General features: G+C 50.8%; 7 protein-coding genes, 1 long non-coding RNA gene and 1 pseudogene across 26 annotated transcripts; 6 read left to right on the top strand and 3 right to left on the bottom strand.

The window, feature by feature from the left end:
- Window positions 1-10,964: 10,964 nt before the first annotated feature.
- Window positions 10,965-58,522, top strand: Mgat3 (beta-1,4-mannosyl-glycoprotein 4-beta-N-acetylglucosaminyltransferase). 9 transcript variants are annotated; one of them, XM_085678411.2, is made up of 2 exons: window positions 10,965-11,084; window positions 53,911-58,522. In XM_085678411.2, the coding sequence occupies exon 2, from the start codon at window positions 53,912-53,914 to the stop codon at window positions 55,523-55,525; it is 1,614 nt and encodes a 537-aa protein (XP_085534537.1). In that variant the 5' UTR covers window positions 10,965-11,084; window position 53,911; the 3' UTR covers window positions 55,526-58,522. The 9 variants fall into 9 exon arrangements, with proteins under 9 accessions (XP_085534537.1, XP_085534535.1, XP_085534536.1 ...); XM_085678409.2 differs by lacking the exon at window positions 10,965-11,084 and adding an exon at window positions 11,674-11,695; XM_085678410.2 differs by lacking the exon at window positions 10,965-11,084 and adding an exon at window positions 11,942-11,963.
- Window positions 58,523-79,264: 20,742 nt separating this feature from the next.
- Miurf (mitochondrial elongation factor 1 upstream open reading frame) lies at window positions 79,265-81,200 on the top strand. Of its 2 annotated transcripts, none has more exons than XM_048454743.2 (2): window positions 79,265-79,421; window positions 80,958-81,200. In XM_048454743.2, the coding sequence occupies exon 2, from the start codon at window positions 80,988-80,990 to the stop codon at window positions 81,198-81,200; it is 213 nt and encodes a 70-aa protein (XP_048310700.1). In that variant the 5' UTR covers window positions 79,265-79,421; window positions 80,958-80,987. The 2 variants fall into 2 exon arrangements, with proteins under 2 accessions (XP_048310700.1, XP_085534542.1); XM_085678416.2 differs by lacking the exon at window positions 79,265-79,421 and adding an exon at window positions 79,622-79,767.
- An 8,384-nt stretch (window positions 81,201-89,584) lies between these two features.
- Mief1 (mitochondrial elongation factor 1) lies at window positions 89,585-98,580 on the top strand. 3 transcript variants are annotated; one of them, XM_087898960.1, is made up of 4 exons: window positions 89,585-89,728; window positions 93,025-93,202; window positions 93,394-93,656; window positions 94,672-98,580. In XM_087898960.1, the coding sequence occupies exons 1-4, from the start codon at window positions 89,585-89,587 to the stop codon at window positions 95,476-95,478; spliced, it is 1,392 nt and encodes a 463-aa protein (XP_087755086.1). In that variant the 3' UTR covers window positions 95,479-98,580. The 3 variants fall into 3 exon arrangements, with proteins under 3 accessions (XP_087755086.1, XP_087755084.1, XP_087755087.1); XM_087898958.1 differs by having other exon boundaries at window positions 92,953-93,202; XM_087898961.1 differs by lacking the exon at window positions 89,585-89,728 and having other exon boundaries at window positions 93,065-93,202; window positions 93,480-93,656.
- Window positions 89,593-92,946, top strand: LOC146890955 (cytochrome c, somatic pseudogene; annotated as a pseudogene). The gene is made up of 2 exons (XR_014997888.2): window positions 89,593-89,728; window positions 91,068-92,946. The product of XR_014997888.2 is annotated as a cytochrome c, somatic pseudogene (transcript).
- Window positions 90,381-90,764, bottom strand: LOC125413385 (large ribosomal subunit protein eL42-like). Its single transcript, XM_048454741.3, has one exon. It carries the CDS (start codon window positions 90,739-90,741, stop codon window positions 90,421-90,423), a length of 321 nt encoding a protein of 106 aa, XP_048310698.1. The 5' UTR covers window positions 90,742-90,764; the 3' UTR covers window positions 90,381-90,420.
- LOC148118951 (uncharacterized) lies at window positions 95,777-100,961 on the bottom strand. The gene is made up of 2 exons (XR_015735633.1): window positions 99,639-100,961; window positions 95,777-98,755 (listed from the first exon to the last, which is right to left on the bottom strand). It is a non-coding gene; the product is annotated as an uncharacterized LOC148118951 (long non-coding RNA).
- Window positions 100,962-101,125: 164 nt separating this feature from the next.
- On the top strand, window positions 101,126-103,205 carry Atf4 (activating transcription factor 4). The gene is made up of 3 exons (XM_087898962.1): window positions 101,126-101,292; window positions 101,844-102,161; window positions 102,289-103,205. Exons 2-3 carry the CDS (start codon window positions 101,936-101,938, stop codon window positions 103,113-103,115), a joined length of 1,053 nt encoding a protein of 350 aa, XP_087755088.1. The 5' UTR covers window positions 101,126-101,292; window positions 101,844-101,935; the 3' UTR covers window positions 103,116-103,205.
- A 3,794-nt stretch (window positions 103,206-106,999) lies between these two features.
- Rps19bp1 (ribosomal protein S19 binding protein 1) lies at window positions 107,000-111,245 on the bottom strand. The gene is made up of 4 exons (XM_048454740.3): window positions 111,124-111,245; window positions 110,869-111,003; window positions 107,705-107,802; window positions 107,000-107,499 (listed from the first exon to the last, which is right to left on the bottom strand). The coding sequence occupies exons 1-4, from the start codon at window positions 111,173-111,175 to the stop codon at window positions 107,359-107,361; spliced, it is 426 nt and encodes a 141-aa protein (XP_048310697.1). The 5' UTR covers window positions 111,176-111,245; the 3' UTR covers window positions 107,000-107,358.
- Window positions 111,246-135,026: 23,781 nt separating this feature from the next.
- Cacna1i (calcium voltage-gated channel subunit alpha1 I) lies at window positions 135,027-253,933 on the top strand. 7 transcript variants are annotated; one of them, XM_087898957.1, is made up of 37 exons: window positions 135,027-135,160; window positions 145,987-146,237; window positions 171,076-171,187; window positions 171,988-172,121; window positions 186,986-187,083; window positions 197,870-198,029; window positions 205,380-205,695; window positions 206,970-207,062; window positions 209,726-210,038; window positions 212,857-213,266; window positions 219,707-219,858; window positions 220,850-221,035; window positions 221,295-221,412; window positions 221,548-221,703; window positions 222,153-222,246; window positions 222,880-223,082; window positions 223,585-224,058; window positions 224,375-224,475; window positions 224,930-225,053; window positions 225,251-225,319; window positions 225,800-225,984; window positions 226,447-226,573; window positions 226,826-226,951; window positions 228,216-228,305; window positions 229,729-229,921; window positions 230,581-230,732; window positions 231,915-232,024; window positions 232,617-232,750; window positions 233,815-233,885; window positions 243,031-243,109; window positions 243,645-243,766; window positions 244,505-244,873; window positions 245,128-245,274; window positions 246,118-246,321; window positions 246,974-247,142; window positions 248,972-249,165; window positions 250,274-253,933. In XM_087898957.1, exons 2-37 carry the CDS (start codon window positions 146,008-146,010, stop codon window positions 250,919-250,921), a joined length of 6,663 nt encoding a protein of 2,220 aa, XP_087755083.1. In that variant the 5' UTR covers window positions 135,027-135,160; window positions 145,987-146,007; the 3' UTR covers window positions 250,922-253,933. The 7 variants fall into 7 exon arrangements, with proteins under 7 accessions (XP_087755083.1, XP_087755080.1, XP_087755078.1 ...); XM_087898954.1 differs by lacking the exons at window positions 135,027-135,160; window positions 145,987-146,237 and having other exon boundaries at window positions 171,081-171,187; window positions 245,167-245,274; window positions 246,199-246,321; XM_087898952.1 differs by lacking the exons at window positions 135,027-135,160; window positions 145,987-146,237 and having other exon boundaries at window positions 171,081-171,187; window positions 245,167-245,274.
- The last annotated feature ends 6,567 nt before the right edge of the window (window positions 253,934-260,500 follow it).

The raw sequence follows: 260,500 nt of genomic DNA, 5'->3' as shown, positions 1-260,500 counted from the left end.
CAGGCTTAACTGAAACACCTGCCTGGACCAGACCTGTTGGAGTCAGGTCCTCAGTCCGAGTCAATGTACCTGGGCGCCTAGTCAAATCCCCACAGCGCCCTTGGGTATCAGCAGGCTTCTTGTGGCAAGGCATGGCTTCTGGCTCTTCCACCAGATGCTCATGTTGACGGGGTTGCAGGCCTGCCTGGAGAGACCATGCAAAGAGTCCCATCCACTGACTTCAAAGGGAAAGGAGTTATGCTCCCAGCACTCTGGTTCCTCTTATCACAGGGGTTCAGCATAAATGCCAGCTCCTGGGAGAGGCCCTCTCCACCCTGCTCTGCTGCCTGCTCAGCCTCCTTACAGAAACTCACTGCTGTGCCTAGTCCTAAGGTCCATGTGCCTAGCATGTAGTGATCCCTTACAGGTGCTAAGCAACTAGAGCACAGGAAGGGACAGTTGTGTGACCTTGGGCAGAGCCCTGGAGCTGGATCTTAGTTTTTCTATTCACTAAGTGAAAATAGGGATGGCTTCCTAATAGGATTGTTCAACCACCATGGGCAGTCTTACAGTGAGATGTAAGTCCACCCCTGTTCTACCATGCCGCATGGGCCAGGGACTGGGACAGGTCGCCAGAGTGTCAGACAAGATCTACCATGTGCCAAACTCAGATACTATGTCTAGTGGTAGCTTAACCAGAGCTGTCACCGCACAGGTGCTGGGCCGGTACCACCTGCAGTTTCATCTAGGGGCCAGACGCAGGGCAGTGGCTTCTAAGCTGAAGTCCAGATGGACGCCTTTGGCCAGGCTCCCAAATCTTTCCTATGACACAGGAATGTCACGATTCTTCCTTCTGGGTCCCTATTTGGAAACCAAACAAGGACGCAACATTGCCAGTCTCTAGCCGCCCCCCGCAACAGGCTCAGCATGAGCATGCGCTTTGTTCCCACGCAAAGGTGACGCCAGCTCAGAGTACAGACAAGCTCTTGACATTTCCACAAGCCTGGGTGGCCTCATCGAGGACAGACTGCCTGGCAGCCAGCTTTGAGCACTATTGACCCCACCGGCTGGGCCCATTTTTGCCCTTGGAGACTGCCTGAACTAGCTTTCTCTTTCACTGTCTTAGTCTGGAGGAGCCTGGAGCAGGAATGGGACTTACAACCTGCATCTCTTCCCCCTTACCCGCCATGATGAAGCTCCTGTAGGTGTCGCTTCAGCCTGTGGTCCAGTGCTGAGCTCAAGAACCTTCATGGCTCCATCCCCCTGCCTCCTAGCACCTGCTGTGTGAGTCATTTGTCAGCCTGCTGGTTCCTCCAAGCCCCGTGCTGCACCACACGTCTCAGTAGCCTAGGACCAGCTGGGAAGTATTTAAGAAATGTCAGATGATGGGGATGGAGCGATTGCTCAGCAGTTAAGAGCACTCGCTACTCAGTTACCTCATGGTAGGCCACAACCATCTGTAAATCCAGTCCCGGGGAATCCAGCACCCTTTCCTGACCTCCTTGGATACTAGGCATGTGCCTGATGCACAGGTGCGGATGCCAACAAAAACATCCACACCGAACTATGTTCTTTAAAAGCCAGGAGCATGCCTTTAATACCAGAACTCAGGAGGCAGAGACAGTGTATCTTAGTTCGAGGCTAGCCTGGTGTACGTAATGAGTTTCAGGACAACCAGAGCTGTAGCGAAAGACCCTGTCTCACCCCCTCCCTGCCTCACATCCGCCTGGTGTCAGGTGAGGGCTGGAGGGATGGCTCACCCTGCCTCACCCCCTTCCCCACCCACATCCACCAGGTGCCAGGCTGGAGGGCTGGCTCAACATTTAGTGCTTGCAACTCTTCCAGGTCAAGTTCAGTTCCCAGCACCTACATCAGACAGCTCACAACTGCCTGTCACGCCAGCTTTGGGGAGTCCGGTGCCCTTTTCTGGCTTCTCAAGGGGCTACCCTCCCCCACACACAAATAAACTTTTTAAAATAAATACTAAAAACAAATGTCAGGTAGCCAGGTGTAGTGGCACATGACTTTAATTCCAGCACTCAGGAGACTGAAGCAGGCAGATCTCTTGAGCTCGTGCCAGCCTGGTCTACTTAACAAGCTCCAGGCCAACCAAGGCTACATAGAGACCAGACCCTGTTTTCAAAGAACAAAAACCAAAGCCACAGTAACAGACAAAAACACAGCCAACTTCCCTAAACATGGCTACTGGAAGTATCTACAGAAAATTGTCCCACCCTGACCAGTGTTTTGGGCTTGGCCGCAAATTAGACGTTTCATGATTTATTCAGATTATTTACACATTTGCCTACTGATTTGTGTATATGTGTGGATGCGTATATGCCACAGCACACACGTGGATATCAGAGGACAGCTTGTGTGAGTCAGTTCTGTCCTTCCACCATGTGGGTCCTGCAGGTTAAACTCAGGTTGTCAGGCTGGACAGCAAGCACCCTTACCTGCCGAGCCATCTCTTCGACCTCCCAAGAAACAGACAAACAAAAAAGGTCTCCTTGTGCCGGGTGGTGGTTGCGCACACCTTTAATCCCAGCACTCAGGAGGCAGAGGCAGGTGGGTTTCTGTGAGTTCAAGGCCAGCCTGGTCTACAAGAGCTAGTTCCAGGACAGGCCCCAAAGCTACAAAGAAACCTGTCTCAACCCCCCCCCCCCAAAAAAGATCTCCTTATCAGGTAAGTCGATGTGCCAAGATGAACACTATAGATTAGCAGAACACACCACCTCACCACCTTTAACACCCTACCTCTCCCCACACCCACCTCTGCCTATGAGGGTAGCCTCTGAGGGCTAAGGCTGCAGGGCCCCAGTGATCTCAAATGCCAGTGGCTGTGTTCCAGGTTCCTACTGGGAGCTTGTAGTGCCTAACTCAGGTCAAAGCTGGGGCAAGGGATCCAGAGGCCATTCAGGCTGCTATCAGAAGACTACATCCAGCTGGCTGTAGATTTTGGAAAGAGTTGTCTGGGAGGCGGAGCATTAGCAGGTGCATACCAGCTGGTATTAGCTGGGGAGAGGCTTACACTGTTGGCCCCAGCCTGGCTGTACACAACCAAGTCCTTTGGCAACCAAGTTGAGGTGGCTGTTAAAAATATGGTTTCCTGGCTCTACTTGGCATCTGCAAAGCAAGCAGAGAGAGGGGAGACACTGGAGCCAGCTAGACCCGTGACATCTGTCTGTAGGTACATAAGAGGGCTGGGCAGGGAGGTGCCTGCCTTCCTTTTCACCATCTTGTCTTGGTGCTAGATGCCCCTGGGTGATCTGGGTAATCACAGATCACCATCTTATCTCTAAAGGCAAGTTAAGGGCCAGATAAAGGCATGGCAATACACCCCTGGAATCCTAGGCATTTAGCTGAAGCACAAGGATCTCAGATTTGAGGCCACCTTAAGTTATATAGTGAAGCCCTGAGTGAAATAAAAATAGCTAGGGACATAGCTTTAATGGCTAGTATAGCATGCACCAAGTCCCGGGTTCAAACCTCACTCAGCATCTCATAAAACAGCACCAAGAAGGCAGAGCTAGGAAGATCACAAGGTCGAGATTGTCTTCAGCTGTAGGTCAAGTTCAAGGCTAGCCCGGCCTCTAGAGACTTAATAAATAGGGCCAGTGAGATGGTTCAGCAGGCAGAGGTGCCTGTTGCCAAGTCTGATGACCTAAGCTTGATCCCTGGGACCCGCAGGAAGGAAGGAACCAACCTTGGCTAGGTTGTTCCTAGATCTCCATGTGCCTCCCTAACACACGAAAGGGATTAAATGAAAGGACTGGAGAGAGAGTTCAGTGGTAGAGTACTTGTCTACTGTGTCTGCTGCCTGCAAAGTTCAATCCCAGGTGCCAATAAATAAACAAACAAATGAAACATGCTTGTTGAGCCAGGTATGTGGCACACGCCTTTAATCCCAGGGAGTTCCAGGACAGCAAAGACTTACACAGAAACTCTATCTGGAAAAACAAGCAAAACTAAATGCTTCTGAGTGTTCACCTTCCTCATTGAGCCCCTCCCCTGTAGAAATCTGGGTTCCTAGTCCTCAGTCCAGATGTTTCTGAGTTCTTCAAACAGGAGTCTGATGAGGGGTGGAAGACAGGCAAGGAGTGGGGCCACTCCCTTGCTGCATAGTGCCCATTCTCTGGGTTCTATGCACTCCTATGGACTCTTATGGACTCCAAGCTCCCCAATCAGAGCCAAGAAAGTTCTCATGGATGTTGGTGTCTAGGGAAGGTGTCACCCCTCCCTGCTCTAGCTGGGCGCTGGACTCTTTTTGGTTTTTTCGAGACGTTTCTCTGTAGCTTTGGTGCTTGTCATGGAACTAGCTCTTGTAGAGCAGGCTGGCCTCGAACTCACAGAGATCTGCCTGCCTCTGCCTCCCAAGTGCTGGGATTAAAGGTGTGCGCCACCACCGCCCGGCTTTCTAGCTGGGCTCTTAATAGTTGCCTTGTAGGCAGCATCAGAGATGAGGAGCAACCTGGATGAGAAGCAGCCTGAGTCACCTTCTCCCTTGGAACACAAAGATGGGGTGCAAGAACAGCACAGAACCACAGTGAACCAGGTCTGGGTTGAGGGCTCCACTGGGACACTTGCCTCAACCTCCTCTTGTAGGGTTGCACCCTGTATCTCTGGAGAGGCAAGTCTTGCAAGGCTTTGTGATGGGTGAAATAGGACAGAAGCAATCAATGTCTTCATGTTTAGGCTTGGCACACAGTAACATCCTGTCGCTGCAACTGTAGCCCTTGTTGCAACTCAGGCTAAATTCCATGGGTAGTGTGTGCAACTGGTCCAGTCCTAGGGAGGTTTTGTTGGTTTGTTTTCTTGAAACAGAGTCTCAATATGAGGCACAAGTCCTGCCTCCCACCTCCCAAGAGCTGGGGATGTAAGTGTGAAACCAACCCCCAGGCCTGGCTTTATTGTTTCTCTTTGGCTGGCCTGGAACTCACTCTGTAGACCAAGCTGGCCTCTACCTCACAGAGATCTGCCTGCCTTTGCCTCCTAAGTGCTGGGAATAAAGGCCTGGGCCACTTTGTTGGCTGTTTGTCTTTGCCCCACCCCACCCCCATCTCAGATAGCCCATACTGGCCTTGAATTCAGTAGGTAGCCTAGTGAATTCATTAAGCCTAAGGCGGCCTTAAGCACATCTTCTCTCTTTCTCTCTCCAGTGTTGTGATTCCATACCACTGCCACGTGCCACCATGTCCAGATTTTTGTTTTGCTTTTTTTTTTCTGAGACAGTTTCACACTGAGTGCCCAGGATAGCCTAGAACACTTGTTGATCCTCCTGCCTCAGCCTCCAAACTGCTGGGATCACAAGGGGATCCTACCATGCCTAGCCCCGGAGAAATGTTTTAAAACTCAAACCACCCAAAGTTCAGGAGCCTGGTGACTTTGATGAGGGTGGGTTGGGGACAAGGGAGCACGGCTTAGGAGCCAGTATCTGCTGTGTCTAGTAGAGCAGTGACAGGAAGAGGCCATCAGCTGGTGGGATAGGACTGTTGGCTCTTCTCCATGGTACAGCAAGTGGCCATATGTCTGATAGAAATGGCTCCTATTGCTAGAGCTCATCCCCGGGCCAGCCTAAGTTTGGCTCAGCACACTGGCACCTTAGTACCCTCAACCTTCTCCCCAGTAGCAGGATGACCACATGCCTTCATTTCTCCCTGGAGAAAAGCGTCACCTGAGACCTGGGGACTCAGACCCCAGATGTTCTGGTCACTCTCACTTCACTATGAGTGATCAGATCGAGTCACAGCCAGCCCAGGTTCTGGGAGGAGCTGAGGAGGTGCGGTCTACAGGAAGTACCCTTTTCTACTCATGGTCCCCGCTGACAACTTCCTCATGGTAGACATGAGAGCAAGCATACCTTGCTGGGTGGGACAGGTAAGTTAAGCTGTCCAGGCCTTGGCAAATCAAAGGCTCTGGACCCCTTCAAGCTCTGCCCTTCTCCATGATCCCAGCTACCGGGCTTGCTGTCACCTCTGAAGGGCCCAGTGAGGAAGGAGGCCAGGCCTGCTCCTGCCTGTGTCATTTCTCAGGCTAGTGAGATGGCCCAGCAGGTAAAGGCACTGGTTGCCAAGCTGATGACTGCTGGATCCCTGAGAACCACATGGTAGAAGGAGAGAACTGATTTCTGTAAACTGCCTTCTGACCTACACACACTCAAACAAAATTAATAACATGGAATTAAAAAGACTATTTCAGCTGGGCGGTGGTGGCACATGCCCTTAATCCCAGCACTCAGAGGCAGAGGCAGGAGGATCTCTGTGAGTTCAAGGCCAGCCTGCTCTATGGAGCAAGTTCCAGGACAGGTTCCAAAGCTAAAAAAAAACAAAAACAAAAACACAGCTACTTCAGGGGAGCACCAGCTGCTCCCCTTACAGAGGACCCAGGTTTGGTTCCCACCACTCAAATGGCGGCTCACAACCAGCTGTAACTCCAGTTCCAAAAGATCTGTTTACTTCTGGCCTCCATAAGTGCTGCGTGAGTGTGGAACACTTCCATACATGCAGACAAAACATCCATACACATAGAAATGTACAGTATGGGGACTGGAGAGATGGCTCAGCGGTTAAGAGCACTGACTGCTCTTCCAGAGAACCCAGGTTCAATTCTCAGCACCCACATGGCAGCTCACAACTGTCTGAAGATCCAGTTCCAGGGGATCTGACACCTTCATACCAATGCACATAAAATAAAAGTTAAATAAGCTATAAGAAATGTTAAAAAAATGTACAGTATATATTGAGAGATGTCTCAGCGGTTAGGGAGCATGTACTGTTCTTTCAGAGAACCTGAGTTTGGTTCTCGTAGCTCACATCAGATAACTCACTGCCTATAATCCAACTCCAGGGAGATCCAATGCCTCTGGCCTTAAACACGTGCTCACATGCACATACTCACACACAGATGTATATATCATTAGACATTTAGAAAAGTAAGCAGCGACATCAATTTCAGCACATGTTTGAGATCCCAGTAGGGGTGTGTGACAGTTTTTTTCCCTCCACCATGTGGGGCTCAGGGATTGAACTCCAGTCTTTAGGAGGTGTGACCTTGTTGGAGGGAGTGTGTCACCATGGGGGTGGGCTTTGAGGTCTCCTATGCTCAAGCTGTGCCTAGTGCAGATCAAGATGTAGAACTCTCAGCTCTTTTCTAGCACCATGTCTGCCTGCATGCCTATAAGCCAGCTTCAATTAAATATTTTTCTTTATAAGAGTTGCTATTATTGAGGCTGGAGAGATGGTTCAGAGGGGAAGAGCACTGGCTGCTCTTCTAGAAGTCCTGAGTTCAATTCCCAGCAACCATGTGGTGGCTCACAGCCATCTGTAATGAGATCTGGTGCTCTCTTCTGGCCTGCAGGCAATGCATGCAGACAGAATAGTGTATACACAATAAATAAACAAACTTTAAAAAAAGGAAAAAGTTGCCATCGTCATGGTGTCTCTTCACGGCAATAGAAAATCCAAGACATACTCCTATAGAGCCATTTTGCCCACCCCCAATTCATTCCCATACTCATAATTCTAGACCACCATGTGGCTGAGATTGACATAGTTACTCATTTTGATTTCTTATTTTGTTTGTTCATTTGAGGTAAATTTGCACATACCCCAGGCTGACCTCAAAATCCCTGTGTAGCTAAGGATGTCTGCTGATCCCCTGCCTCCACCGCCCTAATGCCGACATTACGGGTGGATCCCCTGCCTCCACCGCCCTAATGCCAACATTACTGCTGCTGCACCACTGCTCCCGTTTGTTGTTTGCAGACATGTTTTCTCACTTTGCAGCCTAGGCTGGTCTGGAATTTGAGATTTTTGCCTCTGTCTTCAGAGTGCTGGAATTACAGGCATGCGCAGCTGAGTTTGGTGCTGGGAGTGAGACCTTGAGCACACTAACCAGGCACTCTTGTCTTGTTGAACTACACCTCAACCTCTAGCTGAGGGTGTTTTTTTTTGTTAGTATTGTTTATTATTATTATTATTATTATTATTATTACCACAATTGTTGCTGGGCATGACAGCTCATGCCTGTAATCCTAGGAGAATTGAAACTCCAAGGTCATCCTGAACTTAATAGCAGGTTCCACACCAGCCTGAGCTGTACAGAAACCCTGTCTCAAAACAAAACAGAGCAAAAGCAGAATTGTTCGGGAGCCCTTAAGCCTTTCCAGGTGCCAAGCAGTACACCGCTCCGGTGGCAGGTGGCTGTCTGGAAATGCCTGGCAGGGCAATGCTAACCAGGGACAGGTCAATTGTGTGTCTGCACCATCAGGCTATATTGGTAGAGTGGCTGGGATGGAAAGGTCTAGAAACTTATTACAGGGGGTGCTGGAGAAGCTTGGAGAGAAGGAAAGGATTTTGCCAAATTACCAAGGGAAGAACCAGCCCCAGGTGACTGGTCCTAGAAATTTTAGTGTGCAGAATCACTTCATACCCATTGTGGTGACTAGAGCTGGTTTTTGAGAGTGAGCCCCATATGACATGAGATGTGACAAGCAAAGCTATATAGGCTGGGACCCACGGAGGTGACCCCAAGGTTCCCACTAAGTTCACAGGTGTGAGGTCAATCTACAGTCAGACTGTTATGTATACGATGTCCTGCCTACATGCCAGAAGAGGGCACCAGATCTGATTGTAGATGTTGTGAGACACCATGTGGTTGCTGGGAATTGAACTCAGGACCTTTGGAAGAGCAGTCAGTGCTCTTAACCACCGAGCCATCTCTCCAGGCCCTGTGCATGTGTTAAATTAAAGACCATTCTACCAGCCAGTCCAGGTAGACAGTAGGCCCTGTGGCCTTTTTGTAGCCGATCTTGGATTTCACGGATAAATTCTGCTGCTTTTCTAGCTCCATCCTCTATCTTGGCTCCAGATACATGGCCCGGACCCTTGACCAGGACTAAAGCAGCATATAATGGCATATATATGTCATAATATTTCATAATGTATATATAATGGCATATCCTATTTCTGCTCATCAAATGGGCCAGAGAAGTTTCTGAACCATGCAGGCCACCACTGAGCCCATCCACGGTTTTCAGACTCAGATAAGTAAAGACAGAATTGATATTTCTGAGGTTGCCGCCAGGCCCAGCCCTGTCATCCTCTCTGAGATACCTGGCTACTGGGTGAAACTCAGCATAGTGATCAAAAGGATGGATTGAACTGGTCAGCCCAGCCGCTGAAGCTGAGAGCGGGTAGCCAGGCCCCAAGTCAGCATCCTGAGCCTGTGAACCCCACCTCTGAGTCATGGGGCCCCTTCTCTGAAGCAGGCATTGCTGTGAATACAAGAGGGACATAGAGTCAGAAGAGGGATTCTGGGTAACTCTGTATCACTCCTGTCAGGGCCTCATGCCTGGTTCCCAGCCCCTCCCTCCCTGTGGTGATCTTGTGGAATGCTGTGGTGTGGGTTTTTGGGGAGTGCCCAGTAGGGGTTTGTGGACTCAAGGGTATGTCGTGCTCATGTGGTATTTGTGTATGAAGGCTATGTGACTACGAGACAACTTGAGTGTGTGACACTAGTGGGGAGAGAGCCAGTGGGTGCAGCTTGGGACAGGTGGGGGCTGGGTCTCTGGGTGTCTGCAGACGTGTGTACACAGCAATGGGTGTGCCTGCATTTCTCCAAGGGTGTTGAGGGGCCAAGAAGCAGCTAGGTGGGGACATTGGTGTGACTCAGTCCACTCCCCACAGTCATCTGACCTCCTTCTGATAAGGCCACCCTCAGGGATCTGTAGGAGAGGTCACATTGCTCAGCAGTTTCCCCCAAACACTCTAGCATCCGGGGCTTTCTCAGAGCTCCATAGGTCGTGTCCCCCATCTTCTGGCTGTGGCTTGCACCGTATTGTGAACCCCCTGCCTTTGCTTATGATATTCCTCAGCCTGGATGCTGATCTCTTCCAATGCTGTTTCCACATCTGCCCTGACCTCCAAGGCCAGGCTGAGCAGCTGCCCAGCAACCGTTGCTTTTCTGCTTTCCCTTGTCTCCTCTGCTCTCAGGGACCCAGGTTTTCCTGTTGACAGGAGGCTCATTCATCCTGTCCCTTGATAATCTGGGGTCCAGGGCTGGCCTGTAGTGTTCTCTCTGGAACTGACCTGGTGACTAAAGTCCTGAATCTGGATGTGGTTGGGGTCCTGGCTCTACAACTCAGACACCGCGTCAGTCTCTTCTTGCCTCGCTTGTCTCCAAATGGAGAGCACAGGGCTAGGGTAGCCTGGTTGGGATTGGAGATCGAGCAGTGGCCTGAGTTTTGTGGGGTAAGAAAGATGCTGCCACCCTAGATCACACGCTGGCAGCACATGACAAGCCTGGTCTGCTGGGGGGTACTTTCCAGTACAGAGACCTCCTTTACCAGGGGACTTTTCTCTAGCCTCTCACCTGCTACTAGCTCCCCACAGACCCTTCTGTGGTGAGGCATGCCTCAGAAAGCAGGCACAGAAGCCAGGGAGGGTGCCTAGGGCTCCTGGCCATTTGGCAGTGTTTGCGGAGCTCCTGCTGTCTATGTGCCAGGCTGTGCTGGGTGCAAGCAACATCAGCAAAGATCCCTGCCCTCCCAGCAGGGAGACAAGTAAGGCCAGGGTGAACACAGTGAATTATCTGCTATGCTTGCAGGTGAAAAGTCCGGGGAGGGGGAGGAGAAGTGGGAGGGGAGGGGAGGAGGCAGAGGGAGGGAGACAAGAAGGAGAAGGGCAGACAAGGGGCCCAGGGAGGCTGTGCTGGGCAGAATGATAGAAACTTGGGGTAGGAACAGAGGCTGGGGTGGGCACCAGAGGGAGGATGGGCCTAGAATGGTCCCTGGGATGCTGAAGAACCTAGGATTCCTAAATCTGGGCTCACTCCTAAGAAGCTGACAACAGTCTTGAGCCCTTCCCTAGGAACACATAATGAGCATGCCCATGTCCACACACCTAGTGTGTGTGTGTGTGTGTGTGTGTGTGTGTGTGTGTACATTGCAGGCCTAAGTCACTCCCACGTGCTCATGCACATGCTCACATATCCTTACAAGCATACATGCTTCTGGAATATTCCTGAATACCTTGCCATAATGGATCCCTGTCTGTCCATTGCCCTGGTTTGACCGGTGTGGAAACTGACGCTTGAGAGTTACCCAGGTAGGAACTTTCTAAATGAAATACGGCTAGCTCTCTGGAAGCAAGACAGCCCTTGGGGCCTTCAGAAATGTGGCTTATCTGGCCTAGAGAAGAATGAGTAGGAAACCCCTCACCTGGAGACCTGGAGGCCAGGTGAGATGACCCCGGGAGGGAAATGCAGCTGCTTAGTAGGAAGAGCCAACGCTGGGTTAACAGACCCAGCAATTGTTCCCATAGCCAAATCAGCTCCAGAAAGAAAGCGGCAGCCTAAACTGTAAGGTGACACCATGCAACATGCTAGGGGCAGGATAATCTTGTATCTGGGCGGCTCCTAACTCCAGCTCCCACAGCCTCCAAGTCCTACCAGTCAGTCCCCAGAGAAGGGGGCAGGGAGGAGGACCACCTACCAAGCCCCTCCCTGCCCACACACAGGAAGTGACTGGAGGGGGAGCCAGATGCTGCTGATGTCAGTGGGGTGATGGATGCAAACGTCCTACTCTACAGATGAAGAAACTCATGTGGAGGCCAAGGGTGCACAGTGGGGCAGGACGGAACCGAGGTTTTAGTAAGCCGGTATTTCCTGCCCGCAGCTGCCGAGTGGGACTGCCTTGCTGGGGGGAAGGAACCGAAAGGTGACTGGGGAAAGGAACCGAAAGGTGACTGGGGAAAGGAGAGAGGCTGCCTCTCTCTCAGCCCTGCCAGCTCCAGGGGAGGTGGGATCCTCCTCCCACCAGACCTAGGCTGAGAGGAGGAGGGGCGTGTGCTGTCCCGGGCTGTACCAAGCCCTGATTGAATGTGGCCAAGGAAGTCCCTTGTCTCTGAAGGACCGGGGAAATCCATACTCATCAATCTGTTCCAACAGACTGTGAGAGAAACGCTGAGAAATGGAGGTGGACTTTGGTATGACCCTAATCAAGGCAGCTCCCCCTCCCTCCCCGAGGCCTCCCAAGAAGTTTGGGAATCTGGAAAAGGCAGGAAAACAAAAACTCAAGGGTGGTGGTGGTGGGGGACAAAGTGCAAACAGCAGGTCCCTAGAAGTTTCCAGAAGTGGCCAACTCTGGTCAGGGCAAGGCAGAGCCGTCTCTTGTCATTCATATAACTGCTCTGGGTGTCTCCTCCCTCCCATCTACCCCACTTCCATTGCTGCTTCGAAGGATGAGGCTTCGCTTTTTGGTGGGGACAGGAGCCATGAAGGCTGACTTCCTTTTGAGCGTGTGGAGTGGCCGATCTGAAAGCTTGCTCCCTGGTCCACCAGGCTTGGGGACTTTGAACCGCTGGGTCACTCGGCTTTTCTTCTGGGGCCCACTGGAGACCTTGAATGCAGTGGGTAAGTGGTTGTTGGCAGGGAGCTTCTTGGTGGCACGACAGTCTGGGATCCGGCTCTCTGAGGGCCACCGCCACTGGCATGGAGGAGAGTTTACTTCTCACTGCGTTCTGAAAACTGACGCTGAAGGCTCAGGATGGGCAAATGTGAGTGTTTTGCATTGTATTGAAATCAAAGGCCATGGGAATTGTGTGTGGAATATAGCTAAGTGGAAGAGTACCTGCCTGGCATATGGGAGGCCCTGGGTTCCATTCACAGCACCACAATAAATAGGTAAATAGACAGATAGACAGACAAACAGACAGACAAATAGATGATCCAGCCAGCCAGTGGTGGCACATACCTTTAATTCTAGCACTGGGGAGACAGAGGCAGGCCCATCTTTGAGTTTGAGGTCAGTCTTATCTACAGAGAGAATTCCAAGACCATCAGGGTTACACAGAGAAACCCTGTCTCAAAAAACAAAAAACAAGCACACAAAACTAATCCAAGGGGTGTCAAGCTAGTGGGGTGGTGTATTGTTTCTTAGGTCACAGTCAAATGCCTCATATCAAGTGTCACAAAGACCCGTGCTGCCCCTTCCAGAAGATCTGAGTTCAGTTCCCTAGACCCACATCTGGCAGCTCATAACAGCTAGTAACTCCAGTTCAAGGGGGTCTGAAGCCTTCTTCTGGTCCTGAGGGCATTTGCATATACATCCAGCATGCACACGCTCACACATACACATACATAAAAATAAATATTTAAAGAAAAAAGAAGCGGAATTGAAGAGAAGGCTTAACAGTAAAGAGCATTTATTATTCCTGCGAAAGACCTGGGTTTGATTTCCAGCACCCACATGGTGGCTCACAACCATCCAGTTCCAGGGGATTCAGTGCCCTTTTCTGACCTCTGAGAGGACTCCACCCCTAAAAGGAAACAACTTAGAAGGTTGATACTTACAGGGAACTTAAGAGGGAGGAGTCATGGGTGGGCATCCTTTTCAGTGAAAATTACCATCTGGAAATAACCTTTTGATAATCTTCCAGTTTATACTGTATGCCACAATAATCTATTCAATTAAAGTCATCCAGAAATGAAGAAACACGGGACTGGGGATGTAACACAGGTAGAACACTTGCTGCCATGTGTGAAGCTCTGAGTTAGCTCTCTAGTGCCACAGAAAGCCACACATGGTGGTCAAATGTCTGTGAGCATAGTGAGGTGTAGGCCAGGGGAGCCTTGTTCATTATTGGGTATACACTGACTTCCAGACCAGCCAGGAATGCCAGAGACCTCATCTCAGAAACACAAAATGACAAAAGCCTGGGAACATTCGAGGGTAGCTCAGCTTGTGGGCACTTACCATGAAAACCTAACAACCTGAGTTTGATGCCCAGATCCCATTGTGGAAGGAAAGAACCAGCTCTCAAAAGGTGCCCTCTGACCTGGGCAGGCAAGGTATAAACATGGTCTCTTGAGCTAGTGCACACATACCAATAATAACAAAAGATTTTGTTTTGTTTTGTTTTGTTTGTTTGTTTTTGGAGACGGGGTTTCTCTGTGTAACAGTCCTGGCTGGCACTCGCTTTTGTAGACCAGGCTGGCCTCGAACTCACAGAGCTCTGTCTGCCTCTGATATAACAAAAATTTTTAAAGACTGTTTTATCACTAGGAAACAAAAAGGGCCTTCGTTCCTGCCTGGAAATGTGTTTGCCCTACCAGCATGAATTTGTCTTGGGTTCTTGAAACATCAAGTCACAGCTGGGCAGTGGTGGCGCACACTTGTAATTCTAGAACTCTGGAGGCAGAGGCAGGCAGATCTCTATGAGTTCAAAGCCAGCCTGGTCTACAGAGTGAGTTCCAGGACAGCCAGAGTTGCTACATAGAGTAACCCTGTCTTGAAAAACAATAACAACAACAAAAAACAAACAAAAAAATCACTTTACATAATAAGAAGAAGAAAATTGAGGGTGAAGAGATGGCTTAGCAGTTAAGAGCACTTGCTGCTCTTGCAGAGGATCTACTGGGTTCAGTTCCAACACACGGCAGCTCACAGCCATGCATAACGAGTTCCAGGGGATTTTACACCCTCTTCTGAACTCTGTGGGCACCAGCCATAGATGCAGACAAAACACACATATAAAATAAATATACCTTTTAAAAAGTTGTGAATAAGACAGCTAATAATTAGGGGCTATCCCGAGATGACTCATGCTCATTCAGATGAGCAGCGCCAGCTGCTGCTCCAGAGGACCTGGGTTTGATTCCCAGCGCCCACATGGCAGCTCACAACCATCTGTAACCATGTTGGCTCTAAAGGATCCAGTGGGTACTACTGCAAATACATGTGGGCAAAACACCCACACATGACATAATTGTTAAAAAAGACATTAAAGAAAAAAGAAAGGAAAGAAAGGACATAAATCACTTTGGTGCTGGCATGAGCCTGCAAAGTTAGCAGCTTGGGAGACCGAGGCAGGATGATCATAAATTAGAGACCAACTTTGGCTAGGCAGTGAGACCTGTCCAAATAAACTAAATGAGCAGTAAAAAGGCACATTGCTGCCCCAGACTTGTAGAGCACAGAGTCTTGGGGAACAGAGCTTGTCTTCAGAAGAAAGAATCTACCACAAGCCAGGTGTGGTAGCCCATGCATTTTGTACCAGCACATGGGAGTGGGCAGCAGAGGCAGGTGAATACCTGAGTTCGAGGCTAGCCTGATCTACACAGAGTTCCAGGACAGTCAGGGCTATACAGAGAAACCCTGTCTTGAGAAACCTAAATAAGTAAATGGGTAATAGTCTACCACAGGTGACAGGAATGCTAGAGATTGCCAATCCCGTGAGCATCCTGAGAAGGGGAGGGACGGAGAGTGGGGAAACCTCCAAGCCTGGGGGTGAACCCCAGATCCAGTACATCGCCATTACCTTCACCATGACCCTTTGGGCCTCACCTGGAGAGGGTATCATGGGTGGCTTTGTGCATGTCCCTTGATGTGTGAGGACAGAAGGATGGAGGCCAGTGTACAGAGGCCAGAGCAAGACACAAACCAGCATGGACACTGCGGCGACCCTGTCCTGTACACTTCCTACCACCAGGCCTCCGCACAGGGCCACAGCGGTATGTACACTTAGTCACAGTGGTCAGGACCATGTGTACACCACCACACAGGAGGCCTGTGCCCCCAGCCACAGTGTGTTCACTATCACACCGCAACACGAATCTATCTACGCGTCCATGCGCACACAGGGGCCGACCTGCCACACGCTGCAGAACACAGACACATAGGTCCACGCACCAGCAGAGCCGGACACGGATTCTGGCCAGCCCCACCTCACACCGCACACACACCCATCACAGGACGCCAGGGCCGTGGGCCGGCGCACGCACGGTCACAGGCAGGGCACGCGCACACTCGCGCAACCGATCGCTGCACACACGCGAGGCGCGGGGAGGCGGCGGGAGCCCGTGGTCCAGGCGTCCCCGGCCCCGAGCGCGCGGAGCCCAGCTGGAGGGGGAGGGGACGCGGCCGCGCGGGGGCGGGGCGGGGGCCGGCGGGAGCGGGCACCTCCAGCGCAGCGCTCGGCCTCACCGCCGCGCCCCCGCCGCCGCCCCGGGGTGCAGTCAAACGGCCTCGCGGGGCCCGCGGGACCGGGTGGAGGTGGGGTGGGGGGCGGGGATCGGGCCGGACCGGAGCCGCGCTGCCTGCGATGCCGGGCGCCCGCCGCAGCCGCCGCCGCCGGAGCCCGGGATGGGGCGAGGAGAAGCTGCGGCGGACGCTAGCATCTCCCCGCCTGGGGCCCCGGGGGCCGCGGAGCCGCCGCCGCCGCTGCTGCTGCCGCCGCTGCTAAGACCCAGCGGGCGATGGGTGAGTTGACCCTGCAGCCAGGGACCCGCGTCGCAATCCTGCATTCCCCGCGCCCCAGGCCTCGCCTCCGGATCCCCCCTCCACCGCCCCCCGCGAGCGTCCCGCAACCCCGGGGCAGGGGCCTGGAGCTGAGGAGGGGCGGGATGTGGAGGGAGGCTGCTTAGCCGGTGCCCCCTGCCCCCACCCGCCTGCTCTCCGCAGCTCTCCCTGGCCGCAGGGCAGAGCCTGGCGCGGCGACCCCCTCCCCTGACTGAACTGGGGGTGGGGTGGGGGCGTCCCAAGGCGCGGGGCTCCAGCCATGCTTTGTGCGCCGCGCTCTCCCTTCCACCTCTGGCGCGGCTTGGGGCTGGGGGCGCGAGGCCTCAGTTCTTGCCTTCCCCACCCCCGACCCTGGGTTGCTGCGGTGGCTGGCCGAGGCCCAGGCGCGGTCCGTGGTGCTGGGCGGGTGCGGGGGCTGTGACTACAGCTGCCTTAGTGGGGAGCAGGCAAAAGCAAACGGTGAGAGAGCTTCCCCCGCCCCGCGCCTTTTACTGGGGAGGGGGGCTCCCTCTCTTTGCACTGCACTGCCCAGGGCGGAGGAGGGCTCCTGACTGGGGGAGGGCGCTATAAATATCTGCAAATAGTTCTGGAACCGATGGTGGGGAGGGGAGCTTGCTTGGTTGTGCTTGTTGCAGGGGGGCGGGGGGTGCCTGAGCTGGAGCGCAGCAAGCAGAGGCGCTGTGCCCCAGTCCGCTCTGATGGCCTGAGATCTGACGATACTCCCTACCCTACAGAACAACCCAGAAGGGGAATGAAGGCAGGAGCATTTTCCCACTGGGATTCTTCTATGGTCCTCTATCATCCCTGGGACATGGGTCCAGATACATCTTCATAGGGGATTGGCCTGTCACCTGGAGGGACACAGTTATTAAAGGTCCAGGCACTGAGCCAAGCATGGGGATGGTAGGGAGAGCAAGAAAAGGCTCTCTCCCTCCCTCCAGGAGCTGACAACTTCAGAGTTAGTGCTGCCCAATGCTAAGGAGATAGGCAGGGGTCCTGGGAAAGTTGGAGAGAGGGGCTCTCTGCCCTAGGGAGACAGCACCTACTGGAATTGAGGAGGGGAAGGTGGGAGAGTTCCCAGGACTGGAGAACTAGCAAGAGCAAGGGCCTAGAGGTGTGACTCCCCGGTGTGATGAGAGATGGGGCGCAGGATAGTGGGAACTGAACCACCATGAGAAATGAGCTAGAGAGTGGGAGAGACTGGAGAGGGAAGCCAAGGCTTCAGGACAGGAGGGCCAGAGGGAGAAGAGGTGGAAGGTCACACCAGGAAGCTGGTAGGGCCGCAGGGCGCTGTCCTAGGCAGCAAAAGCCTCAGCTGCCTCTTTAGAGAATCTGTGTGTCCTGTGCTCAGGGCCACTCATTGCCTATTAGCCCTTCTGCCGTAATAGGTGCCTCCCTTCAGGAAGTCTGTGTACTGAGCCTCAGTTTCCACCTCTGTCGAGTGGAGAGAATCCCCCCCCCACACCACCAGGATTTTGGAGAGGATCGAAAGTGAGAGGCATGCAGGAACCGTATTGGGAAATCGCTGGCTGCTGCGTTGGTATTAGTACCTGTAAAATGAGGCCATCTCATGCCAGCTGGCCGGAAGGCCAGTTTCATGGGGAGGGCAGGCTGTGCTGAGGATCATGGGAGGGCCGATGTGGAAGGAAGGGAGAGCCAAGGGCTCTCTTCAGGGATTCTGGGAGGAGGTGGGTGGTGAGGAGTGACTGGCAGGAGGGTGGTCTACAGAGAGTCTTCTGGTCCCTCTGGGTACCCCACTGGGCTTCTTTTCTTCCAACAAGAGACTTGAGGTGTATCGACCGCTCTCTTCCTTGAGTGCAATGATCTTTGTTCCCCATACAGTATGATGCTTTTCCTCTTCCTCAAGCCAGGTCTGACTTTCCACAATCAGACCCAGGCTTCCTTCTAGAAGTTTCTTCAGACATTCAGGCCAAGAAACATGTTCAGGTGTGGGGTAGGGATGAGAGATAGGCCTTCTTAGATTAACATCTAACTGGACATTAGGTCCCATTGGGCACCTTCCATCTGCCCAGTCCTGTGGCTGGCTATCTGGAACCCAGGCATAATCACCTAAAGTAGACTCTCGATCCAGCCAGGTTCAGATCCTGGCTCTGCCGCTTCTTGATTTGTGACTATATCTCCGACCTTAGCTTCCCTGTCTCTAAAATGACACAATGCATATGTTATTATTTGAGCAGCTTAGTATGATTTCTGCTGGGCATTTATGTCCTCTTAGAGTGAGCCTTGGAAGCTGTGCAGTCTGTCGCAGCACATGGGTTGTGCATGTTCCTGTGGTCAGGGGTCTGCCATTCTGTGTCATCGCTCGGGCAGGGGAGAGGGGTGTGCTGACATCTGGTGATGAGTGTTGGTGTAAACCTTCCCAGCCCTGGTTTCCAGGAGCTCTGAATGGGAGGTGGTACACAACCATCTTCAACACCTAGGCAGATATTCAGGAGGTGTCTAATAACGACAGTAGGTGAAAGAGAAGAAGACCCCGGGGCTGTTGAGGAGATGAATCTGATGAACTGCCGGGCAGTGCCGTAGGTGATCGCTTTACCAGAAGGCATTGGACAGGCCTCTGGGAGGGGGCAGAAATCCACCCTAAAGAACCTGATCTTCAATGGGAAAGTAGATGCAGGGCAAGGAGATTAGGGACACTTTCCGGAGACCACCCTCCCCTGCCAGTCACTGAGCCTGCCTCTCTTCTGTTCTAACTTCACTCACTCCCAAGGGTTCCCAGAGTGGTCTGGCCACACTCTTGTTTCGTTTTACAGAGAGGTCCGTCTGAACCCCCACACTCTTGTTTCGTTTTACAGATAGGTCTGTCTGAACCCCCATCTCTGGTCTGTCTGAACCCCCATCTCTAGCCTAAGAGCTTGGACATGACCTTCAGACAGCTCAGCTTGCATCCCTTACCACCCCTTCCTGCCCATCAGCAGCTTCCACATGCATCTTCTTCCCAATGCCAACTCTCAGCCCCTCCCCACTGCTGATGCCAGTGTCCACATAGCTCCTCAGATGTGCACATCTTCCCATGGAAATTTGTATGAAGTATGAAGTACTCATGTTGGTGTGCGTGCATGTATGCATACATGTGGAGACTACAGGTTGACATTGTGTGTCTTCCCCAACACCCCCACTTTATTTCATTTTAATATTTCTTGTTGGGAAGTAGTGGCGCACGCCTTTAATCCCAGCACTCTGGAGGCAGAGGCAGGCGGATCTCTGTGAGTTCAAGGCCAGCCTGGTCTACAGAGCAAGACCAGAACAGTCAAGGCTACACAGACATAGAGAACCCCCTCTCGGAAAAACCAACCAACAAATAAATAAATAAATAAAAGTTTTACTTTATGTGTAATGCTTACATGTATGTCTGTGCACTATATGTGTGCCTGTTGCTCCCAGAGGCCAGAAGAAAGTATTAGATCCCCAGGAACTGGAATTACAGATATTTGTGAGCTGCCATGTGAGTGCTGGGAACCAAACAGCAGTCAGTGTTCTTAACCGCTGAACCCGTTGCTCCAGCCCCAGCCAACTTATCTTTTGAGATAAAGTTTCTCCTTGAATTTGGAGTTACTGACTTGCCTGCCTCCCCAGCGCTGGGATTACAGCAGTGTGTGTGCTCTGTGTGTTTCCGTTTTTTGTTTGTTTGTCTATTTTTTCATAATGTGGGTACTGGGTATTGAACGGGTCCTCATACTGGCAGGGCCATTACTTTAGTAACGAAGCCACCTCCTCAGCTTCTGGCCGTGGAAATGTTAATGAGGTGTATATTCGGTGGACTTAGCAACCCATACCAGGACTATCACAAAAGTCCCCTATGCAGAGGGGGACAGTGAGGTACAACGTTTCGTTCCGATTGATTCGCCCTTGTTCTCATTGCTTGAGCCTCGCAGTGTCAGGAAAACCCGTGTGAGTCCTGATTCTGCCGTCGATCTACAGAGCAGGTGCCTTTTGCCTTGACATGTTTGCGTTTCTGTGTGTGGATTCTTTTCAGTTCTACTTCTGTGTCCATGTCTGTATCTCTGTAAATGTGTGTGCAAGTGTCCGAGGAGGTCAGTGGAAGGTGTCAGATTCTCTGAAGCTGGAGTAACAGGCATTTATGAGCTGCTTGATGTGGCTGCTGGGAACTAAACTTGGGTCTCTGGAAGAGCAGCAAGTGTTTCTAAGCCCTGAGCCATCTCTCCAGTCTTGCTTTTTTGAGACAGAGCAGCAAGTGTTTCTAAGCACTGAGCCATCTCTCCAGTCTTGCTTTTTTGAGACAGGGCTTCTCTGTATAGTTTTGGAGCCTGTCCTGGAACTCACTTTGTAGACCAGGCTGGCCTTGAACTCACAGAGACCCACCTGCCTCTGCGTCCCAAGTGCTGGACTGCCCATCTTGTTGTGTGTTTCAGTAGTCAGTCAACAATAGATATCCCGAGGTGGCCTTCGGTAAATGTGATAAAAATGAATGAGCAAATGAATACATAAACGAACGGTTCTTGGCCCCGTCCTCAATGTTCTGACCTTTTCTCTCCGTTCTGCATCCCCGATAGAGACCCTCACCTCCCAGAGGGTCTGCTTTCCTGATGGAGAAAACTGACCTCCCAGAGGGCAGCTTCACCGTTTAGAGAGATGGTCACAGGGAACCTGTTTGGTAGGAGTTATTGTCCCCATCTCTCAGAAGGAGACAAGGGTGGGGTTTGATTGTCCATGACCTCTCCTGTGGTCTAGCATGGCGCGGAAAAGGGGCCCCTCAGCCTTGTCCATATCTAGAAAGTTTACAGGATCCCAAAATAATCTTGCTTGTGCTGCCTCGTGCCACTGCCGGCTCACTCCTTTCCATCGGTTCTAGAAACATAAAACTGAAGCGATCGAGACCGTTCACGTACCTGCTCACTCACTTGTTTTGTGAACTTAGAGGTTAAATGTCACCAAAGTTTGGCTCCCGCCAAAGTGGAATCCTCCGTGAGGAGGAAGAAGACCTGGACAGCCTGCGTAGCCTTCCTGCTGTCCTGTCCCTCCTAGCGTAGAACTTTCCAAAGGCAGCAGCAGAACTGAGGGGTTAAATGGGCATCGTGGACTCAGGGTTTCTGGCTGACAGAGACCCCCAGAAGAGTGGCCATCTAGCTGTCCTCCCAGCTGTACCTCCCAGTTAATGACTTGCTCCTGTTCATGGGATGCTTCCCCACTGCCCAAGAGCCAGGTGCTTCACATGTGTGTTCAGTGTGATAGCAGTCATAATGCCTTGGGCGTAGGCATGAGTGTTATTCCCATGGGCAGTATGGGATGCCCGGAATGGAGGCTCCCAGCCAGGAAGTGGTAGGATTTGGACTGCATTCCATTTGTAGGGACCATTTGTCTAGTTCCCTCTCTGAGTCCTCTTGATCTTCCAGACCTGCCCCTTCTCTCCCTGTGGGTTTCCAAGGGCCTGCAGGAACCTTCCCCGAAAAGGTGACCACAGAGCCTCCAGGCTACTTTCCCTCTGGCGCTAACGCTTGCTTTTCTCAGTACTCCAAGTCTCTCTCTGGCTTCTCCTGCCAGTGTGGGGAACTTACTTCCCAGCCCATACCTGGCTGTTTATTAGAGCTCCTCTATGGCAGAGCTGGGAACCCACAAAAGAAGGGAGCCGTGGGGCATGGTGGTGAGGATGTTTAATCCCAGCACTCAGAAGGCAGAGACAGATGGATCTCAGTGAGCGCCAGGCTAGCCTGGTCTACACAGCAAGTTTCAGGCTAGCCAAGGTTGCATAGTAAGACCCTCTCTCAAAAGCAAACAAAATAAAAGTTTGATTACTCTCTCTCTCTCTCTCTCTCTCTCTCTCTCTCTCTCTCTGTGTGTGTGTGTGTGTGTGTGTGTGTGTGTGTGAGTGAGTGTGTGTATGACAGAGGACATTTGGGGTCAGTTCTCTCTTGCTATGTGGGTTCTGGGGACTGAACTCAGATCATCAGACGCAGTGACAGATGCCTTTGTCTACTGAGCTGTCTGTCTTGCTGGCCCTATCTAAAACTTTTGTTTCTAGAGATAGAAATCAGGGCCCTGCATTTGTTAGCCAAGCGCCCTACCATCAAGCTACCTTACCGGCCCACAGAGCTTTAAAAATGCGGTCCTGAAGATCGGAAGGCCCCAGCTCCCATGAAGTCCAAGTTGCCTCACGATGTCTCTGCCCCTCTTGCTTGGTCTTGGTCTCTGTTCCCTGTCACTTAGGCCTTCATTCACCATGCTATTCTTTGAACCTTCTTGCCTCTGTGGAGGCTGATTCTGGCCTGGGCTGATCCCTGAGCCTGCCTATACTGTGGGCAGATCCCGGTGGTCAGAGCATTGTGGCAACTGAATGGTGATGGCCACAACGAAAGGGCCACAAGGAGAACTGCAGAGGATGGGAGGAGCTGGCACTGGGCCTCGCAGGCGGAAGGCATTCAATAAGTATTCTTTAAACATTTATTGAATGTGATTGCAAGGACAGCCAGTGAGGGCCATTTCCGGAAAGGATACAACATGACTGGCATGGGTAAAAGATCTAGAAGGTGTTCCTGACCACAACCCAGTGAGGAGGTTTGTAGCGTTGCCTCCTGTCTCCAGCTCGGGCCTAGACCCCGCCCCCCAAAGAATACAGTGGGTAGAGGATAATAAAACAACATGGGATTTAAATGAAACAGATTTAATTCTCAGTGGGATGCCAGCCAGGAGTGGATACAGCTCTGAGAATGTACAGCTCGAAGCTCTCAAAGGCCTCGGGATGCCAACCAAGAGCAGCTTTGGAAGACTCCCTGAAGGGCAGGTCTTTGAGGTGATGGGTAGTCTCGACACCTAGCTAGAAACTGCCTCTTGTTGGCAGCAGATAGCCAGAGTCTCAGAGGTAGTGGTGGTTTGGATAAGATGGCACCCATAGGCTCATATATTTGAATACTTAGTCATCAGGGAGTGGCACTACTTGAGAAGGATTAGGAGGGGTGACCTTGTTGGAGGAAGCGTTTCGCTGAGGTGGTTGAGGTTTGAAATTTTGAGGTTTCAAAAGCCCAAGCCAGGCCCAGTTCTACTCTCTCTTCCTGCTGCCTGTGGACCAGCATGTAGAACTCAGCGATTTTTGCAGCACCATGTCTGCCTATGTGCCATCATCTCCCCACCCTGATGATAATGGACCAAATTACCCCTGAAACTGTAAGCAAATCTCCAACTAAATGCTTTTGGGAGGGGGGATTGAGGCAGGATTTTCCTCTGTAGCCCTGGCTGTCCTGGAACTTGCTCTGCAGACCAGGCTGGCCTCAAACTTAGGGATCTGCTTGCCTCTTCTTCTCTAGTGCTGGGATTAAAGACATACAACAGCATCCCCAGCTTTAATGCTGGCTTTTATAACAGTTACCTTGGTCGTAGTGTCTCTTCACAGCGATAGACAAGCTACAGACAGAAGACCTTCAAGATATAGAGTCTGTCAGTCTTCAGTAGCCTCAGGTTGAGTCTGGAGGCTGTCTGGAGCCTCCCTTCCTGAGGTTTAAAAATAATTCTCTCTTCCTCTTCTGTGGAATGCTAATGTATTCTTTAGGAAGCCCAAACTTACAGATCACTATCTGGGTTCCCTTTGTTTAATATATGGTATGAAAATAGGTTGAAAATAGGATCAGGTCTGGAGAGATGATGACTCAGGGGTTAAGAGCACTGGTTGCTCTTCCAGAGGTCCTGAGTTCAATTCCCAGCAGCCACATGGTGGCTCACAGCCATCTGTAATGAATTCTGGTGTCCTCTTCTGGCCTGCAGGCATACATGCAGGTAGAACACTGTAGACATAATAAATAAATAAATATTTTTTAAAAAGAAAGAAAAATAGGATCAATCAGGGAGAAGCAATTAAGTTTGGTGTGGAGGCATATGAATTCGAGGCCAGCCAGTGTGATCTACAAAGCAAGCTCCAGAACAGCCAGGACTGTTTGACAGAGAAACTCTAACTTGAAACCCCAAAGGAAAAAAAAAAGATTTCTGGGCTCAAGCCAGCCTGGTCACTGACAGACCTAGCACTAACACCAAGTATTGGGAACCTGCGTGGTTATAACTCATATCTGTAGATCTAACAGGACCACGATACTAGAGTTTTATTTTTTACTTACTGATTAATTTGTTTATACAGTCTTACACTGTAGCCAGGCTGGTCTGGAAATGACTGTGTAGCTCAGTTGGCTTCATACCAATCCCAATCTTCCTGCCTCAGCTTCCTTGTCCTGGAATTTACAGGTGTGGGCTAGCATGCCCCCTCTGGGCTCTCTTTTTATTTTGTAGTACTGGGTGTATAACTTGGGGCTTTGTTTGTGTGAGGCAGGTACTTCGGTATCAGCGCTGTATTTCTTTGTCTTTAGTACTCATTTTTTTTTTGCCTTTCTTAGATTTATTTATTTTATATGTGTGAGTGTTTTGTTTGCATGCATGTGTGTGCATCATGTGTTTGCCTAGTGTCCGTGGAGGTCAGATGCACCGAATCCAGGTCTTCTGCAAGAACAAGTGCTCTTACCCATTGAACCATCTCTCCAGCCCCTATATTTTATATATACATATATTTGGATTTTTGAGACAGGGTTTCTCTGTGTAGCCCTGGCCATCCTAGAACTCACTCGTAGGCCAGGCTGGCCTCAAACTGAGAGATCCACCTCCCTCTGTCTCCCAAGCCCTGGGCCTAAAGGACTAAAGGCATCACAATGCCTCTCTTCTTTTTTAATTACTTGTATGCATGGGTGTTTGTAGACATGAGTGCAAGTGTCTGACAAGGTCAGAAAAGGGGGTTGGGTCCCGGGAGCTGGAGTTCTAGGTGTTTATGAGCTGTTTGATGTGTGTACTGAGAACAGCATGGGTTCCCAACTGCAGAGCCATGTCTCAGGCCATCATTGTGTGTCTTTCTGACCTCTGTGTCACTGTAGGACCTCTGGAGTCCCAGGCAGTGGTGCCAGGATAGTTGTCATGTTGCTGCATAGAAACTGAGTCTCCAGATAGAGCAGTCACACAACCAGGGAGAGGTCCTGCAGACAGCCCGCAGAATGGGCCGTGAGCATGCTATTCTTCTTCTTGCTGCTTCAAAGCATTCCACAGTGGGTAGGAAGGGACAGCTCCGCTTCCTGACTTGTCACGGCCTGCATTCAGTCCCCCGCCATACTGCATGTTCCCAGAATGTGAGCTGGAATACAACTGGCGTGGAAGAGAGCACGGGAGCTGAACAGGAGGTCACAGTTTTGTAGAATGACCAAAGGACTTTGTGATGGGGTGCAGTCTTGGGTGGAAAGTGCACTCCAAAGGTCACACCTCCATGCCAGGGACTCTAGAAAGCAAGCATTCAAAAGCCTGGTGATTTGTACCCACTGCTAGGGAGAAAGTGACAGAAACCATGGTGCCCAGGCACGTGCTTCAGAGACTAATGGTGTGCCTCATGTTCTTGGGGTGAGTGCACTCATCTCAGAAATTCAGGAGCTGAGGCCGCGTAGTGGTGGCGCATGCCTTTAGTCTCAGCACGCAGGAGGTAGAGGTGGTGGATTTTTTAGTTCAAGGCCAGCCTGGTCTACCTAGAGCATTCCAGGACAGCGAGGGCTGTTACACAGACAGAGAAACCCTCTCAAGAAAAAATATCCCAGGAGCTGGTTTTCCCTGCTGGCTTTTGTCCCTTTGTCCATCCTATCTCTTTTCCGTATCCTTTGTCCATTTGTCATTGAGGCTCCTACAGAATGCCGGGTCTGATCACCAGGGGCAGCAAAGGTGGGCCTCTATCGCCCAAGGCTTTGGTCTGTCTGGCCCATGGGACAGGTAGGACACACACGCTAAGAGCGTTGTGCAGTGAGGGGCCTGGTGGAAACACTGTTGGAGCGAATAAGAGGATTGGCCGGAACTGGAGGTTGGAGGGCCAGCAACAAGGCTCGTCTTGTGGTCCCATGTGTCCCCATGGCAAAAGGAGAGAGCAATGGGACAGACTTTCTGGCTCAGCTTCTGAAAGTACAGGAAGAATGAAGTGGAGTCCAGGCTGGCCTTGAACTTGCTATGTGACTTTGGACTCCTGATCCTCCTGCCTCCACCTCTCACAGTTACTGGGGTTTGTAAGCACTTGTATGCTTGCCTTTTAGTACTCATGATGGAGTCTTCCAGGTGAGAAAGTTAAATAATCAATGGGGCAAGAAGTAGCTGGGTGGTGGCCCCTAAAGCCCTTGTGTGGTAGCCCTGAGTTTTGTAAAAATAAATAAACCAATATTAAAAAAATCTACCTGTCTGTCTGTCTATCTACCTATATTTGGCTTTTTGAGACAGGGTTTCTGTGTGTAACAGTCCTGGCTGTCCTGGAACTCGCTTGGTAGACCAGGCTGGCCTTGAACTCACAGAGAGATGCCTGCTTCTGCCTCCCAAGTGCTGAGATCAAAGGCGTGTGCCACCACCACCCAGCAAGATTTACTTACTTTAAATTATCTGCATGTAGGTGAGGCCAGAAGAGAGTGTCAGATCCCCCAAGAGAGGGAGTTACAGGCCATTGTGAGTTGCCCAGCATGGATTCTGAGAACTAAACTTGGCTCCTCTGCAAGATCAGTATGTGCTCTCAACTGCTGAGCTATCTCTCCGGCTCCATCCATTCCCTTTGATGATGGATGGCCTCTTGTATCCCAAGAGGAGACAGTTAGATCCTTGGCCTGTGCATTGCCCCACCTCTATCTACATCACAAGGACAATGTTAGGAACAAAGCTGCCTTGCAAGGGGCTTGACTCCATTAGCAGAAAGGTCCTGAGAGGAGAGCGGAGGGCTAAGGAGTGCCCCCTCCCTCCTCCAGCCCTCTGGGCTAGAGATGAAGCTAAAGTGGCCCCTTTGTACATTGTTCTTGGAGGTCTGGAGCCTGGTGGGAGGGGCTGGCACTGCTGGGACAAGACTGCTGATCTCAGCAGTGGGGGTTGAGGGGAGTTTCTGAGGAGGGGGAAGGTGATGGAATTTTCTCGGTGCTGAAGTCAGGGAGGGTGTTCCATCAGGTTTGAGCACTTAGTGTCTCTGGGCCTGTCCCCTGAGCACCCTGAGCAGAGAGTACTTATCACTGTGGATGTGAGCCCTTTCCCCAGGGTTCCTTGGATCTTTGGACTGCTCAGTTCCAGGCCTGAGCAGCTGTTTTACTGCTCAGCCAAGCTGTGTGACCCTTCTCTCCTGTGGTTGACATTCCTGAAGGCAGGGAGACATAAACAAGGGCTAGCACCCCCCTCAAGGATGAACTGTAGGGTTGAGGACTGGAGAGAGCAAGAGAGAGGGGGGAGAGAGAGAGTTGTTGGGGTCAGGGCTCAGGAAGCCCTTGGCCAGTAACAACAGAAAGACAGGCTGCCAGCGCTCAGAGATCTGAAGGCAGGGTGCTCCAGGTGGCAGCCACAGCCTCCAGGCTGGTGTTTATCCTGGGGAGGCAGGGTAGGGAAGAGGAAGGCGAACTTGGTGAAGACATGGGAGCCAGCTTGGCAGGATCTGCGGACAACCAGAGCAGACTAGGTTTCATTCTGGGTGTGATGTGCCATGAGCAATGGGGACTGAGAGGGACATTGCAAGTGACCGTTGGTTGCTAGAAAGGCAGAGGGAAGCCAGTGAGTAGGGCTTTGGGGTTGCAGAAGAGGGATCAAGTATCCTAGATGGCACAGATGGGGTGAGGCTACATGTAGAGGGAGCACCAAGCCCATCCCAGGAACTAATAAGGCAGGTCTTTGTCATGGCTCCCTAGGTGTCATCCCATTTAGTCCCCATGAAGTGAGAGGGTGGCTGGTTTCCCTGTGCAGACAGGAACGGATTCCCTGGTGGTGGGGGTGGAGAAGGGCCACACTTTAACCCCAGACTTTTTCAGTTCAGACTGCAGGATGCCTCAGAGAGCTGAGATTTCCTCCCAACACCATTGCAGGGTCCAGAAGGTTTCTTTTGCCTCTTTTCAACTCTATTCCCTCTGGCCTTGGCCTCTGTAAACTGAGAAGTGCCCACTCTGTTTTTTTCAAGACAGGGTTTCTCTGTGAAACAGTCCTAACTGTTTTAGAACTCACTTTGTAGACCAGGCTGGCCCGAACTCACAGAGATATGCCTGCCTCTATCTCCTAAGTGCTAGGATTAAAGGTTTGTGCCACCACCACCCAGCATGAAGCACCCATTCTTATACCACTACCCAGTTTCAACCTAAAGATGCCCCTCCCCCACTATGCTGGGGCATTACTAAGGCAGTGAGCACCTTGTTTATTCCTCCGTCATAGAAAACAGTTCCTGGCAGAACTGGCCTTGGCGTGACTCTTAAATTAGCCTGTTCTCTCTCATTTCCTACTGCTGATGAGACAGGGCCACCTTTCTGGGTGTGTAGCTGGTAGGTAGCAGGGAGTTGAGGGGCAGGAGCCCAGCCCCTGTCAAATTCATCCCCCACTGGCTCTTGGGTTCCTGAAGATGTCCGTGAGTAGGTGGATTGGGATATGGTTCAGTGAGTGTTGGAGGTTACGAGCTTCCCCAGGACCTCAGAGGAGCCAGGTTCACTTTTCTCTGATTGAAGCTCTTCATCAGCAATTGCTTGTTCTTGCCAATGCCCAGCCCCTCTCTGGCTTCTTCTGTTTGGAATGCCCAGCACTGCCCCTCTCCTCAGCTCCTTTTCAGTCTCATCCACATGGTACTTCTTGGCTCCATGTCACCTTCCTGCTGAGGGGCCATGGGCAGCTGGACCAGTCCATGCCATGCCATCTGGTGGATGGAAATGCTGACATGCAGCAGCCAGGGCGGCCTGCCTGTGGGCGTCCTGTTTGTTCATTGGTTTGCAGGATGTTTATTGCACTCGTGATCCCCATGCGTCAGCTGTTGTTTTTTTTGGGGGTGGGGGACAGGACTTGGTGGTTACAGTCTGCTGGGAGGGTGAAGGGTGAGGCCACCAAGCCATCTAACTGGAAGTCTGGGGCCTTTGAGTGGGCTGGACTTGGGGACTGCCTCAGAGAGGCAGTGGCTATCCCGAGGTGTAGAAGTGAGGAAAGAATCCTCCATGAGTGGAGAGTTGTTTGCAGTGTCCGGCTAAGGAGTGGTGGCCCCTTCTCCTGCAGCGTGAGTGCTCACGGCCCTGCCCAGTTGCCTTCTAAGCCAGGCCTGACTTGTGTCCACCACAGAGGATGAGGGATGAGTGCTGGGCCAAGGTGGGACTCCTGGGGTATGTCGTGGCTTCTTGGGGGAGCTCCTCTAGGCTTCTAAAGTCTCATCTATGGCCAACTAGAACTGTGGGGGAGCTCCTCTAGGCTTCAAAAGTCTCATCTATGGCCAACTAGAGCTCCGGTTCTTCCGTAGAAGGAGAGATTCTGTTCCATTCTCCACCCTGGGGCTGTGGTCACGGGGCTGCTTTTAAAGGAGGCAGAATGGCTTCTTGCCCCTGGCTTGTCATCCTGGTTCCCTCTGCACAGAGACTTTGATCCAAACCAGCACTTGCAGGTTAAAGGCAAGGGGATAGAAGAGACCAGCCAGGGCCAAATGAGACCATGTCTCAATATGCACGCTGACAGGGAGACAGAAAAACAGAGAGCTTGCTTGCATGCTATACACATCTGTCCATTTTTATCTTCGGGTCTGAGAAGACCCGCTGGAGATAGGGAATAGTCTTCTGGGTGCTCTGCCCCGAGAATAGAAAGAAGTCAGAGGAGGTAGGTCTGTGGTTGGTTACCTGTACTTGGTCCTGACAGCTCCAGTCAGGGAAATTGCAGATACTCCCTGCCCTGCCCAGCGTCTGCTTTCTTTGGAAGAGTAGGGCTGCTCCTCTAGCTACCTGGTTACCTATTTTACAGATGAGGAGACCTGAGGCCTGGGAAGTGAGGTGCTCATCTGGGATGAGCTGGGATTAGGAAGCCAGTCTAGGTAAACAGTTGTACTGGCATTGGACCTGGCTGAGATCAGCTCATAGTCATGGAATTGACATCTGGTTTGGCCTGGGGTACCAGGGAAGGAGTCGACTGCTATAAAAGCCAGAAGCTAGGACTGGACTGGGGGCCTCTAGGCGGGGACCATGTGGTGGAAGGGTGGGCAGTGATGGCCCGTAGGGACCCAGGTAGTAACCCTATACAGGTGGAGTGGGGGGGCACATAGGCCTAATTAGGTCAGGGTCAGATAGCCACGAGAAGGGCCAGGGCTTATCCTTTGAGTCTGCTTCAGCTTCTCACCTGTAAGTAGTAGTGCGTGGCTGGAGATGGAATGTAGTAGAGAGGAATATGAGCTTCTCTGAGCAAACGGGGGGGGGGGGGGTGCCTCCAGGGGGTAACTCTGGGTGGTCTCAGGAAAGGCCCTCATATTCCCCACAATTGCAGGTCACTGGAGAGCTGTGGCATAGGTTTGGGTCAGGCAAGCAAACATTAACCCCTGAGTAGCCAGTTCACTAGCCTCGGAGCCCTCCCTCACTGGCCTGAGTTCCCGGTCATCAGGGCTGGGGTGAAATACAGAGGGAGGCTGAGGATGTAAGCAAGGAGGTTCCCACAGAGGGGGCATGGACAGGGCATGCTAGGGACAGTCAGGGTAGGAGTCTGCACTGTGTGGCAGGGTCCTGTCAGTCTCCTGAAGCCTAGGTCTCCCGTTAGACTTTTCTCTAACTTCTTCGAGTATCAGTGACTCCCCTTACTCCATATCAAACTGCGGCAGCTTGACATGTGGTATTGTCCAGGATGACAAGTTCCTGTGGATGCTGACTGTCCCTTCAGACCTCCAGAGGACTTAGGGCTCTGTGAATTGTGGTTTTCAAGTCCTTGCAACCAAGCCTAGTAGATGTACCATAGGAGCTCACACTGGTCTAGGACACCTGTTGAGGCTGCTCTCAAGATCCATGACTTGAGAACTGCAGGCAGATGCCGGGCTGCCACCAGCCAGCTGTGTGTCAGATCTTTTGTCCACAGAGGGAAAGAAGTGGGGGTGGCACATGATGTCTGACAGGAGACAGTATTCTTAGGAGTCGGCTGTCACGAACAGGAGGGTGATGAAGGTGCTGTTTCCTGATCGCACGCTCCCTCAGTCTGTCCACACTTCCTGGCTGGCTGCATGGATCCTTCTCAGGAGATGCTCCTTAACCCTGATGCTTCTGTCAACTTTCTCAGCTGTACTCCACCCTTCTGTGCTGAGCTCTGGAAGGGCTTTGTCCTTCTGTCTGACCCCTGCTGCAGCTGCTCCCTAGCCCAGTAACCATTCTACCCTGTTCATCCATCCCAAGCCAAGCAGAGTACCAGTGTCCTAGACTGCAGTCCCCAAGTCCCCCCTGACCCTCTTGCTGCCCCAGATTGCCTTCCCTGTACCAATGATCTCTTTGTTTTGCATTAGGCAACTCCATAGTACATGAGGCTTCAGGAGACTGTCCTCATGAAGGAAGGCCATATTTCTTTCCTTTTTTTTTAAGATTTATTTATTTATTATGTATACAACATTCCTTCCATGGAGGTTTGCATGCCAGAAGAGGGCACCAGATCTCATTATAGATGGCTGTGAGCCACAATGTGGTTGCTGGGAATTGAACTCAGGACCTCTGGAAGAGCAATCAGTGCTCTTAACCTTTGAGCCATCTCTCCAGCCTGGAAGGCCATATTTCTGAGAGATCTAAGTCCGGGGCCTAAAGTAACACATAATTCTGGCTTATCCATATCTGCTCTGGTCTGGATCACCTCCTGGCTACCTTTGGCCTGCAAAAGAAGGGTTTGGACAGGGACCCTTCCCCATTCCTGTTTTTTTTTTTTTTTTTTTTTTCTGGAATGTTGTTTCCTCTGGCCATCTGTGTATTCAACCAGGGCTATGTGTGTGTAGAGTGGCAAGGACCCATTCATTACCGACCCTTATGGGGCATCCATCTGTCCATCATTTACCCTCAGATGTTCCTCAGACAGCTAGCTGGAGGCTGAAGATGCATCCCCTCACCCCCGGCTTCTATGACCATGATTAGAGATCTGGGTTTTACCTCCTGTATGGCTTTGACCAGTTCACTGCTCTCCTCTGGGCTTCATTCTTTTGTTGATAGAACACAATAAGGCTAGCCAGATCCTTTCTTTTCTTAAGACATTTTATGTCTGTGTATGTTTTGTCGCATGCATGTGTAACATGTCTGGTACCCGAGAAGGTTAGAAAAGGGCATAGGGTACTCTGGAACTAGAGTTAGTTGTGAGCCACCATGTGGGTTCTGGGAGTCAAGCCCAGTTCCTTTGCAAGCATCAAGTGCTTTTGTTTATTTAATTTTGGTTTTTAAGACAAGGTTGCTCTGGGTAGCCCTGGCTGTCCTGGAGCTCACTCTGTAGACCAGGTTGGCCTCGAACTCACAGAGATCCTCCTGCTTTCACCTCCCAGGTGTTGGGATTAAAGGCATGTGCCACCACTGCTGGGCGCATCGAGTGCTCTTAAACACTGAGCCATCTCCCCGTCAGAGTTTTCTGTCCTGTGTCGCTTCTCTGCCTCTGAAGTGTTGGTTTCTCCCTTGTACCGAACATTCAGGCTCAGCTAGCCATGTCAGGCTTCACACGCTCAGCTGGTGCTGGATCTGCTGGGCAGTTCCAGGCACTTTGATAAATCTTTGGGGCTGCCATAATGACTCAGTGGTAGAGCACTTGGCTAGCTTGTGTTAGGTTCAATTTCCAGTGCTGTGAAAAAAATATGAAAAACTCCTGAAGTCTCTCCTGTGACATAGACCTTGTTATGTCCCTGTTTAATGGCCGAGGGACTGTCAAGGCCCTGGAGTATGGAGAACCCTGGCAGTCTGGCTGCAGGGTCTGAGTATAGCCTCTGACTGCCTCTGTGCAGAGCAAGGACCCAGGGCCACTTCCCTTCCCACATCTTCCTTCTTCTGATCCTGTGCCCAGAATCTCACCCTAGCCTCAGGTCACTCACTGTTCTCCCAACCTGTATATTGGGTACTGCTTAGCACCCCACATCCACCTCCTCTTGACTCTGCTCCCCTCCTTTGCCCTCTCAAACCTCCCAGGGTGGGGAGCATCACCTCCAGACTCTTGCCTGCTCTCCAGTGTGCCAAGCTGTATCCTTGCCTTCTTTAGTTACCTAAAATGTACAGGACAGCACTCTGCTAGGACCTTATTAGCCCACAACCATCCCACACTCAGGTCTTGCCCTTTATCCTGGCTGGCTGTCCCCTCATCTGCTCCCATCGCTCCAGCAGAGCTGGTGGAGTTGGCCTCCCTGCCTCCGTTCTCCTTGAACCAGTCTGTGGCGATTTTCAGTACAGTAGCCCCTAGTGCGTGTAGCCACAAGAATTAGTTTGTTCCTCAGTTGCCGCAGTCAGGTTCAAGTACTCAGCAGCCACGTGTGGTGGGTAGATATTGTCTTGGACAGTGTAGGCCAGGCACATTGTCCTTGTCACTGGGTGTGCTGTTGAACCATGTGGGCCATCCTCAGGAACAGGCTGAGTAGGTTCATCCTGCTCACAGCCTCCTGGAGCCTGTGACCAAGGCCTGCTGCTTTCCCCACCACTTAGGAGGGAGCTGTGTGGGTCGCAAGCCCAGGAGGGCAGTGAATCTGCACAGGTGAATGTAACTGCCTGACCCTTCTGAGCCTCAGTGTCCTCAGTAAGATGGTAGGGCAGCTCTATCTCTGATGATAACCGTGGGGGGAAATCAGGTAGAAAGCCCCTAGCTGATGCCTGGCATACCTTTAAGGCTGCAGTGAATGGTAACTGTTACTTTTAGCATGGGTGAGTCATGGAAGTCCCTCCATAGTCACTGCTTCATTGCTCGCAGTGGAAGCCACGAAAGCCGCTGAGCAGCCTATTGCTATGACTGATCTGTCTGGCCTCCAGCTCTGGTAGGATTGTCCTATATCGCCACTGTCCTTGGGTTTCTGCAGGACAGAAGCTGATGTGCTGAATAGGATTTGGGAAGGGGCAGAGTCCCGGCAGGGCAGCTCTCCTGAGTACTTGTCAGTCTCTCTGTGAGAGAATTCTGAGGCATCCCGCAGGATGCTGAGGTCAGACTGAGGAGGATTTGGAGGAAGGAGACAGTCAGGGTACAGATGGTTTGGGGGTAGCAAGCAGGGACGGGGCTTACCTGAGGGTAGGTATGGGATTGAGAGTTGTCAGTGAGGCTTTCATTCTGGAACTGAGGCAGCTAAGGGAGCTGGGTGCCTCTGTGGGATCTGGGTGGCCTGGGCACCATTGCTCCAGAGCACTGGTTGGAGCAAAAACTGCCCACCCTCTCTAGACTTGATGTCTTTACCCACATAGGGGCACAGTGACAGCTGACCATGGGAAACAGGATTGGCAAAGATCATCCGAGGGGGCTGGTGTCCTTGATGCCCTTGGCTACATACACCTTTTCCCTTGGAGCAGACCCTCCCTCTGGGTAAGCCAGCGAATAATTTCTGGGAGTTAGACCTAATAGCCATGGCTTTCCTCAGCCAGGATATTTGTGTTTATCCTGGGGCAGGACCCCGGCCTACAGTCCCTCTGATGAGTGTTCAGATTTGCCTACTAGCTATCGAAGGATGCCTGGCTACTCTGAGCTTTCATTAGATTCATTCTCTTGCATGGCATGTGGCTTGGCCCTGGAGCCAGTCCCTACTTTGTCTCTGGCATTTGAAGCATCAGAGCTTGACCTTACAAAGGCTTAGGAACCTGGATGATATATGGGCCGTGGAGTGAAACCATATTGTTGTTTTAACTTCGGCACGGTCGCTGCTCCACTCCAAACCTCACCCTGCCACTTCTTATGTTTCTCTATCTCTCCTCTGATGCTCTATGATTCCTTTCTGTCAAATAGTTGCTAATGCAACTTCCTGATCCAAGGTTAATTTTATTTAATCAATGCAAATGCAAACTCAGGGTTCACAGTGTGGTTGAATATCCCTCAACATTTCCCTCTTTTTGTCTAAATAAGAAGGAAAGGTTTTAACTCTAACACAGTAAAACTATACACAAGAGGAACAATGATTAGGTATTGTCTAAATAAAAATGAAAGGTTTTTAGTTTTAATACAATAAAACTATGTACAATAAGAACAATTTTCAAGTAAGGATTACATTCACAGTGTCCAGTCCACTTGTATTTAGCAACTTTAGAGGAACTACTCTGTCATCTATCTTCACTGTAACTGAGGACCAGCTTCCAATACTGCTGCAACTATATCTTTCCAGCCTTGTGGGATAATTCTGTTCCTAGTGGCCCATGAATTTAACATCTGTTTCGCAAAGGGTGAATGCACACCATACGAAACACCTGCTTCCTATCTCTTCAAATCTAACATCTCTACAGGATTCCAATTAACTTCCGCAGAGCCTTGGAGGTGCCTATCATCTGGTGATTGTTCTTGTATGGTAATGGGATAAATTAAGGTTGGTGTTCTAATAACTGTAGGACACTCCTCTTTAGTTTCATAATGCAATGATGCAGTAGGTTCTGCTTTAAATTCCTTTGTCTGAGTCTGAGTATTTTTCTTATTTTCATTAGTAGGTCTTTCTAAAGGTTGTATCTTATCAGCCAAATTATCATATTTGGCTCAGTTATCAAACCACTTTTTTAAGGATAAAATATTAATTATCAAACTCATAATAAGTATAATCAACATTATGTCAACCCCAGCTTAGTCATTTATCCCCTCATTTAAATTTCCCATTTTCAAGCCATCCATAGTAACACTATACAGGATCCTAGCACCCTGCATTGTCATGTTCCCCATTCTTAATGTAGGAAAGATTTTTCTTTTTAATATTAGTTAACTCTCTATTAAAGGACTTCCCAGGTATCTCGCCAGATCCACTGACTTCTCGGTAGTCTCTCTGGTGGTGTAGGCAGTGAACTCAAGCCCCTCCCACAGTTTTCAAGCCCAAGCCTGCCTGCTTTCCAGAGTCCCAGCAAGTGGCAGCCACCTGCTGTGAGTACCACAGCTGTGACAGAGCTGACTAGTGTCAGCTGCCGTGGTCATGCCCCATGTTGGGTGCCAAATGTTATTTTAATGCAGCTGCACCACTCCAACCCCCCACCCTACCACTTTCTGTGTCTCCCCAACACTGTATCGCTATATATAACTATGATCTCTGTGGAGCCCAGCCCGATGCGTACTCATCAAGGGAGTGGATAATGATGAGAACGGAAAGGATAAATCCAGTGTCAGGTTTTCCTCAAGTTCCACCGACTTCAGGAGTCAACTGGGTTCTGTTACTACAGGCTCTGCCTGTTGTTACACATGGGATCACTAAGCTTCAAGTCAGGAGGATCCCCATGTCTCCTCAGAGACCAGGGAAGGTGTTTACTTTCTTCTAAGCCCAGAGACTCTGACTTTCTCTACTTTAATCCCAAAATAGAAACAGGAATTAGTCATGGAAACTCCAGAGAGCCTGATTTCCATGAATCACGAAGAATCTCCAGGAATCCAAAGGACCTGCAAGGGATGTGCTGCCAACTGGATGAGTGGAGACCAAGGCACCCTGCAGGGCACTGGCCTGGGATGAAGGCTTGGGCAGCATCCTTATTTATTTATATTATTGTATGTGGGGTGTGCATGTGTTATATGCATGAGTATGTGTGCATGTACCTATGTATGTGTGCATATGGAGGCCAGAAGTCAACATCTTCAATCACCCACCACCTTATCTTTTGAGTTATGGTCTCTCATGAAGCCTGGAGTTTTCTCATTGGCTATGCTGGCTGTTGAGCTTGCTCTGAGAACTGCCTGACTCTCACAGTTCTGGGGTTACAGGCACATAGAGCTGTGTCCGTCTTTTTACATAGGTGCTGGGGATCAAACTTAAGTTCTCATGCCTATGCAGCAAATACTGTCCATTGAGTCTTCTCACACACAGGGCAGCATTCCCACTCCAGGGCCTTTGCAGCAAGAGGGGAGACCAGAGATTCCTCAAGGTCTGGCCCCGGGTCCTGAAGGCTCTTAAGTCACTCAAATGATCCTACAGGGTGATGGGTGTCAGTCTCCATGGTAAGCAGAGCCTGTTTGGCCCAGACATTTACCAAAACCTGCCAGAACGAGGCATACTCAGTGGGACATCTGCGTCCCATTGTCTGGCAGGAGACCCACCAAAGTGAGCATTTGCAGAGCAGACCCCAGCACCAGGCTCCTTGGAGAATGCTTTGATACAATGTTTTCTTCAGGTCACCGCCAGAACTGCAAAGAGGGTAACCTCTTTTCACCCAAGAAGACAGGCTCAGAAAAGCAAAGAAAACTTGCCTGAGAGCACACAGCTAAGTCACAGCACCAAATTTCCAGATTTAACAGTAACCGTGAAAGCTAGTACTACTCACTGAGCACCTACTCTGTGCCTGGGCGGGCTTCCTAGCCCTTCCCATACACCAATGAAAGGAGAAATCAAGGCACAGGAGGTAGAGAAACTCCTTGAGGCTGCAGGCAGTATATAGACCTTTGCGCCTTGTGCCTCAGGGACTGCTGGGCATGCAGATTTGTCACAGGCCCCCCAGTTCTGCTCTCAGATATGGGCAGAGTCCTAGGGAACCTTGTGCAAGCCTAGAATAGGGTGGAAAGTAAGCACAAAGGTGGACCCCAGCTCAAGGTCAAGATACTCTTTTGAGCAGATGGACCGAGAAGATAGAGGTGTCAGGGGTTCATTTCTTTTTCTTTCCTTTTTTCCCCCTCTTTGTTTTTTGTTTTGTTTTGTTTGTTTGTTTTTGAGACAGGGTTTCTTTGTGTAGCTTTGGAGACTGTCCTGGAACTCACTCTGTAGAACAGGCTGTTATTGAACTCACAGGTATCCGCCTACCTGTGCCTCCTGAGTGCTGGGATTAAAGACCTGTGCTATCACTGCCCAAGTTGCGGGGGGGCGGGGGTGTTCATTTCTGAAAGTGTTTCTGAGCTGCATTTTGCAGATGGGATCTGAGGTAACCTGGGCTATCTCCAATTCCGCTTCATGCACAACCCAATACTGCCCATGGTTGTCGGCCTGCCCATTTCTCTGCCATGGTGGATTCTGGCCCCTTCTCCCAGTTGGAATACTTGAAGACCTCATTGCTAGCCCGGAACTGAGGACACCAGAAATCTGGCATCAAGAGGGAGAGGGAGATGGAGACAGAGCCATTGGGTATCATACAGGGGAATGACTGTTAGGCCATGAACCAGCTGAACTATAGCAGAGGCCAGTTAGCAGGAGCCAGGACAAGGCCAGCCAAGGGCATCCTGGGTCCCAAATAGGACCCTGATCAGCTCAGGCAGGCTCAGGACCATGGAGAGTTCCACAGGCACCTCTGTCACTCCAGTGACACCTGTCAAGTGTTTGGCTGTGCCCTAGAGCATGAATCTGGTCACAACCTCCAGAGGGTACTAACCAGACTCAAGCTGAGGCTGACTCTGAGGTCATGGCTGGGTCATTGTGATGGCTAATTTTGTGTGTTACCCTAAAAGGATTAAGACACTCCTGCCCCTGCATGACTTTTGAGGGCCTAGAGGCTGTCCCTGGAAGAGACAGGTGACGGGGAAAGGTCCGTTCATCAGTATGGTGCGCACTGTCCAATGGGATAGGGGCCTGGAACAAGCAAAAAGGCAGAGAGTAAATTCCTCTCCCCCAGGTTTGGGACATTACTGCCCTTGGACATCAAGACTCTAGCTTGTCTGTCTTTGGGACTCCAGCAGCTGTTGGTCTCTCCAGTTTTCAGCCTTGGACTGGGAATCACACCAGGTTTCCCTGGTTCTGAGGCCCTTAGGCTTGTAATGGACCACAGAGCTGCCCACAAGGGTCTCTCTCTGGCAGAGGCCTATCATCACACCGATGAACCTCCAAAATCATGTGAGCCAATTCTCCCAATAAATTCCCTGTCTCTCTTGTTGATCCATCTGTCTGAAGAACCCCGACTCTCAGACTTGGGGCTGTGGCTTCTCAGATTTCCCATGGAGGATGAAGCCCTTGCGCTGCACTCGGCCCTTTTTGTGTGGATTTCTGTTCAGTGAGACAGAAGCTACGGAGAAGCAGGTGAGCATGCTCAAGGCTGTGCATATTCTCAAAGGGCAGAGCTGGGGTTTGGAGGGGCCGTTGCCCCTGTGTGAGTGACGGTGAACACCTTGAAAATGTTCCCGGAAGTCCCTGGAGAATCGCTGGTGAATTTTTCTGGCTTGAGTAGGACTTAAGTGTAGCCTCTGAGCCGCGGGATCTGGCTTGGAAAAGAAGGGCCCAAAGGGCTTTGTTCTCAGAGAGCTACCTGCCTGAGCCTCAGGGACAGTGGCTCAGCTCTCTGGAGGTCAAGTCCTTCATTAGTAGAAATTGGTTCTCAGGCAGTTCTGGGGATCCTGGATTTCCAAAGGGGCTCAAGCCGGGTGCATCCTGGGAAGCAAGGTAGTATCCTCCAACTCCTCCTGGAACTTTCCTTTCTGGTAGTTGTATGACAGTGACCTGCCTTCCCCTTCTCTGGAACTCCTATCTGAGGAAAATGAGAGCAAGGAGCTTTCAGATATGTTTCTGGGAGCCCCAGCCTCGGTCACTTCTCAGCCTCCTGCAGATGATAATGCAGTGACTGGTACCCAAAGCTAGTGCGTTTCCTGTATATTTGGTTTGTACTATAATAGAGCTTGCCTGAGGATCAGAGTGTGGAGCCAGCCACCAGTTAGACACAGAGACCAGGCAGTAGTGGCATACATCTTTAATCCCAGCATTTGGGAGCAGAGGCAGATGGAGCTCTGTGAGTTCAAGGACTCCTTGAGCTACACTGGTTGATCAAGTCTCAAAGAGAAACAGAGTCAGGTGGTGGTGGCGGCTCACATCTTTAATCCCAGTACTTGGGAGTCACACGCCTTTACTCCAAGCACTAGGGAGGTAGAGACAGGAAGAAATATTACTGGGTGGAAAGAGAAATATAAGGTGGGAAGAGACAGGAACTGAAAGCATTCAGTCTGAGGACTTGTAGAGACAGGATGCCCCATTGAGTCTGAGGATTTTGTAGAGGTAGGAACTGGTGGCTGCTCTGCTTCTCTGCTCTTTCAGCTTTCGCCCCCTAATATTTGACTCCGGTTTTTTTTTTTTTTATTATTAAGACCAATTAGAATTCGTGCTACAATTTCCCGTCCAGTTAATCAGCATATCTCCCAGAGTTGACAGTTCCTTACCACCCTTGTCAGAGCCTGTAGAAGTTAGCTCGATTCGGGAAATAGCCAGGCTAGGTAAAAGATAAAGAAATTATATTTTTATTTATTATAAGGGGGAAACTCACGAATCAGGACCGAGAAGTCCAAGCTCAGCCGTGCTGTGAGGGACCACTGAGAGGGCTCTCCGGGTCCCAGAAAGCTGCACCCTAACTTGGTTCCACCTCTTAAAGATAATTGGTTAGCAAAGCTTCCCCATCAGGAGCCACCCATCTGTCCACAGCCTTCCTTCTACCACTTTAGAAGCCAATTATCAGGCAGGGGGAGGGGCAGCATAGCATATGTGAAGGGGAGAGGACAGCTTGTAGGCGTTGATTCTCTGCTACCATTTGGATCCCAGTGATCGAACCCAGGTCGTCGGGCTTAGTGGCTTAGTGGCAAGCTACTTCACCTTCTGAGCTGTCTTCCCAGCCTGGTCTACACTCTGACCATGGCCTTGAACCCTGCATGATCTCTGGCTAGGTCCTGCTTCTTTTCCTTCAGTTCAGTTCCATGGCCCCAGGGAGGCATCTGGGTGGTTTAGTCCAAGCCTAAGCCACAGAAACACAAAGCTAACAGTGTGGTGCTCAATCTGAAGCCAAAAGATGGGGGATTGAGGAAACTGTTGACCTAAACCCTGGAGTCCAAGGTCATCAAGAGGAGAAGGGAGGAACTTGCTCTGACTCTGCCATTTTGTTCCCTCCAGATTCCCTTCTCAGTGGATAGTGTCCTCTCTCATAAAGGAAGGTTCCCCCTTTCCCTCCGCCTTCCTACTCCCTTCCCATCACCTCCAGAAATAGATGCTCAGAGATCTCCATGTATTCCTTCATCCAGTGATTCAGTCACTTGACCCATCAGGTCCCTTCTCGGAGCCTGTCTGGCCACCCCATGAATCTGTGCCTGTACCCATCTGTCCTTTACTTCCGTTCTGCTACTTCCCAGGTCAGAGCGCTTTACCCTGCAGAGTATTGTGTGACTCACCGCGCACTGATAGCAAGCTCCCCTTGGGCAGGGTTTGCAGGGTTTGTCTCCAAGGGTCCTCAGTGCTTGGCCAGGTGTCAGGCTAACGTGACCTTAGCTGGCTGTCCACAGTGTGTTCTCTGGGTGGACTGTGTCATCCTACTTGGGTTCAACTTGGCATATGGCTAGGGCTCAAGACGGCTTTCCTCCTGGCTGCAATGCCATTGTTAGCCCTTCAGAATTGAGTAGGCTGTTGACCAGTTTTATTTGACAGTATACAGGTTAGTTTGTTTCCTCGTCTCTGCAGCAGGGGAGACATGGGGACCTGCTTTGTGTTGAGGAGATTGTGTGAGGCTGTACGCGTAGCATGCTCAGGACAGTAGCTGGCGTGAGGCATCACGCCTCAGTGAAGGTTGGTAACAGAGGCAGAAACATCGAACAGGGCCCAGTGTATTCCTGAGTGCTGACTGTACTGGTCCGCCTATACTGTTGAGAGAGACGGGTTGACCTGGGAATCTACAGTCATGTTCTAGCCATGACTCAGTCACTGTCATGGTGCTTGGGGGAACTCTTGTCGACCTTCCCACTCTGTTTCCCCATCTGTAAAAACTGTGGTCATGGTGACCCCTTGAAGGCTGAGAGACTTAATTGAGGCCCGGAGGGCAAATGTTCATTTATGCCATTTCACATATACGCTGCTTTAGTCCAAAGAGTGTATTTGAGGCAGTCACCTAAGTGAAGATTTAAAAAGGAAAAAGAAAAAAGAGTTGGACCATGAAACTCATGAAGCCGTGAATATAGAAGTTCAAGGAACAATGGTCTCGAATGGTCTCGAATGTGCCCTGGGTGGACTGTCACCCCTCTTGGGTTCAACTTGGTGAATGGAAGGGGCTCAATGCTTAGTTAATTCCCAGCATCAAACCTGACTTTTTTTTTTTAATTTCTTGTGGCTTTTTAACCCATCTGTATTGTTGTTTTACCTCCCTCCCCCTTCCCTGGGGGGCCTCCCTTTTTCCCTAACAGAACTCTTCCTCCTCTGCTTTCCATTACCTTTCTCCCACCCTCTGCTGTGTCTCCCTCCCCTTCCCTAAGGAGCCCCCTCCTTCCATCTCAATCTGTTTAACTCACTCTGTAGCTCAGGATGGACTCAAACTTTAGATCCTCCTGCCTTAGCCTCCCCAGTGCTGGGATGGCAGGTCTGAGCCATCCCACACTGAGATGAGACTCAAGCACCTGACCGCTCTGTAGAAAACATCAAAATTGCCGGTGGTGGTGTGGCGATGGCACACACCTTTGATCTCAGAAGAGGCAGGCAGATGGATCTCTGAGTTCAAGGCCAGCCTGGTCTGCAAAGTGAGTTCCAGGACAGTCAAGGCTACACAGAGAAACCCTGTCTCAAAAACAACACACAAACAAAACACTACCATCACCCAAGTTTTCACATGATTTATTTTGGGGAAAAAAAGAGAGAGAGAGGGAGAGGGAGAGGGAAAGGAAAAGAAAGAAAGGGACTCAGCCTGGCTTTTGGCAGGAAAAAACCAATGGGCTCCAGCTGGCGTCCAGAGAAGAGTCCCTAAGGGGTATGGCTTAGTGGGTAGAGTACCTGAAATTACCTGGTACGACCTGGCACGAGTGAGAAGCCAACACGAAACAACACAACAAACCCGCTTAGGAGTTTTTTTAGAGGAGGCGTGTACAGGCCTGGTGAGGTCGCTGTGCAGAGAGAGCACAAACTTGACCTTTATCAAGTCACGAGGTCAGACTGCTCCGGGGCACCCAGGTAAGCTCAGGCTGGCTGCTGGGGTCTGGTTTCACCATTTCCAGCCCCTCAAGGGGCAAGAGTGGCCAGGCCACCCTGGAAAGCCTCATCCCAGCCCCATGAAGTCTCCTGCTTAGTCCTTTGCTGCTGCTTTGCCTGACAGAGGCGGCCACCCTCTTGTGTCTTTCCTAATAAATCTCCTCTGGGAGGTTTGTTGTACAGTGTGACTCTGTGGTATTCCTCGGCTCCTTACTGTCACGATACCTTTCCCCTCAGAGCTGTAACACTTACATTGATTCCGGGACACGGATGGGCTCTCCTGGTGCCTGTACTCCCCCTTGGGGTCAGAGCCACACTGGGACTCTATCCCTCATCTCGGGCCCACCTCCAAAAGACTTACCTTCCAGCTCACTGATGGCTCAGCACCCCATCCACCAGCGGCGATTAGTTAAGTTTCCCCTTGGGTCGGTGTAAACACTTCCCTGAGTCCAAGGAAGTGACCATTGAGCACCTGGCACCCCTCTGGTACTCTTGGAGGTAGAGGTATCCCCAGCCACTGTCTTTTAAAAAATTATTTATTTATTTATTTATTTATTTATTATGTATACAGTGTTCTGCCTGCATGTATGCCTGCCCTCCAGAAGAGGGCACCAAATCTCATAGATGGTTGTGAGCCACTATGTGGTTGCTGGGAATTGAACTCAGGACCTCTGGAAGACCTCTTAACCTCTGAGCCATCTCTCCAGCCCCTCAGCCACTGTCTTGAAGAACATAGCTGGCCCTCTTCACCCGACCCCCTATCTCCACCCTTGGAGCTGCCCATAATCCCACATCTCCTATAAGTCCTTGTGGATTTTGTGACTCTGCTTACCAAGCCTTTCCGGTGGATAAGATTCCCCCTCCTAGAGCTCCTTTTCATCCTCACCTTCTGGCCCTCTCACCTGGCTTCCACAAAAGCCCTGGTACCTGCTGCGTCTCTTCTCAGGCTTAACCAGGCTAAGCCCCTGATTCCTCCTTAGTGTGGTGATGAGATGCTGAACCACTTGTGTCTCCCTCTGGTCCTCCCTTAGTCCTGGGGACACCCGTGGCTACAGGCTGTAGTGACACTTTTCCTTCCCCTTCTCATCCAGGGGAATGATGTCTTCCATGTCCTCTCATTCCTCCTCCTTGGGATGCCCTTTAGAAAACCTCCAGCCTCTCCACCTGGCACCTAAACCGAAGGACCTCAAATTTATTAACTTTTGCAATAAAATTTGGCTTCAATATCCTTTAGATAACCAGTCCAAATGGTTGCCTAACAGCACCCTAGATCTCAGTATTATCTAGGACCTTTACAAATACTGCAAGCGATCGGGGAAATTGTAAGATACCCCATTCCCTATGTTCAAACTTTCCCTTTTCTACCCTACAAGCTCTTTTCTCTTTTTTATTTTTGTCTGGTTTCTACCCCCACCCCAACACTCATTCACACACACACACACACACACACACACACTGTGTAAAGTGTAAAGTTCTGGTCTTTTAAGTTACTGTTGATGGATCTGTAAGTTTTTTTGCAAAGTGGGAGCTGGAAGTCAGTCCTAGTAGGAGGGGGAAAAATTGAGACCAGCTGTGAAGCACGCACACCCAGCACACACTTCCTAATGGCTGGTGCATCTCCCAGCTCCCCTCCTGCAGCATCCTCTGTCTATAGCAAGGGCTCAGAAATTTCCTGTCTCTAAGCCTTCTTTGTTCTCAGCTTACTGGACTCAGTTTTACAGGGATTCAGGTGTCTTTAGGTATGAGTGACATTGGACTGTTTTATGTTGTCCCACTTCATTAAAAGTTGTCTTTGGAGTTGGGGGTGTGGCCCCCCCTCCTCTGTACTGAAGCATGCTTGTTTAAAGGTTTCCTTGAAAACATTTATCCCATCTCAGACGAGACACCTCACTATGTGACAGAGAAAGGAGAGCAAAACAAAATAAAGGGACCGAGTGTTCCCAGTGGGGACCATTGCTGCTCATCTCATACTCTTATGGTTTTGGTTTAACGCTCTAAAACTTTTGCTAAGGTATATCTTATTTCAAGATTTGTAAGATTAGGGCTGGAGAGATGGCTCAGTGGTTAAGAGCATTGCCTGCTCTTCCAAAGGTCCTGAGTTCAATTCCCGGCAACCACATGGTGGCTCACAACCATCTGTAATGAGGTCTGGTGCCCTCTTCTGGCGTGCAGACATACACACAGACAGAATATTGTATACATAATAAATAAATAAATATTTAAAAAAAAAGATTTGTAAGATTATTGTGTAACTTTCTATACCTCAAGATTTGTAGGCATATTGAATATAATTTTTAAAAATCTGTAAAATTGGTATCAAAAGAGTTAACTTAAGAGTTATAACATCTGGGTTAATATTAAAAATCTTTTTTGTTTTGTTTTTCAAGATAGGGTCTCTCTACACAGTTCTAGCTCTGCTGGAACTCACTCTGTAGGCCAGGCTGGCCTGGAACTCATAGAGATCCGCCTGTCTCTGCCTCCCAAGTTCTGGGATTAAAGGCATGTGCCACCACCACCCAGTTACACAGGTAATTTTAAAGGAAATGTGACTTACTGCCATCTTAGCTGCTGTCTGTCCCCTCATCACAGTGGAAGCAGCCATGGGGCTGACAGCCATCTTTTCTAGGGTTGGAGAAGATAGATTTTGCCATGTTATTTCACTCCCTTCTTGATCACAAGTGACCACACGGCATAAGCCAACCAAGGAAAAGAACATAGAAAGCTATGCAGCCCAAACCAGGATTTTTTTTTTTTTACACTAGCAAGCCTTCCCCTTATTGGCCTCAACTCATAGTCCCTTTTCTCCTCCTCCAGCCTCTTTGGTCTCCCTTTCTCCCTCCCCAGTGACAGGCCACCCAAATCAACTCTCCTTGGTGCTGTCCCTAGTCTCCCTGCTAGTTACTCCTGTTCCACTATGGGACTCCCTTTATCCACCACTACCAACCTAAACTGGCCACAGTTCTCCCTTTGTGGGAGGTTGCCAGGGTGGATGGTGTGGTCAGGGTATATATCCCCTACTCAAGTGAACTCTTAAATAGAAAAGAGATTGGAGCTGGGAGATGGTGGTGCACACCTTTAATCCCAGCACCCAGAAGGCAGAGGCAGGAGGTGGATCGCTGAGTTCAAGGCCAGCCTGGTCTACAGAGTGAGCTCTAGGACAGCCAGGGCTACACAGAAAAACCCTTTCTTAAAAAAGCAAAGAAAGGGGGGAGGCTGGAGAGATGGCTTACCGGTTAAGAGCACTGGCTGCTCTTCCAGAGGATCTGAATTTGATTCCCAGCACCCACATGGTGGCTCACAACCATCTGTAATGAGATCTGGTGCCCTCTTCTGGCCTGCAGGTGTATGTGCAGTGCACTAGTACATAAATTTTTTTTAAAAAAGAAAAAAAAAAGAAGTGAAAAAAAAGAATTGTTTTGGCTATCTTGGGTTTTTTGTTTTTCCATATAAAGCTGAGTACTGTTCTTTCGAGGTCTGAAGAATTTTGCTGGGATTTTGATGGGCATTGCGTTGAATCTGTAGATTGCTTTCGGTAAGATTGCCAATTTTACTATGTTAATTCTGCATGGGAGGTCTTTCCACTTTCTGGTGTTTTCTTCAATTTCTTTCTTCAAAGATTTAAAGTTATTGTCATACAAGTCTTCCACTTGTTTGGTGAGAGTTACTCCAAGATATTTTGTGCTATTTGTGGCTATTGTGAAGGGTGTTGATTCTCTGATTTCTTCCCCAGTCCTTTTATCATCTGTGTACAGGAGGGCTACAGATTTTTTTTTAGTTAATCTTGTATCCTGCTACATTACTGAAAGTGTTTATGAGTTGTAGAAGTTTCTTAGTAGAATTTTTTTGGATCACTTATGTAAATGATCACGTCATCAGTAAACAGTGAGAGTTTGACTTCTTTTCCGATTTGTATCCCCTTGATCTCCTTTTGGTGTCTTATTGCTCTAGCTAGGACCTCAAGAACTATATTGAATAGATATGGAGAGAGTGGACAACCTTGTCTTATTCCTGATTTCAGTGGAATCGCTGGGAGTTTCCATTTAGTTTGATGTTGGCTGTTGGTTTGCTCAATAAAAATCAATAAAAACATGTCTTTAAAAAAAGAAAGAAAAAAAAAAAGAAAGAAAAGAGACCCTGTTGTAATTTAAAAAATGCTGCGAAGAGAAGTCACACCATGTAGTAAGGTTCACATGGGAGGTTTATTGGGTGAGAAGAGAAAAGGGGACAGAGAGGGGGGCAGAGAGAGGGGCAGAGACCAGTTCCTGGGGACAAGAGTGGTGGGAGACAGAAAGGGCGGGAGATGGGAGGTGGGCAAGGCCCACGTTTTAAAAGGGGACGTAGCAAATGTGCACATTTATGCAGTAGTGGCTGCGCTGAGGATGTTTCCTGTCAGGACCCCAAGGGTAGGCCGGTACAGATGCCTGAATTATTACAGACCTGCCCTGACTTGACAGGCAGAAGTCTTCATCGTGGCCTTTAAGCTGTAACTTGGGAGAGATGAAAAATCCCCCAAACAAAAATCCCTGATGCTGAAGAAGGCCTTTGACTGGTCATAGCAGCTGCCCAGGCTCCTTGGCCTACCAAAGCCCGAGAACCTCCGCATCTCTGCTTCAAATGCAGTCAGTAGAGTCATTGAGCCTGGGTCTGTCTGAACCCTTGCCAGCCATTCCGGCCACACCCACCAGAGCCATCAGTGGGATTATTGGGCCACCGACTGTCCTCATGTCCCTCACAGCATGGGGACGGCAGGCCCAGATTGCCCTCCATCTGACCTCCTGGTCATGGAGGTCTGGTCATGGACAACTGAGGGGGCCCAGGCTCCCTTGGTCTGACCACTGCCCTCTCTGACAGGGAGCTCGAGATGTGAGTAAAGAGGCCCCACCTCCCAGGCTTCTATAATAGCTGTAACAGCCATTTCCAGCCCCTCGAGGCAGGAGTGTGGCCAGGCCCCTTCACTACAGGAAAAAGAGCTCAAGATTAGGCTACAAAATCCTACCAATCCCCATGATCAGGCCACTAATTCTCTTCAATCCCAGGCTACCCTTGAAAGCCTCCACACACACCAAGAAACCCTACATAAAATCTCTCTCCTGTTCAGTTCTTTGCTGCTTCTTCACCAAGCGGAGGCAGCCACCCTCTTTTGTCTCTGCCAAGAAATCTCTTCGGTGAGGTTTGTTGTGTGGTGTGACTTTGTGGTATTCCCAGGCTCCGGACTGCCGGGGTACCTCTTCCCTCAGAGCAATAACACTTACGCTCAGCCCACCCCAGGTTGGAGCCCATTAGAGAAGAACTGTCTTCTGGAGGGATCAGGGCAGTGTGCCACAGAGGCATTCTTGTCCTCCTGTGTTCATTTGGCTTGCTTCCTTCTGCTCGACCTGCTAGCCTTGTGTGGCTTCCGGTCTTATTTCTCCAGACTGGGGCTGGAATGCACTATGTAGAAATGGGCTTCCTCCACTTTGGGATGTCAACCCTTTCCCTCAAACCAGTGGGTTTGACCCCATCTCTGCTCAGGCATAGCTGGTATTTAGCTGAGGTCAGGCCCCCCACCTGACTGTCTTTCCTGCCTACAGTCGGCTGTGCAGGCCCCACTTAGACACCTGAGGGTGTAGGCATTTGAACTGGAGACAGAAGCATACCTTGTGTCTCTAGTTCAGACCTTGCCCTGCCTCTAAGGACTAGCAACCAGACTATTCTTTGCTTGCCTGCTCAGGGACCCTCCTAGAGAGATGCCTCTGAGGCCAGTTCCCACACTCTCTCCAGCCAGGGAGCCCTGAACAGGTAGGTCCCTGGTTGGAAGAGATGGCTCTTGGACTCCAGATTGAGCATGCTATGTGCCGTCTGACCACAGAGCTAAGAGAAGATCCTGCTGGAGGTTTCCAACCTGGAACATAGAACATCTGAAAGCTCACTGCACACCCACTGTGCACCAGCAACTCCATGTGTAGCTCCCAGGTATGAAGACAGGTTGAGAATGGCGAGGAAGCTTGCTAAAGACCAAGAGTGTCTTTCTCTTCCACCCTGCTGCCTCCAGGCAGTGTGAGGACGGTAGAGTGGGGGCAGGTGACCTGGGGGAAGCACCCAAGCCATGAGAATGAGCTGCAGAAAGGAATGTTTTGCTTTTCCTGAGTTACTGGAATTTGATCACAGGCCTTTGATGCTCAAGTCCTCTGCCCGGACAGGAACATTTTTAAAAAAAGGCCCAAAGGCCAGTTTTTTTGTCCCAGCCCCTCCCTACACAAGCTTGTCCACAGTCTGACGCTCTGGAAGAAATATATTCTCTGCTAAGGCTGTGGAAAGCACGCATGCTTAACATGCTAGAGGCCCCGGTTACACCAAAAACAGCAGAATAACAACATAAAATCCAAATAAAATGTGGAGTTCAGTTAATAGTGGCATGCTGGTGTCTTGTTTCCTCTTTGCGTCAAATCTGTCATCACAAACTGTAGGGTAATAGCAGAGAGGGTGGCTGGGTGGTGGTGGTGCACACCTTTAATCTCAGCATTCAGGAGGCAGAGGCAGCCTGATCTCTGAGTTCGAGGCCAGCCTGGTCTACAAGAGCTAGTTCTAGGACAGCCAGGGTGGTTACACAGAGAAACCCTGTCTCAAAAAAACAAATAGTAGAGCGACTGAGTGAGGCATGGAAGGGGCTCTCTGTCCTGTCTTTGAAACTTACCTGGTCAAATACCGATATTCCAAAGTTGAAGGTTCATTTATGTTGTGGGGAAGAGAGATAGACAAACATCTCTAGCCTCGGCCAGAAGCTAATTGAGAAATTAAATGGTGCCAGTGAATAGCTAGTGGTTAGGTTCCATATCATTTGTGAGTACAGTGGTTCATTTGGCAAAACAAAGGAAACGAAAAGGCTAGGCATGTTTCATGGAATTTAAAAGGAAATGGGAGACCTATTTCTATCAACACGAAACGCTCTTAAATTTATGACTGATAGAAGAGAACAACTGGTTTGGGCTTGGTGGGTGCCATGGTAAGATTGGTAAGATTTGTGAGTAGTACAAACCTGGAACCAAGAAATTGTCTAATTGTTCATGCTACAAACCAGTCTGTTTATTTTTGGTTTTGCTGTTGTGAAAGCTGTTGTGTGGTTTTTGGGTTCTTTTTTTGTTTTGTTTTGTTTTGTTTTTGGTGGGGGGTGGTTTCGAAACAGGACTTTTCTGTATAATAGTCCTGACTGTCTTGGAGCCTGCTCGGTAGTCCAGGCTGGCCTTGAACTCACTGAGATCCCAATGCCTCTCCCTCCCAAGTGCTGGGATAACAGGTATGTGCCACCACGCTGATGTTGTGTGTCTTGTTCTTTGTTTTGTTTTATTTTGAGACAGTCTCTAAACTGACTGGCCTGGAACTGCTATGTAAAACAGGCTAGCCTTGGAGTCGAAGACCTCTGTCCACTTCTGTTTTCTGAGTGCAGGCCTTGGCTGCTTGCTTGCTTGCTTGTTTGAGACAGGGTCTCACTGTCTATCCTGAAACTCACAATGTAGACTAGACTGGCCTCAGATTTACAGAGATCTACCTGCCTTTGCCTTCTGAATGTTGGAATTAAAGGTATGAGCAACCATACCTAGCTATTGTGGTTTTCTTTTTTGAGTCAGGGCATAGCAGCCCTGGCTTTCTATCCTGGGTTTAAAGGAATGCACTGCCGCACCCAGCATGACTTCATGATCAGATTGCTGGGATCTGGTGACTAGCCTCTGTACAGAATTTCAGCACTAGAGGAGGCTGAGGCAAGAGGATTGCCTCAAATTTAAGGCTAGACTGTGCTACAGAGGGAGACCCTATTTCAAAACCAAATAAAATATGTTCCTTGGAGATTTGTGGCAATTGTAGTCTAGGAATTTTGTTTGTGTTTGTTTTCTCTGCCAGTTAAAGAATTAAAAAGCAGGGAAAGTAAGTACAACAGATAGCAGTAAAGAACTCTCCAAGCCTCCTCCATAGGACCTCCCCCATAGGGCCTCTTCCCTAGGGCCTCCTCCATAGGTCTCCTCCATAGGACCTCTATAGGACTACCTCCATAGGGCCTCCTCCATAGGACCTCCTCTATAGGACCTCCCCCATAGGGCCTCCATAGCGTCCCCTTCATAGGTCTCCTCCATAGGGCCCCCTCCATTAGACCTCCTCTATAAGGCCTCTGTAATGGTATATTATTTACATTTTAATAAATAAAAGCTTGACTGAAAATCAGAGTGCAAAGCTAACCATACTAGTCAGCCATAGAGGCCAGGCGATGGTGGTGCACACCTTTAATCTCAGCACTAGAGAAGAATATAAAACGGGAAGAGGCAGAAGCTTAGTCTCAGTCTGCAGCCTGAGGTTTGGTGGGGAGCATTGCTGTCTGCAGTCACATTGAGGACAGGATTGCCCCTTTATTTGTCTGAGCCTTGGTAGAGGTAAGAATTCTCTAGCGGCTTGGTTACTTTGCTTTTCCGCTCTTCAGCTAAAACCACAATATCTGTCTCTGGGTTTCTATTAGTCATGCTACAGACCTCCTCCATAAGGCCTACCCCCTATGGCCTTTTCCACAGGACCGGCTAAGGTGGAAAGCACTCTGGTTACCTCCTGACGTCCTAACAGATCAAGGTTAGGACAGACATTCTGAGAGGCTAGCTAGCAGGGGAAGGAGGGAGTTGGGGTGGGGCTATTCTCCCAGTTTTTTTGTTTTTTTTTGTGATGTAAACTTAAGTAACCTCGACTCCTGCAGAGTGGAGACCTCAAATAGTAGCCTAAACAAAGGATCAATTGCTTTGCCACAGTTTCTGTGATTTCATGACTTTTTTTTTAAGCTGTAAATCTGTATAATCTTTGTTATTATTTGTTTGTTTTGAGGCAGGGTTTCTCTGTGTAACAGTCCTGACTGTCCTGGGACTAGCTTTGTAGATCAGGCTGGCCTTGAATTCACATAGATCCCCTGCCTCTGCCTCCCAAGTGCTGGGGTTAAATGCGTGCACCACCACCTCCGGTCTGTATTTATTTTTTTTAATCCAGACGGGAAGTAAACGTGGTAAGCACTCATGATTTCTCTTTCTTTCTTTTTAATTGATATTTATTGAGCTCTACGTTTTTCTCTGCTTCCCTCCCTGCCTCTCTCCTCCCCCCTTCAACCTTCCCCCAGTGTCTCCATGTTCCCAGTTTACTCAGGAAATCTTGTCTTTTTCTACTTTCTACTTCCCATGTAGATTAGATCTATGTAAGTCTCTCTTAGTGTCCTCATCGTTGTCTAAATTCTCTGGGATTATGGTTTGTAGGCTGGTTTTCTTTGCTTTATGTTTAAAAAGCATCTACTATTTTCTTAAACCGGTGGCTCTCAGCCTTCATAATTCTGGGACCTTTTAGTACAGTTCTTCATATTAGGTGACCCCAACCTTAAAATTATTTTTGCTTCTACTTCATAGCTGTAATCTTGATGCTGTTATGAATTATAATGTAAATAATCTGTGTTTTCCAATGGTCTTAGGTGACCCAAAGGTTGATAATCTCTTATTTAAACAGTACTATCTAAATTAGGAGAACCTTCTCTTAATTTATAATATGTGAATTGGGGTTAAGTCCCTGAAATCTAGAGTAGGAAACAGAAAACGAAACAGAACAAGAGGAAGAACATTTATGAGAACTCAGCAGGTGATTAAGTTGGGTCCTTTTTGTTAACCTCTGTTGCGATGACTCAGATGCTCAAAACTAAAACAAAGGTGAACATTAAGGGAAAAAAACCAAGCCATCTTAGAGGCCTGGGGTTGCCTCCTTAGTCTTAAAAAAAAGAAAAAAAAAAGAGGGGTGGTCAGCAGAAGCCATAGCAGGACTTAGTGCCCTCAGTTTGCCATGTGGTTACGTTAACCAAAGTGGTGGCCAGTTCCATGATTGCTTTGACCTTTTTCCCCTTAATTTTATATGCATTGATGCCTGCATGTATGTCTGTATGAGTGTGCCAGATCCCCCCTGGGACTGAAGTCACCTGAGTTGCCAGTGGGTACTGGGAATTGAACTTGGGTCCTCTGGAAAAGCAACCAGTACTCTTAACCACTGAGCCATCTCTCCAGCTCATGTTCACATGGTCTCCAGTAACCAGTTTAACTGACTTCCTAGGATACATAGATATTAGAGGTAGAAGGTCTGAGGGGAATCTTTCCTAGTTAGAAGAAAATCAAACCACAAGCCCATCCTAGGATGGGGGAAAGGTGCCAGCAGCTCAGCGGACACATCTTTGTATCCTTTTAAGGTTTGACCTGATTTCTCACCTTGATGAGGTGGTCCTCAAATCCCGAGACAAGTCCCAAGAACTCCTAGTCTCTCATTTTTCTGTGAAAATGTACTGACAGGGTCTTGTTGGTTCTTACACACACACACACACACACACACACACACACACACACACCCGACCCTCTACCCCTTGGAGCCTGCCACCCTCTAGGACAGCCTTTTCCCCTGGTTCCATTTTGCTCTAGGAGCAAAGTCTAACCCTGGTGAGCAGCATGTAGCTTCAGGTGGAGGAGCAGTCTACAGAGAGATGTGATAGGAGTTTCAGGGGTGTGGAAGCAGGGGGCAGGTGTGTGTGCCTGTGTGCATATGTGTGTGTGTGTGTGTATGTGTGTGTGAGAGAGAAAATGACAGAGATAGGGTTTCTCTACATAGCCCTGGCTGTCCTGAAACTCACTATGTAGATATGTAGACCAGGCTGACCTCCACCTCTCAAGTGTTGGGATTAAAGGCATGTCACCACACCCGGGGCAGTGGACTTGAGGCTAGATGGAGGGGTGACAGTACAAGTCCAGGAGAGTCTCACAGGTGGCTGCAGCTAGGTCTCCCCCACATCCCCTTCGTAGGACAGGAGCCCAGGACAGCTGCACTGACATCTCCCTCTTTCTCTTTCCTGCAGGATGAAGATGAGACGCTACAAGCTCTTTCTCATGTTCTGTATGGCCGGCCTGTGCCTCATCTCCTTCCTACACTTCTTTAAGACCTTATCCTATGTCACCTTCCCCAGAGAACTGGCCTCCCTCAGCCCTAACCTGGTTTCCAGCTTCTTCTGGAACAATGCCCCTGTCACTCCCCAGGCCAGTCCGGAGCCGGGTGGCCCGGACCTGTTGCGAACCCCTCTCTACTCCCACTCCCCATTGCTCCAGCCACTGTCCCCCAGCAAGGCCACCGAGGAATTGCACCGGATGGACTTCGTGTTGTCGGAGGACACCACTGAGTATTTTGTGCGCACCAAAGCCGGTGGTGTGTGCTTCAAACCAGGTACCAAGATGCTGGAGAAACCTTCAGGGCGCACAGAGGAGAAGCCCGAGGTGGCGGAGGGCTCCTCAGCTAGGGGCCCTGGTCGGAGGCCCATGCGGCACGTGTTGAGTACACGAGAGCGCCTGGGTAGCCGGGGCACTAGGCGCAAGTGGGTTGAGTGTGTGTGCCTGCCAGGCTGGCACGGACCCAGCTGCGGGGTGCCCACCGTGGTGCAGTATTCCAACCTGCCCACCAAGGAGCGCCTGGTACCCAGGGAGGTGCCAAGGCGGGTTATCAACGCCATCAACATCAACCATGAGTTTGACCTGCTGGACGTGCGTTTCCATGAGTTGGGCGATGTGGTGGATGCCTTCGTGGTGTGCGAATCCAACTTCACCGCCTACGGGGAGCCGCGGCCGCTCAAGTTCCGAGAGATGCTGACCAATGGCACCTTCGAGTACATCCGCCACAAAGTGCTCTACGTCTTCCTGGACCACTTCCCACCTGGTGGCCGGCAGGATGGCTGGATTGCAGATGACTACCTGCGCACCTTCCTCACCCAGGATGGCGTCTCCCGCCTACGCAACTTACGGCCTGATGACGTCTTCATTATCGATGACGCAGACGAGATTCCCGCACGTGATGGTGTGCTGTTCCTCAAGCTCTATGACGGCTGGACCGAGCCCTTTGCCTTCCACATGCGTAAGTCCCTGTACGGCTTCTTCTGGAAGCAACCGGGCACGCTGGAAGTGGTGTCAGGTTGCACCGTGGACATGTTGCAGGCCGTGTATGGACTGGATGGCATCCGTCTGCGCCGCCGCCAATACTACACCATGCCCAACTTCCGACAGTATGAGAACCGCACAGGTCACATCCTAGTGCAGTGGTCTCTTGGCAGCCCCCTGCACTTTGCGGGCTGGCATTGCTCCTGGTGCTTCACACCCGAGGGCATCTACTTCAAGCTTGTGTCTGCTCAGAATGGCGACTTTCCACGCTGGGGTGACTATGAGGACAAGAGGGACCTCAACTACATCCGCAGCTTGATTCGCACTGGGGGCTGGTTCGACGGCACGCAGCAGGAGTACCCTCCTGCGGACCCCAGTGAACACATGTATGCTCCCAAATACCTGCTCAAGAACTATGACCAATTCCGCTACCTGTTGGACAACCCCTACCGGGAGCCAAAGAGCACTGTGGAGGATGGGCACCGGAACCTGGGCTCCGAGGGAAGGTTACCTGCTGCCAGGGGCAAGTTAGATGCAGTAGAGGGTTAGGGCTAGGCAGGCTGGGGTGACAGCTACCCCAGTGTTATCTCTGGCCTCTTGGGGGCTCTTGAGAGAGCTAGGAGTCCTTCTAGGTGGTTCTCTCTGCTCAAGCCCTCTGGAATTAAGGGTCAGGCCTTTTAGCCCAAAACAGAAAAGAAAAATTAATCATTTCCAGTAGAGAAGAGCAAGCCCAGACATCTATGCAGCATTTTGTCCCCAAGAGTGCTGTGGGCAAGAAGTGTCCCTGGAGAGCATAAGGTGGTTTTCTGGGGCTGGGAGGGCTGTGGAATTTCAGTCTAATTGAGAGAATTCCACCTTTGACATTCTGGATTATTGACCTGCAGAGGAAAAGGGGGTGGGAGATATGATGTCAGGAGTTCCCAGGAAACTGTAAATAAATGCATTTGGGTCCAGGAACAAGAAAAGATACTTAGTAGGGAGGCACTAGAAAGTATATCTGCTCTTGATCGTGACCAAGAAGCTAGGGAAGCAATGGAAAATGGCACCCACGAGACAGAGCACTTTGCATCTTGCTCAGAAGTGCTGGACCCAAGGAATGAGGCTCCTGCTGGCTGGGAGGGTGGAGCCAATGGCTGTCAGTGTCCCTCCCTCTGTAAGCAGGCATACTGGGGGCCTGAGGAAGCTTCCTTTTGGTTCCAAATCTAGCTCTGATGGCCTTTTCACTTTTCCTATTACGGTCTCCTGGGATGCCAGCTCAGCTGCTTGCAAAGGGCCTTAGGAGTCCAGTGCTCAGGGTGGGACCGGAGCTGGAGACCACCATATGGATAGCCAGTATAGAGGTGGGAAGGGAAAGGAGACTGACGTAAGGCCTCTATGGCTCTCCCTCTCCCCTCCCCCATCACTTCCTACTGGCATCCAGTCCCATTATACTGCCATCCCAGGCTATTCCTGTGCCCCCTCCCCTCCACTGCCCCACTAAGAGCTCGTTAGGGGTCAGGAAGGGGCCACAAGGTTTTCTGGGGCCCAAGAAAGGACTTTAAGGTCAGTGGTATGTCAACCTATTCCTCTTAATTTGTCTTATGGGGGGGGGCACAGGGTATATTTGTTGAAGATTCTAAAATGATGTAGAAGCCCCTTGGCAAACAGCAGTCAAGTAAGACCACCTTGTTTCTAATGAAGTAGTCTAGGGGGAGATGATCCAGAGCCTGTAAGACAGCAAACTTAGCTTCATAAACAACTTCCAGGTCTGGATAGAGTGGCTGCATCCACTCACATGATAAGGCAAGGAAGGGTGAACTTTTTCCTATGAAGGGCAGGAGTCAAATATGTCTGTTGCTTCTGATAGCATCTTACTGGTCAGGACTTAGCTGCATGGCTACAGGTAGTTGCAAGGAAAACTGGGAAATGCAGTTTTGAGCGGGACTGCTATGTACCTGCCTCTGTTTGAGAGTTCTGTATTACCAGCAGCACCTTTGTGGGAAGGGTGCAAGTGATTGCTCATCATGGGACCCTGCTCTCTCCCTGCCTGCCCCACAGTTGAGGTCCTGTAGGGACTTGCAAGTGTATGGGAAGAGTGGGTGCCTCTCCCTGAGGCTCCTAATAGTCCCCTTGATGCCAGTATGCAGGACTGTCTGTGGAATGGTCAGTGTTTGTGCGTGTGTGTATATTTATGGGCATGGGTGCATGCTTGTGTGTATTGTACATGTCTGTATCCATGTGTCCCCTGTACTAAGATGATGTTCACACGTGGGTGTAGGAGCATAGGCTTGGCTGTCCTCTTCCCTAGGACCTGGAGCCCATAGTTTTGTCTCCTGTGGCTCCTCAAGATGCCTGAGGCAGGAAGCAAGGCTAACGGGATAACGGGAGTACAGGGTCTGTCTGTCTGTCTGTCTGTTTTTATTTTCAGACTGAGGAATGGAATCTTGCTAGCTGAGGGCTATGCAGCTGAGAACCCAGCACTCCCCCAGCCTCTCTTGGCCGACCACATCCTCCCACTGATACCCCAGAACCTCCTAGATGATCTCACTGGAGGCGTCCTGAGGTTTCCTTTGATGCAGCTCTGTCTGGAGCAGGTTTACTACTAGGCAGTGGGCATGGTGTGGGGAGCTCTGGTGAGCAGGCACGAAGCAGGCCGAGGGGCTCTATGGTCCCACTCCTCCTCCTGAGGGATACTTCCATGAAACTTTCCCTTCAAAGAACTTCCGTCTCTGGTTCCTCTTGGGACTGAGAGGTAGTCCCAGAAGTCAGGGCATCCCAGAGACTTATGGGTTCATCTGTGCCAAGGCACTCTTCTGAGATGCCTGTGGGTGTTCCTGTGTGATGCCTCCCCCTCAAATGAAATCCTCATCCCATACTCCTGGTAACCTTAGCTGCTTCATAGATACCCCATTTCAGGCATTTCAGGGTTCCTGCCCACAGGTGACCAGTGCAGAGGCACTGGGAAAGCACAGTTCCTACTGGGCTGGCCGTGTCTCTCAGACCAGTAGGGGAAAATAATGTAGCGGTTTCAGCCAGGCAGGAAGAGGTCTCGTCATGAGCTGAGAGACCACCTGTGAGAGATGAGGGCCAAAAAGTTTCACATCTAACCACAGCATACACTGGGAATTTGAGGGCCAGGGGACCCAGGACCATACCCTCAATATGGAGGGAAACTGAATTGAATGTGAATGTGGGTGCATTCTCCAGGAACCCCTGGCCTGTGACCTCCAGACCCAAGGAGGCCTGTTCATTACAGGCATCCAGCTGACCTTGTTCACCCAAGAGTCTCAGCGGTTATAGGGGGCAGGCATGATGATGCTTTGGGGGCAAAGGTGAGATTCAGGGTGGAAAGACAGGACTCATCCGAGCAGAAGGTAGGGCCCTGGGAAATGTGTAATTTAAGGACACCAATAATAATAATAATAGCATTATTTTTTTTGTAAAGGAAAATCAATATGTACATTCTGAAATCATTTTCTCTGTAAATGGTTGGATTTCATTTCACCCTTAAAGGGATGCTCAAAGAAGAAGATAATATTAATAATAAAAACAGCTGCGAAGTCTGGAGGCTATGTGTGTATGTGGCCGGTTTGTGGGTGCTCCTGGGCAGAGGTGGGTGTGAGCAGACAGCTCTGGTCTTGCTGCCAAGTCAGGACCCTGCATGGCATGAGGCCCTCACAAGGACTGGATGTGTAGGGAGAAGGAAAATGTATCCAGTCCCTTCACTTAGGGGTGTGGTCACCCCCAACTTGGGCGTGTGTTTCCTACCTGTGGGTGGAATTAGAGCTCTGTTCAGTGGGAGGAAGAAGGAAGCCTGTGTTCTAAAACTGGTGGCTCTTCTTCTGGGGTCAGGAGGACCCTCTAGGGATCCAGGTAAGAGCACTGGTGGTAACACACACAGTTCTGCTTGGAGTATTAGATAGCATTTGGGTTCCCCTCACACCTGTGTCTGTCAAAGGTTCTCTCAATGCCTCAGCCATGATCACACATGGCTGCCTACGTTCTGGACCTTGGGGATGACAAGTGACCTCTTGTTTGGGAATGGCCACCTCTGTCCTTGGGTGCTACAATAGTCCCTGAAGCCTTGGAGTACAGAGCCTCTTGTCCCTAGCAGGGCCCTAAGGACAGTCTCAGAGACGGCAGATCAGACTCTTAAGTGTTGCCTGGGTCTTCTATGGGACAGCTGTGTAACCTCCACATCAGACTGAAGGTCCAGAAGCCAGAGGGTGACATCAGTGTTAGTGGCCTGACCTGGGACGCGAACTGCCCAGGTCTCGGCCCATACTCACAAAGTCCAAAAGGAGCTTGGGATAGGGTGGAAAGTGAATTCTGTAGACCCTAAGATGTGAAGATGAAGTTGCACCAGCCTGGCCAGAAGAGGGCGACAGCGACCCACTTGCCATTAAAGTTTTAACAATTCTAGTTGGGGTGTATCCTCATTACCATCAATATTTACAAATAATACATGTATTTTCAGGTATTGCTTATTAAATAATTAAACATTTTCAGTCAAATTCTAGAGTGGAAAAACCGCTCCACGGTACCCATTTGACAAATGTGGTAAACGAAACTGACACCTCACACCTGCCTCACACATCAGGGCCGCACGGGCAAGTTCAAGATCACCTGTGGTCAGAGGCCGATGTCACCGCGAGGCTGCACTTCCTGCGCATCGGCAGGCTGAGGAGGAAGTCAGGCAAGAGACAAAGGAGAAGATGGGTACTGTGACCTAGCAAAAGCTGCCAAGCCAAGTCAGGCATGGGTCCAGGCCAGGGGACACAGGAGACAGGAGAGTGCCAACCCTGACTGGCGAGGTGAGGGCTGGGGTGCAGGTGTCGCATCCCAGCAACTACACTGTGCTGTGTCCTCCTTGATGGCTGTCTGGGTAGGTGTGGGTACCGGCAGGCTCTGGGACCCCAGGTCCGGGTGCTCTTTGTCTCTAGCCTCTAAACACGAGGCAGACAATGCTTTAGTGCAGAAAGGGGTTTGGTGATCCCTGTAAACCTTCATCCAGAGAGGAGAGCTGAGAGCCACCTTGACAACAGCTGTCAGATTCACCAGTGAAATGCCACTTGCCAAGGGACTGAGAGGTGACTCAGTGGTAGAGTGAGTATTGTTCTCCCAGGGGACCCGGGTTTGGTTCCCAGCACCCATATCCAGTGGTGGTGACCAGCTTTGTGGGATCCAAGGCTACTGACTTCCTAAGGTATTCATGCGTGTCCACAAACCCCTACACAGACACACATCCATAATTAAGCTTAAAAATAAATTCTGGGACTGGAGAGATGGCTCAGCAATTAAGAATTCTTGCTGGTCTTTGATAATAGACTAGAGTTTGGTTCCTAGTAATTCAGGCAACTTACACACACTTGTGACTCCAGCTCCAGGTGACCTAATATCCTCTTCTGGCCTGTGGATATGCATAAACACACCCCACATGTACATAAATAAAAATAAGGATTGTTTTTGAGACAGGATCCTACTTTGTAGTCCTGGCTGTCCTGGAACTTCCCTTGTAAAACAGGTTGGCCTTGAACTCACAGAGATCCACCTGCCTCTCCCTCCCAAGTACTGGAATTAAAGACATGCACTGCCATACTTGTATAAAAAAATTAAATCTTAAACAACAGCAACAACAAAACACTTCCAGCCAGGTATGACCTCAGGGCCTCAGAAACCTGAGATTCTGAAAGCCTGTAACCTCTAGAGCTCTTGGGGAGCCCCTTCACTGTACCTACAAACGTTTAATCAAAGCACAAGTCGGTAAAAGGGCCTGTCTAGGTCTGGCCTGCTCACCAGCATCTTTAGCCTCAGTTACTCTGATAAATTCCAAGAGACTCATTTATAGCAAAAAGTTAATTCCTTTTTATTATAAAATGCCACACACCTTTAATCTCAGTACTTGAGAGGCCAAAGCAGGTAGGTGTCTATGAGCATGACGCTAGCCTGGTGTACAAAGTAAACCATGTCAATCCTCCCCATCAGTGAAACAAAACAACTCACCCCACCAAAAGCCAAAAACAAAACAAGACACACGACTGCATGGGCAAGCCCAAACCCCAGCTGCACCCTGGCCCAGCCTCCTGAGCTCACTTATTTAAGCCACTGAGCTATGAGGTTCTCTGATTAAGTTCAATTAGACTTGGAAGCGACTGATAACATTTTGTTTTTAGTAAACGACAGAAAAGTAAACCCGAACTACAAAGGCAGAGAAGGAATTTGCTGACTTCTTGACAGTCAAGATCCAGGTGATGCCTGCCTTCCATGCTGCCTGAGGTACAAGTCGTTACCACAGCGCCGTTTGACTCTATAACTCGCTGAACTTTCCAGCTTCTGGGTCCCCATTAGTCAGGCTTTTGAGTTAGTGACGAGCAGCTCCAACCTTCACAGGCTCCTTTCTTCAGACTCAGCGCAGAAGAAACTTCCCTTTCCTTTAGAGTCCTGAAACTTGTCCCGGGCAGTGATGGCACACACCTTTAATCCCAGCACTTGGGAGACAGAGACAGGTGGATCTCTGTGAGTTGAGCGCATTCCAGGACAGGCTCTAAAGCTACACAGAGAAACCTTGTCTCAAAAAAAAAAAAAAAAAAAAAAAAAAAAAAAAAAGTCATGAGCCTGGGGACTGAGTTCAAATGCCCAGCACCCACCTTTTTTTTTTTTTCAAAAAAAAAAAAAAAAGAGCACAGTAGCACATACCTATAATCCTAGTACTGGGGAGGCAGAGACAGGATGGTCCCTGGAGCTCACTGGCCAGGAAGTCTAGATCATGGGTGAGATTCAGGTTCTGTGAGAGACCCTGTCTCAAAACTTAAGGTGGAGAGTGACTGAGGAATCCATTGGATGGATGTCAACCTCGGCCTGTTTGTTTACACACTTGAATGAATTTACTTGTGAGCACACACACTGGCGTGCATATGCACACAGTCTTGGGCTTGAACTGGGCATGGTGGTGCATTCTGATGATCCCAGCATTTGGGAGGCAGAGGTAGGAAAACTATCATAAGTTCGAGGCCATCCTGATCTATGTGCTGAGTTCGAGGCTAGCCAAGACTATATTAGATTCTCAAAATAAACAAAGTCAGGGGCCTAGAGAGATGACTCGGGTTAAGAGCACTGGCTGCTCTTCAGAGGGTCTGGGTTTGATGCCTAGCACCCATAAATTACCACGACTGTCTATAGCTCCAGTTTCAGGGGACTTAGTATTCTTTTTTTGGCTTCTGTGGGCACCAATACAAGTGTGCAGTGTCCTTACTTATATGCAGGCAAAAAACTCATAAGATTATTTTATTTATTTATTTGGTTTTTAGAGGTAGGGTTTCTCTGTGGAGCCTGTCCTGGAACTCGCTCTTTTAGACCAGGCTGGCCTCGAACCCACAGAGATCCACTTGCCTCTGCCTCCTGAGTGCTGGAATTAAAGGCATGTACCACCACTGCCCGACAAAATTATTTTTAAAAATCTTAAAATTTTTTAATTAAAGAATATAAATCTGGGAGGTGGTGTTGAGTGCCTTTAATCCCAGCACTTGGGAGGCAGAGGCAGGTGGGTCTCTGAATTTGAGGCTAGCCTGGTCTACAGAGTGAGTTCCAGGACAGCCAGGGTTACACAGAGAAACCTTATCTTTAAAAACCAAAAACCAGAACCTAAACCAACCAAAAAACAAAAAAGAATAAACAAGCTATTGAGCCTAGATCTCATTGGCTCCTATTAGGTATGATGAACATCCTTGAGCAGATCTGGGGTGTTTGAACGGACTCTCAGATCAGTTTAGATTCTTAGGTCAGTCAGCATTCAGTCTATACCAGCCAAGAAAGAGAAAGGATAGTTTCCTGAAAGTAATGAGGACAATATGTCACCCTTGGCACCCCAGCTGTCCTTGTCCAAGCCTTCCTCAAACCCGTCTGAAGATCCTCGTCTGTCAAATGGGGTTTTTGTACTGCAGCCCTCCAGCGGCAGTGGGCGGGTGTGTGGAGTTTGCCGCAGAGCCTGAGCTTGGTGGGAGTTTGTAAACACCTTGACCCTGACCCTGTCTCCCTCCTCCTCCTCCTCTGATGTGGGATACACACGCATGGGTCATGCATCTCTTCCGGCGGCTTCTTGCCTCCACCTCCATGACTCATCTGACTCATGGTTCTCTGCCTCTTCCTTCTTCCTCACTGTCCTTCTGGCCTCATTTTCTCCCCAGGCATCTTGTCAGCTCTGCCTGGGGATCTCAATACCCACCAAGGTGGAGCCGGTCGCCCCTCTCCAGGGTGTCCTCTCGGCTGAGCACCAGCTCACTGTCCAGCTACCTGTTAGAAGGGCCCAAGGCGTCAAGGTCTCCTCAGATGCCACAGGGCCAGTGTGGAATTTAGCCTCCCTCTGAGAGTTCTTTCCTGTTCTCCCCATCCTGCTCCTGACTTCTCATCTATCCAGTGACATCAGTTGGAAATCTGGGCCGTGTCTTGGGGTGCCCCTCCCCAGCAATAGGGTACTGCAATGACTCTTATGTACCTGGGACAGATATGAGGTTAGCTTGAACTTCCTGTGACCCTGTCTGAAAAAACAAAAATAAAACCAAACCAAAACAAAGCAAGAGAACAGAAACCCACAAGCAAAGAAAAGAGAAACATCCAGGCATGTTAGTACACATCTTTAATCCCAGGGCTTCGGTGGCAGAGGGAGAGGCAGGCAAATCTCTGTGAGTTCAAGGCCAGTCTGGTCTACACATCCAGTTCCAAAACAACCAGGGCTACATAGTGAGACAAAAACCACACACACGCACACACACACACACACACACACACACACACACACACACACGCAGCACCACCATGCCTGATTAAAAAATATTTTTTTCTTTTTTAAATTTTTTAAAATTTTTTCTCTCTTTTTTTAAATGTTGATAAGTTTTGTGCATGTTTTTCTTTTTTTAAATGTATTTTTATTTTATTGGTGTTTTGCCTGTATGTATGTCTGTGTGGACCCTGGAGTTATAGCCAGTTGTGAGCTGCCATGTGGATGCTGGGAATTGAGCCCGTGTGCCCTGGAAGAGCAGTCAGTGCTCTTAACCACTGAGTCATTTCTCCAGCCCCTATTTTTTTCTTTATCTACTTTTTCCCCCTTTTTCTTTCTTTCTTTTCTTTTCTTTTCTTTCTTTTTTTGACAGGATTTCTTTGTGTAGCCTGGCTACACAGTCCTGGAACTCTCTCTATAGACCCAGTTGTCCTAGAACTCAGAGATCCACCTGCCTCTTTCTCCCAAGTGCTGGGATTAAAGGTGTTTACCACTAGCACCCAGTGACTCAAACATCTTTAAATATAATTTACAGACATTGTGGCGAGCTCCCTCACTGGGCTGGGGAAAGAGTAGGAGTGGGACAAGGGCGCAAAGCTCACTAGTGGGTAAAGGCCTTGCTGTGCAAGCATCAGGACCAGAGTTCAAATCCCCAGCACCCATGTAATGCCAGGTAGGTGTGGCGGGCTGCCTGCAATCCTCAGGGGGTGGAGACGTGTTTCCCAGAGCAAGCTAGCTAGACTAGGTAGCAAATCAGTAAGCTCTGGGTTCCAGTGAGAGACCCCGCCTCAAGATACACAGTTGGAAATACCCTAAACAACCTCAACCTCTAACCTCCACAAGCATGACCACCACACACACACACACACACACACATACTCCATGTGACACTCCCTAACACTGGCACCCCCTGGGACTTTTCCATTCTTTTGCTATAATCTTTTATATTGAATTTTCTCCTGGGTTATATTGAATTTCCTCCCAGAGCATTTCAAGTCACCTAATGAGAACTTTCCGTGGTAAATTCCTGCATGCTGTCCTTAGGGCCCAGAACTTTCTGTCTCTGGTTTACTGTAATTCTGCCTCCTGAAGGCGCCACACAGTGGCAGGTCCCTCAGCTCTTTTCAAGGTTACTTGTCTCTGCCACGCCCTCTGGAGCATGGGGTAGGCCATGCTCTGGCCTTCTGGATGCCTCCAGTGCCATCTCCATTGGCCTTTTCTTGTGTTTGTCCCCCACCCTTGAGGACAAACAGATCCTGGTACAATTCAATAGCTGTGTGTGGAGTGACTCGCCAAACAAATGAGGAGGGGCTGGGATGTGGAAACAGGTCTGTCTCCAATGCAGTCCAGGGATGAAATCCCTACTACTGTTCCAGAATATTCCAACCCACCGGCCTTGAGGCTGAGGTTCTGCCACACAAGGAAAGCAGGTCGCATCTTTCCCACAGCATCAGCGGTCCCCAGTCCTTGCTTGTCTAGACTTGGCGCTCATGTCAAACCTCACCCAGGAGCAAAGCCTTTTATTACAATAGTAACTTCTGGCTTGCCTAGTAACCTGCCTTTCTGAAGACCATTCATGTCTCACAAATGCTCCCAGTACCCAAGCCTTCTGGAAGGTCACAAGAGACACAGTCGACCGTCCTCCACACAACTGTTCATCAACCAAATATTCAGTAACTGTCATCATCACCCTTGAATTAACCATCCCATCCCTTCTCCTCTCTCAGTACCGAGGATTGAACCCAGACCTCATCCATAGTAGGCAAGTGATCTACCGTTCAGCTACATCCTTGGCCTTTATTGCCCCCCCCCACCCTGAGAAAGGGTTTCTCTGTGTCTCCCTGGCTGTCCTGGAACTCATTCTGTAGACTAAGCTGGCCTTGAAGTCAGAGATCCACCAGCCTCTGCCTACCAAGTGCTAGAATTAAAGGCATGCACCACCACTGCCCAGCCATTTGTTTTTAATTTAGTTAAATTAGTTGGTTATTTTATTTTATTTGAGATAGGGACTCAGCATGTAACTCTGACTGACCTGTAATTCACAGAGATGAGTCTGCCTTTGCTACCCCTATGCTGGAATTAAAGGCATGGGCCACTACGCCTTGCTTACTTCTTGATTTGGGGACAGGGCCTCATGATGTAGCCCAGACTGACCTAGAACTCACAGAGATCCACCTGTCTCTGTCTCTGGGTTTGGGGATTATAGATGTGCCACCATGCCTGGCACACTTCTTTTGAGACAGGGTCTCATTATATAGTTCAGGCTGACCCTTAAGTTATGACTCCTGTCTCAGATTTCTGAGTGGCTGGGATTGCAGGTCCAGGTCCCCTGTATCTCTTGACCAGTCTATCAAGTGTCTTCTATGTCTGGTTTTGTGTCAAATGTCACACAAGCTAGAGTCATTAGAGATGAAGAAGACTTAATTGAGAAAATATCTTCATAAATCAGGCTGTAGGCAATCCTGTGGGGAATTTTCATAATTATCTGTTGATGCAGAAGGACCCAGCCTATTGTGGGTGGTGCCGTTCTTGGGCTCGTGGTCTTGAGTTCTATAAGAAAGCAAATCGAAGATGCCATAAGGAGTAAGCCAGTAAGCACTAGCCCTCCATGGCCTCTGCATCAGCTCCTGACTCCAAGTTCCTGTCCTGTCTTCAAGGATGGACTATGAGATATGGAAATGTAAGCCAAACAAACTCACTGCTCCCTAAGTTTCTGTCAGTCACAGTGTTCATTCCAGTAATACTGATTCTCACTAAGGCACCATTCTATTAATAGATCTCTATATTCAACATCAGCTGAGTTCAACATCGGAGGCAGGTTAGGGCAAAAGGAAGGGCTCCCAGACCTGAGTTCAGTGGAGGCCAGTTCCGACTCTGTGACATTCTTTTGTTCGTTTGATTGTTTGGTTTCTCAAGACAGGGTTTCTCTGTGTAGCCCTAGCTGTCCTGGAACTTGCTCTGTAGACCAGGCTGGCCTCCCGAGCGCTGGGATTAAAGGCATCCGCCACCACTGCCTGGCAAACTCTATGTCATTCTTAAGGGTTGTGGGGTCCTTGTGCATGGGCACCTTCTTTAGAAAGTTCTCATCTCAGTACAGTTGGGCACACCACTGTCACCTCAAGGCAGTGTGTCCTCTTGGCCTGACACCCATGGGTTGCATTTAACCTCTTTCACTCTTGTCGTTTTTCAACTCATTCCTGTGTTCAGTTCTGGCTCCTGACTGTAAGACCAGCCTGGAAAGCTGGTCACGCACTTGGAATCTCAGCCTTGGAGAGTCTGAAGCAGGAGAATCACCTTGAGTACAATGCCAGCCTGGGCTATTTAGTGAGATTCTGTCTCAGAAGAAAAGAAGGGAGGGAGGAAGGGAGCGGAAGGAGAGGAAAATGGGACACTTGCAGCAGGAAGTCTTGGTTTGACCTCCCAGCAGTTTGCAGACCAGGTTTGCGGGTGCATGCATGAAAGCCCAGCACTCAGGAGATGGAAGCTGAAGGAACAGGAAACAAGACCCTCCGCAAGCTTGAGGGTAGCCTGGGTTTGGATTCTTGACCTTGGCACTGTTGTTCTGTGTGAGGCTCACTCTTTGTCGTGGAGCTGTTACTAGCAGTGTCCTAGCCTCTGACTGCTATATGCCAGACTGTACCCCTCACCCCCAAGCATGACAACCAACTCTGTCTCTAGACATTGCAAGATATCCCCTTTGGTCTAGAGCTGAGTGGAGTGTTAAGCCATAGAGCAGCGACTCTTGTAGGGCACAGGACAGCTTGGTACACGCCTGCCACGACATGGAGACCAACCAGAGAGTAGGCCTGAGTCTCAGTTTACCCTAAGGTAATACCTGACTTCAGAAAAGACCACAAACTGGGACTATCCAGGCGCCACCCAGGAATGGACCACCCCAAAAGACAATACCCAACAGTCCAAAGCCCAGCACACAGCACACACCCATCCCCTTTTCACCAGGACAGCCCTACCTAGACAAATGTCAGCCAATTAGGGGTCCTGAACCTTAGAAATCCCTCAACCCAACCTCTGCTATTATGAAAACCCCACCCCAACTGAGCTCGGGCTCTCTGATCTTACCATTGGACACACAGAGAGTCTGAGTTCTAACTTGAGGAAGAATAAAGGCTCTTTGCTTTTACATATGGGACTCAGTCTCCTTGTTGGTTTTTGGGGGACTCCATGATCTGAGCATAACCTGTGGGTTATGACCTTTGGGAGGGGGAGTCGGCTAAAACAATCAGAAAACACAGTTATTTACATTATGATTCATAACAGTAGCAAAATTAAAGTTGTGAAGTAGCAACAAAAATAATTTCATGGTTGGAGTCACCACAACATGAGGAACTGTATTAAAGGGTCCACAGCATTAGGAAGGCTGAGAACCGCTGCACAAGAGGGAACCAACAATTATAGGTAGGGGGAAACTGAGGCAGGAGGGGCCAGTTCAAGGCCAGCCCTGGTTAGAGAGGGCCGCTGTCTCAAAACAAAACAAACAGCAGGGTGTGGTGGTGTCTACCATTAATCCCAGTACCCAGAAGGCAGAGACAGAGACATCTCTGTTGAGTTCCAGCCCAGTTAGGGCTACATAGAGAGACCCTATCTCAAGAAACCAAAAACCAAAACCAGACCAGAAGGGGGAAGCGTTCCGCCAGGTGCTTCTCACAGATGAACTTGCTTAGCTCTGAGGGAGCCTGGGCGCTGAGTGGGGTGGGGCCGGTTCCTTCCTTTTTCCAGCACAGACAGGACACACTAACCGGGCTGCGGTCCCTTCCCGCTGTGCTACACTGCCTCCTGGTGGCGAGTGAGGCTTCAGGCAGCATGTCTGCTTCTGCCAGCTCTTTCTCCTTTCTTTCTTCCTTGTGCCAGACAGGACTTGAAGCAGTTCATACAAATACACAGCCAGAGCACCAGTGACATAGTTCAGTACGTAAACACACTTGTTGACAAGCTGGCCAGCCTGAGTACCATCCCTGGTACCCAAATGCTGGATGGAGACTCTTGCAAGTTGTTCTTTAACCACATGCACAGACATGCAATAAATAAACAAATAAACATAAGGACAAACAGGGCTGGAGAAGAAGCGCTGTGCTTGGGCTGTTAAGTGGAAATGGCACTGACTGAAGCCCATACAATAAAATAGCAATAAAGTAAAACTATGTATACCAGTATCTCAGTTGTAACCACCTTATGACTTTAAGAAAGCACTTACATGAATATTTAACCGTATTTAAAAGAAAGGTTTACTTCTTTTTATTTTATATGTATGGGTGTTTTGCCTGCATGTCTGTGTACCGTTTTGATGCAGCACCTGTAGCAGCCAAAAGAGAGCAGGAGGTGCAGATGGCCGAGAGTCTCCATGTGGGTGGGTGCTGGGAATGGAATCCCAATTCTCCACAAGAACAACCTAGAAGAGTAGCCAGTGCTCTTGACCACCAAGCCGGTTCTCCAGCCCCTTTAAGTGTTTTTTGTTTTGTTTTTTCAAGACAGGGTTTCTCTGTGTAACAACACTGGCTGTCCTGGAGTTTGCTTCGTAAACCAGAGTGACCTCAACTCACAGAGATCTGTCTCTGCCTCCCAAGTGCTGGGATTAAAAGCATGTGCCACCACTGCCCGATTTTTTTTAAGTATTATTTAGAAATTAAGTTTGATATGAAATTTAATTTATAAATAACAGTGGGAGCTGGGCAGTGGTGGAACATGTTTTTAACCCCAGCACTCGGGAGGCAGAGGCAGGTGATCTGTAAGTTCGAGGCCAGCCTGGTCTACAGCGTTCTAGGACAGCCAGGGCTACACAGGGAAATCCTATCCTGAAAACTAAAACAAAACAAAGAAACCCAAACAAACCCCCCAAACAAATAATAATAATATAACAACAATGAGAAGATATAACTATGCACTTATAATTATAACTGTGCAGGCTACTTTTTTTTTGTCAATTCGACACAAACTAGAATAATTTGGGAACAGGGACCTTCAATTGAGAAAATGTTATAGGCAATCAATTTTCTTGATTGATGAGTGATGTGGTAGGTGCTACCCCTGGGCTGGTGGTCCTGAGTGCCGTAAGAAAGCAGGGTGAGAAAGTCATGGGGAGTAAACCGGTCCTTGGCACCCTTCCGTGGCCTCTGCTTCAGTTCCTGCCTCCTGATTCCTGCCTTGAGTTCCTGTTCTGACTTCTCTCACAGATGCAGTGTGACTTGAGAGCTGTAAACTGGAAAATCCCTTTCCTTCCAAGTTGTCTACGGCCATGGTGTTTATCACAGTAACAGAAACCCCAAGACAATCATAATGAAAAATTGTGGTGTTTTTATTGCATATTAAAAAGAGAGAGAGGAAGGGGAAGATGAGGGGAGAAGGGGAAGAGAGGAGAACTAGAAGGGACGGGATGGTCGAGATAGGGGAAGGACAGAGACAGAGAACAAGGAAAGAGATATCTTGAATGAGGGAGTCATTATGGGGCTAGCAAGAAACCTGGCACTAGAGAAATTTCCAGGAATCCACAAAGATGATCTCAGCTAAGATCCTAAGCAATAGTGGAGAGGGTGCCTGAACTGACCTTGTCCTGTAGTCAGATTGATGACTATCTTAAGTATCACCATAGAACCTACATCCAGCAACTGATGGAAGCAGATGCAGAGAACCACAGTGGAGCACTGGGCTCAGCTCCCAAAGTCCAGTCGAAGAGTGTGAAGTGTGAGAATATGAGTAAAAAGGTCAAGACCATGATGGGGACACCCACTGAAACAGCTTTTCTAAACTAATGGAAGCCTTCCAACTCCAGCCTGACAGTGAAGGAACCAGCATAGGCCCAAGCTAGGCCCTCTGAATGTGGGTGGCAGTTGTATGGCTGGGGCAGACTGTGGGGCCACTGGCAGTGAGACCAGGATTTATCCCTACTGCTTGTTCTGGTTTTTTGGAACCCATTCTCTCTGGAGGGATACCTTTCTCAGCCTGGATTTGGGGTGAGGACCTTGGTCCTGCCTCAAAGCAATGTGCTAGCCTTTGAGCTAGCCTTACTAGCTCTGAGGAGTCAATGATGGGATGGTGGGGGAGAGGGAGGTGGAGTGAGCAGGAGGAGGGAAGGGAGTGGGAAAAGGATTTGGCATGTAAAATAGAGAAAGTAGTTTTTTTTTTAAATGAATCTTTAAAAAAAACATTGAGGGGGAAGAGAGAAAGAGAGAGAGGGAGGGCGAGAGAGAGAAGCCTGGTGTGGTACACACCTTTAAAATTCCAACTCTCAGGAGGCAAAGGCTGGAAGATCTGTGAGTTTGATGCCAGACTGGTCTACAGAGGGGTTCCAGGTCAGCCAGGGCTACACAGAGAATCCTGTCTCAAAAAACCAAAGAGAGAGAGGGAGGGAGGGACTACTGCTCTCCCAGGGGCCGTAAGTCTGTTTCTTAGTAGCCATGTGAGATAGTTCCTAACTGGTTTTCATTCCAAGCCTAGGGGATCAGATGCCTCTGACCTCATAGCCATTTACACTCCATATACATACAATTTAGAAAAATAAAAATAAATCTAGCTGGGCAGCAGTGGTGCATGCCTTTAGTCTCAAAACTTGGTGGGGGTGGGGGCAGAGGCAGGTAGATCTCTGTGAGTTCGAGGCCAGCCTGTGATGTGGGAGTCCCCTCTGTGTGTTGTGATTACCATTAATGAATAAGAAACTGCCTTTGTAATGGTTGCTCTGTCTCTTTAAGAGACAAGCCATGCCCACTCCCTCCCCCATCTGCTGAGGCAGGCCGATCTTCAGCTTCTGGCCTGAGCTCACTCTCTTTTCTGTCTTCCTCTCGGAGAGGCAGCTTTGCTTCTGCCTCTCTCCCCACTTCTCCACTATCCCCCTTCTCTGTTTCTTTCTCTTCTCTCTCTCTTTCTCTCTCTCTGCCCCCTTCTCCCTTCCCCCTCCATAGCCCCCTGAATAAATATTCAACCTCACTCTGTATATCGTGTCTATCCATGTCTCTGTCTCCTGCCTGCCCGCCATGTGTCTCCCTGCCTGGGACCAGCCATTGCTCGGGGATTGGCAGCTGTCTCTGCCTGGGACTGGCTGCTCCCAGAGCCCGCTGCCTGCCGCCACATGGTCCACTACCACCACTCGGGCCACCGCTCTGGGACCAGCAGCCATCTCTGCCTGGGACTGGCTGCTCCCAGGGCCCGCTGTCTGCTGCCACATGGCCTGTTACCACCATTTGGGACCTACAGCATTTCTGCTGCCTACTGCTACCAGGGATCTTGCAGCATTTTAAAAAAAAAAATCATAAAAACCTTGGCCTGTTGATAGGGCAGAACTTAGGTAGGCAAAGACAGAACTGAATACTGGGAGAAGGAATACAGAGAGAGAGACACCATGGAACTGCCAGAGTCAGGCATGCCGAATCTTTGCCGGTTAGCCACTGCCACGTGGCAATATACAGATTAATAGAAATGGGTTAAATTAAGATGTAAGAGTTAGCCAATAAGAAGCTAGAGCTAATGGGCCAAGCAGTATTTAATATAGTTTCTGTGTGGTTATTTTGGTTCTGGGCAGCCAGGACAAACAAGTGGCCGCCCCCTGCAACAAGCCTGTTCCACAGAGTGAGTTCCATGACAACCAGGGCTGCTACACAGAGAAACTCTGTCTCAAGAAATAAAACAAAAATAAAAACAAACAAAAAAATCTATGCCCTCACCCCTCCAAAGAACCAAAGGTAGGGAATATACAAACATTTGAATCACAGAGCCCTGGGAAACTCAAATAAAACCAAGTCTAGGAAATCATACAGAATGAAGAGGTAGAAAGGAAGAATTTTGTCTTCCTTTCTTCTTTCATAGATAAAGTTCCAGATTTTTCTTTTTTTATAATTTATTTAACTTTATGTGCGTTGGTATGAAGGTGTCAGATCCCCTGGAACTAGAGTTAGAGACAGTTGTGAGTTGCCATGTGGGTGTTGGGAATTGAACCCAGGTCCCCTGAAAAAGCAGCTAGTGCTCTTAACTGCTGAGCCATATCTCCAGCCCCCAAGTTCCAGATTTTTCTAGAAGATGGCCAGTCTTTGAACATATTCAGCAATTGAGGGTATCCATCCATTCAGTTGTGTCCTTTCCTTGGTGGGGATGAGCTTTGGTGGCAGGAAGCATCCAGGGTTAGCCACTCTCCTGAGTGACCCTGCTCTCAGAGCATGAATATTAGTAACCTTGCATGCTAACACCTACCTCTCTCCTGGGCTTGTCTTTAAAGAGGTTCTAAGAGCCCTACTCTCAGGCAAGCTACTCTCCGAGGTAGGAGGATCCCTGAGAGTTTGAGGCCAGTTGGGCAAAGGACAGTTCAGGTTCCATAGCAAGATTCTGAGATAGATAGATAAATAGATAGACAGACAGACAGACAGACAGACAGACAGATAGATGATAGATAGAGAAAGGCGCTCTCACACACATGTGTTGTATTGTGTGTGTGTTCACATGTTCACCATGCACAGTACACAGTAGAGGGACAGAGAACAGTAATGGGTTACTTCCTGTTGGCTGCTCTTTTTTCTATGGGGCAAGCAGGCTGAAAGAACTGCTGTTCTTGGCAGAGATGTTGGTGTTTGAAGGAAAGTTTTCAACCTGTGGGTCGACCCCTTTGGGGCATATATCAGATATCCTGCATATTATTTACATCATTATTATTTACATTATGATTCATAACAGCAGCGAAATTCTAGTTATGAAGTAGCAATGAAACAATCTCATGGTGGGAACCACCACAGCATGAGGAATTGGATTAAAGGGTTGCAGCATCAGGAAACACTGCTCTAGTGACTTTAATGAGCCTCGAACACTGTCTAACCAATCTGCTTGCATTACCAATGGCACAGTCTTGGAGCAACCCAGCATATAGGTGTTATACTGTCTGATTTTGTGTGTCAACATGACACAAGCTAGCGTCATCAGAGAGGAGGAGCCTCAGCTGAGGAAATGTCCCCATGAGATCCAGCTGTATGGCATTTTCTCAATTAGTGTTCAATGGGGGGAGGGCACAGCCCATGGTGGGTGGTGCCTTCCCTAGGCTTATGGTCTTGGGTTCTATAAGAAAGTAGGCCGAGCAAACCAGGTGAAGCAAGTTGGTAAGCAGCCCCTCTCCCTCAGCTCCTGCCTCCAGGTTCCAGCTCTGCTTGAGTTCTTGTTCTGACTTCCCCCAATGATGGACTATGATGTGAAAGTGCAAGTCAAATAAATCATTTCTTTCCAACTTGCTTTTTGGTCATGGTGTTTCATTGCAATAATAGAAATCCTACGACAAGTGTCCAGTTTGCCCTCCGAGGAGACAGCACAGTAAGGCCATATCTATAAAGTATGTGCACGGGTGCCTAGTCCTTTCAGGACTACAGTGGGGACAGAGGAGATGGAGAAGGGATAAGAAAACCATCTGTCATCCATATAGCAACTAGTGTGGTCCCCCCACTATTACAGCCTTCCAGAAGGCTCTCTTTAGCCCAGAATCTCACAGAAGGGAATGGGGTCTGGGTGGAGAGCCTGCACCTCTGGCCACACCAGCCCTTCATTGCTATAGAGCACAGGTTTCTCTTCCATCTGCTTGTCCCAACACGGCTGGATACAGTGTAGACAGCAGATTCCTCTCTCTCCTACGGTGGATACTGGATCTAGTGACTACAGAGTTGATTGACCTCTAATGACAGCAGATGGCCCTCTCTGTGACACCGATACCTGGGTCCTAGGTTGACTCACTCTCTGGAGGAGCTTCACTACTATGGTTATAGCCATTTATTTCCTCCGTGATTCCATCAGCAGGGGCCATCTCCTGGGAGGGGTGGGGCAGTTGGCTGGCCTGAATGTTCTGCCTTTCACTCACTCGTATTTCCCAACTCCCCATTGTTTTAGGTCAACAGGCATTTATCAAGGGGCTCAGTTTTATAAGACAACCTACTGAGCAAAGTAAAGGAATGTGACATTTAAACCACAGACTTCTGTCCCCCATGTCACTCTCCCCTGCCCCCTATGTGCTGCAGAAGGTCCCCTCATTCCAGCTTATTCAAACTCCCCTTCCAAAACGGGCTCCCCTGCCCCTCCTGCTAGCAGGCTAGAACAAGTGCCACCAACCCCAAGCCAAAATCAGCTGGGCAGAGCACACACAGTTGGCTTCTGTCCCCCTCGATCTGTCCTTTCATCTTGTTCTTTCCCCTTCCCAACAGAATCTCCAGTTCCCTTGGGACTTCCTATTCATTCTTCGGCCCCCAGGCTTCTGCCCCATTTCTCTCTGAGTCAGCTAGCCCCAGACAGCTGCTAAGTGGGGAGGACAATATCCAACTCATAAGGGCACTTGCCTTTGTGACCACATCCACCTCTCCCTTGGAGACCATGCCTCCCTTTGTGACTTTGCCCTCTCCTCTCCACCCTCCAGCCTTAGCTATCCAGTCTTCTGATTATCCCTTCTCAGTTCTTCAATGTTAGAGTTTTAGTATCCCTAGGGCTCTTTCTCCTTGTCCTTTCTGGTTCTGGGTGACTTCATCTGTCCTATGAATAGTTCAGAGCTCCAGATCTGAGTTCGGGTCCTACTCAAACCGTTCAGGGTCCCTCAATGCCAGCACTGTACTTCCAGCACTGGGGAGGCTGAGGTAGGAAGAGCAGGAGTTAGAGTCTGGGGCTGGGGAGATGGTTCAGTTGGTAAAGTGCTTGACACATGGAGAACCTGAGTTTGGATCCCCAGTACTCATATAAGAGTCCCCCACACTGGAGCACACTTGTAATCCCAGTGCTGGGGAGGCAAAAAGGAGGATTGGGGGGCATGCTGGCAGTCAGTCAAGTGGAATAGCTAAGCTTCAGATTCAGTGAGGAACCCTGTCTCAAAACAGAGAACACTTGCAGACATCTGATGTGGTCCTCTGGCCTTTCCACACGTGTGTGCGTTTGCACGTGAACACCAGCCCTCCCCACCCCCACATGCACATATGCACACGAGGCTACATAACAAGACACTGTCTTACATAAAAATCTGAAGGTCCTATTTCCTGAATGTCTTTGGGACGATGCCATTTCTGCTTGCAGATCAGTGTTGGGGACTAGATGACCTGGTGCGCTTGAGTGTCCATCACAGGTGAAGGTTCATGCCAGCACTGCACCTTCATCAGGCACTGGACCCTTGGGCCACAGGTGTAATCCTTCTTGCAGATGGTCCACTTGACCTGCTCACCGCTCTCTTTAATTGACATGAGTCAGTTTCAAGTTCAGATGACTTGGCTATTTTGTTGTTGTTTTGAGGCAGGGCCTAGTGTAGTTCAGGCTGATTTTAGACTCAATATATAGCCAAGAATGACCCTAAATCCCTGATCTGCTGCCATTACTTTCCGGGTATATGAATTACCAAATCCACCAAACTGTACTTAAAGGTGTAGAAACTGAGGTCCAGAGATACTGAGGGCCTTGCTGGTGTCACCTAGCTGTCAGGTGGCAGAGTTTGTCTCCAAGATGGATCCAGAATGAGCCAAAGCTCACCTAACTAGTTCTGGATCCCTCCCTGAGCAACCTCAGCCCAGGAAGATGTCCGCCTCATGTCTCACCCCTCATCACCCTCTCTGTATTTATGTTGCTCTTCTGGGTTTCTGTGGAACCCATGAAGGCTTTTTATAGCAGTGGTCTACACACCCGTATCTCTGCCCATTGACCCTGACCTTCAGGAGGACAAAGACTGTGTAGATTCAATTTCTGCATTTCCACCTGCTTCAGACCTGGCACTGAATAGGTCAGAAACAATAGTGTTGGGGCGTGGTGATGCACGCCTTTAATCTCAGCATTTGTGAGGCAGAGGCAGGCGGATCTCTGTGAGTTTGACGTCAGCCTGGTCTACAGAGTGAGTTCCAGGACAGCCAGGGCCATACAGAGAAACCCTGCCTCAAAAAAACCCAAAAGAACCCTCCTCAGAACCAACCAACCAAACAGACACACACACATGCACACACACATTCACAACACACACACACACACACACACAGAGAGAGAGAGAGAGAGAGAGAGAGAGAGAGAGATGGGAGAGAGAGAACAACAAAACAAAAATAGTGTAGCCCTCATGGGCCATTCAGGAAAAATACGTTTGTTCATTTAAAAATATTTATTTGGTTTTTCAAAACAGGGTCTCAGTGTACCTCTGGCTGGCCTGGAACTTGCTATATAGACCAGGCTGGCCTCAAACTCACACAGATCCACCTGCCTTTGCCTCCTGAGTGCTGCGATTAAAGGCTTGTGCCACCACACCCAGCTCTTTTTGGCAAGGGAAAGTGGACCCCAGGGCCATGGGCATGCTAGGGAACTGCTTGACTGATGAAACAGCCGCATGCACACATGCACCCCTGGCTCTTGAGGCTGTACTCCCCCCCCCCGCCCCCGCAGGGTTTCTCTGTGTAACAGTCCTGGCTGGAGGGTGTACTGTATTTACTTTTTTTAGTTGTCTGTTTTACATCCAGACTGTAGCTCCCCTCCCTCATTCTCCCCTTCCAGCCCCTCTCCCTCATTTTTTCCCTCCCACCTCTTAATCCCCTCCTCCTCCGTTTCTGTTTAGAAAGGGCAGGTCTCCTGTGAGTATCAATAAAATACAGCATATCAAGTTGCAGTAAGACTAAGCACCTCCCCCGTGTATTAAGGCTGGGCAAGGTGACTCAGTACAGGGAGTAGGGTTCCAGAAAGCAGTAAAAGAGTTGGAGACAGCCCCTGTTCCCACTGTTAGGAGTTCCATAAGGGGACCAAGCTATGCAACTGTAACCTATATGCAGAGTGCCTAGGTCAGTCTCATGCAGGCTCCCTGGTGGTCAGTTCAGCCTCTGCGAGCCCCTGTGAGCTCAGATTAGTTGACTGTGTGAGCCTTCCTGTGTTGTCCTTGACCCCTCTGGCTCCTACACTCCTTTCTCCTCCTTCTCTGCAGGATTCTTGAACTCCATGTCATGTTTAGCTGTGGTTCTCTGCATCTGCCTCCATCAGTTGTTGGATGAGGCCCTTCTGATGACAACTGAGCAAGGTACCAAGCTGGTCACAGGAGACGCTAGGAGTCTAAGTTGAGGTCCTCCCCATAGACTCCTGGAGATTCCCCAGTGCCAGCCTCTCCCTTATCAGTCCCCTTTAGCACTCTCCCCGACATGATCACTCCTGTTTCCACCCCCACCCGCCCTCAGGCCATTCACAGAATCTCTTCTATTTCCCCTTCCCAGGAAGATCTGGGTGTCCCCCATGAACTCTCCTTGTCACCTAGTCTCTCTGGGTCTGTGGATCGTAGCACAGTTATCCTCTAGTTTATAGTTAAGATCCACTTATGAGTGAGCCCATACCATGTTTGTCTTTATGGGTCTGGGTTACCTCCTTCTAGAATTCACAGAGGAGTAAAACAAGGCTCAGGAGACTTAACTCATTGCCCAGGTGTACCACCAGCCCCAAGGCCCCTCCCAAATCTGACGGACTTCATCACCCTGACCCAGGACCTTTGATCTTCAGGAACACATCCATCCACTCATTCTCCAGTGAGATGCCAGTCCCTGTAAGAACTGGTTACCTTCCTTATGATGTACATTGGTGGTCAGTCCTGTACTATGTCCAGGGGATCCCAGAGTGCCCAGGTTCTACAAAAGAACCCCGAGGTGTGTATCAGTGTCTTTGCTGTGGGTCTCTGGCCTATGAAATACCACAGATACATGTGTGTGCCATATGCCACTTTAATGCCCATCCCCTGTCACATCGGGAGCGTGAGGCAGGGATGGAGTGGGTGTGGGAAGGCTGGTGTATCTGGAAAAGAAGACCCTGACATCCAAGGTGACTCAGTTTGTGTCTGGGTAATCTTAAGGTCTCCCCCAAAGGGTCTCCTTGTCCTTTGCTATTAGAAAACTATTTTGCTGATGAATCATCTGGAGGATATATATGAATGTTACCTGGTCTTCCAGCTGGAAATGCCACCAATTAGATTTATCTGGGTCACAAAATTATTTCTTTAAAAGGCAAAGTAGGGCAGGCTAGAAGAACGGAAAGACACATACTTTGGAGGAAGACTGAATTTGGGACCCGCTGTGAGCCTCTGCACGGCTCAGCCCTCAGTACAAATGACCCAGTCTCTCTAGGCCTTGATTTTCCCACCTGTAAAACTGGAATAATGATGCTGGGTTGAACAAAACGCAGTGTGACGTGTCCAGTCCAGTGTCTGGAACACAACAGGCGGTTCATGAAGTCATCTCTGGTCCAGTTTGAGTTTGGTAATCGCTGAACTAACTGCCTGTCATCTCACCAGTCAAGTTGGGGCGGGGGCAGATTCCTAAACTCCAGAACTCCACACCCCATCGCCAGCTAGAGGCTGGCAGCAGGCGGAGGGCGAGGACTAGCTGCCCCTCCCTCAGACCACACCCACCCAGAGCAGCCTCAACACAGACACGCGCAGCGTTGCTTTAGGAGGCGGGGCCCGCGGGGTTGGGTGACGTCACTCAGGAGGCGGGGCTGCGTCTATGGGCGGAGCCCTGAGATGGTCAGGGCCCTACTAAGCCCCCGGCTCCGCCCCCGGAGGGAGGCTGCAGAGGGGCCGACCGGAAGTCCTTCCGCCTCTGCCCGCCTCCGTCCTCACAGCCTGGTCTCTATCGGCCCGCGAGCGAGGTCGTGCCCCGGAAGTAAAGGGGCCATGTTGATGGGTGACCCCGAGAGAGGTACTGGGCGAGTGGAGAGTCTTGAGGAGAGGTAGCGCGTGGCCCACGGGTGAGTGAGGGAGCGAATTAGGGCGGCCGGGGATCGCCCTCTTGCGCTCGGGCTGGCCGGGGCTACCGGCTTCCTCTGGGGCCTCCTAGCCTCGTCCCGCCCCGCCTCAGACCGGGGTTCATCAAGCCTGCCTGGCCCAGGGTTCTCCGTCTCCGCCCTCCGGGAGTTGTACCCCGACCGGGGCCTATAGCTGATCATTCAGCGACCTTGTTCTAGTCTCTGCGTGACGCTCTCCTCCCAGCGCTCCGTTGGTTTTCTGCATCTCTTGCATCGCCGGAGACCCTTAGGGCCAAGGGGAGCTGCTCTGCACTTGAGGGAAAAGATACAGAGACGGTGGCCTGTCCAGGTTCGCGCTGGAAGTTAGAGTGGTCGGAGGCTATTGCTCCTGTCTTGGGACCAAAGTCCAGATCGTTTTTTTTTTCTTCCAACCAAATACTCCCTTCACCCCTCAAACACATTTAGGTTCCTACAACGACCGTTTCTTTCACGTAGGGATTTCGGGAGGATTCCTCCTTCCAGTATAGTTCTGAGCTTGGTGTGCACTGGGCCCCTGCTGGGAAAGTTTACAGAACACCCGGAAGTGCTGCACATGTAAGGTCCCTTCATTCCAGCAAGTTAGAGTCTGGATTGTCGTGGCGGGTGGGCGAAAAACTTCCTTCTGGGAACGTCGTCAGTTACCTGTCGAACACCTTTAAATTCAGCTCCCGGGAGGCAGAGGCAGGCTGATCTCAGTTCGGGGCCAGCCTGGTCTACATAGTGAGTTTCAGGACAGCCAGGGTTCCACAGAGAGACCCCGTCTCAAAAAAACCAGACTAAACAAAAGCAAAAATAAAACAAAAAAACCAGAGGGGTAGCGGAATGGTTCTGTGGTTAAGAGCACTGACTGCTCTTCCAGAGGACCCGATTTCAATTCTCAGCACCTACATGTTGGCTTACCACTCTCTATAACTTCAGTCTCGGAACTGTGACACAGATTCTGAAGGCACCAGGTATACAGTGGTGTGCAGACAAGCATTCAGGCAAATACCCGTACACGTAAAGTAAAAAATAAAAACGTAATTAAAACAACAATTGCAACGAAGAAAGCCTCTCAAGGTAATATGGTGGTCCCAGGAGGCAGATGTGGCTGAATCCTTGTCTTTAGCCACATTAGGCCATACCTTCTGGTAGAGTTCCGGTACAGCGGTTTGCCGTTGTGAAATATCCTTATACAGAAGGTCTTCTCGTGATGTGGTTATCTGGTTTACAGTGAGGAAGCTGGTATTCAGTGGGGGTTATGTACTTTATACTAAGTGCCATGGCAGTGGGTGGCACAGCCAGGACTCAGGCTCAGGCAGTCTAATTCTTGAGCTTCAGTGACCCATACGCTGAACTTCCCCAGGAGGGCAAGCTTTTGAGAGGTAGGGGATCTCATCCCAGCTCTACCATGAAATCCTTAGAAGTCTCTGAGTCTGGCATTAGGAACCTCTGACCCAGTGTCTAAGGCACTACGCTGTCATCAATGCTGATTCTAGGCTCTGTGTCTTCTGTTTCTAGAGTGAGACGCTTAGTGCTTGTCAGTCCCCCATGGCCCCGTGGAGCCGAGAGGCGGTTCTGAGTCTATACCGGGCTCTGCTGCGCCAAGGCCGAGAGCTTCGCTACACCGATCGAGACTTCTACTTTGCTTCCATCCGTCGTGAATTCAGGAAAAATCAGAAGCTTGAGAATCTAGAGGCTCGGGAGAAGCAGCTGGAGAAGGGCCTGGTCTTCCTCCGCAGCAAACTTGGAGGTCTTGTTTAGGATCCTCTCTTTTCCCTTCCTACCCTAATTCCAAGAAGAGGATAAAGGTGCCTTCAGTAGATACTCCTGGCCCTCCACCCCACCCCACAGATGCATTAGGAAGCCTCAGGTAGGTAGACCCTTGATACTGGAGGTTTATCTCTTTCTGCGCAAGAAACTAGGAAGGGATGACCTCTCCTGTATCATCACAGTGTGTCGTTATTCTCTAGATAAAATGGAGACATGCCAGTAGAAGTGGGCTCTGTTACTAAGAAACTATGGGCCTTGGATTGCAAGCCACCAAAACAGAATTGGCATTTTATTTCATAGACTGTTTTATATATGGGAATATTAAAAAAGATGGTGAAGTCATTAGAGTTCAGCTCCAACCCACCTCGTCTGCTCAGTTTATATTGGATTGCACCATGTTTTCTGAAACATAAGTTTATCATTACTGCATAATTGGTATCGCAATCATTATATTCAGTGCCTGCTTTCAAATCCTGGCAATGCTAGCTATTAGCTATGGATACAGGTCTCCAAATCTTCCCAGGCCTTCATTTCACCATCTGTGGCATAGAAGGAAGTAATAGTACTTAACCTCTTTCGGTTCTATGAGAATTGACCTAGACAGTGTACACACAGCACTGAAAGTGGTACTTGGCAGGTGGGATATTAGACCTTTATTTTCTTACATTTAAAGTTACATTTGAACCGGGGGGTGGTGGTGCACACCTTTAATCCCAGCACTCAGGAGGCAGAGGCAGGCATATCTCTGTAAGTTCGAAGCCAGCCTGGTGTATAAGAGTTAGTACCAGGATAGGCTCTAAAGCTACAGAGAAACCCTGTCTCTAAAAACCAAAAAAAAAGAGTTACATTTGTTATGGGTGTGGGTACATGTGCCAGAACATGCATGTGGAAGTCATAAGACTGTAGAAGGAGCGGCAGGCCGCTTCCTGCCGCCCACCCTGCTAGCTTTATTCGAAATAATTACACGGAAACTGTATTCTTTTAAACACTGCTTGGCCCATTATCTGTAGCCTCTTATTAGCTAACTCTTACATATTGATCTAACCCATTTCTAATAATCTGTGTAGCACCACGAGGTGGTGGCTTACCAGGAGGATTCTAACCTGCAGCTGTCTCGGAGAGGAGAGTCATGGCGACTGCCTCATTGCCTTCTTCCTCCCAGCATTCTGTTCTGTCTACTCCACCTATCTAAACTGCTGTCCTATCAAAAGCCAAGGCAGTTTCTTTATTAACCAATGAAAGTAACACATAGACAGTTAATCCTCCTCCATCATAAGACTGTGGGAGTTGGTTCTCTCTGTCTATTTGGGGGTCTTGGGGATTATAAACTCTGGCCTTCAGGCTTGTTGGCAAGTGTGTTTATCCATTGAGCCATTTCACTGACCCTAGCTCTAGTTGCTTTTGGAGACGTTGCCATCAGGAAGCCCCACTACAGCGTAATGGCCATGTTTAATTCAGAACCTTTCAGAGTCCCATTAAATGCCTAGGTTCTGTGGACAGAGAAGAAAGATGGGTCCATTAAAAACTTTTGCTGGGTGGTGGTTTGGAACACTTTTAATCCCAGCACTTGGGAGTCAGAGGTAGGCGGATCTTGGTGAGTTCGAGGCCAGCCTGCTCTACATAGTGAGTTCCGGGACAGCCAAGACTGTTATACAGAGAAACCCTGTCTCAAAAACCAAAAAGAAAAAAAAAAAAGAAAAGAAAACAAACAAAACAAAAAAAAACCCAAAACTTTAGGGCTGGAGACATGGTTCAGGGGTTATGAGCACTTGTTAATCCAGATTCAATTCCTAGCACCCAGAAGATGGCTCATAACTATCTATAACTCCAGTTCCAAGTGATCCCATTACCTCTTCTGACCTCCATGGGCACCAGGTGTACACATGGGTCATAGACATATTGCAAGCAAAATACATATACATAAAATAAATCTTAAAAACGACAAACCAGCCAAAGGAGGAGTTCAGTGGGAAGTAATTCTAGTATGAACAACGCTATGCCGGCACTGTATAAAAGGCTATGGAGACAGGAATGAAGATGGTTTGCTCTTGGTTCGGGTGGTAGGAGAGAATTGTGGTTACAGAAAAGACATTTGCGGTCTGCTTCAAATGAGAACCAGAAATGTGCTGCAGTGGGGAGAAGAAACAAATGTCTGAGGGTAGGAGCTGCATTTTGTAGCTGGAAGTGAGTCTGGAGTTGAAGTTGGGCCAGGGATGGAAGGACATTGGATTTCCTAGGGAGGCAATAGCGGACTGGGGGCTGTCACATTTTTCTAAGAAGGGAATGATGAAAACATTTCTGTCTTGGAGTGTGCCAGGGTAGTGTGGAGAATAGATTGGTGAGAGACACTAGAGGCAGTGAATTTGGTCAGATGATTGAGGTACTGAGGTGGTCACCTGTAAATACCAGTATAGACAACAGTAGGACTTGGTGGCCACAGAAAGAAAGGGAAAGAGGCTAAAACTGAAAGCTTGGGCGTAGTTGTACATGCTGGTAATTCCAGCACTCAGAAAACTGAAGTAGTTTAGTTTGAAGCTAGCCTGGGCAACATAGATGTTTCAAAATAAGGAAAAGAGAGAAAGGCAGAGCGTGGCTGTGGTATAAGGCTTGCCAGTTGGGTAGAGGGTAATGCTTACTGAGACAGAAAGCAGGAACCCTTATGTAACGGCTCTCAGTTGTTAGTCACACTTACATTGTTTGAGAGACCCGCCTTTTGCAGCCCAGGACTCGAGTTGGTGATGTGCACGGAATCCTGCATGCACAGGGAAAGGCAGTGGGTCTGAAGAAGTAGGGGATTACTGAATGCATTCTGATGTTTTGGTTGTGAATTGTGTTAAATCTTGCCATCAGGGTAAAATGAAGAGCTAGGTATGATGGTACAAAACTCTAATCCTAGTACTCAGGAAGCTGAGGCCAGAGGACTATAAGTTCAGACTTAGCCTGCGACAGGTAGTAAATGTCAGATCAGCCTGGGATATACAACAGATTATGTCTGGAAAGGCATGGAACAGGTAGTAAATATTTTCAGCCTGAGCTAAAGAGCTGCCTATGTCTGGAGGAAATCAACAAAACAAAATCCCTCAAATGCCATAGGTTAGTTCATTCATTACAGTAGATACTTAGTATGTCAAACAGTACATTCTTGTAGCAGTGAATGTGCCAGAATGCTCCAGTGAAGCTATAGTGGCTAGAAGTCTAGAAAGGTTAGAGATGAGCTGTGAGGTAATATGGCAGGCTGGTTGGGACTCATGGATTGGTTCTCCCAGCAGCGTAAGCTCTGGATTCAGACCCTGACTGTACACTTTACTGGTGTATAAGTTACTCTGGGCTAGTTACTGAACATGTTCTTCAGTTTCTTCATCTTTAAATTGAAGATAAGAGCTAGATATGATCATACATGCTTGTAGTCACAGCACCTAGGAGGAGACAAGAGGATAGGAGTTTGAGACCAGTGTTGCCTACATAGGGAGTTTGAGGCCAGCTTGGGTGGCATGTTTCTAGGGAAGAACTCATGGTTGATAACTTGTAAGAAATAACAAGTTACTCCCTGTATGGAGCACTTAAAATGAAGGCCAAAGACTCAGGATGAATCACCCACTTTTATGCTTAGGTTCAGTAATGGATAGCTGTGTAGATATAGGATTGGATGTGGTGTTTAATCTGATAACAATGGATTGAGAGGGAAGTCCAGCAAGACCTCCTTTCTGTGAGGGTCTTTTTGGCCCCTGATTTGTGTCATTTCTTCCTGTCAGGTATGGGGCAGGTCCCTTTCTAGAATAGGAGTCTCTTTTGTCGTTGTTATGTTTGGTTTGGTTTTGGTATTTTGAGACAGGCTTTCTTTCTCTGTAGCCCTGGCTGTCTTGGAACTCACTCTGTAGACCAGGCTGGTCTCTGACTCAGAGATCCACCTGCTTCTGCCTCCCGAGTTGGTGGGATTAAAGGAGTGTTACACCTGCCCGGCTTGTAATGGGGTTTTAAGATCTATACTCAACCAGGGAGTTTGCAGCCTGTTGCACAGAAGAGTAGGAGGAGTAGTTTTAAAACAAAGTGCTTTTGTTTGTGTGGGGGGTAGTGATGCTGCTGGGAATGGAGCCTAGGATCTTGAGCATGAGAGGCAAGTGCTCTACCTCTGAACTATATTCCTAGCCCCTAGTGTGGTATTTTTGGTTTTGTTTTATGGTTGACTTTGAGTGAAATGGGTTCTGAGTTCCAGTTAATTAGTTTATTTATTTTGGGCACTATGTATCACTGACTGGCCTGGAACTCACTATGTAGACCAGGCTGGTCTCAAATTCACAGAAATCCACCTGCATCTGCTTCCCAGTGCTGGGACTGAAGGCTTGTGCTACTATACCCTGCTAGTTTTTATGCCTTGCCTCTTGGGGGAGTTGGAGGGAATCTGCTTCTGAGGCCTTTATTTGGGGTGTTGCTTACTGAGCCACTGCATTTGCTATAGGTTAGTTACTGTCACATGCACTCAAGCTGCACATGGTAACAGACATGCCTGAACTTATTCAAATAAGTCCTGCTTCTTTTCTATCTAGTTAGGAAATTGCAAGGGTTTAACATCCTCACTAAGTAGAGAAATGAGTATTTTCTTATTTTTGTGTTTAGGGAAATAGTTTAAATAAAATTTGCTTGAAGTGTTCAGAGTGCGATTCTTCCCAGCTTTCTGCTAGGTCAGTGTTTTCTTTTTTTTTTTTCTTTTAAAACATCTTAGGGGCTGGAGAGAAGGCTCAGCAGTTAAGAGCACTGGCTGTTCTTCCAAAAGACCTCGGTTCAGTTATCAGCACCCACATGACAGTTCATAACTGTCTTTAACTCCCCTTCCAGGGGATCTGACACTCTTATACAGATATACATGCAGGCAACCCCCACCAATGTACATTAAATAAATAAATCTAACAAAAACAAAACCCGAGTGGTTTAAGGTGGTTTAAGTGCACAAGTCAGCAGTGTTATACAGCAGGCTTCTAGAACTTTTATCTGGTTAATCTGAAACTGTACTTGTTAGACACAGTGTTCCTCCTTGCTTGTCTTTTTTTTTTTTTTTTTCGAGACAGGGTTTCTCTGTAGCTTTGGAGCCTGTCCTGGAACTCTCTCTGTAGACCTGCCTGACTTTGAACTCAAAGATCCACCTGCCTCTTCCTCCTGGGTGCTGGGATTAAAGGTGTGTACCACTGCTGGGCCTTGTAAATCTATTTATAAAAGTTTTTCTTAAAATAGAGGTCTGAGGACTGGAGAGACGGCTCAGAGGTTAAGAGCATGACTGCTCTTTCAGAGGACCTGGGTTCAATTCCCAGCACCCACATGGCAGCTCACAGCTGTCTGTAACTCTTTTTTTTTCTTTTTTTATACATTTTTTATTGATATTTATTGAGCTCTACATTTTTCTCTGCTCTCCTCCCTGCCTCTCCCCTTCCCCTTTCAATCCTCCCCCAAGGTCCCCATGCTCCCATTTTACTCAGGAGATCTTGTCTTTTTCTACTTTCTACTTCCCATATACATTAGATCTATATAAGTTTCTTTTAGTGTCCTCATTATTGTCTAACTTCTCTGGGATTGTGGTTTGTAGGCTGACTTTCTTTGCTTTACGTTTAAAAACCACCTATGAGTGAGTACATGTGATAATTGTCTTTCTATGTCTGGGTTACCTCACTCAAAATAATGTTTTCTAGCTCCATCCATTTGTCTGCAAAATTCAAGTTATTGTTATTTTTTTCTGCAGTGTAGTACTCCATTGTGTAAATGTACCACATTTTCCTTATCCATTCTTCAGTCGAGGGGCATTTAGGTTGTTTCCAGGTTCTGTCTATGACAAACAAAGCTGCTATGAACATAGTTGAGCACATGTGCTTGTGGCATGATTGAGCATCCTTTTGATATATACCCAAAAGTGGTATTACTGGGTCTTGAGGAAGGTTGTTTCCTAATTTTCTGAGAAATCGCCAAAGGGGTTGTACCAGCTTGCATTCCCATCAGCATTGCAGAAGTGTTCCCATTTCCCCATAACCTCTCCAGCGTACGTTGTCATCAGTGTTTTTGATCTTGGCCATTCTTACAGGTGTAAGATGGAATCTCAGTTGTTTTGATTTGCATTTCTCTGATGAATAAGGATGTTGAACATTTCCTCAAGTGTCTTTCAGCCATTTTAGATTCCTCTGTTGAGAGTTCTCTGTTTAGGTCTGTACTCCATTTTTTTTTTTTTATTGATTATGTGTTCTTTTGGTGTCCAATTTCTTGAGTTCTTTGTATATTTTGGAGATCAGACCACTGTCTGATGTGAGGTTAGTGAAGATCTTTTCCCATTCTGTAGGCTGTCATTTTGTCTTGTTGACCGTGTTCTTTGCTTTACAGAAGCTTTTCAGTTTCAGGAGATCCCATTTATTAATTGTTTTTCTCAGTGTCTGTGCTGCTGGAGTTCTATTTAGGAAGTGTTTCCCTGTGCCAATGTGTTCAAGTGTACTTCCCACTTTCTCTTCTATGAGGTTCAGTGTGGCTGGCTTTATCTTGAGGTTTTTGATCCATTTGGACTTGAGTTTTGTGCATGGTGATAGATATGGGTCTAATTTCATTCTTCTACATGTTGATATCCAGTTATGCCAGCACCACTTGTTAAATATGCTTTCTTTTTTCTGTTTGATATTTTTGCTTCTTTATCAAAGATCAGGTGTTCGAAGATGTGTGGATTGATATCCGGGTCTTCTATTCGGTTCCATTGGTCCTCCTGTCTGTTCTTATGCCAATACCAGGCTGTTTTTAGTACTGTAGCTCTGTAGTAGAGTTTGAAGTCAGGGATTGTGATGCTTCCAGAAGTTCTTTTATTATACAGGATTGTTTTGGCTATCCTGGGTTTTTTGCTTTTCCATATGAAGTTGAGTACCGTTCTTTTGAGGTCTTTGAAGAATTTTGCTGGGATTTTGATGGACATTGCGTTGAACTGTCTGTAACTCTTAAGATCTGTGTAACACCCTCACACCCATGCATGCAGACAGAGCAGCAATGTACATAAAATAAATTATTTAAAAAAATAAAGGTTCTTGTTAGTTGTGTGGAAATGTGAGTGATTAGAATACTCTGCCTCCATTGGGTTTCCCATAGCCCATCTGTGTCACAGTGGCAGCTGGAAAGATGGGGAAGAGCCGTCTAACCTGACCCCATATGCACACACTGTGTTTAACTCTTCTGTGGCTTGATTGCTCTGTACATTTGAAGTAGGAATATATTTTAATTGACCAGGTAATCTTTCATTAACCCTGAACCTGAAGCTCTAATTGAAAGTAAAAGGAAGAGGAAAGGGAAATGCCGTAGTGTGAATATGGTGAGGGAAAGGGTTTTTTTGGATTTGACAGTGAGTCTTTTTTTTAAAAAACGTGGCTTCTGTTGTGCTGGGATTATAACTATGTGTCACCATGCCTGTCTGTTTCTTAATCTTAACATTTCTAAAGTAGTGGCTAAAGAAGGAAGACCCTGTCTTTCTATTAATACCATATTTTAAAGGAGTAGGGAGGCTTGTATTGTATGGTGAGATACTATACTGCAGTACAAAAATAGGATTGCTAATGAATTCAATGTTTGCTGTAGTCTTAGGTCTATTGAAAGACTTTTCTATAGTATATACTGTTGTGCCCAGAGCTTGGACCCCCCAAACCACCAAGAAACCAGATCCAATGCAAAAATTACGAGTTAACTCAGGTCCTTCATCCGACACAGTGTGTGGAGTATGAGGAATCCCTTGCTGCAGTGGGGCAGGGCATATATTGGGGGTAGAGCCAGGTGAGAGGGTCATCTGAGGGGTCTGCTAGTTGCAGTCTCAGGATTGGCGCATCTCCAGGCTGGGGGAACCTGTCCTGAGGTGATTGGTCAGCTGCAGCTAAGGAAAGATTGCTATATCTGGAGGCCATGGAGGGATAGGTTACTGCATTCTGCCATTATCAGTAATTATTATCATATCTAGAGTCCGCCAGCTAACTTCTGATTGGTTCCTTACCACAAGGAGGAAACCTGGCAGTTTCTTTCTAGTAATAAGAGCAAGGTTGGGGAAAGCTGGGGGCTTAGCACATCCTGCTTAGTCTGGGGCCTACATCGTGCTAGGCTTTTTCTGTAGCCTGTCATGGCTATCAAAGAGGCAGGGTGGGGGCAAGAGGGAGAGCGATGGGTGAGGGTCTGGGCCCTTCAATACTAGCATTGCTTTTTAAGTTTTCTGTGTATCCAGGTGAGTCACAGGACATGGTACCATCCCTTCTGGACACTAGAGTATGTAGTTCTAGATTTTTGTATATAGTAACCTTGATTGTGGTGCAGAGGGACAGAAAGGAATGATTTTTGTGGTCCCAGTTGGTAATGACTGTGTTGTCTTCATTCTCAGGTGAGCAATGGCAGGCGCTGGTGAGCGCAAAGGCAAGAAGGATGACAATGGCATCGGCACAGCCATTGATTTTGTGCTCTCCAATGCCCGGCTGGTGCTGGGTGTGGGTGGAGCAGCCATGTTGGGCATTGCCACCCTGGCGGTTAAGCGGGTAAGTGTGTGCAGTCTGGTCCCAGGATGGGAGGTCACGGTGAGTTCCCTCTACAAAGTGAGGCTCTAGTGAGGGAGACTCTAGTACTCTGATGGAGTATTATTTGCTCATCTGGCAGTCTGCTTCTAGGCTTCTGTCATAAAGAGATCACTGGAGATGTAAAAAAATGTATCCCAGCAGGTAAAACACAACAACTAACTCAACTACTCACCCTTCCCTGATGACCTGATTGAAAATAGCAACCACATGTACACACTGTTTTCTCCTCTTATTCTCAAAGCATTTATCTCTATCTGCATACTTGGTGTGGAACTTTACCCTCCAGGTAGACTGGACACACCTAGAAGCTTGGAACAATGCTTAGCATGTAAGATCTGTGAAATACAAACAGCCCTCTTAGTCTGTGAGTTCATTTCACAACCTCAGCCAGCCAGATTGAAAATACTTTGTTTGTTTGTTTTGAGACAGGGTTTGTCTGTGTAGTTTTGGTACCTGCCCTGGAACTTGCTCTGTTGACCAGGATGACCCCAATTTTTTTAAAAATTGCATTTACATGGCCGGGTGTGGTAGCATACGTCTTTAATCCCAGCACTAGATGAGGCAGAGTTAGGCTGGTCTCTGAGTTTTTGTTTTTTTTTTTCTTTTTTTTGAGTGAAAGCTCATGATTTTATTGTCTTCATAACAAGGTCAGCTTAGAACTGGATCACTTGGCCCTTTCTCTTCTTATCACCTACCAGTTCAAAATGCTTGTATCTCTTAATAGCCAGCATCCTCTTAGATCTGCAGTTGGGCTCCACACATTCCAGTCTCAGCACAATCTTCTTTTTAGTTTTCGCCTTTTTGCGGAAAATAGGCTTAGTCTGCCCACCATAGCCACTCTGTTTCCTGTCATAACGCCGCTTTCCCTGGGCATACAAAGAATCTTTGCCCTTCTTGTATTGTGTCACTTTGTGGGGTTGGTGCTTGCCGCATTTCTTGCAGAATGTCCGGCGGGTCTTAGGAACGTTCACCATGTTAGCGGGTGCGATTTCGGCACAGAAAGCTGGTCTCTGAGTTTGAGCCCAGCCTGGTCTACAGAGCAAGTTCCAGAACAGCCAGGGCTACACAGAGAAACCCTGACTTGAAAAACAAACAAATAAAAAAAAAATTGTATTCATACTGATAGGTGCAGCATTTTTTTGGGTCATTCTTTAGGCAATCAGGATAATTATATAGCATTTACATTGTATTAGATAATATATATAAGATTTAAAATACATATAAAGCTATGCACAGTTTATATGCAAGTACAATGACTTTTTAAAAGATTATTTTATTGGTGTGTGATACTTTTATGCAGGTGTACAGTGGAGACCAGAGGACAACTTTGCAGTGGGTTCTCAGCTTCTACCTTTATATGAGTTTTTGGGATTGAACTCACTCAGACTTGCGTTCTTGGGGACAACTACTTTTACCTGCTGAGTCTTCTGACCGTCCCTGTTGTTCTGAGATAAGGTCTTACACTGTAGTCTGCCTAGCTGGGAACTCACTGTGTATAGCCTTGAACTTCAAATCTTCCTGCCTTTGCCTCCTGACTGCTGAGATTTTAGGCATGTATCAGCTACATTTTAGGCCTTTAGGCACTATACCCAGCTACAGTGCCATTTCCTGTAGGGTCAGGAGACATCTAAGGATTTTGGTATGCTTGGAGTGTCCTGGGACTAATCCTTTGGTGATACTGAGGAACAGCTGGTACTACCTGTGAAATAAATAAATTAGTGTTGAACATGGAGTGTTAGGTAAGCACTCTGCTGCTGAACAACATTCCCAGCCCTTTCAATATGGAATATTCTTAAAGAAAAATGTTGTATAGTCAGAAAATACTGAAGCATCTTAGTGATTGGAAGAAATGACCAAAAAGGGAAAACTTGTGATTTGAGAAGTCTGTGGAGTCTGGGATCTGTAAGTAAAGGTGCTTGCTCCAAGCCAGACAACCAGCATTTGATCCTGGGACCTACATGGTAGAAGGAAAGAAACGGCTCCAAAAAGTTATCCTATGCCATTCACACATGTGCTATGGTATGTGCACATGCCCACACATATACCCATGTACAAAATAAAAAATGTCTGAACTAGAAAAAATTGTCTGATCTTGATGGCATAAATATCTCTAGAAAGAAATACACCACATACTAACACTTTTCTATGGGTTGTGGTATTGTGGATAAATTATTTCTTGTAGCATTTAATATTTCCTGATATTTTCTGCATGGAGCAGTATATTCTATAGTCTAGACTAAAACAAAATTATTTTGAAAAATTTGGCTGAGGAGAGAGCAGGATTCTATCTTCGGGTCCTACCATTTGTGTTGTGAACCAGCCAGGATCGAAATAAAAATGAGTGATGTTTGTTTGTTTGTTTTGTTTTTGAGAGGGTTTTTCTGTGTAGCTCTGGCTGTCCTGGAACTCACTCTGGCCTTGAATTCACAGAGATCCACCTGTTTCTGCTTCCCAAGTGCTGGAATTAAAATAGTATCCCAATACTGCCCATCAAAATGGGTGATGTTGTGAAAGACAAAGATTTTTCTTCAGAAAAGTGTGCTCAGTGCCATGCTGTGGAAAAGGAAGGCACACATAAGACTGGACCAAAACCCTCATGGTCTGCCTGGGCGGCAGACAGTGCAGGCTGCTGGCTTCTTTTACACGAATGCTAGCAAGAGCAAATGCATTACTTTGGGAGCGGATACCCTGATGGAATCTGGAGAATCCCAAAAAGTACATACCTGAAACAAAAGTGATCTTTGCTGGAATTAAGAAGGAAGAAAGGGCAAACCTGATAGTTTAATCTTTAAAAGGTTATCAGTGAGTAACATTACTACCTTATTTATTACAAAACAAATGATTAGTGTTTTTTTTATGTAAACCATATTTTTTTTAACTCACAGATCTGCCTGCCTCTGCCTCCCAAGTGCTGGGATTAAAGGCGTGTGCCACCACCACCTAGCATGTATACCATAATTTAATTCATACACCAGAATTCATACCATGAATGGTTAACTGTGATTTTGACAGTCCTGATTTAATTTACTCGTAGTAAATTTAATTTACTTGTAATAAAGTAGGAAAAAAATTGTCTGGGGATGTAATCCAGTGGTAGAGTGTTTACCCAGCATGCACAAGGACCTGGATTGCATCCCTACTACCACTATCAACAAAAACAACAAAAAACTTCTTGAATTTAATAGGGGAGGAAAAGTCGGGAAGGAGGCAGGAGGAGAAGGGCTGGTATATGTCCTGGGTCCTCTCTGGTGTTGCAGATGTATGATCGGGCAATCAGTGCCCCTACCAGCCCTACCCGCCTGAGCCATTCAGGAAAGAGGAGCTGGGAAGAGCCAAACTGGATGGGCTCCCCTCGACTGTTGAACAAGGACATGAAGACAGGCCTGAGCCGGTCTCTGCAGACTCTTCCCACAGACTCTTCTGCCTTTGACACAGGTAAGAAACTCCTTAAACTTTCTGGGACTGCTTCTGGACTTAGAGCTGCTGTGGTGGAGAGACATTTCTCAGCATGGAATGTCAGGCAACTTGCCCTTTGTGCCAAGTCCTTTTCCTTCCTGGGACTAGGACTTCTGTGGACTGAGCAAGCTTGGGCAGAGCTCACATGCCTCTCTCTCTTGCCTTGGCAGATACATTCTGCCCACCCCGGCCCAAACCATTCCCCAGGAGGGGCCAGGTAGACTTGAAGAAGTCACGACTCCGCATGTCCCTGCAGGAGAAACTTCTTTCTTACTACCGGAACCGGGCAGCCATCCCTGCTGGAGAGCAGGCTCGGGCCAAGCAAGCTGCGGTGGACATATGTGCTGAGCTCCGGAGCTTCCTGCGGGCCAAGCTGCCTGATATGCCACTTCGGGACATGTACTTAAGTGGCAGTCTCTATGATGATCTGCAGGTAACATAGTTCTTATGAAGGGTGGGGCTGGGCATAGACAGATACTTCTCAGTATTGTGGTTGCTCAAGAAAGTCATTGTGACTTGCTTGTAAATCCTTGTAAATCCGTCCCACAGCAGTATTTATTCCTTTGCTCTGTTCTTTCTCACTTTTTTAGTCATACTTAGACTTTTTTTAAAAATTTTTAAGATTTATTTATTTATTATGTATCCAACATTCTGCCTCCATGTATGCCCGCACACCAGAAGAGGGCGCCAGATATCATTACAGATGGTTGTGAGCCACCATGTGGTGGCTGGGTATTGAACTCAGGACCTCTGGAAGAGCAGCCAGCACTCTTAATCACTGAGCCATCTCTCCAGCCCTTGATACTAAGACTTGTAAAGAAGCTATAGGGGTTGAGGATATGGCTCAGTTGATATAAACTAGTTGTATTAGGCCCTGGGTTCAATCCCCAGCATTTCATAAAATAGGCATGGTGACACAGGTCTGTCATCACAACACTCAGGAGGCAAAAGGATCAGAAGATTAGGGTCAGCCTCAGCTGTGTAGTTTGAGGCCAGCCTGGGTTATGTTATATCCTACCTCAAAAAAACAAACAAACAAACAAAAAAAAAAAACAAAAACCCTAAAACCCTGAACCAGGGCAGTGGTAAAACACCTCCTTTGTTGTATTCTTGTCTTGTTTGCTGTGTGCTGATTGAATCATTGGTTTGCATTATTGTTGGCAAGTGCAAGATGTTAGATATGTGTTGTAGGCAGCTTATATCTTATGACTAGTAAAGCCCTCCAAAACCTTTTAAATTCTGGGGCCAATGAGATTACTCAGCAGGTAAAGGTGCTTGCCACCAAATCTGAAGACCTAAGTTTAGTCTCTGAGTTGTACATGGTGAAAGGAGAGAACTGACTTCTGTAAGTTACCGCTGACCTCCACATGCATTACATGTGTTTTATTATACTAAGTATAATAAAACATTAAAAACATAACCAACACTTTTTAATTCTTTTCTGGCAGGTGGTGACAGCTGACCACATTCAACTCATTGTCCCTCTTGTGCTGGAGCAGAACCTGTGGTCATGTATACCTGGTGAGGACACCATCATGAATGTTCCTGGATTCTTCCTGGTCCGTCGTGAGAACCCAGAGTACTTTCCTCGTGGTAGCAGTTATTGGGACCGCTGTGTTGTAGGTGGCTACCTCTCCCCAAAGACAGTGGCAGACACATTTGAGAAGGTAGTGGCAGGCTCTATCAACTGGCCAGCCATAGGGTCCCTCTTGGACTATGTGATCCGACCAGCACCACCCCCAGAGGCCCTGACACTAGAAGTGCAGTATGAGAGGGACAAACATCTTGTCATTGACTTTCTGCCATCAGTGACCCTTGGTGACACTGTCTTGGTGGCCAGACCACACCGCTTAGCTCAGTATGACAACCTCTGGCGGCTGAGCTTGCGTCCTGCTGAGACGGCACGCTTACGGGCTTTGGACCAGGCTGACTCAGGCTGCCGATCTCTGTGCCTCAAGATACTCAAGGCTATATGCAAGTCCACTCCAGCTCTGGGCCACCTTACTGCCAGCCAACTAACCAATGTCATCCTCCACTTGGCCCAGGAGGAGGCTGACTGGTCTTCAGAGATGCTGGCCGACCGCTTTCTGCAGGCCCTGAGGGGACTCATCAGCTACTTGGAGGCTGGAGTCTTGCCCAGTGCTCTGAACCCCAAGGTGAACCTGTTTGCAGAGCTCACCCCTCAAGAAATAGACGAATTGGGATATACTCTCTACTGCTCGTTGTCTGAGCCAGAGGTGCTGCTGCAGACGTAGGGCAGGTGAAGGCTGGAGTGGGCGTCGGGTGATCAGACCCAGAGTCTCCGTTAGAAACACTTGGCTACATGGTTGGTGCCTCACAGGGTCCCTAGGTGCCTCCTGTTTTGCTGGTCATTGTCTTGGTCAATTCATGCTGATTAGAATGACATCCCTTTGGTTTTCCCACCCATCCCTATTTTTGTTACCAAACACTGTGCTCCCTACTGCCACCTTGCTCTAGGCTGATTTTTCTGGAACGAACAGAGAAGGTAGAATGCTGGCCTCAGCTCTTGGGTGTTTTGTTTTTTTGCCCAAAACTTCTTGCTTTTCTGTCTGCTCTGCACTGTTCTGCCCTTTGGCCTCTTATTTACTGTCTTCTCTGTCTTTTCTTGGTCACACCTGTTTGCTCTTGCCCCTGGAGCACATCTGCCTATTGAAGATGTCACCTGTGGTCTGTCACAGAAGAGCTGATTGCATGTTTCCAAGTTGAGCTCTGCAGAGTAATGAGACAGTACAGTATTTAGATTTCCGGGGAGGCAGGCGGAGTCTCTGCCCTGGCAAATCAGCCTTTGATTCTGCTTCCTGGAAAGCAAGCTCCTCTCCCCTCCCCCAAGCAGCTCCTGTTTATCTGTGCTAAGAATTTTTCCCCTGGGAATGGTGCATATAGGAAGAGCCAGATGCAGTTATTTTATTGGAGATTGTGCTTTTTTTTATGGCTATCTGTGGGAGCACAGGGGGAAGGGCTCTGTTCCTACTGTCTATTTCTGTCTGTGGTCACAAAAATCACAGTGGTAGGGGGGAAGCTTGGGGGCTTCACTGACAGCACCTCCAAGGGTGCTGGGGTTTTTTATTGCCAACAGTAGAGGCCAAGGGAAGGCAATAGGAGGCTGAGTGTCAGCTGAAACCCAGTTACCGGATTTTCTTCTCGACAGGCTCTACCTTAAATGTTGCCTTAGAGCAAGAACACACCCAGGGCCAACACCCCCCCCCCCCACCTGACTCGTGTCCTCATTGATCTAGAGAGTGTTTGCTGAACACTGTAGGTACCTCTACAGGCCAGAGGGCACATGAACATGCCAGCCCTTGTCCCTTGCCTGTCTCCTGGGGAGATTGGTGCTACCTAGGAAGAGGGTACATAGAAAAGACACAGAAAAAAAGAGTTGGGGCTTCCCACATTGCTGCTAAGATCCCTATTTATGGCCATGTAATTGTATCCTAGGGGTGAGGGGAAGGGAGGTGGTTAGTATATCCGTTCATGACAAAAAGCTGACAGTAACTCTGGTTCTGATTTGCCCATCTAGCATTTTGTTCTCCCATCAAGTCTTTCTATTTTAACTATTACTACCTCTCCATCAGTGTGATTCTGGCGATGCACTCTGCAGCTGTGTTGGCCCTTCCTTATGAGGGTGACATGAAGTGACTATAAATAGCACTGACTCTTCAGCAACCCCCTTGAAATTAGGGTAGAGATAGCTAACTTGCCATTTCCCCCTTCCATTAGGTTAGGAGGTCCTTTCTGCCTCTTCTCCCATATGTATGACTCATTCAGGAGTTTCTCTTTGATTTGTGTAAGACAGTATGAGAAACTTGAAAAAGATAAAGCCAAGAATCTTAACTGAAACACAATGCCCTGGCTGTTTATAATAGTGAAATGGGAGCTGAAGACCATGTTGCCTAGGTCGGACTGAGTAGAAGGGCTGACATTGAGGGGTCCAAGGTTCTAGCTAGTGCTTATTGTTGGGGGTGGGGGGTTGATAAGACTGCTGCAAAACCAGGTTTTGTTTAGGTAGATTTGGATTTTCTGTCATAAGTATTATAAGGCTTTTCCAAGCTGTCATCTGTGAACCGATTCTATTTAAGATACCGGAAAGAGTGCAAAAAATGAAACCCCAAACTTGGAAATGCTCAAGATTTTAAATGTCCCAAATAATCACAGCCACATGTCATTGTGAGTTTAAGAAAACAGTGAATTTATCTCCTGTCTTTAGGAGCAGCTTCGACTTTGAACTGTGCTTTGCAAAACCAAAATCTTGACTTGGCCATCTTATACATCTTGTATGTGAGAGCCTCTTAGAAGTCCTCAGAACAAGGAGAAGTGGGGACAGCTGTCCTGAGGGTTTGTTGATTAGCTGAGCAGGCCTTCCTCTTTGCTGTCATTTTCTTTGTCATAAAGTCTGGGAGGCGGCCAGATACTCTGGGATGCACCTATGGAAGAAGAAATATTCTGCCCCTCCTTCTCTCTACCACTCTGTTGAAAAGACCCAGTGGCTGTGCCACCTCTGCCTTTCTCTTGAGTAACTCCCAAAACTACATGCTTGACTTGATGCCGAAGACAGTACTCTTCACCTTAATAACCAAGCAAGTTCTAAGTTTATTTTGGTTCTTCTCTGTCGCCCTTTCTCAGAAATGGAATTCAGGATAGCAGTATTTTTCTTCATATTAGTGATTGAGACTTTTTTAAAAATAAAAGATGGAAAAACTATTGGGAGACCCATCATCTCCTTGGACATTTCCTTGGCTGATTTTACTCCATTGTAATCCTTCAAAGAGCTCAGATGATTAAGGTAAATCAGCTTCTGGAACAAGGGACCCTGAGCGCAGGGGTGCTCCATGTGTTTAGAGCCTTCTGCCAAGGATAGGACTGAGAGCACTGGCTACAACTCTAGCTTTTTTTGCTTAAAAGCTCAAGGCTAAGGTACATGCGGAGGCACCTGGGACTAAAGTTGACCCTTGCACCAGGCTGGGAGGTTGTAAGCCTCTTAGACTTATAAATGGCCAAAATACCAGGATGTAGGTTCAGTATTTAACTGCAGACTGGGGGTGAGATTGGTGTTACCTTTTATTTTGATCACCTAGTCTTTAAACTCTTGGTCTCAGAGGCCAGATCCACAACCTGCCTTCTTGCCTGCCCTTCCAAGGTGGTCAGTGTGTCAAGCTGGAAGAATGGAATCAATCACCAGTCTTTGTGTCCTGTCTTAGCTGGGTCCATATAGGAGCAGCTTAGCTTTGAGGCCCAGAGACCCTTTATTCCTTTTTCTCCTTGAAGGAGCAAATTTTACTGGGGAAAACAGCATCTTCTGCAGCATGGGAAGAAGAAAATAAAACTCTCCTTTCCAATAACTCTGGTGTGTGTGTGCAATATGAAGTATTTTCTTAGATGGGTGCTAGGCGAGGTCCATTTTCAGCTTTAAAGCATCTGGCTTGGATCTCTGTAGTAGACTGGGGACAAAGAAGTCATCAGACATTCTCCTGTAGTGTCAAATCAGGATGTTCCTTAACCTTCTGCATGGCCTTCCTAGAGTAAAGGGAGGACATAGTTAGACTTTTGGTGAAAGGACTAGACACCTTCTGTATTTCTAAACATGTACTCTTTGGGGATAAGAAACACCCCATTATGTAGGCCTTGTGCATTCTGGGTGTTGTATTTTTTGCTTCATTTTGTTTATCGAGACAGTTTTATTTTGTAGCTCTGGCTGTCCTGGAACTTGCTCTGTAGAACAGGCTGGCCTCAAACTCAAGAGATCTGCCTGCTTCTGCCTACTAAGTGCTGGGATTAAAGATGGGTACCACCATCACCTGACTTTTTAGTTTTTAAAAATTCTCTTCTAATTTTTAAAAAATACGTATTTATTATGTATACAATATTCTGTCCGCATGTATGCTTGCAGATCAGAAGAGGGCACCAGACCTCATTATAGGTGGTTGTGAACCACCATGTGGTTGCTGGGAATTGAACTCAGGACCTTTGGAAGAGAATGCTCCTAATTGTTGAGTCATCTCTCCAGCCCCCTTCTAATTTTAAAAAAAAGATTTATGTGTATGGGTGCCTTGCCTGCATGTGTATGTATGTGTACCACATGTGCATGCCTGGTGCCTACAGAGGTCAAAGGGCATCAGATTCCCTGAAACTGGAGTTAGGGATGAATGTGATTCACCCAGTCTTCATGTGGTGCTGGGTCTGAACCTGGGTCCTCTGGAAGAGCAGCAAATGCTCTTAGCCCTTGAGCCATCCCTCCAGCTCCTGATTCCAGTAGTTTATAGTGGCTTGGTCACGGTCAATAATAATAGTAAAACATCCTCTGAGGAAGCAGGAAGAATGAATCCTGGAGATGGGGACTTGGGAAGTAGGTCAGGGTCAGAAGTTCTGAGTTTTAATAATAATAGCAATCAATAATTACCTGTTTCTTTCGGCCTCTAGTAGCTCAGGTTGACCTTGAACGTTGGTACACTTCAGACCTGAGTGCTAGGATTGTGTGTGCTAGAGTACGTGGCTTGCAAGTAATTATTGAGCAGTTAAGTGGTAGGCACTATGCCAGTTGCTTTACGCATTTCTTAGGACAAGGAGAGACAACTTCCTTTTGCAGATAAGGAAACAGGCTCCGAGATGTCACTTAGCCAAATCAAATGCCCCAGCCAATAAATGACTGAGCCAGCCCTCTCAGAAGTGGTATTTGTGTGAGTCACTTCAAGAGAAGTGGAAACTCAGGATTTCTGCCTTTAAGGGGCTGGAGTGTGGAAGAGGGACTCTCAGCACTCCCAAAACAGCACCCTTTTATGGAGGGTTGGCTCTGATTAGGACTTGGGTTTCACTTAGCACGGAACAAGTGGCTGCTCACACACCTGGATGACTTCTTGGGAAGGTTATGCCTGGAAGTACTTAGGAGTCAATCAAAACTACCCAGGGGCTTGAGAGCCAGTTGAATTAAACATGATCTTAAGACAACAGACACTGTATAAACCAGCAGCAAGCACCCCTATGACGGCAGGAATGGGAAGGTTTAGACCTGAAGTTAGGCATATTTTTCCAACTACAGAGTTCAGAGGAAAGTTGCAGAGCTAGAGGAACTAGAATATCTCCCAATGAGACTCCAACATGAGTGCCCTGCTCTGTCCTTCCCTCAAAGGGCGTTCCTTGGACAGGAGCCTGAAAGCCTGCACCAGGTAACTCTAGAGGCCGGAAACCTGCCCATTTGGTCCAGAGAACACCAAATATGGGGAGGGAGGGCTTCGGGCGCAAGGATCACGCCTGGAGAACTGGTTGCTGCTGCTGCGTGCTAGACTAAAGCTGCCCAGAAGCGATGCTTGAGACAGCCACTGCAGCAGGGTCACCCAAAACAAGAGCCAGAGGTAGGACAGTTTGGCTGCCGGAACCTCTGGTAGCTCCGCCCTCCCCGAAAGACCTAATGCTCCTACAGCGTACAGGTTTGGAGCCAATAGGAACCTGAGGTTTACATGACTCGCCACGCTTAGGCCAATCAGCTCGACGAGCGCTCCATCGGCGTCTCGCGTGACAACCGGGCAGCTTCGGTTTTGACCGTAATAGCTTTGGTTCAGAGTTCTCCCCGCCCTGTGAACTAACACCGGCCGGAAGTTCGGTGCCCAGAGATCCCTCCGCGCCGACACGTGACTTTGGTTAGCCGTAAACCTGTAGCGTACTTTTTTCCCCTTCATAGGACCTTCAGAATGGTCTGATAACTCCACAGCTACTCCCCAAGCACAGTGGAGGAGGGATGGGGAGGGCCAGGACGCCAATGGGATGCGGTTGGGTGGGCCTACGACAGGACCACGTGATCACGGCGGGAGGATGTGCGGTGTGCTGCGTCCTCGCGTAGTATATAAGAGGCGGGTGCAGGGCGTGTCGCCGCCATTTCTGCTTGCTCTCCGACAGATGAATATCTCCACTCTGTTGCGCCTTTCCTTATCCCCTCCCGCAGGGTCTGCGGCCACCATGGCGTATTAGAGGCAGCAGTGCCTGCGGCAGCGTTGGCCTTTGCAGCGGCGGCAGCAGCACCAGGCTCTGCAGCGGCAGCCCCCACCGGCTTAAGCCATGGCGTGAGTACTGGGCCGGTTGCGCAGGGCGTGTGCTTTGTTGGCTGGGCGCGGCTGCCACCGTGGCGCGTTGATCACCATACGCGGCTTTACGAGCGACTGGACGCGTCGGTCTTGCTTGCGTGGCCGCGAGACGCCGGCGCTGGCTGGCGGCGGGGTGGGGTGGGATGGGGGAAGCACTGCCTTCAATGCTGCTGCTCTGCTTCCCTTTGGTCTCGTAGCTCAACGGCCGCAAGCTCGCCGGGGTCCCGGTGACATCTTGCGAACGTGGCGCAGCCAAGATGGCGGCGGGGCGGGGGTGTGAGTCATGGGGGTGGGGTGGGGCGGGGCGCGAAGTCGATGGCTGTATTAGGAGGCAAGGACAAGCTGCTTCCTCTGGGGCGTCCGGCGAGGCAAGGCTGAGCCTCCATCTTGTGCAACCTGAGCCGGCGGCTGGGGAGGCTTACACAATGGCCTTGGTCCTACGTGCTGCCCATTCCGAGGCTTCTGGGATTTGGCTATCCTGCATTTTAGATAGAAAGATGATGAGGGTTGCCTTTGGACTCTTAATGCAGGTTCTTCACGGAATCCAGCAGCAGCGTTGCTGTAACGGACAAAGATACCTTCGATTTAAGTACACTCTTCGATTCCAACAAAGCCCTACAACATGACCGAGATGAGCTTCTTGAACAGCGAAATGTTGGCGGGGGACTTGATGTCCCCCTTCGACCAGTCGGGTTTGGGGGCTGAAGAAAGCCTAGGTCTTTTAGATGACTACCTGGAGGTGGCCAAGCACTTCAAACCTCATGGGTTCTCCAGCGACAAGGCTAAGGCGGGCTCCTCCGAATCGCTGGCTGTGGATGGGTTGGTCAGTGCCTCAGACACCGGCAAGGGTGAGTGGGCCACCACCTGCTCCCGAGTCCTCATTTCATGTGTGGGTCTGGTATTCTGATGGCTTTCTTCTGCTTTGAGTATGTGGCCTGAGCCATTAACTGGTGGTTTTTATTTTCTCCCCCACAGAGGATGCTTTCTCCGGAACAGATTGGATGTTGGAGAAAATGGATCTTAAAGAGTTTGACTTCGATGCTCTGTTTCGTTTTGATGACCTGGAAACCATGCCAGATGAGCTTTTGACCACGTTGGATGATGACACATGTGATATCTTTGCCCCTCTAGTCCAAGAGACTAATAAGGAGCCCATGACAGTGAACCCAATTGGCCATCTCCCAGAAAGTGCAACAAAAATCGACCAGGTTGCCCCCTTTGCATTCTTGCAGCCTTTTCCCTGTTCCCCAGGGGTCCTGTCTTCCACTGCAGATCATTCCTTCAGTTTAGAGCTAGGCAGTGAAGTTGATATCTCTGAAGGAGACAGGAAGCCTGACTCTGCTGCTTATATTACTGTAATCCCTCAGTGTGTAAAGGATGAAGACACCCCCTCAGATAATGACAGTGGTATCTGTATGAGCCCTGAGTCCTACCTGGGCTCTCCCCAGCATAGCCCTTCCACCTCCAGGGGATCACCAAACATTGTTCCCTCTCCGGGTGTTCCCCGTGGGTCTCCCCGACCTAAACCTTATGACCCCCCAGGAGTTACTTTGACAGCTAAGGTGAAAATTGAAAAGTTGGATAAGAAGCTGAAAAAAATGGAGCAAAACAAGACAGCAGCCACTAGATACCGTCAGAAGAAGCGGGCTGAGCAGGAAGCCCTCACTGGCGAGTGTAAGGAGCTAGAAAAGAAGAACGAAGCCCTGAAAGAGAAGGCAGATTCTCTTGCCAAAGAGATCCAGTATCTAAAAGATTTGATAGAAGAGGTCCGTAAGGCAAGGGAGAAGAAGAGAATTCCCTAGTAGGGTAGCCGGGTGCGTTGTGCCTGTACATAGTCTTGTGCTGAAGCTGTGTTTGCATAATAAATTATTTTGTAGTAAAGTACCAATGCAGGTTTGTTGTGTCATTCTCTTTGTAATAGACTTGTGTGTAAGGTGCATAGTAGACTTCGTACTTCACACAGGCCTAAGTTTAAGTAGTGAGGCAAAACTGGGCTATGTGCTAGCTGGGTGATCTGGGTTACTGAGAGGAACTTTCTGAAGGCCATCTGTTCATAATTGGCTTTATGCCAGACGTCTGCCATGTAAGTACCTAGATAAGGTGGAATAGTACTTGAGCACACAAGCTGATTAGATTTCTCTAAGCTTATACTGTTCAAGAGACCTCAGAAAACCTGTTGAGGGCTGATAAGTCCGATTACTGAAAAAGGAATAGAGCTGGTATTGCTCACCGAGATGCTGGTGGCTGTTTCCACCTGCGTAAGTCCTGGGGTGTGGTTAAGCCGTGGGTAGGCACACGAATTGAAGCAGGAAGTGGATGGGAAGTTAGTTTTGCTTCCTAAGTGGATTAAGGCCTACAGGACTTAGAATGGTTTCCCTGACCTACTCGGTGTGCCAGCAGATTCATCTGAGTGCTAGCTGTTAATGGATGTAGTCTTTGTAGGCTGAAATGTGGAGTCTGTAAGACCACAGGCTTCCCAGCTTCATACTAAGTAGGGATCCACTCATGTATAGTCTTCGGCTAGTGGAAGGTGAAGAAACGCCTTTGTTTCAAGTTTGGGCTTTAAAGGTCCAGAGTGATCACCCACCCCATCTGAACAGCTAAATTCAATAATGGCTAAAAGATTTTTCAAAGAGTGGTATGAAGTCAACCATGAGCATTTTTACTGAGTAACATGTTAACTGTCCTGGTTATTCAACTGCCACTTGATTTCTTGTTGGGTTTTAAGATAGGGTCCCAGAACTCAAGTATGTGGACAAGGCAAGTTTCAAATTCAAGAGATCCTTAGTGCTAGATGAGGCACAAGAACACCTTGCTGAGAAGATTTAGGATTTCTTAAGGTCTGGCTGGGGATGGGAACAACTTGTCTACAACTAAAGCAGAGAGCATGTAGTCAGTAGATGCAGAAAGCTTGATTCATTCGTGTTCATCTATTTTGGCTCTGGAGAGGCTAGGGCAGGATCACAGGTTTGGGGCCAGCTTGAGTTATGAGGCCCTAGCTAAAGAAAAAAGCCACCCATAAAAGGATCAGTTAGCTACACTGCGTAGGCTTGGTTTCAGTGGGGGTGGGGAGTGGTGTGGGAGTGGGGTAGAGACCGCCCTCATTGGCGGTTTTACGGCTGGCTTTAATCCTTCACTTTAGTCCTGTTATTTCAGGTTCCCACCCCATGAGCTATAAAAAAACCCCTCAGCTTTGATGCATTTGGCCAAGGGGCAGCTTAATCCAGCCTAGAACATGGTAGTGGGAGGAAGGCACTGAGAAGAGGGAGTGGGACAGTAAGCAGGTCGAGGACCTTAGAGACAGTGACTACCCTCACCTGGCAGCTATTCCTTCCACTTCCTATGGCTGCTACCCCTCTATGCAGGGCTAATGTCATGTCAGTCTAAAAGGACTATCCAAGGATGACCTTGAATTGTTGCTTCCCCAGTTGCCACCTTCTAAGTGCCAGGGTTATAGACATGCACCACCACACTTGACCTGCTTACAAGAGGGACTAGGGAGACAGCCAAGATCTAGTCACCCTGACCATGGTGACTGAAGTCCCTGCCAGGTATTGACAAAATGGGTGGAAGTAGTGCTTGCTCTCCTGTCACTTGGCAGAGGATGGCCACTGGTGACTTCCCATTATGCATAAACACTGACAGATTTACACAGTGGACACAGGGTCAACAGCCCAGCTTTTGTGGAACTTCACTTTTCCTAAGGGAGACAAAGGGACACCAAAGATACGTGAATTGCCTGGCAATCTGGGTGGAGGACCTGCTCCTGGAGGACCATGTGGAGGGAGAGAACAAGGTGGGGTCTGGGTGTGGGTAGGAGGATGACAAAGCAGTAGCCCCACGTCTGCAGATGAGGAAGTGGAAGCAGGCCTTCAGGCTCACCCTTTTATGCAGGCAGGAGCGGGGCTGTCTTAGCCGTTGAGATGGTGGATGTAGGGTTTGGAGACAGAAGAGCTCAGGAAGAGAGTAAGCCGGGGCGGTGAGAGCCAAGTGCTGAGCCCCTCCCAAGGCACTCTGGGTTGGGCACGGGATCTTGGCCAGGGTGGATAGCAGGTAAATGCTCAAAACCACTACCAAGTAACAACTTCAGAGTCAGGCCAGCTCAGGGTGGGGAAATCTCAGGGCAGACGGCTGGGTCTCCTGGCTAGGTCTTTAAGAATGGGGAAATTGTGTATATGAAGAGAGAGCACTCCAACCCACCTATCCAGAACCTGATCAGCTCCAGTTGAGCCTTGGAGATCTCCCTAACCCCCAAGTCAGACCACTCTAGGCAAGGCTGATGTCCTGGTGATTGACCTTGTGGGTCCCCAAGACCAGTACATGGCAGTCCTGCTCCAGTCTCTCTGGTAGTACAGATGGCCCAGCCCACAGCATGAGACACAGGAAGCATGTGGGATGGGGGTGAGGGTTCCAAGTCTAGATCATCAAACTTTGTATCTATCTGGGATGCCTTAGTTGGGGTAGGTCTCCCTTTGCTAGGCCCCTTTGGCTTGAATGTAACAACTGGTATCCTCTTATTGGGCCACTGGGGATAATGGTCAGCACTCCATTCTTCTTGGCAGCAAGCTGAGGTCTTATACCAGGAAAGGTACAGGATCTCTGGTGGTATCCTCTAATTGATCATGTGACCACAGGTGTGAACTCCCTAGAAAGGGGCTCTGGAGTACTTTATCACCTCCCTCCAAGAATAAGCATGGAGCTGTTTGCTAAGTGGCTTATTTAAGATAGAGGAAATGAGTCCCAAGGCCACTTGAATTTGCAAAATCTACCAAACAGGAAGACGGGGTGGAGGGTTTGAAGACCCATGTCCCTGTGGACCCACACCACAGAGGACCCAATCACTAGCTTATAGTCACAACACCTTCCTTCCCTCCTGTTCCTGCTTGCTCTGACCCAGATGGATGGCCAAGCCTCCTACTAGGCAGAGGCCACATGGAGGCTGTGGGTAGTTCTGTGACCCCATGTTGAGCTGCAGCACTGAAGTGGGGGCACTGCTCTCTTACTGAGGACAAAACCCAACCACTTGTCTTGTCAGAGGCCCATCAATACCCTTCCGCCACTATTCTCCCTGGGGTTCAGGAGTCACATGACCTGAGGAACCCCTGGGCTTAAAATGGAGGAAAGGCAGGCTCAGGGCAGAAGATGGCTGTGTGAAGGCCATCAGTTTTCTCCTTAGGAACCCATCTATCTCCACTGAGGGGGTTCCTGGTCTCTGTGGCAGGAGAAAAGCTGTCTGTGCCATTCTTTCCACAGTGCGTTCTTTCCACATGACCTTTCCTTTGCCACCTGTGTCTGGCGGTGCTGACTGGAAAGGGGCCAATTTGCCCTGAGGTGGCACAAGCCTAGCTTTCACTGATGTCCTTGGCTAGGGTACAGACTTAAATGCCAATCTGTTTGCCTAGGATGACTCCTGAAACCATGACCTATGCCCCCATCCCATGCTGACCCCAAGCTCCAGGGGGGCTGAGGCAGCTCCACTTTTAGACTCCCAAACTCACTTCCTGGGCAATGCTAGCAGCTAGTGGCTATGCCCACTGAGGAGGGCATCACTGGTAGAAGGGATTTATGCTGGGCCTAAACTGGGGAGCTTCTGACACAGAGCACCTTGATCCACACTGAGATGGGAGATGTGCTGTAAGTCCTATCAACAGGACGTGCGCGCACACACACAAAGCCTGAACCCACATTTGTTCAAATTAATTTACTTGAACTCAACAGCCAACTTGTAGTTCTTGGAGGTATTGTCTGAGAGGGCCACACACCTGGCCCTATTTCACAGCAAATAGCCCCAGGGTCCTGTCCTGGTCAAAGATATCAGGTCAGAATCTTTTCTGGCAGGGTATACATGGCAGAAATCCACTTCAATCTGAGTGCAAATTTGTCTCAGGGCTTGCAACTCTAGTCCAGTGTCTCTGGGATACCAGCTCTAGGGCTTCCTGATCCAGGCTGGGTTGCACTGCCACCTGCTGGTCGCCCATGAGACAGCAGAGCTATGGCAGTCAAAGGATGTTAGTGCTTTTTGTCCCCACCATTCCTGCAGGAAGCCTAGCTGCCAAAATATTCCCTCTGGAATTTCTGGAAGTCTTCTTCAGTGAACACAGTGCCCTCAGTCTTCTTCTTCTTCTTCTTTGTCGTCTTGGCCACTAACCGATCACAAGCTTTGCGGCCCTGGTTCTGCTGCAGAATCTGGAAAGGTTCTGGAGTAAGGGCACAGAATTTCCATTTTTGGAAGCACAGGTGGAAACCCTTGAGATCACAGGGACTTAGAGCTCAGGGCAGGGCTGGACCAACTCCACACTGTATTTAGTGAGACAGATCCACATAGATCCTGAAGAAGAGCCTCAGCTATCACCCCTGGATCCCTTCCTATAGCTTGCACCCCTAAACAAACCTGCTGGGTCACAGACTCTGGCACGGTGCTTCTCACGCTGGTCATAAACCTCAGGTTTGTTTCGAGGTGGTCTTGACACTGTCGTTTCTGATACTCGTCTGTGGGTAGCAGGCAGAGCATGTCATTTCAGACTCATCATACTATAGAAGCCTTCTGGGTCCCATCCCTAGGTTATTTCAACAGTCTGGGCTCTCTCCAGTCAATTCTGCTTTTCCCATAGGTTCTGCTGAAAATCCCCACCTACTGGATGGCTTTCAGTTAGGCATGTGACTCAGCCACTTACTCAACAATTCTGTCTTAAGCCAGGCATGCAGATATACAGCTGTGATCCAGCACTTGGGAGGCTGAGACAGGAGGACAGCTTCTAGCTACACAGCAAGTATCAGATCAGATAGGGTTATGCAGCAAGGCTGTTTAAAAACAACACAGCAAAAACCCTTCACCAACAACAAATAAAAACAGGTATGCCCTGAGCACAACTGTGTATCAGGTTCTAGAGTTGTAAGAAGCAGAACACACAAAGGTCTGCTTTCCAGGTCTCACTTTACAGGAAAAGGACTGAGAAGCATGGTAATGAGCATCTCAGAGGGCTATCCATTCCTTGGGAATGGGTGGGCAAAGTCTCACTCTGTATACTCTGTAGACCAGGTTGGCCTCAAATTCAGGATTCTCCTGCCTTGTTCTCCTGAATGCAGTCCAGTCAGGGCTATCCATCACACAAAAAGTTGAGCAGGAACAGAAAAGGAGCATACCAGAAGTGGAGAGTTGCAATTTTGAATAAAGTCCTAAGATGGTCTCACCAAAAAAGACTGGAAAGTCAGAGTGGTCAACATCTAGAGTGGCGGTTTTTAACTTTCCTAATGCTGAGACCCTTTAATACAGTTTCTCATGTTGTGGTGACCCCCAACCATAAACTTATTTTGTTGCTACCTCAAAACTGTAATTTTGTTACTGTTATGAATCATAATGTAAATATCTGTGTTTTCTAATGGTCTTAGGTGGTCCCTGTAAAAGTGTCATTTGATGCCCAGGGGTTACGACTGACAGGTTGAGAATGCTCACCTAGAGAGAGAAAGGGGATCTGGAGACAGACGGAAACAGTATTAAAACCTTCAAGAGGAAGACCAGAGGTGGTGGCCCACACCAATCCCAGCACTTAGGAGGCAGAGGCAGATGGATATCTGTGAGTTTGAGGCCAGCCAGCCTGGACTACAAAGTGAGTTCCAGGATAGCCAGAGGTGTTAAATAGAGAAACTTGTCTCAAAAAAAAAAAAAAAAAAAAAAAAAAAAGAAAAGAAAAGAAAGAAAGAAAGAAAAACTCAACCAAGGTGGCATTCCCTGAGCTATCTCCAGACTGGCTACTTTTCTTTAATTTTTGAAATTGGGACTATGTAGACCAGGTTGGTCTTTAAGTCAAGAGATCCTCCTGCTTCTGTCTCCTGAACTGGGTTTAAGGGCATGCACCACAGTGCTTGGCTATTGTCCTGCCATTCTTACCAACCCATTATGCATCAGGCTGTGGTGTGGTCACCAGGGCCACAGAAAATCCAGGGTCAGGGGTGGGAGGTTAGTCCTGTGTCTTGAGGATTGAAGAGCTCCCACTTCAGGACAGGAGTGATAGGAACCCCAATAACGAGGCAGTGAGGCACCTTGACACGGGAACTCTGCAAACCACTCGTGTCCAAATATGTCTCCTAGCTCCACCTTTGCTCATGCTGCTTCCTCTTGGACTTCTATCTCTCATTTTAACTAATACTTAAGTCTGGGTGTGGTGGTGTATGCCTGTGAGCCCAACATTTAGGAAACTGAAGCACGAGACTGCTTTGAGTTCCAGGCCAGCCTGACCCACAAAACAAACCATGCCAAAAACAAAACAACAACAAAAAACCAAACTTGGAGAAACAAACAATAAGATCCAAGTACCTAAATACCTTTTATTCAGCAGGACTCATGGACTCAAAGACTAGAAAGCAGGTCACCATCCTGGGCCTCTCCGCTGAAGTCTGTAGGTCTTACCCTAAGGTGCCACACCCTAAGATGTTCTACTAGAAACAAGGCTCCTGCTTTGCAGACAGGTCATCTCTGATGCCTATCGACTTGCTTCTTTGCTGACTCTGCTGAGATGGAGGAAGAAACCCTGTCACCTGAGCAGAGTACACTGAGAGCAAGAACATGGGGATACACGACCTGTTCCCATGTGCACCACCTGGGCAGGTGCCTGTTTCTGTATCTGTAAAATGGAGTGAGAGAAGCACTAACCTCACTGGGTTGCCGTGAGGATCAGATGAGCTCACACTTTTTCAGGGTTCAGGAGGGCATGGAGCACATGGAGAAGGAAACTGTTGGCCAAATGCCCCATTTCTTAAGAAGTGAAAAATAGAAAGCTTCTATGTGTGTATATGTATGTGTGTATATGTACCTGTGGAGTCAGAAGAGGGCAGTTAATTCCCTGGACCTGGAGTTACAGGTGGATGTGAACCACCACGTGGGTGGCTGGGAACTCAAGCCAGGTACTCCTCACCATTGAAGCAGCTCTCTCGCCCTCATGGCGGATACTCCATCTTGACTCCTGTTAGCCTTTCCTGCTAACGGCCCCTTCTTCTCAACTGGCAGCTTTTACACTTCCTCCAGTGCTCAGCCCTCATAGTGCTTCCTCACAGACAGCTGGGTTGGCTTGTTACTTTGATTCTCCCTTGGAGCACCATAGAGCCTTCTACATTACAAGCCTCACACACTTAGCCAAGACTTACAAGCTGGTTTTGAGACTTTCTGTGGCTTCTCTTCCCACTAGGGCTATAGTTCGTAAGCACCTGGACCCTGCGTTTCTTTGACCCCCACAGTCAGGTAATGCCGTGAACTCAACCACACTGCCAGGAATGACACTGAACTGGCCCTCCTGCCTCCACCTCCAAAAGTGCTGGGATTACAGGTCTGTGTCACCTCTCCCGGCTCTTTCACTTTCTTTCATTCTGTTAACAGCTACATTGCGGAAAAAACAGCAAAGGCACGCAGCTGAGAGCCCCGACTCGGGAGTTAGACTGCCGGGTTCGAAACCTGTCCCCCCACGATTTCAACAGCCTTCTTGCCTTTTCCTTGTTGAATCTCGGGTAATGTTTGGAGCCCCGCCTCGAAGGCGCTGCCCCGGAACCCTGCGAAGCACTCACCTAGCGCGGACTTAGGCACCTTTCCCTTCGCTGAGTTCCGGAGTTTAAGGGCCTGGGAGGCCTTCGCCCTGGCCCTCCGGGTCCGCTTCATCGGAGCCCCGCTCGTCTTGGCCTGGCCGCGGGCGGCACGAGAGGCTGGAGAGAAAGACACGAAGGACCGAGTCGGAGGGCGCGCACCTCTCCCTTCCCGCCCTCTCAGTCACTTCCCTCGGGGCCTCCCGCACAGCGCGACGTCCCAGGGCCAGCCCTCCTCACCCTCTGAGGCCGCCAGAAGCTCCAGGCCCCGCCGCAGCAACGCCGCCGACATGTTGCCGAGCCCCGCCCACACGTCGCGCGTTACTTCCGCCCTGGCGGTGTTCGCTCCTCGGCGGAAACCGGAGCCGGAATCCAAAGTTCCGAAGGGGCGGAAGTGCCCTCTTAGGACGCAAGCTTGTGGGTTTCCCCCAGCCTCCGAGGAGTGGGAACTGGAGGCGTGTGCGAGGCGCGGAAGCCACCTTTGTTTTGTCTGATTCCTACCTAACAAGCTTTTTGTGAGCCAAGCTGTGCCGTCTTCGACAGCCTCAGCTTCCAGCCTCGCTGATCAATTCTGGCCAGGGGCCAAGTATTGAATAGTCTCAGTTCCTGCAAAAGAAACTGAAAGGCTAGCTGTGTTTCTTCTTGTTTACTTTTGAGACAAGGACACGGTTATCCCAGGCTGGCCCTGAACTCACTACGTAGCTGAAGATAACTTTCAACTGCCTTTCAGGGGCCGGAATTGCAGACCTAAGTCACTTTGCCAGGTTTAGACAGTTTCTCATGAACTTCAAAGCAATACACAGATCCTGTGCACTTTGAGAATCTAGCTGACTTCCACTAAGCCAGTCACTTTAAAGACATTTGCCAGTGAGGCAAGGTGGCACACACTTGTAATCTTAATACTTGGGAAACTTAACTGAGAATATGCTGTGAGTTCTGGGCCAACCTGGACTGCACAGCAAGACTCTACTAAAAAGTCAAATAGATAAAGAAATAAACACATTGCAAACTTGCAATATAACGTGCTTTGTTTTGAAAAATATAATTATTTACTGCAAAATACTGTTTATGTTGTTAAGCAATGAATTGGTTTGTTAAGAGAGTGAATCCGTGAACACTGCTGGGTATAATACAACATCTATGTATATAACACCACATTTGGGAGGCTGAGCAGAATAGCAAGTTTCAGGTCAGTTTAGACTACATAACTACATACCAAGTTCTAGGTCAACCTGGGCTACCGAAGAGCTAGGATGTATTAATAGCTTGGTGGTAGAATTCCTAGTGTTAAAAAAAAGTAAACCAGGTGTTTGCTTTTTGTTTTTGTTTTTTGTTTTTGTTTCGTTTTTGTTTTCTGAGATGGTTTCTCTGTGTTACAGTGCTGTACAGTGCTGGTTGTCTTGAAACTCTCTTTGTAGTCCAGACTGGCCTTGGACTTATGGAGATCCGTGCACCACCACTGCCCAGCCAATAAATCAGTTTTTTTTTTTTTCGCCTGGAACTAGCACTTGTAGACCAGGCTGGCCTCGAACTCACGGAGATCCGCCTGCCTCTGCCTCCCAAGTGCTGGGATTAAAGGCGTGCGCCACCAATGCCCGGCTTCAGTTTTTTTAAAAAAGTTACAAATCAATAAATATTATACACAGATGTTCTTTGGGTACCTGAACTTCTGTTTTTGTTTTTAATTTTTAAAAATGTGTACGGATGTTTTTGCCTGTTTGTGTGTGTGTGTGTGTGTGTATGTGTGTGTGTTTGTGCCTGTGTACCACAGGTGTGCCTGGTGCCTGTGGGGGCCAGGAGTGAGCATCAGATCCCCTGTAACTGGAGTTACAGACTTCTGTGAGCCATAGTTTAGGTGCTGGGAACAGAATACAGGTCCTTTGGAAGAGCAGTCACTGCTCTTAATCCCTGAGCATCTCCCCTGACCTGAGCTTTAAAGAGTGAAAAGGGCTCTTTTCAAAAGACTTTGAAAATCTCTAGTCTGGAAGTGTCTCTTCTTCACCATTTTGGTTTTTTTGTTTGTGCTGGTGTTCAAATGCAGGAACCCCTGAGTGCCAGGCAGACTTTCTACCTCCAAACACAGAAGAGGTTCTTTTTGAAGCAGGAAGAACCCCTGTCTGGCTTATTTCTCTCTTGGAGGCTCCTAACCAGCAGTTGGCATGTGGGAGCCATGCAGCACCAGCCAGTCGGTGAATGGGGGGTGAAAATGGACGTCTGAATTCATTGGACCAACGTGTACTACTGCGGGTTTTGCATACCTGATGATGTAGAATGTAGAAGAAACCGCTGATTCTTCCTGGACTGCCCTTGTCATCCAAACTCTACTAACTAATCCAGAAGGGAGACATTCCTAATAGCTAACACTAGCAAGGGTCAAGTTTATGTAGTGTTTCACAAGTGTTAATCCCATCCATTCACTGTGGTAGGAACTGTCCAGTGTGGCTGTCCACATCACAACCATGTGACCATTAGGTGGCGCTGCAGGACAGCTTTTGTGGGCCTTCTGGTCCACTGCTTGGGTCTTAGTGTGCACGGATGTGAGAGATCCGGCACTCCTGGGCTGGATCTCTGCTACTCCTGTGGTACAGCCTTCCCAGCCACAGCCAGGCAGTCCCCTCCCGTCTTGCCTGGATGGGGAAGCTGAGTCCCCATCAAGTTGGACTGGCTAGGATAGAGGCTAGGTCCCTTTCCAGGAAACCGTGCAAGTGCTGAGAGTACTCCAGAGGGTTGTGTGACCCTAGGCGAAACCACAGCAAAGAGCATCTTCATTTCCTCGCCTGTTAAATAGGGTGCAGAACATCTTTTTTATAGGGTACCCACCTCTGACCAATGAAACAACGTTCCTGAAGCACCTGCAAGGAGAGGGGGTAATGTCTGAAACTGTTTGGGGGCCGCATTACAGACATAGCCTGTGCTGCCATTCTGTATCCTCCCACTCTATCATGAGCAGATGGACAGGGTGGCTGCAGGGGGCAGGACCACCCATGGGTGTTTGTCTCCTGTCACATTTGTCCTGAGTCTTCAAAGACTAGGTTCAGGGAGGGGCAGCTGCTTCATGTTGGTCTCCATGGGAGTTGGTGGGTCAGGTCTTGAGGTCTCAGGTTGGTTCCTGTCCTGGCTGTATGGCCTTGGGAAGTCACTTTACTGTTCTGAGCGTCAGTCTTTGCACTGGATCCCTGCCTGGCAGGGCCCCATCCTGGCCAGGGATGTGCTTAACAGGGGCTGTGTAAAGGAAACAGGATAATCTGCCATCCTCTAGTCCCTGCTACCTTAGAACCCCACCACTGACTCCTTTGGTCCATTTTGGGATTAGCTTTGCCTTGACTTCCCTCCAAGGGAGGAGTTTTCTAGAAAGCCACACAGCATTCCCCACAGAGTCAGGCCTAGAGGCCAGGGCAGCAAGTCCAGAACAAGTGTGAACGTGAGTGAATGTGAACAAGTTGCACGGATGTGTGAGCAGGAACAAGTGTGTGCCAGCACAGGCTCGCACTAGTGCATGGGATGTGTGTGTATGTACAGATGTGTGTGGACGCTCATAGTCTTCAACTGTATTTCAGGTTACTTGTCTATTTTTTTTTTTTTTGAGAGAATCTTATGTAGCCCAGGCTGGCCTCAAACTAATACATAACTGAGGACGACCCTGAACTCCTGATCTTCCTGTCTGTACCTCCTGAGTGCTGGGATTATAGGCACAAGCCACTGTGTCTGGGTCCTTAATTTATTAAAAACAATTTTTTTGAGACAGGGTTTCTTTGTAGCCCTGGTTGTTCTGGAACTTGCTCTGAAGACCAGGCTGGCTTCAAACCCAGAGATCTGCCTGTCTCTGCCTCCCGAGTGCTGGGATTTAAGTGGAGTGCCATTGCCACCTTTGTTCAAATTTTAAAGGATTGTATCTATTGGAGCTGGGGAGATAGCTCAGTGAATAGAGTGCCCACTGGGCAAGCATGAGGTCCTGGGTTTGTCTCCGCAGCACTCATCTGAAACATGAGGTCTGGTGTGAGTATGCACCCCCATAACCCTGGTGCCCCGAGGGATGGAGACAGAAGGACCACTGGGGCTTCAGGCGCTTGCCCAGCTCCAGGTTCAGTGAGAAACCTTGGCTCGAGAGAATAAATTGAGGATCAGTAGAGCAGGACATTCAACATCCTCCTCCTCCAGCGTCTGCATGGGCATGTGCCTCAGAATGCTTGAATGTACATATAATATACGAGGGGGGGAGGGAAGAGGGAGGGAGGATGGAGGATGGGGCAGGGAGATTCTCTTCAGATTGAGACCAGATTGGGCTACAGAGTGGTCTACAGAGTGAGTTCCAGGCTAGCCTGGGCTACAGAGTGAGACTTGCTTCCACTCCAATAAAGTAAATGGTTTACTAAAACGTATTAATTGAACTGTGGGTGGGGTTCATTGTACATCTGCATGTGTGCGTCTCTTTCGCCACTATCCTCAGACATCTTTCCTTGTCTGTGTTTTCCCTTCCTCCTCTTGACTCTGTCCTTCCCCGGCTTTGCTCACTGTCCCTGACTCTGTCTCTTTATGTCTGTGAATTTCTCCCCTGAGGTCTCTGCTTGCAACCTGTCTCTATGTATCTCTGACTCTGTCTCCCCGGATCTCTGTTGTCTTTGACTCAATCTTTTGTGTCTCCCTCTTCCAGCTCTCTCTCCCTTTCTGGCTCTGACTTCTCCTCTGCCAGTCCCTCAGCCCCTGGCCTCTCTCCACCTTGAAATTGAAAAGCAAATGGAGTTTCCAGCTACCTTTTCCATCGACGTCAAGGGCCCTGGTCTCCTGCTTCCTCCTGCCACCTCAATGCCCAGCCTCCCGATCTTCTCTCAGATCCAGGCCCGACCTGTCAGCACTACCAGGCCACTCACTAGATAAGCGCTGCCGGGAGCCTGGCTCCTGCCTGCCTCCGAGACCCTCCACTCTCCATCCGGGACTTTCCTCCTTCTTGGAAGCTATTACACAGCCCAGGCTGTCACAGCCATGGATCTCCTCAGAGATCTGAGAACCCTGTGCTAGGGGACTGGGCTGATGGGAGACTGGATTTCCAGGGTGTGGGGCTACCGTAGGAACTTGGCTCACACATGGTGTACTCACAAACCAGCCACCTTTTCTCTCTGGCCTCCTCTGAGAACTGGCTTTTGAGCAATGTCCTCACCCTCTCTGGGGTTGCTGGGGGCCCCAAGCTCTTGCCTTCCCATCCTCGCTTCTGCTCCTGTCATCTGGACCCGAGCTGTGAGAATTCTCATGCGCTCTGCTGTGTGACCTAAGACGGGTCCCAACTCTGTTTTCCTCATTCATGAGTTAAATATAATAGCAGTAACTATAGGGTTACTATAAGGATTATGCACACGGGCATAGGGTAAGCGCCACACATCTGTAGGTGAACAGCTGCTATATGGGTCAGTGGTGTATCCTGGGGGGACCTGGGCACATGTCTGTGAATGACTGCTGTGTCTCCGTGCTGGTGACAGCACACGGGGAGGGCTAAGCCTACTGACAGCACCGTTTGTTAACCTAGAGCTCAGAGCGACATTCTGATAGCCCAGCTGTGTGCCTGGAAGGTTCTAACACCTTCCTGAGATTCTTAAGAGGGTTGGTGAGGGCCTAGGGTACCACCCTCCCAGGTGAAAAGTAAAGTAAGTTCAAGGCCAGCCAGGCATTTAGTTGTTAAGTAACAACCTGTAGCTGCTGGGCCGTCAGGCAGGACAGATGAGGAAGGGATGTTGTAGGCAAAGGGTTCTGCTCGGCTGCGATGGTGGAGAACTTTCTGGAGACAGAGCCTGTTCCTCCCCTATTTTGTTCAGTAACAGTCTCCTTAAACCCAGCCTGCTGGTGGAGGCCAACCTTTGTCCCCATAGGGCAGCTGGCCATCTTTATACTCTGTTAGGATCACCATTACAGGGCCAGGGAGATGGCTCAGCAGTTAAGAGCACTTTCTGCTCCTCTAGAGGACCTGAGTTCGGTTCCCAGCACCCACATCAGGCAGCTCACAGCTGTCTGTAACTCTAGCTTTAGGGGACCTGATGTCCTTCAGATACCGTTCCAGCCTTTTCCGGCCTTTAGGGGCATCACATTCATAGGCACACACTCTCGGATATACATTAAGATAAAATAGAAAGGAACTCAGTTGCATGCTCAGCAAGTGAAGAGCTGTATGTGACCCCAGGGTTCACAGTGTTCCGGAGGCACTCACCATCTGCAATAGGACCCTAGGTCAGACACCCCAGTAAAGGGCTGGGCTGGGCAGGGTTTGTACCTTCTTCCTTCCTCATCCCTTCATCCCTTCCTCTCTCCTTCTCCTCTTGGGTTTTTTTTTTTTTTTTGAGACAGAGGCTCACTATATAGCTTAGATTAGTCTCCAACTCATGATGATCCTCCTGCCTCAGCCCCTTGACTTCTGGAATTGCAGGTGTACACCACCATACCCAGCTCCACGACTTCTTTTCAACATTCTTTGGTTTGAGGAGGCAGGGTGCTGCTGCTGGAAACTTTCTTTGGCGATCTCGAGTTGGACAGTGACCCAGGTAGGGTCAAAGGTGGGACTCTGAAGGCCCAGCTCAGCCACCAAGTTGCTTTGTGACTTTGGCAGGTGTTTTCTCTTCCTGAGTCTTAGTGGCCCTGGGGAAAGACGGGCAGGTTCCTACTCCTGCTAGACCCCGTGGCTACTAAGAGGTCATAGAGTGCTCAGGTGTTGAAGGCAGAGGGGTGGAGTCTGGACTCTGGGCATGTGATCTCACTGTGGGGTCCTGGGTCAGTCTGTCCTTTACTATGTGTCTCAGTGTTCCCATCTGAGCAGTGGGGAGGTTCTGTGTGCCTCAGTGTTCCCATCTGAGCAGTGGGGAGGTTCTGTGTGCCTCAGTGTTCCCATCTGAGCAGTGGTGATTTTCTGCGTGTCCCCCCCCACACATAGGATACAAGTGATCTGTGGAATGTCACTAAAGGCTTGGAGAGGGGCAAGTTGGGAATGGGTTGATTCTGGTCCCCAGTGGGCTCTGGGTGGGGGATTCCGGATTCCACAAGGGGTGTGTGGAGAGTGCCCAGGCTCTTCCAGTTTCAGCCTCGCCTTCTAATTACATCTCTATTAAAATGCAAATATCCTACAATGCCAGGAATGGAGGCCTGGTTGTCATAGCAACTGGGGGAGAGGAGACTGGTCTCCCTCTTCCATCTTCACATCCTTTTAGAACAAACTGGGGTCTGCCTGGAAGTAGTTTTCTCCCTGCCCGTCACGCAAGACTTAGGGTCTCTGGCCCTAAGGGAGATATTCAGGGACATGGGCATGGGCACCCTGCACAGACCTCCTCCTTTCTTTGCCCCACTGTCCCCATTTATGACTTAGGAATAACTACACCTGTCTCTGGACTCCATGCTGAGCCAGCATAGAAGTGGTCTGCCTCCAGATGCCCTTCCAGGCACTCTGGAAGCTGTGCTCCAGCCAGAGCCCCCAAAGGCGATGTGAGAGTGACCATCAAGGCCTTCTTTAGGCCAGAACCCCGTCTACACTCGTCCTGTAGCTGTTTAACTTGACAGTATCTTCCCTTGCAAAGGGGGACATAGATATAAAAAAGGGTGGAGCTAGAAAACCAAGAAGAGTACAGAGAAGGGAGTTTAGGAAGGAAAGAGAGCTAGTGAGAGCAGCAGGAAACGTGTGCAGCCCACACCCCCGCTATCGTGGGGGTCGGATGGGAAGCACTAGCCACTCTCACAATCCTAACTTATTACTTGATTGTGTAATGCCACTCTGTTACTCAGCCTGAAATACATCTCCTTCAACTTCCCAGTGCCTCCAGCTCATTCCTGGTCCTTAAATGATTTCTGGCCTTTTATTTTAACTTTTTTTTTCTCGTTAATTATTTTAACTTTTAAAAAAATTCTCTTTAGAAATAGCTGAATATATGAATTATAAACCAGCAATTATGTGTGTGTGTGTGTGTGTGTGTGTGTGTGTGTGTGTGAGAGAGAGAGAGAGAGAGAGAGAGAGAGAGAGAGGAGAGATGCTCTGTGCAGACCTTATAAGTCAATTCCATCTTTCTTGTTCTCGTTCTGCCTGCCCAATTAGGAGGCAGGAGGCAGCATCTCAGGGCTCCTGCCTACCTTGTTCTTCCCCGAATGACATCTTATCAATGCCCTACTGTGTGCCCATCACCGTTGTGATGTCTGGTTAATGTCCTACTGTGTGCCCATCACCATTGTTGAATGAATTTAGCTTACAAAAAAATGTGTTGAATACGTACTATGTTCCGGAAACTGTTTGAAATGATGGGAAGTGATGGTGAAATGGGTTGAGGAGGCCAGGCGACAGTGTGGACAAAGATGGCAACTCCCAGGGAGGACCTGGGATGTAGACTCAAGGGACAGATGAGCAGGAGGCTCAGGCTGAGAGACACGAGTGTTCTTTAGCTGTGTGGCTGTGATCTGTTACGGGTGACGGCCTCAACACAGCTGCTCTCCTTCAGCTAGGATATTGTTAGTCCTCAGGACTTTTCTTGGGAGGTGTCTGGTCTGAAGCTGGGCATCTTGGTAGCCTTGGTCCAGGGGGGAACTTTGAGGTGGCCACTCTCCTGGAGCCTGGGACTGGATGTCAGCAGGAGCTGGGCAGAGGGCTCTGAACACCTCCATCTGACCCCTCTCCTGGAAAATGGGCCCCATGAGGCTGTGGAGTTCATGGACTCTGGGGTTACACAATTTCCAGGTCAGTTCAGACCTATCACTGACCACCAATGATCTGTCCCCACAGTCCCTGGACATTCCAGTGTCCCTACAATGGGACTAGTTGTACACCACCCCCACATCTGCCTCTCTTCCATCCCACTGAGGTCAGAAATGGGTCCGCTCTCCACATTCCCTGCCTCCCACTCCTCAGTTGTACTGTCAGACCTGTCTGTCTGTCCGCCTTTTTTTTTTTTTGTCGAGACAAGGTTTCTCTGTATAGCCCTGTCTATCCTGGAACTTGCTCTGTAGACCAGGCTGGCCTCAAATTCAGAGACTCTCCTGCCTCCCGAGTGCTGGGAGACCCACCTGGGGAGTAGGAACTTGCAGGCACCTTCTGCCTGTCCAGTCTTCTGCCTGCAGAGTTCCTTAGGGCCTCTGCCTTGGGTGACACCGCCATGAGCCTGAGGTGCCACAGCCTGACAGAACTCACTGGTCCTACGTCAGGCAGGATGTGACTAGACTTTGGTCCCAAGAGTATTCTCTGCTCTACCTCATTCCTCCCCCAGTCTCTGATAAGTGGCTTCTACTGTCATCATGGGTCTGGCTGCTGGTTCCACTCCTCTTCCCTGGATCCCAGCCCTGGAGGTGGCTGTAAGGACTAAGTAAGTAGATTCTCATGAGGGGAGCTCTTCGGTCTGCTGTGCTGTGGGAGTCAGCTTTCTGTTTCCATAACAAATACTCAAGATAATCAGCTTAAGAGGAAGAAGGCTCCATTCATCTCATAGCTTTAGGGGTTTGGATCCATGACCGGCGGCCCTATGGTAACAGTACATCATGGCAGGAGTGTGTGGTGGAGCAAAGGCATCACCATGGCTGGCTGAGAGAGACAGACAGACAGGGGGCAGTAATCGAGCAAGTGCCAAGAGTCCCGTCAAATAGATTACTTCTTACTTGATCCCATCTCCTAAAGACCCGTCACCCTCAAAAGCTGGGAGCAGTCTCTAGGGGAACACTACGGACCCAAACTCTGGCCACACCCATGCATTCAGTGTCTTTCCCTGCTACCCCCACTCTCACTGGATTCTGGGATGTGGAGATGATGTACCGCCCCTGTTCCATGTAGGGAAGAGGCTAAGGTATGAGAGTCACACTGGGTGTGAGCACAACCTCGGCTGCATCTGTGTCACTGAGGGGTGGCCTTATATCCCAAGCCAATTTCCCCTCCCCTCCTTCTTGACTTTTCTTTTTCTTTCTTTCCTTTTTGGAAGTAATTCATTTATTTTTGCTTTCTGTATATTGATGTTTTCCCCTGTGTGTATGTCTGTGTGAGGGCGTTGGATTCTCTGGAAATGTAGTTACAGACAGTGTGAGCTGCTGTGTTGGTGTTGGGAATTGAACCCGGGTCCTCTGGAGGAGCAGTCAGTGCTCTTACCCTCTGAACCATTTCTGCAGCCTCCCCCATTTCTTTTTCAAGTCAGGGCTTCTCTGTGTATTCCTGATTCTCCTGGCTCTTGCTCTGTAGATCAGGCTGGCCTCGAACTCAGAGACTCACCTGCTTCTGCCTCCCAAGTGCGGGGATTAAAGATTCGTTGTAATATGGCGGGCCGGCTTGTTGGGGTTTCTGTCCCGCCCGGGTACCCCATAACCGGCAAGCCCCAGAAAAATCAATCACACAGAGAACTCTATAAGTTATAAAGCTGATTGGCCCATTAGGTCAGGCTTCTTGTTAATGCTTATAACTTATATTAACCCATTGTTCTCATCTATGTTAGCCATAATGGCTCCGTACCTTTCTCAGCTGGGCAAGTTACATGCTGACTCCTCAGTGATCTGCGCAGGAGTGGCTGAGAGAGCTTCTGCTTCCAGAATACTCCCAGTCTCTTTGCTCCACCCCTACTTCCTGTCTGGCTTTCCTGCCTATACTGCCTGCCTGGCCAATCAGCGTTTTATTAAAATATGATTGACAGAATACAGACAATTCTCCTGCACCATTTCCCTCTTTTTTTTTTTAAACAAAGGAAAATACCCATAGTCCATTTGTTGGGAATGTGGGCGTAGTATTTCAGGCTACTTCCCGCTGGTTGGGGACGCTGACAGTCTTATGGGGACCTAAAGAAAACTTAGAGTTATAATCAAGTCCTGACTGGAGTATCCTGTGAGTCTTGATCATCTCAGGCGGCAGTCTTGAATCTGTTTTGGATGTAGAATTCAGACATCTGGGCCATCTGTTCCTGTCGGAGATTTCTCAGGTGGCCTTCCTTGTTCATACTGGATTTTTCTTAACTCAGAATGAATCCACAACCTCTCATTTTCTGTGGAAACAAAAGCAAAATCTCTTCTCCAAAGTAACATACTTTTTGACTTCAGTTTTGAAGCCAAGGTATTTTCAAAATACCTATCTTGGGTTAGTTCAGCAGCATTTATAAACAAAAGTCTTTTAGCAGCTGTTGTTCCTTCCTCAGCATTCAAACAATTCAAAGAGAGCATAATAGCATACAGTATCAAGATTCTCTGTGTATTTTCCATCTTTATGCAGCTTTATTTTTAACCTCTATTTCTTTTATTTTTACTTTTACTTTTTGACACAGGTTCTCTGTATATCTTTGTCCTGGAATAACACTGTAGACCAGGCTGTCCTTGAGCTCACAGAGATCTGTCTGTCTCTGCCTCCCCAGTACTGGGCTCAAAGGTGTTTGCTACCACACCTTGAACTCACAGAGATCCATGCCTCTCTGCTTCCCCAGTGCTAGGATTAAAGGTGTGTGCTACCACACCTTGAAGTCACAGAGGTCAACTACCTCTGTCCCTTGAAGTCACAGAGGTCAATATGCCTCTGCCTCCCAGGCATTGGGATTAAAGGTGTGTACCACCACACCCTATTTCTCTCCCCCCCTTTTTTTTTTACTTTAAGAACTTTAACTTTTAGCCTGCATATATTTTTAACACACTGTAAACTCTTTAGAGGTTTTTTTTCATCTTTGAACCTCTCTTTACTGTATATTTCTCTCTTTTTTGACTACATGAGTCTTTAAGGAGAAGATTAAAGCCGTGGCTTTGACGGCTAGATCCAGTCCAATTTTTAACTTTTCAGCCTCACGGTTGAGATACCAGCCAGAGCTGTGTTCACTGCCACAACTCTATGGTGTTTCAAGGTCCTTGTTAGCAAGTAAACTGGAGCATTCTGCTCACAGACCACACTCAGTAGGACTGCCTGTCTGAAAGAGTTAGAGTTTGCCCTGGCAGGACAGCCCAGAAAACCAGCATTTTAAAACAGCGCAGCTTTTTTCCTGCTATGACTGAAAACTGAAAAGCATGCATTCAACTTTTAATCAACACAGTTTAAGTGCTTAGCGGCAGGACCTCTTAAAAGAGCTGCAAGGTTTTGCAGCTAAAGCTGAGTCAGGAAGCCTCTCTTAGATGAGAGCATTTGCTTGTCTTTAGCAAGCAGAGCAGAACCGAGAAATTGCTGCTACCAAGAAACCATGATTTACTCTATTCTTTCCCAAGCTTTCTCAAGCTTTCTGTGGATCCAGTTATCCACGTCTGGGCGCCATATGTAATATGGCGGGCCGGCTTGTTGGGGTTTCTGTCCCGCCCGGGTACCCCATAACCGGCAAGCCCCAGAAAAATCAATCACACAGAGAACTCTATAAGTTATAAAGCTGATTGGCCCATTAGGTCAGGCTTCTTGTTAATGCTTATAACTTATATTAACCCATTGTTCTCATCTATGTTAGCCATAATGGCTCCGTACCTTTCTCAGCTGGGCAAGTTACATGCTGCCTCCTCAGTGATCTGCGCAGGAGTGGCTGAGAGAGCTTCTGCTTCCAGAATACTCCCAGTCTCTTTGCTCCACCCCTACTTCCTGTCTGGCTTTCCTGCCTATACTGCCTGCCTGGCCAATCAGCGTTTTATTAAAATATGACTGACAGAATACAGACAATTCTCCTGCACCAATTCGTGCTACCATGGCTGGTCCAGATCCCTTTCTTTAGAACTGGGCTGTCTTTATTCCTTTGCAGGACCTATGGTTCCTGGTTAAGGACTTTTTGGCAGGTGACTTGCCTCATTGGGCTTTTGACTCCTCATCCTTTGGCAAGGTGTAATCTCAGCACTGAGGAGCTGGAGGCATGAGAATTAAAATTTCAAGGTCATTCTTGGTCACAGAGTTCAAAGCCAGTATGGGCCACATGAGACCCTGTTTCAAAAAATTAAACAAAGATGGGTGTGGTAGTGTTAACCTTTAAACCTAGCACTCAGGAGGCAGAGGCAGGTGGATCTCTGTGAGTTTCAGGTCAACCTGGTCTACAGAGTGAGTTCAGGACAGCCAAAGCTGCTACACAGAGAGACCTTGTCTTGAAAAACAAACAAACAAAATAAAACAAAGCCAATCAGTCAACCAATCAACCAACCGACTAACCAACCAACCAAACAAAAAACACAAACAATAAAAAAAAACCAAGTAAATAAAAAGTAGGTGGTAGTAGGTTGAAGAAACCACCCAATAAATGACAATGGGAATGGGGCTGGCACATGACCAAACAGGTCGTAGCCAATCCCAGCTGTGTGCAGGTGCTGTGCTTTTCAAAACAACTGGGGGACTGTTTCGCTTTCCTTGCTGCCCCTTGCCCTCTGCAAGATTTCTCCTTGGCTCTCTCCAGCACCTTGCAGGACAGGTAGGGGATACACAGTGGAAGAAACCAATAGAATCTCCCACCCTTCCCCTCAAACAGAGGAAGAGATCCTCCCTCTGTCTTGGGAACTATTGATTGCTCCTCAGACTCCAGCTTGCAGCTCCTTGGAGACCCAGATAAATTAAAGATGTAATTAAATTAGGAACCGTTCATTATTTGGAGGCCAGGAGCCTCTGTCAGGTGGGGTGGTGGGAAAAAAAGGTGGAACTGTCTTCCTGCTCCAAAGATTCTCTCCTGGATGTGTGGATTGGTCAGACCTGGCCCAAGGACCTGAGGGCAAATATTGCAACCCCTTTCTTCTGCCTCTTCCTCTTCTTCCTCTGCCTCCTTCTCTTCATTCTTCAAAAGATCTCCCTGCATTTGTGGATAGCCTAAGGGTGCCTACGAGGTCCTACTCACTCTACGGACAACCTTGTACAAGGCTCTCCCTTGCTCAGTCTCAGTGTTCTCATCTGCAAAATGGGATAAAAGGGGGAAAATTGCTTACTGTATTTCTTCTTCTTCTTCTTCTTCTTCTTCTTCTTCTTCTTCTTCTTCTTCTTCTTCTCCTTCTCCTTCTCCTTCTCCTTCTCCTCCTCCTCCTCCTCCTCCCTCCTCCTCCTCCTCCTCCTCCTCCTCCTCCTCCTCCTCCTTCTCTTCCTCTTCCTCTTCCTGCTTGAGACAGGGTTTCTCTTTAGCCTGGGAGCCTGTTCTGGAACTCACTCTGTAGACCAGGCTTGGCCTTGAACTCATGGAAATCTGCCTGTCTCTGCCTCCCCAGTGCTGGGATTAAAGGTATACACCACTACTGCCTGACTTGTATTTTTCTTAAGGTGACTTAAAGCAGTACATTTCTGGGCTATGAATATAGTGCACCCAGTTGGCAGAATGTTTGCTTAGTATGAATGAAACCCGGTATTGGATTACCAACATTGCACAAGCCAGGCATGGTGGCACGTATCTGTAATATAGAGGCTGGAGGATCAGAAACCTGACACCACTTTTGGCTATGCAGGGAATTCCAGGCTAGCTTCAGCTAAATGAGACATTATCTCAATAAATAAATAAGAAGTTCTAAATTTCTAGCTAAAAACATGGAGTTCCCTCAGGTTAACCTCCAATACCATCCTTACTTGAGAAACGGCTGGGTGCACTCAGTTAGTCCTAGAAAGGGAAGCAATGGAACAGTCTAGATCTTCTTCATGCCAACTGTGGGGGCTCTGAGGTGACTATGGCATTTCCTCTTTCCAGCATCTGGGCCTTGAAGGAGAAAGAGAAGAGGGAAGGCACCTGTGCTGTGGGAGCACGTGAAGAGCCCTGGAGGCAGGAACCAAGGTAGAGACCAGAGAGGAACTAATCCACTGGGGGGCAGGTGTGGGTCAGGGAGCGAGGCCCCGAGTGCAGCTTGTGATGGAGAGGGAGGGGCTAACACATCTCTACTTCCCAGAGAAAAACAAAATTTTCGAACTGTCAGCTATGCGATGGAGCTGTCAAGAGTACACGAAACAACGGCGCACCTGGGAAACGGAAGTCACGGTTCTGTTTGTTCTGTGACAGTGTGAAAACGCACAACCTTTTCATCGAGAAGGGTAACAAGAACACAGGCACCAGAAGCGTTTCTGTTCAACTCTGAGGCGGAGGATGTTACCTCAAGCCTGCCCAAGCCTGCCCTCCCGTCTCCATCCATTTGTGCATGTCAACAGCTTTGTGGAGATGGGCACACCGACTCTCATCCAGCTCAGCTTGCCCCATCTGTCAGCTCTTTCCTTGAAAGTCTATGGCTTCCTTACACTCTCTGTCCTTTGTCACTTCTTTTCTTTCCTGTGGTCACAGTTTCTTCCCTTTGTCCAAGATTGCAGAAGTGACCGCCACCGTAGGCTGGAAGAGCAATGCAGACTCAGCACCACGGACAGCGACACACGCTTAGCCTCCCTGGGTCAGCGGAAGAGGGTCTTGAAAATTCACCCCCAGGGAACTAAACCTGGGTCTGATAATTCCGGGGAAGCTACTTGGGAGCAAAGCGTTGGCATTTGCAGTGTAATTGTCTGTTTTCAAGACTTCTTATCGCGGATCCAGCTCCAGTTGATACCTTGTTCCTGCTCATGCAGCCTCCACCTGCCTGCTCTTGGAGACACTGTCACTTCCTCAGGCCCTTGCCCCTTCTACAGAGAGATTCTGGTCTGGCATCCTTGGAGACTTTGACCTGGAGCATCTACTTCATGCTGAATGACCTTGGGCAAGCGCTGCATCCTCCCGCCCAACCTTATGGCTTTAGAAAGAGGCAGTTTGCACTATGTTTATTTCTGAGTGTGAAGCCAAACCCCATGGTCAGCTCCTATCAGCTGATATCCTGGAGAGAAGAGCTGTGGATGAGGGTTGATGTGGTCAGTGGCCTCAGGAGGCAGGGACTCTGTGTGTGTGTATGTGTGTGCGCGCGTGCTCACGCGTGTGTGTGTATGTGTGTGTGTGTGTGTGTGTGTGTGTGTGTGTTGGAGAGAGGGGGCGAGGGCAGGGGAGAACACAAGGAACTGCTGGACCAGAACAGAAGAACCCCTCAGCCTGTATATTTAGCTCGTGGAGGTATATAAACAGAAAACTGGAGCCGGCTCAGCGCTCCCCCCAAGTGTGAGTCATCCCTGCTCTGCAGCTAAAGTTAGGCTCCAATCACAGCGCCCTCCGGCTCCCTCCTCTTCTTCCTCCCGGCTGCCTCCTATCGCCGCCTTATCTTTCCCTCTCTCCTCTCTCATCCTTCTTTCATAGCCTCCCCTCTCTGTTCTGCTGAACTTGCTTGTCCCCCAACAGTCAAGCCCCTAACCCTCCCCACCCTTTCCCTGATTTTCCCCATCACCCTCCTCTCTGCTTCCTTTTCCCTCTGTCTCTCACTGTGGACAACTCTCCCTTCGTGAGCGCAGTTGGGGAAGAGTACATTTGCACTCGGGTCTGTGTGAGCGTGAACTTAATAATAACACATATGGGTCTGTGTGTACTTGAGAGGCAAACGAACGTGTCTGTGTGAATTTGTGTCTTCAAGAGTGCATTTAATAGGAATATATCAGTTTGGGTCTACGTTTGACGGTGTGTGTGAATCTGTGTTGGTATCTCTGTGTGTGTGCCTGTGTGCACAGACAGGAGACTGTTGATATCTGCGTATCTTCTCCTTTGGGAAGGATGGCTCTGTGTTCTAGAACTGAGTGTTCTGGGTCAAGCACTGGACAAGCTCGAAGTTTTCACTGAAAGGTCAGGGCACAGGAGGACCCATGGGCTGCTATGACCTGTAGGCTCTAGGTCATATGGGTCTAGGCAGGCAGGGGAGAATGGGGTGGCTGTGCCCTTGGCTTATGGAACTTGCTCTCATACCTCACATTTCCTAATGGGTGAACTTGGCCCAGTGGGTTTTTTTTTTTAATTGCTTTGTGGCTGTTAGGGGTATGTGATAGTTCACCTCCCAGCCTGGCTGGGGGTGGGTAGTTGGGTGGCAGTGAGAATATACTGCCACCTGGAACTTGTGAGACTTCTGCTTCTGTGGGATGGTCCGTGTTGATTCCCCTGCTTGCATATAATTGAAACTGACTTTCAAACAGAGTCAGCAGCCAGGTTCCCTTCCAGCAGGGCTCACCTTCCTAAGCCAAGGATGAGGATGGCACTTGAGCTTGTAAAGCACATCCTGCAAACTGTCTGCAGGAAGCCGCCTAGATCACCCCGAGGGTGTGCATGGCCTCCTCCAGTCACTGCCTGTCTTCCGTCCCCTCCTGTCAGTCTGTGTGCCTCTGTGATTCCTAGAAAGGTGTCAGAGAAGGGGTGCGTGCGTGTGTGTGTGCACGCACGTGTGTGCGCATGTGTGTGTGTGTGTGATACATATGCTCTCCCCAGCCATTCTCATCACAGGAGTCAGGGCCTTTGTTAAAACGTCAGAGTCTCATTGATGCCCCAACCATTGAATTTAATATGACAACCCAGGGGCTGGGGATTGTGGTTCAGTGATAGAGTACGTGTTTAGCATGCATGAGGCTCGAACTCAATACTTAGTAATTAAAACATAAAATGAGGACAACCCTGTCTTCATTTCCTGTCTATTCCCCTTGCTTTATTTTCCCCTATAGGCTGGTCACCATCTGACTCACACGATGTTTATCATCTGTAATTTTCTAACTCCCGTATTAAGGTATAAGCTCCCCTGATAAAAACCTGTTTAGTTCCATAGCGACCCATCACCCCCTCCTCGTTGTGACCATTGCTCATTCATTCACTAGTGCATTCATTCATTCGGCAGCTCTCCAAGCAATGACTCTAGGCTGAGCTCTAGTCTGGACAGACAAGCCCTTCTGGTAGGTCTTGAGTCTGACAAGGTATGGTAGGGGCAGACCAGCAAAGCAGAGTGGGGGTCTGGAGCCAGGAAGGCTCTGGTGGTCAGACTTTGACTGAGGTTGTGTCAGAGCAGGGCTGAAGGAAGCAAGGTGGAAGCCTCAAGTGTGGCCTTTACTGTTCACCATGAGACCAGAGCTGGAGAGATGGCTCAGTGGTTAAGAGCACGGACTGTTCTTCCAGAGGACCTGGGTTCAATTCCCAGCACCCACATGGCAGCTCAAGACTGTCTAACTCTCCAGTCCTGGGAGATCAAAGACCCTCTTCCTGCCTTTGCAGACACACTACATGCAGATGTACATTCAAGTAAACACTCATACACATAAAATAGAAAAGATTGAAACCTGAAAACAAAGCATTCTTGACGGTTAAAACAAAGCACCTAGTATTTTGGGTGATGCCCACCCTGTTTCTGAGCAAAGCCTGCATGCCCACAGTGCCCAGCAGAACGTTCAGGGAGTAAGGGTGGGGGAGGAAGCTGCAGGACTGGGGTCAGGCAATCATGACAATGGCCAGCCCAGGGCCTGCTCCCACCCGCACTGCAGAACACCATCTCTCTTTGATGGTGGCCTTGGAGGCAGCGTTCCTGGAGGTCTGGTTGCCGGAGCCAGCCTTTGTCCATCCAGGATAAAAGGGAGAGTTGTCAGTTCTATTATTCTTTCTTTAAGCAGCAGGAGGCGCGGAGAAAACAGAGAAGGGCCTCACAGTTTGTGTGAGACTTACACTCGCAGTTCCAGGACAGGGAGAGCGAGGGAGGCAAAGATGGAGCCAAGGAGGGAGACAAAGAGGTAGAGAAAAGTGGAAATTGTTCTGCACTCATCTCCTCACGGTGATCTTTCATCTTATGAGACCATAGCAAGCCCAAGGTTCATCAATCCTGTTCTTTCCCCCTCTCCGTTTTCCTCCCCTTCCCTCCATTCCCCCCTCCTCCCCTCCCCTCCCCTTCCCTTCCCTCCTTTCCTCTCCTGTGGTGTCCTTGGCTCTTCAGACCTTTGCTCCTGCTTTTACCTTATTGGGAATGACCCTTCCTCTACTCAGCGAGCCCATCCAGGCCAAGACGTCACTCTGCCTGCTGTGACCCCTCCCACATCTTGATCTCCACACTCTCTTCTGCAAATGTTTATTCGGGCTGTTTAGACATGGCAGTCTCCCTGCTGGGCTGCATCTTTGTGTACCTGGCACTGTGGCAGGTATTCAAGAAACAGTACCGAGTGACCAGCTGGCTTGTCATAGGACATCTCTCCACTTCATCTGCTTTTTTATTGCTTAAGTTTTTTTTTCTGAATAACATTTTAAGTGTGTGTGTGTGTGTGTGTGTGTGTGTGTGTATGTGTGTATGTGTGTGTGTGTAACTTGTGGGAGTTGGTTCATTTTTTCCACTATGTGGGTTCGAGGAATTGAACTCAGACATCAGCTGAGCTTTCTTACCAGTCTTCCATCTCCACTTCTTTATCAGTAAATAAGTCTGGAAATGACGTCTACGGGTTTGTAATCAAGAAAGGCAGACAGAGGACTGGGGAATGTGGCTCAGTTCATTAAGTGCTTGCCCTAGCTGTGCAAAGCTCTGAGTTCAGTCCCCCAGTACTGCAGAAGCTCCCGCACGGTGGCATCCCAGCTCTCTGCTGGCAGCCGTAGGAGGACCTTAAGTTCAAGGTCATTCTCAGCTACAAAGCAAGCTTGAGGCTAGCCTTGAAACTGTCTTGAAAAGAGAATAAAGAGACACCCAGCAAATACTGAGTACCTGCCGTATGCTGGAGTCTAGGATAGTGTGAGGCAGAAAGGAACAGTCTGCTAACTGTTAAGTGCAGTTTTGGGGGGATGCTGGTGCTTTTGCCTGGGTGGGGGTCTGAGCAGTTCTTCCGTGTCACTCTTCTCCCCCTTGCCAGTGGCAAGTGCTGGGTGCCAGGTAGCTCTTCCATACGTATCCAGACTGGGTGTTTCTGACCTCATCCAACAAGCTTCTAAGCCATCACCTGTCACATTTGGCTAAATGTCAGGTGTTTTCCACCTGGCAGGACCTGAGGTCCCTTGCAGATCTCCCCCACCCCTAACTTACCCTCCTGTTGTCTTGCATCTGGAGGAAGTAGAAGAAGTATCCTCCTTCCCTACCTGCTCACACTCACCCTTGTTCACCGTAGCATAGAATCCAGTTTTTGCTGCTCATTAGCTATGTGACCCTGGGCAATTCATTTAATTTTGATGGACTCTGACTCTCCCTTGCTGTATGTGGAGGTTCCCAACCCTGCCACCTTGGGATGTGGGAGGTTAAGCGGACTAATAAGGCAAGTGAGCACCTGCCAGAGGAGAGGAGGCACTCCCCACTCCTTAGCTGCATCTCACCCTCTCTGGGCCCTGCCTTTGGCTCTTTGCTCCTGCTGGCTCGCCCATTTGGAGACTGGGTGCACTGGCTGACCCACTCAGAGCTGTTCTTGGCCATATCAGCTTGGAGGGGACTTGTGGAAATTCCCACTAGTCGGGCTCTTGGGTGTCTCCCTGATCTTCTTGAGACTCTGTGGGAAGGAGCAAAACTGCATAGTCTTGTCTGGAGTTGTGAAGTACTGGGCTCCTTTGGGGTTCTCTCTGAGCACTTCCCCTCCATCCTATAATCTCTTCTCCCCCTCTTTATTTCCTCCTCTCCCCTAAACAGTGGATTCTGAGGCCTCAAGGGTCCCTGTGGACCTCATGAGATGTCAGTCCAGCCTGCCCTTCCCATATGGATGCTGATTCCTCCCTTCATCCTTCCTTCTCTCAGCCTTGAGCTCCAAACCTCCTTATTGTTTCCTGTAGTCAGCACTTCCAGGTTTTTCCATTTGAAGTGTCCTCCACCCTGGCTCAGACCCAGAATCAAGTAGGAGATTTGGGAAGGTCGAAGTTCAGTTTCCACTGTGAATTTCTTCCTGTCTCTACCTTCTGTACTGGGCTGCTCCCAGGGTTTTCGAAGTAGGCTCCAGAGATGTAGATCTTGCTCTTAGGTGTCAGGGTCCAGCTCTGTTTGGAGGAAAACTGAGGGGATGTGGACTGAGCAGTGCCAATCGGGGCACCCCTTCTTCACAACCATACCCCTTGAGCCAGGAGTCTCCCTTCTTTAGCTGCCAAAACCACTCTAGGTTTGGAGTACTGGAAAGTTTGACTTTGGGAATTTTTGAGTTTTTAAAAACATGGTTACATTTTTTTATTTGTCTATTTAGTGTGTGTGTGTGTGTGTGTATGTGTGTGCACGCACACAGTATGCATGTAGAAGTCAGAGGACAACTCTTAAGAATTGGTTTTCCTTTCTGTCATACAAGTTCCTGGGGATCGAACTCGGGCTGTCAGAATCGACAGTAAGTGCCTTAACCTGCTGAGACATCTTGCTGGCTTGCTTTGGAGTGCTTTGAATTTAGAATTCTAGTTAAGAATAGATGCTCCAAACATGAGGTACAGCTCTACCACTTAGTTATGTGACCTCCAATATGTCACTTCACCTCTTTGTGTCAATTGACCCTCATCTGTAAAGCAGAAGCAAAGATTTTATAAGATTGTGGCAAGGATTGAAAATGTTAGTCCTTGCCAGGGGCTCCCATCAGAGCCAGTCACAGATAGATTAAATGGCATCTCAGGCACAGATAGATTAAATGGCCCGTGAGTATCTGAGAGACAAGTCAGTATGATTGTGAAGATATTGAAATATCTATCTCCATGCCCTTATGATCTTTAAGTCCAGAAAGGACCTAATTTTAGATGGCAGGGTCAGAATTTTTTCTCAGCTTCCTCCAGTTTCAGCAATAGATGACTGTCTGGCTACTGCAATTGTGAAAAGTTCTCCAACAAGGTGACTCTGTGTGTGTGTGTATACATGCGTGCGCACACTCTGTCTAGTGGCATTACAGTACTGAGCAAGTTAGGCTTTGTCCCTGGGAGCCAGCTTGTGCAGAAGCAATGGGGAGTCTTCTGACTGCCAGGTAGGTATGTTGGGAGACCCTAGGTCGCCATCTTCTTCACCCACCTCCTGGCAGGGCTTGGCAGGCCCAGTTCCCTGGGTATGGTGGGGCCTAATGAGTGTGTGCGGCTGATGCAGCCTTCTGCAAATACCAGGCACAATATAAATAGCAATAATGAATAAATGAAGCTCCCGCAGCCAGCGAGGCCTCTGAGAGGTACTGCCCTAGCCTTGCTTCTTGTGGAGATACGAGTTGCACTCCCAGCCTGCAGTAGGTCGATGGCTTCTCTTACTCTTACTTCCACCCTGACCTCTCTTTGAACCCTCCATGTCTCTAGGATTCACTCATTGTCCTGGGAGTGGGGTAGGATCGGCTAGGTGGATTGAGAATCAGAGGCGTCCAGAGCAAGAAAGGGGTTGCAAGTGTACATCACCTTAGGGATTGCAATCTAGGCCTGGGTAACACTTCAGGAGGCTGTACTGAGGGCCTAGATCAGCGAGCTCACTACTGGGTGGGTTCTCAAGGTCCCGCGGAGCCTCTGGAATATTACAACAGCGTTGTCAGGAGAGAACCGCTATGGTTTTCTTCCCACCCCGAAGGTTTTCATCCCCCATGCCCTGGGCTTTTCAGCTGGGTATGCCTGTTCTGACCTCTGTGTCCTTCCTTTCCCTTGCCACTCCTCCACCCAGCTCCTCTTGACTCAATCTTGCGTGGCTCAGTGCATGTGTCTCACCTTTGGTGAGCCATTCTTGGAATCCACAATGATCTGAAGCCCTCCTCTCCAATTCGGGCTGCTGTCTGGGTCAGTTCACGCTGCAGGGCACCTTCTAACTTTGCGGTACTTACCGAAATTCTCTATTAGAGTCTTTTGATGAAAGGTTGTCTCACCTCCGCGTTCAGGCCCCTCTGCCAGAACAATTGGTCCCTGGGACAGTCACTGTGTCTTTCCGGGAGCCCCAGCCTCGTGAAGAGACGCTGCCATACATTCTCCATAGAAGTTGGAAGAGCTGAGCCAGGTGGTGATGGGGGAGCTGCTCAGTTGAGGAACTGCCTTCTCAGATTGGCCTGTGGAACTGTCTATGGAGCATTTTCTTGATGAACGATTGCCTATTGTGGTATTACCTCTGGTCTCAGTTTTGTTGGCAGTAAAATGAGGTGTCCTGTCACAGGGTCAGGAATTGATTGGCATTTGGCAGGATCTTGATGCCTTTAATTTACGTATATACACATGAACTAGTAAAAGGGGATCACAAGTCTCTCCTAGTCCACAACCCATGGGCGGGGGCGGGAGGGGAAGAGGCGGGGCCGCCTGCTTAGAGGGCATGGGACTGCGAAGCAGGAGCAGCAAAACAAGGGGGATGGTGCCCATTTCATGGACAAGGCTGGCCTCTCAGGCTGCCCAGAAGGTGGTGAGGCTGCCCTTGCAGCTGGGTAAAGATAGGCATCTGCCCCACTCGTGTGGGTGGAGAGGGGGCATAGAGGTCATTAGGAAGTCTAAACAGAGTTAGTCTTTTTTTTTTTTTTTTGAGACTGGGTTTTTATTGTATAGCTTGAACTTGACTTTGTGAACTAAGGCTGGTCTCGAACTTACAGAGATCTGCCTGCCTCTGCTGGGGTTACAGGCGTGTGATACCACTCACTATTGGTGGTCTTTGAGTCAATCTTGAAGGGCAGGAAGAAGAGGGGCCCGAATGAGAAGTTTGGTGGGAACTTGAGTCTCTGAGGGACCTTTGGAAACTGGTTAGATTGAGTATCCACGCTAAGCTGGTGACCCTGTCACTGGGTAGTGGAGCAAGCACCCCAACTGGAAGCCCAGTGAGAATCTGAAGTGTGACAAGACCCACAAGCACTAGGCACCTTGGCCGCTCATTCACTGGGTCCCCCTTTCTTTTCTTTTTTCTTTCTTTCTTTCTTTTCTTTTTTTTTTTTCTTTTTAAGCATGACGCAGCCAGTGCCAAAGGGGTCAGGACCCTCCCCGGGGTGCGACCCTAAATTGTCGGGAGGTGGCAGCACCCCCGGGGGCTCCCGCCCCTCGCGAGGGGGCTCACTCGCCGCCGCCGTCACTCAGTCTGTCGCCCGCACACCTCCCCCTCCAGCGCCCCAAGCCTGCAGCTTTCCCCGAAGACATTTGGTGTCAGTATAAGGACGGCTTTTCCTCGCACGCGGCGCGGCTCGGTCTCGCCGCCGCCGCACGTCCCCGCACCGCCCGGCGCTCCGGCTCCGCCGCAGCCCCCGCCGCGCGCAGCCCCCTTGCGCCTCGAGTCCGGGCCGGGGGCGCAAGTGGCGTTGAAGGCGGGGACCCAGGCGGCCCGACCCTGCGCCCCGCCGCGCCCGCCTCCCCGCACCTGCCCCGCTGCGGCCCCGCGCCCCCGCCCCCGGCCCGGAGCGCCGCGCGCCCGCCGCCCGCCGCGCGCTCCAACTCCGCGCGGCTAGCCGCTCGTCCGCGCCGCCTGCCCGGAGCCGCGGCGACCCGCCTGCCATGGCCCGCGCCCCCGGGCCCGCCACCCTGCGCGCGCCGCCCCCTTCGCCCCGGGGGCGCAGCTGATCCCGGAATCCGAGGCGTGGAGCCGGCGGGGCGCGGGGTCCCTCTCCACGCCGGCTTGGGGGACACGCGTCACCCCCGCATCTCTGCCTGGGACGACCCAACTGCCCGACTACGTCCATGCCAAGGTAGGCAAGGCAGTGGCCATGAAGGGGGAAGAAAAGGCTCAGCCCCCTGGTTGGCTTCTTGGCGCGTTGGGCTCTTTCTTTATAGAGGCGTTTATTTATTTATTTATTATTCTTGGACTGACACCCCCCCCCCATCCGCCCGCGCGTGCCCATCAGGTGGGCGCTACATCTTGTGCTTGGGGGTGGAGGCCCTGTATTGGGAGGAAGGACAGGGAACTTTGACCGGGCCCCTCTCCAAGGCCACGAAAGTTCTTTTGGTGCCAATACCGAAGCCCAAAGCCGTCTGAACCAGCGCTGCAGAAATTTATTCAACAAGTCAGGCTGCTGACCGGGGCCGTACTGTCTGTCTGTCTGTCCTGCTGTCCCTCTGCTGCTGCGGCTCTGCGACCAGCTGTATCAGAGCTGGTGCCAGTGTCCGGCAGGGCTGAACAGGGAGCATTAGCTAGGGAGGGAGAACCGCGGCAGGATTGAGTGTGAGAACCCCAGGCAGGATTGAACTTTCCTCCAGGCCAGAGGAAGGGAGGTGGCGGAGGCCCCTCCTTGGCCAGTACCCGAGGCACCCACCCAGGTCGCACTGCATGGAGCCAGGTCGGGTTGGAGCAGGCACTCCAGGGGCCAAGAGGAGTCCTCAGCTGCCAGGGAAATGGTTATATAATGAGCGTTTGTGTTGATTGGGATTTAATTGTCTGTTGGGTGGTGTGTGTGGGGTGAAGGGGCAAGAGGGCTTGGCAGGGAGGTGAGTAGGTCTCTTTTGGGGGAGATTATGATGCCTGGGGGAGGGGGGCTCAGGATAGGCCCAATTGAAACAGCTACCAGCTCCTGTGCTGTGTGTCCTTTCTCGTCAGGATCGTGGGCTGTGGATGAGATGGGGTCCGAGGAGAGACCCTGAGATGTGTTCTGGCCTTTGGAGTCTGTTCTGGGCTCTCTGTGTGTGTGTGTGTATGTGTGTGTGTGTGTGTGTGTGTGTGTGTGTGTGTGTGTGTGTGTGATACAGAAAAAGGGAGAGAGGGAGAGAGAGAGAGAGAGAGAGAGAGAGAGAGAGAGAGAGAAAGAGAGAGAATGTGTCTGTGTCTTCCTGGTGTGACAGGGTCTGAATCGCATGTGAACAGTGCCCTAGGCTGGAGGGCTCCAGCCGGCCTGAGCAGTCTGTCAGCCTCACTGCCTGTGAGATTTGTCCCTGCAGACTCGGCCACTGCCTGGAGACTCTGATGCCGTACAGAGGAGGGTGTTGGTCCAGGGTCCAGGCTGGAGGGGAGGGACTTTGATGTGGAAGTCCAGGCCTGCTTTCCCCCGTCCTTACTCAGACAGCTCCAATCATTTCTTGAATTAGCATCCCCACTCGGCTCCAAGGACTCATTCAAAACTCTTGTCCACCCCTCAGGACAAACTTTCTGTGAGCTCTAAGTCCTAGGACTGGACAATGGTGATCCCAGGCAAGGGGTATTAGTGGGTGAGAATTCAGGAGGGGACAGGGAGATACTGAGCTGGAACCAAGCTTGGGGGCAGCAGTCTAGGGGTGAATGCAGAGTCAGGAAGAGAATATCCTGGGGACACTGCACTGGCCTGGCACCGAACTGGAGAATCTTACATATCCTCAAAGGCCTGGGCTTCATTGTACTTTGTCCTGCAGGATCCGTGCTGACTGCTCAGAGCTCCGCCAGTCAGTGGGAGGCTCTTCAAGCAGCCAGATCAGCTTGGGGGAGGGGCTTAAAGCCTGTCTGGAGACCCCTCTTTCCCTTGACTGAAGTTCTCCGTCCTCCTTACCTGAGTTTATGTCTAGCCTACTTGCCTGTCTCTTCCACTTCAGACTCTTCTATCAGTAGCTTCTTCAAGGTTGGCCCGGAGAGGGTATCTTCTAAGCCCACCAGAGGGCGCCAGGAAGTCTTCATCCCCGCGGGTTGACTCCCCTTGACCTTGGGCAGGTGGGTGGGGTTTTGCTGTTGGAACCTCCTGCTCACTCCTCCACTCTAGCTGGCTCTAGACCTGGCTGGCCCTAGAGGGCTTGCTAGTCATCCCTCCGCTCGTACTGGGGAGCAGTTACAGCAAGCACCACCCTGAAATCAGTGCCTGATGCTTCTGAACTTAGAGACCTGCCCTGAGCTCACAACCTGGCCACCTCGGCCTCTCTGTCCCCAGTCCCTTCATCATAACCCCAATTACCTGCCCAATTCCACACCGCAAGTGCAGCTCCCAGGACAGACTCTGGGCCCTGCCCTTCCCCCATCCGCAGAGATGCGCTCCCGCCCCCAGCAGCTCAGATCTCTGTTTCAAGGCTGGTGTGATTTCCTGATCTGCGCTCTCTCTCACCCTTGTCTTGCTCTCTGACTCCCCTGTGCTGCATCCGGGGTGCTTCAAGACTGTCTGCCAAGCATGAATGCTGGGCTAGGAGCGGAGGTCAGAGGAGGGAAAATCAAGGCCCACTCCCCACCTTTGGCTCCTCCATCCTTTCTCCCTCCTTTCCCCTCTTTCTTTCCCCCACTCTGTCTCTTCCCTCCCTCTCTCCTTTCTGGAGAACATTTTCTTCCCACGTGTTCCCAGAGTGTGCCTTGCATAGTGCCCTCTCTTCACCCCGGCGTCCTCCAGAGTGGTTAGGTCTGGGCTTGAGCTGTTGACTACACAGATGTGTGGGTGCAGGCCCCTGTGTGAACATCTGCAGGTCTCTGGGCTGCAGGCCTGTGGGTCCTAACATGTGAAAGATGTAGGGCAAATCTTTCCCATCCTAAGCAGCCAGCTGGAAAAGAGGAGAAACGAAACCTGGATTTGTGATTTACTAAGCTCCTACTGAGTGCCAGACCTCATTCTGGTCCCTAGAGCCCAGAGGTGAGAGAAAACAGGCTAAATGAGCCTTCTAGGGCCTTCCATACCTTGAGGGAGGGCCTGGCTTCCTTACTGAGGGTATTGTGGAGACATAGTTGCAAGTCTTCATATCCTCTTGTGCTCTGGGAGTGAGACTCAGGCAGTGAACATGACTTGTGGGGGTGCTGGACACATGGTCATTGGACCCTAAGCAGGGGCTGGCAACTTGGGGCCTTGGAGCACACTTTGGGGTTGAAATCAGAAGGGACCTTTGTCTCCAGTGTCCTCCCTGGGCCAGCTGTCCCCTTCTGCTGGTGTTGGCTAATGATGCATCCTGAGATGGACATTTGGGCTCTTGTTCCACCTCCCTGCTGTGCAACCTGACCTACTGAGCAACAAGGGCTGGGTTAAGGCCTGAGTACGCCCACCCTAGCTTTTATCCCAGCCACGAAAGGAATAAGCAAGTCTGTGATTGGGGACTCGGAGGGGCAGGCCTCTCAGCATGGCGAGCTCAGCTTGTTGTAATTGGGCTAATGCTGCTTCCTTAAAGGATTTTTGGCGAGACTTAGAAGTGTCTCTGCAGTACCTAGCATGGGGCCTCGGAGGGGGAAGCTGTTTCTCTTTCATTAAGGTACTTTCCCCATTTCGCTCCGTTTGTTATCTGCTTGGAGAGGGAGAGAGGCATCATCCTCCGTGGTTTTCACAGGTGGAAATGAAAAGGGATGTAGGGAAGGGATGCTGGGCCGGGCCGGGACTCTGGGACTCCCGTCCAGTGTTCCTTTTCATGGGACCCCCCTCACTCACATCAGGGACCACCCGTACCCGGAGTGAAGTGAGACCTAGAGCTCTAATTACTGCCGAGTGAGCAAGCCAATCAGCAGAGACACCTGCTGGGAGATGCGCAGCCGGCGGGATTCAGGTACGGCCTTACTTGCTCATTTTCATCATAGGACCAAGGGCCACTGAAAACAAGCACAATAGTGTCTGGGGCCAGGTGGGCAGGTGCTTCAGTGGGGCAGGGGGACCTGGCCCACATTTTAACTCCTAACTCACAGTTGGGCTCCCAGCTCTTCCACTAAGTAGTCTTCGACCTTGGAAATACCCATTTCTCTTCCTGTGCCTCGGTTTCCTCCTTGCCGAAGAAAACACATATGCCTGCATCTTTGGGCTGTGACTAGTGCCTGGTATGCTGTAAGTGTCCCCAAGCAATGTCGGCTGTGACACTGGTTAGTTGTCCCAGGAGGAGTTGCTGAGCCAATTCTCTGAGTGGGCTGTAAAGCTGTGAAGGCCCGGGTCGGGTGGTGATGGCACATGCCTTTAATCCCAGCACAGGCAGGCGGATTTCTGTAAATTCAAGGCCAGCCTGATCTACAAGAGCTACCCAGAGAAACCCTGTCTCGAAAACAAACAAGCAAAAATATCCTGGAAAGGCTAGCTGTTGAATTTCGTGGCGGAGCCAAGAGGAGTTTAGCATGTGCGCAGGCTCAGTTGGCCAGACCTGAGCATGTTAGGGTGAGTTCATGAACTTGGGGGCTAAAGGTAAGCCTTTTGCATTTGAACAACTACAGAGAAACTCAGAGATCCGAGGGGATTCGTGGATCCCATGAAGCATAGGCGCTGGGGTCTGCGTTGTGTTTGGGCTCTAGAGCTACAGTCTGCTTTAGAGAGGCCGCACCGGCAGCACTGGGCAGGCAACCCTGCAGTCTCAATGGGAAACTAGCCCTGTCCCTGCAGAGGACTTTGGGTAAGCTCAAGTTAGACCGAGAGGGGTTCTGGGAGGCAGGCGATCTGGAAATTGTCATCTGAGGAATGGTTGAGGGAGCTGGTGACAAGAGGCCTGGGGCAGATGAGGCTCAGGGGTGGGCGAGCCTGTCAGCACGCATCTGCAGGGCTGTCATGCGGAAGAGGGAGCAGACAGGATGCTAGGGGCTCTGAGATGGTGCCTGAAAGATTCTGGGAGGCAGTCTTCCCAAAGCCTTACCAGATTTCTTGGTGGCCCCCCAAATTCAGGCTTTTCCCTGGTTTGTATGTGTGAGGGCTGTGTATCTGTTTGAGGTCCTAAGTGTGCTTGTATGTTTCTGTGATTTCTTTCTTTCTTTTTGGGTTGGTTTTTCAAGGCAGAGTTTCTCTGTATATCCCTGGCTGTCCCAGAACTCACTCTGTGGATCAGGCTGGCCTTGAATTCAGAGATCTGCCTGCTTCCACCTCCTGAGTCTGGGATTAAAGGCATGTGCCATGACACCTGGTGTGCCTGTGATTTCTGTATGTGTATGTGAGCATGTGTCTGTGAGTGTGAGTGTGTACTGGTTTGTGTGATCATATGGTGTGTGTGTTTCTGGCTATGATTATATGCATATATTGTGTGTGCCTGTGAATGCTGCATGTCTGAGGTATACATAATGAATATGTATTCATTATGTATGTTTTAATATTTATTTATTTATTTATTATGTATACAACATTCTGTCTGTGTGTATGCCTACAGGCCAGAAGAGGGCACCAGACCCCATTACAGATGGTTGTGAGCCACCATGTGGTTGCTGGGAATTGAACTCAGGACCTTTGGAAGAGCAGGCAATGCTCTTAACCTCTGAGCCATCTCTCCAGCCCCATTATGTATGTTTTTATGTATGTGTGTGATTGTGTGTATGTATCTGCATTTTATGGGGTGTTTGTATGCATCCATGTGCTACATATTATCCATATCTGTGGTTGTATGTGAAGGTATGTTGTGTGTATAGTATTGTGTATCTGTCCTGTGTGTGACTGTATATGTGTGAGTGCCTGTTGCCACCTCTGTGTGTGTCCACATAGGAGTGTGTCTGGGTGTAACAGTGAGCATGAGACTGTAGGTGTATATTCTTGTTTGGTGCTGTTTGTGTGTGTGGTAGTGGGTTGGGCCATTTTGAGGGTTCTGTTTGTTTCCAGAGTACCCCATCTGTGAAAATCTGGAGACCATGAAAACCTATGAAACCAGGCATGGTTTCCAGGACCCCAGACTTCCAGGATGGTAGAAATCTGCACAGATGCCACTGTGGGGTATGGTAGAACAGCCCGGGGTCTCATTGTGTACAAGCCCTGTGCTTGGTGGGGTTACCCCAGCTCACCCCTCAGTCATCTCCTCATTTCATAGGTAGATAGCACCCTCAGGCTGTCAGGTGCCAAGGTGGGCTGGTGTCAGAGGTGGGACTTGAACACAGGTTGTCATTCTGGGCTCCATGCCCTAAACACCACACTGAAGGTCTTCATTCCATTGTAGCATTGTTTGCCTCTGGTTCTGATGAGAGCAAGACACCCTGATTCTGGGATCCCTAGACTCATAATATTCTCTGAATGATTTAATTGCTTGTGTGAGCAGTGACATTGTTTGCTTTGTGACTGTTGACTGAAGAACAAACAGGTTGTCTGACCATGTGAAAACACACACACACACACACACACACACACACACACACACACTCAAATCTGGCTGGCCAGGCCAGGCCTCAGGTATCTGGCAGGGCTGTGAATTATGGAGGCATAAGGACATTAAGAACTCTTGGTGCTGGCTGGATACCCAGGAAGATAGGTAGACAGGTTTCCTACTGCCTTTGGGAGACTGAGGGTCTTATCTGGACCAGCAGCTTTGTCCCCATTGCCTCTTGACTCAACCTGGAGGGGAACCTGCTTTTAGGGTACCCACTAGGTACCCTATTGTTGCTGCAATAGTTTGGCTTTGGACTTGGGAATGGGCAGACTTGGGCTGGGACTCATCTTTTCCACCACTGTTCTATATCAGCTGGGTGACACTGGGTGCTGTGGAATTCCCCTGGGTCCCGATATCTTCCTCCAAGAAGGAAAATATTAACGGAATTGTGGGATTTATAAGGTCTTTGATTATTGCTTGATGGTGGTGATGGTGACTGTGGTGACGGTGACGGTCATGATACTGCTAGTCATGATAGTGGTTATGATGATGATGATGATGATGAAGGTGGTGAAGTTGTTGTTTTGGTGGTGATAGTGGTGATGATGGTGGTGGTGGTGGAGGTGGTGATGGTGGTAAAGGTGGTGGTGAAGGTGGTGATGATGGTGGTGATGATGATAGTGATGGTGGTGATGATAGTAATGGTGGTGATGATGGTAATGTTGATGGTGGTGATGAAGTGGTGATGATGGTGATGATGATGATGGTGATGATGGTGATGAAGGTGGTGATTGTGGTGATGAAGGTGATGAAGGTGGTGATTGTGGTGATGAAGGTGTTGATGATGATGGTAATGGTGATAGTGATGATGGTATTGGTGGTGATTGTGATGACAATGTTGATGATGGTGGTTATAGTAATGGCAGAGGGAGCACGGGGTTAGCAGCCCTTATGCATGGTACACATGGCAACATGCACGCTCAGACCTTTTCCCCCCGTGGGTTTCACTGTAACTTCCATCTACAGCACTAGAGGTGAGAGAAAGGCTGAGCTTTGTAGAGAGAAGAGAGGCTCCAAGAGGCCATCAGGACCAGGGATGGGGATGGGATTCCAGACCCAATGGGGCTCGGCTATGCCCTCCTCGTGGTTGCCATTCCTGGAAGGATGGTGGGGAAAGAGTGTCAGGATCAGGTCCAGAGAGTGTCAAGAGGGGGTTGCTTTGGGGGTGTGGAGGAACTCTGACTCTGAACCTCCTGATGTCTTTTTGTCCTGGTGAGGGTTTATGCCGACGGGGTGGAGCTCAGGAGCTCAGCTGCTAATTCCTCCAAGGTTCTGGTCATGGCACCTGGGGAAAGGAGCCAGGCCTCAGGCAGGAAGGAGGGGATTTAGAGCTAGATGTGGGAACTCTAAGGATGGAGAGAGGAGGCAAAGCAGTCACTGGGGAGCAGGTTAGAGAGTGGAGACCGCGTGGGTGTTTGGGACCAAGTCAAAGGAAGGAGGCTGGATGGAGCACTGAAATCAAGTCAAACGCAGGTCCAACCTCTGCCAGAGGCCAGAGGCCAGAGACTGGGTGGCTGCTAGGGATCAAGTTGAGGATGGAGGCTGGATGAGTGTGAGAAGCAGGCCAGGGGCCGGAAGCTGGACTGTCACAGAGATGGTGGCCTTAGTGGTAGCAGTATCTAGGAGAGGTAGAGGATGGAGGATGGTAACTTAGTGTGGCTAGACAGGGGCGGGCGAGAGAACCAAACAGCAGGTGGCAGGAGGAGAAGGTGTGGCCAGTGTGTGAGGCCTCTATGCCTAGCAGCTTCCCCTCTGTGTGGCTGCATGGAGGGTTCCCATGATGGGGATGCTAGACCCAGACCTTTACTATGTTCCCAGCCCTCTTTGCTCTCCATGTCCCACCTCTGACACCTCCTGACTAACTCCTACCCCCAAAGGGAATGCCATTAGACACGCTGCTCAGGGTACATCAGTCCCCTGCCTAAAGCCCTCCAGTGACTTAGGTTGCACTCGGAGCTCCTGCTGGACCTCTCCGGTTTCCTTTCTCTGCTCCATTAGCCACACTGGCCTCATTTCTTTCCTCTGTTCCTTAAACGCGCTCAGCCATTTCCAGCCTCCCAGTCTTCGCGCATGCCGTTCCTTCTGCCTGGAGTGTCCTTTCCCCAGAGTGTCGCTGGTGGCACCTTTGGGTTTCTTCTCTTTTGCTCTTAAATGGCTCTTCCTTTAGAAGAAAAGGTGATTCATTGTGATCCCCACCATATCCCCCTTGTTTATTTACTTTTCAGTACTTTTGACTTATGTAGCCAACAAATATTTATTGAGCATCTAGTATGTTCCAGGCACTCGCTGTTCCAGGGACTGGAGTTACGGCTGTAAATGTAATAGGCAACAATCTGTGCTCTCAGTTACAGCCTTTGAAGGCTGGGGAGACAGGTCTGAAATCACAGAGATATGAAACCAAAAACTGTACACTGCCTTGGCGGGAGACTGGGGTAGTGAAAAGCCGGAAAGAGATCGGATTGAATGTGTGTGTATCCTTTTCTTAGGCTGTTGTGTGGGCTGAACGAGGGCAAGTTTACCAGCATAGCCATGGAGGCTGTGCACACAGTAGGGGCTCAGGGCAGTCAGGATAAGCAGGCATATGGAGGCCAAGGGAATATGCTCTAGTAGGAGGGAGTAGCGTGAGTTGAGGCCAGCGCTGCCCTAGGGACCCAGGAGGTCCCTTTTGGCTACAGTGATGGTTGGTGGAGGGAGTGGTGGGTTCCAAGCTGGCCTCTAGTGATGGGAAGACTGGAGCCACCCCGGGGAGGGTGCCGTTCTACCTGGGTGGCTGATGCGTGGCTAGCCAACGTGCTTATGTAAGGTTTGTGCTGTTTTTCTGGAAATGGGAGCAAAACTTGGAGCTCAGGAGAAAACACTGCGGCCCTGACCAGCCGGGCGAAGCGGCAGGAAGTACCGGCTCCTGTCCGTTGCTCATGGGAACAAAGAAGTGTCTGGACCCATCAGTTCAAGGTGGCTCAGTCAATAGCCTTGCAGCTGCCAGCAACAGCCAGGAGTGCAGGCCCTCTGACCTCCTCTTGCTGCTGAGTTTGGATAAGCCTTCAGGGATGTGCAGCCCCTAGGGGGAGGCTATAGGGCGCTGGACTCTAGGAGTGCCTGCCCTTCATAGCCTGCCAGGGGGCAAGTCAGGCCAGTACCAGTTGTCACTTGGAGGGCTGGAACTGGAATTCTGACTTCTCATCTACCCCTGGCTCTGTACAAGCTACCCTTTTTCCTGGGCCTCAGTTTCCCTATGATAGCCCTCGTGAACTGGCTGAGTGCATCAGAATAAGACCAGCATGTGGAGCTGCCCCTGAATGGAGTCAGGGCCAGTGTGTGATTGGCAGGCCAAGGACACTTCAAATCGAGGCCCTTTGGGAAAGCACTAAGGATTTCAGAGAGGCAAGACAGACCTGGAAGTTATGTGACTAAGGCCCAGCTCTGCTCTTACCTGACTGTGTGTCTGTTCTGGGCCTCGGTTTCTCCACCTGTAAAGTGGAGAGATTAGTCTTGTAAAGCCCTGGGTTCTCATCCTGGTGTGTGTGTGTGTGTGTGTGTGTGTGTGTGTGTGTGTGTGTGGTGCCATGGTCTCAAATGTCACTTCTTCAGGGAAGCTGCTGCTGGTCCCTCCTTGCTCTTCAGTGTCTGACTCCACCCAGTTTCTCCTTTGTAACACATTGCTCTGGCAGCCGAGCCTATGTTCATGGTAACATCCTTATTTCCCTAAAATTTTATTTTTTTTATGATTTGATGAATAGATAACTCTAGTCTTTTATATGTTATTTTAGAAAGATTTATTTTAGTATTTTAAAGTTATATGTGTGTGTGTGCATGGGAGTGCAGGTGCCCAAGGTGTCCAGAAGAGGGCATCAGATCCCTTGCAGACAGTTGTGAACACCCTAATGTGGGTGCTGGGAACTGAACTAGGGTCCTCGCCAGAGCGGCATGCGTTCTTAACTGCTCAGCCATCTCTCCTTCTCTTTTAAACTTATTTGATATTTCATTATATTTTTGGAGACAGGTTCTCTAGCCTAGGTTGACCTCAAACAGCCTGTGTAGTTGAGGATGCCCTTATACTTCTGATCCTTCTGCCTCTACCTCTCCTGTGCTAGGATTATAGGCGTGCCACTGTGCCTGGTTTGTGCGATGCTAGAGACCGAATCCAGGACCTCATGCATGCCGGGCAAGCCCTCTACTAACTGATCTATATCCTTAGCCCTAGACTTTAGTTAATTAATTAATTTTGACAGTATTGGGAATACCCTCTACCACTGAGTCACACCCCCAACCAGAACTCTAGTTCAGTACTGTGAAAATAAAAGGAAAAGATATCATTTACATTTTGAGGTTTTCTTTATTTATTGATTTATTTATAGTTCTGATTTACTGAAACCCACTCTAGCTCGGCTTGCCCAGTGACCATCTGGCTGAGTGATTCTGACTTAAGTGCAGTGGCTACAGTGAGGGGGAGGGGAGGGAGGATCTGCAGCTAGGCTGTCTGAGCTGTGTCACCCACTGTCGGGGAGGTAGGCTGGGTAGTGGGTGCTAACCAGTCCCCCCCCATGTGTCCTTCTCTGCTCTCTAGGGCTCCCTGTTCCATGCTGACATGGCTGACAGCACCTTGCCACCCTCATCTGCAGCAGCCCCGGCCCCTGAGCCAGGAATCACTGAGCAGCCAGGGCCCCGGAGTCCCCCTCCGTCCCCTCCAGGCCTGGAGGAGCCACCAGATGGAACCAACCCTGACATCCCACACCCAGACCTGGCACCTGTTGCGTTCTTCTGCCTGCGCCAGACCACGAGCCCCCGGAACTGGTGCATCAAGATGGTATGTAACCCATATCCTTTGGAGGCCAGCGTGTCTGTGCTCAGCCCAGGGGCCAGCATGGGAGGAGAGAATGGGTAGCACTGCTTCCTGGACACTGGCTACCCACATGGTCCTCTGACCAGCAGAACAGAGGGCTGCAGTGAGCCTCTTGGGCCTTGGTGAGTGGGCACATAGCCATCTGGGGAGATGTCAAGGGTGGAGGCTGGACCTGGGGTCTTGTTGAAGTGAAACTTCTGGAAGCTGCTGACGGCTGTTTTTGTGCCAAGGGACCAGCTCCCTCAGCAATACTCTGCTTGGGGCACTCAACCAGTGAGCCCTTATTGCTTCTGTGGAACCTCCTTTCTCATCACTATTGCATGGGGAGTAAAGTTTCCAGTTCTTAAACTTGGGACACACGTTCAAGCTCCTTAACAGGTTCCTATGACCCCAAGGTTTCAGTGACATGCTAACCTAGCCCACCAGACCCTCCGTACTCTGACCTAGCCTCCTTCACACTCTGTTCACCTGTGCTCCTTCTGGCTGCACAGAAGGAGCACATACTGTTCCTTCTGGCTAAAATGCTTTTTTCTCCCCTCTTCACCTGGCCAAATCTTTTGTGATTTGTCACCTTTAAATCACATCTCCGGTGTCACCTCCTTATTACCTGGGGCTCTTCATGCAACCTCACATTAAGTTGTGGATTTTTCTTTTTTCTTTTCCTTTCTTTCTTCCTTCCTTCCTTCCTTCCTTCCTTCCTTCCTTCCTTCCTTCCTTCCTTCCTTCCTTTCTTTCTTTCTTTCTTTTTGAGGCAAGGTCTCTTATAGCTGAGATTAGCTGTGCAGCTAAGGATGACCTTAAACTTAAACTTCTGATCCTTCCACCTCCAGCACTTGGGAGGCAGACACGGGAAGATTGCTGTGAGTTCAAAGCCAGCCTGGTCTACAGAGCAAGTTCCAGGATAGGCTCCAAAGCTGCATAGAGAAACCTGTCTTCAAAAACAAACAAAAAAGTGTTGAGAACAATTTAGGGGCATGGAGCACATGTCCAGGATGAAGAAGAAGTGCTGCCAGAGGCTTGAGCTTCTTTCCTTCCTTCCATCTTTTTTGAGACAGGGTCTCTATGTGGCCCTGGTTATCCTGGAACTCTTTCTGTAGACCAGACTGGCCTTGAACTCACAGAGATCCTCCTGCCTCTGCCTACCGAGTGCTGGGATTAAAGGCGTGTGCCACCACTGCCCAGGTCTGTGTTGGGCTTTCCAAGGAAGGTAAACCTTTGGTTTGGATCTCTTCATGCCTGGCTGAGGTTTGAGCTTTCAAGGAAGAGAAGGCTAGAGGACCAGGGAGACAGTGGGAAAAGTCAGAGATCTATCTTGCCAGGTGACAGGAGAGCATTTTGGGTGCTGTATGACGTCACTGGACCTCTCTGAACTTCTGTTGGTAGGCTGCTCACCATGACTCTGGCCTGCAGAAGACTTTGGCTTGGGAATGTGATTCTGATAGGCTCTGACAGGGCTGACTGGGCTGACATGGCACATTCTGTCTGTCCCAAGTGCCACGGAGAGGTCCCTACTTGGAAATTGGCCAGTGTCCTGTCTGCTGAGTGTGTGTGACTTTTTGCTGGTCCTTTTCTCTGAGTCCCAGTGCCTCCATCTGGAGAGGAGGGGCTGGTGAGATGTCTGATTTCAGCTTTGGGAGCCAGGGCCAGCCATGCTCATCAGTGGGACATGCCTAGCATTAGAACTCAGGTTGTCACCTACTAGCCTGGGCAGCTACATTGCTGACCTGTTGGTTAAATGGGGCCCTCCAGTCACTCTGCCCACTGATGTCACCCTCCCTGTCTCCTCTGCTCAGTGAGCCCAGTTGGGGCGGGACACAGTGGGGCTGGCTTGGGAGGGAGAGAAGGGGCCTTTGGTGGAGCTGGGCGAATGATTCGGAGCTGGAGAGATGCTCAGTAGTTAACAGTGTGTGCCCTTCCGCTCACAACTTCTACTCTAGTTCTTCCAGGTTAGAGTTTTGTCAACTTGACACAAGCTAGCTTTTGGGAAGAGAGGACCAGGCTGGCGCTGAACTCTCAGAAATCCACTTGCCTCTGCTTCCCGGGTGCTGGAATTAAAAGTGTGCGCCACTACGCCTGATTAGCATTTTCTTGATTAGTGGTTGATGTGAGTGAGTATAGATCACATTGGGTAGTGTTAGCCCTGGGCTGGTGGTACTGAGTTGTATAAGAAAGCAGGCTGAACAAGCCAGGGGGAGCAAGACAGTAAGCTGCACTCCCCCATGGCCTCCTCTTCAGTTTCTGTCTTCTGGTTCCTTCCTTGACTTTCTATCTTGACTTCCCTTAGTGATGAAGTATGGCCTGAGAGCTGTAAGTCAGATAAATCCTTTCTTCCCTAAGCTGCTTTTGGCCATTGTCTAATGACAGTGATGGAAATCCTAGCTAAGACAAGCTCTGGGGGATCTCTTCTGGCCTCTGCAGACCCCTGAAGACATATGGCACACATACAAAAATAATAAATTTTAAAAAGAGAGATTTAACCAAAGGGACACAGTTCAACCACACTTCTCTTTTTTCTCTGCCCTCTGCTGATTTCACACATCCTCCTGCTACCCACCTGCATTCCCCTCCACTCTCCATCCTCCTGCTATCCACCTGCATCCCACTCCTCCCTCCATCCTCATCATCCTGGTACCCACCTGCATCCCACTCCACTCTCCATCCTCCTGCTACCCACCTGCATTCCCCTCCACTCTCCATCCTCCTGCTATCCACCTGCACCCCACTCCTCCCTCCTTCCACGTACTCTATCCTCTTTCCTCCACCATCCTTCTTTCATCTTCTCCACTCCTCTTTCATCTCTCACCTATTCCATCTTCCACCTTCTCCATTTTCCTTCTATTTCCCTTACCCCCTTTCTTCCACCATCCTCCCCTTCCTCCCATTTCCTATCTGCACCTCACTTCTCCCTTCACCCTCCATCCTTCTGCCCCCCGTTCCTCCTTCACTGTCAACCATCTTTCTTTGACCTTCTGTCCTCCTCACCCTTCATCCCTCCTCTGGCCATCTTTCTCTATCTTTTCCGTTTCCTCCGTCCTCCACCCTCTTTCCTCCTTAACCCAATTTCCCTTCTCCATACTCCTTTTCTGTATTCCTTTCTCCACAACAGTCTTGATTCTTCATTTCCAAAACTCTATCCTCCATCTTTTCTCCCTGCTCCTCCTTCCTTTCTCTATTTTTCATTCTCAGCCTTCTTCCCTTTCCTCCATCCTCGGGCTTCCACCCTCTTTTCTCTTCCTTGCTTTTCCTTCAATACTCCTTCTCTCTTCTTACCCTCCACCCCTTCTTCCACCTTCTGTTCCCCCTTCTTCACCCTCCCTTCTCCTTCCACCTCCTCCATCGTCCTCCATCTCCTCCATCTCCTCCATTTCTTCCTCCATTCCCTCCATCTCCATCCTCCTCCATCTCCTCCACCTCCTCCATCGCCTCCATCTCCTCCACCTCCTCCATCTCCTCCATCCTCCTCCATCACCTCCATCTCCTCCATCTGCTCCACCTCCTCCATCTACTCCATCCTCTTCCATCTCCTCCATCCTCCTCCATCCTCCTCCATCTCCTCCATCTCCTCCACCCTCCTCCATCCTCCTCCATCTTCTCCATCCTCCATCCTCTTCCATCTCCTCCATCCTCCATCCTCCTCCACCTCCTCCATCTCCTCCATCTCCTCCATCTCCTCCATCCTCCTCCATCCTCCTCCATCTTCTCCATCCTCCTCCATCCTCCTCCATCTCCTCCATCTCTTCCATCTCCTCCTCCATCTCCTCCATCTCTTCCATTTCCTCCATCCTCCTCCATCTCCTCCATCTCTTCCATCTCCTTCATCCTCCTCCACCTCCTCCATCTCATCCACCTCCTCCATCTCCTCCACCTCTTCAATCTCTTCCATCTCCTCCACCTCCTCCATCTTCTCCATCCTCCTCCATCTTCCTCCATCTCCTCCATCTCTTCCATCTCCTCCATCCTCCTCCATCACCTCCATCTCCTCCATCTGCTCCACCTCCTCCATCTCCTCCATCCTCTTCCATCTTCTCCATCCTCCTCCACCCTCCTCCATCCTCCTCCATCTTCTCCATCCTCCTCCATCCTCCTCCATCTCCTCCATCCTCCATCCTCCTCCACCTCCTCCATCTTCTCCATCCTCCTCCATCCTCCTCCATCTCCTCCATCCTCCTCCATCCTCCTCCACCTCCTCCATCTCATCCACCTCCTCCATCTCTTCCATCTCTTCCATCTCCTCCACCTTCTCCATCTTCTCCATCCTCCTCCATCCTCCTCCATCTCCTCCATCTCCTCCATCTTCCTCCATCCTCCTCCATCCTCCTCCATCCTTCTCCATCCTCCTCCATCCTCCTCCATCCTCCTCCATCTCCTCCATCTCTTCCACCTCCTCCATCTCCTCCATCCTTCTCCATCCTCCTCCATCTTCTCCATCCTTCTCCATCCTCCTCCATCCTCCTCCATCCTCCTCCATCTCCTCCATCTCTTCCATCTCCTCCATCTCCTCCATCCTCCTCCATCTTCCTCCATCTTCTCCATCTCTTCCATCTCCTCCATCTCCTCCATCCTACTCCATCCTCCTCCATCCTCCTCCATCCTCCTCCATCTCCTCCATCTCCTCCATCTCTTCCATCTCCTCCATCTCTTCCATCTTCTCCATCCTCCTCCACCTCCTCCATCTCCTCCACCTCCTCCATCCTCCTCCATCTCCTCCATCCTCCTCCACCTCTTCCACCTCCTCCATCTCCTCCATCTCTTCCATCTCCTCCATCTCTTCCATCTCCTCCATCTCCTCCATCCTCCTCCATCTCCTCCATCTCTTCCATCTCCTCCACCTCCTCCATCTCCTCCACCTCCTCCATCTCCTCCATCTCCTCCATCTCTTCCATCTCCTCCACCTCCTCCATCTCCTCCACCCTCCTCCATCCTCCTCCATCTCCTCCATCCTCCATCCTTCTCCATCCTCCTCCATCCTCCTCCATCTCCTCCATCTCTTCCACCTCCTCCATCTCCTCCATCCTCCTCCATCCTCCTCCATCCTCCTCCATCCTCCATCCTTCTCCATCCTCCTCCATCCTCCTCCATCATCCTCCATCTCCTCCATCTCTTCCACCTCCTCCATCTCCTCCATCCTTCTCCATCCTCCTCCATCCTCCTCCATCCTCCTCCATCTCCTCCATCTCTTCCATCTCCTCCACCTCCTCCATCTCCCCCACCTCCTCCATCTCCTCCATCTCCTCCATCTCTTCCATCTCCTCCACCTCCTCCATCTCCTCCTTCCTCCTCCATCTCCTCCATCCTCCTCCATCCTCCATCCTTCTCCATCCTCCTCCATCCTCCTCCATCCTCCTCCATCTCCTCCATCTCTTCCACCTCCTCCATCTCCTCCATCCTTCTCCATCCTCCTCCATCCTCCTCCATTCTCCTCCATCTCTTCCATCTCCTCCATCTCCTCCATCCTCCTCCATCCTCCTCCATCCTCCTCCACCTCCTCCACCTCCTCCATCCTCCTCCACCTCCTCCACCTCCTCCATCTCCTCCATCTCTTCCATCTCCTCCACCTCCTCCATCCTCCTCCATCTCCTCCATCTCTTCCATCTCCTCCACCTCCTCCATCTCCTCCACCTCCTCCATCTCCTCCATCTCCTCCATCTCTTCCATCTCCTCCACCTCCTCCATCTCCTCCACCCTCCTCCATCCTCCTCCATCTCCTCCATCCTCGTCCATCTTCCATCCTTCTCCATCCTCCTCCATCCTCCTCCATCTTCCTCCATCTCCTCCATCTCTTCCACCTCCTCCATCTCCTCCATCCTTCTCCATCCTCCTCCATCCTCCTCCATCCTCCTCCATCTCCTCCATCTCTTCCATCTCCTCCATCTCCTCCATCTCTTCCATCTCCTCCATCTCCTCCATCTCTTCCATCCTCCTCCATCCTCCTCCATCTCCTCCATCTCTTCTATCTTCTCCATCCTCCTCCACCTCCTCCATCTCCTCCACCTCCTCCATCCTCCTCTATCTCCTCCATCTCTTCCATCTCCTCCACCTCCTCCATCCTCCTCTATCTCCTCCATCTCTTCCATCTCCTCCACCTCCTCCATCTCCTCCATCCTCCTCCACCTCCTCCACCTCCTCCATCTCCTCCATCTCTTCCATCTCCTCCACCTCCTCCATCTCCTCCATCTCTTCCATCTCCTCCACCCTCCTCCATCCTCCTCCATCTCCTCCATCCTCCTCCATCCTCCATCCTTCTCCATCCTCCTCCATCCTTCTCCATCCTCCTCCATCCTTCTCCATCCTCCTCTATCTCCTCCATCTCCTCCACCTCCTCCATCTCCTCCATCCTCCTCCACCTCCTCCATCCTCCTCCATCTTCTCCATCCTCCTCCATCCTCCTCCATCTCCTCCCTCCTTCTTTCCCCATCCTCCTCCATCCTCTTCCATCCTCTTCCATCTCCTCCATCTCCGTCATCTCCTCCATCCTTCATCTTCTACCTCATTCTTCATCATCCTTCCACATCCTTCATTTTCTACCTTCTTCCTCCCTTCCTCCTGTCTTTTCCCGTCTTCCTCAGGAAGGTCTCCTCAATTCTGAATGTCTGGTGCTGACCGTAGCGACAGTTGCTGTTTCTGTATTGGGGTTGGGATTCAGTTCTCAACCGGAACATCAGATCACAGCTGGGATGGTGCCAAAGCAGAGTGAGGTTAGGGATTCCAGGCTCAGAATCAACTAGTCTAGAAGCTTCTGTGATGAAGTCTAAGAGTTTACATGTAGGATTTAAGGCTGGGTAACAGGAAAACTGGACACTTCAATAATCCAAGCTCTGAAAAATTCATGTTCCAGATGTGTGAACTTGGCCGCTGGGATGTTGTGTGCCTGGGGTTCAGGGACCTAGCACTTGGGACTGTGATCACAGAGCTGAGGCTGAAGTCTCCTAGTAGATAGGTAGGTGGGAGCCAGGAGACTGCTGCATCAACAGGGGACTTTGTGACCGGGACTTGGAAGACCTCAGAATAGGCTTCAGGTGCTCAGAGACAGCCTGTGTTGGAGAGGAGGCTCCTAGGAGGCTTTGAGGGTCAGCTCTCCTAGTTGGAAATATCTCTCCAGCAATCAGTGGGAGCAGTGCCAGGCAGTGTCTAACCTAGTCCTTCTCAGTGGGAGGAAGTTAGGGTAGTGTTTCAATTGGTGCCCCTTAGTGGGTATGTAGTACTCAACTTAGTTCTCCTTGTGGGAGGGCCCTGGGTAGGGTAACGTTTAACCTCGTCCTCACAGTGTTAGGGGAGATGTGACAGCACTTAATCTAATGCTCCTCCATAATGGAGCCCTGCTTGGATTTTGGGCTGTTGGCATTTGGGGGTCTGGACAGTCTTGCACATTATAGGATGTTGGTCATTCCTGACCTTGGGCACAGAATGCTGAGCATCCCTAGGTTATTGTGACCACCAGATATAACCCTTTGCATGTGCAGTCTCTGCGAATGGTGGCTTAGCTCCTTGCTAAATTGAGCCCAAAGGGTAAAGGCCTGCAATGTTAGGCCTGGCAAGGAAGAGCTGCCCCTCATTATTACCAGTTGCAGGCAGGGCAAGGTAATGGGGGGTCAGTCCCCAACAATCCATTCTGAGCTCACATTCCTGGTTCCTGGGGCCCTGGCCCAGGGTTCTTTGGAACTTGGTGCTCCTGACTCAGCTTCTTGTGCAGCTCAGAGCCAGCAAAGCCTGAGTCACTGCCTGACTCACTGTGAGCCACCAGGCTGTGGGGACCCTCGTAGGCGGGGACCCCGTTCACCCAAGCATCAGCCTACTCTCTGCCTGGCCTAGGTCTGGGGCACTCGTTAGCAACTGGGAGGCCTCTGGGTTTGCGATGCACAGACTGCGCTGCCATTTGACTCACAAGGGGAGACGAGTGTGACTTGTGGAAGGTGCTGGTTACCTGAGTCACACAGACTGGGGCTGATTCTTCTGTTCATTGCTGGGCAACCGTGACCAGTGTCACAGCCCCTCCAAGCTTCATTCCCCCTGTGGGTGGAAGAGGGCGGTGGTGTTCTCTTCAGGGGACATACTGAAGGCCAGTGTCGTGGGGAGGGGGATGCAACAGCGGAGCTTCACAAAGGAGCAAGGCTGGCATGGTTACCACCGCATTGAGAGTCATGGGGCGAACGGGCCCTCATGCATGCACACACGGCTCAGTAAACACTTTACCTGCAGGAGATTCAATAAGATGCCAGGCGACAGGCCCTTAGATGGAATGGAATACCTTCAGAGGACATTGTTCCCAGGAAAAATCTGATTTCAGCTCTGTTATTAACATGAATCACTGTGAGTCTGGCTGCTCATGATCAAGCCAAGGGTCAGGACAGATATCAATTGACCATGGCATCTGCCACCTGCCCCCTCCTCAAGCTGTGTCTAATCTGGAAGCTTCCTTCCTATTCCCACCGGGTTTTCAAATCCCCACTTAGGAGTAAGTGGTTGCACATGCTCACGTTCATTGCCCATCTTGGAGACTCACCTTTTCTGTCTCTGTAATTGGGCCATGACACAGGGTTAAAGGTGGCTCCCCTCAGGCCTCCAACAAATGTCCACCTGCTGTGGTCTGGTTGGCGGGCTCTACCTGCAGCATTGTCTTTAACCATCCTAGCCATCCTTGGAGACAGGTGCCTTCATGACCCCGTTTTACAGATGAGGACAGTGAGGCTCACCGAGGTTAAGTTACTTTTATCCAGCCAGGTTACACAGCCAGCAAGTGGCATAACTGGCCTGAGCCCTCCTCTTCCGTCTCCTCCCACCCCTAGCTTTATCTGGAACTCTGCTGCTACCCGAACCCAGTTGCCAGAAGTTTGCTTGGCAACTTCAGGCAGTGGGGTGAGGTCAAAGGTCCCTAGGCTCTTGGTGTGTATACTCAGGAACCTCCTGACAGTGGCCAGCTGGGCATACCTCTGTGGCCCCTCCCTCTCCTGTGTGCTCCTCAGCCAGTGACAGCCAGGGCAGAGCTGTGATAGGACTAAGCATGGTGGGGAAGCCAAATGGCTGAGAAGACCTCTCTTCTGCTTGGGCTCAGGCAGGAGCCACCAGCTGCTCAGTGACCTTGGACCAGTCCCTTCCCTCTGGATCCCTTTGTCTCGTTCTGCTTGTAGAATGACAGGACAGGCAGCAGTTTGGAAGGCAGCCAGGCGTTGACTTCTTTGCTACCTCCTTTGTGGAACTCCAGCCCACTGCCTGCTGGGGCTGATGAGGTGGCCAGTGGCTGGTTCTGGTATTTACTCTGGCTGAACTGGCTCGTCTCTGGGTGGAAATGGAATGGGTCTTGTTGTGGTCACAGCCCTGGAGGTTTATGCTGGTCATGAGAGACTCAGAGTGTCTATTCATGGAGGAAATGGGAATGATGAGCCCAGGGGCAGCCGCGGAGTGCCAGGTGTTTCATAGGCCACGGTGGTAGTCGTTCTGTGGCCCTAGGAATAAAGACTGTGAGACCTCCCAGAAAAGGTGCTTGGGGACCCTGATGACAAGTGATAGATCCTGGAGCATGGTCCAGGGGTCTAGAGAGGGGGTTGTGGGGGAATGCTGCAACCTTTGGGGCTAGTGTTGGACACAAGTGACTCAGTGAAGCCAGGGTGTCTGCATCTTGGTGTCCGAGAGAATGAAGGCCTGAGCCTGGTTTGATGTTGAGTGGCCTTAGGTGAGGTCCTTCCCTTGCTGCACTTCTGCTTGTGTGTTTGTGTAACAGGGCCATGGTGAAAACTGGTTGGGGACATCGGGGTAGGGTGAGAGTTCCAGGGCCAGCACTGGGCCAGCTGCTAAATGCTGAGTCTGGCTGCATGCATCCTGACATGGCTGGTAGAGCTAACAGGGCCTGCAGCAGCTGGGTAGCTGGGCACTGGTGATGGGCTCAGGAGCCCAAGGAATGCAAGTGGGAAGTGTGTGTTGCTCCAGGGTAAGAGCCGACATAGTGTGTTTATGTGTGTGCGTGCATGCTCATATGTGTGTGTTGTGCGGGTGTGTGTGCACGCGTGTATACGCAATGTATATTCTTGAGTGTATGTACATGTATGACGCGTGCTGGGACACTGTAAATGTAGGAAGGAAAGGAGAGTCTAGCACTGCAAAAGACCCGTCCTCATCACTGCTGCCCCTGTCTCGGTCAACTGGTCTGGCCCTGTCTCTGGATTGAATTCTTCTCAGTTCTGCTCTATCAGACAGGACTCCAAGCTGCCAGATAAAAGCAGATCTTGGATCTATCAGTGTGTGTGGGGAGGCTCTGGGTCACTATGAAGTCCCCTCCTCACCATACTTAAACATTTTTGTTGTTGTTGCTTTTTAAAGATAGGGTTTCTTTGTAGCTTTGGAGCCTGTTCTGAAACTAGCTCTTGTAGACCAGGCTGGCCTTGAACTCACAGAGATCCACTTGCCTTTGTCTCCCCAGTGCTGGGATTAAAAGCGTGTGCCACCACCCCCCAGCCACCTAAACCTTTTTTATTAGGGGTGTAGAGGGTCTGGGGTTAGGCTTTTGCTGGCCCTTATCCCTCATGCTCCATGTAGCAGCTGGTCTTCTCCCCCTTTCTTTCTTCTAGAGCAGAGACGGGGCTCAGACTGTGTTGTTTCCGGCAGCACCTTGCCTGGATATGCTGTTCCCTCCCAAACTTTCCTTTCTCCTGCAGGCCTGGGGTTCCTGATCTTGTCGTCCTTCACAGATGCCTGGAGGATGCTGCTTCCTCTCTCCCTCCTTTCTTTCCTCCCTCTCTCTGTCCCTCCCTCCTTCCCTCTGTCTTCCTGACTCAGCTATGGGGTCCCCTGGTCTCTGCAATGGGCTCAGCATAGTGTAATGGCCAGGACTTGAGGTGTCTGCTGTTCACTCTGATTGACTGCTGCCTTGCTCCTGGCCGTCACTCTGTGTTCTACCCTAAAGCCCAGACCCACCCGATGCTTCCCCATGGGGTTTGTGTTCCTTGTTGTCTGTACTATTCTCCCCACTTCTTCAGGGCTATGAACCCCAGCAGCTCCACACAGTCTGGCTTCCCCAAACCCCAGAAGCAGGGCTGGTGTCTCTGCTGTCCTGTCAAGCCTGGGGTTAATGTTGGGTCAGCATTCTGTCTCCATGTTCATGTCTCTGCTGCTCTGTGGCTTTGTCACCTCCCGAGGGTGTGTGTGTGTGTGTGTGTGTGTGTGTGTGTGTGTGTAGTGTGCTAACTCTATGTCCTTTAGCTGGGGAGTGGGGTGAGATGGAGACCTAGGAGGCATGTGTTCACCCAAGGTTACCTGTTGAATGTTAAGAGGTAGCACCTCTTATATAATTATATATTATATGTTATAAGCAGGCTGCTTAGTTAGAACCCAGCACTGTGGACCCTCTCATCAGGCTGCCTGGCTCAGTTCCCTCCGGGTAGGAGGGGCTCCCTGAAGGGAGCTGTCCCCTCCTCCTCCAGCCCTGGCCTAATGGGACAGTCCAGACGGTGGCAGGCACTGCTGAGAGAAGCAACACATGTCCGGGAAATTGTCCGTTTCCTCCATCTGGTGTGGAGAAAGTTGTTTTTCTCAGAAATAAAAGTCAGAGTCAAGTACCATCCCCCAAGATGCAACTTGAGGCCAGAGAAGAGACTGCGTTCCAGCTGGCCACCAGTGTCCCAACAGCCACTTAGAGGTGCTTGGCCAGGCTGGGGATATCCTAGAACTTCTGGCAGCCTCGGGCTCTATGCTGGAGAGTTCTGTGTAATGAGAGCCACGGGTGAGAGGCTGCCTGTGACGGAGTCCTGGGGCACTAATGAAACCTAACTGCAGGAAGGGATCGTGTCATCTGGGTCTCGCTGTATGAATAGGAGTTTCCAGAGAGGTTGAAGGAGTGTGATCCGGTGGAGGGAACGGTGGAGACTTGCGGTCCTGGGACAGTGAGGCAGGGACTGGAGAGCAGGCTGTGGCCAGGCAAGGGCTGGTACGTGTAACACTGGGTGGTGGTATAGGGACATGGCAGATGACCAGCAGGGATGAGCTATGGACACTCACCCTCACCCTCACTCTCCTCCCCCTTTTCTTTTTCTTTTAAATATCAACTAATTTATTATATACATATGTGTACATGTGTGTGTCTGTGTGTACATGTGCCATGACATGTGTGTGGAGGGGTTCTGAGAGAGACAGCCTGCATCTGGCCAAGAGGTTCCTGTGGCGGTGACATTGTTTGACTGCATCTGTTGTTCATCCAGCGGGAGCTGGAACTTCCTGGTTCTGAATGGAGGCATCCCAGGGTACAGACATACCCCATGGCCACTAAGCAAGTCCAGCACCCTTGGTCAAAAGTAAGAGACAGCCATGTCTCAACCCTTCTGAAGCAGAGTGGTGGAAAAGCATGGAAGAGGAATCCTGGGACCGACCACAACAAGATAATGAGGTGAGTTTGTCCCAACTTGGGAGCCCACCAAAGCCTCACTATATAGAATAGAAGGAGCGTAGAATGAAGATGCCGAGTGGAGCCACCCAGCCTGGAGGTGAGGGTGACAGGAGGTGACAAGTGACCCATGAAAGTGACACAGACTGACTGGGGACGTAAAAGTGACTGAATTCTGTGTAAGGCCTCTAAGCTGACTTTGACTTGCTGTCTTCCTCAGACCATCAGGATGTTGTTGGGAGACAAATGCCCTGTTCGTTTCCCTCTGAGAGAAATCAATAGTCTTTTTAATCAGACGGAATGTCTTTCTGCTAATCTCCCCGCCAGTTGCTGCACCATCGTGATCTGCCACGATCTCTGCGGTACTGGGACAGATACTTTGACTTCTCTGGACTCTGTGTCCCTCTAGGGTAGAAGTCCCTCTGGGGATGAAGCTACAGTGGGAGAGGTTCCTAGACCTACTGTGGTCACTGCCAGCTTGTGGTGGTGATGGGCCTGACTTAGGTCTGTTTTCTGCAGGGTACAAACATGGTGACCTTGGGGCTGAGTCACACTTTCCCTGGGTGTCAGTTTCCTGACCCATACCATTGGGAGCTGGAGGTTGCTGTGAGGCTGATTTTGTCCCCAGGGAACATGTGACAATGTGCATGGGATAGCCCATTCAGATAACTGCCTGTCTCAAAGTCACCTGAGGGTGAGAACCCCAGGTCTGGGGGAAGAACAGGATCAGTATGAGCTGGGTCTGGGACAGCCTGAGAGTGTTTCTCATGCAGGTGGGAGGAAACCCTGTACCACCCAGGCCTCATTCACTGCTGGAACCGCTATCACCTTCAGCATCCTGTGTCTGGCACCTTCCAGGAACCCACCTGTCCATCTGTCTTCTGTCCACACATCTACCCATTAACTCATCATCTGTCCTTTTAACCACTCACGCACCTACTCATCCATCCATCCATCCATCCATCCATCCATCCATCTATCTATCCAACCACAGGTCCATCCATCCACCCACATACACATGCACCCATGCATCCATGCGTCCATGCATCCATCCATCTGTCATCATCCATCCACCCACCTATACATTCATCCATCCACCCATCCATCATCCATCCATCCACTCATCCACCCACCCATCCATCCACCCATCCATCATCCATCCACCCATCCATCCACCCATGCATCCCCTTACCTGTCTTCCATCTCTCCATCCATTCATTTGCTCCCCCACATCCACTCACAGACCTTCACATTGTGCAGCATCTATTTTCTTTCTAACCATCTTTCACCTGTCCTTCATGAGGCCCTTCCCTGCGTCCTGCCCGCATATGCATCAGCCCCTCCACTCATCCGCTGGTCCATGTTTGGCAAAAGCTAGTTGGCCACCCCGTCACCTGCCTCCTGTCATCTGCTCAGTGCCAAGACAAGTCTCTGTTGGGCGCTGTTTTTCTTCCCATGAAGCCTTTCCAGGGCCTTTGGTATGTCATGTATGCTCCCCGTCTGCTAATTAGAGAACTTCTTGTGCTCAAGCTCCACAGTCCATGGATGCACACCTCTTCCCCAGGCCTTGACCCCCATCCCTGTACAGAACAGGTATGTGGTAAGGCTTTTGATGGAGTGCCTCTTAGCAGGCAAAGCTGAAGTGGTAGACAGTGATGAGGCTGGATGGTGCTAAGACAAATGGCCTTGAATGCCAAGCTAGTGTTCAGGGCTGAGAGGAGGCTGGGGGTGGTGTGGTGTAGGGCATCCAAGCTTTTGGTTTTGGGAGAGCTGCTGGGCTACATGTGGAGGATGCATTCTAGAAGGCAAAGCTGAGGGAGGGGACTGTCCAAGAGACTCCTAAGCTGCCTTCTTAGGGATGTGGGGTGTGAGGAGGAGGTGGAGAGGATGGTTCTGGTGGTGAAACAGACAAATCTCCAAGGTAGGTTGTAGGGTTCAGAGGAGTGAGTGGTGAGGAGATAGTGAAATGGACAGGTTGCTAGGGTGGAAGGCAGCTCCAGGGGGCTGTGGACAGGTCACTAGGGTGGAAGGCGGCTCCAGTCTGGGCCACTTCCAAGGCTGGTAACAAGGTGGAAATACACAAGAATGTGTTGTGTACTGAGGAGAGTATGACATGTCCCCCTTCATGTATGATGAAGTTGGGGTTGAGAGAGATCTTTGGTGCAGAATCTGGGGGACTCTTGCCTGGCTGCGAGTGACAACCTTGGACTCTGGTCATCCCACAAAGGCCATCAGCAGTTAGGTCAGGGAAAGGAGAGGCAAGATCCCAGGGCTGGCACCTGTGACCCAGTGTTGGAAGATAGAGTCCAGGAAGTGTGAGGACCAGACTGGGATTTGGGGTGACTGACCCCTCTGGCTGGGGAGTTCCTAGGACAGGTGTCTTAAGCTGGGGCTCATGAACTCTTTGGGGACAAGTTGAGTTTCATGGCCCTGTGGCTCAAATTTAGCATTTCTTTTTAATAACAAAGGCAGACACACCCACACATCACGGTAGTTCTTGCCACCGGAGGAGAGAGTCATGAGTGCTTTCTGTCACCAGGGTCAGTCACTTGGATTAGCAGGCTCATCCTTCATGGTGTCAGATTGTCACATAACCTCAGTCTCTTGGCTGGGCCTTGCTACTTATTGTGTTGATAACAAAACGTGCACTTATATAAAAAACCATCTTTTTCTTGGTATGTGACGCATATCTGCAATCCTAGTCCTTGGGAGGCTGAGGCAGGAGGATCTAACGTTCGAGGCTAAAGTCTGGGCACCTTTAACCCCAGCACTGAGGAGAGAGAGTCAGCTGGATCTCTATAGGCTTAAAGCCTGTCAGGTCTATGTAGTGAGTTCTAGGGTGACCAGGGTTACACACAGAGAGAGCTTGTCCCAAAAACAAAACCAAAACACAGAAAACAAAACCCTCAAAAGTCCGAGGCCAGTCTAGTCTAATGAGTAAGACGCTGTCACACATTTTTTTTTTTTGGTATTTTTGATAACTATTTTAGTATACTAGGTTCCCTTTCTATTCCTAAGTTTTTTAGAAAATTTACACTAAAAATGGTTGTGGGCTGGTGAGGTGGCTTGACCTATGAAGTTGCTTGCTGCCAAACCTGGCAACCCGAGTTCAGTTCTTAGGACCCACACTGGTTGAAGGAGAGAATGAATTCCCATGGGTTGTCTCCTGACCGCCACACACGTGCCATATCGCATATATGTGAATAAATAAATAAAAGAATAAATCAATAATTTCTGTGTTTAAGACAGAAAAGATGAAGAACCTGTGTTCTCAAAGAAGAGGAGTTGGCCAGTTCTAGTGCCGATGGCTGGGAGCGAGGGAGAGGTGGCTATGAGTGTGTTGTGTGTGTTGTGTGTATTGTGTGTATTGTGTGTGTGCGCGCACATCGTGCATGCGTGCTGTGTGCTTCTGTGGGAACACACAGATGAACATGAACAGGTGTGTGTTCTGGGGCAAATATGGTAAAGGACAGGTTACTGGAGGAGAAGCTGCCCTCTGTCTCCACCGGGTCTCTGGCGTCAGGGACCAAGTGTCCTTCATTCTGATTTCTCAGCACCAGGCACAGAGGGAGGCCTCCGTGGAGGAGTGTTGCAAGGATAATGAGCAATCCATGTTGAATAAGGAGTAGTAGATGTGGAAAAGGAGAGGAGAGGGCATTCAGGACAGGAAGCCGAGTGACAAACCCCTCCCCAGCCTCCACGGTGCCTCCACGCAATGGGAATCTCACCTCCTGAAAGCTGCAGACATCCTGTGTGGCTGTCCTAGGGAGGACTCCGGGATTTGTTGAATCGGATGGTCATGTTCTGCCATGAGGAGCACAGGCTGCCCAAGTCTGGTCAGTATTGCTCATGGGTTGTCTTAGCAGATGCATTTCCATTTGACTACTGGAAGTCATAGCGAGTTCTGTAGGTGCAGTTTCTGTGAGGTGGGCTCCTGAGGCCGAGTCTGCTCCTGGGTAGCTGTAGCCCTGGTGACTGCCCCACCCTCTCTTCTCCAGTGGCCAAGTGGTATGTCTGGCAAGTCTTCTTGGCCAGAGCCTCTTTCCTGGGGACCACCCGCCCTAGGTTCTCTTCCAGGCTGGCATCTTTATCCGCTCTCTGTTGCCACCTCCACTCTGACTGTCTGTGCCAGGCATCATAGCTTGCTGGGCATATGGGAATCAGAGACTGGACAAATCCTCTGAATTCTCATATGGTGGGGACTCTGAGAGGGGGCTGGAGACAGGAAGGCAGAGAGGCAAAGAGGAAGAGAAGGGGGTGGATTTGTCTCTTGTCTTAATTTTAAGGGACTTCGGGGCTTGCGAGCAGAGCCAACAAGGCTTGGCTGTCTCTCCTCCAGGACCCTTCTTGTCACTGGGGACAGGCAAGCCGAGTGGAACCTGTACCTTTGTGTGCCAGTTCACTTCCTGAAGCAGCTTTCTGCCCGACTCCGCTGCTGTGCTATTTGGGGCCGGTTGTACAGTCTCTAGACCGTCTTCTCCGTGACTGGGAGCTGAATGTAGTAGCATATGCTATGCCCGTCTCCTTGGGGTGCAGTAGGAATGGTGAGGGATTGCAGGGGACCCCATTCTGACTAGGACTTTCCTTAGCCATGCCTGCAGGTAAGTCACTGAGCCGGAGCGCAAGGGCTGCTGAGGATAGCAGTGGAGGCCAGAGCCAGTGGGGCCCCAACATGTTGCCTGTGTGTTTCATCTCTTCATTTTGAGTCAGGGTTTTGTATAGCCCCGTCTGGCCTCACACTTACTATGTAGCCAATGAAGAGCTTCTTCCTTCTGGTCTTCACCCTGTTAGGATTACAGGAATATACACCAGGGATCGAATCCAGGCTTCATGTATGCTAAACAGTCAGACACTCTGTTGTCTGAACCACACACATCCCATCTTCACCCACACACCCCCGGATTTTTTTTTTTTATAATATTTGTTCATTTTTATTTTGTATATATGAGTCTTGTATGCATGTATGTCTGTGTACCACATGACTGACTGGTGCCCACACAGGCCAGAAGAGGGTGTTGGATCCCCTGGGGCTGGAGTTACAGATGGCTGTGAACTTCCGTGTGGACTCTGGGATCAGAACCCAGTCCTCTAGAAGAGCAGCTAGTGTTCTGAGTCATTTCGCCACCTTGTGTTTGAATTGTTGCATTTTTATTTTTTCCTCAGAGAAGTTGTTCTGTACTCTTTCCTTCTCTCTCTCTCTCTCTCTCTCTCTCTCTCTCTCTCTCTCTCTCTCTCCCCACTCCCTTTCTCCCTCCCTCGCTTCCTTTTTTCTTTCTTTTATTGACACAAAGTTTCAAACTTGAGATCCTCCCCCCTTAGCTTTCTGAGTGCTAGGATTGCAGGTGTGTGCCGCCCTCCCTCCCAGCTTCTGTTTTTGCTTTTCAGTGATGTAAAACACACAGGCAGGTGAGCTCACACGTGGTCAGGTCCATACAGTTCCCTACAATTTGCTTCTGTGACCACCACTCGGTTTGAGACCATCTCAATCCTTGGAAGCAACTTGGTCCGCTTCTCCCGTGGCGATTTCCCCACCCTGCTGCTACTCGGAGCGCTTTTGCCTGATTTTAGACTCCCTAGACCTGGATGCAGATGATCTTTGTGTGTTTGTCTTCTTCACCCAACAAAGATTCCGCTCTCCTGCTGTGTATATTGGTCGCTCGTTCTTTTTCCTGGTTGTGTAGTATACCATCATGGAAATATCCGACGAAGTTTCTCAGTCTTGGCGTTGTTGACAATTTGGACCAACCGTTTCTTTGTGACAGGACTGTCCTGTGCAATGGAGGTGTTCGGCAGCATCCCTGGTCTCTACCTACTGGATGTCAGTGCTCGCCTCCCCCAGCCTGAGTCTGTGTTCAACTTGAGTAGACACTGTTAAACAACTCTCCAGAATGACCATTGTCCATAAAATGAGTTGAGTCGATGAATGAATGAATGAATGAATGGGTGAGTGGATAGCCTTAATCCCCAGGCATTCAAACATGGTAGCCACTGCCCTGTGGCAGACGCAGTAGGACCACGTATCAGGAATGGTTTGGCAATGGGGCCACACTCTGGGGACCTCTAGGGAATGAATTGAACTAACTTTACCTCAGTACTGATGTACTGAGCACACATGTCAGCTACACAGCAGACACTCCATAGATGCTTGGGAACCTGGCCACAGGAAAATAGAACTGGCTCAAGACCTGGGCTGGGCAGAGCAGCCCTCTGAGGTCCCCCGCCTGAGCTCTCCACTGTCTCGGGGGTAGATCGAGGAACTTTGGCAGGGAGACTGCTGTCATGTCTGTTCCTTGTCATGGAGGACTTGGCCCCAGCCCCTGTCCTCCACTTGACATATTAGACAACTGAGTAGAACCCTGGGGAAACGGATCAGATTTCAATTTGACAAAAATAAAAACAAACTTGGTCACTCCCGCCTAGCCCAAGGCCCCCTTCAGTGCCCCCATCCTCAAGTATAGAAGGCTCACATCAGCTATGAGGGAAGAAGGATGGTGGTCGTCATGGTAACCATGCAGGCCTGTGGCTGCTCTTTGAGAGGAGGCTGCCCTGGAGGGCCTGCTTAGGAGAGTGGCACTGTCCCTCTACCTGGTCACTTTTCTGTCTGGGTCTGGCAGCTATGTGTGTGTGTGTATGAGGTCCTTGCATGGTGGAGTTCCTGGTGGCCCTGAGCCCACCCACCCTGGCCCACATTCTGGTCTTCTCAGGATTCAGTGCTGGGCTGTGGAGTTCCATATTGATTCAGTTTGGTCTTTTAAGGCTGGGATGGCAAACACAGCCTTGACTTTCTCTCTTGAAGCCGCCAGTCAGGAAGAGTAAAGCAGGGTCCCCTGAACACCCAACATCAGAGGAACCCAGGTCTAAGGTGCTGAGCCCAGTGTGGCCAGGGTGTGGTTAAGAACATGGTACCTGGAGTCAGCAAGAATCAGTACAGATTCTATCACGTCACATGCCATAATGCTGGCTGCCTCAGTTTCCTTTTCTGTCTCTTGGCAGCAGCAGTAGTGTCTCAAGCTTGGGTTTTTGTGGGTTGCCCAATTCTTTTATTGCCATTGTTTCTGAGACAGGGTCACTGTAGTCCAGGATGTCCTCTAACTAGTGATCCCCCTGTGGTAGTGGCGTGTGTGTTCTACCATACCCAGCCAGGCAGATTCTCTTTGGAAGGCTATACGCTGTGAGGCAGCTGTCATCCAAAGGACTTAGAAAGACACCTTCAGCTTCCACCCAAGGCCATAGTAAGCAATGAGCAGAGAACATCCAGGTGGGATCTCTGTCCCCTCCATTATCTAGGAGACCCCTGGCTCTGCTGTTCCGTTGACCCTGCTGGGCTGGCTCTGCACACTGGGAGGAACCTCCTGGCTCCTTGCTGCGCATGATGACCTTCCAGGATCTATGTAGCCCAGGCTGGCCTCAAACTCAGACTCATCCTGCTTCTCCCTCCCGAGTGCAGGATTGCAGGCCTACGCCCGCACTCCTGGCTCGATGTTTGGCTAGAAAGCTCATTAACAAATACTCTCAGTCACCCGGGGGTGTTTGTAATCAGCAGGCATTCACTAGGCACCTGGTATACAGCAGGTGCTTTGTATGTTCTCATTTTTCTCTGTGAGGCCTTGAGGACTTCGGGAGGCAGTGACACTTGGGAGGGCTGGTAAGGGTCCAGGCTTCTATTGGGTTCCTTTAAGTCTGGTGGGGCTGAGGTGTTAGAAAGTCCCTGCCACCCACGAGGGTGTTATTGTTGTCTCTTGAGCCTGCTGAAAAGCCAGCTTTGCCACCAAGGAAACTGCATTGATCTGATGGGCATTGATTTATTCCGTAGGCTCTTCAGGGGTGGTCATCGGCTCTGGGACTGTTTAGGATGACAGGTAGTTCTTGGACAGGTGGGGAAGCTCAGGACTGGTGGGTTTGTAAGACCCCTGTGACTCAGGGATCCCCAGGGGTCAAGGTGCTATGAATTCTGTTTCTCTCTGGCTCTCTCTGTGCTCAGCCGAGTCTCTGTTCCCATGAGCTCTTCACGCAGTGGGGCCTTGGATCCCACGCTGTCTCAGGACTGAAGGGGGCTGCTCCACTGTCACCCCTGAGAGTCCCCAGACAGAGAAGGTAAGGTTGTTGTGGTTGTGTCCCCATTGCACATCCTTAGATGCCAGTCCAGGGCTTTGTTTCTGACTGTGAGCTATTGATTTCTCCATTCTCTTGTGAGGACAGCATTCAAACCCCACCTGTTTTATAGCCCAGAATTCCCAGTCTGCCCTCTTGGGGTCTGCATCTCTTCTTCCATTTCCCCAGAACTCAGTGTGGCTTGCTTGAGCTCTAAGCTCCTTGGCACATTTGACCAATGATGGGAAAGTAGTTATTGGACCAGGCCACCAAGCTGCCAAACCTGGAGGCGCTGACTCCCCTGACAGCTCCTCCCTCACTACATCCTTGGCCTGGTTCATCTTCCAATAGGCTCTGGGCCTTTCGTCCGTGAGCCAGCGGGAATGTGTCAAGAGCAGTGGGCGGCCGCGCTGCACTGACCTGACTTCTGAGCCTTGGAGCGCTTGGATGAGTCCCAGGTTCTGCCATCTGGGATTTCCCCTTGTGCCTGAGGCTGGCAGGAGCAGAGGGACCCAGGGGCTGGACCTGCTCTGCTGCCTGCAGGGCCTCTCTGTGCCCTGCTTAGGGTAGCGGAGCTACAAAGGAAGTGGTTGGTACTTGTAGTTGCTCAGCCTGACCTGCAGTGTGACTTTGGGGAGATCACATTGGCCCTCCAGACCCACTTCCTGGGCTCTCCTGGACGGACTGTAAATGATGGTTAAGGTCATCTCCCTAGGGAGCCTGGCATGAAGCAGTCACAGTGACTGCCAAGTTCATCACTGTGGTATGTGCTAGACTGGGTGGGTGGAAGGCTGGGCACCAGCTGGGGAGGGCAAACGGTGGAAGCTTTTGGAATGGGTGGCAGATGAGTGGGGGTTGTGAAGGGTGGGCAGGGGTTTGCCTTAGAAGAAGGTAAAGCCGTAGGCTCGTAGGTAGCAAGAAGCTTAGTCTGCCCTGGGACCAGCAGGAGATTTAGCCATTGAACTCATTGAGCTCAGAATGCAGGAGGCCTTGGGTGTCAGGCTAAGGGGGTGACGGGGAGCCAGGGAAGACTTGAGAGCAAGAGAGAGACAGACATGTGTAGGTTAATCTGGAGGAGACACACTAGCTCAGGAGCAGGAAAAGACAGGGATAGTTGTACACGGGCACTGCCTCTGCAGCTGGCTACTTGATGTAAATCTGTTCTCCCCTCCCTACCAAGACAGGGCCTCAAATAGGCTAAACTGGCTTCAGACTCATAATGTAGCTGAGGAAGACCTTCAACTCTTGATCCTCCTGCCTCTGCTTCCTGAGTACTGCTGGGCCACAGGAATTGGCTACCATACTACCATGCTTGGCTTTATGTGGTTCTTGGGATGGAACCCAGGCCTGTGTATGCACTAGCGAAACACTACCAACTGAGCTGAATCTCTAGCTCCACCCCACTTTTGCTTTGAGTTTTTGGTTTGAGTTTTGGAGATAAGGTACTTCTGTGTAGCTCTAGCCAGCCTTGAACCTCCTGCTTCAGCCTCCCTAGTGCTGGCATTACAGATGTGACCACTATGCTTGGCTAAATCTGTTTCCCTTTGTATCTTATTTAATTTCTTCTTTTCTATGTGGGCTTATCAAGGAGTCTGAGGATTCAGTGCCCGGCATCACATGGAACCCACCAGAGAGACAGGGACCAGAGCTGCAGCCCCAGGAGAGGCTGGGACTGGGTCAGGGATGTGCCCTGAACCCAGGGAGGCAGGGACAGCATTTCAGAGTCAGGACATATGACGGGGAGGAAACACAGGCCATGGAGTTCTGCATGTCTGATGTAGACACATCCCTGCCATGTGACCCAGCAGAGGCCTTGAGTTTCCCCATCTGTAAATGGGCCTGAAAGGTGCACTTGGGTTTGGGTCTCCAGGAAGGGCAGAGGCAGCAGAAACTGGGATGTGAGGGGTGGGGGTGGGGCGGGGGAATCAAGGGGAAATGGGGATGCTCGCTGGTAATTAGAACGTTTGAACTTCAAAAAAGTTAATTAACGATGAAGCTGCTGCTGGAGCTATGCTTGGGCTCAAAGGGGGCCTGGCAGCGACTGAAATTAATTACAGGCTATGGCGGGAGAGTGGCAGCCAGGCCAGGGACAGGAAGGAGCAGGGCAGGGATGGAGGCCTTGGAAGTAGCTTTCAAGGTGAGCAGGGTCTGGGAAGCAGAGGGGTCTGTTGTCATGGAAACTAGGCCAGCTCTCTTAGCAGGCAGAATGGGCCCAGTTCACTGTGGTCGGGATCTGGCTGTGGTGGGCTGGTGTGGCTTCATGGTGCTGTGAGCTGGGGTTGGGTTGGTGTGGTCAGGGCCCTGAGAGAAGATCATTTATTCATCCGGCAAGCCTTGGTTGAGCGTCTGCGTGCTATTACAGTTTGAACTAAGAGTGTGTATCCCAGCTACCCGAACTCTGCCCTCGAAGTGGGCAGAGACAGTGAGCATCATCTCTGTGGTCTAGAAATGCTTGAGAGAGATGCCAAGCTGGAGGGCTGTCAGGGAGGGGCTTCTGGGGTTGAAGAGGTGGGTGGAACTCCTCATAGGAAGTGTCCATAAAGGATTAGCCCTGGGGAGTCTTGGGAAGTGTCACCCCAGTGGAAGGGACAGTTCTTGCAAAGGTCCTGATGTGCATGTGCCTGAGACCACACAGAATAAGCAGGAGGCCCCAGGTAGGAGGAAGGCAGTCAGGGGAAGGAGAGGAAGGTAGGGTTTGCTGGCCAGCTTTCCGAAGGGCCTCTGTACTTATGCCAGGAGAAGCTGGGAGCCGGAGCAGGGCTCTGAGCAGAGGAGGAAACATCTCCCTGACTTTTTTGTTTGTTTGTTTATTTTCCAAGGCAGGGTTTCTCTGCATAATCCTAGGTCTCTCTCTGTAGACCAGTCTGGCCTTGAACTCAGAGGTTTGCCTTCCTCTCTCTCCCAAGTGCTGGGATTAAAGGTGTTTTTAATGGCTCACTGATGCCATTAAAGAGGAGGGGTTGGGACAGCCTCCCTGGACCTGTGAGGTACCCCCTAGACACCAGTAAGGAACCTTGGGGAGCTTAGAATGGGAAGGGACTTGCTTGAGACTCCATAGCCTTGCTGGGACTGGAGTTTGCATGCAGGCCCTGGTCTCTCTGACAACACATCGCCACTCTATACCCGGATGCTAAGTGATGGGGTTAGGGATACGTGTGCAGACAGCTGGAGGCAGGGGCTGTCAGACTCCCTCCTAGTAGATGAGAAACACCCCCCGCCCCGGGTCAGTCGTCACCTTCAAGGGAGGTCAGACCCCTCAGTCTGGAGGTTGACCCCTGAGTCTGACTTTAGTTGTTTATGCTGTGTATGGTTTAACTTCATTTTCCCATGCTGCACTTTCTGGGGGTACAGATCTTAGGCCCCAGGGCTTGGACAAGAGAGGAGAGGCCATTTTGGGAGAAACGAGCAGACTCTAGCTCTCTTAGCTGTATCATGACAACTGGGGACTGTGAGTGACAGAGCCCTAAGAACTCTGAGTTTTGAGTGCCTGGTTAGATAGATTGAGATAGGCAAATGTGGGTGGAGTCAGCCATGGCCTAAAGAGGGGTTGTTAGCAGGGGGAAGGGGCACTTAGGAAGTTCTCCTCTGCCTGGGCTGTAGAATGCCTTATTCTGCTGGTGGCTTGTGGCCGAGTGAAGAACTTTAATCTTAGTCTGGCTCCAGGCAGCAGTTTTCTGCTGGGCAGGGCCTGAGGAGACTGACCCTTTGGGTGGGGATGACCTACGAGCATCAGCCAGAGGATGGGGAGGCCGACCCTTTGGGTGGGGATGACCGACGAGCATCAGCCAGAGGATGGGGAGGCCGACCCTTTGGGTGGGGATGACCGACGAGCATCATCCAGAGGATGGGGAGGCTGACCCTTTGGGTGGGGATGACCTATGAGCATCAGCCAAAGGCTGACTGTGGAGATGGGCAGGTCAGGAGAATGTGTCCAGGAGGCCTCAGAAATGCAGCAGAGCCCTTGAAACTGGAAGTTGGAAGTAGGAGGCCTCTGCAGAGGGAGGGAAGGGTGGGTGATGGGAGAAGGTGGTCAAAGAAGGGTTTAGGCATCAGAGCTATTGGGGCTGGGGACCTTTCTGGGGGCCACGCCTTCCTGCATGGGACCGGGGCGTCCTCCACTGGAAGCTTCGGTGGTTTGGTTTGGATCCTTGCAGAGTGTGGCCTTGGTCTCACTGCTGTGGTTGGGCAGAGCCAGTTGCACACTGCACACTGCACACTGCAGTGGTCCTGGGCCATTGTGGGGTCCAAAGAGGCGGGAGGGAAGAATGGGCCATGTGTCTGTTCCTGGGATATCACATTCAGGAGCGTAGCACCTTAAGCCGCACTGCCACCAGTTTGTCCTTGACTCTGTGTACATGGTTCGAGTGTGTGAGCATGCTGGTCATCCTGCTGAACTGTGTGACCCTGGGCATGTACCAGCCATGCGACGACATGGAGTGCTTGTCAGACCGCTGCAAGATCCTGCAGGTGAGCTTCTGAGTTGTCTCCTTCCTCCCTCCCATCTGGGGTGTCCTCTCTCAACCTCAGGGCTCTACTCTGGCAACCCTCTACTTCTCCTACCTAACTGCCCCTCCAGCCCCCTTTGGTTCCTCACCCCATCCCATTCACAGCAGTGAAGTGCACTGGCTGATGCTTCCCTGCTTATAGCATGCCTGGTTCCCTAGTGGTCCCCCTCCCCATGTCTTTTAGGAGTGTCCTCTTGCATTTCTCCTATTCTTGCTTCTCAGATCCTGGGTGGGCCCTGATGTGGCATCTGCGTGGGTGGGCAGGGTTTGAGGAACCATAGAACAGGGCTCTAGGGATGCACCCATTTTGCAGAAGTAGACTATTTGAGGCCCATCCCTAGAAGCCAGACCTGAGTTTTATTTTAATTCTGCTATGTAGTTGCTGTGTAACCCAGGGCAAGTTGCTTGACTTCTCTGAGTCTTGTTTATTTAGCTCTAAAGTGGACTACCCACCATATGCCATTGCGAGAATTAGGGGTGAGAATGTAGTTCCACAATTAGCAAAGATAATGAGGGAGAGCCTGGTGATCAGCCCCTGGCCCTTGTCATTGCCTAAGCTAAAACAATGGAGAAAATGGGCTGTGTAGCCTTGGTAACTTCATCCCTTCTCTGGGCCCCGAACTCCTCTCTGTGAAGTGGTTGAGTGGACCGGGGCCTCAGAGGTTCTCTTCCTGCTCCACCTTTGACCTCACAGTGGCTCTGACTTCCACTCCTGCCCTGAGAGTTCACTCTGCCCTGTGCTGTCTTCCTCCCACCCCACAGGTCTTTGATGACTTCATCTTCATCTTCTTCGCTATGGAGATGGTGCTTAAGATGGTGGCCCTGGGCATTTTTGGCAAGAAGTGCTACCTCGGGGACACGTGGAACCGCCTGGATTTCTTCATCGTCATGGCAGGGTAGGTAATGAGCTGTTGTTGGTGCAGGCCAGCTGCCACGTAGCTAGCCCAGGGGCTTCTGGGAGATGATGGTGATGCTGTGTGAGAATGTGGGGCCTCTGGTCCGGGGACAGGAGAAATGGTGCTGTCTGTGGACAGACAGCTGTCTGGTCCTTCGGCCACCGTGAGCATCTATTCTTCTAGATGGGCAGTGTAGACTGGGTGTTTTATGTTGATTCATTGAATGCTTTTGAGAAAGTCACTTCACCTTGTGAAGCCTCCATTTCCCCATCTGTAAAAGGAGTAAAGACATTCACTTGGTCAAAATGAACACCAGGAAGTGTTGCTGCCAGCAGCAGCACCAGCATCACTATCATAGCCATCACCACTATTATTATCATCGTTGTCACTTTCCTCACCGCCTCTGTCACCACGTTGCTGGTATCATTAGTCATCACGACCACCATAATTGTTGTTACTGTTATCATAGCCATCATCGTCATCATCATCATCATTATCATCACCATCATTATGATCACTCACCATCATCTCATTTTCGCCGTCATAATTATAGTCATCTTCATCGCCACATCATCTTCTTACTGCAGTCCGTCATCATCATAACCATTACCGTCAGCATGATCACAACCGTTATCGTTACCCTCACCACTGCCATAATCCACCTCACCGTAACCATCACCACCGTCGTTTCCACAGTTGCCACCACCACCGCTATTGTTACCATCGTTGTCACCATCCTAGTTGTCACCGTCATGGTCACCACCACATCATCATTCCCACCACCTTTACCAGCCCTGTCACCATCGTCACCGCCATCATCACCGTTATCACCACCATCATCACAGTCAGCATCACCATTATCACTATGGTCGCTCAGCAGTCTAGGCAGAGGGCAGATTTCGACGTCCCCTGACCCCATTTCTGGTCACTTCTAATGAAGCATGAATGGCTTTAGTGGGAGGATGACTTAACCCAGGAATTTAAGACCAGCCTGGGTCATTGAATAAGACTTGATGAAAAGGAAAAAGCCACATGCTACGGCCAGAGAAGCCAAGGGAAACTAGGTCCCATTTACCCATTTGGAGTGTCACTCAGGCTTCCTTGCTGCTTTCCTGGAGTCTCTTCAGCAGCCAGGGATGCAGAGGGTTCTGCTGAATGTGGGTTTTGCCTGGAGGCCAGGTGAGAGGGAGAGAAGGCTATCTGCAGGCCAGTCTTGCCAGGCTCACTGGCTAGGACAGTGCCCACAGCTCTGCCGTGGTGAGGTCTGCCCACACTTGGACTAGGGCTCTGAGCAAGGTGCTATGTTTTTGCTGAGATCATTTAACCCAGGAGTCTGATGGAATCAGGCTTGGGACAAGGGGACTTGAATTCTATCCTGAGGAGGTAGCATATGAGAGGTGAATGGCTAACAGGTACTAACCATACTTAGCCATGGCTCCCCATGGCGGGAATCAGGAGAGAAGAAGGCTGGTGACCGGGGATGTGTGCGCGCCTGGTTGTGTGTGTATGAGCATATGTATGCGTTTGCATGTGAGTACTTTGCCATCCGTAAGGGACAGCAGAGTCACCTACAAATGACCGAGAGGGACACTAGAGACGTAGCGGCCCAGGAGCTCTCAGGCTCTGTCCTCCACTCTGTTCCAAGCATCCTTTTCTGATGGTGCTCTTCAGACTCCAGGCCCCCTTGTCCCTAGGGATTTGGAGCCCGCCTGAAGACAGTAGACATCAGATGGTTTCTTGGGTACCAGGTCATCACCTTTGTCAGGTGCGTTTTCCCCGGGGCTAACTGGAGAATACCCATAAGTAGAGTTTCAAAGGAAAGGTTTTGGAGAGCATCAGTTTTTAATATTGGCTGTGCAAGCTCATCCTTTTGATCTCGGAATGGGAAGGACGGAGTGTGTCTGCTCTTTCATAGGACTGTGATTTTAGTCTCTTAGCACCGGTGACATTGTGCCACATGAATTGATAGCATGGGGCTGCACGGAGCCCAAATCACCTTGCTCTCCTTTCTTGCAAGGTAACAGCTTTGTCCAGCTGAGAAGCTGGCTATTTTCCTCCTTGTCTTCAGAACTCAGACTTTCTCTGGGGTGTCTAGAACTTGTGGTTCCAGCTTAAAGTGCCCTGTTGGCTCAGAGCACTTGCCCTGTTTCTTCTTTGATTTTCTCTGTCTTCCTCAAGTTCCTGTTAGCTGGATCGTCTCTCCCTTCTCTTGTCTCTGCATCTGTCCTGTGTTCACCTGGCATGGAGGGAGTTCCAGACTCAGCTTTGCGCGTCACCCCTGACTCAGCAGGGTCCGTTCCTCCTTCCCTGCCCCTGCTAGAATTGTCCCCCTCTCCGTCACTTTCATCCCCTGGTTGTCTTCTTGCTGTTGTGCTGTCTGGGTTTCGGGACAGTTTGTGCCCGGCTTTGTTTTGGTTGTACTATTCACCCACATCTCCTTGGAGTACTAATGTTGTTGCTCTAAAGTCCCTGACTCTGGAAGGAAACTTCGATCAGAGTATCATTTCCAAAAGCTGAAAAATAAAAAACCAGATGTGAAGAAAAGTGACCCTTGTACAGATCTGAGAGTGCCTGCCGTGTTATTCTGAGAGACGCCCCCGGTTATTCTGCCCATGGGGGGACAGGTGAGGTGGTGACAGCAGCATCTGGGAGCAGGTGTAGAAGAGGAAACTGAGTGACGACGTGGTGATGGCCTCCCGTGAAGACAGCGTAGGCTGGTGACAGGCAGAAGTCTTTCCTGTTGGGCAGAAATCGCATCCATCTTTGCCTGGTAAAAATCCACAAATCAGCTTGCAATTTCCCAGCGGCTACGCCTTTTAATTAGCAGGAAAGAATAAATCAAACAAAGGTATTGTCCCCTGGATACCGAAGAATCATCAGGTACATCTGTTAGCTCATGCTAACAAGGCCTCGCTGTGTAGCTTGGACCTCACTATGTAGACTACGCTGGCTTTGGAGTCACAGAGATCGCATGCCTTCAACTTTCCAGTGCTGAGATCGAAGGTGTGTGGCACATTGGACAGCTTTTCCCAACTCTTGTCTCACAAATGTCATTTTGTTGGCTGGGTCTGCCCTTCCCAACTCGAAGCTCTCCGGCTCCTGCCGGACGGACCTCAAGCTCAGCTCTGTTTCTTGTTCCACTCCTGTGTGCTGGCACACCAGGATCTCCAAACTGAGCAGGAAGAGGACCTGGACCAGCCTCAACACCCAGTTCTTGGGACAAGTTGGGAGGTAGGATCTTCTGACCACCACTCATCAGGAAAAGCTGGCACGGGACTGATACACAAAGCACGTTTTCACAGTCTTACTGTATGAACTGTGTGTGTGTGTGTGTGTGTGTGTGTGTGTGTGTGTGCGGGGGAACCCTGCACTGTCACCTCCACTGTGACCCACAGATGGTGCAACTAGTCCATCAGCTTCCTGGGAGACTTTCTCAGAGTCATGAACACCCGCAGGCCTACCCTGTACTAGATGTGAAGCAGACCTGCCGTTGACTGTAGGGTCTTTACTCCCCTAAGAATGGTGTGGGTGGAGAGGGCAGGGTGATGGTTATAGCTGGTACTCCAGAGCCCAGTTTCACCCTTCCCGCCCCCACCTGGTTCTTACCACTTCCAGAGCTGCCCCCCCCCCAAGTTCCACCAGTACTATAAACGTTCTGTTTCCAGAGTAACAGGCCTGACATCCCAAGGATATTTCTTTCCTTCCTGCCCCACCCCTTCCCCAAATTACCGGCTGCTTCTTCCAAGACACAGAGGGTGACACGGAACCTCTGAGTTACAAGGTTCCTTAGAGGTCACAGCCGTTCGTCTCCAGCTCGGTGGAGCTGAATTGAGATCGGAGGCCCCATTTGTATGCTGCTCCTGCAGGGAGCTCACTATCATGCAAGGCATCCAGTCTCAAACTGGAACATAAGAAAGAGCTAGGAAGTTCTTTCACTTCGCTAAACTTTGCCTGTCTGTGGCTTCCACCTGTTAGGACTGTTCATTCTCGACTCAGTATTTATTGGGGTGCTATTGTATACCAAACTGTCCTGGGAAGTGGGGACACAAGATAAGGGAGACAAATGCCCTTCCTGACATCATGGGGCTCAGAGTGTAGAAAAGAGATCAAAACAGACGTCACAGACAGGTTCTAAATGGCTCCACAATACTGCCTAGAAGGGCCAGAGTGACCCAAGGACGTGGGTCCAATATCTATCAGGGGTCTGGATGTCCTCCAGACACAGAGTGGACATGGGAACGATCCAGCAGAGAAAAGACAGTGGAATCCTAGGTGGAAGGCTAATATTGTGGAGCTGAGAGATGAGGCTAGGAGACAGATCTGGGGCCTCTCACATGGGGAAACTGAGGCCACAGGAAGGATTTTATGTACAGACTCTCTACAGCCCTCCAGAAGTCTAGAGGGGGCTTCATTTTCCCTTTAGGACGAAACATCCCAGGCCCTCCCACCACTTGTCCGAGCACAGCGTTCTCAGAAAGCTCCCCTTGCTGGACTTTGTCGTGCTCTCTATTCTGTCCCAGAGAATAGGATCATAGGCTGCCGTGACAATGGCTTTGGGGCAGATGGGAGAGGCTGTACCCTCCCAGTAAGGTGTAGGCTCAGGGAGCTTGTCTCACGGTCACGCTTGCCCTCCAAGTCTGGTCTCCTTCACCTTGGGGTTGATAGCAGGTGACTTTTAGACTCAACAGCAAGCTTTGCCCTGCGTCTGGTACTTTCATCACAGAGGGGTTTCTGGAGTAGGGATCCAGCTATTCTCTGTTACTTCCTGTTTTTGCTCAGTCTAGGCTGAGAGCCCTGTCATCCTTTCCCACCCCGCGACAGGACAGGCCGTCACCATTACTCTTCAGGTGTGGCTCAGCCGCCCTACCACCTTCCACTTATGCTGCGCTCTCCTGCCTTGTCCATTAGGGGGTCATGAAATATTCAATTATTGTCTTGAATAACTTGAGATATTCTTCGCCTGTAGACATCCCTTCTGACGTCATGCTGAATTCCATCTCATCCTCTGTGCCCAGGCCTTTATGAAGTGACCACTGCCAGCAGGAATGGGGGAAGTGAGACACTTCGGTTAAACGTTAAAAGCTTCCACAGGAATTTCGAAGCCCATCTTTGGGAGAGCAGGAGCCTGGGTGGGGCTGTGGGCTCTTTGGTGGACTAAGGTAGGGAGCAAGTGCCAGCACTTTGCATCTGAAAGCCCTTGAAACCTGAGGACTGTGACATCACAGGGAGGGCCTCCATGCAGAAAAGGGCTGCTGACTGAGGGACAAGGCTTGCGCTGCTAAAATCCTTTCCCAGAGGAGTTGAAGCACTGTCTACCCCTCTTCTTCTAAGGTCCCGGTGACACACTGAGAAATATCCCAGCTAGCCTTGTGCAAGACCCTCACCTGAGTATCCAGCACTCTCTATTACTCTGCCTTAAATGCATGTGGCAGGCCAGGGAAGACTAAGGGGGAGGAGGCTCTATCTACATGCTATGGAGAAGCCCACCTCCCTGACCGGTAAAGGCTTTTGGGGTATGGCCCATTGAGGGAGGAGGATAGTCACACACAGCAGTTGGGATGGGCGGTCTCTTCAACCTTCAAACACAGCCTTTCACCTCTCTCCATGTTTCAGAGAGCAGCAAAGTCATGGGGGCAGCCCCTTGGGCCCAACTCCAGGTATGTGGGCCTATCAGGCACAGCAGGACCTAGGGGTCTGCATTAATCTAGGGGTCCTGCTGTGGTGGTCTGTGGCTGCTGTCAGAGAAGTTGGCTCGTGGGACCTCCATAGGGAGCTGTGAGTGGTGGAGAACGGTCATGACTCCCCGTTCTGGTTAGTGTAAAAGCATCGCCATGCAGGAGCTAATGTCCTTGTGATTTCCTGGTCTTTTCTTTCGTGGTCACAAGGCAGTGGCTGGAGCTATGGAAATCTGAATTGAAGGCTGCATGGAAGGGTAGAGAGATGGCTGTGCATGCCATGCCTATCTACTTGGGTCAGAAAACAATGTTTTCTTTACCAAGTCCCTTCCTTCTCTACTGCTCTTGGCCCGAGCCACATCTCATGGCTACTCTTGGCTACACAGAGGCAAAGGGAAGCAGAGAACCTCTTTGAACTTGGCTCAGACAATCAAGAGCTCCTCTGTGGGGTCGAGTCAGATTGCAGAGGAAGGTTCATATCAGGTGGGCAGTGTCCTCACTGAAGCCAAGGCCCTTGGTTGCCACTTTTATAGCTCTGGCCAGGTTGGCTGGTCAGGGTCTGTGCCCTGCTGAGGAATCTAAAGTAGGTACCGATCATACAAGTGCCACAGAGGCCAGTGCCTGCCAATGGATCCAGCCATAGTCAGTGGTCAGAGGCTCATTACTGGCTGTTTGCAGAAGCCGGTGGAGGAGCCTTCCTCCCATGGGGCTGTGTATTTGTGTTATATGTGGCTCAGGGAAGCCCTATAGTTGCCAAGAGACTCAAGAGGCCCTGTGTGCTGTGTCACTGACCACTTTACTTTGGGACTTTACTGGTCTTTTCTCTGATGGCAGGTCCCCAGAGCCTGGCCTTGGGTCAAGGACATGGCTCCCGAGGCTCAGGCTGTGCTGCTTTCCGATCTGTTGGGCGAGGTGCTAAAGAGTGGAGTGAGGAGCTGTGATTGGGTGGGTGTAGACCTGGGAAGGTTCCAGACAGAATCTGAGTGTAAATGTTGGTTCATTTGCGTACAGGGCTGGTTGGAATAGGTGATGGTCACTGTGTGGGCCTGTTTCCATAGAAACAAGATGGCAGCCACCATGGGGGATGGGTGAGTTGTCTGAGATCCTCAGACCTGCCTGGTGAGTCATACAGGTCAGGTGTGAGTCAGGCAGGAACCTCAAAATCATGTGGTGAAGGGATTCTCCCAGATATTTACTGAGGAGCCTTGCCTTCCATCATGGCTAGTTCCGGACTCTGGACAGACGTCCTTGTCTGTGCAGCCATCTCTGTTTTCTGGGGCTAGCGCTCCTCCCTGGCATTTGCTGATCTGTGCAGTATGGCATCCTCAGCTCCCCACAGTTACTCATCTTTCCTTTTCTGCTCAGCCATTGAGGCCCAGAATTGAGCCTTTTTGGCTCTGATTGGCTGGAGTGGGCTCTGTGTTCGTTCCTGAGCCAGTCTTGGTGGGTGTCAGCTCCACCCATGCCTCATAGCTGGAGAATAAGGAGGCTATCCCAGGAGGATATAGCGGGTAGGAGGAATCCCTGGCCTTGGGTTCTTTGGAATGCAGCCAGAAGCTTGGGCAGCAGGAGCTGGCTCATGGGTAGCTTGTGTGAGGGGTGAAATCTTCTACATCTCCCATCATGTCCTCAGCCTCAGGATCCCAAGAGGTTCAGGTTGTTAAAACTGCTTTGCCCGTGAGGAAATGGAGGCTCATAGAAGTCACCTCTGTACACGGGGGATCTGATATTGCTCAGATCTGGCTGCCCTGGAGCCCATGTCCACCCCAGGTATGAGGGAGTGTCACCTTTTCAGAAGTCAAAATTATCCCACTGGCCTGTCCCAAGGTCTTGGGAAGTCTTACTGACCTGGAGGAAGCTGTGAGGGATGTTTGTTTCCTCCTGCCTGTGGCAGGGCTTATGGTGTCCTCCCCCTACTTCCCAGTAGCATAACCCACCCTGGGGGTGTGCCAAGACTAGCCTGAGCTCACTCAAGTGAAGCAGACATTGAAAGAGGTGGGAGGCATATAAAAAAAAATCATAATTCAGGATAGCTCAGTGCATACTATGCACACCCAACAAGCCTGATGATTAGAACTTGGAACTCTGGTACTCTCTTTGAAGCCAGGATGGCATGGTAGCTCACCTGTAATTCCAAAGTTCTGAAGGCCAAGATAAGGAATCCCTGGCTAGACTTGATATTGGTGAGCGTTATGTTCAGTTAAGAGAACTTGCCTTAATGAATAAAGGTGGAGAGCAATCGAGGAAGACTCCCAACATTGGACTCAGGCCTCACACGCACACATGCGTCCTCACATGTGGGGACATGAATGCACGCTATATAAAGACACAGGCAAAACAAAGCCATCAGGCATTCTTGAGTGGGGTATGGGGCTCAGCTCGTCTATAAGCCTAGCACTCACGAGTCTGAGGCAGAAAGGTTGCTGAGAGTTTGAGTCACAAAAGGAAGACTGTCTACAAAACAAACCAAACATACATATTTGCCTGAGCACGGTGCATTTCTCTCACGGCCCTAGGAAAGGGTAACAGAGCGCTGAATGTAGGCCGGCAGTGGGGGAGTCTTGAGTGTCTTGATCCCTGAGTTCCTGGAGCCACCTAGGTTCCCATCTTCCTGGGATCTGTCTTTGTCACCCGTCCTGAGATTTTGTAGCCATCCTTTCTTGTGCAGACCCCCCCCCCCCCCTGAGCTGTGAACTGAGCCTAGCTCAGTTACATCCACTGTCCTCAGAAGTCAAGTGGGCTTAACTACCTCCAGCCTCCTGAACTTGGAGACTTTGTGGGAGGAACTATGGGTATCTTAGCATTGGCATGCTGTAAGGGAACACCACGACTGCCTGGGTACCGGGAGCTATCATTATAGACAGCAGACATGTATTCCCAGTTCTGGAGGCTGGGACTCCAAGGTCAAGCTGCTGCAGAAGGGTTTGGAGCCTGGTGAGGGTCCGCTACCTCACAGATATGTTTCCTCGGCGCACCCTCATGGTTAAGGGGTTGAACAGTTCTCTTTGGTTTAGTCTGTAAGGGCACCAGTTTCACCCTGATATACCCCAAGAACACCACCTCTTTGCTCCATGATTTTGGGCTTTAGAATTTTAACCTATGACTTTGGAAGGGATAGAAACTGACCACAGTCATGCGCAAAATCACCATGACTGTGAAGGAACTGGCCTGAGCCAAGAGCCATGATGTCATTCTTGTGGTGTCTCCTCCCTTTGCTTCTCGTTCTTGCTGCACATGCTCGACCAAAACCCCTACTGTGTGCTGGGTGTCAGGCGAGTGTCCTAGGGTGATGGTTTAGTTGTCAGGTGACACCCGCTGAGTCATCTCCAGCTGCCTCCTGACCGATCATCCGCCATCCCCAGCACTGCACCTTCTCTGCCATGAACCCCATCTTCTACTACATCTTAAGAAAGCCCCCACAGGGTTCTCCCAGAGATCGAGGAAGCAAACATAGATACCAGCCCTGGGTGCCTCTGGAAAGGTACTCCGTGTCACTTCTCAGGAGCTTCAAAGGCTCTTTTTCTCCCCATCTTGTTCTTCAAACTATTTACTTGACAAGCTCTCATGACAAGGGAGCCTGCATGCGTTCAGTGCTGGGGACCTGGCTGGGGCCCTGAGGCATCTCTGAGGATCTGAGACATGCAGAGTAAGCAACAGGGAGATACAAGGCAGGAGAGCTCAGCTCAGCTTGGGGTAGGCCTGGGAAAGCCAAAAAGGACTCTTGAGATACGAAGACTGGACCGAAGGGGCCTGGTACTCTTTGAGAGCTGGAGATGTCGCTGGATATTGGCGTACAGTGGGCAGTGCTGGGGATGAGGCCAAGGGGATTCCAGAATTATGGGCCGGGCCTTCCTGGATCTTCCTGTCTGGGCGTATATGACCTCTTCCTTCAGGGTACATGTGACTTGCGGGTGTAAAAGCTAAAAAAGCTCATGATGGCTCATACCTACTGTCCCTTCCTCATGTCAGGCCCTGTTCTAAGCCCTGAGTCTGTGTTAGAATCCGGCTCTATCGAATGTCCTATTCAAGGTCACTGGTGTACTGATAGTGAGCTGGGACTGAAACCCCATAATATGCTTTGACCACTGAACCACACCGCCTCCAAGGATGCTGGCCACCTGTGTGTTGTGGTCCCTGGGTCAGCTGAGGGGGAGCTCGTGAACTGTGATGAGGTGGGGTAGGGATAGGTTCTTCCACACCTGGCTATGTCCCCTTGGGGTTCCCTAGGCCTCCACTTCCCCTTCTGCAGACAACGGGCACAGTAATCCAACTGTGGGAGGGTTTACCTGGGGACGTGTGTGTCCCCTTGGTGCCTACTGAATGCCAGCCTGCCAGGATTGAGTGGCAGGTGGCAGAAGCTCAAGGCACCCAGGCTCCCTGTCCCTCAAGCCTCAAGGCAGAACTGAGAGTAGAGCTGCTCCATCCCTGGGCTCTATTCCCGCAGCTCTTTCCCTGCCCTCAGCATTGGTGAAATCCTCAGGCCACACTGAGGCAAAGTGGTCCTCACGCCTCCGGTTTCCAGGCCACATATTTAGGGAAGGGCGTCTCCTCTCAGCTGGCCCAGCCCAAAGCCTGGATTACCCTCAAGGACAATCTGGGGACATGTCCATTCTGACCCTGTGACAGTGACCAAGTCAAAGAGGACTGTCTATCTGAGCAGTCCTGGGCCTCTCCCTGGAGCCAGGAGTTTCAAGGTAGGGTTCTTTCTCAGGAACACTACAAGAAGCCCCGAGGAGCCCCCATCATGCTATCTGCTTCCTTCTCACCTGCCCCCCCCCCCACCTGATCCCGGCCACTCAGGGAGGACAGTCCCTCTTCCTCTGGAGTGGTTCCATGGTGGAAGTGCTTTCAAGCCAAATCGCTTTGCCCAATTAGGTGCTTGGGAGCTGGCAGGAGGCAGAGGGGGGGTTGTTGACTTCTCTTTCCTTAAAGACTTTTAGCACCGAAACGTGTGATAAAAGTAACTGTGTAATTAGGAATTAATTTCTCACTCTTGAAAGCGATGTCTTACTTGGGGCCTGAGGGAAGTCAGCCCTGTGGTTATTCACCCACTCAGCAGCTCCATTTTCCTAGCTTGTTAGAAGCTAGGACCAGGGGCCCAGAGACCACTTTCCTGGTGACAGGAGGAGGGGGATGGCTTTTGTCATTGCAGGTGGCCTCGGGCACACAGTGGGTGGTGTTATTCACAATAGATTGAGTGTCTCCAGGATGTAGGCAGGTGAGGCCGGCCATAAAGGTCAGAGGCCACAGTGTGTTTGGGGGTTGCTGCAGGTGCTGTTGCTGTTGGCCCACCTCCCTGCACCCCATGCTGGGAACAGAACCCAGGGCTTTGCACAAGGTAGGCAAGCTCGCTGCCCCTGTGCTGCAGCCTAACCTTGCTGCTCCAGCTCCCTGATGTCCCTGTGTTCTCTTGGGGCTCCTGGACTGCCCTGTTACTTACTTTTCCCCTCTTTTCATCTTTCCTGGATCAGTTCTTGAGTGAATGAGTCCTCGACTCAGAAGAGGGGACTCCATCCCTGCCAGGAAGTGTGGGTTGTGAGGAGGCAGAACGGGGGTGATGGTGTGGAGCGAGAAGAGCCCTCATGAAGGAAGGTAGAAAGGTGGGGAGTGAGGTGTTTACCTAAGGTGTCCTTGAACTCGGCTTGGCACCTAGGGTACTGAAGGTAGGAGCAGGGAAGAGGGCAAGGCCAGACTGGGGAGAGCCTTGAAGGTTGTGGTCAGGGATCTGGGCCTTTTTCTGAGAGCAATGGGAGCCATGGAAGGTTTTAAGGAAGCACAGCTGCACTGGAGGTTTAGATTTGCGATGTGTCTGGGCTAGGGGGAGGGGAAAGCAGGAGACAGGAGAACAGGAGGGAGGCTGTCACAGCTGTCAGGAGACAGGGACAGTGACGTAGTCTCAGCAGAGACGGCAGAGATGTCAGCAGCTGTCCCAGGTTGGACTTGCTGGTGCAAGAGTCTCTGTCAGGATGGTGAGGTTCCTAGGGCAGAAACTTAAACTCCTACTCCGTGTCTCCCAGTCAGGTGTTCTTCCCTGTCCCTCCCACACATGTGCAGCATCCTTTGGGTCATGTTCCCCTCTGGGAAGAATGAAAGCCTCTAGGTTCTCCACTGTGCACCTAATGTGTGCTTCTTATCCCCAAATAAATTTGACTGTACTCCTCTCTGAGACAGGAAACACAGCCACAGCAGAATGTTCCAGTGAGGTCATGGGGCAGAACTCTAGTGTTCTGTTCGTGTTGTTAAGAACTTGGTGATATCACATTTTCAGTGGGCTGCCAGGAAGCTTGGAATTCAGATTTTGATATTAAATGCTACAAGAACTTTCATGGGTGTGTGTGTAGGTTTCTTTGTTGTTTGTTTGCTTGTTTTGAGAGCCTGAGCGATGCACGGATGGGTCTCAGGAAATTTTGCAGCTCACTGTAGAGGGTGTGCTCCTGCCCGGAGCCCTGGAGGGTGAGGTCCAGGGTGGAGGGAAGGGGCCGGGCAGGTGGGCAGCGTCTATCTAGGATTGTCCCGTCTGAGCTTTCAGGGTTCGAATGTGCTTCTGGGCTGCAGCTGCTCTGGATCTTCTCCGGAGCCAGAGTGTAGGGGTTTGCTGAGTCTGAGGCCAAGCCTGTGCGTCAGATCAACTTCCCACTGCGAGGAGGTGTTCAGCTGTTGTTTACTAGCTGGGCCTTGGTGGTACCCAGCTGCAGCCCACGTGCCATCCAGCTTCCAGGCAGCTTGTCTCTTCTCCCTGGTTGTGGAAGACGGTGTCAGAGAGCATCCCACCACGATGCTGAACCTCTCACGGGAGCCTTATCCCAGGCCCTGCGCTTTGCTCCCTGCTGATCATCCAGGCTGTGGCCCTGGGGGCTCTGGATGGGAAACAGTGGACATGTGACCTTGTGGGGCCTGGAGTCGGGGACAGGCAGGGGGTGTACTGAGGACTCCCTTGCTGAGGTTGCTCTAGAGCAGGACTCTCTCCAAGGTTGACAGAGGCAGGTTCAGAATAGTGGTTGCACTCAGATTTGGGGATGGGAGGGGGCTCAGGCAGATGGATACAAGGAGTCAGCAGGATGGGGCCCAGACAGCCCTCAGACAGTCTCTAATTTTCTGCCTACCCCTACCTCTCAAACCTGTATTTTTTTTTTAATGTTTCACAGGGGTAGGAATGGCTCCATGTTCCCTCTGTCCTGAGCTAGGCAGGTGTGCCACCTAGGGTTTTGGGCATAGTCCATGGGAATCCCCTCTCCCATACCCCCAAGGAAAATGGACACAGCCCTCCCTCACAACCAGATCTAGAGAACCTGTGTTGGAGGGTCTATGGAGTGGGTGAACCCTGCAGGGTGTCTCCCCTTGCCCAGGGTGTGTATGTGTGTGTGCTCGTGTGCCAGAGCAAAAACATGCCAGGGTGAACACCCAAGTGTGTGTGCATGTGTGTGTGCCAGCATGTGCCGCCCCCACAGTGCCTCCGTCACAAGCATCCCCCAGCTGCTGGGAGAGCTCTTTCTACACAATATGAAAATGACAGTTTGGCTCACCCACGCATGGAATCCTCACGCGGCCTGCTCCCTACTGCCTGCTCAGGGCCGCTCTTGTCCTCCCCCATGGCCACGGCCAGGTCTCAACCTTACCCTCTCTGCTGGCCTTCCCCGCTTCTCCCTTCTTCTTCCTCTCCTCAAATCCTTGTCTGCGACTCTAATCTCTGTCACTGTTTTTGAGGTCACCCCTCTCTGAATTTAGGCTAAAGCAGGAGCGCGCGTGTCTGAGGGTGTCCATAAGCGAATGTCTGAGTGGATGAGCGAGCTCAGGTGTGCACATGTGGGGGTCGTGTGCACAGAGTGGAGCCTGCCAGAGAGCTAGGTGTGGACCGGAGCGGGGGGGGGGGGGGGGGGGGAGACGGATTGGGGCATCTCAGGTGAGGCAGCTTTCGCTCAATTACTCCTCAAGCGACAGGAGGGGGCGGTGGCGGCTCACAACAGTTGGACAGGTTTATTGGGTGTGTAGGAAAGCCTTCATTTCCCACCCACACTGGTGACATGTGGAGCCGGCAGCCATGCTGGAGCCAGGGTAAGATGAGGGAGACTCTAATGAGTGACACCTGAGGCCGGTTGTTGAGGGGATCTTTGAGCGAGGGGGAGGACAGTGGTGTCTCAGCAGGTGACATCTGACTGGCAGATAGACCTCTGTGCGGGTCTCCAGATCTGCTCTGTGTGAGATCTGGGAAGGCTCCCTGGAAGAGGCTACTGCCAGCAAAGCCCCGCAGGGCCAGTGGGATGAGGAGCAGAGCAGAGAGGGGACTAGGGCAGTGTGACGCTCCAAGGCTGTCTCTGTGGGAGTCACCCTGCCCAGCAGGGTTGGGTTTGAGACATTTTGGGTCCATAGTACTGACATTGGTCTGGCGCATTCTGGACTCAGTGTGGAAAAGCTTCTGAGGCTCCGACGCTGTGTGCGGAGAACTGCTAGTCCAAGCGTAGTTTCAGCACAGACGTGGGGATGGCTCCTCCAGGCAGGAGACGCCTGAGAAAGGTTTTGGCTGGCTGAGGAGTGTCTGTGAGCCTGCAGTGTGATTGACCTGTACAGCGCTCCTCAGCACCCTAAGGATACAGAATGCCTGTCACGTCTTGGAGATGTGCCACCAGATGTCTTGGGCTAGTGTCATGTGGGGCACAGAGGAGGCTGGCCCCGTGCGATGCTTGGCTCTAGCCTCGTCTCTCTTACCCTATTGCTTTCTTACTGGGACTTTGTTTCCTGGCTTAGTGGGTCCCTCTTAGGCCCTTATCTATGATAGAGGCTTGATAAAGCTATTATTGATGTCAGTGACACCCAGTTTCCACGTGGTACCAACCTGAGTCCCCTCAGCTCTTTAGGTTTAATCTGATGGCCAAGCATCCACATTGGAAGAGAAGGGCTGACATAAGTCAGGGGTCAGATGGATAGGGTCTAGAGGGTGGGGGTCACCTGGCATGGTGCTGACTCTATAGTGGGGACCTGTCTCTGTTCCTTCCACTTCCACTCCTGACTGTACCTGCAGGTACGGCCTTGCTGCTGCTAACCTTGCTTACAGAGGAGACTGGGACCCATCACATCTGGATCTTGGTCCCTTTCCTCACTGTTCTAGGGAGTGTGGGTGGCTGGGTGGTCCCACCCTGGGACCCAGTCCTGAGTATTTTCTATACTGCCCCTCATTCTCTCCTTTCTTCATAGGATGGTCGAATACTCTCTGGACCTTCAGAACATCAACCTGTCAGCTATCCGCACTGTGCGTGTCCTGAGGCCCCTCAAAGCCATCAACCGTGTACCCAGTGAGTTGGACCTCTCTGCCCACGCATCGCTGCCTGCCCAGCTTGCCCTATTTATTTTCTCAGAGAAGATAGATCAGTTCCTTGCTGGACCAGATCTAAGCTCACAGTGCTGGACAGATGTCACTTTGTTCCCACTGAACTCATGGGCCAGCATGTGGTACCCAGAAGTGCTGGGGAGGGGGACTTGATGCCTCTGAGTTCTCAAATAACTTGGATTTCAGCACTTGGGAAGTCTGACTGTTCTGGGAGAAAAGGTTACTTGGGGGTGGTTCATACAGACTGTCAAAGGGGACTTTTGTGTAAGAAAAAAGTGTTTAGCCTGAGGGAGAATGAGTTTAGTGCTTCACTGGGAAGCCGGTCATGGCCGGCTTAGAACTTGAATCTGTCACCTACTTACCCATAGGATTATCTACTCATTTGCCCACCCATCTTCCTATCCATTCACGCATTTGTCTATTTATCCACCCACACCCACCCATCCTTCCATCCATCCACCCACCCACCTTCTGTTCATCCATTCTCCCCTCTACTCACTTGTTTGTGCATGCATCCATCCACCTACCCCTGCTCACCGATCTATCCGACTGCTACTCATTCACTCATCTGTCTATACATTCATCCTTCTATGTGTTCACCCAACCATCTACTCACTTGTCCATTCATCCATCTATCACCTATCCATCCATCATCCATCCATCCATCCATCCATTACCGATCCATCCATCATATATCCATCTATCCATCCATCATTCATTATCCATTCGTCCATTCTTCCATCTATCCATCCACCCATCATCCATTATCCATCTATCCATCCATCCATCCATCATCCATTCATCCATCCATCATACATCCATCATCCATCCACCCATCCACTCATCCACTCACCTATCCACTCAGCTGTATCTATCTACTACCCATCCACTCATCTATCTATCTATCTATCTATCTATCTATCTATCTATCTATCTATCTATCATCTATCTATCTATCCATCCATCCGCTCACACATATCCCTGTCTACTCATTTGCCCCACTTTCCATCTATCCACCTAGTTATCTAGTCACCTATTCATCTACCCACCTACATATCCATATACCTGTCCATCCGTCTCTTAAATTGAAAGGTTGCCTGGGCTCTGCTCTACATTGCCCAGTTTGTATTCCCTTGATGTTTTTAACCTTACAATCACTCAAAGAGGAATCTGGTCTATTCTTATTTGGGGGATGAAGAAACAGCCTTGAAGGCATGGTTCCCTGATCAAGGATGCACTGCCAGCAAGTAGCAGATGTAGGATGCCTCCTCCACTGCCCTATGTTAGGAGTGGGAAGACAGGGAAGGAGGAGGATATAGACTTGGGACTTTCAGATCTGTTTGGGAAGGCCAGGAACTGTTCTTCCTCTCTTATGTCTGTGTGCTTAGTGTACATGTATGTACGTGCATTTGCATGTGTGTGTGTGTGTGTGTGTGTGTGTACATGCCTGCATGCATGGAGGCCTGAGGTTGATGCCAAAGAATTTTCCTTGATCACTTTCTACCTTATTCTTTGAGACAATTTCTTAACTGAACCCAGAGCTCACCAGTTGCTCTGTTTCTGCCTCCTGAGGGCTAGGATTGCAGGCAGGCTGCCAGGATAGCCTGACCTTTCCATGGATCCTGGGGATTGGAACTCTGGTTCTCATGCTTGTGAGGAAGACACTTTACCTACTGAGCTATCTCCTCAACCCACCACATGGTAGATCTCAGCCATTTAGTTCCTAGAACCATGGAAGGAACACCTCAAACACGTGGGAGATGCACATGCTCAATAAACACATCTCTGCGTCCTCCCGTGCTGCTAAGGCCCAGACAGTGGTGCCTTGGGCCCAGCCAAGCTCAGGATGCAGTATGGGGAAGAGCATCTGAGCTGAGATCCATGAAACCTGGGAGTGAACTGGTAGTGGGAAAGACCGGTGAGGCAAAGGAGAGTAGAGCATGGTCAGAGCGAAAGTCTAGAAGTCACTAGCCTCCGCCTGTTGGGGATCCCAGGTACAGACTGCTGCAGGGGCCAGATAAATATCAGGGAGTGGGGCAGAGGCTCGGGGGGGGGGATAGGAGAGGTCATCAGGAGGGTGTTTCAGACATGGCCCTGGCAGGAAGGTGGGGTGAGCTGGTCTGAGAAGCTGCTCCAGTGACTAGGAAGCGGCGGCTAATACTGGGCAGGGCAGAGGGAGGGAGGAAGCCCTCGTGAGTCCAGGTCTGAGAGTCATCAGCATTAGCTTTGAACCACTGAGGGCCTCAGCACTGAGATCCCAGAGCAGGGGCCCTCTTTCCTGGCCTCACCTGGAATGTTTCTATTTCTGTCCCGGGGACAGCAGTTGTAGCTGCCTTCTACACTGTGTTTCTGGCATGGAGCCTACAGGCCTGGTTACTTTGGAAGCGAGGAGCATGTGGCAGGGTCTTCTCATCCACAAGGGCATTAGTACAGGATCTCACGCCATGGTCTCTGTCAGGCCTGGGATCTGACAAGGATGGGACAGTCATGCTAAGAAATGTTAGTGAATGGGAGAAGGCCCAAAGGGACAGGATAGACATACAGGGTGTGGGTCTTTCTCTTGCTGGATGTTTTCTGGACCTCTGTGTGTGGATATGGAGATCTGTATATATTCCCAGGAGAACACGTACACACACATGTGAGTGCATGTAAATGGTGTGCGTGGGAGGAAATGTGTATTTGTCATATCATGGTGTCTGTCCCTCATGGGAGCATCTGTGGAACCTGGGCCACCCTGGATGGCTATGTAGAGAGCTTGTTAAGTGGCTTGGGACTAAGGTGGCTACTCCATGCCCCAAGCACCAGCTTGCCTGTTCTCTGGAGAAGGGCAGGGGCCAGTCTTAAGCCCAACATCCCTGTGTTCCTGGAAGTTCCAATTACCGAGGCTCTGTGCACAGATAGCCGAGGGAGGCTGTAGGTCTTTCCACAGGACCTTCTAACAGCTAATGGCCCCCCTGGGAACCCTCAGAAGCCTGCTCAGCTGACAGTCACCTTCCCAGAGTCCAGCATTGTGGAGATGCTGAGGGCATGAACCCCTAGGATCCAAAATACCGCCCGACTGAGTAAACAGCTATGTTCCTGGGAAAAGAACCTTAGGATAAACAACTCTTCCAGTCTTCCTTTCCTTCCCCCTCCTCTTTCCCTCTCTTCCTTGTTTTCCTTCTCCTCCTCCTCCTCCTCATTTCTTCTCCTCTCTTCTCCTCCTCCTTCTCCCCCTCCTCCCCTTTCCTCTTCTTCCCCTTTTCCTCTTCCTTCTCTTTTTCCTCCATCTCTGCCTCTTCCTTTTTGCTTTTGTTTTGAGACAGATTTCTCTACATAGTCCTGGCTTTCCTGGAACTTAGTAGACCAGGCTGACCTTGAATTCACAGAGTTTCTTCTGCCTCTGCCTCCTGAATGCTGGGATCAAAGGTGTGCACCACCACGCCTGGCTTGAACTCACCTTAAGCAAATAAACCCCAGGAGTGCATGGCGGTTAGAAAATGGAGATCCCTGAAGTTCAACAACTGAGCCCCTCTTTCTGCAGGAAAACCTTGTTTGTCCCTGGTTGCCCTGTGTTTCACGAGTAGTCACCAGGTAATGTGTGACCTGGAGGGGCCTGGACTCATTAGCTGTGTCCATCTTGGTATGTGTTCAGCAGTAGCCTGCAGCTCTCTGTTTCACCACTAGATGGCAAGCTAGAGAGCTAGCCCAGGGCAGTCAAATGATCATTGATTAATTGAGAAATCAGGGAGGGAGGTTACCAGAACCTTTCAAAATGTAGTGGAGAATAGAGTCCCAACATGCTCCCAGAAAGACTCAGCTGGAGGTCAGAGAGTGCCAGTCCTGTTCTCCACTCTGCTGTGGTGTGGGCCTCAGTTTCCCTGCCGGCACAGAGCAGAAGAGCTGAATTAACTGTATGGTTCTCAGCTTTGCACAGGGTTGGTAGAGGACCCAGAAGTCAGGGCTCTCCTCACAGCGTTTTTCAATATGTCCCTCAGTCTACCCCTGCAGCTTCCTTCTTAGCTCCAGTCCTGGACAGATACAGGGAAGGAGATAGAGGAGGGGAGAAGGTCGAGGAGAGAGGCGGGAGGCTGCGTTCTGATTTTTTACTGTGCAGCCTCTTACTGGTCACTGCTCTTCTCTGGGCTTTGGCATGATGGGCCTGGATTGTCTGTAAGCCTGTGTCCTGGCACCAGCCCCCTCTGGCCCTGCCTCTGTCTGTGCCTCACCTCAATAACCACAGTGTTTCCCTGAGCCCCATGGTTGAGTCCTTTCAAAGAGAAAGATTGTTTTAACCTCCAGTTAGAAGCTCGGGCAGTCACCAGAGAGCAGGGAGCCAGTCCATGCTGCAGCTCGATGTTGCATTCCAGGCGAGGCTGTTTCAAGGGAGTCTGCTTGGAGGACTTTGAGCAACCTCCAGGGTCCTGGGCTGGCAGTTGCTGGCTCTGTCACAACTTACCTCCCCACAAGGGATCCTGGGTTGGCCTGGGCTGTCTGAGCAGAATGAAGATGCTTCAAGATGCCCTTGGATGCGGTGAGAGAAACGTTGGCAGTGCTGCAGGGACTTGAGCTGCAGGTCTCCCCACTGTACTGTCAGCCCCTGGTTCCGGTTCAGCAAACCCTAGCCCCCTTGTCTTGGAATCCTCCGACTAGAAAGCAGAGTTCATCCTACTCACGTCTGCCCTGTTGTGTGGCTGAAATGGCATGGTGTGCTTGGAGAACTTCCTGCAGAATGTCAGGTGTCAGAAGTGAAGGGCAGCTTCGGTGATGAGGAGCAGGGGTCTTGAGGACATCTTAGCAGAGGCTCGCCTTAGAAGAGTCCATCCAGGACTCAGAGGTCTCAGGACGTGGGCCGGTGTTCCTGCAGACAGAGTGCGATACTGCGGCATCCTAGGACCGCTGTGGTAGCTCAGGGAGGGGCATACTGGGAGGGGTGAGAACTCACCTCTTGTCACCCCTACACTGACTTGTGTTGTTACTGTCACCCACCTCCTCACATGGCTCTCCATGCGCACCAAGCCGTTTTGCCCAAACGACAGGATGGAAATTGGTATGGTTATCTTCACTCCCTTGTTGGAGGATTCAAAGACAGGAACGTAGCAGGAGGGGGTGGCTTGCATCTGGAATTTAAAGATAAATGCTGTTGTACATCAAGGGTTGGACTGAGCCCCTCACAGTCTCCCAGGGCTGTTACTCCATCCTCTGATAATTATAGGATGTTGGGATTGTGTTGTATCCACTTTACGGGTGAGGAATTGGAGACTCACTCTTTGGTGCTGAACTCTCTATTGACTGAGATGAGGCAGTAGCAAGTACAGGGGACGTACCTGCCTTGGTACCCAGGACTGCTTTGGCCCGTCCTATCCACATAGGGTCCCAGATGGATCACTGTCAGGCCGACTGTGTTGAGAGGGGGCAGAAAGACCCGGGGGTCTTATTTGGAAGAACTTAGGGAGTTTTATTTGGGACAGGGTCTGGGAGAAAGAATAATTGTGGGTCAGAGCTGACATGGACATTTTGCTTCTTTCTCTGGAGTGTGTGGCTCCTTGGACTCGAGGGAAGGCAGGAGGAATGCTGTGAGCAGACCATCCCTGGGTGCATCCAGGGTTCCAAGGTTTCCTGTCCTTGGTCCATATGAACTCTCTCCTCTTGGGGTATAAAAGCCCGCGGGAGGGAGAGGTAGGGAAGGAGAGAGATGAGTCAGGGGCCCTACTACCAAGAACTGCTGTCTTCTTTGAAGAGGAGGGTGCTGAACATTTGGCCAGATGTCTGATGGGAGCCCAAAGGGATCATAGGACATGCTGGGGTGGGGCCAGGGCAGTCAGTTCAGGGTCAAGGGCTGAGTCGAGCTCTAGGAATCCTGAAGAGGGTTGGGTAGGACACAGACAGTAGGAATAGGTCGGTGTATCACTCTCTAGACTGCTCTTCATCTGAAGTACGATTGCCTGGAGTCTCTACACCAGGCTCCAAGCTAGGTACAGGCTTAAAGCAAAGATTCATGCATAGCCCCTCACCATTGGCTGACACCCGAGCCCCAGGCACTGGGCCAGGGTCCAGGGTCAGGGATAAGACAATTCACAGGGGAAGGGCGACAGGACATCAGAATGATGAGGGTTGTTTAGGACACTGTGGGTGGGCACACACTGCTCTTGAGGGAGGGACTCAGGGCCTGTGGGATGAAGAAGGCAGGATGCTCTGTGACTTAGTGTCTGCCTTCAACCCACAGGCCCCTTCCAGGCCGGGCTGGTGCCAGCAATTGTGACCCTGGCAGTCCGACCGTCTGCTGCCTGGCCCGGCCTCCTAGCCCCCGTTGTGCCTCTGATTAGTTGGCTTGGCAATGGCAGGGCAGCAGACGGCTTCTCCTTGCACTCAGCACCTTCCTCTCCTGGCTGTTCGGTGCTCTCAGCCAACCTGGCCAGATCAGAAAGTATGCAGCCTTGGGGGCCAGGCCACAGCCGTGGCACACCTTTCTCCCTCTGCTGTCCCTCCGCCCCGGCAATGGATTGTGCCCCTGGCTGAGGCTGGCACATGCCCTGTGATTTCTGCTTGAACTGGCCTGGCAGAGTGGCCGAGCTAATCTGGCCTGACAGCTCCTGTCTGTGGAGCACCTTGGGCCTGGAGAGGAGATGCCGGCTAGGAAGTGAACCTCCCTCTTGCCGTCTCCTCCATGGCCACCAAGGGACCTTCCAGATTCTCTTGCAACAGAGGACCTGCTCCAGGATGTCCATCACTTAGGGTTGGGGTGGAGCTGTTGTAGTCATTTCCCTGTCTGGAATTTGCCACTATGGTACCAGTTTTGATGCCATCTAGACCCTCTACCCTGAAGCTACTCACATCACACTCCTGGACCAGACCTTCTCTCCTGAGCCCAGTGGGGGGGATGGGGGGAAAGGGAGGGATTGGAGGGGACAGGGAGGAAGTGGGCATGGCTTGTCTCTTAAAGCGACAGAGCAGAACATTACACAGGGAGCTTTGTCTTTTGTAAAATTTAATTTTATTATTTTATTTTAATTAATTAGTTAATTAACTTTTGGGGGGTGAGGTTTCAAGACAGGGTTTCTTTGTGGCTTTGGAGCCTGTCCTGGAACTAGCTCTTGTAGACCAGCCTGGCCTTGAACTCACAGAGATCCGCCTGCCTCTGCCTCCCAAGTGCTGGGATTAAAGCATTCACCACTACTACCTGGCTTAGTAAATTAACTTTTGAGATAGTGTTTTCCTCTGTAGCTCAGGCCGGCCTAAAATTTGAGACACTCTTCTTCCTCTCAGTCATCCTAAGGAGAGGAATTACAAATATTTTTCACCAATCCATCCTCATTTGGTTTGATATATATATTTTTAAAGCTGATGAGTCCGTGGGGCCCAGAGTAGTGTATGGTGGTGGCAGGCTTCTTGTGTAGTAGCTGTGGAGGGGGATCATCTATTTCCCTATGGCTCTTTCATTAAATATCTGTTTACTTTTATCCCTATGGGCCTTTTGTTTGCATGTATGTCTGTGTTACTGTGTGTATGCCGGATGCCTAGAAAGTGGGTATCAGATCCCATGGAAGAGGAGTTTCAGATGGTTCTGACCTGCTATGTGGGTTCCGGGTCTTCTGGAAGAGCAGTCAGTGTCCTTAACTGCTGAGTCATCTCTCCAGCCCCCACCATTAGTCTTTCATTCTTTGCCCTGTTGTCTCCCCGAGGGGCTGTTGCTCTGGGCAGGATCCAGGCAGGACTGGGGAATGTGGGCCTTGCATGCAGACTTGCCTGGGTCCTGAAGCTAGATTCAGAGCAGAGGAGGGCTGAACCTAGAGAAGTCATTCAGGGTAGTAAGCGTTTTGACTGAGGAAGAGTGGGCTCAAGTCAGGTATCAGCCCATTCCCAGGACAGAGAGAACCAGAGGAGTGAGATGCCCTTCTGAGTATGTGCTGGCCAGGAGAGAAGCAGGAAACTGGGGTCTATGGTGGCATGGGCCAGGTCTGCCTCCAGGAGTGGACCCACAGCCATCCTCATAGGAATGTTTGGAATGGGCTGGACTGTGGGCCGAGTTGTAGAAGATGTGTGTGCCTCTGTGTGTGTGTGCCTTTGTGTGTGTGTGTGTGTGTGTGTGTGTGTGTGTGTGTATACACAAGCTCTCAAATCAAATATATGTGCACACATGGGACCAGCCTGCCTATAAATGAGGCTACTACAGCCATTGTGGCCCCAGAGGCATATACCCAGCTGGGACTAGAACTTCATTCTTCATCTGGTCTGTGCTGGGTGCCACCAGGGATGGATCTGCATCAGATTTCCTGTATCCTCTGTCTCTTATTGGCTGGGGAACTGCAAGCTACACTCTTGGGGCCATTGACACCCTGTCTCCATCAAGGGCCACCTGGCTCCGGATCCAGGCTGATGGTGCCCAAAGTAAGCCCAGTCTAAGAGAGGGAGATTGTGATAGGGAGGGGCAGCAATGCTAGAGGATGCCACTTTTGACCAGGTATGGTGAGAACCCAAGAAGGCTGTCTGGAGGAGATGGCATGTCGAGGGAGAAGTCCCATGCACCTACCCTTCCCTCTGTCCCCCTTTCCCTTGTCTTCTTACCCAGGTCCCCCTTCTCTGTCTTCATTTCTTTCTGCTCTCCTGTTTATGCCTCTGATTTCACCTCTTCCCACCTCTTCTTTCTCATGTGCCTGGCACTAGGGCACTGGAGGAAAAGCATCAGTGTCCCGCCAGTCTTGACTGCTTACTACTCCGAGTGTGTAAAAGAAGGCTTATCCAGGCTCCTCAGGGCCTTGCCTGACTCCTAATCCTGTAGTCTCAATTCCCTGGGCAGCCATGGATGAATTCAATTTGTGCTAAATCCATAATTACCTAATTACACCTTGCCTCTGTAGCCCTGGGACTCCCCAGGCCCTGGAGAACCCTGGGAGGGAAGCTGGGCCCCTGGGCAGAGGGGAACGGAGGGAAAGGGCTGCTTTTCAGGGAACGGAAGCGGCAGCTCAGAATCTCAATATCCTGGAGAACAAGGGAAATGTAATTAATTGAGCAGCAAAGGCCACCCTTGGGAGCAGCCAGGAGTTGTCAGGCTGGCGTGGGCTAGTGAGTCTCGGAGTGTGGGGAGCCTGTGGCCTCCTCAGGGTAGTTCTGGTCCAGCCTTCTCTCCATCAGCTGCCTCTGCATGGACCCTAGGACCGCATTTCCCAGAGTCCAGAGCCACTCAAGGGCTGTACCTGCTCAGAGATCTGCTGATGACAGTGGCCCAGGCCTCTCCAGCAACCCCAGGCCTGTCTCCAGACAGTTCTGCGCGTTCACAAGCTGTACTTCCTCTCAGCTCCCCTGCCAGATTCTTCACATCCTGTAGGGCCCAGCCCTACCTCATCCTCCCTACAAATGTGTCCTTGGCAGTGGTCCTTTTGCTCAACACTGCTGTCCCTGACCCCTACTGCTGGGCCGTGAGCTCCGAGGGGGAATTCTCAGCATTGTGGTGACAATCTACTGCTTGATAAATGCCTGCCTGTGTGGATGAATAATTGCAGTCCCAGAAAGGCCTGACGTTGGCTGACTTGAGTCCTTTGGTTCGTTTTGGGGAGCATGCGGTAACCTGTTTTGTTCCCATGTCGGGGGGTGGATGTAAAGCAATAGGGGTGCTGAGCCTTAGCCCTAGCTGTTCTCAGTTGGATGATGCAGCCTGCCAGGGAGCCCCACTGCTTTTCCTGAGTGGACTCTGACCTAGTTTTGTGGGGAGGAAAGATGGGGGTGGACATTAATTATTGATCGGAAATTACTCCACGCTGAGTTTGTGATGCAAATCCACGATAATTATCCTCATTAATAACCACCTCAGCATCACACGGGGGTAAATCACCATCCAGCAGGACCAACTCTCCTACTTGTCGCCATTCTTTACGCCTCCCCTCTCCAACCTTCCTCTCTTTTCCCGTCTTGTTCACGAGCAGGCGTCCAACAAACGTTGATGACGCTTATCTTGTGGGTTAGGCCCTGATGGCTTCTGGGAATACTGGGGCAATTCAGACCCAGACCCTGTCCCCAAGAGTTTACAGCCCAGTAGACAGGACAGGAAGGCAGACAGATAAATCTTCCTTAGGGTTAGATGTTGATTCAAATAAGCCCTCTCAGGGTTGTGTAGCATACAAACTTAACTGTCCAAGGCAGCCTAGGCTAGGAGCTGCGGAGATTGCCTGGAGCAGGGGAGTAGTGGGTTGGGCGAGAAAAGGTCTGGACAGCTCTGCAGAATGAGACGTCAAAGGGCTGGCTATGGCGGATGAATAGGTGTTTGATAGGGTGCTTCAAGAAGAGCCATCAGCAGAGGTAAGGGGATTGGCCATAGGAAGAGGGTTAGACTCAGTATCGGGCCACAGTTTGAATTCGCATCCTTCTGTTTCTTAGCGAAGGGTCTCTAGCCTGTTCTTTGAACCTCCTGTATGAAACAGAGACACTATTGCCAGCCTCAGGCGGTTACTGTGAAGGCAGAAGGAGAGCCTAAACAGGCTCTCTATGTGCTCTAAACATGCTAAATGTGCTCTCATGCACATCCCCACGAGAGCACTTGTTGTCTGAAAGAGGGCTCCATAAATGTCTGCTGTTTCACCCAGGATCTCATGGAAGTGCGTCAGGGCCCAGAGCCATTTCCCTGACTTTGTGAGTGCAGGGGCAGATATGGGCGAGTGAGGTCCTCCGGTAATTCCAGCAGGAGCAGGAGACTCCATCTCTCCTCCAACCACCCCTCAGCCTTTCGACCTGTTCTTTTGGCTTCTCTGATGCCTCCTCCTCTGCCATTCCTCTCCCAGGCATGCGGATCCTGGTGAACCTGCTGCTCGACACGCTGCCCATGCTGGGAAATGTGCTCCTTCTCTGTTTCTTCGTCTTCTTCATCTTCGGCATCATTGGCGTGCAGCTGTGGGCGGGCCTGCTGCGGAACCGCTGCTTCCTGGAGGAGAACTTCACCATGTGAGTTCCCTACCCTGTCTGAATTAGGCTTCCTACTGCTGGGACCAGACACTGAAACCAGAAGCGCCTTGGAGAGGGAAGGGTTTGTCTCATCGTGCAGCTTCTAGTCCATCATCCAGGGGAGTCAGGACAGGAAGTAGGGTAGGAGCTGATGCAGAGGCCATGGAGGGCTGCTGCTTACTGGCTTGCTCCTCATGGCTTTCTAATAGAATTCAGTACCGCCAGCCCAGGAGTGGCAGCATCCACACTGAGTCCTCCCACATCAGTCATCAGTAGAAAATGTCCTACAGATCTGCCGATAAGCCAATCCAATGGAAACATTTTCTCGTTAAGATTCCCTCTTCTCAGAAGACCCTAGCTTATGTCAAGGTGATATAAAAAACTAGCCAGCACCCCCCACTCCTGTCCTCATCCCTAACCTTCTCTGTTCCTGTTGACTCTGACCCACCTCTTACTAACTCATTTGCTAACTGAGAATCAGGCCAGCAAAATAGGAATGGCCAGTTTGGGAAGGCTGGATAGGAAGAGAGAGGGAGGTTCTGGATATTGAAAAGGATAGAAAGTTGCAGAACCCAGGGAGGTGTGTGTGTATGTGTGTGTGTGTGTGTGTGTGTGTGTGTGTGTGTGGTGTGGTGTGCCATCACAGGATCAGCTCACATCCTGCTGCTGGGTCCAAAGTGGGAGCCAGGTGCCCCTCAAGGCAGAATGTCAATATCTGCTTTAAAGACGGGTTTAATTTCTGAAAGCGATGTCTTTAGAATCCCTTCTTTCTAAGTGATGAGGGCTACCCAGTGCATGTGCATGCTCTATGAAGAAAGTTTTCCACAAGACCATGGACTGCTGCTGTGTGCCAGGCTCCAGGGAGGCTGAAATGAAATAGCGATCATGTCTGTTTTAACCTGGCAGATGTACCCAGGGACTGCCCTTAGTTGAGCTAGTGCACCCATGAGGAGCACCAGGCTAGGGTTTGGTTGCCAAGGCTGAGTGCCTCTTCTGGATATGTAGGATGGGGACACTGCCTGAGTTGGGATCAGTCTCCCTTTTCAGGGTTCAGAGTGTTAGGTACAATGTGATGTAATGGGAGGTAAAAGTCGGGTAGGGACATTGCTGTGCTTTGAGGAACGGTGTGGGGTACCTGGGTAGGCCAGGGAAGGGACACCTTGCTGGGTGAGGGCCCCATGGATAGTGGAAGAGGGCCTTTTCCACTTCTGTGAGCGCTCAGCAGAGGCTGGTAGTCAGGGTCAGGAAGCGGGTAAGGCCTTCAAAGAGTAGCATGTGTGTGAGCTCTTGGCGTTGAGTGTTGCGAACACATCCATGCCCCCTCCTGTCCCATGTGGATCTTTTTTGTAGCATTCTGTGACTGGCCCTGTCGTGCCACAGACATGCTCAGCCTTCATGTCACCTTCTGCCAGAGGATTGCTTTCTCTTCCCCAAGCAGTGGACACACTCTCTGCTCAACTTGCTTGTTGACTGATCTTCTCTTGCAATGGTTCCATTTGTCAGCTTGAGGATTTGGGAAGTCTCTGGAGCAGTCGCATACTTGGTCTTGGGGGAACCCAAGGATGTGAGTTCTCCCCAAGACCAGGAATCTTTGGTCCTCACTGTTTTCTCAGGACCTCTAATTTCTTCATTATGAATGAATGAGGGACTAATTAAGATGATAGCATGAATGAGATTGTGAATGAATGAATAAATGAATGAATGGAGAGTGAATGAGTGAATGTGAATACTGCATCGAGGTAGGTTGGGAACAAGGCTGGTTCTCCTTGGCTTTGCAGCAGGAGAGTCTATGTGCTGGTTGTAGGTTGACTGTTTCCTTGCCCTGTCCAGACCCTGAGAGGTGGTTTCAGCCCTGCTTTGTCTATGATGGGGGAAGATGGGGGCACAGAGCTGTGGATGTGCCTGGGCCTCAGTATTAAAGGGGCCCAGTGTGTAGCTGGTCCACCTGGAAGAGGAGCTCCAATTATGAGAGGAGCGAGGGAACCGTAGGGCAAGGCTGGGGGACTCTCCTGAGCTCCGAGGGCTCATGTTCTCAGGACAGGTGGCCTTGACTTACAGGCCTTACTGGCTGAGGATGACCACACTTCAGGCATGGGAAGATAGCAAGGCCAAGGTTATCCCAGGTCTACAGACCCCCATAGAGGGTGTCAGGGTCGGACTTCAACTCCAAAGCCCTGGCTCAGAGCAGGCTGCAGAGCAGCCGGTAAGGAAGGCCTGCAAAGAAGTAGGTCTTTCCTGAGGCTCAGACAGATGGGCTCCGCCCAGACCCCAGTTCAGGATCTGGTGAGCCAGGCCTGACCTTAGACAAGAGCAACAGGTACCCCTGGCTTGTTTTCCCATTGGCTTGTTGTCTGGAGGCTTCAAATCACACCTCCAGCCCTTGGCCAGCCGATCTGAACAAGCTCATGAGCCAGGCAGGCCAGGCCGAGCAGGACCCTTTCTAGATGGAACACACAGGTGGGCGCTGGGTTCTCTGGGGACCTTGGTCCAAGCCATTACTAGGTAGACAGGGCCTGAGGCCTAGAGAGGGAGAAAGCCTACTCAGGTTCCTTTCTGGATGTCGGGGTCTCAGAGCATGGGCATTATAACAAATATTTGCCTGCCTCTTCCAGGGTTAGGCCCTGCTCTTTCTTGGTTTTGGCCCTAAGAGGATCAGGGAGTGAAATGTATATTGGGACTTAGGATGTTGGACTAAGAGAGGATTTTGGGGATGTCTAAGGATACAATTTTGACCTGGATTTGAAAGGTCAAGAATGATGGATACCTCCTGGACCATGGGCTAAGGCAGGGATTGATTTGTGACAGAGCCTCCCACCATCGTTACGTAGGTGGGGACTGTTGTCTGAGGTTTCTGTTCTCTTCCTGCAACTGTTAAGTCCCCAAAAAACCACACAGAAGTCTACATTAGTTATAAACTAATTGGCCCATTAGCTCGGGCTTTTTATTAACTCTTATATTAACCCATTATTCTTATCTATGTTATCCACATGGCTCGGTACCTTTTTCAGCAGGGCAATCACATCTTCCTTCTTCCGTGTTTGGGACAGGACTCCCGAGGAATGGGCTTCCTTCTTCCCAGAATTCTCCTGTTCTCATTGTCCCACCTCTACTTCCTGTCTGGTTGTCCCACCTATACTTCCTGCATGGATACTGGCCAATCAGCATTTATTTAAAACATAATTGACAGAATGTAGACAATTGTCCTGCACCAGGGGACTGAAGCAATGGACTCTGGCATGGAGTTGTTTAGGGAATGCCCCAAATTAGAAAATGTGGAACGTTAGGACAGTGTCTGACCTCACAAAGCACTAAATAGGAGTGAGCCATTGTATGACGCCATGTGTGTTCCTCCAGCCTGGGAAGTTCCGTGTGTGTGTGTATGTGTGTGTGTGAGCATGTGTGCATGTATGTGCATGTGCGTGCATGTGCATGTGTGTGACTGTTTATTTATTGGGAAGGCACCGGAATGGCACCTGCAATCCTGGATGTGTGAGTCTGGTGCCGCAGATGATGGATGGCAGCCCTAACTAAATGAGCGCTGAGTAGCAGGGTGGGCCCGGATCTGGTCTTGGAGAAAGACAGCTGGTATTCACAGGTTTCTTGGTACACGCTGGACACTGTGCTCAGCAGGACCAGTTCGGTTTCCTTCCAATATCCTGTGCGGAAAGCAGATTCTCCTTATCTGCTGGTTTGTGGGAACGTGTTTATGGGTCAGTGCATACATGTGTACATGTGTGTAGAGGCCAGAGGCCAATGTTTGGGGTCTCCTTGATTGTGCTCCACCTTATTCTACTTTATTTTGAGACAGCGTCTCTCACTGAAACTAGAATTGACTGATTTGGCCAGATGAACTGGCCCGCAGACTCTGGGACCCTCATGTCTAACCTCCCTGGCACATATCACCATGACTGGTTTATATGAAGGTGGTGGGGATCTGAACTCAGGTCCTTATGCAAAGCAAGCGTTTGACCAACTAAGGCTGGCAGCAGCAGAGCCCCGAGAACCCCAGGAGAGGGGCTCAGCCACACTACAGAGGTGGGAGGGCTGGGGGTGGGTAAGTGTGGGATTGGGGCTGGGCTGTCCATGCTATTGAGTGGTCATCTGAACTGGTATCTGGGTGTAGGTTGGCCTCTGGCACAGCTGCCCTGGGGCTTCTGAATTCATGGAGTAGGGCTTGTAGAAGAGCACCAGGGGGAAGGCTGGCAGGAGGATCTCCAGTAATGCCAAGCAGCCATCACCTACCAGACAGGGGTGAGCTCATCACCCCTCAACGCTAGCTGCACTGACACCTGAGTCCCAGACCTCTCGAGTCTCTCCATCCGTCACTTGTAGAGCCAGGGGCACCACCTCCCATGTCCACAGTGAACTGGAAACCTTGAAGAATTGTGACTTTAAAATGTCTGTAGGTTTGCAGGAGTGATTAAATCCAAAAAAAGAACAGATTGAAACAAAAACTTTGCAATATACACATCCACCAGAGAACTCAAATCCAGGACATAAAAAGAATGACAATACACCGCTGAGAAAGCAAAGAGGATCCAATTAAAAATGGTCCAAAAGACCTTACCAGAGACCTCTCAAGGGGCTGCAGGAGTGGCGGATGCGTAGTTGGAGAGGCCCTTCTCCTTCCAGGTCTTAAGGGGGTTGTAATTGAAATGACAGTGAGGTACCGTGGCACCCCACAAGGATGGTTTAAATGAGAAGGACCATTATTACCACAGACACAGAGCAAGGGATGGATGTTCTGCTGTGTTCAGGAAGCTCTCAGTGGATCTTCAGGGTGGTTTCAGGATGCATTGTGAAAGGCTGGACAGACCCAGTGCTAAACACACCCTTGGCTGGCCAGGTGGTACCCGGGGGCTTTACTCAGAAGAAAGGCTTGCTGGTTAGGGCCAATGGGGTAGCTCTACTAGCAGAGCATTCTCTTAGCGTGCATGAGGCTCCGAGGTTCAGCCTTCAACACTACAAAGAAAAAAGAAAATTACAGCCATTGAGCGTTACCTGGGAGTGGTAGCTTACACCTGCAGTTCCTGTGTTCATGATGCTTTGGCAGAAAGGCCTTAGGAAGTCACCTTTGGCTACAAAAACAAATACCACCCCATCCATGCACATGTGTGTGCACACTTGCATACATACATACACACACACACACAGAGAGAGAGAGAGAGAGAGAGAGAGAGAGAGAGAGAGAGAGAGAGAGGTGACTTGTGCCCACTCAAGCATGTAGACAAGAGTAGTTCTGAATCATAAGGGCCCCATACCCAGAAATGACCCAAATTGACAGTTGGATAAGTAATAGCAGTGTGCTTGGCTCACGCAGTGAACACACTCATAGGTAAGAGTCCCAAGGAGCGGCTGTTTAACTCTGTCTGCTAATGGTGTTTTTGAGCAGCAAAAACTTGGCCCCCAATCCCCTTCAGTTTTCTAATGTATTGAACTAATCTCAGAGCCTGAGGTCAGAGAAAACATTCTCAAAAGATTTCTGGCTTCATCTTTCAGTCCGGCCTACTCTATCACAAAGAATTTTGCTTGTGTCACATGATGGGTGCAGTGCCGTCAAGGTTGATTTGTTTAATGTATACTCAGCCTTCCCAGAACCACGCGGGGCATGGTCCAGCCTTTCTGCAGGGGATCAAAGTGATGTTTGTATTGGAAGCAGGTGGTCGTGAACCTTTGCGGGGTTGGTTGTGACCTTTTGATTGTTAAAGGATGTTGATGAATTGTCTTCCACAGGGGTGGTGCAGTTTACTCTCCCACCGACAGTGTGAGTGCCTGTTTACACTCATGCCTTCCACACTGTGGTACAGAACCTTGGGGTGGTCATTTGTATGAGAGGAGGCAATGTTGGTGTCATTTCTGTTTGTTGGTTTTTGTTTTCACTTTAGTTTTATGAGAAAGGGTGTCTCTGTATCCTTGGCTGTCCTGGAGCTTGCTATGTTGACCAAACCAGCCTTGAACTTACATAGATCCTCCTGCCTCTGTATCCTGAGTGCTGAGATTAAAGGCGTCATCACTACCCTAAACTTGATTGCTTTTTTCTCCTTCCTCCCTCCCTCCCTCCCTCCCTCCCTCCCTCCCTCCCTCCCTCCCTTCCTTCCTTCTTTCCCTCCCTCCCTCCCTCCCTCCGTCCCTCCTTCCTTCCTGTCTTTAATTAAATTAGATTAATATTTTTTTGGCACAGCATTTCCAAACAGGTGTACTGGCATGTACCTATGATCTCAGCACTCAGAAGACAGAAGTCACAGGATCTAGAGTTTAAAGTCATTGTTAGCTGTCCAGAAAGTTCAAGGACAGCCTGGGCTACATGAGACCTGTGTCAAGCAACCAGACAAACAACCAGCCAATCAGGAAGGGAAAGCATATTGTCACTCAGTTCAGGCTGATCATGAACTTAACACTTATCCTAGGCTAGCCCCAAACTCATAATCCTCCTGCCTCAACCTCCTGAGTGCTGACTTTTGTGTTTACCTTAAGACACATCTCTGTCTCTGGGTGTTGTGGTCTCCCCTAAGGCCCCTGTCCTGTAGAACAGCACATTAGGCTCCATTACTTGTCTCAGAGTCCTTCAGTTCCCATATACCTTTTTACTTTTAAGCCCTGCCTGGATGGTTTTTCCTTGAACCGTCTAGCTGGGTTAGATAAAATCACAATGGGATTGCATTTGTGATTGTGTGCTGGGCCGAGTTTATGACCAAGTATCATAGATGAGTTAATTCATGCCCAGGGATGAAAGACACCAGTCTAGGGTCACACACTCCCTCATCTGCTGGTCAGCAAAATGCAGTGGCTGCCAACTGAGTTCTTTCTCTGTCCTTTCCAAACACGGTGGCCTGGGCCAGCCAGGAAGCTGGGTGACATCTGTCCCAGGCCACTGTGTAGCTCAGGGAGCCCTGGCTTAGCTCTGTGGAGGGGAGGATCCTCCAGAGAAGGTTCCTCAGAGGAGAGAACCATGTAAAGGGATCACAATAGACCCGTAGAGACTTTTGTGATCATAACAGAAGTGGGAGGCGGGGGGTGGTGGTGGTGGTGGCGCACACCTTTAATCTCAGCACTCGGGAGGCAGAAACAGGCGGATCTCTGTGAGTTCAAGCACAGGCTGGTCTACAAGAGCTAGTTCCAGGACAGGTTCCAAAGCTACAGAGAAACCCTGTCTCAAAAAACAAAAACAAAAACAAACAAACAAACAAAAAAAGGTGAGAAAGAGTGTCTCAGGAAGGGACTACATGTTTCTGGGCCTGGAAGCGGTGATGGGGCCTTATATTAGTCTTGCTACAGCATGGCCTTTCTTTACCTGGTACACCTGGCAGTGACTCTTCCCTGTCGTTCTTTGATTGCTCTTTTCTATGGCAGACAAGGGGATGTGGCCCTACCCCCTTATTACCAGCCAGAGGAGGATGACGAGATGCCCTTTATCTGCTCCCTGTCGGGGGACAACGGCATCATGGGCTGTCACGAGATTCCTCCACTGAAGGAGCAGGGCCGAGAATGCTGCCTGTCCAAAGACGATGTGTATGACTTTGGGGCTGGGCGCCAAGACCTAAACGCCAGCGGCCTCTGCGTCAACTGGAACCGCTACTACAACGTTTGCCGCACGGGCAATGCCAACCCGCACAAGGGCGCCATCAACTTTGACAACATCGGCTATGCCTGGATTGTGATCTTCCAGGTGAGAACATTCAGGCCCAGGACTGGCCGGCCAACAGTGGTTGACCTGGCTGGCAGCCTTACTCAGCAGGTAAAGTCTTGAGCTGGACTTGGTCATCCACTCCTTGAGATCTGTCCAACATCCTGATGGTCTAGGCTTCATCCCCCTCACTTTGCGGGCAGGAAACTCAAGGTTTGAAGGAGGAAACCATGCCTGTTGGCCAAGGAGCTTGCGGTGGCTAAATAGCGAATCAAGATTTCTATCCACTTGGGGCTCCCCTCTGAACCTTTGCTCCTTACAGATGCCCAAGTGGTTTGGGTCAGAGCAGGGAGTTCTGTTCACAGAGGGCAGAAGCAGGGCATGACTCTGTTGGAAGGTCTGGGCTGAGCCAAAGCAAGGCCCACCATGCTAAGGAAAGTCAATCCAAGAGTGATGACAACTGGGGCCAGGCCTGGGCGGAGCCTGACTGGCTGGCGTAGAAGATGCCTTCACCCTGGGGCCATTGCACCCATGCAACCACCTTGTGCAGACCACTGTGGCTCCTGTACCAACTCCATCATGTACTCTTGAGGAAACTAGGCATGGTTCATTCAGAAAACAGGAGCTGTAGGATGTTGGAGGTCTTGTCTCTGCCTCGGTCTTCTCCTATTCATACTGAACGTAACTCTTCATTTGGGTGCACTGTGCTAACAAACCCCTTCCCTTGGGTGCCTGACAACAAGTCAGTGCTGTGAGTAGGGATGTCGTAGAAGATGCCGTGAGGATCTTCTGTCCCCAGAAGGAAGAGGAGAAGGAGAGCAGAGGAGGGCAGGAGCTCCCACTACGCTCTGAGAAGGGTCATATCAGAGATTCAGAGCTGGGTGGCAACTGAACTCCTGCTCAGCTGCTGTGTTTTGGGTCTCTTGGTTGGTCAGCCCAGAGGGTGGAGGCTGCTCAGTGCTTTGCTGCAAGCGAAGGTGAGGCCGAGCTGGGGAGGCCCCAGTGCTCAGCCTGTCCCTCCCCAGGTGGCTCCTAGTCTCTGAATGGCAGTCAGCTGACCTGCCACACCTCACCTCTGCTGGGAGCTCTGCTGTCAGTGTACGGAAGAAGTCAGTGAGCTTAAGTCCAGGGTTCTCTGCTTCTCCATCGTGTGGGAGTCCCTGCTCCCCTCCTGCCTGGCAGTGTGATGTTGTAACACCAGTGTCTCTTTGAACCTTGGTTTCTGTATCCATGCTGCCCCCTACCCCAGCCCTTGTCCCGGATGCACAGGAGGGCCCAGTGTCTTAGACTCCGCCCTCTCCTTGTGCTGGCTGCAGGTGATCACGCTGGAAGGCTGGGTGGAGATCATGTACTACGTGATGGATGCACACTCTTTCTACAACTTCATCTACTTCATCCTGCTCATCATAGTAAGTATCAGGGCAAGTTCAGGGCCGTGGACCATAGCACTAGGTCTGGGGGCGGGGAGAGGGAGGGGAGGAGTGGGCAGTCCCCAGGGAGCCCTCTGGGCTAGGGGAGCCTGGAAGACAGGAGGCAGCCAGAGGAGTAGGCAATCCATCTCCAAGGAGGAGATATTTTAAAGGCAGCCAAGCAGCCGGTGATTGAAGGGGCTCATCAGGGCTGTGACTGGGAGCATTCATCACATCCCCTCGCCTTCACTTCTCATCTCTGTACATTAACTTCTGCCCCATTGATTCTGCTTGTCTATCTCTGCCCATGTCTCCAGGAATACAGTCTTCTAGGGCCTTAACCTATTCGGGGTATATCCATTAGGGGTATAGTTCCAAAATGGAGCTTCCCAGGGTCCCCATTTTTCCTGGGGAAGTCAAGAGGCTTTGACTAGTTGCATGGACCTTGTTCCTGGGCAAGACATAGGGTGGGAGGTTGGCCTTTGTGGAGTTCTGGGAAAGTCTTTGAACTCTGGATTCTCTGCAGCTTTGTCTGTGGCCAGGTGATAGAGGCAGGGGTCTCTCTGCCCTTCTAGGTTAGCACTTCCTGTCTCTGCTTTCCAATGTCCACCTTGGCCTGCCTGCCTGTGGCTTTTCCATTAGCATAATCCGCAGAGGCCGGGCCTCTGGGAGAGCTGTGTTCACTCCCCAGCCTGAAAGCTGAGTTCTCTAGCTTACTGGTGGTGGGTGAAGGCAAGCTTGGCTCCCATGAGTAACACCCTGACTGAGGAGTTTGGAGAGACTGGCTGCTGACCAGAGACACACCTGCTGTGATGTAGCTCCAGGGGTTTCCTGGGGGATCCTGGGGCCTTGGACTCAGGAGAAACCGTGGATGAAAGAAAGAAGGGCCAAGATTTCATTCTGCTTCACTGGCTATTCAGAAACATTTTCAACAGAACATCCCGGAAAGATGGGCTGAGCTCCAGGGACAGAGCAGGGATCCAGGCCCTGTCTCACTCCAAGGAGCTCACAGTCTGGGAAGGAAGGGCTGACAGGTGACAGTGACATATAGAACCTTAGGTATCATGATAGAAAGAAGCCCATAAGGCTGGAGGGGGCACTTGGAGGAGGACAGGGATGTAGGTGACTTCCTGGAGGAAGGCAGGATGCTCTGTCCTCTTCCACAGGAAGCCATTGGTATGGTATGATTTGAGGCAGGCTACTCACGGACTCTGTGAGATGGGACAGTGACAACACTTAGTACCCAGGTGATGGGGAGGGTTATCTGGGACACATCTGGGAGCCTGTATACCCTTGGTATCCAGTAACTGATCAGTAAATATGCCTTGATGTTATTGGGATCACTTGAGTTCCAAGTGCCCTGTCTCTGGACAGAGGCTATCATCAGCAGGCAGATGGGGGTCTTTCATCTTCACACACAGCTCCCAGCATTCCTCTGGTTAGGAAAGTCCTGTCCCCACTTGGCTCCAGTTCCAGAGAGGACGAGGGCTGCCTGGGTCACCCAGGGCAACCGCTGCTGGGCAAAGGCTAGGTGGTGACCATACAGGGGGCAGAGTGTACTCTCTGGTTCCTGTGTCCCTAACCAGTCCAGGCGTGGCAATGCAGCTCTCTGGGAAATGCTATGGAGAAGACAATGGAGGCCGAGGACTGATGGCCATCTTTTTGTCTAAGAGGCAGTCTAGTCTGTTTTCCAGAGTCCTCTGGGTCAGGAAATCCTCTTTGCCTTTAGCTCTTCCAGTTATGTGTAACGGGGAGAGGAAAGAAGGATAAACCAGTAGCTGGGGCAGCCATCTGCATGTACCTGTGAGTGATGTCCCAGAAGGATGGAGGCCACACCTCTCCTGCCAGGCCAGAGGTGCTCATTCGGGGTTAGTGAGTACCAGGGGAGATGGCTGGTACCAGAATAGTTAGATGGGCTATAGTGGGGCTAACTGGCTCCATCTCCCCGCTTCAAGCACACAGTCGAAGTCCATGCCGGTGAGTAGGACTCAGAAGCTTCTGTGACCTGAAGGATTGTGTCTTTCCTCTTGGCTTCAGCATCTCTGTTCTACATGGGTGAATAGGGAGACCAGGCCTTGGTCCTGATGGGGCCTGAGCTTGGGTGCAATCCTAGTCTGACCTGGGAAGTCACTTAGGCTGTGCCTTCCCCTGCAAGGACTCAGTGATCTTTTCCTGTCCCATCTGTGTCTGTGTTTCTGTCTCTCTGGGCCCCTCCATCTTCCCTGAACCTCTGTCTGTCTGTTTCCACCCCCAACTCTGCATTCTCCATGTGCCCCCAATTCTGCTGTCTCCCTCCCTTCCTTCCTCTCTCTGTCTTCCCCACCTCTCCTTTCTTTTCTCTCTCTTCTCCCCTCTCCTCTCTCCTTCCCATTCTTCTTCTCCCTTTCTGTCTTTGACTCTCTGTGCTCTGGCTGATCCCGTCTTGCTGTCTCTCTGCTGTGCATTCTGTCCTCTCTTCTGTGTCTCTTGTCTGTTCTGTGTCCCCTTCCCCATTTTTGCTGTCTCTGGCTTCCTTCTCTGTCTCCTGCTCTTGCTAACCCATTCTCTATCTCTGTCCCCTTTTCCCCCGTGCCCTCTTGCTGACTCTACTCTGCTCTTTACTTCCTTGGCCCCACTGTTCCCTCTGTCCCCTGTTCCTGTCCTTTTCCTCCTGTTGGTCACAGGTGGGCTCCTTCTTCATGATCAACCTGTGCCTCGTTGTCATAGCGACCCAGTTCTCGGAGACCAAGCAACGGGAGCACCGGCTGATGCTGGAGCAGCGCCAGCGCTACCTGTCCTCCAGCACGGTGGCCAGTTACGCCGAGCCTGGCGATTGCTATGAGGAGATCTTCCAATATGTCTGTCACATCCTTCGCAAGGCCAAGCGCCGCGCCTTGGGCCTCTACCAGGCCCTGCAGAACCGGCGCCAGGCCATGGGCCCGGGGACACAGGCCCCTGCTAAGCCAGGGCCCCATGCCAAGGAGCCCAGCCACCGCAGTAAGTGGCCTTGCTCCTGCAGCTCATGTAGCATGGCCTGGGAGGGGTGTGTGTCTCAGAATGGCAATATTATAAGCGGGTCATGCCTACTGGAGCAAGAGGTGTCCATATCAGATGTGGGATCCCAAGGATTCATTTTAGACTCTGGTGTTGCCCTTAGGGTCTATCCAGGGCTCATCTGCTCTCCTCGCCCCTTGCCCTGTTCCCTGTCCGGCCTGCGTGGGTTAACCCTCTCCCTGGAGAAATTCTTCCAAGTTCTTCAGGGAAACCTGGGTACCACTCCCTTGAACCTACACTTGAAAGTCAAGTGCACAGTGATTGGTTCACAGCCTTGTAAGACTAGCCTCCCTCTTGTCACCGCCCACATCATCTCCCACTGTGGCTCCCATGGCTGTTCCCTGCTTACCAGCACACCCGAGTAATGACATCAGGTTCCTGGCACATAGGCAGTGCATGCCCATGGCACATGGGGACCCTTGTCCCCATCCTCTGCTCCTGCCTCATGCTTGAGTGGCGCTGGGCTATTGGTGTAAGCCTGGTGTTTAGCCTAGAAAGGATATTCTCGGCTGGGTACGTAGTGCAGTGGCTAGCGTGCTTGTTGAGCACGTGTGAAAGAAAGCTCGAGATTCAAGCCCCATGGGACATGGTGGTAATCCTGATGCTCAGGACAGAACTGGAGGATCAGAAGTTCAAGGGCATCCTTAGCTACATAGTGAATTCAAGATCAGGTTGGTCTACATGAGACCCTGTTGCAAGGAGAGAGGGAGAGAGAGAGAGAGAGAGAGAGAGAGAGAGAGAGAGAGAGAGAGAGAGAGAGCCCTGAGAAGGGGGAAGAGTGAAAATGGTGTCTCCAGTTTTGAGAAGGAAAACCAAGGTCCAGGGAGATGAGGGTGTCACTTAAGTGGTCTGGTGTGTCAATGAAAGGCCCAGTCCCCTGGAGTGTCAGAGGTGCTGGGCCTTGCTGAGTGTCTGTCTCCAGCTGCATGCAAATGCACCCAACATGCACTTAGGAGGGCGCCCAGGCTACCAGGGGACTCCAGGTTTGGTCCACTTTCTCCCAGCTGGAGCATTTGTGGGGCATGGCATGTCCTGTTCCCCTTATGAACTTGAACACCACGGGGTTACCCATCTCCTCCAGAGCAGGGCTCAAAGGAATCTCCTAGCTTGTGCCTGTGAGTGGCAACAATTACTGTCCAAGGCCCTGGCTCCATGCTCCCAGCTCTCTTAACCTGTCAGTTAGAGACCAGTGGAGACCAGACAGTTGCCCACCGTCCTCAAACACTAGCCATCTAGATGTGGTTCCATGTTCCATGGGCTAGACTAGCAAGTGGAGAGGGGAGCTGGGGTCTGGGCAAGGCTAGCTCTTCCTAGGGGTGTGAGTATTAGGAGGGCTTCTTGCTGTTGCATCACCTTCAGCCTGGAACTCTGTTGGGGGGAAGCTCTTCACATTAGTTCCTCCACTCCTCGGGCCTCCAGACCTTCTCCTTTTACTGAGTCTAGTAGTGATGTGGTTGAGCAGGGCTTTGGTTCTCCAAGGCTGGAGCAGAGTGGCTCGGGTGTCTGGTTGCTTTGCAGTATTTGGAAGCGGGTGTGGATAGTGCAGGAGTTCCTGCTTTTCTTTCCCATTAGTGTTTTTTTTTTCTTTGTCTTATTCAAGCAAAATGTGCTTATGTCACTATGATATAGGAAAGCACAAATAAGAAACCAGCCAGGCATGGTGGCTCATGCCTTTAATCCCAGTATTTGGGAGGTAGAGGCAGGTGGATTTCTGAGTTTGAGGCCAGCCTGGTCTACAGAATGAGTTCTAGGACAGCCAGGGCTACACAGAGAAAAAAAAAAATAAAAAGAAGAAACCAAACCAGCTAGAGGGAAGCCTCTTGACATCTCTTTGAATTGGCTTACAGATCCAAGGCTAGCCCAGGCGATTCAAGGCTAGCCCGACATTGAAAGCCTCAGACACTGTCTTAGTTAAGGTTTCTATTGAAGTGAAGAAAGACCATGGCCACGGTGGCAACTCTTATAAGGAAAACATTTAATTGGGGTGACTTACTTACAGTTCAGAGGTTCAGTTCATTATCAGCATGGTGAGGAGTATGGTTGGGAGCATGGCAGACATGCTGCTGGCTACAGCTTGATCAGAAGGCAGCAGGAAGTCGACTGAGACACTAGTTGGTATCCTGAGCACAGTAAACCTCAAAGCCCGCCTCCACAGTGACACACTTCCTCTAACAAGGCCATTCCCACTCCAACAAAGCCACACCTCCTAATAGTGCCACTCCTTATAAGATTATGGGGCCCACAGACCCCATCTGTTGCGATCCTTCCTGCCCGTGTACCCATTTAGCCTGACTTTTGTGTGAAGGGAAGTTCTGGGAACTCCCAGAGAACAAGGTTGCCTCTGTCTGGGGCTGTGCCTCCTCCCTGAGAACTTCACACAGATGAGCAAAGTGGGGAATGCCAAAGCTACCACAGCTTCCTCTGAGGGGTGTCCACTTTCCACGCAGACCTGCAGTCCCCAGATCCCTATAACTGTGCCTGGGAAGGTCTGGCCCAAGGTCAAGGTCAAAGGTGACCAAGAGTTAGCACGGACTGAGTTGGTGAGCCTGCCACATGTTTTGTGAAGACAGTCCTCTTGCAGCTTTGGTGGGTTGGTGCTCTCATCCCTGCTTCTATACAGGGACAAAGCCCGGGTGGAGATAAAATGTTTTCTCAAGAAGCACCAGGCCCACCAGGTGGAGTTCACTTACTTCAGGCAGTGTCCCTCAGGCAGCTGGGGACTTGGTTTGGACACTAATGCTGCTCTCTGTTTGTTTTTCAGAGCTGTGCCCACGACACAGTCCCCTGGACCCCACGCCCCACACTCTGGTGCAGCCCATCTCTGTTCTTCTGACCTCTGACCCTAGCAGTTGCCCACACTGCCAGCATGAGGCAGGCAGGCGGCCCTCACGCCTGGGTAGCACAGACTCAGGCCAGGAAGGCTCAGGCTCTGGTGGCTCCGCGGAGGCTGAAGCCGATGGGGATGGACCCCAGAGCAGTGAGGATGGGGCCTCCTCAGGCTTGGAGAAGGAGGAGAAACAGGAGGATGGGGCAGCCCGACTGTGTGGCGATGTGTGGAGAGAGACACGAGCTAAGCTGCGGGGCATTGTGGACAGCAAGTACTTCAACAGAGGCATCATGATGGCCATCCTGGTCAACACTGTCAGCATGGGCATCGAGCACCATGAACAGGTCAGTGAGGGTACAGGGCTTGGGCCAGGTCGGGGGTAGAGAGAAGCAGGCCAGTGTGGAGCATTGAGTTCAGGTTGGGTGGAGGGGCACACCGAGGCCAGACTGAGCCCACCACATCTATCTCCGTGACCCTGGCTAGGGTAGTCCAATACTTTCATATGGCTTCGAAATCTTCGGGGGTAGATGCTCTTAGGTATCTTTAGAATGAATGGATGATGAGTGTGGGTCACAGGCAGGATAAGACTTTATGGGATTGGGACTCAACTCAGAGACTGCCTGCTTCTTATCCTCCTATTCTTCCCGGAAGTCTGCAACCCATAGGGCACTCCTGGGGTAACAGCCTGTCAAATGTTGACTCCATTTGGAGTAACCCTATTTCCTGGCTCCTGTCCACTAGTCCTTTTTGGAGGGTGTGGCTTCCTTGGCCTACTCCCCAGCTTGGTGGGGCACCCCCACTTACTGGCTGGCTATGCCAGGCTCACTGACCTGAGGTCCCGGAGATAGCTAGCAGCCCGGCTCAAACCTACTGTGGCAAGATTGACACCTCAACAGGAATTGGATTCTGAGCCCCCTTGGCTATGGTGTCATCGTCATTCTGCAAAGCCCTCCCCTGTGCCTAGAGGGGGCCACACTCTTCATTTCTCTGCTCATTAGCTCACCAAGCACAGGCTTCATTCAATTTAGTTAAATGTGGCCCCTGGGGCTGCCACCCGACACTTGGTTGGTACTGTAGGTTTGCCAGCTATTCTGACTTAATTAAGAAGATCTTTGGGGAGGGCTGCTGGGTGGGATCTCTGCAGGGAGAAGCTGGTGAGAGGAGAGACTTTGCCTCAAGGCCCTAGACTGTCAGAGCGCAGGGGCCCAGCTGGGCTTACGCTCTTGGGGAAGGTGCTGGGGCAAGAGCTGCTCTCCAGCGCCTGGCTCTGGTGTCTACACCCTGCCCTACCAGAGTGGGCGCTGTCTCTGGCTTGCTGGAACCAGCTGGTGAGCACCAGTTTTCTCACACCTGGGAATTTAGCAAGCAGTTGTCAAATAGTTGCTTGTTTGAGATGGATTCCGGGGAAAGAATTTACACCGCGGAACTTGGCAAATGCCACAAATCAGGGTTCTTTCTCGCTGGTGGGTTTATTTGAACCCCACTGGTCTGATTTTTGAAGCCCCTCCAAGACAACACCACAGCAGAGGCAGCTCTTTCTTTGCCCTCTGCTTGACCTCGGGCCAGTCACGGTCTCTGCATGAGTCTGCTCAGGGTCTTTTCTGGCTCATCTCTTGACCCTGCCATATCCCATTTGAGCAGGCTTGCTTCCTTTAAAAAATTGTTTTGAGCTGACCACAATGGCACATGCCTTTAATCCCAGCACCTGAAACACAGAGGCAGGTGGATCTCTGGATTTGAGACCATCCTAGTCTTAAGAGCTTGTTCTAGGACAACCAGGGCTACTCAAAAAACACCTGCCTTGAAAACAAAAAATCAACCATTTGCTGATCTTCACCCATTGAGCCACCTTGTTGGGCCCCAAATTTTCTAACTCTGCTGGAGCTTCTTGCATTGGTACAGCAGAAGTCACATGGTGTGCAGTTGCCTCCTACCTGGCTGGAAGAGGCTCCTCCCAAGTGTAGAGTCTACCCTGATCTCAGCCTTGAGATGTCTCTCTCCGAGGCAGGTCATGTACTGGGAACTTAGTAAGCTGTAGGCCTAGAGAGAACAAGGTGTCCCTGATCCTCACAAATATTTTCCTGGGTAGCGTCACGGCTTCCTATTTTCACACTTGGAAGGCCACTACTTGGGGGCCATATCCTTCATTCATGGTCTGGATTTCAACCCTGGTTCTGTTGCGGATGGACAGACGACCCTGGGAAAGTCATATGCTTATCTAGCTAGTGTCTCCATCTACAGAAAAGTCAGACACCCCTCCCTCCACACACATACTCAACACACACACACACATACACACACACACCCAACACACACACACACACACACACACACACACACACACACACACACACACGGGGTGGCCGGGAAGGGCAGACATGTGAATTCTGGTTGTCTAGTAGGCATTCATGACTCCATGTCTACTGGCAGGTCTTTTGTTTAAGCCTTCTGCCACCAGCCTGGGTGAGTTTTCCATCCACTGTCTGGAGCCTCAAAAATTAATTAAAGAAGAAGCGAGGAGGAGGAAGCGTTTTTAAACCATGCTTTTTAAAGCAGTACCGAGTGGCAGCCATTGTTCAGCTGAGCTCTGTGCAGAGCCCGCTGGTATTTTTATTCCTCGCCCTGGGCTCTCAGACATCTCTCTGCGGGAAACTGATCCGCCCCCAGGTTTATTTCGAGCATCCCCCACTGAGGTGGCCCCCACAGTGAGAGGTGGCCCAGGGCTGCAGATGGCATGCAAGGAAAAAGGGGAGAGGGTCATGCGTCCTTTTCCCCTGCCTCCACTGGGCCCTGCACCCCACCCAGGCCTGCAGAGAACTCTGGGTACCACTTGCAAGGGGACAGGCTGAGGTCCTGGCTTGTCACCCCTGCCTCTCTAATTATAGGGAGCTCAGCATAGATGCTCATGGCCTATAGCATGGCCACTGCTGCTCAAATAATGGAGGGCCAGCACCATGAACAGTTTGTTTGTTCAGGCTCTGTATGGCATGGATATTCTGTGTAGGGCCTGGCCTGGAAGGAGTTCACGGGTGAAAGGATGCCAGCCAGTTATGGACCTGCCTGTGTTTCATGAAGAGAGAGAATGACCAACAAGGGCAGGGTGTATCTTGATGGCAGAGTACTTGCCTAGCATGTCCTGGGTTCAATTCCCAGCACTGGAATAAAGAAATCCATGAAGAGAGAGAATGACCAACAAGGGCAGGGTATATCTTGATGGCAGAGTACTTGCCTAGCATGTCCTGGGTTCAGTTCCCAGCACTGGAAAAAAGAAATCCCGGGAGACCCGGGAGACTTGAGAAGCCCACACCCTTGGGTAGTCTCTGGTTGAGTTGTGGGACCATAAGAAGAGTTAGCTCAGCTTGACTGCCAGGCATCATCTTCAAAGAAGCCCTGGAGGGCAAGCGGGGCATGTGTCTCGTCCCTCCTGGAAAGATGGGATCAGGTGGGGAAACTGAGGAAGATGAATAGGCTGCCCAGGTGACCTGAAGCAGCCAGCAGAACTGGCTCTGGGGTGCAGAGGGCAGCTGTGGATGAGCACAGCAAACATGGGGCACAGGCCAGGAAGACACTCAGAGGCTTTGGGCTGGTCCTGCCTTAGTGTCTCTCTGACTAGACCTGGGTCTCCTCTCAAGCTGGGCAGGGCCACCCCAAAGCCTCATCTTGCCTTGGTGAAGGCTGGTCAAGGCGGAGAGTGAAAAGCAGAGGCTTCTATGGAATGGGCACCAGGAAGGGGGTCCCCCCAGCTTAGGGCTGCCCCACTCTAGGATGTAGGATCATTTTGGTTTTTGCTCCCAGGGGAATGTGTTCAAGACCTCCCCAGCTGTGGGTGACTCAAAGCTCATTGGGTAACTCCTATGAAGTAAACATAAACCAGGCTTAGGGTGACTTCGGGAAGGGAATTATGGGATGGTTTGGTGCCTGAAGTGTTAACTCTGTGAGGACTTCTTGAGAGAGAGTGGCACTAACATGGGCTGCAGCCAGGGAGGGCTTCCTGGAAGAGATGGCATCGAGGTGGGCAGCCCGTGGGGCAAGCAGGGCTGCTTGTCCCCCGAGGGCCTCAAGGACACTTCTACCCTCGTGCAGTGGGGAGCCAGGGAAGGCTTTAAGCAGGGGAATAACCTGTGTGCTGAACAAACTTCTTCTAAAACGTGTCCAGGTGATGGCACTCGGTTCACAGGAGAGGGAGGAGACTCCAGAGTCTTGGCCTGGCCATGACCCTGACTCTGACCCTGAGCCTTCACTTCTCTCTGAGCCGTGTATTTCCTAACCACTAAATGGGTGCAGTGAGGGCAAGATTGGAGCTTAGACAATAGGGGCCTAGCAAGGGCTTCGCACGCCTGCCCCCCAGGAGGAACTCAGCTGACACCTGCTGCCGTTGTCACCATGGTGCTAGACTGGGCTTGAGGGATTCCTGGACGGTTCAAAGTCACTTGTATGTCCTTTTATCTACCCCTATAGCGGTGGCCAGGAACTGGACAGCCTGGGACCGCTAAGCCCAGCACGGGGCCAGAATGAGCCCCCTGTACCTTCCAGATGTAAGCTGGTGTTTCTGGACCACCTTCTCTTTCACAGGGAGCATGTTAGGCATTAGACCTCTCATTATCTGTTGTTCTGTCTGCCCGTCTGTCTGTCTGTGATTTTTGTGTTGTCTTTCCTGGCGTGTCTCTAATTTCTACCTTATTGCTGCTTTCAATCCACCTCTTTCCTCCCCACTCCCCTGAAATAGGATGTCAGGTAGCCTAGGCTGGCCTTGAACTCAATATTTAGTCAACAATGACCTTGAACTTCTGATCCTCCTACTGTCAACCTCTGATGTGCTAAGATTACAGGTGTCTGCTGACATACCGAGTTAAAAGGTGTGGTGATTGCACTTAGGACCTCGTGCATGTTAGGCAAGCACTCCACCGACCGAGCCAGGTCCCGAGATCACCTTCCTTACATCTTCATCAGGGCTTTCGCCTCTGCTCTGTGCCCTCTATCTCCCTGTCTGTCTGTCCATCCACCCGGCTTCCGTCTCTCTGCATCTCTGCCTCGTCCCTTCCATCCCCCGCTTGGCCTCCCACTGGTGGCGTCTATATTCATCTGTCTGCCTCTCTCCAGCCTGCCTCTCTCCCAGAAAAATGCTCTTGGGAGTGATGGATGGTCCATTCGAGAGAGATTAACAGGTGTGCGCTGCCTGGAGAAAAAGCTGTTGCGGGGGAGGAGGGAGGCGGGCTAGTGACCTTTCTGAAGCGCCGTGGCTCGAGCACAGTTGGAGGGAACACAGACACATTGTGTGTGGCTGAGAGCCAGCGGATGGCCATCATGGAGCTGTCTGCAGCCACCCTTCTCATCTCCAAAGATCTGGTTTGGGTAGGCTGAGTGAGCAGCATCAGAGTCCCTCCGTCCTACAGCCTCCCAGGGTCCTGCTCATCTTGCGTTTTGCAAGTCAGATGTAATTGTGGATGGAAATGGGTCCCTCTCCTTTTATCTGGACTTGAGAGGAGCTGGCAGTTTTATTGGATTTCCTGGGCACTAGACGGGAAGCTGGTGGCTGCATAAATTTTTCTTTCTTCTTGTAAGTCATATGGAATCAAAGTTGGGCCCCTGGGGTTTCCTGCTGCTCAGTGGAAGGCCTGAGCCTGGAGTTAGGGTGCAGGCGAGTGGGGGATGGCTTGCTATCATTGCACTTGTCTGCCACCCAGCCCTTACCCTGCTCTGCTCCCCTGTGTCACTGGCTCTCTTCTCTGACTTCCTCCAGGAGACTGCCTGGCTCCCCAGCACTGTCTCCCAATCTTAGCTTTGCCAGCATCGGTGGGTATTGGCTTGCTTTGTTTTGGGGTGATTTGTGGGACTCTACCAATGAGAGTGGGCATCCCCTGACCCCCTTCAGGAACATAAAGTTCCAGCACAGTGTGGGCTCTTGGAAGACCTATGTGATACACCCAGGAGGAACCAAATGAATGAATGAGGGGATGAGCTGGTTCAGGCAGAATTTCTGTGTGCTGTAACCGAGTCTAGTCTGCTGTTCCTGCTGGGTGGTTCTGTGTAAGCCAGTCCCCAGCACCCAGCCGGTTCCCTTACTTCTCAAATGGAAAGGTCAGCGGTGGCCTGTCAGGCTTTGAGGTTCAGTGATAGAGGAATAAGTGGCCCATTCTTTTTCTAGGATTCAGGCAGGAGCCATTGGTGTCCCCTTGAGCGCTAGGCCCTTCACTATGGAGAGGAGAGCCTCTTTGCCTCACCCTTAGCCATAGGCTGTGTCTTCTACACCTTGCTCGTGGATAAGGGGAGGGAGGGTCAGAGGCAGGGGGCCATGCCTGGATCCATCCTTTTTATCCCCATGGCACTGTCTGTTCCAAAGCAGGGTCCTCAGTGGTTCCATTTTAAGCTGCTTACCTGCCTCTTAAAACCCCGAGAGAAACAGCTCTAGGGGTAAAGGGAGGCCTGTGGCTGAAGAATGGGGGTCCGGTGCCGCCAGCTAGTGACTCTGGACACTTCCCTTGATCTTGGTGTTCCCTGAGAGCCACTGTGGAGGTGTCCTGTGCCTAGGGTTGTGCCTGGCATGCAGTAGGTACCCTGTCTTTTGATTTCCACTTCCTGGCAGTGTGTGAGCGGCTGGCCCATCTGTGACATGGGTAGCGTAATGCCTCCCGGTGCACAGTACCAGCACCACCGTGGGCTGCCTAACTCCTTAGCAGACACCACCTCCAGGACCCAAAGGTAGCACAGCTAAGAAGCCCTAAAGACTACGGTGCAACGACAGGGATGCACCAGGGTCACACATTCTTCACCCTACACCCCACAGCCCGAGGAGCTGACCAACATTCTGGAGATCTGTAATGTCGTCTTCACCAGCATGTTTGCCCTGGAGATGATCCTGAAGCTGGCTGCCTTCGGGCTCTTCGACTACCTGCGAAACCCTTACAACATCTTTGACAGCATCATCGTCATCATCAGGTAACCACACTGCCACCTGGAAGCCGAGGAGCGGGGGTGAGAGAGCCCCGACCCCTGGTAGCACAGGAAGTCTCTGAATGACGCAGGAAACGATTACTGGCAAATACCGAATAAATTGGTCATTTAGTAATATATGCCTCCGCATTAATGCGCTCACTTGGGGTCGCAGTGGGTCTCAGGCCCCCTGAGTTCCAAACAGGGGTTGGAAACACAGAAATGGCTACATCAATTGGTGTGCCACCTGAAGATATCAGCTATTCTGATTGCCCATGAAGTCATGGCTATGGCTGAATCTCTGGTTTGTTGTTTATGTGCATAATCAAAAGCACGCAACCTCAAAGAGAGGACAATGACATCCAGAGCCTTGTGAGGCTTTAGGCAAAGAATGCTGCCTTCTTGTTATTATTATTATTATTTTTTAAAGTTTTTCGAGACAGGGTTTCTCTGTGTAGCTTTGGAGCCTGTTCTGGAACTCACTCTGTAGACCTGGCTGACCTCAAACTCACAGAGATCCATTTGCCTCTGCCTCCAGAGTGCTGGGATTAAACGTGTGCACCACCACCACCTGGCCTCTTTGTCCTTCTTTACAAGTGTGCATATGCATGTGTGTGTGTGTGTGTGTGTGTGTGTGTGTGTGTGTGCGCGCGCGCACGCAGGTCAGAGGACAACTTGGCGGGAGTCACGTCTCTCCTACTATGTAGGTCCTGAGGATTGAACTCAGGTCGTTAGGCTTGGTTCCAAGCTTCTTGACCTGCTCAGGTATCTCACCAACTGTAGAGCCACAGGCTTCTGAATGCAGGATCCATGGGCTCCTGGCTAAGAAATCCTGATTTAAGGGGTGCTGTGGAGTAGCAACCAACACCATTTGTTAGATGGCTGGCTGGATGATGCAAGCTGTTTCTCTGTCCTCCTTGCCTTGTCTACCTCTTCCGTCTTCCCGTCCTCGTGGCCTCCCACTGACCCCTCTGCCTCCCCCTAACACTGGCTGCAGCATCTGGGAAATCGTGGGGCAGGCGGACGGAGGCCTGTCGGTGCTGCGCACCTTCCGGCTGCTGCGGGTGCTGAAGCTGGTGCGCTTCATGCCGGCGCTGCGGCGCCAGCTCGTGGTGCTCATGAAGACCATGGACAACGTGGCCACCTTCTGCATGCTGCTCATGCTCTTCATCTTCATCTTCAGGTGTGCCCTGCCCAGCCAGGATTCAACACTGGGGAACCTGTTGGGGGCTGTGGACATGAGGCTGGTGGAGGGAGGATCTGGCTGGGAACCCAACGCCATCACTCAACCCTGAGGGCTCTGGGCAGGTCCTCTGAGCCTCGACATTCCCCTCTATTAACATGGACTTGAGATCGCCCTCTCTTCTGGTTCTGGGAGGCCTTGGCAGTTGCAGAGAGCTCAGTGCGCTAAGTCTCACGAGCCACGTCCTTCTCTTGCACAGCATCCTTGGGATGCATATCTTCGGCTGCAAATTCAGCCTCCGCACGGACACTGGAGACACAGTCCCTGACAGGAAGAACTTTGACTCCTTACTGTGGGCCATTGTCACAGTGTTCCAGGTGAGTGATAGCTGATCGCTCGTGGATTTCAGGGGTGCGTAGGGAGAAACGTCTGGATGGCAGGTCCTGGAGGGTCTTAGGCTAACAGCCTGGGTTTGGGAGGATTCCAGGGCTGAATTGTATCCTTCTCGACAGATCCTCACGCAGGAGGACTGGAACGTTGTCCTCTATAATGGTATGGCCTCCACCACTCCATGGGCCTCCCTCTACTTTGTTGCCCTCATGACCTTTGGCAATTATGTACTCTTCAATCTCCTGGTGGCCATTCTGGTAGAGGGCTTCCAGGCTGAGGTAACTATCGCCCTGGGCAGGTCACTGGGCAGGGGACAGGGAACCTGGTTGGGGGAATAAGTACCAGCTCATAATACTAGAAAGTAACATCCCCCTGAAGTAGAACTGTCAATGAGGCAGCAGGCTTCCCATCCCACTCCTGGAAGCAAATGGGAGCTGCATCCAGGATTCCCACTTCTCCTCCAGGAACCTTCTCTACCTCAGATTCTGAAGCCTCCAAGACCTGGCTTTCCAGAGCCTGCCTCTCCCTCCATCTGTGAGGCTTTGGGAAGTCCTGGAGGTCAAGAAGATTGGGCTTTGTGGCCAATGTCCTCACTAACCTCTCAGGTCCCCGTTCTGAACCAGTTTCCCCATCTGTAAAAGGAGGGTGGAAGCACCCATTGAAAAATCCCCAAGGTAGGGAAGGAAAAGACAGTGCCGACCTGTGCCAATGTGAGCTGATTTCCCAGGGTGATGCTAATCGCTCCTACTCTGACGAGGACCAGAGTTCATCCAACATGGAGGAGTTTGACAAGCTCCCAGAGGGCCTCGACAGTAGCGGGGGTAAGCACACGTCCATTTTCCACTCAGGGTAAGGAGCCTTCCATAGATTCCCAGGTGGGCATAGGGTACAATGGCTTCCCCATGAAGTCTAGGCTCAGGGATTGCCACTGGTCTGTTTTTTTTTCAATTGTATCCAAAAAAGATGCCTGGTTTCAGAAATGGACATTCACAGACTTCCTGGGTTCCCCTAGAAAGCCCACCTGCTGCTCTTCCCACATGGGACCCTGAGTTAAAGTCCCGGTGTTTTAGGATGTGGCCTGCGTTCTGGTCCCACTGGGTAGACTTTTCTGCTACCACTAGGGTAGACTTTTCCAACCTAGCACAGTGGCCAGGGTGACCCAAGAAGACAGTGTCTGCCTGTGAGCACGGGAGTGAGGTTCTCCTGCTGGGTGGAGGTCTAGGCTGGCCCCAGAACAGAAGGAAGGGTTCATGAAGAAGTAAATAAACAGCCTTGCAAGGAGGATGGAGGAAGGCTTGTGAAGTAGGTGGCAACCTCCAGGATTTCCTGGTCAAGGATGTCTCCCCAGACAAAGCTCTCCATCTACATACATTGTACATCTACTTCTGATTGTCTCATGTCTGTCTGTCTGTCTGTCTGTCTGTCTGTCTGCTGTCTTCATCTCACACCTCCAGATCTCAAGCTCTGCCCGATACCTATGACACCCAATGGACATCTGGACCCTAGCCTCCCCCTAGGTGGGCATCTGGGTCCTGCTGGTGCCATGGGCACTGCCCCCCGCCTCTCACTGCAGCCAGACCCAGTACTAGTGGCCCTCGACTCCCGCAAAAGCAGTGTCATGTCACTGGGCAGGATGAGCTACGACCAGCGTTCCTTGGTGAGTCCTGTGGGTGCTATGATGGATGCTCCCTGCGGGAGGTGGAAGGCACTGAGGGACCGTGGTAGGAAGTGCCCTGGCTAGGGTATCATACTATCTAGTTTAAACCAGGCAGGGTCTGTGTTTATGGCAGTTCTGGGTGCTCTGTGCCAGAGCAGGTCTTGGTAGCTGGAATGAAAGGCTGTGGTCTGGTGGAGAGACCTGGGATTTCATCTTGGCAGCAGTGTATTGACTTTGAAGGTGAGGCTAACTGGAAATTTAATCTGGCCTCTGCCACCTCTGAGTGGTGCAGCAAATTATTACCTTTCCCTGAGCCTCAGTTTCCTTACCTGTAAAGCAGGCCCTTATTTACTATATGCTTTCCTCAAAGAAGGAGGGAGTTTAATGCCAGTCATACATTGGCGTGGGTGGGCTCACTTTAGCATGGCTTGCAGGAGGTTCGGGCCTTGGTGCTAGATTACGGTGTGGGTGACTGCTGATCCAAGCCTGGGCCTCTCCGCAGTCCAGCTCCCGGAGCTCCTACTATGGGCCCTGGGGACGTAGCGGGGCCTGGGCCAGCCGCCGCTCCAGCTGGAACAGCCTGAAGCACAAGCCACCCTCAGCTGAGCACGAGTCCCTGCTGTCGGGGGAGCATGGTGGCAGCTGCGCCAGGGCCTGTGAGGGAGCCCGGGAGGAGGCGCCATGCCGCACTGCACCCTTGCATGCCCCTCATGCCCACCACGCTCACCATGGACCCCACCTTGCACATCGTCACCGCCACCACCGCCGGACGCTGTCCCTCGATACCAGAGACTCGGTGGACCTGGCAGAGCTGGTGCCCGTGGCGGGCGCTCACTCGCGGACTGTTTGGAGGGCAGCGGGCCAGGCTCCGGGGCATGAGGATTGCAATGGCAGAATGCCCAACATCGCCAAGGATGTCTTCACCAAGATGGATGACCGCCGCGACCGTGGGGAAGACGAAGAAGAGATCGACTACGTGAGTTGGGACTGGACAGGACCCCTGAGAAGACGGATTGTAAAAGCAGTCTACAGGGCTGGAAGAGGCAGATTCAAGAGACAAGGCTTTGGGTTGTCCTGGAATGGTGGGTGGGGCTAGAGGGCAGAGATGGAGGGCGGGGCTAGAACTGCTCATCCCTGACCTACTATTGCCAATCCTTTGTTTGGGGTCGGGGTAAGAGTTCAGAGTTCATCCTGTGGCCCCACCCCCACCCTCTTTGGTGGCTGGCAGAGTGGGAAGAGATGGGTCGCTCTGCGCACCACCAACCCTGGCACCCAATTCCTTGCCTTGCCAGACCCTGTGTTTCCGGGTCCGCAAGATGATCGATGTCTACAAGCCTGATTGGTGTGAAGTCCGTGAGGACTGGTCCGTCTACCTCTTCTCCCCTGAGAACAAGTGAGTGGTGGCTGGCTGGGTGAGGGCCAGAGGAGGAGGGTGACATGTTTGGAAGGACGCCTCCATATGCTAGAGAGAGGAGGGTCTTCAAGGGAAGGGGAGGGTCCAGATGGCCCTCCTTGGCTTTCCTGTTTTTGTTTTGTTTTGTTTTGTTTTTAAGCCAGCCCTGTGTTGGGCACAATCCAGCCTGAAAGCTCAGATGGAACCCTTCCCATCAGAGGCACAAGGTTGGGTGTTGGAGGCAGCTGGTTGACCTCATTACATAGGGTGTATGATTGGGGAGGAGACTCCAGTTGGGTACCTTCTGCAGATGTAAAGTTGGCACCTGTTGAATGGCTACAGGAAGGGAGAGGGATCCCTTCTTCTCAGCCATTCTGGTCCGAGAGTGTGTATTGGTTCTCTGTCTTCCTTCTGGTCAAACTGACCCTCCAGGGATTTCTTGACTTCCACTTAGGTTCCGGATCCTCTGTCAGACCATCATTGCTCACAAGCTCTTTGACTATGTGGTCTTGGCCTTCATCTTTCTCAACTGCATCACCATTGCTCTGGAGAGGCCCCAGATTGAGGCGGGGAGCACTGTGAGTGGCTGCCACCCTGGAGCTGGGCGGAGGGTCTCAACACTGGGGATGGCCAAGGTGGGAGAGCCCAGGAAGAGCTCTGCTAAGCCAGACACTTAGCGGTAGCTATCGTGGCTGCTCCTGGCGGAAGCAGAGGCTGATTAGGCACACGGACAATTGTGGAAGACTTGGACTCATGGCTTCTCCCACTCTTTCAGGAGCGCATCTTCCTCACGGTGTCTAACTACATCTTCACAGCCATCTTCGTGGGCGAGATGACACTGAAGGTTGTGGGCTTCACCAGCATCCTTCCCACTCCCACCTGGAGCCCCTGCCTTAGGCCTCACCTCTCCTGCTGGCCTGGCGCTCAGCAACATCCCACAGACCCCAGAGGTCCACTCCTGTTGGGCTCTAGACCCTGGGCAGAGCTCTGGGATGAGAGGGGATCAGTGCCCCCTTCTTCTCCAGTTATCAAACCCAGCTAGAAGGGCGCGTTTGGGTAGAAGCATTACCCTGGGAGGCTCCCCATTGTGGGTGGCTTTGGATTGAGATCTCATCCTCATGCTCTGAGACCATAGCTTAGAGCTTTCCCTGGGCCCAGACCTGCTCCATCCTGCCATCACCAGCCTTCAGAAGAACCATCATGAGCCACACCCCACCCATCACCTCTTTACAGGAGGCAGACCTGACCTCCTGTTGTCCTGCCCCTAGCGGGAGTCTTCTGGACCCCTCCACTTCCCAAGGCTTGACCCTAACCCTGTCCCCAGGTGGTTTCTCTGGGCCTGTACTTCGGCGAGCAGGCATACTTACGCAGTAGCTGGAATGTACTGGATGGCTTCCTGGTCTTTGTGTCCATCATTGATATCGTGGTGTCTGTGGCCTCCGCGGGGGGAGCCAAGATTCTGGGAGTCCTCCGGGTCCTGCGACTCTTACGCACCTTACGTCCTTTGAGGTAAAGACCCTGCCACAATGCGTAGGGGTGAAGTTTAGGACAAGTGTGGCTGCGCCATGTAGGGAAATGGCCCAAGTCTAAGTGGGTCGTCACTCTGGCTTGACAATGCAGACTCCCAAGAGCGTTATGCCAAGCATACTACATTGCTGGGGGAGAAACCAAAGAACCTAGGGCAGGGACTCAAATGGCTTCCATAGTGTTACCTCCTCTGTGTTCCTGGATGGCTCACTGCCGTCTCTCGGGTGTAATGTGTACCGTATGGGTACTGGGTGAGGGGCCAAGTGTCCTTCTGTGTGTTGACCTAGGTAGAGATCGCTGCTCACCTCCATCCTAGGTAACCCGGCAACTGTCTCTTCATTTCCTTGCTGGAACCTCCCCTCTCAGGAGGCCTGGTGGCTGTGCACTGAGTTGGGGCTGTCTCTCTGTTGGCTCAGTGCCCTGTCCTTCCTTGCCTGCCTGCAGGGTCATTAGCCGGGCCCCTGGCTTGAAGCTGGTGGTAGAGACGCTCATCTCCTCCCTTAAGCCCATCGGCAACATCGTGCTCATCTGCTGTGCCTTCTTCATCATCTTTGGCATCCTGGGGGTGCAGGTGAGGGGGTGCCCGCTTGGCGGGGTGACAGAAAGCCCAGCCCAGCCTATTCCTGTCTACCCCCTCACGCCTCCGCACCTGTATTCACTTGTGGACTCAGGTGTTCTTGATGGAGCCAGGTGAAGGAGGCAGAGTCAACCTGGGTTGACTGAGCAAGGGGCAGGTTGTGTGGGTCAGTTCCGGGGAAGCTTCCCCTCCTCTGATTGTGCCTCCCTCACCCCGAGCAACCAGCTCTCCCCTCCTTGCGCACAGCTGTTCAAGGGGAAGTTCTACCATTGTCTGGGAGTGGACACCCGCAACATCACCAACAGATCTGACTGCGTGGCTGCCAACTATCGCTGGGTGCATCACAAGTACAACTTTGACAACCTGGGCCAGGTGAGCTCTTCAGGGGTCACGGGCCCGGCTCGAGTCCTGCATTGTTGCCACAGGCTCTGTGCTTCCCCCCGCCCCCCCCCCCCCCCCTTTCCGAGCAGGAGTTTTCCATCCTGCACAGTGGGTAGGGGTGGAGCTCTGCTCCCAGGAAGTGTGAGGCTGGGATCCTGAGTGCAGAATCTGCCAGCATGTGAAACTTGGCTGGTACTTCATGAACACTGACTCTGGCCTTGCCTTCCCACCCAAGGGTTGGTAATGGGGGTTTTAGAGCCGTCCATACCTGGGCATACACCCCAGCTGGTTTTTTTTTGTTTGTTTGTTTTTGTTTTTGTTTTGTTTTGTTTTGGTTCGGATATTCTACTTGAGGTTCAGTTTCTTCCTCTGTCAAATGGGAATATGACAGTCGAGTTGACAAACTCAGCTGGTGACTAGTCCACTGGGCCTCTTGGCTTGGTGTCTTCTCTTTTCTAATAATTCAGACAACTTGCAGGGTCCTGCTTTGCCTTTGGTCCCCTCTCCTGGGGATAGTTCCAGGTGAGAGCTGCCTCCAAAGAACCTCATTTCTCCAGCCCCACAAAGAACTCGGCAGCTAGGTATTTGCAGAGAGGGGGCTATTTTTTTTCCCAGGATGTGAGAAGAAGCAGGGTACAGGCTGGTGCTTTCTTGCTGGTGTCCCCTCACTGGTGTCCCCATCACTGGTGTCCCCTCACTGGTGTCCCCTCACTGGTGCCCCCTCACGGGTATCCCCCACTGGTGTCTCCCCTGGTGGCCCCGTGATAGACCTCCTGATGCTCACTCACAGGTTCACACTCTCATACCTGAGTTGACACCAGAGGCTGGGTTGAGGCCCAGGGCTCCCAAAGTTCTGATTCAGGTGTTGGGGACTCCTGGGGTGACAATGGCACAGCCCCAGGCTTGCCAGGAAGCGTCCCATCTAAAGACTCACTGCCCCCTCACAGGGTCCTGTGCTCTTGCTGCGGGCCGGAGCATGGGAGTTCATGGACTCTCTTGCTGGATATCTCACGGCCAGTTACTACTAGAACTGAGAGGGTGGCTCAGGACTCTGGCTCCAGTTAACCTTCTAACCCCACAATAGCAGCTGCGGGCGCACAGAAGGCACACAGGAGGTGCTCAGACAGGCCTCATCCATCAAGGGCACAGCTCAACTACTCAGGGAGACATCTTTGGTTTTGGTCTCCTAGAGGCAGGACAGCAGAGGCCTGATGTACCCACATCTGTCACCCCTACCCCTTCCTTTGTCTTCCAGGCTCTGATGTCCCTGTTTGTCTTGGCCTCCAAGGATGGCTGGGTGAACATCATGTATAATGGATTGGATGCTGTTGCTGTGGACCAGCAGGTGGGCATGGCTTGGGCCACAGCTGATGAGGATGCGGGGAGGGACCTGAAGTCACCTCTGGCTATTGGTCTTCTAGAACCCACCAGGTTAGATCTGGAGCTAGAGGAGGTGAGGAGGGTCAGTGGTGATGAGTAAATCTGTAAGTGTTCCTTTATCCTTGACTGCCTCTCTCCTCTTCCTAGCAATGGACTCCACTCACTATTCTGACCTTGGCTGCTTCCCGCTCAGTTTTCTGCTTTGTTTATGGATAAGTGGGAGGGTGGGTGGATGAGTGCAGGCTGAGTGGATGGAAGGCTGGGTGGATAGATGGATGGTAGATGGATGGATAGATGGATAAGTGGGTGGGCTGGTGTGTGGATGGCAGGATAGGTGAGTGGATAGTTGGATATGGGTATGGGTGGGAAGGTAGATGAATAGATGGATGGACAGATGCATAGATGAGTCTGTGAGTGGGTGAATGGATAGATGGATAGATGGATAGATGATAGATAGATAGATAGATAGATAGATAGATAGATAGATAGACAGACAGGCAGATCTCTGAGTTTGAGGCCAGCCTGGACACAGGGCAAGTTTCAGGATAGCCAGAGCTACACGGAGAAAGCCACTGTAAAAAAAAAACAAGCAAAACAAACAAAAAAACCAAACCACCACCACCACCAACAACAAAAAGATGAATGAGTGGCTGGGTGGATGGATAACTGATTGGGTTTATGGATGGAGAGATGTGTGGGTAGACAGATGGATGGATGAGGGGGTGGGATGATGGGCAGATATAAATAGGTTGGATAGATAATGAGTGAATGAATGGATGAGAGGGTAGATGGGTAGGTAATGGAATGATGGATTGGATATATGGTGAATATGGACGGTTGAGCGGGTAGATGGGTGGGTGGGTGGATGAATGGATGGGTAGGTGAGTGGGTGGATGGGTGGATGGGTGGGTGGATGAATGGATGGGTAGGTGAGTGGGTAGATGGGTGGGTGGATGGGTAGATGAATGGATGGGTAGGTGAGTGGGTGGATGGGTGGATGGGTAGATGAGTGAGTGGATAGATGGGTGGGTGGGTAGATGAATGGATGGGTAGGTGAGTGGGTAGATGGGTAGATGAGTGAGTGGGTAAGTGGGTAGGTGATAGATGAATGCTTGTATGGGTGAATGCGTGGAAGGTCAATGAAAAGACAGCAGACCAATGTATGCAGAAAACAAGTGCAGGAGCAGGGAAGGGAGACTGATGCTGTCCTCCTTACTGATGTCAGGCCCAGGCCAGACATTTCCCATGCTGTGTTGTTTTCACCTTACACTTTGGAGGCAAGCTGTCCTAACTCCCCCGTCACACCGAGGTTGGTGAAGTCAAGCGCGTGTCTGTAGACTTGTGCAGACAGATCAGCCTCCTCAGCCCTCGTTCTGCCTCCCCTGCAGCCTGTGACCAACCACAACCCCTGGATGCTGCTGTACTTCATCTCCTTCCTGCTCATTGTCAGCTTCTTCGTGCTCAACATGTTCGTGGGCGTGGTTGTGGAGAACTTCCACAAGTGCCGGCAGCACCAGGAGGCCGAAGAGGCCCGGAGGCGCGAGGAGAAGCGGCTAAGGCGCCTGGAAAAGAAGCGCCGTAGTGAGCAGATGGTGGATGCCGGGATGGGCAGGGTCTCTCTACTCACTGCGGTGCCTACTGGGTGGTGTCCTAGCGGGGACCTGATTGAGGCCTGTTGAGTCTTTGGAACTGGAAGGGAACAAGAGATTTAATCCATCTTCTGCCCATGGCCTGGCCCCTTTCCCTGGTATCTACTTACGCAGGTGACCTGAGGCCATCAATAATGACACCATTGCCTACCTGAGTGAAGCCCCAGGTTGTCCAGTGTGAGCAGAGACAGAGGTGGCCTTCCCTGTGGGCATCACTGAGTGGGAACTTTCAGAACACACATCCCCTCATGTTCTCCTTCATGCAAATTGTGTATAGTTTTGGGGACAGTCATCCACCCCTGGATAGCCAGCCTTAGGATCCTTGTCTCTGCCTATCAGACCTAGAGTCTTTATCATGGGACTTTTGAGTATTTAAAAATAATTTGTGCCCTAACATCTCTGCTACCTGACCCCAATAATCTCCTGGTTTCCCTCATGGTGGGCGCCCTGACTGGTAGAGGAACACCAACTCTCATCCAGGACCTGGTATGAGCCAGCGTGCTTCTCTCTTGCTTTCTCCCTCCTTTGTGCTTCTCTCTCTGCTTGGTCCAACCCTGTATGGTCTGTGCCGCTCTCCCATGCTCCCTGCAGAGGCCCAGAGGCTGCCCTACTATGCCACCTACTGTCCCACAAGGCTGCTCATCCACTCCATGTGTACCAGCCACTACCTGGACATCTTCATCACCTTCATCATCTGCCTCAACGTGGTCACCATGTCCCTGGAGCACTACAACCAGCCCACAGTGAGTCTTGGGGTCACGATCTAGTCTAAGGTCACATGGTAAGAACCAGCCTTAACAGGATCCCACCTCAGGGACAGGGTTGGGTAGAGGGCCAGCTGACTACGGCATCCATGATGTCCCTCCATGATGTGCTTATGCCAGGCACTTGCGGGGAGGAGATGCTGGTGAATTAGACGCTTGAAAGAGAAAGGCCATTCCTTCCAGGAGTGTGGGGGAGGTGGCATTGGTGAGCGGCCTAGTGCACAAGTGGTTAATATGGACTGTGAAAAGCATGGTGTGGATTTTAATCCTCACAGTAATGTCAATGCTGGGAGGACCTTTGTCTGGGGATTCCAGATGAAGAGGTTGAGCCTCAGAGAGTAGATAGCAGAGATAGAATTGGAACTTAGATTGTGTTCAAAGTCTACTGGGTCCTCCACTGCCCACTGAATACCCTGGGTCTAGGGGATGACTTTCTGGGGACAGGTCCATGGCAAGCATCCTTGGGGTCAAACAGCATGCCCGAGAAGAGTTAAAGGGGAAGGAGCTTTCTAAAAGACTCCTCTTGGCAGAGTTGGCAGGAAAGGTGGAGCCAAGTCTCCAAGTGAAGAGTTAGCATCGTATTTCAGTGCACAGAGAAGGTTGTTATGAAGCCAAAAGGAAGGGAACCATGGCAGAGTGAACAGTAATTTTAGAATTTCCAAATTAATGTGAAGAAATGGGATTATTTCAGTTTACAACAACTAATCATTTGTCCTGTGCCCAGCACTGAATTGTTAGCATATTTACTCATCACAGCAGCTTTCTGATAGGCAACTGGGATTATTTTCTAAGTTTTTAATTGAAGAAACTAAGTGTCAGAGAAGTCAAGCACTTTCCCAGGTCACAGATTAAATAAGGAGCAAGTGCTAAGCCAGTATTCAAATCTATGCAGTCTGGTTTGGGGATCCTTAACCACTATCCCATACTGTCTCCAAAGAAAAGCAACTGGGTCAGGCCAAAACAAATAATGAAATAACAATGTGAAATGAGCATCACACATAAAGACATAAGGGATGAATAGGAATATAAATAAATAAAAGGAATAAAGCATATTAAATATAAATAGACTAAACTTTCCACTTAAAAGACAGAGACTCTTTGGTTGTAGAAAATTTCTGGGGCAGATCATAATCCTGGACCATGCTTCTCTTTTTCCCATAGTCCCTAGAGACAGCCCTCAAGTACTGCAACTACATGTTTACCACTGTCTTTGTGCTGGAGGCTGTGCTGAAGCTGGTGGCATTTGGCCTAAGGCGTTTCTTCAAGGACCGGTGAGTGGCTGAGCCATACTAGGGCAAAGCGGTTGGGAAAAAGTCCAGATCTTTGAAACAACCTGAAGGAGCCAGTAACATTTGGCTATTTATGGTCATGGACTCCTAGTTGCTGACTAGATCCCTGGACAGGAAGCAATTAAATCTCAGTGGCTGGATACAGGTTGTCTCAGTTCATCTCCTGTGGGCCTTCTGTAACCTGAAGATAGAGAATGGTCTGCCTCATACTAACTTTTCAGAGGAAGCAGTTGAGGCTCAGAGAGCTCAACAGACTGGTCAAATGCTACCTGAAGGTAGTTTAGGATATTTAGATATTTTAGGATTTATACTTAAAAGTCAGAGTCCATGCCTCCTACCCTATGATAAGCCAGAGATGTTTCTTCAGCTCAGGCAACTCCCTGTTTAGGAAGGAAAAAAATATGTGTGTAGCGGGAGGCAGAACCACTAGTACCATAGAGGATGGGTAGAAGTAAGGGTATTCACACATTGTAGGAGGCCCCACAGGAGTGTGAAGTGCTGGGAGACGACCCTGTGCTCACCTGTGCCTGAGCCACGGTGTTTTCCTCCCTATTCCCACTGCCCTGCTGTACAGATGGAACCAGCTGGACCTGGCCATTGTGCTACTGTCTGTCATGGGCATTACACTGGAGGAGATTGAGATCAATGCAGCTCTGCCCATCAACCCCACCATCATCCGTATCATGCGTGTTCTGCGCATCGCCCGGGGTAAGTAGGAGGCAGGACAGGGCAGAGACAAGCAGGACCAGCAAGGGGACTCCCCATTGCCTAGGGGAGAGCATATCGGAATGGGGTGAGAGACAGAGCGTGTGAACAAGAGGGACTCTCTGTTGAGTAGGGCAGAGCAGGATTCAAAAGAAGCCCCCGTGTCACCCATGTGTGTGTGCCCACCCCCATACTTGTGTGCACCTCTGCTTCCTTGTGGTAATGTAATCTGTGTGGTCGAGTCTCAGGCTGTACCACAAGGACTCAGTTCCAGGTTCGTGTGCTACCTGGTACTTCTCCAGCACCGTAGCAAGGGCACAGTCCTCGACATGTCTTGTAATCCTTTTTATCTCCCCAGAATCCCTTCTCTCATCCCCAAATTTTCTTTACTTTTTCAATGTCTTATTGCCACAGTGATGACTGGGTGCTTCTTGATCTTCCACTCACCTCCTGCCCATTGCTTTCACGTTCTAAAGAGAGAGACGTGCAGAAACTCTGTGCGTGACACCAGAGTCCTTTTTAGCCTGGAGGAACAGGAAGCGATGTGGACCCTTGTGTCAGCCATCTTTGACAGAGCAGTTACTGGCTCGTCCATCCGCACACTGTGTCCCCGTCATTCCACTATCTGTGTTCTGTGGTCTTGGACTTCTCTGTACCCATTTTGTGTTCTGTTTCGTTCATAAATCCATCATCCTGCAGCTGTATCTTTTTTTTTTAAAAAAATATTTCTCTGTGTACTTTGTGTAAATGGGTATTTTGTCTACATATACATCTACACACCAGAAGAGGGCATTGGATCCCATGGGACTACAGTTATAGACAACTGTGAACCACTGTGTGGGTGCTGGGAATTCTCAGGACCTCTGGAAAAGCAACCAATTCTCTGAACCACTGGGCCATCCCTCCAGACCCTGCAGCCATATTCCTGTGTGGTGCCCAAGAGGGAACTCTGGTCACATGCTGCTGTGTCCCCTCTCTTCCCCTAGTTCACACACTTGCATGTACACAATTGTGTATACACACACTCAGAGCCTGGACTAACAGTAAGGGCTGAATGTCACCCGCAGTGTTGAAGCTGTTGAAGATGGCCACAGGAATGCGGGCCCTACTGGACACGGTGGTACAGGCTCTGCCCCAGGTAAGAGCCACACCCTCCTGAAACCCTGCCCTAAGATTGAGGGTTTATTGTGTGGGACTGGGCCTGGAGGGATGCGGGCTTCGATTTTCCTCCTCTCTAGGCCTGCCAAAGCCCAAGGCAGAGTCTGCTCCCTGGTAAGTTATTTGAGCCTCTCCCGCTTCTCTTTGGGAACTCTTAACATGGTTACCAACATCTACTCTATGTCCAGCCTTATGAGGACTCTGAGACTCTCTACAGTACTTTTAGGAGCCCCCAGGTTTGTGAGGGAGCTAGACACCTCAGGGTCTTATGGGAAGAGGCCTGTGCTCTGCTCCCAGGAGGGAAGAGGCACAGGTTACCCTCTAGGAAATCAGGGAAGGTAACTTTTGAGCTGGACCTAGAACAGTAGCTTAATGGGAAGATGTCATTCAGTGGGCAGTGAGGTTCCCACACAGCCTTCCAGGGGTAGAAACACAAGCCCCAGGCTGAGCGAGAGGACCGTGGCCCTGTCCAGAAGAAGGTGAGCTGGGATCTGGCTCACAGAGCAGGGCATCTCCCCGGTACTGGTGCTTGGGCGGTTTTAGTCTCCCACTGCACACAGTCATGCCGAGGGTCTGTGCTGAGCTGACCCTTGCACACAATGCACACGTTGCACACTATGATGCACTTAGGGAACTTTATGCCTTGAAAACTGTTCTTGAGTTTGGTGTGAGCTCCCCCATGTCACAGGTAAGCCCACCAGAGGCCACCACTCAGGCACTCTTAAAGCCGGAAATATATAGTCCTTATTGCCATCCAGTGATGCATGGGGAACTTGCCCAAATCGTGCACCCCTAAGCTCTTGTATTTTTGTTTTTGTTTTTTCAAGACAGGGTTTCTCTGTGTAACAGCCCTGACTGTCCTGGAACTTGCTTTGCAGACCAGACTGGCCTCAAACTCACAGAGATCCACCTGCCTCTGCCTCCTGAAGGACCAGGATTAAAAGAGTTACTACCTGGCAGCTCTTGGATTTTTATGCAGAGAAAGCACATTCTGGTTGACACACTTCAGTTAGCAAGAAGCGTAGCTCAGAAGAAGAAAGAAAGCAAGATTTGTGCAGTTAGAGACTTCCTTAGAACTATGGATTGGGTCTTTGATGGATTAGGACTTTGTTCCCATGTCCTAATGTGCTGGGGCCATTCCATGTCCAGGTGCTGGAGCCTGTGTGCTGGGTTTAAGGTCAGGATGGTGCCTATAACATGGTCTCAGTGTGCCAAGGTCTGGAAGCCTGTTACATTCCCTACTGGTTCTATGGGCATGAGCCAAACTGGAGCCATCTTGGGGCAGGGGGTTACGTTTTCCCCTCAGCACTAAGAATTTAGCAGGATTTATTCTCTGCTTTATATAGTTGAGTAGACAGTTGATCAAGCAGGGTCCTGCAGTGCGGACTGAGGATGACAGGATTACTGGCCTAGCCATGGCCTTAAGTGGAGTGGTTAACCAGGGACCAGAAGAACGAAGGTTGATGCCAGTTGTCAAATCCTTGAAATCTTTTTCTCTTTCTTCAGTGTTATTTCTGACCATGGCTAAGCTCTCTCTAATTACTCTGCCCAGAAGCAGCAGGTTTCTCCTGGTGCCCTGCAGAGACCTCCTTGTTTCGGTGTACAATCTCTGCTAAGGAATCCACCTGAGTTTCCAGATGGGGACCAGAATTTCCCAGATGGCCTAGGTCTCACTCACTTGAGTGCTGAGTTCCTTAAAGTTTTTATTCCCTACAATTAAGGCTGAAGTTCCAACTCCAGCGGAGTCTGTGATTGCCTTCCACCACCAATAGGGAAATGGAAATGGGGATGGCTTGTCGTGCACAGGGCAGCCCGCCGTCTAGATTTAAGTCAGTCCTGCCCAGTTCTGCATCACAGATGAATACCTGTGGAATGGCACACATAAGGACTCAAGGAGTGGAGTCTCCTCCAGTGCAAACCATTCAGAAGATACACACTTGGTTAAGCTGTTCATGCGCGCAAGACAAGTAGTGGTTGGGGCCTGGAAATACACTTGCTTGCTGCTCTTGGAGTTAACCTACCGTGTATGGCTACAGGAATCTGCAAAGGGGGAGCTACCTAGGGGGGAATCTTAGTGCCATTGAGCAGTCTTTTCTTGGTGGTCTCTCAGGATGAGCTTAGGTTGGTCCCATTTACAGTTTTCAGGAATGGAAGTGGAGCATACTGTTTGACTAGTTCCTATCCCAACGTAGTACGGTGTTTGGGATGCAGAGATAGCCAGCAGGCATCACCTGTCTTGTTGAGAATGGCTTGGGAACCAATACACTCTTTCTAGCATCCCAAACACTGAGGGGCTGGCTTCTGCTGCTTCCTGGACCTTTGCCCTCCATGATCACCAAAGGAATTCCTGCAGCTATTGGAGTTTTGGGGCTTGCCACTTTAGGAAGCTCATATTCCAGGGATATCAAGATGGGCCAGTTTTGAACACATGGGCCAGATGACCCTAGGGGGAGGTTCTCTTTGGATAGTAAATTTGCTGCCTGGGTCTTGACCCCTCACATACAACCTGAGTACACGGGTTCTGCCAGTTTCCCAAAAATGACCTTCAGTTTTCTGCCAGGCCGTAATCTTTATGGATTTGGGATTGCATTGCCCAAGACTAGTGAAATTACAGGCAGATCATGATGATTTTCTTTTAGGACTATGAACGGGTTAGTGTGCCCTTAGGAGGACTTGGGTCCACAACCCCACTGAGCACAATGGTATTCGCCTGTTTCTTGGCAGTTTGGGGGGGGCCATCAGCAGAGTAGGCATAGTATTGGGTAGATTGGAGCCCCATCTCCTCAAAAGTGGACCCACAGCCCCACGAGCGTACTCCTTTGCAGCCTGTTCTCCAGTAGCCTCTGGATGTCATATTTTACAGAAACCCACCCAGAAGGTGGTTGATCTCAGTGTATATATCGACTGGCTGTCAGCTCTCCAGTTCCGTTCTTTCTTCATTTCCCCATACAAGATCCTGGCTCTTGGGGATTTAAAGGATTTCCCAGAGGGACATAAAGAAGAAAAAAATAGGACAATCAGTCTTGGGATCCGTGCCAGTCTTATCTTTACTGGGTTGGAGGACATGGTGACAGCCCATCCATCTTTGTCCTTTGTGGCCTCAACTGGGTTTGGTGAAGTCATGGGACAACACTGGCAATCTTCACTGCTGTAGGAGTAGTGAGGACCACAAGGTGCAGGCCTTTCCATGTTGACTCCAGGCTCTGGGTCAGGATCCTCTTTACCCACACAAGGTCAACAGGCTGTAACTTGTTGGGAGGCTCAGATGTGAGCAAGGTCATTGCCTCTTGAACCATCTGATGAACAGTCCTCTGGGCTTGTTGCAAGGCCTGTATGGGCTTGAGGAGAGAGTGGTTAGAAATCTCTGCCTGATGAGCATCTCTTAGCTTAGGGAAGAGACAGGGAGGCCTCCCAAATGTAATTTCAAATGGGGTGAAATATTCTCAATATAGGGTGCACTTGACCTTTAGAAAGGCAAGTGGTAGGAGGTTGCCCCTGCCCTTTTTCCCCCAACATTTAGTTAAAATTTCCTTCAAGGTCCCATTCATCCTTTTTATCTGACCCAAGTTCTGTGGCCCTATAGGCACAATGTGGTTTTCAATCAACATTTAGGTCCTTTGCTAGATTTTGGGAAAGTTTGACTGTGAAAGCCTGGACCTCAGGGAGAGGGGCAATCTGAATCTGAGTCAGCTCTTGGGGGAGTTTTTTGGTGATAACGGAGGCCATTTCTGTTCAGGTAGGCTAGGTTTTCACTCATCTAGAGAAGGTGTGTATGAAAACTCACAGATATTTATACCCCTGCATTGTAGGTTTTATAAAGTCCACTTTCCATGGTTCCCTACTTCCTCAGACATAGACTCCTTCTGGGCTTTCCTTCCTCCTTTGGGATTCATTTGTGCTTAAGTAATGCTTCTGGACACAGTGTCTTTGACAAGATTGTCTGTTGGAAGGATGTCATATCTGGACCCGAGTAACTTAGCAGTTACTGATGCCGGTTACTTAAGCAGTTTTGGATGCCCCCAGATGGGTGGCCTGGTAGAGTTTGGTGACTGTTTGTCTCCTGATAGCATCAGGGAGTACAGGTCTCCTGTCTGGCATGACCCACCATGCATTTGCCTCCCATTTGACATCTTCTATCTTTGGCCACTTAGTTTTTTCCTGTGCATAGTTTGGGCACTTGAAAAATGTGGGTTCGGTCAGGGTAACCAAGATCTGGAGAGGCCCTACTGGTTCTCTTGGGCCCTTAGGGAATTCCCTTTTTGATGCCTGTCACAGTGGACAACGGCTACTTCGTTTTGGCAGCCATATGGCTTCTAGTAGAGCCAGGATGTTTTTGTTTTTTGTTTTTTTTTTATTTCCTTTCCAGTCAAGGTGAGGAGTCCCATTTCTTGATCGAGGGGTCTCATGGACATGAACTATGGTAAATGATGGCTTTGTCCTTCCCCAGTGTAGTTAATCCCTTTGTGCTAAGGTCCCTCAACTGTGGGACTGGGCCCACACCATCCTGTCCAAGGTGACAACTGCATCCCGGCATACGTGATTCTGTCTTGAACAAAACTGCTTCCATCAGGGTGCATTACCTCTCCAGCTTCTCTCAGCGGGACATCTGGTAGGTCAGGTGTGGCAGATTGCATCTCATCAGTCACTAACAGGCAATCGTGGAGGGGCTCTGTTGGGCTATCATCTGGCAATAGGCTGGCAAGGCTGATGACTGACTTTTACAGAATCTGATATGGGGCTAGTCCAGAACTGCCTGATAGGGCATTATCAGAATATCGGAATCCACCCTTTGGGGATTCACCTTCAGGAAGGCCTATGCAGAGTAGCAGGGTGGTTAGGAACAGTTCCTGGCCCAAGTTCAGCTTGTTGGTTTTTCACTAGCATGGCTGTAGAGACAACTGCTCGCAAACTGGCCAACAGGCAGAAACAGGATCCAGTCTTTTGGGTAGGTAGGCTGCTGACTTCTTCCAGGGTCCAAGTGTCTCGGCAGTACCCTGGGCTTCATTCACACACAAGTAGAAGGACTTAGAGACGTCCACGAGGGTTAGGTTGGTGCAGAAATGAGGGTCTTCTTCAAGGCCTCAGAAGCTCCTCATTCAGGATCAGCCCATTGCAGTGACTGGGCGCCACCACAGCGGTACTGGTATGCAGTGACTTAGGTACCTTCGAGATCTCAGGTATCCACAAGCGGCAGCACCTGACCTTTTTAGAAATTCCTGCACTTGTTCCTTTGTCTGAGGTGTGTGTGTGTGTGCGGGGGGGGGGGGGGGGTTAGTAGGATTGCCTAGATTTGGCTCTGGGAAAGTGGCTCATTTTCCTCCTTTCGACTTGTACCCCCAGTAGGTGGCCTGTGGTGGGTGTACATAATTCGGCCTTCTTGGCTGAGAGCCAGTATCCTGGGACCTTTATTGTCTCTATCAGGCCCCCACTGGTCTTTCTACATTCTTCCTGTTCTGAGGCCAACAGGAGGTCATTCACATACTATAACAGGGTGCTCTTTGGAACCCTCTGCCCCGAAGGTCAGGAGGTCTTCACTTAAGGCCTGATTGAAGAGTGTGGGAGACGTTTTTGAATCTTCACAACAACCTAGTCCAGGTTAATTGGCTGTAATTGGCTGTAAACCCTCTCTCCGGTATCAGTTCATTCAAAGGCAACAATGGACGGGTGTATAAGTGTCAAAATGAGGCAAAAGAAGGTAGTCTTTTAAGTCCAGAGCGATACATCCTTGTTTTTCTGGTCGCAGGAGACTCAGAAGGGTGTAGGGTCAGGAACCATGGGTTGGGCTGTATACACCCTCTTGTTTCCTCTCTCTCTGGGACCCTTCATAGTTCTGTAGTCCCTAGTGCCCTGGTTTTGAACAGGGAGCAGGGAGTGTTCCTAGGGAAATGGCAGGGGATGAGGATCCCTGCTTTCTGTAGCCTGGTATTGAGTTTAACAACCCCCTGTTTGGTTTCCTGGTTCACAGGGTACTGTTTGACCCATACTGGGTAGTAGCACTTAGCAACTGGATGATAATTGGTGCTCAGTGGATGGCCGGTCTTGGTGGATTATTCTTAGACCGTACTCCAGGGTACTGCTGCTACAAATTCCACAGGTATCCCGAAGTTTGAGCATCATTTCTGGGTACCAAACTTGATTGGAGGAGGTATTCTTCTGACAGAGGGCACAAGAATATGGCTTGGGGATGAGTAGAATTCTAAGTAAGGTGGGTAGGGGCCTCCCCAAAGGACATGGGGGCCTGTAGTTTTTGTAATAAGTCTCTCCCAAAAGGGGGATGGGACAATCAGGCATGACTGAGAAGGAGTGGGTCACAGAACCTTGTCCCAAGTCCACTGTCCGAGGAAGAGAGTAGTCTGTCTAGTTTCAAAGGGAAAGAAACATGGGTCCTCTATAGTCTGACTGAAAGCAAGGGCATTTGCTGAGAGCTATAAGATTTCTCCTAATATATGTTCTGAGTGCAAACAGGAAGTAAGTTGAAGCCTGAACTTGAACACCCTGCCTGGGGACCCTTGGGTGGTCCTTGAGCATGTGACATAATGTCTCCTGCCTTGGCCTCTTCACCTGTGAATGAGGATGCCACAGTCTTTCAAAGTTGGAGATGTCAAACAGCTAAAGCTCCAGCAAGCAAGTTCTTAGTGGGGCTTGGCCCACGGGACGTGCAGAGTCTGTTACAAGTGGGAACGAGGGTGTGTTGGTGATGGGCGTGTGTCCAGCCTCCCTGACCCCTGAGCATCCTGTCAAGGCTCCGTAGGCCAGCTCTAAGTTGACACAGGGTACCTGGAGATAGTGGGGGAAGACCCCAGCTCAAGTTGGAGCCACATGATGGTAATTACAATGACATAAGCTTCTGCCAAGTGGCATGTGGCTGTGGGGGAGGGGCTTGTCCCTCAAAAAAAAAAATCTGCCAGCATACATCCATGCGGTTAAATGGTGTATTCCCTGCTTTTCCTGCTGCTTCTACAAAGTCCCCAGCCAAAGTGGCTTACAGAGGGAAGGATGTATTTCAGCTCACTGTTCAAGGCTTCAGTCTGCCATGACAGGAAAAACATGGTGGCAGGAGCGTGAGGGAGCTGGTCATCTGCACTCAAGAAACAGAGACAGATCAACAATGGTGTTTCGCTCACTTCCTTCTTTTTAGTCAATCCAGGACCTCAGCCGCTCACATTCGGGGTGTGTCTTCCCGTCTCCCTTAGCCCAGTCTAGAAACTCCCTCACAGACATGCCCAGAGGCTCATGTCCTACACGACTCTAGCTTCTGCCAAGTTGACAGTATAAGTCACCACAAATGGACACTGTAGAGTGCTGTGAAGATGGAACCTCAGCCCCTTCCTACAGACTTTGCCCAGTACAGAAGGAGAAGCCATCAGGGAAGGCTCCTCAGGCGAGGCGAGCTGGACTGGGCTTTGAGAGATGAGGCTGAGGGGCGAAGCATCTCCCCTGCAGCAGAACACGGCACATAGAGACCCAGCCATCCATTTCCACATGGTTGGAATCAAGGAGCAGGGAGATCATCCCGGGAAGGGAATGGGTGGGGGATGCCATAGCAGGCCTTCGGCTCTGGGACAAAACACATGGGGGCATTGTGCTGTGGACTCTATGCCATAGGAGTATCTGGATAAGGGGGCTTCAAGCAGAGCTGCCTCTGTGAGGGAACTGGAGGAAAGGCTGGAGGCAAGGAGGCAGATGAGGTGGCTGATGGGGTTCTCAGGCCCCAGGGGAACTGATGGGAAAGATGAGGACCGGCTCCTGGTTAGGAAACACCGCCGGCCAAGTCCGAGCAGGGCAGAAGATGAGCCTTGCAGGCCTTGGTGAGACTGAGTCTTTCTTGGCTGTCAGGGCCACACACTGTGGCTTGCAGTGTCCGCTAAGTGCTTGCGTCCTTAATGAGTAGGATGTTATTAATTAGTCTGCACTGCAGTGTGGAGTGGCTGGGAAGGAAGGCCTCCTCTAGAGCAGTCTGTGATCCACAGGGGTTTACTTTATAGTGATTACCTCAACCACCTCCTGGCTCAATTTACAGGAGCCTTTGTAGGGCAGGAATGCCTTTTGGCTCATCCATAGCATGAGGTAAAGGCAGTCTCCCACTGACGTGTAGGTTTGAACCAGGCTCGGAATCTGGGGCATTCTGTTCTGTAGGAGCCATGGGACAGGGGTGGCTACATTTGCAGGAGGCTCCTGGGACCACGGCTGTGTGTGATTCCTCTCCTAATTCCTTTTTGTGACCAGCCCTGTGCTGGCCTGTGGAGGCAAGTCTGACTTCATCCAGTTGTTCCCAGGCCAACAAAGGGCTTGAATCTCTGACCCATTACTTGAGATCCATGTAATTAAACAGGTCCTTCAGCTCTCAGTCTTTCTCATTTTCACCTGAGAAATGGGGCAAAAGATGGCACGCGATTCGTTTGAGGGTGGGTGGATGGTGTATGTGTGTGTGTGTATACACATGCGTGTGAGGGTGTGACATCTAGTATCTTCTATTATTTTTCTACCTTGCTTTCTTTTCTTTTTCTCGTCCTTCCTTCCTCTCTCTTCTTTTTTCTTTTCTTCCCTCCCTCCCTCTCTCCCGCCCTCCCTCCCTCCTTCCTTCTTTCCTTCCTTCTTTTTCTTTTAAGGCAGGCTCTCTTCCTAAGCCTGGAGCTCATGAATACCTGGTCCATGAACTCCAGAGACTCCTGCCAATCTCTGTCACATTGCTGACACTGCTGTGTCCAGCTTCTGCGTGGCTGCTGACTGCAGCCAGGTCCCCTTGCTTGTGCACTTCACCCACTGAGTCATCCCTACTCCCTCATAGGTTTCTGGAACAAGTGTTATTCTCACAGCAAAGACTTTAAACATTCAGTTCTTGTTCGGTAACCTATGATTCATTAGTCTTGCCCTTACAAGGAGACAGTAGACATGGATACTCAGCCCCGTGTAATAATACAGCTTACCCCGAGCCTGACCCTGCCTCTGTCACCCTGACCTGAGGTCCTTCACCTCTACCCCTTGCTCCAGGGATCCCTCACCTTCCCTGCCCTCCTCCAGACCTAGGACTTCTCATCCCTACTCCCCGTTTCCTCCAGGCCTTCATCTTCTCCCCATGAACACTCCTAGGCCTCTGGTCCCAGTCCAGCCATCTCTCTCCACAGGTGGGCAACCTGGGCCTCCTCTTTATGCTTCTCTTCTTCATCTACGCTGCCTTGGGAGTGGAGCTCTTTGGGAAGCTGGGTGAGTGATGCCTAGGCCGGGCTCCTCAGCCTGCCGCCCAAGGCCCTTGTGTGGGGGAGATGCCCCAGTAGCAGGACTCCTCATCAAACCCAGTCTTAGCATGGGGTATTTTCTGAGGCCTGGCTCATGAATGTACATCAGGCCTGTGTGGTGGAGTTCTGGACTCAAGCTGTCTGGTCTTCTGGGGAACCTCCTTCCTCTGCTTCCAGCCATTGCCTGTCCCGAACCAGGGCTACCCCCAAAACAGAGCCCAGTCATGCATATAAAGTCAGTTCCAAAAATCAGAGGCTCCCTGAGGCGCTGGCCCTCACCTCACCCACTACCTCTCTCAGGAGCTGACTATTGGATAGAAAAACCACATGCTTCTAAGACTGAGTCCCCAGCCAGTGCACCACTTCCTTGAGCCTCAGTTGTCCCATCTGTAGGCTGGGCACAGTCCACATGCACATGGTTGCAGGGGATAGTTTGAGAGGATGCTGAGGGGTGGCAGCTTGGGGTACTGTTGGTGGACAAGCTGACCACCTCTCCCTCTCAGTCTGCAATGATGAGAACCCGTGTGAGGGCATGAGCCGGCACGCTACCTTCGAGAACTTCGGCATGGCCTTCCTCACACTCTTCCAGGTCTCCACGGGTGATAACTGGAATGGAATCATGAAGGTAATCATGGGCCAGCTGGGGGGAAATCATGTAGTTTCAAGTCTTGGGTGCATGGTGGTATGACTGATCCAGACATAGTACTCTCTGCACACCCAGTATCCTACTGTACACGGGAGGGGAGTCAGGGACCAGGGACGTCCAGGACCTCCCTGACCCCAGTGAAATGGAGTCATGCTCAGGTCAGACAGGACCTTCTTGGGCTGGCCTGAAAAGCAGCAGTGAGTGCCTGAGGAACCCCATGCCTCTTCTCAGATTTGTTAGTGGCTCAGAGAGGTGGGATCAGCCCCAGTAGGGTATGAAGAGGGCCAGGTTAGGGTCCTAGGGACTTGGCTGAAGCTAAGGGAAGCTCAGGCTGCTATGGGCATGAAGGCAATAAAAGCTGCTAGAACTCTGGAGAGGGATTAATCTAGGCCCCTTGGCGTGTGTGTGTGTGTGTGTGTGTGTGTGCACGTGTGTGCATGCGTGTGTGCATGTGTGTGTGCATGCATGTGTGCCTGCATGTGTGTGCATGTATGTGTGTGCCTGCATGTGTGTGCATGTGTGTATGTATGTACGTGTGTGTGTGCATGCATGCGTGCATACGTGTGTGTGTGTGTGTGTGTGCGCGCGCGCACGCGTGTGCATGTGTGTGTCTGAGCTCTGGTAGCCTTGTGGGTCCTCTGTACTATGGAGGTGAGGGGTGTGGCAGGACAGGCGTGGTGGGTGGCACTGACCCTGTGTGTGGCATCCCTGTGGTAGGACACTCTGCGAGACTGCACCCACGATGAGCGCAGCTGCCTCAGCAGCCTGCAGTTTGTGTCGCCGCTGTACTTCGTGAGCTTCGTGCTCACGGCTCAGTTTGTGCTCATCAACGTGGTGGTGGCTGTGCTCATGAAGCATCTGGACGATAGCAACAAGGAGGCCCAGGAGGATGCGGAGATGGATGCTGAAATCGAACTGGAGATGGCCCACGGCCTGGGCCCTGGCCCCAGCCCCGGCCCGTGTCCCTGTCCTGGCCCGAGGCTGCCCACTAATTCACCAGGAGCCCCCAGTCGTGGATCAGGAGGGCCAGGCATTGGGGGTGACGCCGAGGGTCACCTGTGCCGCCATTGCTACTCTCCAGCCCAGGTGGGCAGGGGCTGAGAGGTGAATGGGGCTCGAAGGGCAGGAGCCACGGGGCCAGCTGGGCAACTGGGCTTGGAGGTGCCCTATCTTTTGGGGTCCCTCTGTGTTCAGCTCTAAGATAGGGTGACCTTGTGATGAGAGGCTCAATCCCAGGCTGTGGGCACAGAGAACGGGAGGGCAGCTCTGCCCTACCCACCCCAAAGTCCAGGGACCCAGCCGATAATCCCACCTGTCCCCACCCTGCCCCGTCCGCCTAGGAGACCCTGTGGCTGGACAGCGTCTCTTTAATCATCAAGGACTCCTTGGAGGGGGAGCTGACCATCATTGACAACCTGTCCGGCTCCATCTTCCACCACTACTCCTCACCTGCTGGCTGTGACAAGTGTCACCATGACAAGCAAGAGGTACTGGCAGCCTGAGAGGAGCTGACTCCCGGGGAGTCACCTGGGAGTGAGGTGTTGAGGGACGCGGTGGCTCTAGGCCCCTAGAAACATACTGGTCCCACTGGCCATAGTGGTTTGTCTGTGAAGTGTAGCTCTGTGGTGACGCCCAGAGACCCGCGCCCTCAGCGCCTTGGATATAAAAGGTGTTCAGAAACAGTCGCTGTTTGTCCTTGTGTCCCCTCTGGGGCATTTTGTCCTTTGTGACCCAAGAAAGGGTCTCTGGTGCCTCTTCTTCCCTAGTGGCTGTGGTCCCCCTGAGTGTCTCAGTATTTCTCTTGGGCCTCCTCTCAGAGGCAGCTCATCCCCACCCTGCTCAGGGGCCATTTCCCAGGCTATTTTCAAGAGCTCCGCCTATATACCACCCCTGCAAGTGTGCTCCTGGGCTCAGCCCATGGTGTTCTATAGGACCAGTGGCTGTGAGGTCATCCCCAAGAGCCTTGGACAGGAGCTGAACATGCAGGTTACTCAATTTTCCTGCCCCATGACTAAAACAGATTCTTCAGGATAGCAAGTCTTGCAGGGACATGCAGTACAAGTAGCCCTCGCAGCCCTCAGAGGAGCCACGCCCAGCCCAGCTCTAAGGACTCTTGGTCTGGGGCAAGTGGACAACAGAGCTCCGTAGCTCGCTGTACCATGCCTTCTTTTGTGTTCAGACACCAAGGTGGGCCACTCAGACCTGGTTTCCTTTGGGGGTGGCCCCTGTGCCATCATGTGTCACCCAGACTGGGATCCTACAGAGCGTGCCCACCATCCATGCCCAGCAGGCCTGTGAGCCACTCTGACCACTGCCCCATGTCCTTTCAGGGACCTGTTGCTCAGCGCTCCAGGCCCAGGCTGCCCCATCCCAGCCCCAGGGTGACCCGAGGCCACCACCTCCCCCTGCAGGTGCAGCTGGCTGAGACAGAGGCCTTCTCCCTGAACTCAGACAAGTCCTCATCCATCCTGCTGGGGGATGACCTGAGTCTTGAGGATCCCACAGCCTGCCCACAGGGCCCCAAGGAGAGCAAGGTAAGTGGCTAGGAGCTCCTTACATTTTTCTCCATGTATGATGCCAGGGTACACAGTTTGTCCAGCCAGGTTGGGCTCAGGCAGGCACAATCTAGGTAACTGAGCCTACATCTTCTGTCAGATACAGAAGCAAGCTGCAAGTTGGGATAGCGTGAGCCCATCCGCCTCAGAGTGGACATTGGGTGGCTCTCAAGGAACTTGCAGAGCTGAGAAAGTCGGCAAAGAGATGCTACAACCCTCTGCTCCATGTACAAGACCCCGGGCAGCAGCCAGAGATGAACTCCTCTCCCTAAGTATGAATGTGGAAACTGAGTTCTGGCAAAGACAGGGTCACTTAATGTTCTGCTCTAATACTTTCACCCCAAGCGACCACTACATTGAGTTAGCATTTGGTTATAGGTGTAAAGAAGAGCCGGTGCTGTCTCAAGGCCATTAGAGTCAGGAAGGCAGGAGCCAGGGGAACCATAGCTGCCCGGGAGCATCCGAGAGGGCTTCCTAGCGGTCAGGACCTTCCACTTGAGGACTGGAAGGTGGTGACTGCTGGTCAGGTGGAGGAGGCGAGAGGAAGGGCTTTCCGAGGTAGGGATGGAGATAGGTATGCAGGAACCCTGCCTCTGTCTCCCTCAATACCACCTACCTCCCTTGCCTGCAGGGTGAGCTAGAGCCTCCGGAGGAGCCCTTGCAGGCAGGAGATCTGGATGAATGCTTTTTCCCCTTTGCCAGTGCACCAGTGTCTGCAGGCCCAGAAAGCCTGCAGTGCGAGATGGAGGCCATCCCGTTCAATCCCGTCCAGTCCTGGCTCAAACACGAGAGCAGCCAAGGTGAGGGTTTCAGCCCTGCCAGCACCCCACACCCTGATCCTAAGCATCTGCTGCATGAGGGAGGCAGTAGAAGCTTTGTTTTTTCTCCTCCCCCCCCCCCCCGATAAAGAAGCGAATGGGGTTCTGAGAATTAGAGACCCAGGCCTGCTGCACTGGTAGTAAAGGAGCAGTCAACGAACTAATGCTAGCTGAAGCCTGGCCTGAAGGAAGCGGCATGCTGAGCTTCCTGTGCTCAGTGATAAAAGGGGAGCTAGGTTACCACACATAGCTTTTATTATCAAGCAGAAGGAAGGCTTACAGATTATTGAGTTGGGATAGAGAATAATCTGAGGGGGACACAATCACTGGAAGACTGGTGTTTTCAGTGGCCCTTTGATAAAAGGAACTCTACCCCAAACCTCCTTCCACAGCTGGTTTGTGTTTGGGAATATAGCAAGGGACTGAGCTGGCTTGCCTGTCACTTGTGCTCCCGCTTGGAGGATGACAAGAATCTGGGTGGCATCACTGGTTGGGTGGGGGGAAAGGGAGACAGTCTAACACAAGAGTGACCCCCTCAGACCCCAAACTCGCCCCAAGATGTCTTCTGGGATGTCTGGGTGACCGGCTTTTCCATGGACCCTCTATAAAGCCAGTGACCTCTCCTGGGCATGATGGCTGGGGTGCCAGGACCCCAAATTTCCTGATCTCAAAACCTGAGCCTAGGGTCTGACCCTGGGCATGTTCTGATGGAGTGTTCAATTAACTGTTTATTTGTACATCCCTTCAGTAAGTCGGCAACCTACCAGGACACAGTCTATACAGCTGCCTGGTGAATAGTCACATATTCTGAACTTCACATTCTTTCTTCATTCTGTGAGGTTCAGAGGGGACCGTAGGCAGAGCTGCTGGCGCTGGCATATAAAAGTCTGCCCTAGCTCAGGCTCCTCCAACCTGGCCTCATCCCTTTCTATCTGCAGTGGAGCAGACCATACCCACCCACGGCTTCTATACTATCAGCACAGGGCCTGGCACACACCTGAGACTCTACCCTGCATTGCCCAGGAGTAGCCCCCAGCCCTGACTTGGCCATGTGGGGTTGTCAAGGCCCAAAGGATAATGAGTTTTAGTGATTGAATACCTTCTATGTGCATGGTGCTGGGCTAGGTGTTCCATACCTGCTGATATTCCCCCACGTCCCTCCTCTCATGTTAGTTACTGTTCTCACTGCTGTGACCAGGTGCCTGGTGAAATCAACTTTAGGAAGTGCTTATTTTGGCCCAGAGTTCAAGGGTCCAGTCCATCATGGCGGGGAAGGCCCGACAGCAGCAACAGGGCAGCAGGTCACATGGCATCCACAGGCAGGAAGCAGAGCGAGAGATGTATGCCGGCACTCAGCTCACTTTCTCTCTTGTGTTCATCCCAGGACCCCAGCCTGTGGGATGGCACCACCCACGGCTAGGGTGGGTCTTCTCTCCTCAACCCAATCTAGACACTTCACAGACATGCTCAGAGTGCCTCTCCTTGGCGACTCTTGAGCCTGCCAAGTTGACAGTGTCAATGATCCCACCTCTCCTGGGTGGGTATTTATCCCCATTTCCAGAGGAAGAAGACTCAGGAGTAGGGCTGGAGTCTGGTCCACTAGGCTCTGAAAGCAACATTCTGCTCAGAGCCAGTCCTTCCAGTAATCACACCAGAAGCGTTTCTTGCACTCCCAGCAAAGAAACCAAGGCTTCAAGTTGGAGACTTGCCCAGAGTCTTCTCACAGCCGTTGTTGAGTTGCCCACGTGAGGGCTGGTGCTCTGTGCCTACCTCCTGGGCCGTTCCCAGCACCTCCTCTTCCTTCCCTGCAGCACCGAGTCCTTTCTCCCCGGATGCCTCCAGCCCTCTCCTGCAGATGCCTGCTGAATTCTTCCACCCTGCTGTGTCTGCCAGCCAGAAGGGACAGGAACCGGGCATGAGTGCAGGGACCCTGCCCAAGATCGCCCTTCAGGGTTCCTGGGCATCCCTGAGGTCTCCAAGTGTCAATTGCACCCTCTTGCGTCAGGTACAGGCACCTCCTGGACTCTGAAGAGCCACGGGTGATGCGTGGGGAGGGGAAGGGAAAGAACAGAAAAAAGCCACGGCAACTGAATCTGGGAAAGTTGGGGAACCTCTGAGACTTGAGAGGTGACACCAAAGATGTACATAAGTAAGACCAGCTCCTGAAGAGCCCCCAGGTTGTCGAGATGACTGAAACAGGGGCCCTAGCTCGAGATGAGGAAAAGAATGGCATTGAGGAGGCTTTGTGGGTCACAGTGCTGGGGTCAGGGACCATGCCTTGAGTGCTCTTGGTGGGTGGTAGGGGTATCATTGCTAGACTGCTTGTAGACTGTAAATTGCTTGCTTGCAGAGGGCCGGGTTGGGAAGTGGGAAGTCTTGGCTGTATGGTGGCCTGTATCAGGATGGCTGGAGCCACAGCTCACATGCCAGCTGGGCACAGAGGGCCTCTGGAGCACGAAACAAAAATCCACCAGCACATTTGGTGGGCCGTGTGTGATCCCATACAGCAGTAGAGGCTGGCCTGCAGGCTTCCTAATAATCACTTAGTGAGACATGGTTAATCTCCAGTTTCACCAGGCTGTGCTCTGCAGCAGGCAATGGACCGACTTCTTGCCTCCCAAGCAGTTCGGTGTTTAGAGTGTGTGTGTGAGCAAATGAGTGCTGGGAGTATAATCTGTGGGGAGGTGAGGGGTGCCTGGGAGAGCAAGCAAAGGCTGGAGGCTTACCTAGGAGAGAGGATGGGAGCAGCTGGTACGAGCAGGGCCATGGGGGAGTTGGTAGAAGGGCTTGTGAAGAAGGGACAGGTGGCGGAAGTGATGCTGGAGATGTGGGTGGCTGAGAGTCAGCTGGGAACTCTAAGAGGGAAGGTCTTGTCATTGGACATTGGGACTAGGAAGGGTGGCTCAGGCTGCCCAGAGGAGGCAGAGAGCCTGTTTGACATTCACTGTAACTGCCCTGAGAGGTTCCAGGGACTGCTGATGTGGCAGAAGGGATGCTGTGGGATCCTGGATATGTTGAGAAGGGAAGCATCCCGGGTCCCCATCATCAGACTGTCCACTAAGGACCAGGGGAAGATGATACAGGGAGCCTCATCCCTTCTTCCCTCCTTGCAGGCTACTGTGAGTGACACATCACTGGATGCCAGCCCTAGCAGCTCAGCGGGCAGCCTGCAGACCACATTGGAGGACAGTCTGACACTGAGCGACAGTCCCCGGCATGCCCTGGGACCACCAGTCCAGGTGCCAGGGCCATGTGGTGGCCTGTCACCGGCCACCCGGCGCCGCCTCAGCCTAAGGGGCCGTGGCTTGTTTAGTCTGCGTGGGCTGAGAGCCCATCAGCGCAGCCACAGCAGCGGGGGCTCCACCAGTCCTGGGTGCACCCACCACGACTCCATGGACCCCTCTGACGAGGAGGGCCGCGGGGGTGCAGGCGGAGGGGGTGCAAGCAGTGAGCACTCCGAGACCCTTAGCAGCCTGTCGCTCACGTCTCTCTTCTGTCCACCACCCACGCTGCCACCCCCGGGCCTCACCCCCGCCAGGAAGTTCAGCAGTACCAGCAGCCTAGCGGCTGGACCTGGCCGTCCTGGCACCACAGTCTCAGCCCGCGGCCTGGCCAGGAGCCCATCATGGGCTGCAGACCGCAGCAAGGACCCACCAGGTCAGGCCCAGCTGGCCTCAGGCTTGGGTTCCTCAGCGCCTGAGCCACAGCCACCTCCTGGGGAGCTGGAGTCAACTGATGCTGCAAGCAAGAGGAAAAGATGAGGGGCCGCAGGGGCTGCGGGGGACCTGCCAGCTGCTGTCCACCCGCCTGCCCCATCTTGCCTTCTTTTACCTCAGGAGCCAGGGAGCAGACAGCAATACTTTGCCCACACCTGGGAGTGGCATAGGGGCCAGCCAGCGCCGGGCCACTGGGCAGGCGACTGAGGAGGGTCTGGGTTAGTTGAGGCTCAGATGCGGCCCCATCCGTGGCCCTTCCAGTGTATATGCAGATATATACATATATATATAGAGACAGACATATATTTATTTATTTTTTTTACGGAGAGCTTATGAATTCCAGAAAGTGCTAAAGTTGAGGGTGCAGGCCAGGGCTCAGACGGGGTCTCGTCTGTTGATTAGGACGCAGGCCTGCACAGCACAGACGCCCCTGTTGTGGCTTCGGTGGCTGTAGTTTCGGGTATCTCCCTCAGTTGAGAGCAGCTTGGGAGGACGTTCAGGGCCCAGGAGACAGAAGAGAAGCAATTCAGGGTGCACTTTTTTCCCTTTTAAAGAGGAGACGCTGCTAAGATCCCCAGCCTCTTCCCACATGTCAGGGTTCAGTCTTGTCCCTCTGACTGTTGTGTTGTTGTGAAGTCTTTTGTAGACACTCTTGACACGCAGACTTTCTTAGTTAGCCAGTTAGACATTCTCTTTAGAAAAACGGGGTGGGGGGTGGATTTTAGTCTTATTTCTTAGAGCAGGGTTGGGGAACAGGGCATTTCTGAAGCTGGGCAGGGGGCTCAGGATTCGGGTCAAGTTTTAACTTCTGTGAGTACTTGGGGGGACGGATCAACCCCTCAGGAAGGCAGCAAACAGGAATAATTCATGCAAGGGAGGGGACAGGTAAAGGGGTCCCTAGAACCTGCTTAGCCCACACAGGTTCCCTGAGCCTGGGCTCTCAGTTACACACGAACTTTCTGTTTTTTTGTCCTCCACGAAGGAAGGCCTCAAATTGCAGCAGTTCCTGGGGATTATGGTCACCCTCCCTAAACAACCCCGCCCCTGCCCCAGGAGTGTTTGGGGTAACAACAAATCTAAAGGGGTCTCTGAGCACCTGCCTAAAGCCTGGCTCCAGCCTTTCCTCACCCCAGCACCCTTAGCTCCACCCAGTTACCCGGACATTCACATCCTCCGACTCCTGCTTACTCTTGAGTATGTCTGGCTGTTTCCAGCTGAACGTTGGGTCTCACGAAGGTAGTGCTTTCCAGAGGAGTTCAGGATGGGTGGTTTTTTTTATATTATTATTGTGGGAATGGTTACCCATTTATTTAAAAAAAAATTACTCTGTATCGAGCCCTTGACTTTCACAGACCCAGCTCTTAAGTGGGTGGGTTTACAATCAGCCTGAAGAGTGGGGCACGCTGCTGCGGGCGGCGTACTGACAAGGGCGGTGATGTGGGGTGCTCACCTACATCGCTGAGGGTTGCCGTGGGTTCTGCTAAGAGCATGTGCATCTCTTGTCCCTGCTCCCAGATTCTCACTTCACAGAAGTGGGCTTCTAGCCAGGCTAGTGAGCAGCAGCTGTGTTTGTAGGCTCTGGGGTGTCCCCATCTGGCACAGGGACCCTGGGATCAGGGCGCTGGGAGGAAGCGAAGAGGGGAGGATTGTTGAAGGGTACTGCCTGCCAAGTACTTAGAGGTGAGGAGTGGGAAAGTGGTTGTTAAACTCACTTTACACATGGGTAAACTGAGGCTCTGGGTGAGTGCCCCAACCATTCAGCCCTGGCAGCAAAGAGCCCGGGTCACCTGTGCAGGGCACTACCCTGAACACTTGGACTGTGTGCACACAGCCGTGGTTGAAGGGAGGGTGACTCCAAGGGCCCCCTGTGGAGTTGGCCAGGGTAGAGAGGGCTGGGCCGGACCCATGGTCTTCAGGCTTTACAACAGTGGTGTTTGGTAGCATCTTCCACCCTCTGCTTTCTGGGTACAATGTCAATCATGTAGCTCAATCTTCAGGCTGCCCCTGTGTGTACGTGTGTGCTTACGTGGCTCGTCACAGCCAGCTTTCTCCCTGTCGTGCCTCTGAGGCTGGGTGGAGATGTTCAGGCATCTATACCTTCACGCTGAACTGTGTGACCCCAGAGCAGGCAGATGTGTTGAAGGCTGTTTTACGGAAATGGGCAAGGTTTAAGCAAGGGCTGTAGCTAGCTAGGTACGGCAGGACATCTAGAGAGAATGATTTGCTGAGCCCAGAAGCACAGAAACCACCCAGGGTGGGTTTTCCTCGGACCAACCCCAGGTATCTGGCCTTGTGTCTGTGAGTGAGGAATCAGGGGCCAGGAAAGGTGTGAGCTGCTGGCAAGATGAGTTGTAATGGGCAAGGATTGGGCGGGCGACCCTTCTTCAACACTGTGGCTTGAGGCCGCGGCCTCAGGCTAAGCCTGTCCGTCACCAAAGCACAAACTCTCCCAATCCACATGGGCCTGGATATAAGGAGAATGGGAGCGCAGGTGCCAGTGCCCGAAAGCTGTCAGTTCGCCAGGCTGTATGGGCTGGAGGGCACACAGCATCTGTCGAGAAGGATCTGGAGCCAGTCGGAGCCTGCCCTGCCTTCTTGCTATCTCCTGCTCCGGTCCAGGCAGTCCCTCTGAGGAGGATGAACCGTGAGCAGTACTCACCCATCTGCTTGTCCCCAATATTCCTCCTAGAGCTCCCAGCTCCCAGGGTCACCTCCAGCCCCTTTTGCTATTCTGCGTAAGGGCTTGGGGTCTTAGCAGCCGCTGTTTAACCCAGACACACACACTCTTCTTTTTCTTTTTGTCATTGTGCAAAAATCAGTGTCCCTGGCGGAGTTGGGGCCTGGGGGGAGGCAGAGGCCACCTCGTCCTGCAAGCCCCCAGCCCAGCTCTGCTGCTGTGACTCTCACTTCCGGTCACTGTACAGTTTCTACAGTGTGAATGAACTTCCCTCTTAGTGGCTGAAGGCGCTGGTCCCTGCTGGCCCAGATGGCCCGGGCATAGAGAAACCAAGCCGTACCGCCAGCCAGCGTTGTTTTGAATAAAACCCCAGAAACTTACTGAGGACTTTCTCCATGTCTCTGCTCTTCCTTCCCTGCAGGGTTGGGATCATGCTGGTCCTCCGCCTCCCCAGCCCCCACCAAGAGAAGCATGATAATGTCTTCATCCTGCAGTTGTGGGGTCTGGGTTTGGGGGAATTCAGAGACCTCATGGAAGGATTCCCCTGTAATCAGGGTCTGGGTGGGGCTTCAGGGCTAGGATTGAGGTGGGGAGAGGTCAAGCTGCTTACCCTTGACACTAGAGCCTGAATTCATAGAACTGGTACTACAAGGGCTCACAGCTACAAAGCACAAAAACCCAATTCAAATGGGCTTAGAAGCAAAGGATGGGGGCTGGAGCGGCGGCTCAGAGGGAAGGAGTGCCTGCTGCTTGTCTTGGTCACTGTCCTACTGCTGTGACCCTGGCAACTCTTACAAAGGAGAGGGTTTAACTGGGGCTGGCTTACAGTTCAGAGGTCTAGTTCATTGTTTTCATGGTGGGTAGCCTGGCAGCATGCAGGCAGACATGGTGCCGGAGAAGAAACTGAGAACTTTACATCTGGATATTCGGGCAGCAGGAAAAGAGAGTGACCCTGGGCCTGGTTTGGGGCTTTTGAAACCTTAAAGCCCGCCCCAAGTGACACACTTCCTCCCATAAGACCACAGTCCCTAATCATCCTCAAGTACCTCCCTGATGATCAAGCATTCAAATACATGAGCCTCTGGGGACCATTCTTACTTGGGCCACTACACTGCTCTTGCAGAAGCCCGCAGCTCAGTTCCCAGCATGCACGTCAGGTGGCTCACCCTGCCTATGACTCCAGTTCCAGGGGATCCACCACCTCCCGGCCTGTGTAGGCTCCTGCAGGCTTGTGGTGCACAGAAACTCATGCAGCCGCACATGCATGCGCATGAAAGAATCTTTAGGAAGAAAAAAGAGCAGAAGAGAAGAGAAGCAAGAAGGACACAGAAGGAAATAACTTAGTGGTTCAAAGCTTTAAGAATTCCAGATGTATTGTTGACTTTGGGCGTTGCTGGGTCAAAGGCTCTGGTCAAGTCCGTAGGACAGGGTCTTTCTACCTCCTGACTTTGTTATTTCTGTGTTTGTTTCTTCTTCTCTGAGGCCACCAGCAGTCCCAGGCTTGGGCTGCCCCATCCCTCCAGTGCCTCTGGCAACACGCTAGGGCAAGATCCCTGTTCAGCTTTCCTCCTAGCTGACTAAGGAACACTTGCCACAGAGGCACTGTGCTGGTACTGGCCAGGTCTGACCACGCACTCACTCCGGGGCAGGGCAGAGTTGGCTGCTGAACCATAGCTATGAAGTAATATCTACATACTGCCCTCCTGATGAGCTTCTGGGAGCAGTGGCTTCTAATCTTTACCTTCACCAGGAGGCCATGGGGCCCTCTGATGGACTGGGCAGATGTTGGCTCTTTTGAGCATTCCCTATCTCTATATGTCCTTTCCTTAGGGACTGATCAAGTCCTGGGGGGCACCAGTATGGCTGACTTGGCCTCTTACAAGGTATCCCCTTCCCCAAGGACTCTGTAGGTAGGGGTGACCTAGGTCAGAACTCCTGACCCATCCTACTTCGTTAGCGCCCTTGGTCTCTGACCTCTGGAGTTTCCCACCCGCTGACTCTGGCGGCTTTTGGAAACAACAGAAACTAATGCGCTGTGACAGGATTGGGAGGCAACGGCTGAAGTGTGTGCCTGCAGTGCCACCCAGACCACCAGACTTCCTCTCAAACCAGTGAGGACGTTGGAACCCCTTTAAAGGCTTTCCCTGCCTCAGGCATCTGCCTCATTGCAGGGGCAGGGCTGATATGTGTGCAGGTAAGCGTGTGTTTGCCTGTTTGAATATCTGTGTATATATGCGGTGGCGGACAGAGTGTGTGTTTTATGTGGGCCTGTGTATGTGTGTGCAGACACAAACACCTGCTCCAATGCCTCAGGTTAACAGGCCCGGCTTTAGCCTGGTCCAGAAGGTGAAACAAAGCAAGGCACTCTTTAGAGCAGGCTGGGCCCTGAGTCCATGTCTGAGCTCTTGGGATGTGTGATTCAGGACCATGCTGAACCTTGTTCCTGGGGCACCTATCTGATATAGGTACCACTGCTGGGAGAAGCACCCAGCAGACCTTTCTCCAGCTGCTTCTCTTAGACCATAATCGTGGGCCTGCAGACAACTCCCCTGGATGCTCTCCGGGGGCCTCTGACCAGCTTCAGCTTTTCCCTCATACTCCTGCCCCTCTTGGGCCCTCAGCTTCAGAAAGCACACCCGTTGGTGAGGCCCCTGGGACTCCGAGTGTGACCTTAATGCTTTCCTCCACCTCATTAGACATTAGCCCACAACCAAGCCAGCATCTCTCCGGAGTAACTTTTCCCCTCCTCTCATCCCGACCACCCACTCAGGCCCCATTATCCCAGATGGCTTTGGGCTGTCACACCATTCCCCAGCCCTGCTCCACCAAGGCCCTCTGCCTACCTGGCCTGTCACCGACCTGAAATAACACCCTGGCTCCTTTCTTCCTTGTCCCCTGCTGCCCTTCTTCCAGCTCTTCTCTCCCGGTAGCCCTCTCTGCCTCTTGAGTTCCATGTTCCAGACTTCAGGGAGATCTCTTAGAGTGAGTACAGGGCTTTCTAATTCTTGGCTGTCTGATTTGTGTGGGTGCTACCATGTTACAATAGCATCTCCAGTGCTGGGGATTCACTTCCAAGGTTTTTCTCCTCTGTTTCTGTGCCCTGGAGGACAGCTCTGGGCTGGGTCAGGTGAGAGTCATAGATGGAGTCTGTATGGGTAGATGGATGGATGGATGAAGTGATGAAGGAAGGAAGAACAGGCAGGGATAAGGGATGTGGCTGCCTGGCTGGGGGCGTGGTGGCGGAAACATACCTAGCTTTAGGGCCAGAACTTCAGGTAGCAATGACAGTGTGGATGGAGGGGAGACCAGTGGCTAGGCTGAGTGGGCAGTAGACCTATAGGAGAGCCTGCCATGACTTCTTTTGTTGAGATCCCACAGTGGGGTTGGGAACAGAGAGGATCACTGTGTGTCATTGGCCACACCATCGCTCCAAACCCTCAATGCTCCTTTTGGCTCCGTATCATCTCCAGGCCTCCACTGTTTGCCTTGGCAGCTCCAGCTCTGCCTGCTCCCTCCCTCTGCAGGTGGCAGGTGCAGAAAGGCAGCTACGAGCGGAGCGCAGGGCCAGCCCATTGAGCTGCCAGGGCAATAGCACACTCCATGTCTTCTTTCACATTCTTACTGCCCAGCGGACAGAAAAGAGACAGTGGGAGAGCCCCAGCAGGGCCTGCCTCGGCTGCACCCACCCCTGCAAGGAGACTGACTGGCGGGGGAGTGGTGTGTGACTCCACCCACTGTGGCAGAAGTGAGCAGCCTGGGAAGGTCTAGCACCTGGCTGAGTGTCCACTTCACCTTGTCCCAACTCTGTGTCCCTGCCTACCCATTAGCAATGAGATTAGATGCCAGTAGCTGTCGAGGAGAGATTGGGCTAAAACGACGCTCCAAGAACATTTTCAGGGAGTGACAAACTTCAGCTATCAGCACTTTTTATTTAGACCCGCATTCATGAATTCTAACCAAATAAACACAGGCGTGTTAGGTATTAATATATGTACCATTATGCAAAACCAGTATTATGGCTGTAATGAAAATTAGATTCTGCCTCGGTGGTGGTGTTCCAGGAGGGCAGGCATCCTCTGGTTTACAGCGTTGTGACCTCTGGTTGCTATTGCCATGGTAACCGTGCTGCCATGGGAATGTGTGGACCAGAGGCAGGGCTTGTGGGGTAGAGTGAGGGCAGACCTGTATTCCAGCTCCTCTTGTCAACCCTGAACATCAAGAAAAGTGGGGGATAGTGGCTAGTGTGAGAGGCTGGAGGGAGGCAGACAGTAAAACAGTAGGGTAGAGCGCACACCCTCACGATTACCTCCCTCCTCTCCTCTGCACTAGGTAGCTCTTTCATAGAGCCATCTTGGCATCTTTCTGTCCATACTGAGTGCCTACTGTGTGTCAGACCTGTGCCAGGCTCTGGGGGCATAGCAACAGGTGCCCATGCTTGTGGAAGCCGCCATGTCAGAGGGAGGGACAGATGCAGCCTGCCTCTCAGAGCAAGGGGCAGATAATAGAAGCAGAAGCAAGGTCATCTTAGATCATGGGTCAGTGATGTGACTGTTGGTACATCTTTCTGCCATCGTGGTCTGGGGAGGGCAAGATGGGATACCCGCTAGGTGAGAGAGGGATGTGGAAGTCAGCAGCCACCCCTTCCAAATAAGGGGCAGGAGAACAAAGCCAGGATACCCTACTCCAAGTGGATTTCAAATAGGGGCCGGCGGTGAGCTCAGTCATAGAATGCTTGCCTGACATCCACAGGGCCCTGGGTCCCAACTTCAGCACCGGGAAAGAAAATAAGCAACACTCCACACTCCGATTAACCACAAAGAATTGCTTATGGCAAGTGTGCCTCATGCAGTCAGGGACACACACTGAGAAGCATTTGTTGCCCACCTGACACTTAGGTTTCACTGGCTGTCCTGTATTCTTTTCTAAATCCAGCCAGCCTTGAGAGAGCAGAAGTGATGTGCCCAGGTACTGAGCTGCAGAGGTGTCCATCTCTGTTCACGTGGCCCAGGTCCTGCTGCAGGCTGCTCATTATCCTATCTCCCCTACCAGCCCTTCTCAGTCTGAGCCTGGGGTGCATGACATCTAGGTGACATGCCATCTGATCTCATTCTTGTCACTCTGTAGTTGGATGGCATGGCTCTGGTGGCTCCCAGGACCTGTGTGATACCTGCCAGCCCTGGGGACACTGTTCCTTACCCACAGTCAACAAGATTTCACCTGGAGCTGCTCTGTTCCCATCCCGCTTCCTCTGCTGGGCTCTTCCGAGCTGGTTCCCCCTTGTCAAGCCTTTAAGGCCCAGTCAGGCATCGCCGTCTCTAGGAACGTCCTCACAGCTCCAGCTTGATGCCACGCCGTGCTGATCCTCAGCACCTTGCTTTACAAAAATTCATTCAAATCTTCAAACCCCAGCACCACATAGACCAAAGGTGGGAGCACACATCTGTAATCCTAGCACTTGAGAGGCTCTGACGTGAGAATTAAGAGTTCAAGACTCATCTAACTATATAATGACTTTGAGACCACGATAGCCATTTTAATCATCTTAATCACTGCATCAAAAATATCCACGGTGTTGTGTAGCCTTTGCTACCATCCACGCAAAACCATTTTTCCAAATGAAGGTTCTGCACCCCCTCAAACACTAGCTACTCATTTCCTCCCGCAGAGCTGTGTGACACTATTCCTGGGGGACTAGAACAAATGTCTACTTAGCCCAGACAAGGAACCCCCTGCCAGTCCAAAGTCCAAGTGGCTGAGTTGGTTCCTTGGGATTATTTACAGGAGCGTGACAGTTGAAAGACTGTCACGTCATCAAAAGCCACCAGCTCACCGCAGCTGGAACTCCAGAGCTCTCTGCAGAGCAGGCAAACAACTTGACAGGTCCAAGAATCTCCTCCCCGCCACTGCCCCACAGTTCCTACAGCTTACATAGTCTTGGGGCAGGTCCCCCACCCTTGTGCATCTGATAAGTTTCTAGGATTCATAAGCCATTGACTTCTGAGCCTTACATAGCTTCCCTTCAGACAGAATTTCAATTCTGGGGAGCCAACTACACAGCCCCCAGCCCCCGAGGACGCTCCCTTCTACTTTTTCTAAGCACCTCCTCTGAGTACTTCATAAAGTGGTATCACAGTGTTTGCCCTTTTTGGCACCCTACCCTGAGGCTGACAGAGGCGGAGGAGCATCTCCGTGTAGATGAACACCAGCTAATTACCCATTGTTGGTAGGCACCCTGTTTGCAGCCACCTTTGGTCTGTGGCGAGCTGAGCAGCTGCAAATGTACACATCTCTGGTCAGTTTCTACTTTTGCTTCTCCTTCGTGAACCACCCAAGTGGGATCATGGGGTCAGTGGCAAAAACCCTGCTGCCCCCACTGTGCCAGGCTCCATGGTGCTGGCTTCCCTGCTGGTCACAGCACCTCGTCTTTCCCCACTTGAGTGGGTCATGTGTGTGTGTGTGTGTGTGTGTGTGTGTGTGTGTGTGTACGTGTGTTTCTCCTTCCCTCTCCCTCCACTCTCTTTAGCCGGTATCTGCCTGCTTGCCTCAGGGAGGTGAGTGACTTTCTCAAGATTTCCTGATTTTTGTTTCCAAAGGTCAGAAGGAACCCTGGAATTTGCAGAGGAGGGAGAGTCTGCCGGCTGACCCCTAAAGGAGAGGAGAGCACAGTGGACATCCACTTAGCAAAGGTCTCTGGGGGCCATGTGTACTCTGCAAGGAATCTGGCAGCAGAGTCGCCATGGACTCGTGCCCCAGGACCTGAGGGTCTTGGTGAGTCAGTGGCTCTGCTTCTAAGGCACACACTCTCAAGGAGCAGCTGATCTGTCTTCGGGGAACAGATAAGTGGATTCATGCCTCTCTGAGTTTCCTCAAGAGAAATCTCACGGTACCTTGAGACACCCCACAGCACACAGCCCTGGGTGTGTCACAGCTCTCCAGGCATGGTGGGG

This window comes from Myodes glareolus, chromosome 19, assembly GCF_982192425.1.
Source record: "Myodes glareolus chromosome 19, mMyoGla1.1, whole genome shotgun sequence".
NCBI lineage: Eukaryota > Metazoa > Chordata > Mammalia > Rodentia > Cricetidae > Myodes > Myodes glareolus.
Note: the sequence above shows the minus strand (reverse complement) of the source record. Positions and strands in the feature narration are given on the sequence as shown.

Bases quoted from the DNA above. Each gene is read 5' to 3' on its own strand.
- Cacna1i (XM_087898957.1), top strand. From the start codon at position 146,008: ATGGCTGACAGCACCTTGCCACCCTCATCTGCAGCAGCCCCGGCCCCT. The intron at 171,188-171,987 runs GTGAGCTTCTGA...CCCACCCCACAG, and splicing joins ACCGCTGCAAGATCCTGCAG to GTCTTTGATGACTTCATCTT. The intron at 243,767-244,504 runs GTAATCATGGGC...TCCCTGTGGTAG, and splicing joins ACTGGAATGGAATCATGAAG to GACACTCTGCGAGACTGCAC.
- Atf4 (XM_087898962.1), top strand. From the start codon at position 101,936: ATGACCGAGATGAGCTTCTTGAACAGCGAAATGTTGGCGGGGGACTTG. The intron at 102,162-102,288 runs GTGAGTGGGCCA...TCTCCCCCACAG, and splicing joins TGCCTCAGACACCGGCAAGG to AGGATGCTTTCTCCGGAACA.
- Mgat3 (XM_048454744.3), top strand. From the start codon at position 50,273: ATGCCTCTCCCTCCCAAGTGCTGGGATAACAG. The intron at 50,305-53,910 runs GTATGTGCCACC...TCTTTCCTGCAG, and splicing joins CCCAAGTGCTGGGATAACAG to GATGAAGATGAGACGCTACA.
- Miurf (XM_048454743.2), top strand. From the start codon at position 80,988: ATGGCCCCGTGGAGCCGAGAGGCGGTTCTGAGTCTATACCGGGCTCTG.
- Mief1 (XM_087898958.1), top strand. From the start codon at position 89,585: ATGGCAGGCGCTGGTGAGCGCAAAGGCAAGAAGGATGACAATGGCATC. The intron at 89,729-92,952 runs GTAAGTGTGTGC...TGAATTTAATAG, and splicing joins CCACCCTGGCGGTTAAGCGG to GGGAGGAAAAGTCGGGAAGG. The intron at 93,657-94,671 runs GTAACATAGTTC...CTTTTCTGGCAG, and splicing joins GTCTCTATGATGATCTGCAG to GTGGTGACAGCTGACCACAT.
- LOC125413385 (XM_048454741.3), bottom strand. From the start codon at position 90,741: ATGGTGAACGTTCCTAAGACCCGCCGGACATTCTGCAAGAAATGCGGC.
- Rps19bp1 (XM_048454740.3), bottom strand. From the start codon at position 111,175: ATGTCGGCGGCGTTGCTGCGGCGGGGCCTGGAGCTTCTGGCGGCCTCA. The intron at 107,803-110,868 runs GTGAGTGCTTCG...TGCTACCCACAG, and splicing joins GGTGCCTAAGTCCGCGCTAG to ACGAGTATCAGAAACGACAG. The intron at 107,500-107,704 runs GTTTGTTTAGGG...GAACCTTTCCAG, and splicing joins CAGAGTCTGTGACCCAGCAG to ATTCTGCAGCAGAACCAGGG.